The 255,714-nt window shown below is 47.2% G+C and overlaps 1 protein-coding gene and 1 long non-coding RNA gene across 2 annotated transcripts; one reads left to right on the forward strand and one right to left on the reverse strand.

Moving 5' to 3' along the window:
* Window positions 1-7,456: 7,456 nt before the first annotated feature.
* Window positions 7,457-230,239, forward strand: igf1ra (insulin-like growth factor 1a receptor). Its single transcript, XM_067973504.1, has 21 exons — window positions 7,457-8,438; window positions 39,492-40,040; window positions 167,249-167,552; window positions 175,192-175,334; window positions 176,230-176,374; window positions 181,477-181,691; window positions 185,181-185,307; window positions 185,587-185,825; window positions 186,814-186,981; window positions 188,495-188,696; window positions 196,640-196,917; window positions 197,422-197,564; window positions 201,543-201,705; window positions 205,511-205,616; window positions 207,460-207,530; window positions 208,217-208,446; window positions 210,837-210,947; window positions 212,365-212,527; window positions 213,145-213,274; window positions 218,716-218,850; window positions 229,287-230,239. The coding sequence occupies exons 1-21, from the start codon at window positions 8,318-8,320 to the stop codon at window positions 229,648-229,650; spliced, it is 4,107 nt and encodes a 1,368-aa protein (XP_067829605.1). The 5' UTR covers window positions 7,457-8,317; the 3' UTR covers window positions 229,651-230,239.
* On the reverse strand, window positions 177,939-224,565 carry LOC137304790 (uncharacterized). The gene is made up of 4 exons (XR_010958640.1): window positions 224,496-224,565; window positions 218,663-218,848; window positions 183,215-183,454; window positions 177,939-178,120 (listed from the first exon to the last, which is right to left on the reverse strand). It is a non-coding gene; the product is annotated as an uncharacterized lncRNA (long non-coding RNA).
* Window positions 230,240-255,714: the final 25,475 nt, after the last annotated feature.

Genomic DNA, 255,714 nt, shown 5'->3' on the forward strand with positions numbered 1-255,714 from the left:
CATCACAAAACTGTCCCTAAGTCAGCATCAATCAGCAAGCTCACTCCTAACATTGTGTATGTAGCAGAATTACAAAACAAGGAATGCATCAGCCAGTATCCTCGAGTGATCACGACCCGTAATCAAAGCAGTGTGTTTGTGTAACATGCTGGGAGAAGTTTTCCTCTATGTGGTAGTGTAGTGAAATGATACATGAATCCCTTATAACCCTAGTTTGGCAGCACGAGCATCCAGCAAAAATTTTGTCCAGTTGTGCCCTGCAGTAAATTTTTTTATTAACTTTATTTTTCCCTCTGACTTTCCCCCTGCCTCTCCTGAAGGTTTTGCCTCATGCCAAAGAACGGCTTCATGGGGCACGGGCAGCCCTTTGGTGCCTTGCCCGAGGGGCCATTCTTTATATGCGAGCCCAAGCAGTAAGTGTTGTCAGGTTATTCAGCTATGGAAGGCTGTCACATCTGAGCCGGATCCTGTTCGCACCAGATATGCACACTGTGCATTTTCCAGCGGGGGTCACTGGTTAGCAATGGAGAGTGGGAACCGTGGCTGATTTTTTTCCCCTCCTTAGCCCAGCACCATGGAGGCTGATGTGAGCTCCCCCTACTGACAGCTCGGCTGAGATCAGCCAACTCAGCACAGAACCTAGGACTCCGCTGTTCTTTATGATTTAGCACTACATTAAACAGTACATTCACCTCATGAGACATAAGGAGAGCTGCAGAAAACTTACATATACTGCTTGAGTTCTCCTCTTACAGTTTATGATATCCTCCAGCTAAAGGCCAACCACATTATTACACACTTGAAATCACACCTGTAGCCCATGGGGGTAATATTCTGGCATGTACAGCCAGAAAATTATTCTCTTTTTTTATTGCAATTGTTCTTTGGTTACAACATGTTAACATACATCATTTGTATAATATACTGTATGCATGATGTATATATATATATATATATATATGAGTGAGTAAGCTTTTCTGAGTGGTTTGGGTTCTGGATGGCTTGGTGACTGATTTCAGGGAGTGGCAGTGGAGTTATTGTGCACTTCTGTGTTTATACACTGTGTCAGTGCCTGGTGGATTTCTGAGAGCCAACATTTATTTTAATGAAGCCATCTCCCAGTTTTTCAACCACATTGTGTCATCTCACCAAGTACTCTGGGACAACTGGCTTCACTGTGACATTGGGAGTTAAGATCACATCTCAAAGAGTTTTTTTTAAGTTGAAGAATCTAGTTGAAGGTCCATGGCCCAAATGGAGGACATCACCAAGACTGAAAAGAGGATAAATTTGATAAATGAAGAAGTAATGATCAGGTGACACCAAGCTGGGATTTTAAAATCCATAAATTGTAGATGAAGGGAATGCTGAAGGAAGTAAGCAGTTCCACAGTTTGATGTTCTGAGAAAGAATGAATTAGAGTAGGAGAAGGTAAGATAAGTCTTAAGTTCAACACAGTAGAGATGCAGGTGGCAGGAAGAGCATGTAGAACAGAGTATTTGTAGCTAAGGAAGGATAAGTGAGGACCATAGTACTATTGATGATTTGAGAGAAATAAAGATTGTGACAGAGGTTGGCGATCAGAGGGGAAGAAAGGATTCTACATTTCTGTTTTGTTGCCTTTAGAATTGGGTCCAGAAGCCTATAATCCTTGTACTGTGAATCAGTAGGAAATGCAACAGGGAAAATATTTCTAAAGGCATGATAAGTACACAGCAAGTTTCATCTGTGAATTAAAGAATAATAGACATTTTGGAAATAGTTCTAATGGTGAGGCATAATTAAAGTATTTTGATGAAATCATAAAATAGAAGAACAAAATCTGAGCTGTGTAGAAATGTTAATTATACAGGAACATAGGAATTTCTAGACCAAAAACGACCACAGTTCGCCTTCTACCATTCTGATTGTCGCACAATACAATGGTAATGGAGTTGTTGACTAATCATGGCATTGTGGCACTTCATCTATAGAAAGAAATGTTGCAAAATTATTGAAAAGAATATTACAACATAAGGCAACAACAACAGAAAAATCAGAAGCAATAGCTTAAACAACAGTACAAGTAGCAGCATGCATGAGCCTTCAGAGTGAGTATCAGCAGGCTATTCAACTGTGAAGGACATCACAGCTGAGCTCCATCCTTCCTAATCCAGTGTCGACACACGTGCACCTCTTAGAGAGGTTGGTGTATAACTGTTGCTTGATGCTCCGATTTCGCTAGATGTTCGAAAGATCGAACAAATAGGTTAGCAACCTTTCCTTTTAGGGTTCAAATGTAAGTTTGGGCTGAACAAACACACCGGCAACAGATTTCACGTACAAAGATTTATCTTTAATAAATGCTTAACAAACACCGTTCGTAGTTTAAAGTACAATTCCAAAATATAAGACTCACAACTTATATTGATATTACCCGATTTGGTCCGAGGTGATCAATCTCTGTCCAAACCTCTACGTAGGGTTTCTGTCCCCAGGTCCCTGCTGTCGAGTGTTGCTCCTAGGTTCTCGCTGCTATCTGGGGGTTTTCCTCCTGGTTTATACTATCCTATAATCTGTCCCATTTCCTTGATTACACATTTGTTCCCTTTTCCTGCGCCCTGATGATTAATTTATCCTATTCTACAACCTGTCCCATCTCCTTGATTAGTTTACATCTTACTTCATTCATTGACCCATTGTTTGTTAACTGGCGTCTGTAGTGACCACACCCGTGTCTGACGAGGTTACCTATGAGCCCTTTGTTTCAGAACATTACTAAACCTCTGCATTATTTATCCACTATCCCTTACACATGGTGACGCCTTCATTTTATTTCAGTTTTACACTACTTCTTCCATTTTCACATAACGATCAGGAGAATGAATTTCTCCGTAACCCAAGGGTACCAAAGCCAATCACAGCACCCCTGACTGCTCCCCTATTTCTCTTGTTGAGAACAGACAATTTAACAGAGCCCAGGGATCAAACCTGGACCTTCTGGTCTGTGTGGCTCTGAGCCATTAGGATGGGTTAAAATTTCAAACTTTGATGTAAGAGTTTTAAAGTTTGAGGAGTTTTTGCTAAAATCTTGGCAGTAGCTTTTACAAAAGTTTTGTACATTTTTTAATTCGCTAATTTGAAGTAACAGAGTGTTTACTATTTAGGAAAATTACCCATTTTGCTGTGTTTTCACAGATGAATGCAGGAATATGCAGAGGAAGATCGATCAATGTCCTAGAGGAAAAATTACTTTATATACAGGAAAAGGTTGAATATAGTTCGGAACACTTCAACAGGTGGTCTCACATTTGGTTTTGTTTTATTATAACTAATCTTCTTCCAAAGTTAATACCGTGTGTGAATCTTCTATATACAAGATGCATTTTCCCCTTCTATTTCCATTCTTGAAGACGATATTTTAAACTGGTGTACAGTTCACTGGGCACTCGAAACATTTTTTAATGGTTTCTCTCCCCCCACCTACTCCCCCATCCACCTGGCTTTAGTGTTATCTGATCTCGGTTGTGGTGGTAGTAGGGACATTACAATTGGTTTCACTTCCCTTGACTAGAGAAGGGGAAAGAATCGGGTAGAATTCCTGCTCTTGAACTCAATCCCACGACTCCTTCTGGAATGTGCACGTGTGTAGATGTCAGGTGAGGCTCAGCTATGAAACCCTCATGGTTGAACAGCCTTCTCACTGTCACTAAACTATTTATGCTGTTTCAAGAAATTCTTGATTTATATTTTTCAGAGATTCGTATCGTGCTTTGAAGAGATTTTGTGGTTCTGTTTGAAACATTCCTACTTGTATTTTACAGATTCCAGATTATGTTTTTATAAGATTCCTGATTGTGTTTAACAGAATCCTGACAGTGTTTCAGTGATTCCTCATTGTGTTTTTAAGAGATTCCTGATTGTGTTTTAAAGATCTTCTTAATTGTATTGTAAATAGATTCCTGATTGTGTTTGATAGATTCATGATTGTGTTTTAAAGTAGTTCCTAATTGGGTTTCTGAGAGTTTCCCGGATGTGTTTCAAAGATATTTCTGAATGTGTTTTAAAAGAATTTCTGACAATGTTTTTAAGAGATCCCCAATTGTTCTTGAATGTGTTTCAGAGATTCCTAATTGTGTTTTTAAGGGATTTCAGATTGTGTTCAGTAGATCCCTGATTGTGTTTTGAGAGATTTCTGATTTTTCAGCTGGGCCTTTAACGACCTCAAGACGCTCCAAAGCGCTTTACAGCCAACTAAGTACTTTTTGAGGTATAGTCACTGTTGTAAAGTAGGAAATGTGGCAGCCAATTTGCACACAGCAAGGTCCCACAGTAATGTGATAATGACCAGATTATCTGTTTTAGTAATGTTGAGGGATAAATATTGGCCAGGACACCGGGGAGAACTCCCTTGTTCTTCTTCAAAATAATGCTATAGGATCTTTTACATCCACCTGAGCAGGTTTACTGGCTCTTCCAAAAGATGATGCAACATACTGTACTGAAGTGTCAGTCCACACAATGTGCTCAAATCCATTGTGGATAGAGAGCTTTCATCAGAAGTGCAGTCATCCTAATTAATACTTGCATTTATATAGCTCCTTATCGTGCTGAAGCATCTCAAAGCAATTAGCAGAGTTGATTATAATTCAGACACTGTTGTTATGAAATCCCTGCCTGTATTTCTGTGGGATCCCAGTTTCTGTGAGATCCCTGTCTATTCCTGTGGATTCCCTGTTTCTGTGTGATTCCTGTCTGCATTTCTGTGTGATCACTGATTCTGTGAGATCCCTGACTGTATTTCTGTAAGATTCCTGTCTGTACTTCTGTGAGATCCCTGACTGTATTTCTGTTAGATCCCTGATTCTGTGAGATCCCTGATTGTATTTCTAGGGGATCCCCGTTGTGCTGTGAGAGCCTAGTCTCTATTTCTATGTGGTCCCTGTCTATATTCCTGTGTGATCCCTGCTTATTTCTACGAGAACCCTGTCGGTATTCCTGTGAGATCCTTGTCTGTTTTCCTGTGAAATCCACTTCTGTATTCCTGTAAGATCCCTATCTTATTTCTGTGAGATCCCCACCTATATTCCTGTGAGATTATTATCAGTATTCCTGTGGGATCTCTATCTCTGTGCGACCCTTTCCTGTATTCCTGAGATCCACGTCTGTATTCCTGTGAGATCCCTGTCCGTACCTCGGTGCGATCCCTGTCTGTATTCCGGTGATCCCTTCTGTATTTCTGTGAGATCCATGTCTGTATTTCTGTGAGATCCATGTCTGTATTCCTGTGAGATCCATCTCTGTATTTCTGTGAGATCCCTGTCTATATTCCTGTCTGTATTCCTGTGAGATCCCTGCCTGTATCTGTGTGAGATCCCTGTCTGTAATCCTGTGAGATCACTGTCCGTATTCCTGTAAGATCCCTTTCTGTATTCCTAGGAGACCCCTGACTGTATTTTTATGAGATCCCTGTCTGTATTTCTGTGAGACCCTGCCTGTATTCCTTTGAGATCCCTGTGGGATCTCTATCTCTGTGTGACCCCTGTCTGTATCTCTGAGATTCCTGTCTGTATCTCTGTGATATCCCTGTCTGTATTCCTGTGAGGTCCCTTTCTGTATTCCTGTGAGGTCCCTGCCTGTATTCCTGTGAGGTCCCTGCCTGTATTTCTGTGTGATCCCTGTCTGTATCGCTGTGAGATCACCGTCTATATTCCTGTGTGATCTCTGTCTGAATTCCTGTGTAATCCCTGTCTGTATCCTTGCGAGATCCCTGTCTGTATCTATGTGAGATCCCTGTGGGATCTCTATCTCTGTGTGACCCCTGCCTGTATCTCTGAGATTCCTGTCTGTATCTCTGTAATATCCTTGTCTGTATCGCTGTGAGATCACCGTCTGTATTCCCGTGTGATCTCTGTCAGTATCCCTGTGAGATCCCTGACTGTATCTCGGTGAGATCCCTGTCTGTATTCCTGTGAGATCCCTGTCTGTATCCCTGTGAGATCCCTGTCTGTATCCCTGTGAGATCCCCATCTGTATCCCTGTGAGATCCCTGTCTGTATCCCTGTGAGATCCCTGTCTGTATCCCTGTGAGATCCCTGTCTGTATCCCTGTGAGATCCCCATCTGTATCCCTGTGAGATCCCTGTCTGTATCCCTGTGAGATCCCTGTCTGTATCCCTGTGAGATCCCTGTCTGTATCCCTGTGAGATCCCTGACTGTATCTCAGTGAGATCCCTGTTTCTATGTATTCCTGTGAGATCCCTGTCTGTATCCCTGTGAGATCCCTGACTGTATCTCTGTGAGACCACTGTCTGTATTCCTGTGAGATCCCTGTCTTATTTTGTGAGACCCTGCCTGTATTCCTGTGAGATCTCTGTGTGATCTCTATCTCTGTGTGACGCCTGCCTGTATCTCTGAGATTCCTGTCTGTATTCCTGTGAGGTCCCTGTCTGTATCTGTGTGAGATCCCTCTCTGTAGCTGTGTGAGATCCCTATCTATATCTCGGTGAGATCCCTGACTGTTTCTCTGAGAGATCCCTGTCAGTATTCCTGTGAGATCCCTGACTTTCTCTGTGAGATCCCTATCAGTATTCCTGTGAGATCCCTGTCAGTATTCCTGTGAGATCCCTGTCTGTATCTCTGTGAGATCCCTGTCTATTTTCCTGTAAGATCCCTTTCTGTATTCCTAGTAGACCCCTGTCTGTATCTATGTGTGATCCTTGTCTATATTCCTGAGATCCCCATCTGTATCCCTGTGAGATCCCTGTCTGTATCTCTGTGAGATCCCTGTCCGTATCTCTGTGAGATCCCTGTCCGTATCTCTGTGAGATCCCTGTCCGTATCTCTGTGAGATCCCTGTCTATATTTCTGTGAGATCCCTGTCTGTATCGCTGTATGATCCCTGTGAGATCTCTGTCTATATTCCCGTGAGATGCTTGTTTGTATCCTTGTGAGATCCTGCCTGTATTTCTGTTAGATCCCTGTCTGTATTCCTGAGATCCCTGACTGTTTTTACGTATGATCTTTGTCTGTATCCCTGTGAGATCTTTGTCTGTATCCCTGTGAGATCTTTGTCTGTATCCCTGTGAGATCCTTGTCTGTACCTCTGTATGATCCCTGTGAGATCCCTGTCTGTATTCCTATGAGATCCCTGACTGTATCTCCATATGATCTTTGTCTGTATCCCTGTATGATCCCTGTTTGTATTCCTGTGAGGTGCTTGCTTGTATCCCTGTGTGATCCCTGCCTGTATTTCTGTTAGATCCTTGTCTATATTCCTGTGAGAGCTCTGTCTGTATCTCTATGAAGTCCCTGCCTGTATTGCTGTAAGTTCCCCGTCTGTATCCCAGCCCGTTATGTTTGCCCAGTGCCTCCCCTCCGCAGTCCAGCTCCAGACGCCGACTCCAGGGCGGGTTGCGCTGGCTGCTCTGACTCAGGCTGAGGCTGTTGTTTACCAGCGAGCTCGGAGCCTGAGTCAGAGAGACGGCGGGCGGACCTGCAACCACCGAGACAGACAGACAGAGGAAGAAGCCGCCGAAACCCCGTTCAACCTCTCCTGCCGGAGACCAAGGACAACCCCAGGGACTGCAGCCCAGCCCGAGGCCGTCGCAGAGAGCAGCTTTTTCGGGGGAGTGAAGCCTACTTTGCACCTTTTTCTTCCCCCCCCCTCCTCCTCCTCCTCTCTCCTCTTCTCTGTCCTGGAAAAATCCCAACGCGCCACGCTTTGCCTTTTCTTTTTTTTTCCCTCCCCCTCTCTCTGTCTTCCCAGGCTCCAAACAAACAACAGGGGAAAAAAAAATAATAATCCTGTGTTTTAAAAAAAAAAGAAATTTGGGGGGGGGGGGGAGAGAGAAGGGAAAATGTTTCTTTAAATTGTTTCAGAGTGAGAGAGAGAGAAAAATTAGCACACAAATTAGTGCAGAATTTTTTTTTGGTGTTTTAAAAAAATATATTTTTCTCTTTTTTTTCGTTCTGTTTTTTTAAAAGGAATGGAGACTGAGGATGGGGAGTTCCAGGACAGCTGGTGTTTGCTAAATTTCACAATGAAACACAGACAAGGTTGAAAAAAACAAGAGAGGGAGACACTGTAGCAAAAAAAGGGAAGAAAACATTTAAAATTTGCAACAGTTACTTCCCCCACCCCCCCTCCTGCATCCTATTTTGATAGTGAGCATTAAAGGCTTACACCCCCCCCCCCCTTCCCCTTCCCTCCCCTTCTAAAATTTGGGATTCACAAATTGTAGAGGATTTTCCTGAGTTCTCTTTTATGGTCCTTTCTTTTTTGGGGGGTTTGTTGGGACTGACGATTTTTTTTTCGTTTGGTGGCGGAGACAGTCGATATGTTTTGGTGGGGTCCACAAATGGGAACGAAGTCTAGAACAAAGAGGGGCTCCGTGACCTTGTGCTGGGGTTTGCTAGCTCTCTGCACCTCACTCATTCTGGGACACACTAATGCGGAAAGTAAGTATAATTTTCCAAATACTTTTCTTTTGATTTTTAAAAATAAATAATAAATCTTGCATTTATTGCAGTCGTCAAGCTTTCTAATAATTATTAAATGTAGTAAGTGAGTTGCATAAAAATGTATTTTTAACTTTTTGTAAGGATGTAGATGCATACCTTTTATGTAACTTTGCTAGGCGATGTTTTTGAAACGAACAAGTTATCCATTAGTGTTTTAAACCTAATGACTGCTGAGTAATTGCTCAGTTGTGTACCCTTGTGATGCTGATTTTATTTTCAGTACAATGGTTTCACATCTTAAAATGTACTTTTATGTGAAAGTTACGAGTTTGGCAGTACATGTAAGGCTGTCAACGAAATATGGCAAAAAGTTTTGCCCTGAAGAGTGTTGTAACTTTTCATTTTTTGACGAATGATCTTGTGCCTTACTTTTAACAGTTTCAAAGTTCAACGGGAAATGTTGTTTGATTTTTTTAACAGCAATAATGGTACCCCTGTAGCAATCGCACGCATCCGTTGAATTTATCAGCCTGTTCTGGGGATCTCTGAGTGATAAGTGTAGCCCACCTGTCTTCCCTTTGAGTGAGGAAGGGGTAGCAAAGAGAGAGTGGGCGTGTGGGGAAAAAAAATATTTAAAAAGTCTTCATAACCTGAGAATTGTCACAGTTTGCACTTAACTTTGTCAACTACACTCATGGTTTCTTATTATGGGAGAGTTGTAGGGTCCCAGTTATTTCCAATCCGACCCCATGAGAGTGATGTGCATTCTGCATTCTTGCCTTCCCACACCGTCGTACTCTCCTAATTGGGTCACCTTTTTCCCTTATTTATGTTTGTATAGTTCCCCCCCCCCCCCCACATCTGTTTATTTGTGTTTTTATCTCTCTTTCTGCTAATTTCTTTTATCTGTTTCTTTTAATCTGTTATCTTTTCATTTGTTGTCTGTTCCTGTTACTTTTAAATTGAGTTTATGTTTGCTATCTTTTGTATTTACTTGATTTGCTTTTCCTTGTGCCTGACCTGTTCCCTTTCATCTGTTATTGTCGTCTCTGTTTAACAGATATTTCTTTGTTTCTATATTTCTTCTGTTTCCTTTCTGTATTTCCCCTTTCTTAATCTATTTTCTGTTGCTTAATTGTTGTGTCTTTTTTCCGTCTTGTCTCTTGTCTGCATCTTGCCATTGTTTTTCTGTCTTGTCTGCTGTATCTGTCTCTCTTCTGTTTTTCCCGTTTTATTGTTTGCTTCTGTCTATTATCTATTGTTTTTCTGGTTCTTTTTCCCTTGTTATCTGGATTTTAAATCTTTTTTAAACGAATTTTCTGTTTTTTTGCTATTTTACACTGGATGTGTTTTGTTTTATACTTTTTTTTTGTTTCTATTTGTTTTTGGCGAATTCCTGTCCTATTTGTTACATGTTTTGTTCTACGTTTTTACTGAATTTTACATCTAGGCTGCCTCTCAGTTGTTTATCTTCTTGATCTATTGTGCTCTGTTTTGCTACATTTTCAGTTTCTATATTTGCATTCAATCTTATGTCTTCTGTTTTTCAATTTTGTTCTATTCTCTATTCTTTCCGTTTAACTTGTATTTTATCACCTTCCCATCTCCCATATTTGTATCTATTTAACTTCATTGTTTTTCTTTCATGTACCATTTTTGAATTTATTAAAGTCCTTTCTTTTCTTTTACTTTACAGTTTTGTTTCTCGTATCTCTCCAGCTTTTGTTCAGTTTACTTCCTTGCATAATCTTCACTGTTTGTTTATACTTTGATTTTTTTTTGGGGTTGATTTTGTAAATTCCTTATTTCTGAATCTTGCCTATTCCGTTTTATCTTTTCCATTTTGTTTCACTTTTATTTTGATTTGTTTTCCTCGCCTCTTGTCCTGCAGCTTTAATCAGATATGAGTTACCTCTTCTGTTTTCCTACTTTGTTACTGATTTTCTTTTTTCTTTATTACTCGTTTGGTTCCAATTTAATTTATTTTCTGCAACTTTTAGTCTTCTAGTTTTCCTCATCTTTTTTGCCGTTCCTCTCCAATTCCCACTCTTCCCTTCTCTCTCCTTCCTCTTCCCTTCTCTGCTTCCTCTTTCCCTTCTCTGCTTCCTCTTTCCCCTCTCTGCTTCCTCTTTCCCCTCTCTGCTTCCTCTTTCCCCTCTCTGCTTCCTCTTTCCCCTCTCTGCTTCCTCTTTCCCCTCTCTCCCTCCTCTTTCCCCTCTCTTCTCCCTCCTCTTTCCCCTCTCTTCTCCCTCCTCTTTCCCCTCTCTTCTCCCTCCTCTTTGCCCTCTCTTCTCCCTCCTCTTTGCCCTCTCTTCTCCCTCCTCTTTGCCCTCTCTTCTCCCTCCTCTTTGCCCTCTCTTCTCCCTCCTCTTTGCCCTCTCTTCTCCCTCCTCTTTGCCCTCTCTTCTCCCTCCTCTTTGCCCTCTCTTCTCCCTCCTCTTTGCCCTCTCTTCTCCCTCCTCTTTGCCCTCTCTTCTCCCTCCTCTTTGCCCTCTCTTCTCCCTCCTCTTTGCCCTCTCTTCTCCCTCCTCTTTGCCCTCTCTTCTCCCTCCTCTTTGCCCTCTCTTCTCCCTCCTCTTTGCCCTCTCTTCTCCCTCCTCTTTGCCCTCTCTTCTCCCTCCTCTTTGCCCTCTCTTCTCCCTCCTCTTTGCCCTCTCTTCTCCCTCCTCTTTGCCCTCTCTTCTCCCTCCTCTTTGCCCTCTCTTCTCCCTCCTCTTTGCCCTCTCTTCTCCCTCCTCTTTGCCCTCTCTTCTCCCTCCTCTTTGCCCTCTCTTCTCCCTCCTCTTTGCCCTCTCTTCTCCCTCCTCTTTGCCCTCTCTTCTCCCTCCTCTTTGCCCTCTCTTCTCCCTCCTCTTTGCCCTCTCTTCTCCCTCCTCTTTGCCCTCTCTTCTCCCTCCTCTTTGCCCTCTCTTCTCCCTCCTCTTTGCCCTCTCTTCTCCCTCCTCTTTGCCCTCTCTTCTCCCTCCTCTTTGCCCTCTCTTCTCCCTCCTCTTTGCCCTCTCTTCTCCCTCCTCTTTGCCCTCTCTTCTCCCTCCTCTTTGCCCTCTCTTCTCCCTCCTCTTTGCCCTCTCTTCTCCCTCCTCTTTGCCCTCTCTTCTCCCTCCTCTTTGCCCTCTCTTCTCCCTCCTCTTTGCCCTCTCTTCTCCCTCCTCTTTGCCCTCTCTTCTCCCTCCTCTTTGCCCTCTCTTCTCCCTCCTCTTTGCCCTCTCTTCTCCCTCCTCTTTGCCCTCTCTTCTCCCTCCTCTTTGCCCTCTCTTCTCCCTCCTCTTTGCCCTCTCTTCTCCCTCCTCTTTGCCCTCTCTTCTCCCTCCTCTTTGCCCTCTCTTCTCCCTCCTCTTTGCCCTCTCTTCTCCCTCCTCTTTGCCCTCTCTTCTCCCTCCTCTTTGCCCTCTCTTCTCCCTCCTCTTTGCCCTCTCTTCTCCCTCCTCTTTGCCCTCTCTTCTCCCTCCTCTTTGCCCTCTCTTCTCCCTCCTCTTTGCCCTCTCTTCTCCCTCCTCTTTGCCCTCTCTTCTCCCTCCTCTTTGCCCTCTCTTCTCCCTCCTCTTTGCCCTCTCTTCTCCCTCCTCTTTGCCCTCTCTTCTCCCTCCTCTTTGCCCTCTCTTCTCCCTCCTCTTTGCCCTCTCTTCTCCCTCCTCTTTGCCCTCTCTTCTCCCTCCTCTTTGCCCTCTCTTCTCCCTCCTCTTTGCCCTCTCTTCTCCCTCCTCTTTGCCCTCTCTTCTCCCTCCTCTTTGCCCTCTCTTCTCCCTCCTCTTTGCCCTCTCTTCTCCCTCCTCTTTGCCCTCTCTTCTCCCTCCTCTTTGCCCTCTCTTCTCCCTCCTCTTTGCCCTCTCTTCTCCCTCCTCTTTGCCCTCTCTTCTCCCTCCTCTTTGCCCTCTCTTCTCCCTCCTCTTTGCCCTCTCTTCTCCCTCCTCTTTGCCCTCTCTTCTCCCTCCTCTTTGCCCTCTCTTCTCCCTCCTCTTTGCCCTCTCTTCTCCCTCCTCTTTGCCCTCTCTTCTCCCTCCTCTTTGCCCTCTCTTCTCCCTCCTCTTTGCCCTCTCTTCTCCCTCCTCTTTGCCCTCTCTTCTCCCTCCTCTTTGCCCTCTCTTCTCCCTCCTCTTTGCCCTCTCTTCTCCCTCCTCTTTGCCCTCTCTTCTCCCTCCTCTTTGCCCTCTCTTCTCCCTCCTCTTTGCCCTCTCTTCTCCCTCCTCTTTGCCCTCTCTTCTCCCTCCTCTTTGCCCTCTCTTCTCCCTCCTCTTTGCCCTCTCTTCTCCCTCCTCTTTGCCCTCTCTTCTCCCTCCTCTTTGCCCTCTCTTCTCCCTCCTCTTTGCCCTCTCTTCTCCCTCCTCTTTGCCCTCCCTCCTCCCTCCGCTTTGCCCTCCCTCCTCCCTCCGCTTTCCCCTCCCTCCTCCCTCCGCTCTCCCCTCCCTCCTCCCTCCGCTCTCCCCTCCCTCCTCCCTCCGCTCTCCCCTCCCTCCTCCCTCCGCTCTCCCCTCCCTCCTCCCTCCGCTCTCCCCTCCCTCCTCCCTCCGCTCTCCCCTCCCTCCTCCCTCCGCTCTCCCCTCCCTCCTCCCTCCGCTCTCCCCTCCCTCCTCCCTCCGCTCTCCCCTCCCTCCTCCCTCCGCTCTCCCCTCCCTCCTCCCTCCGCTCTCCCCTCCCTCCTCCCTCCGCTCTCCCCTCCCTCCTCCCTCCGCTCTCCCCTCCCTCCTCCCTCCGCTCTCCCCTCCCTCCTCCCTCCGCTCTCCCCTCCCTCCTCCCTCCGCTCTCCCCTCCCTCCTCCCTCCGCTCTCCCCTCCCTCCTCCCTCCGCTCTCCCCTCCCTCCTCCCTCCGCTCTCCCCTCCCTCCTCCCTCCGCTCTCCCCTCCCTCCTCCCTCCGCTCTCCCCTCCCTCCTCCCTCCGCTCTCCCCTCCCTCCTCCCTCCTCTCCCTCAATACTGTTTTTTGCCATTGCTGATGCAAATATCTTGACACTGAATGTCAGCAAACAGTCCTATCTTTGCCTGACATCCACAAGTGCACCAGCGGCAGGGTTCACTGGATCGATCAGGAGACGGATACCTGGCTGATTTATTTTTTTCACTCCTCCCCAAGCCTTGGACCCTGAGACCAATTTTGGCGCCCTACCACCCAGGCTGAGGTCAGCCACCTGTGCGCAGATTGAAGAGAATTAGTTATGTAACAGAATATTAATAATTGGCCAAGAAAGCGTGCAAAGGTTGAACCACAGAGCCTGGTGTTAGTGAATTTATTTCCATATTGAGTGGTCCATTTTCTTGCTAACTGTTTTAATTTGTTTACTGTTTGAGGGAAGTGCTGGAGAAGACAGCCATAAATAATTGAACCAGTTACATTTCATTCAGCAGCTTCAGCTTGCTTGGTGCCAAAACATGGCTTAAAAGCAAGCTGGGAAAAGGTAACGGGAGTATTTGGTGAACTGATAGATTGTGACACTCTTTGAGAAGAGAGAGGCCATGGAGGTTATCCTATCATTCTGCCTGTCTGTTCCAAAATAACTTGAACGGCTTCAAACTGTTCAACCAAACTTTACCAGCTGCCTATCTGGTAGATCCAGTCACGCCTTTTTTTCCTTGAAGTTGCATTTGACTTTGATTTTCAAAGATTTCCTCTCTCCACTCCTAAAGGTGCTAACTTTTGCCGGTGTACAGTCTGTGAGCCATAGGTACTTTGTGCAAGGCCATTCTTCCAATATGAGCTTCGACTGAGTGTTGGCAGGCTATTGGACTGCAGAGGGCATCACAGCCCAACCCAGCCCAGTCTGCTCCTTATCTGCATTGAACAAATAGCAAGTGGTCATTGGATAGGTTGGGGGAGGGATCCCTGGCTGATTTCGCTTTTGCTCTCCCCCACCCCCTTCCCTAGCTTTGAGGCCAACGGTAGCACTTCCACCATCTGGGTTGGGATCACGGTACAAGCTTGGGGCCCTCGCTGGTCTGTGTGGCTCATTACAAACAGTGGGCAAAGCATTTACCTGCCAAGCCATGGGGGAATCGTGAAGTATTCTTTGGACCGTTGATGTCCTGAAATTAGTAAAACCTTCCTGCTTTAATTGAACCAGATTGGAGTTGACAGGAGCAATTCAGACACAGTCTGCGTGCTGCACTTGTTAGCACCGATCCTTTGACAGCCCGTTAAACAACGAGGAGGTGGCTGGATAAACAGGTAGATATGAGGGGAGGCAGTGTTGTGGAAGTGGGATACTGAAAATCTCTTTGAGCCAGTTGTATATGGAATAGTGTACACAGAGAGTGTCCAAACTAGAGCCTTTGGGTCACATGCAGCCCCTCATCAGCCCGGTCACTCGGTCCTGTTTGCACTTGCGATTCTTGTTCGCTGGCTAGTTTGAATTTTGAGGTTGGGAAAGGTGATCCTGTACCCACTCATAGCACAATAGCTCTCCTTAAAAGAGCGAAACAATAATTGCATGCAGCGAGGTTATCCGGGAACTAAACTGGGGTGTGGAAGTCTTGAAGCTGCATTTAAGTGGCGCCACGTGGCTCCCAAAACCTGCCAATCGGCTCGGCAAGGTCCTGAGAACTCTCACGGTATATCTCGCGTACATTAGTTTGTCCTGTTTGAATCTTGTGCGTCTCGAGGTTTGGAAAGGGCTGGTTTTAGCACTGTTGCCTCATTGGTGGACAAATCTAAAATCGGTACATCCAGATCTGTAGTATCAGCGACTTGAAATGTATGTAAATTAACGGGAGCACTGACAAACTTTATCTGGGACCCCGAGACATTGTGGTACGGGCACTGTGCAGCCCACAAAGACAAAATGCTTGGTCAGTCTTGGTCTAGAGGTTTTCTGTACAGCCTGGGGGGCTTGCTGCAAATATTGACCCACTCCTGGGGGCACCCATCTTAATTTCTGAAAGAGAGTGTCAGCTACCCAAAGGAAAACAGTGCTGTGATTGCAGAAAATGTTTGTGTGTGTGGGTGTGTACACGCATGTACATGTACTAATCGGCCAACAAATACAGGAAAGTGTTTCTAATCCATTGTGCATCTGTATCTATATGTAACATAAGTCTTGCATTTAGCATGCGCTAACATCCTGTAACACATTCCCTATCACGCATCTCCTCTGACTCGCTGTAGCGCCAAGGGTGATCTGCTAGTGTGTATGTCCATCCGTTCGTCTGTTGTGTTCTACCCCTAGGGCAGGTCCTAACTCGAATCTCACACATGAGATTCTTGAGCCACTTACTAGGAAGAGTAGCTAGTAGTTGATTTTCCATCACTGGCCTCATGGTTTTTATCTTTGGCGTTCCTTCTCCTAGGTGGGCTGCAATCAAGGCTAAAGAGCCCCACCTACCCTTTACGATGGGGGTGGGGGGCAGCCGCATCCATTGGATGCAAGTCCCCCTCCCTCCCGCTCACCTGCAGACGTCAACCCAATATTAAGAGCCAGCACTCCGTACGCTGGGGCTGTCTAGAGTGGAGACAGGGATCTGATGACCCTTGTGGACCCCTGTTTGAAAAGCTATGCAATATGTACACCGTGCAATCCAGTATGTCAGGAACATTTAAAATTGGGGCTCCAATTACTTATCGACTTGTCTCTGTTGCGTAAATTTAGAATTAGTATTGACTGAATTGGTTCTTTACATATGTTGACTGTTTTAAAGGTTGGGACTATTTTTTTTTAAAAATTAGCACAGGATGCATGAACTTAGCTGAGGACAACTAGTTTTACAATGTTGGCCCAGTTGGGAAGATTCAGGATGGACGTATTGCTATAAACAAACCACAATAAGCACAATAGCACGGTCTCATCCTGGTCCCTCCGACAGAGGAAAAGGACAGTAATATTCAGGATTGTCATTACATTTATTTAGTGCATTGGTACCAATAATCTGTAGGAAAAATCACATTTAAACCAATGCACTTCAATTTGTGATGCTCTTAATTCATCCCGTCCGATAGCTGCCACCACCAGTGACAGACCCTGTACCCATCAGTACCTCACCCGAGTGTTATACAGCTCAGAATGCTCTCGCCAGTCACAACCCACGTTTGGAAGGGCCGACTCTGTAATTGTACTGCTGGGTGTTTTTCCACAGTTGAAGTGGGCAGAGTGCAAGAGTTTCACACACACCAATGATTGCTAAATACTGTAAGCCCAGTGACAGCATTTGTACTATGGAAAGGAACAGTGAGCAGTAACCTCTTTAGGTGGGTGTTGGTGAGTTGTTCTAATTTCTCATAAACAGAATTAGATAGCAAAGGGACCAGATGGCACACTTTCATCTCTGGAACCTGGGTTCGATTCCAAAACTGACTGATAGGATTTGTTCTCTCCACTCTCACTTCCCCCCCCCTCTCGCACCCCATTCCCTCTCCCAAGCCCCCCCCCCCCCCGGTTTGATGTGACAGTGTAGAGGGAGCTTTGCTCTGTATTTAATCTGTGCTGTACCTGACTGTGGAGAGTATGTAAAGCTATAACTGGGTGCCTGAATGTGAGGTGTGTCCTAACACCCGACAATCCTCACCTTAATTAGCACAAACTTCACTTTTGGGGGGAGGGGGAGGTGGGTACGGGGGAAGCTGAGCTTGTGTGTGGCAGATTTTTAAAAAGTTATTAAAAAATCTGGGCTTTGCTGACGGAAATGAAGTGGGCTATAAACAGGATGCAAAAGCCAAAAAAAAATGTAGAATGTAAAAAACTCGGCAATTATGATAAACTTGTCATGAATGCAGGCTTATTTGCTACAGGAAGTGGTCCTTTTGGATGCTGATAAAATCATTGTTGTTTGCTGCCAGTTAATGAGTTCCATGGGTTGGCCACAGAAACAAATACTGATGCTCTTCCATTTTTCCTTGCGCTGGAGGTAGTGCGTTTAGTTCCTCGTGTGTTTTATTTGTGCTTTTAGTTATATTGCGTCAAACTGCATTCGTTGTGTCAGTGGTACAATGTAATAGCGAGTGAGGCTGACTAAGTGTCTTGGGTTGTGGGTGGTGTGAGCACTGATTCCAGCGGTGGTGTACTGCCACATTTGGAGCTGTGCCACAGGCTGGTGGGTTCGTTTTTAATTTCATTCTTTAGATGTGGGTGTTGCTGGCAAGGTCTGCATTTATTGCCCATCCCTAGTTGCCCCTTGAGAAGGTGGTGGTGAGCCGCCTTCTTGAACCGCTGCAGTCTGTGTTGTGAAGGTGCTCCCACAGTGCTGTAAGGGCAGGAGTTCCAGGATTTTGACCCAGTAACGATGAAGGAACGGCCAATATATGTCCAAGTCGGGATGATGTGTGACTTGAAGGAGAACTTGGAGGTGGTGTTGTTCCCATGCCATCTGCTGCCCTTGTCCTTCTAGGCGGTGGAGGCTGTGGGTTTGGGAAGTGATTGCGAGTTGCTGCAGTGCATCCTGTGGATAGTGCACACTGCAGCCTCGGTGCGCTGGTGGTGGAGGGAGTGAATGTTTAAGGTGGTGGATGGGCTGCTGATCACATGGGCTGCTTTGTCCTGGATGGTGTCGAGCTTCTTCGACAGTTGATGAAGGCGGAGCACTGTTGGGGTGTGACTCAAGTTGAAGTCCTGGCCGCTGATGGAGCAAGGAGCAGATTTTGAAGGGTTTCTCCTGCTTCTACCAAGGAAGTTCAGGGTTTCCACAGACTGAGCTATGTACCTCAGAGCCTCAATCCATATTCTGTCTTAGTCAGAGGGGAATATCACCTGGAGGAAAGTAGTTTTTTGCTGCTCAACATCGATAAAGAGAGGGACAATGTTTTCCTAAACCAGTGGCAGTCTCCAGGACTCTCAAGCCAGGGACTATGGCTTCAGGCCCTTCACCTAGATTTCTCGATTTAAAAGCTGCTGTCTGTCTGTGTACCACACGGACCAGGAGTGGGTTCTGACGAAAGGTCTTCGACCTGAAACGTTAACCCTTTCTTTCTTTCTCCACAGATGCTGCATCACTTGCTGAACTTCTCCAGCATTTTCTGTTTTTATTTCAGATTTCCAGCATCCGCAGTATTTTGTTTGTGATCCAGGATTGATTTATTGTGCTCCCTAGGCTGTGCTGAGTTACTCAATCTCAACAGGGTTGTTCTTCGCGGAAAAGAGAGGGTGAAAATTGGCTAGGGTCCCGCTCCTGATAGCAATACAGGAAGTGTGTGAGTGTCTCTGGATCCTGAGTGGGGACAGGGTTGGGTTCTGTTGTGATGTGCTGTGGTAGCCTGTTGTCGAGGCTTAGGCATGAATGATGGAGACTTGGGTGAAGTATCTGCGAACGTTGGCGCAATTTCGGGGAGCCCTCCTGAGAATTCCGACCCACTCCTGGGGACCCCGTCGCAACTTCTGAAAGATGTCAGCTGCTCAAAAGAAAAACAGTGCTAAGATCACGGGATGTTTATCAGTTTACAGCAACAGAAACAAGGTGCCGTTACTGCACTGAGGTAGAGCTGTGTCACACTTACAAGTTTCAGTGTAGAGATCCCTGTCCGCCATATGGACATGACTTATACCATATGCTCCAGGCTTGACATCACTTTTTAAAAAAAAAATAAATTGTGAAGTAAAATAGTTTTTGTGAGGAGGGGGGGTGGCGGGTGGAAGTCATTATACAGCGCTGTTTTTCAACTGCTGTGAAGTGGTTTGTTTGAAATGAGCTTACTATGCAGCTGAATTTTGCAAAACATTTCTCGAGCTGCCTCATGGCCTTTCGATTTGTAGAGTAGTGCAGAGACGCTGCTGATGGTGCAAATGGCAGAGTTCGGTCGCACGACGCGGCAGTGTAGCACTGCGAGCGTAAACGGAAGGTAACGCTGTCATCTCGGCTTGCCGCGTAACTCCGCCGCTTCACACTTCCGTTGCGTTTTTGGTTTTTCCGCTGTCGGTGGGTATGGGGTGGGGAGCGGGGGGGGGTGGGGGGGATCTCCCTCGGCCTCCCAGACTGTCTCTGTCAGTGCCGCAGCTTTAGAATTGTGGTTATGAGTGACATACAGCGTGTTTTCCCGTGACCCTTTAATTCTTCCATCTCTTGCTCGCTGCCCAGACCCCCTCGCATTTCGCAATGATATAAGTGCTCTATCAGTGGATGTTTTTGTTGATCTGTGTCCTCCCATCCCCATACCCCTCACCGCCCCCCCACCCCCCCCGCTAGAAAAAATAACTTCTGCGCTCAAGGGGAAACCCTGAATAACAACACAATCTGGAGCATCTTTACGGGATCAGTAATTACAGCTTGCAGGATGCCAAATAACATATTTAGGAACAAGCAAGGGTTCGACATCAAGGCCCCGCTTGATTATGCAATGGAATTGTTTTGGAGTCTGTTTTTTAAAAAAAAGGGTAAACCAGAAAGTCTTGCAGCTGACTCGACCGCTAACAGATGGCATTGAGTTTTTAAAAAGGAGGAAAGATCTGTAGCTGTTAAGCTTAAAGTTGTAAAATGCAACTGGTGATGAGTTGCAGCTTGTTCTCTGTTTTCTACATGTCTTTTTAAAAAAAATATGTTTACTCGGTTTAAGAAAACAGCACCAAGAGTGTCCTGTGTTAAATTGGGGGGGAGGGGGTCCTGTACAGTTTTGAACGCAGTTCTCCTGGTCTGCCCTGAGGTTGTGTCATTCTTGGCTCAGTGGTCACACTCACCTCCCCGAGTCAGAAGGTCGTGGGTTCAGTCTCACTTCAGGACTTGAATGCTTAATCAAGGCTGGCACTTCAGTACAGTACTGAGCGAGTGCCGCACTGTCGAAGGAGCCGTCTTTCGGATGCGATGTTAAAACCGAGGCTCCCTCTGCATGCTCAGGTGCATGCAAAAGATCCTGTGGTCCTGGACAATATTTAACCCTTAGTTATCACCACCAAGAACAGATTAACTGGTCATTCTTTCATTGCTGTTTGTGGGACCACGCTGTGCACAAATTGGCTGCTTAGTTTGCCTACAAAGAACACTTCAGCAGTCAAGGACATTCAGCCACCGACCTTCGGGTAAGCGTACTCCAAGGCGGCCTTCGAGACACACGACAACGCAAAATCGTCGAGCAGAAATTGATAGCCAAGTTCCGCACCCACGAGGACGGTCTCAACCGGGATCTTGGGTTCATGTCACGCTACACGTTACCCCACCAGCGAACAAATGTTATCTGTTTTTAATATAACGGGTCATTTGCTGTCTTTCTCTTCCTTCCGGATGTTTCTATGTTTCTGCCTCTCTTTTTTTTGGTGTTTGTATATTCGGTGGCCCTGTAGGTAACACCTCTCTGTCTGAACGCTCTGATTGCCTTGGCAACGGGCAGTTGGAAAGACTATCTGTAATCACCAGATATTGTTCTGTGATTTATAAATGCGATAGGTTCGAGGATTTAATTTCCACATTCATCTGAGGAAGGAGGAAGCCTCCGAAAGCTTGTGATTTTCAAATAAAATAGTTGGACTATAACTTGGTGTTGTAAAATTGTTTACAATTAAAAAGAACAAGTCAGACACATGAAAGGTGCTATATAAATGCCAATTTTTTTCTTTAAGTCTTCGGGAACTGCCGTATGGTTCTAATAATTTTTCAAAGTCCTCTTCACCCCCTCCCCTGTAAGGTGGGCATTGACGCTATGTTGTTTGACTGTTGCTCTCTCCTGCGCCATCATAGGCTGATCTCAACCCCACCACCCACCCACACCTCCACCAAGCTGCTTGGCACATTCTCCCCTGCTGCCTTGCTTCTTCCGTCCCTTCTTCAATCAACAGCAACTTGCATTTATATAACGCCTTTAACGTCCCAAGGCGCTTTGCTGGAGTGTAATCAGACAAAATTTGACACTGAGCCACATAAGGAGATATTAGGACAAGTGACCAAAAGCTTGGTCAAAGAGGTAGGTTTTAAGGAGAGTCTTAAAGGAGGAGGGAGAAGTAGAGAGGATAAGGGAGGGAATTCCAGAGCTTAGGGCCGAGGTATCTGAAGGCACAGTCGCCATTGGTGGAGCGACTAAAATCGGGGATGCGCAAGAGGCAAGAATTGGAGCAACGCAGAGATCTCGCAGGGGTGTAGGGCTGGAGGAGGTTACTGACATAGGGAGGAGCGAGGCCATGGAGGGATTTGAAAACAAGGATGAGAATTTTAAAATCGAGGCCCCAGCTTGAGATCAGCTAACATCACAGTCCAAAGATCAAACCTGGGACCTTTTTGTGCTCAGAACCACAGCTGGCAATATTTTAAGCCAGTGCGCAAGCTCTGTTTGCCTCGTTTATGAAGTCACTGCCTCTCGACTCTCTCCTTCCTCCCTTTATAGTATGGCATGTGGACCAAGCTTACAGTTTTGTGACACTGACAGCACTTTGCCAGTTGATGCTCTAAATAGAGGTGATTGCAGTAACTACCGACTCTGTACAATTTTAATTTTAAATGCGTCACAGCCCAGGATTAGCGGCAAGCCTGCATCAACACTGCTCGTGACGTTGTGTCAGGGTCCTAGGGGAGCACAGCTGGGGCAGTTCATTGCAGGAGTGAGGTGATGAATACTGGGTGTGCTCTTCCCTGTTTATTGTAGAAATTGTGGAATGTCCCAGTTACTTGTGCTGAACTTGTTGAAAACTATTCACTCCCCCCTTGTATTGCAAGTTACTTTGGCATTGTCAGCTTGACTCAGTGGGCAGCACTCTCGCCTCTGAATCAGAAGGTTGTGGGTTTGTTCCACCCCAGCGATATGAGCACATAATTCAGGCTGACACTTCAGTGCAGTACTGAGGGAGTGCTAAACTGTCGGAGGTGCCGCCTTTCAGAAGAGATGTTAAACCGAGGCCCCGTCTGCCCTCTCGGGTGCACGTAAAAGACCCCATGGCACTATTTGAAGAAGAGCAGGGGAGTTCTCCCCGGTGTCCTGGCCAGTATTTATCCCTGAACCAACACCACTAAATATTGATTAACTGGTTATTAACTGGTCATTATCACATTTCTTTTTGTGGGACCTTGCTTGGTATAGTTCAAAGCTGCACAGACTGTTCAATGCTGAATGGTTATGCCATGAAAGCTGCTCTGGTAGCAATAAGGAGGATGAACGGTGAGGTCACACGGAGCAACATGGTCCAGTGCCTGAGGAGTAAGAGCCCTGAATATAGAGGGGCTCACTCTTCAATTACAGCTGCTTATATATTTTAGTTTCATTTGTTGGGGGGAGGAGGGAATTTTGAGCTAATTGAGGTGAGAAGTGTTATTATTTCTGATATTAGATGTCAGCACCAAACGCTCAGCGGGCAGGTACAGCACGGGTTAGATACGGAGTAAAGCTCCCTCCACACTGTCCCATCAAACACTCCCGGGGCAGGTACAGCACGGGTTAGATACGGAGTAAAGCTCCCTCCACACTGTCCCATCAAACACTCCCAGGGCAGGTACAGCACGGGTTAGATACGGAGTAAAGCTCCCTCTACACTGTCCCATCAAACACTCCCAGGGCAGGTACAGCACGGGTTAGATACAGAGTAAAGCTCCCTCCACACTGTCCCATCAAACACTCCCAGGGCAGGTACAGCACGGGTTAGATACAGAGTAAAGCTCCCTCTACACTCTCCCATCAAACACTCCCAGGGCAGGTACAGCACGGGTTAGATACAGAGTAAAGCTCCCTCTACACTCTCCCATCAAACACTCCCAGGGCAGGTACAGCACGGGTTAGATACAGAGTAAAGCTCCCTCCACACTGTCCCATCAAACACTCCCAGGGCAGGTACAGCACGGGTTAGATACAGAGTAAAGCTCCCTCCACACTGTCCCATCAAACACTCCCAGGGCAGGTACAGCACGGGTTAGATACGGAGTAAAGCTCCCTCTACACTCTCCCATCAAACACTCCCAGGGCAGGTACAGCACGGGTTAGATACAGAGTAAAGCTCCCTCCACACTGTCCCATCAAACACTCCCAGGGCAGGTACAGCACGGGTTAGATACAGAGTAAAGCTCCCTCTACACTGTCCCATCAAACACTCCCGGGGCAGGTACAGCACGGGTTAGATACGGAGTAAAGCTCCCTCTACACTGTCTCATCAAACACTCCCAGGGCAGGTACAGCACGGGTTAGATACGGAGTAAAGCTCCCTCTACACAGTCCCATCAAACGCTCCCAGGGCAGGTACAGCACGGGTTAGATACGGAGTAAAGCTCCCTCCACACTGTCCCATCAAACACTCCCAGGGCAGGTACAGCACGGGTTAGATACGGAGTAAAGCTCCCTCTACACAGTCCCATCAAACGCTCCCAGGGCAGGTACAGCACGGGTTAGATACAGAGTAAAGCTCCCTCCACACTGTCCCATCAAACACTCCCAGGGCAGGTACAGCACGGGTTAGAAACAGAGTAAAGCTCCCTCCACACTGTCCCATCAAACACTCCCAGGGCAGGTACAGCACGGGTTAGAAACAGAGTAAAGCTCCCTCCACACTGTCCCATCAAACACTCCCAGGGCAGGTACAGCACGGGTTAGAAACAGAGTAAAGCTCCCTCCACACTGTCCCATCAAACACTCCCAGGGCAGGTACAGCACGGGTTAGATACAGAGTAAAGCTCCCTCTACACTGCCCCATCAAACACTCCCAGGGCAGGTACAGCACGGGTTAGACATGAAGTAAAGCTCCCTCTACACTGCCCCATCAAACACTCCCAGGGCAGGTACAGCACGGGTTAGACATGAAGTAAAGCTCCCTCTACACTCTCCCATCAAACACTCCCAGGGCAGGTACAGCACGGGTTAGATATAGAGTAAAGCTCCCTCTACACTGTCCTATCAAACACTCCCGGGGCAGGTACAGCACGGGTTAGATACAGAGTAAAGCTCCCTCTGCACTGTCCCATCAAACACTCCCAGGGCAGGTACAGCACGGGTTAGATACAGAGTAAAGCTCCCTCTACACTGTCCCATCAAACACTCCCAGGGCAGGTACAGCACGGGTTAGATACAGAGTAAAGCTCCCTCTACACTGTCCCATCAAACACTCCCAGGGCAGGTACAGCCTGGGTTAGATACAGAGTAAAGCTCCCTCCACACTGTCCCATCAAACACTCCCAGGGCAGGTACAGCCTGGGTTAGATACAGAGTAAAGCTCCCTCTACACTGTCCCATCAAACACTCCCAGGGCAGGTACAGCACGGGTTAGATACAGAGTAAAGCTCCCTCTACACTGTCCCATCAAACACTCCCAGGGCAGGTACAGCACGGGTTAGATACAGAGTAAAGCTCCCTCTACACTGTCCCATCAAACGCTCCCAGGGCAGGTACAGCACGGGTTAGATACAGAGTAAAGTTCCCTCTGCACTGTCCCATCAAACACTCCCAGGGCAGGTACAGCACGGGTTAGATACAGAGTAAAGTTCCCTCTACACTGTCCCATCAAACACTCCCAGGGCAGGTACAGCCTGGGTTAGATACAGAGTAAAGCTCCCTCTACACTGTCCCATCAAACGCTCCCAGGGCAGGTACAGCACGGGTTAGATACAGAGTAAAGTTCCCTCTGCACTGTCCCATCAAACACTCCCAGGGCAGGTACAGCACGGGTTAGATACAGAGTAAAGTTCCCTCTACACTGTCCCATCAAACACTCCCAGGGCAGGTACAGCCTGGGTTAGATACAGAGTAAAGCTCCCTCTGCACTGTCCCATCAGTGTTCTTCAGTCTCAGCCACAGGAGCGCCCCCTACTGCCACCAGTGCAACATTTTCCCATTTTCCACATCAGCTGTCCTTCGGGTGCTTTGTGAGTTAGCCAGTTTAAAGCTGAATCGGGGCAGTTTGTGCTTTGAGCAACGGCTGCTTTATGTGCTGTTTATTCAGCCCACACCACACCTTTTAGTGGGTTCTTCAGCGATGACTCATGCGCAAAACAAACCAATGTGGGGAGGGGAGAAGAACATTTTATCTGCTTAATTGAACATGATCACAGGAGAAGCTATTCATTGTTCAAAGGGATGGGCTTGTTTCACTTGCTCTTGTTTTGTGAATTGATGTTTCACATTTCCTCCACTCCTCGGTTCCACAGGTGCAAGCTGCCATCCAGTACCTCACCTAACTGACCATTCTTCTAAACAGTGACCATCATTGGAAGGGTATTTTACAATGGCAGAGTATAACGGTCATGCCCACTCTTATTCCCCCTGTAAAAATTTATATAGCACTTTTCACGACTTCAGGACGTTCCAAAGTACTTTTTGAAGTGTTGTCACTGTTGTAATGCAGGAAATGCGGCAGCCAATTTGCGCACAGCAAGATCCCACAAGAGCAAAGATCATCTGTTCTTTTTGGTGATGTTGGTTGAGGGATAAATATTGGCCAGGTCACCGGGGAGAACTCCCCTCTTCTTAGAAATATTGCCACGGTTTCTTTGGGTTCTTTAACATCCACCTGAGAGGGCAAATGGGGCTTCACTTTAACGTCTCACCTGAAGGATGGCACCTTCGACAGTGCAGCACTCACTCAGTAGTGCACTGGAGCCACTGGGTGGCAAGCAGTCCAGGATTGTCTCTCTTTCCCCCCCCCCCCCCCCTCGCTCCCTAGCCCGGAGCATTGAGGCCATTAGGAGTGTTGTAGCTGACAGGAGTGTTGTCGCTGACCTGAGTGTTCCAGGCTAGGGAGTGGAAAATTAGCTGAGGTTCCCAATCTTGATCACTCCTCTAAATTTGAAGTTGCTTATCTGAATTATCTGTTAATTCCAATGGAAATGGTACAAAAAAAATTGCCTCCTGTTGTTTTATTTAAATTGCTTAATCCAAATTACTGGATAATTCAATTTTTTTCAAACAAAAAACAACTTTGAATTAATAGGAACCGAGGCTATATACTGACCCCTTCTGGAAACTCTGTGTTGGTGTCATAAAGGGACAGGATTGGCTTCAGCTCTGATGCCTTCTGTGGTCACAAAGCCTGCAACACTCCTGGTCTGGCCCAGTGACTTGAGTGAGGTACAAGAGGGTTGTCAGTGCTCTGTGGAACATATGCAAGCAGTGGGAAGAGTGGGAGGACCTATTGACTTGTTGGCGTTGATCTTAGCCAGGATATCAATGTTGAAATCTGTTCCCTTGCCTGCTACTTTCTGGACTGATCCCCAGTACTGCAGCGTGCGTACAATGTTTTAGATTCTGGCTGTTACTTTTTGTGATGTGCGTCCATTGGCTCAGTATTACTTGTAGGAGTGTGATTTTTTTTGTTTAATTGGGAAACCTAGTTGAAGGGTCAGATCCCATCATGCAAAACACCCCCATGGTTGGAAAGAGTAAGAGCGAAGAAGAGACACTATATTTTGAAGAAGAGCAGGGGAGTTCTCCCCGGTGTCCTGGCCAATATTGATCCCTCAATCAACATCACTAAACACAGATTATCTGGTCATTATCTCATTGCTGTTTGTGGGATCTTGCTGTGTGCAAATTGGCTGCCATGTTACCTACAGTACAACGGTGACTACACTTCAGAAGTACTTCATTGGCTGTAAAGTACTTTGGGATGTCCTGAGGTCGTGAAAGGCACTATACAAATGCAAGTTTTTTTTTTCTTTTAAAATCAGGAAGTTGTGGTTAGATGACACTAAGCTTGGGTTTTGAAAGCTTGTAATTTGTAGGAGGAAGGGAAGGCTGAGGAAGGGGAGAAGTTGCCTAATTTGGAGGTATTGGGAAGAATGAGTTGCAGTAGGAGACGGTGCTTTGAGTATTGATTTCAACATGGGGAGAAGGCACGTAGGAGAAGCAGTGTAGGTATTTGGAGGTTAGGAGGAATGAGAGAGGGAAGATCAGAGAAGCAATGACCATAGTAGCAGTGATAAAACAGGTAAGAAAGACTGTGACGGAGAGAATGATTGGAAGCCAGAAGTGAAAGGGTTACCTGTCTGTGTTCTTTATTCTGTTCTCTGTCCGAGAGAAATGTAAGGTATCTTACAACACCAGGTTATAGTCCAACTGTTTTATTTGAAAATCACAAGATTTCGGAGGCTTTCTCCTTCGTCAGGTGAGCGACGAAGGAGAAAGCCTCCGAAAGCTTGTGATTTTCAAATAAAACAGTTGGACTATAACCTGGTGTTGTAAGATTCCTCACATTTGTCAACCCCAGTCCATCACCGGCATCTCCACATCAGGCCTGTCCTAGAGAGTGAGAGAGAAGCTGTGCCTCCCCAGGTACAGGTGCAGTTTGATGTGGATTGGAGTTTGGGAGTCTTGTTTAACATTACGTGTTGGATTGAGTTGGTTGTGTGCTGTCTTCTGGAGTCAGGAAGCAGCCCGATAATCCATTTGCTTGCCGGATTGGGCCAATGCCGTTAATGAGTGTCATGCCTGGAAAAGAAATGCATTTGGCTTGGGTAAGTGGGCAGCTGTTGGGGTTGAGCTCTGGGTTGGTTCACGTTGCTGTCTTAAGTTTCCTGCATTGAGGGGAAATAAAAACATTGGCACCTCTGAATGAATTGTGTACATATAAGCATAACTACATTCCTCTGAATTTTGAACGTTCTTCATTGTATTCTTGCAGATATTTCCCCATTGTGTTTTTTCTTTCACTTCCTATCCTAAAGCCGATGGCCCCCCCCCTGCATACCTTTCCACTGGCACCGGCAGCTCTCTGGTACCTCACTCAAATGGGTGCTCTTCACGTGCAAGCCTAGTCAATGATTGTGGGGAGGTAGGCTGTTTTTCGTGGCGGCATCACAGCAAGCCCTTGTCCTCAGGCGCACTTCAAATGTTCTCGTGTCGTACCACGACATTTTGTAAATTCTGCATTCTATAAGTGTACGTTGAGAGAATGTCATCGCTTGCAGTGTTTGTTTCCTGCAACAATTGGGCATTGATCTGGAATATATGTTTGAAGAGTTGGTCTAAGGGGATACTACAAGACCAGAATTGATTTGTGCAGGAGAGTTGGGTGATGGGAGGCTTGGGTGGAGTGTGATCCTATTTTTAAAAACAGGACAACTTCAGCTGGTTTTTATTGCCAGGAATGTGTTTGTGCATTTTCAGTTTCCCAGTTTTCTGCCCTCCTATTCTGAAGGTGCTTCCCCGATTTCCTTCTCTCCACCATTGGCAGCCGTGCCTTCAGCCACCTAGGCCCTCGGCTCTGTAATTCCTTCCCTAACCCTCTCCGCCCCTCTCTCCTCCTTAAATCCTATCCGTTTGACCAAGATTTTGTCACCTGTCCTAATATCTCTTTATGTGGTTCGATGTCAAATTTTGTTTGATAACCGCTCCTGTGAAGCGCCTTGGGACGTTTTACTACATTAAAGGTGCTGTATAAATGCAAGTTGTTGGTGCTGACTCTTGCTGAAGAACGATTCCACAGGTACTGGGTACTCCTTGCTACCTAAGCCAAGTGCCTATTTTTCATCAGTGTGGGCAGGATATTTAACAGTGGGGGGGGCGAAGGTTTAGCGCAGCAGATCCTGTCTATAGTGAATGCTCCCAAGATCCTTGCAGCTGTCATTTTATTCAGTGATTTTTTTTTTATTCGTTCATGGGATTTGGGCGTCGCTGGCAAGGCCGGCATTTATTGCCCATCCCTAATTGCCCTTGAGAAGGTGGTGGTGAGCCGCCTTCTTGAACCGCTGCAGTCCGTGTGGTGAAGGTTCTCCCACATGTCTTGGTGAGGAATTGTATTACGGGGAAAAGAATGTGAGAAAAGTAAGAAACTTGCATTTACATAGAGTTTTATTAAGTGTATCAAACATCCCAAAGCACTTCATGTACACTGAATTGGTTTGAAGTGCGGTTTGTGTTGTTGTGGCACACAGTAAGGTCCCACAAACTGTAATGAGATAAATGAGCAGTCAGTGTGTTTTGGTGATATAGTGTCAGGGTCTTTAATATCTACCTGAACCATTGGAGCAGGCAGAGAGGACATCTGTTTAGCATCTAATCCGAAGGACAGCGCAGCACTTTCTCAACACTGCACTGGAGTGCCAGCCTCGATTATATACTCGAGTGAGGCTTGAAACCACAACCTTGTGACTCTGAGGCAAGAGTGCGTGTTCCCAGGGACACCCCCTCCTGCGGATTAGTGCGCGCTGCCAGGGACCCCCTCCCCCCGGCGGATTAGTGCGCGCTCCCAGGGACCCCCCCCCCCCTTGGATTAGTGCACGCTCCCGGGGACCGGCCCCCCCTCCTGCGGATTAGTGCGCGCTCCCGGGGACCGGCCCCCCCTCCTGCGGATTAGTGCGCGCTCCCGGGGACCGGCCCCCCCCTCCTGCGGATTAGTGCGCGCTCCCAGGGACCGGCCCCCCCTCCTGCGGATTAGTGCGCGCTCCCGGGGACCGGCCCCCCCTCCTGCGGATTAGTGCGCGCTCCCGGGGACCGGCCCCCCCCTCCTGCGGATTAGTGCGCGCTCCCGGGGACCGGCCCCCCCTCCTGCGGATTAGTGCGCGCTCCCGGGGACCGGCCCCCCCTCCTGCGGATTAGTGCGCGCTCCCAGGGACCGGCCCCCCCCTCCTGCGGATTAGCGCGCGCTCCCAGGGACCCCCCCCCTCCTGCGGATTAGCACGCGCTCCCAGGGACCCCCCCCCCCCCCCCGCGGATTAACGCGCACTCCCAGGGACCCCCCCCCCCCTGCGGATTAGCGCGCGCTCCCAGGGACCCCCCCCTGCGGATTAGTGCGTGCTCCCAGGGACCCCCCCCCCGCAGATTAGTGCTCCCAGGGACCCCCCCCCTCCTGCGGATTAGCGCGCGCTCCCAGGGACCCCCCCCCACCTCCTGCGGATTAGCGCGCGCTCCCAGGGACCCCCCCCCCTCCCTCCTGCGGATTAGTGTGCGCTCCCAGGGACCCCCCCCCTCCCTCCTGCGGATTAGTGTGCGCTCCCAGGGACCCCCCCCTCCCTCCTGCGGATTAGTGTGCGCTCCCAGGGACCCCCCCCCTCCCTCCTGCGGATTAGTGTGCGCTCCCAGGGACCCCCCCCCCACCCACCTCCTGCGGATTAGTGCGCGCTCCCAGGGACCCCCCCCACCTCCTGCGGATTAGTGCGCGCTCCCAGGGACCCCCCCCACCTCCTGCGGATTAGTGCGCGCTCCCAGGGACCCCCCCCCCCACCTCCTGCGGATTAGTGCGCGCTCCCAGGGACCCCCCCCCACCTCCTGCGGATTAGTGCGCGCTCCCAGGGACCCCCCCCCCTCCCTCCTGCGGATTAGTGCGCGCTCCCAGGGACCCCCCCCCCTCCCTCCTGCGGATTAGTGCGCGCTCCCAGGGACCCCCCCCCCCCTGCGGATTAGTGTGCGCTCCCAGGGACCCCCCCCCCCCCCACCCACCTCCTGCGGATTAGTGCGCGCTCCCAGGGACCCCCCCCCCCACCTCCTGCGGATTAGTGCGCGCTCCCAGGGACCCCCCCCCCCCCTGCGGATTAGTGCGCGCTCCCGGGGACCCCCCCCACCTCCTGCGGATTAGTGCGCGCTCCCAGGGACCCCCCCCCTCCTGCGGATTAGTGCGCGCTCCCAGGGACCCCCCCCCCTGCGGATTAGTGCGCGCTCCCAGGGACCCCCCCCCCTGCGGATTAGTGCGCGCTCCCAGGGACCCCCCCCCTCCCCCCTGCGGATTAGCGCGCGCTCCCAGGGACCCCCCCCCCCACCTCCTGCGGATTAGTGCGCGCTCCCAGGGACCCCCCCACCTCCTGCGGATTAGTGCGCGCTCCCAGGGACCCCCCCCCCTGCGGATTAGCGCGCGCTCCCAGGGACCCCCCCCCCTGCGGATTAGTGCGCGCTCCCAGGGACCCCCCCCCCCTCCTGCGGATTAGTGCGCGCTCCCAGGGACCCCCCCCCCCTCCTGCGGATTAGTGCGCGCTCCCAGGGACCCCCCCCCCTGCGGATTAGCGCGCGCTCCCAAGGACCCCCCTCTGCGAATATAGGCAAATGTAAGTTCCAAAGGACCTTATGTCCCAATTGCAGGACTGAGAGTTATCCAAGGAAAAATCTATTATTGCAGAAAATGTGTTTTTATTAGTGTACAGCAACAGGAATAATGTGCTAGTGTGTCAACACATTCCAAAAAGTGATGAGTGCAGAATCCTTGAGACAACCATGTTTGCAGCACACGCTATGCTCTGCCCTAGCCAGACCGATATCTGATGACCTTGGAGATTCCCTGGGATCCTTTCAAGGACCTCAGTTTGAAAACCTGTGTTTTACAAGCCTGTAGATTGTAGAATGAAGTGCAGACTGTAGAATGTAACGGCTAAAAACTGTTTGAGTTCCTGGGAGCGAATGAGTTTGAACGATGAGTCTTGATTTCAATACAGTGAGGATGTCGGAGAAATGTATTTTTTTTTTTCTTCAACCACCTAAATGTCCATAGTATTTGCGATTATGCAGAGGGTCACCTCAGTGTCTTACAGAGCAGTGGCTACCCAGGGAGCAGGGGGAGGAAGAGAAGGTTGAGGAGGGGGCAAAAGCATAGTCGAAGGGAAGAGTCTTGAGGCATCTGACGGCAAGGAGGGGAGTGTGAAGACTCGGAGTACTGAAGGAGAGGGTTGGAAAGGCTGAAGCAAGGTGGCTGGAGAGGCATCCACAAATAGTGGGGACAGAGGGAGCGGGGAAGGAGAGGTTGGCTGGTGTGGGAGGACTATACTGAGGCAAACAGCTGGAGAAATGGGGCAAGGAGAGGTGAGGATGTGGAGGGATTTGTGCGCGCTGCCAGGGACCCCCTCCCCCCGGCGGATTAGTGCGCGCTCCCAGGGACCCCCCCCCCCCTTGGATTAGTGCACGCTCCCGGGGACCGGCCCCCCCCTCCTGCGGATTAGTGCGCGCTCCCGGGGACCGGCCCCCCCTCCTGCGGATTAGTGCGCGCTCCCGGGGACCGGCCCCCCCTCCTGCGGATTAGTGCGCGCTCCCAGGGACCGGCCCCCCCTCCTGCGGATTAGCGCGCGCTCCCAGGGACCCCCCCCCTCCTGCGGATTAGCACGCGCTCCCAGGGACCCCCCCCCCCCCCCGCGGATTAACGCGCACTCCCAGGGACCCCCCCCCCCCTGCGGATTAGCGCGCGCTCCCAGGGACCCCCCCCTGCGGATTAGTGCGTGCTCCCAGGGACCCCCCCCCCGCAGATTAGTGCTCCCAGGGACCCCCCCCCTCCTGCGGATTAGCGCGCGCTCCCAGGGACCCCCCCCCACCTCCTGCGGATTAGCGCGCGCTCCCAGGGACCCCCCCCCTCCCTCCTGCGGATTAGTGTGCGCTCCCAGGGACCCCCCCCTCCCTCCTGCGGATTAGTGTGCGCTCCCAGGGACCCCCCCCTCCCTCCTGCGGATTAGTGTGCGCTCCCAGGGACCCCCCCCTCCCTCCTGCGGATTAGTGTGCGCTCCCAGGGACCCCCCCCCACCCACCTCCTGCGGATTAGTGCGCGCTCCCAGGGACCCCCCCCACCTCCTGCGGATTAGTGCGCGCTCCCAGGGACCCCCCCCCACCTCCTGCGGATTAGTGCGCGCTCCCAGGGACCCCCCCCCCACCTCCTGCGGATTAGTGCGCGCTCCCAGGGACCCCCCCCCACCTCCTGCGGATTAGTGCGCGCTCCCAGGGACCCCCCCCCCTCCCTCCTGCGGATTAGTGCGCGCTCCCAGGGACCCCCCCCCCTCCCTCCTGCGGATTAGTGCGCGCTCCCAGGGACCCCCCCCCCCCTGCGGATTAGTGTGCGCTCCCAGGGACCCCCCCCCCCCCACCCACCTCCTGCGGATTAGTGCGCGCTCCCAGGGACCCCCCCCCCCACCTCCTGCGGATTAGTGCGCGCTCCCAGGGACCCCCCCCCCCCTGCGGATTAGTGCGCGCTCCCGGGGACCCCCCCACCTCCTGCGGATTAGTGCGCGCTCCCAGGGACCCCCCCCCTCCTGCGGATTAGTGCGCGCTCCCAGGGACCCCCCCCCCTGCGGATTAGTGCGCGCTCCCAGGGACCCCCCCCCCTGCGGATTAGTGCGCGCTCCCAGGGACCCCCCCCTCCCCCCTGCGGATTAGCGCGCGCTCCCAGGGACCCCCCCCCCCACCTCCTGCGGATTAGTGCGCGCTCCCAGGGACCCCCCCCACCTCCTGCGGATTAGTGCGCGCTCCCAGGGACCCCCCCCCCTGCGGATTAGCGCGCGCTCCCAGGGACCCCCCCCCCTGCGGATTAGTGCGCGCTCCCAGGGACCCCCCCCCCCTCCTGCGGATTAGTGCGCGCTCCCAGGGACCCCCCCCCCCTCCTGCGGATTAGTGCGCGCTCCCAGGGACCCCCCCCCTGCGGATTAGCGCGCGCTCCCAAGGACCCCCCTCTGCGAATATAGGCAAATGTAAGTTCCAAAGGACCTTATGTCCCAATTGCAGGACTGAGAGTTATCCAAGGAAAAATCTATTATTGCAGAAAATGTGTTTTTATTAGTGTACAGCAACAGGAATAATGTGCTAGTGTGTCAACACATTCCAAAAAGTGATGAGTGCAGAATCCTTGAGACAACCATGTTTGCAGCACACGCTATGCTCTGCCCTAGCCAGACCGATATCTGATGACCTTGGAGATTCCCTGGGATCCTTTCAAGGACCTCAGTTTGAAAACCTGTGTTTTACAAGCCTGTAGATTGTAGAATGAAGTGCAGACTGTAGAATGTAACGGCTAAAAACTGTTTGAGTTCCTGGGAGCGAATGAGTTTGAACGATGAGTCTTGATTTCAATACAGTGAGGATGTCGGAGAAATGTATTTTTTTTTTTCTTCAACCACCTAAATGTCCATAGTATTTGCGATTATGCAGAGGGTCACCTCAGTGTCTTACAGAGCAGTGGCTACCCAGGGAGCAGGGGGAGGAAGAGAAGGTTGAGGAGGGGGCAAAAGCATAGTCGAAGGGAAGAGTCTTGAGGCATCTGACGGCAAGGAGGGGAGTGTGAAGACTCGGAGTACTGAAGGAGAGGGTTGGAAAGGCTGAAGCAAGGTGGCTGGAGAGGCATCCACAAATAGTGGGGACAGAGGGAGCGGGGAAGGAGAGGTTGGCTGGTGTGGGAGGACTATACTGAGGCAAACAGCTGGAGAAATGGGGCAAGGAGAGGTGAGGATGTGGAGGGATTTGGTGAGTGCACGAGTCTGAAAGGCACGGTGCTGCAGCCCAATTAAAGTATCCTGTTGATCGCACTTTGCATAATCCCATTTTGTTTATTTTGAATTTTAGCCAAGATTTTTTTTTTGTGCTGATTAAAATTTGTTTAATAGATTTTCAAAATTTTCATAAGAGTGTGAAATCCTGAATCTTAAATGACATTTTACTTGTCTGCTGCAAGAATCTGGTTCGTGCACAAACGAGGATGTTTATAGTATTAACACCTTTTCATTTTTTTTTTTGGCAACACTGAATCTCATCAACTGAATAAAAAGAATATTCTCTTCCTCTGGTGTTCAGGTCCCTGTGGACTGTCTCTGCCTCCCCAGGCTCATTGAGTAAGTGCACTGTCTAACCTAATGATGATGAGCCATACAAACCAGGAAGCCCCCAGGTTCAAACCCTGGGCTGTATGGAGGCAGAATCCCTGAAATTGACCTTGGCACCATTGGATTAGAGAGGGGGAAAATATGAGCTAAGCTCCCTGCTCCTGATTGCCACCCTTTAAAACCTGCTGAAATGTTTGTGCGTATGTAGATGTAGATTGGGTTGAGCTGTGATGCCTTCTGTAGTCGAATATCCTGCCAACACTAGGTCTCAAGCTCCCATTGTAAAGGAGGAGTCACGTATCGGAGACTCCTGATGCTCATGAATCCTCAACAAGAGGAGAAAATTGTTAATAAAAAGCCATCTCCCCACAGCCCCCTCCCTCACGCACCCCGTTTTATAATTGATTTTTGTTTTTATTTTCGTTGGGGAATGCTTGACCGAAAATTAATCGAGTCGTGCGACCGATTTAACAAAATAACCTGTTTACACGGCTGGCTTAGATTCAATTTTTTATTCACTGATGTAAATTGAATCCTGCTGTTGCAGATTAAAGCCCGCTTAGACACAGCAAGTGAGCTCCTGATCAGTTCACAGCACAGAATGTTAATTCTGAGGCCTGTACACGCACCCAGTGTGTGCGTGTGGGGAGGGAAGGGAAGGCCATTGCGTCACACACAGCCCCTGACCTACATTTCCGTACCTACGATTCAGTACCACGTCGCTAAGTTCTTTATGTAGATATAAACTCAAATTAAACTGTATTGGTACGGAGTAGACTTGTAATAGGAATCCTGAGGCCGCTGTTTGTTTGCTTCTGAGTTTGAATCAAACAGCGTTACTTAATTTTTTTCCTCCGCATCTTCCCCTTCACCTCGTCTAAGTGTCATAAAAGGTTAAATTATGAGGTCAGGCTGCATAAACTTGGCTTGTATTCGCTTGAGTATAGAAGATTGTGGGAGTGATCTGATCGAGATGCTTAAAGTGATAAAGGGATTGATAGGGTAGATACAGAGAAACTATTTTCTCTGATGGAGGAATCAAGAGTGAGTACATAATTTTAAAATTACAGCTAGGCCATTTAGGATGGAAATCAAGCATTTTTCATACAAAAGGGTAGTGGAAATCTGTAATTCTCTGCCCATAAAGGTTGTGGATGCTGGGGGACAATTGGAACTTTCAAGACTGAGATCGATAGTTTTTTTTAATGATTGTAAACAATTTTACAACACCAAGTTATAGTCCAGCAATTTTATTTTAAATTCACAAGCTTTCGGAGGCTTCCTCCTTCCTCAGGTGAACGTTCACCTGAGGAAGGAGGAAGCCTCCGAAAGCTTGTGAATTTAAAATAAAATTGCTGGACTATAACTTGGTGTTGTAAAATTGTTTACAATTGTCAACCCCATTCCATCACCGGCATCTCCACATCTTTTTTTAATGAGGTGAGGGTATCAAGGGATATGGAGCTAAGGCATGATCAGCCATGATCTAATTGAATGGCGGAGCAGGCTCAAGTGGCTGACTGGCCTCCTCCTGTTCCTGTATCTTGCCAGAGGTGTAGTCCCATGGTTACCGGTTGCCACCAAATGTGTGAGCTTAGACATTGAGTTTTTGGCGGGTGTCAACGTCACATCAGATCTCCTCTCCATCTGAAGTCCGAGCGTGCACATGGCCAAACAGGCACTCACTCGTTTTTGGGTTTATTGAGCAGGAGCTGTAACCCTGGGGTGTTTACCCTTCGCTAGTGTTGACACTGAGCAGGACTCCCCCGCCCGCCCAGTATTGGCATTGGGCAGTGTCAGTATACATGGTATCAGCCGTGGCTCAGTGGGTAGCACCTTCTGAGTCAGAAGGTTGAGAGTTCAAGTCCCACTCCAGAGACTTGAGTGCATAATCCAGGCTGACACTCCCAATGCAGTACTGAGGGAGCGCTGCGCTGTCGGAGGTGCCGTCTTTCGGATGAGACGTTAAACAGAGGACGTCTGCCCTCTGAGGTGGATGAAAAAGATCCTATGGCACTATTTCGAAGAAGAGTATGGGAGTTCTTCCTGGAGTCCTGGCCAATATTTATCCCTCAACCAACATCACTAAAACGTTATCGGGTCATTAGCACATGTTTGTGGGATCTTGCTGTGCGCAAATTGGCTGCCACGTTTCCTACATTACAACAGTGACTACATTTTAAAAAGTACTTCGTTGGCTGTAAAGCGCTTTGGGACGTCCTGAGGATGTGAAAGGCGCTATATAAATGCAAATTCTTTCTCTCTAATATAAAGCCACCTATTACAGTAGGGTGAAGTACAGTTGGTTACAAGCTGGAAGCCGGTCCTGGGTAGTGGTGGCATTAATTTAAAGTGATGTGTAAGAGATTGTGACATTCATGGGATGACTGAAACATGATACTTTTCTTTGCAGTGTAATGGTCTCATTGTAGTTATTAATTTAGTGACGCACACAGTGAGACATTTGGGAGGGAGGGAAAACAATGCAAAAAGTGGTTATTAATTGCATTTTTTTTTAAATCTAAGTTTGTAGGGAATGAGGGCCCCGATTCCACTAGTGACAGGGATGCAGCCCTCTCCCAATGTTCCCAATGGCAAGCAACGTAATTCTTCCACTGCAGTAATAGGTGACTGCTACTGCATATGGTGCGTCATGCGAAGACAGCCATTTATACGTGATAAAGATCTGCTTCTGAAGGCGTCTTGTGTTGTGTAAACACTGTAGTGAATGCTGGTATATGAAGTGATAGAATTGAGCTGTTTGCGAGTGTTTGCTGTACAGTAACCTCAATTAAAAGGGATAGCATCACTTCTGTTATCTAGAATGAAATGCACTGTAAGTGAAACCAGCACAACATTCTCTGTTTACAAGCTCTGGCATCACCTAACTACAATTACTTGACTTATCTCATCTTCTCTCCTACTCTTCTTAACCTTGGTGGTGCCCTGCACTGTGGGGCTTGGTCCTTCCCTTAGATTTCTTAATAGAAGAACAACAACAACGTACATTTATATAGCGCCTTTAACGTAGTAAAATGTCCCAAGGCGCTTCACAGGAACGTTATAAAATATAATTTGACACCGAGCCATGTAAGGAGATATTAGGAAGGGAAAGAGGCAGGTTTTAAAGGTGGAGAGAGGGGCGGAGAGGTTTAGGGAGGGGATTACAGAGCTTAGGGCCTAGGCGGGTGAAGGCACGGCTGCCAATGGTGGAGCGATTAAAATCAGGGAAGCACAAGAGGCCAGAATTGGAGGAGCGCAAAGATCTCGGAGGGTTGTAGGGCTGGAGGAGGTTACAGAGATGGGGAGGGGCGAGGCCGTGGAGGGATTTGAAAACAAGGATGAGAATTTTAAAATTGAGGCCTTGCAGGACCAGGAGCCAGTGTAGGTCAACGAGCCCAGGCATGATGGATGAACATGACTTGGTAGGATACGGGCAGCAGAGTTTTGGATGAGCTCACGTTTGCAGAGGGTCCAAGGTTGGAGGCTGGCCAGGAGAGCCTATGAAAGTTGAGTAAATTTGTTTGAGGAGCATAACACCATGCCAGTAAAATTGTTCGTTATGCTTGGACATCACAGCAAAGCTTAATCTTCTCTCCTCATTCACACGGGCTCTTTCCAGCCTTTGTCACTGGATAGCCATCGGGAGTCTGGCTGATTTTCACCCCTCCTATTGAGGCTTGTTTTAGCTCCCCACTGCTACCCTGGCTGAGAGAGAGTAAACTTGACACACCCCAAGCATCGAACCTGGGACCATCCAGGTCAGTGGCTCAGCTACACATTGCCTCAACCAGCTTGGGCCACTGGGGGAATAGAACGCGTGCACTGAAGTATCAGAGCCAATGTATCAGTGGTGAATACTGTAGCATTACATGGCCACTTACAACAGTGGTATTTCATGAGAAGCTTACAGTGCAACCAATTTGCTTAAATGAACGGCAATGTCGTATCATTACAGAGGGCCTTACTCTAGGGTTGCATTTTGGTCACCAAAATTGATGAGTCTCCCCCAAAAATAATTGAGCCTTTACATGTCTGGAATTCACAGTTAATCTCTTCAGGTGTCTGCTTAATTCAACCTTTTGCTCAGGCTACTTGGATGATGTGACTTGCTTTTACCAGTGATGGCCACCAAGTTGTAGTGGCTGCTTAATCTGGGCTCCCAAGAAAAATAATTGACACGAAGAGTGGATTTTTATTTTTGTTTTTGATCTCTTTGAGCTTAGTCAGTTTGGCAGATTCTTCTGTTCATTTTCCCTTCCCCAGCCTGAGATCAGCTATATGGTTCCTGCACCGTCATCCCAGCTAAGATCAGCCTGCCCCAATAGAACAGGGACTGTTCTGGTCTATATGACTCAGTGCCGCAATGGATGATGTACTTTACCTATTGATCCATGAGAGGAGCTAAGAAATCTTAATTGTTCAGGCTTATTGTGGTTAGAATCATCGAATGGCCTCCTTTTGTGCTGCATCATTTGTGCCTGTGCAGGCTCTTTGGTAGAGCTTTCCAATTGGTCCCACTCCCCTGTTCTTTTTTCCCCATAGCCCTGCAGATTGTTTTCCCTTCCGTGTATATACCCAATTCCCTTTTGAATCTGCTTCCACCACCCTTTCAGGTAGTGCGTTCCAGATCATCATAACCTCGCTGCGTAAATTTTTTTTCCTCATGTCGCCTCTGGTTCTTTTCAGGGAGTGAGAGGATTGACATATCTTGTATTTATATTACTGGGTAATGGTTCCTTCATTTTTCTTTCAGTATGCAGTGGTATGGACATCAGAAATCAAGTGGGTGATCTCCGGCAGCTGGAGAACTGCACCATAATAGAAGGCTACCTGCAGATTCTACTCATCTTCAATGGTAAAGCAGAAGACTTTCGTGCCCTCCGATTCCCAAAGCTGACCGTCATCACCGATTACCTGCTGCTGTACCGCGTCTACGGATTGGAGACGTTGAGGGACCTGTTCCCGAACCTTACTGTCATCCGCGGGATACGCCTTTTCTTCAACTACGCCTTGGTCATCTTTGAAATGACTCACTTGAAAGAGATCGGACTGTACAGCCTCCAGAATATCACACGGGGCGCTGTTCGGATTGAGAAGAACCATGACCTCTGTTACCTGTCCACCATTGACTGGTCCTTTGTTCTGGATTCTGTGGAAAATAACTACATAGATCGGAATAAGCAACAGAACGAATGCGGGGATGTCTGCCCAGGAACCATGGAGGACCGGCCACTTTGCACAAAGACCAGTGTGTACAACCAGTACAACTATCGTTGCTGGACTGCAAACCACTGCCAGAAAGGTAGGCTGACTTCGAAATCTCGGTTGATATTTTCACCCTGTGAATTAGTTAATGGTTTAAACCCAAGCACAGTGCGCTCCTTGAATCACCTCCCAAATGTCTTGTCTGAAGCAAAGGTCTTGGCTAAGTCCCAATGTGGTGCCATTTACGCAGTGAACTGAGTGGATCTCCATTTTGAGAGCTGTAGTGGTTTGAAGCCTTTTGCTATCTTCTGTGTTACGTGCTACTTACTCTCCTTTGAACTATCCACCTGTATTTCATTTGAGAGTGTTTATGTACAATTATTCCAGGAGGTGCTGTTTATATTAGACCAAAGTACGATGTGCAGCCTTTTTGTTGGGGTTTTGCAAGTCCCCTTCGGGTGGTGTAGAGTTCTGGCTGCAGGATCACTTGAAGGGAAGCTGTTCAGTCAGAAAACCATGCATCCTGCAGAAGAGGCATTCTTATAGACCCGAAGCATTTGTGACCACTAATACTTCACTCCAACAGACTTTTTAACCCTTTTTTTATCGCATGCCCCCTCATCAGTTTGCTCCCTGACTCCTTATTCCATAGGCCTGGCATACCCTGGTCTCTCAGCCAAGTAGTCACTCTTCCTGAGTGAGCCTTGACCACGGAGCATCATAGCCAGGCTTAACCCTCTCCTCACTCGACCCCACACAGCATCCCTTTCCAGCAGGGGTCACTTATCAGAAGTGGGAGCAGGGACCTTGATGAACTTTACCCCCCACCCCCCATTCCCTAGCCTAGGTCAGTTGTGTGTCCCATTTCCACCTATATTTGTATTGCCCAGTGGCTGAGATAAGTTAACAGGGCATAGGCCTGGGATCAAACTTGGGAAATTCCTGGCCACTGGGTGGTGGATTTACCAATCGAGTGAAAAGGGCCACTATGATCCTTGAAATACTTCCTCATATTTCTGAGACCCACCTAGCAGTATTCACCTAAAATGACAAGCTTTCTAATGCGTTTTGTGTGGCAGCCTTTGCTTTATAAGAATGTTGCTCAGCTTTTGTTGGAAGGATTGGTTTCACTGTTGGTTCTGGGAGTTGGTGTGCTCTTGATGCACAGTTCATGTTTAGCAGATTGCAGTTGTGTCTGACCCTTCAGTGAATGCTAATTTGTAGCAATCTTTTTCCCCCTTCGCTCCCTCCTTCTAACCCCCTCCCAGTCCATGACCATCGAATTTTAGTGCCGACAGATTAATTGTTCAAATCTGCAACTGTATTGAAAAACCACTAATCTATAAAGTAAAAAAAACAGGAAATGCTGGAAACACTCAGCAGTTCAGGCAGCATCCGTGGATAGAGAAACAGAGTTAATGTTTCAGGCCGATGACCTTTCGTGAGAACTGGAAGCAGTAAAGATTTAACAGTTTTATATAGTTCCATAAAGTACTTTCATTGTTAATGGGAAATAACCATTTCTAATCTATCTGTTTGTGTTGTGTGGGAAACCTGCCTGGCTTTTTTATAACTTCAATTTTGAGTTGGTCAAATACATTAAGTATATAGAATTACCGTAGGGGAAGTGATGTGCTACAGAACATTGCTGCAGAGCAAGTTACAAGAGTCTTTGCGCCTCTGTAGGATTCAAAGCTTCCTACAACCGATGAGTAAAACCCCACAATTATGGAGCGGTCTGTGGATCAACAGGAAGATCAGGGAATTTGATCTGGGACAATGCAGGGACAACATAGGAACAGGAGTAGGCCATTCAGCCCCTCGTGCCTGCTCCGCTATTTGATAAGATCATGACTGATCTGTGATCTAACTCCATACACCTGCCTTTGGCCCATATCCCTTAATACCTTTGGTTGCCAAAAAGCTATCTATCTCAGATTTAAATTTAGCAATTGAGCTAGTATCAATTGCTATTTGCGGAAGAGAGTTCCAAACTTCTACAACCCTTTGTGTGTAGAAATGTTTTCTAATCTTGCTCCTGAAAGGTCTGGCTCTAATTTTTAGACTGTGCCCCCTACTCCTAAAATCCCCAACCAGCGGAAATAGTTTCTCTCTATCCACCCTATCTGTTCCCCTTAATATCTTATAAACTTCGATCAGATCACCCCAATTTGTGTAATCTCTTCTCATAACTTAACCTTTGAAGTCCGGGTATCATTCTAGTAAACCTACGCTGCACTCCCTCCAAGGCCAATATGTCATTCTGAAGGTGCGGTGCCCAGAACTGCTCACAGTACTCCAGGTGCGGTCTAACCAGGGTTTTGTATAGCTGCAGCATAACTTCTGCCCCCTTGTACTCTAGTCCTCGAGATATAAAGGCCAGCATTTCATTTGCCTTCTTGATTATTTTCTGCACCTGTTCATGACACTTTAATGATCTATGTACCCGAACCCCTAAGTCTCTTTGGACATCCACTGCTTTTAACTTTTTACCATTTAGAAAGTACCCTGTTCTATCCTTTTTTGATCCAAAGTGGATGACCTCACATTTGTCTACATTGAATTCCATTTGCCACGGTTTTGCCCATTCGCCTGATCTATCAATATTGCTTTGTAATTTTATTTTTTCATCTACACTGCTTACAATGCCACTAATCTTTGTGTCATCGGCAAACTTAGATATGAGACTTTCTATGCCTTCATCTAAGTCGTTAATAAATATTGTGAATAATTGAGGCCCCAAGACAGATCCCTGCGGGACTCCACTAGTCACATCCTGCCAATGTGAGTACTTACCCATTATCCCTACTGTCCGTCGCCTTTCGCTCAGCCAACTTCCTAACCAAGTCCGTACTTTTCCCTCGATTCCATTGGCTTCTATCTTAGCTAACCGTCTCTTATGCGGGACCTTATCAAATGCCTTCTGGAAGTCCATATAAATAACATCCATTGACATTCCCCTGTCCACTACTTTAGTCACCTCTCCCAAAAAATTCAATCAGGTTTGTCAAGCACGACCTACCTTTCACAAATCCATGCTGGCTCTCTCTTATTAACTGAAAATTCTCGAGGTGTTCAGTCACCCTATCCTTAATTATAGACTCCAGCATTTTCCCCACAACAGATGTTAGGCTAACTGGTCTATAATTCCCCGGTTTCCTTCCCTCTCCTCTCTTAAAAAGCGGAGTGACATGTGCAATTTTCCAATCTAGAGAACTTTGAAAGATTCTAGTTAGGGCATCCGCAGTGTGCTCACCTACTTCCTTTAAAACCCTGGGATGGAAACCATCTGGTCCTGGGGATTTGTCACTCTTTAGTGCTGTTATTTTCTTCATTACTGTTGCTTTACCTATGTTAATTTTATCGAATTCCTGTCCCCGATTCAATATAAGTTTTCTTGGCATTTCCGGCATGCTATCCTCTTTTTCGACTGTAAATACTGACGCAAAGTAATTGTTCAACATGTCCGCCATTTCCCCATTGTCAATGACAATATCCCCACTTTCAGTTTTTAAGGGGCCAACACTGCTCCTGACCACCCTCTTTTTCCTAATATAACTATAAAAGTTCTCCGTATTGGTTTTGATATCCCTTGCGAATTTCTTTTCATACTCTCTTTTTGTAGCCCTTACTATCTGTTTTGTGACCCTTTGTTGATCTTTGTATCTTTCCCATTCGCCAGGATCTGTGCCATTTTTTGCCTTTTTGTATGCCCTTTCCTTATGTCTTATACTGTCCCTTACCTCTTTAGTTGTCCATGGCTGTTTTTTTTGGCAAGTAGAGTTCTTGCCCCTCAGGGGTATAAACTGATTCTGTATCACGTTAAATGTTTCTTTAAACATTTCCCACTGATCATCAGTCGTTTTACCCATTAACAGATTTGCCCAGTTTACTGTGGACAGTCTCTGTCTCATCCCATTGAAGTCGGCCTTGCCCAAGTCTAGAATCTTAGCAGCTGATTCACTTTTTTCCCCTTTCAAACTCTACATTGAACTCGATCATGTTATGATCACTATTGGATCGATGTTCACGCACAGTTAAGCCGTTAACTAAATCTGGTTCATTACTCATTACTAAATCTTGCCCCCTTGTTGCCTCTAGGACATACTGCTGTAGAAAACTATCCCAGACACACTCAAGAAATTCACTACCTTTCTGACAGTTGCTAGTCTGCTTTTCCCAATCTATGTGAAGGTTAAAGTCCCCCATTAAGACCACTATGCCTTTCTTACACGCTTGTCTAATCTCTGCATTTATACAATCTAGCACTTCAGAGCTGCTGCCAGGGCTCCTATATACAACTCTCACTATAGTCTTAGATCCTTTCCTATTTCTCAATTCAACCCATAAGGTCTCTGTTGGCTGCTTGCCTCTCGTTATATCCCCCTTTATCATTGAAGTGATTTCATCTCTAATCATTAAGGCTACTCCTCCCCCTCTTCCATTTTCCCTCTCTCTCCTGTAGACCTTATAACCCGGTATAATTAGTTCCCAATCCTGACCATCCTGCAGCCAAGTCTCAGTAATAGCTATCATGTCATACCCTCCAATTTGAATTTGAACCTGTAGTTCATTTAATTTATTCCTTATACTCCGTGCATTTGTATATAGAACTCTTAGTTGGGCCACACACCCTAGCCTGATCTTCAGCTTTGATGCTGGGTTAATTGCCTTACGCCTTCTAGTTTTTATTTTATCTGTCGTGCCTAAAGTACATTTTCTTTCCGCTGCTCTACGCTTTTCCCTTTCACTTGTTCTTGAACAACTGTTTGTACTATTTGTATTGTAGATTTCCCCTGGGTCTTCCCCTCTCTTGCTGCTCTTAACTTTATTCCCTTCTGACTCCCCGCTCAGGTTCCCATCCCCCTGCCACTCTAGTTTAAACCTTCCCCAACAGCACTAGCAAACACCCCTGCGAGGACATTGGTCCCGGTCCTGCTCGGGTGTAACCCGTCACGCTTGTACAGGTCCCACCTTCCCCAGAACTGGTCCCAATGTCCCAGGAATTTAAATCCCTCTCTCCTACACCATCCCTGCAGCCACGCATTCATCCTGTCTATTCTCCTGTTCCTATACTCACTAGCACGTGGCACCGGTAGTAATCCTGAGATCACTACCTTTGAAGTCCTGCTTTTTAATTTATCTCCTAACTCCTTTATGAACTGTTCATTTATTTTTGGGGTTCAAAGGAGGTGGACATTATGGGGGTGATCAATATATTTTATCAGTTGCTTAATGTGAGCTCCCAACTTTGTTTTTTCAGACTGACATTGAAGTAGGTGAAAGTAAAAGGGAAAGACTCGGACTTACGTAGCACCTTATATCTCTCAAAAAAAATCTCAAAGTACTACGTGTATGATTAATTATTTTGAAGTGCAGTGACTTATGTAGGCAAACATGGCACTTGTTTTTGCACAAAGCGGAATCCTTCAAACAGCAGTAAGATGCCTGACTTGTTTTTTTTCTGGGTTGAGGTGATTTGAAGGGAGATTATTGACCAGAACACTTGAGACCTGCACCTCTTCGAGTCATACCATGGGATCTTTCTCTGTATTTGTTTTTTTTTTTTAAAAGTGTCAACGCAATTTGGATCTTATCGTGTTTGACTTGTAATCTGAAGCGGTCTGTTCTACTTTAATGAGTATGCTAGAAATGGTCATAGGCATACTTGAACGCACTTCTGTATAGCACAATGGAACAAACCCTTAATGAATGTTCAGTATATTCATTAGAATTTGTAGATAATATCGAATACTGATCTTTTTTCCCTCTTTGACAAAGTGGCATTGATTTTTATCAAGGGTTCCTTTGTGAGACACAAAAATGGACCCCCAGAGGAGGATGCCCATAGGGATTAGGTAACAGAATAATGGATACCCGAGACTGGGTTATAGGACTGAAATCTAATCGAGTGGTTCAGATGATGTCAGAAGCCATGATGGTGAAGCTGTTTGTCACTTGAGCTCAAAGATGAGATTGTCCCCTCAAACTCTCCCCATAATCTGGCAGTTTTATGTTTACTTTTAGCCGCCCTCTCCTCTCCTGTAGAAGCTGCCTCTCGTTGGGGTACAATTCTACAGACCCAAGCAAACCTTTCCATGACCCTCCCCAAGTGACCATTCTTCAAGTGACTCCATTCAAACAGTCTACTGACACTCTCTGTCTAACCTTGCAACATGGACCACCTGGGTGAGGGAATTCCTACTGCAGCTGAGCTGTGGCTATTTGACCCCTTGGCAATCTGGCTCTCGAAGCCCAGAGAACTCAGTCCTGTTTACACTTTTCCAATTCGCTGGTTTGTTCATGTTTGAATTTTGTGGGCCTGGAGGTTTGGAAAGGGCTGTTCTTGATACTGTTTCCACCTCACTGGTGGAAAAATTCTAAATCAGAAGTCCAAGATCTGCTAGTATCAACAACTTGAGAAACATGCAAACATGGATTTTAACCTTTATAATTGGTTGAGGCTGCAAGGCCCACACTGTGGCCCATGGAGAATAAAGTCTGCCGTCCTGCTACTTCCCCCTATCAGTATCCTAGTGGCCTCTGAGAGTGACTTTACCAATTGGTGACAAACTAGGGGCAGTTTTATTACTGTAGTCCATACCTGCTGGATATTGGGATGAGACTGTTCCAATTTCACGAAGGGTGTTTGCATCCAACAGAGAGGGGGGGAAAGAAAAATGAGCACCCCAACAGTGCGGCTGGGATCAAGCCAGACTGCCCAAAGTGAAAGAAGCACATCTGATCGACTGCACTGGAATGGGAAGGGGGAAAATACTGAGGGGTGTGAGGGATTGAGTCTCCCAATGTTCCCAATGGCAGGGAGCATGATAATCGTCTTCACTCACATCCTTTGATACTCTTAACAATCAGGCATCGCCTTGTCCTCCCCTCTTCTATTGGTGGCCGCTGGTTCAGCCATTACCAGCTGTTTGGAACCCACTGCCCAGTTCTCTCTGTATCACCACGACCCTCCTCAAAAATCCTTCTCTTCAACCATGCCGTTGGTATCTATCTTCCCATTTTTTTCCCCTTTTGGTTTTCTTGCTTGACATCCACTGTTTTGTCCTTTTTTTAATGTTAACAGTCTGGAGATGTCTTCCTGCAGATGGATAACACCGTGACGATGGTGATCAGGAACAGGCAACAAAAGGAAAGAAATAATGGGGGGGGGGAGGGGGGAAGGGAGAGTCCCCAAAAAAACTAACTTGTGTATGTTTTTCTGGGCTGTTGGAATTCCAAACCTTTGTTCCTTTTTCTCCAGTGTGGAAGAAAGGTAGTGTCAAAGATTAATGATTAACAAACTGAAGAATGGGTGTATTCTAAGAAGGGCCATTTAAAATTCATAGCGCTGAGATTTTGCCTCCTCGGTGCTTGTTTTGATGTTGGAGTGTTTCCCCTGCTTATTGTAACTTGAGCGGTTCCTGTGCCACCTCCTTCACTAGGAGGACCTCCAAAAGATGGAAAAGATGGCCGTGAGAACATGCTGACCTAATATAACATCCTGATTTTTATCAGCCCCCGCCGATGTTGTTGACTGTTGCTGGGGCAATGGATCCACAGGTGCTAGCTGGCCTCCAGTATCTTGCCCAAGTGGCTATCATTGTGTGAACCTCGATGGTGAGTGTCACCAGCCTATTTGGCCCCAACGGCCTTGTAGCCCAGCACGATCCTATACTCACCTTCTGGTATTTATGCTTGCTAGAGAATAGCGATCAAGCTTTCCATAGAAAGGACACAAGACCTCACTGGGAGATGGACGAAATGGTTCCTTTTTGGGAGGAGCAGTCTTGCTGTTATCTTCCACACAATATAGGTGAAGTCTTTACTTCCTCTCCCTCTTGAAGGCGTTGACAGTACCATGGCCACTGGCGTCCTTTTGGTACCTCGTCTAAGTGGCCATTCTTCCAACCTTGAGCCTTGTCTTTGCATTTCAACAGGCTTTCGACAGTGGGGGGGCATCACAGCCAAAGCCTGATCCTGCCCTGATCAGGACGCTTTCTAGTATGAGTCACTGGATAGTGATCAGCAGCAGGAACCGTGGTTTTTTCTTCTTGTTTCCCTAGCTCTAGGGCCAATGGTAGCGGCCACACTGCTGTCCTAGCTGACATCAATTTATCAGAAGCATACACCGTTTGCAGTTGGCTTAGCACCCCTACTCTAGAGCAGGGAGAGCCAGGATAGGCTTCCCACTCCCGATTATTATCGAGTGACACCCCCCCCCCAGCTAGAAAGTACACATGTGGGTATAAAATCAGCGCAGCAGCGGGTTTGGCTGTGATACACCTCACAGTCAAACGCCCCGCCAACCTCATTGGGCTCCCAAATAAAGAATGGCTAGGTGGCAGAGTGCAGCCAGTGCCCATGGAGCCGTACCCCAATACGAGCCAATGCCTCGAGGAGAAGAGGGCGCAAAACGAGGGATCTTGTGGAAGAGTTTATAAGAATGAATGGGGTGTTGTATTTTTATTTTGTGTAAGGTAACGGGATCCAAAGTGCCCATGAAGAGGAAAACTCAATGCACCTTCTGCATTCACCAAGGCCTAATTATCTAGAAAGCAATAGATAACATCCCTGGTATCAAATATTTAACATGGAGAGCTATTTAAACTGTAAACCCAAGGATACCTCATTGGGAGGATTGAATGCCGCCTGGCCTGTCATTTTGTCTAAAGTTCCATTCACGCTCATTCCCATTGCAGGACCTAGTGTGAGATACGATCGATTGCACGAGTGAGGTGGATGCTGTATCTCTCATTCTATTCTGATTGTTGAAGGACATAAATCTTCTGCAGGAACCTTAACCCTTTGACTATATTTAGGGCTGGAAAAAATAATGTGCACTCAGACGCATTAACCTGTATCCATGGCGATCCTTGATTTTCTTTGTTTAAACAACAACCTTCGCTAAATGTGGTGGGTGCAATTTGTTTTTTGCTTGTGAATTTTGTACTCCTTACAAATGAAGGATGTTGGTGCTGGGGAATGAAGCTAGATACAGAGTAAAGCTCCCTCTACACTGTCCCATCAAACACTCCCAGGGCAGGTACAGCACGGGTTAGATACAGAGTAAAGCTCCCTCTACAGTGTCCCATCAAACACTCCCAGGGCAGGTACAGCACGGGTTAGATACAGAGTAAAGCTCCCTCTACACTGTCATCAATGTGCCTCAGTCTACCCTCAGAAGAGCGTCCCCTACTACACCAATGTGACATTTTTCATTTCCCACACCAGCGAGCCTGTGGCCTCTCTGAGCGAGATTGCCAATTTAATGCAAAACTGGGTGCAATTTTGTGCTGTCGACCAATGCCCACTGCGAACTAGGTTGAGACTATGTGCTAGATTTCACTAATTGAGGCAGGGTTTTGATGGGGCGGGACTGCCACCCTTCCCTCCTCTCCAACTCTACTGCAAGGCCAAACCATTTTCTTGAGTCGGGGTCATTGGCTGTATAGTGCGGGTTCTCAGCAGGATCCCTGCTCCCAAGAGGCAGCCTACCAAGGCTGGAGGGGAATGAGGCGGTGTTGCAGCAGAAAAGGCAGCGAGGTACCTTAGGGGGGTGGAGAGGGGAGCGGGGGCAGCAGCAAAGACTGAGGCCTATAAAAAGTAAGGGCTGGAAGCCAGATAGGAGGGCGAGGTGGCCCGTACTGCACCCTCATTCACGGACATCGGACCAATTACCAGCACCGTCCACTGGTGGGGGGGGGGGGAGCGGATGGATGAGGAATGGGCTGGGAGACTGGGCCCCCTGTCCACAGCCAGTTACATGCAGTGGCAGGGAATGGGGTAAAGGGAGACAAGCAAGGGTTCAGGCAGGTGCAGCAAATCCAGGCCAGGGCAGCGTGGTGGCAGTAGGCCTCACCGTCCCATTACTTTCCGCTGTTGTCCTCCCCGATTTGTGACAGAATAGCAGAGGGAAATTGCGTCCCTACATGTAGCAGAGAGAAGACTTTTCGTCCCATGAAGTCTGCCTTGAATTGGAGCTCCCGAGGTGAAAACCCCATGTCCAATGGATCAGAGGGAGAAAACCAGAGATTGGGAATGAGTGAGGGGAAAAGGGAATAGAGGGATATAAGGTCAGGGTGGGAAGAAGTAATTAGAGTGGGAGGAGGCTCGTGTGGAATGGCCTGTAGATTCCATGTAATTCAATCAAAAGTTTGGACAAAACTTGACTGGGCCATTCTGGAAGAACTTGCCACAAACTTCTGTTACCAGAAAGAGTTAATTGAAGGTGAATCAGCCTTTCCAATTTTCTCCTCTCCTCAATCTGAAGGTGCTGACTCATTTTTGTGCCTTCGGCACCTTGCCCAAGTGAACATTATCCCTCACCGACTTGCCTCACTCTCAAACCTGTCGGCACAGGAGCACCAGATTAGCCATATTCTGGGTGAAATGGAACACCGCACTGGTTTTGGGTGCAGCCAAGCAGTAACGACAAAACATGGCGGATAAAAGTTTTCATACACGCGATTTTGAAGAAAAAAAGAGGAGCCTGTGCTGACCAGCAAGGAGGCCTGTTCCACAAGTGGGCCAGGTCAGTTTTTCTCAAAGCCCAGTCTGTGCAGGCAGTGGTCACTCCCCAACCGAGCACATTACGTAGAATTTTACAGCACAGAAACAGGCCATTCGGCCCAACAGGTCCATACCGACGTTTATGCCCCACACGAGCTTCCTCCCTCCCAACTTCATCTAACCCTATCTGCATATCCTCGTATTCTTTTCTCCCTCATGGAGTTGAGGTCGAAGATCAGCCATGATCTTATTGAATGGCGGAGCAGGCTCGAGGGGTCGTATGGCCTACTCCTGCTCCTATTTCTTATGTGTTTATCCAGCTTCCCCTTAAAGGCATCTATGCTATTCGTCTCAACCACTCCTTGTGGTAGCAAGTTCCACATTCTAACCACTTTCTGGGTAAAGAAATTTCTCCTGAATTCCCTATTGGATTTATTAGTGACTATCTTTTATTTATGACCCCTAGTTTTTGGATTCATTGCCGATACTTTGGATGCGGTAATGTAGTGGTTATGTTATTGGACTAGTAATCCAGAGAATGCGAGTTCAAATCCCACTATGATTTGGGAATTGGTGGGGAGAAGTTTGAGAATTCGAATTCAGTTTTTTAAAAAAAATAAATAAATAAAAAGCTGGCATCAGTAAAAGTGTCCATGAAGCTGTCGGATTGTCACAGAAACTCAACTGGTTCACTAATGTCCTTTTAGGGAAGGAAACCTGCCATCCTTACCCGAACTGGGCCTACATGTGACTCCAGTCCCATACCAATGTGGTTGACTCTTTAACTGCCCTCTGAAGTGGCCTAGCAAGACACTCAGTTGTACTTGGGGATGGGCAATAAAATGTCGGCCTTGCCAGCCATGCAACATCCTGGGACTGAATTTTTAAAAAAAACACACTTCTGGAACCACCTGGAGTACAAGGGCAGGCGTGGTACAGTCACTGCCCCGCCTGCCCTAGAATGACATTAACAGCTGTGTGCCAAACATTCTTCTGTTCGTGCAAAAAGACAGCCACTCCTCACCGCGCGCCCGTGTGAATTACCAATGCCTATCACTTTTACCGAACGAGCCAACATCGCTGCCAGTCATGGAGGCCGCGGTTTCGTACCAAATTGAAATTGTCTTAAGTTGGGGCTGCTGGTCAAAGGGTGATATTTTGTAACTGTGATATTTTGCGCATTTTTTTTCTCTTTTAAGAACTTCTATTTTTAAAAAAAAAAGTGTAGAGGTGTGAAAAGAAAATGGAGATTCAGGCAGAGAGCCAGGAGGTTAAGTTTCCAGGGCTCTTGTCAGCTAACACTGCTCTATTCCTGTATTAGACAAACATGCTCGTGAAGATACATAAGCAAATTAAACTAGATGTAAAAACAGATTGATTATAAACAACACAGACACCGTGTTCCTGGCTAGTTTAGTCTAAATGCAAACAACAACATACAGATACCCCCAAGGTTATTGCTGGGATTTCTGCAGACTTTGTATATATGTATTCTAATTATTTTTTAGGAAAGTTGTATGTAATTTTTGGGTAAACTAGACTAAACTTGACTTTTTCCACATGATGGTGCCCAGACATTCTGTGCAAACAGGCACCTGGACTTCCCTAGGAGAGGCGCAGATGTGCACAACAGACGGCTCCCAGGATCGGTCCCTGCTCTGTGATAGGTGAACGCATCTCAGCTGGGACGGGGGTGGGTGGGGGGGGGAGCGGGGTAGGGGTAGGGGTGTGACAACTGATCAGTGTCACTGGGCTCAGCAAGGTAAATCAGTGTGTGTGTGTGTGTGTGTGTGTGTGTAGATAATCAAGGTCACTTAGATGAGACACTGGAGACTGCCCGGCATCAGTGAAACCAGCCTTCGCTCCACTGACCTGATTTAGCACAGATAGAACCTGGGCTCTTCCTGGTATATACTGGGCAGTGTTGTGTGCTGCTGAATAACCGGGGTAGGTTGCTAAGTTTAATAGGATTATGCATCTTCCTGATGTGGCCTGGTTTTTAAGTGGCAATTTTCTCCCCTCAAAAAGTCAGTTCCTTGATGGGGTCTGATTTCCACAGATGTAAACCCCCCACCCCACCAGTGTCACCTGTCCATTCATTTATGCGTGCTATTCGACCACAGAAAGCAGCAAAACCCATCTTTATCTGCCCTTGCCCAACGTCCACACACAAGCAGTTCCCGCAGGGGTCACTGGAAAAGCGACCAGGAGTGGGAATCTGGGCCGATTTGCCTCTCGCTACCCCAAGGCCACTGAGGCCTATTGTACTACCCCCTACCACCAGCTACCTGATCGATGAGGAACAGCACCTGGAGCCATCCTGGTCTGTACATATCAGCATCACGCTGCCTGGGACATTTATTTGGCGGTCCATAATTTTACAGGATGCTGTTTTGATTTCACTTGTGTAAAATCCCATTAACAAAGTAATGACTTTGTTAAAGCCGCACTTGTAGAAACCGCACATATGCACACGAACCAGGGAAGGCCATGTTGCATAGAATTTTACAGCACAGAAATAGGCCATTTGGCCCAACAAGTCTATGCTGGTGTTTATGCTCCACATCAGCCTCCTCCCACCTGACTTCATCTCACCCTATCAGTATATCCTTCTATTCCTTTCTCCCTCATGTACTTATCTAGCTTCCCCTTAAAGGCATCTATGCTATTTGCCTCAATCATTCCTTGTGGTAGTGAGTTCCACATTCTCACCACTCCATTGGTAGAGATTTCTGCTCTGTTCCTCCTTGGATTTATTAGTGACTGTCTTATATTTATGGCCCCTAGTTTTGGACTTCCCCGCAAGTGGAAGCATGTTCTCTGTGTTTCCCCTATCAAACCCCTTCATAATTTTAAAGACCTCTACCCAGGTCTCCTTTCAGTCTTTTTTCTAGAGAAAAGTGCCCCAGCCTGTTCAGTCTTGTATGTATCATATGATAACACTGCTGTAGGGGATACTTTTGAGGTCGGGGCTGAGACACATTGATGGGGCAGTGTAGACGGAGTTTTACTCTGTGTCTAATGCGTGTTGAACCTGACCTGGGAGTGCTTCTTGGGGATACTGGGTTAGTTGGGGCTTTGTTTCAATTCCAGCCCAGAGTGAAAAGATGAAAGTTTATATTGCTGGTTGTAAGGGTTCTATGCAAAATGAGTTTGGACAGACTCAACCCAGTCCCTAGGGGGAATGTGCCTACACAAGACTGACCCAATTCAGCACCAGTTAACATTCTCACCCCTTAGAATGGTAAATAAGTTCCGTTCACCCATCACCCCTATTCTCGCTGACCTACATTGGCTCCCAGTCCTCCAATGCCTCAAATTTAAAATTCTCATCATTGTGTTCAAATCATGGCCCTGCCCCCTCCCTATCTCTGTCATCCTCCTCCAACCTCCAAGATTTCTGCGTTCCTCCAATTCTGGCCCCTTGTTGAACCTCCCCTTCGCCCCACCGTTGGCGGCCGTGCCTTCTGCTGTCCAGGCCCTAAGCTCTGGAATTCCCTCCTTAAACCTCTACCCCTCTCTGCTCCTTTAAGATGCTCCTTAAAACCTACCTCTTTGACCAAGCTTTTGGTCACCTGTCATAATATCATCTCCTTTGGCTTGATGTCAATTCTTTTGTCTGATTACACTGCTGTGAAGCTCTTTGTTACGTTTAACTGCATTAAAGATGCTACATAAATGCCAGTAGTTAGAATGGTAAATGGAAAATATCAAAGTTGCGCAGCAGGGATGACTTTTCTAAGACTCATTGTTGGAGTAGAGTGGAGAGGATTTCTGTGCTCTACCTGACCGATGTTGGCGCTGCATGTCCGATAATGGGGAGAATCATCTCCTCCCCAGCACTTGCCTCCCTCACCTGGGTGAACATCAGACTTGTTAAAAAAAAAAGTTATTAAAAAGAAGAAATTGTTCAGAGACCTGAGGAACTGAGCTCTAAACGTAGTTAAATGAAGTCGCCACTTTGGAGTCCAGAGAGGTTACAGTCTGTTTGTGGAAATGGGATTTTCCTTCTACTTGCGTAGGTATATATTGTGTAAGCAGGAACAGAACACACTGTGATTTTTAAGAACTCGACTGCCAGTCTCAGTCAACAGAGTGCGTTCTGTCTCCGATCGAGCGATCCACCCCGAGCCAGAGGCTAGTTTGTTTGTACGTTGGTGTTGGTGTTTTGGAAAATACCAGCCTGTTTATCAGTGGGAGGGGGGGGGGGAAACAGACTTTTGGCTTCTATGGTATGGGGAGGTTAGAAAAAATATACAACCAACCTCCCAGAACTTGCAGCTTGTTAAACTCGAACATTTGTATATTCTGTGTCAACATTACCTGAAAGCTGCTTATTTTTATTAAAAATAAAGTGTTGAGAATGGAGTGAATCTTTCTGTTTTCTCGTCCTGGGTTGCTGGCCCAAGTTTACATGTAGAAGTACAGCATGGTCTTTGTGTAGGACTGTATCACAAGCACTGTGAATTTGTGCATCCGTCCTAATGTCTCCTCCTTTGGCTTGGTGTTGATTTTTTGTCTGATAACGTTCCTGTGAAGTGCCTTGGGATGTTTTACTATGTTAAAGGCGCTATATGAATGCAAGTTATTGTTGATGTGTGAGTGACTTTGATACTTTAGTGTGTGCGTGCGCGTGCATTAGTGGTGTTGGTGTTAGTGTACGTGTTTGGTGTGCGTGCGTTAACAACGGATGATTAGGGATTTGTGTCTTGACATCAGGCCACATGCACTCCATCCGACTCTGCTCAGTCTGGGAGCTAGCAGGAAAATCCAGCTTGAAAAAAAGCCTCCAGTGCCATCACATTTACAAAACCTGGTGTGTTTATTTTTGGCAGTGCTACCGGCTGAGAGGAACCCGTGTGTTGAGAGCTGGTGGGTTTACCGTAAAAACACCTTCCAAATTCACACCTTTTCTCGATGTTAATTGGGTGCGGAAATGTATTAATGATGATGAAGGTCCTTTAGCACAGCAATGTGCGGCAGCTAAGAGGCAATCTCATCGAGCTACTCATGGTTTTAAATGGTATGGATAAGGCAAGGCTGAAACAGTGCTTTAAATTAAGTCAGAGTACGAACCTTTAAATATGTGAAAAGTACATTTCAAACCAATGTTAGGAAGAACTTGAGTGAGAAATGTTTGGAATAGTCTGTGCCAGGTGCAGTAGGAGAGGCAAAAGCATCGGGAGTGTTTGAAATGCAGCTGGAAGCTATAATGGGAGAGTTAGGGTACCAGAGGGATAGGCTTCAGTGGGAGAGTTAGCTATCTAAAGAAAAAGTGCTATTTTTGCAGAAAATGTTTTTATTAGTGTACAGTAACAGAAATGTGCTAATAAGTCAACAAGTATGTCCTCTGGCTCCCTGGGATCTCCTCGTGGGCCCCTTAAAGTTCAGGGACTCCGGTTTTTAGACCTGTGCTATAATATAACGGAGCCCTTAACAGCCTCTGATCCTGTCAAGCAGGAAGTGCAGTGGGCCCTGACTAATGGCACTCGGAACATTTTGTGCAGGTTAATTTAGTATTGTTCAGGGGCTTGTTATTTATTTGTCCACCGTCATCTGTTGTGTTATGCAATGTGTACGGATCGCTGTGTTGCTGCTTATGGCGAGCAAAAGCTTTGTAATTGATGGCAGTGGAAATCCACATCCAATTGTCTAAATACACAAGACCCTGCAGGCTAATGGAGTTCTTCCCTCATCTCTGGACCAAACGCCTGGTGTATTTTGTTGTAATGATTTTTCTCCCTGCCTTGCTGAACCCGTTAACTCTACGGCTTCCAGTTCCTTCCCATTATTTATGTGCAATCCATGACTTGAGAACTCTCTGTGTGGTCATCGTCCAGCGCCTCCCCAAGGGACCATTCTTTGTGTGTGAGCCTCGACAGTCGGTGTCGGCCTGGCTTTTTGACTGTGGCGGGCATCGTAGCCAAGCCTGTTCCTGTCCTCGCCTGACATCGACACGTACGTGCTTTCCCCTACGGAGCTGCTGGCTAGCGATCAGGAGCAGGAGCCCCTCCCTGATGGGGGTTTTACCCCCCCCAAATACCAAGGGCACCACAGCCAATTGCAGTGCCCCATAAAGAAAGAACTTGCATTTATATAGTACCTTTCACATCCTCCGAACACCCCAAAGCACTTTACAGCGAGTGTAATACTCTTGAAGTGAAGTCACTGTTGTAATGTAGAAAACACAGCAGCCAGTGTGCGCACAGCAAGATCCCACAAACACAGTGACCAGATAATCTGTTTTTAGGTGTGTGTTGAAGGATAAATATTTGCCAGGACACCGGGGAGAACTCCCCTGCTCTTCAAAATAGTACCATGGAATCCTTTATGTCCACCTGAGAGGACAGACGGGGCCTCGGTTTAACGTCTCATCTGAAAGACGGCTCTTCCGACAGTGCAGCACTCCCTCAGTACTGCACTGGGAGTGTCAGCCTGGATTATGGACTCAAGTCTCTGGAGTGGGACTCGAACCCACAACCTTCTGAATCAGATCAGCTAACTGAGCGCAGAGCAGGGATCAAACCTGGGGCCTTCCTGCTCTGTACGACTGAGCTGCTCCCTGCTGTAATCGAGCGGAGCCATTGGGGAGGACTTTAAACGCCTGCAAAATTGCTTACTAGGATTTCATTGAGAAAAAAAGGAGCTTATGAAATTTTCATACTGTGGCCACTTGAACTGTGAAAAGCAGCCAGCAGTCCAATTAGAGATTGTGTCCTTCCAAATTGGAGTTGTTTCTAGAGAAATCATTTTGAGCTGTATAAAACTAGGGTGAGGCCCCCCCCGCCCCTTCCCCGATAACCTAGTGGGCAAAGACACCACTCGCTACAGACCAGAAGGTCCCAGGTTCGATCCCTGATCTCGGCTCGAGCAGCAATCAGGGCACTGTCCAGTTGGCCTCAGTGCCCCCAGGGAAAAATAAGCCAGTGTTCCTGCTCCTGATTGCTCACCAGTGGCTCTTGCTGGAAAGGGTGTGAAGGTGCCTGACCACAGAAGGCATCACAGTTGAAAGCCCAGGCGTGTCTTTAACCCACAGGCCCTCCTCACGTGCTGAATGGCCAGATTGGGAGGTCTCGGCGGGCTGTTTCTACCTGCGGAGCTGCACCTACGTGAGAATCTACACTGTCGTAGGAACAGGAGGAGGCCATTCAGCCCCTCTCGCCATTCAGTAAGATCATGGCTGATCTGTACCGCAACTGCATTTACCTGCCTTTGTTCCCTACCCCTTGATACCTTTACCCAACAAAAATCTATCGATCTCAGTCGTGAAAGTTTCAGTTATTCTCCAGCATCTTTTGGGGGAAGAGAGTTCCACATTTCTACTACCCTTTGTGTGAAAAAGTGTTTCCTGATTTTACTCCTGAATGGCCTGGCTCTAATTTAAGGTTATGCCCCCTTATTTTGGATTCCCCCATTAGAGGAACTAGTTTCTCTGTATTTGGTCTATTCTAATCCTTTTATCATTTTAAGCACCTCAATTAGATCATCCCTCAACCATATAAACTCCAGGGAACACAACCCAAGTTTATGCAACCGGTCCTCATAATATATCCCTTTAAGCCCCAGTATCATTCTGGTGAATCTGCGCTGTACCCCCTTCCTGAGGTGCAGTGCACAGTACTCCAGATAGGGTCTGACCAAGGCTCTGTACAGCTGAAGCATCATTGTATTCCATCCGTCAGGAGACGAGGGGAGAGAATCACAGCAAAGAGATTGTTTTTCGTCAACTCCAGTTGTTTTTCTACGCACTGGTTTCCTAGTCACTTGTTACCTCAGCTCACCCTTTGTGCAGTTCTAGGAACTGCTTGCACACATTCTCTAACATCCATTGATGGGAATTTATGTTTCCAGAGCAGCCCCACAGAGTGAGCCCTTTCGTTTGCCCTATTGCAAAGGACGGCTGCAAAAAAAAAAACCATGCTGAAATGTCACTGTAAATGTCAAGTACAAAAGCAGGCAGGGAAAGGTGCCTTCGAGCAGTAGGTGGACAGGCCCCGGTAGTCTGAGACTGATACCTCTGCTTCTCTAGTGATGCGGTTTCTTATCCGCATTGGAGCGGAATCTGGCTGAAGTCGTGGGCCTTCGTTTGGACTCTGTGGCCTGTGGGGGAGGGGGGTAAATTGGCCAGTATTACAACTCCTGATATCCATTGACTTCCTACTGGAAAGGGCACCTGTATTGGAAATGAGGACAGGAATAAGCTCAGCTGTGCTGCCCTCCACAGTCAAATAGTTTGCTGGTATTTACAATCAAGGCTCATTTTTTTTTAAAAAAAGGGAGGTAGCTGGCAACCACATGGCCAAAAGCCAGCATGAGATCGAGGCTTAAGGTGGGAAGAAAATTGGGCAGGCTGGAGGAATTATCTGTTTTTAAAAACACGAGCTTGCAGTTCAGTACCTTACATTGCACCGTAATCCCCAAGCCCAAATAATACAACACCAAGAACCTGGGAGAGCACCCACCCTGGTTAACTCTTGCTCCTACCAGGCACCAGTGCCAAAAGCATGAGTTTAAAAAAAAACACACACACACACACACACACACACACACACACACACAAAAATCTCAAATTGAGTAAATCTGACAAGAACAGATTGATTCGACCTGGGTTCAAATCCATTGTGCTGGGATGACGATCACCTCAGTCTGCTGGCTGTAATTGTCGAACGTAAAGTACGTTTGAGGAAATGGTGTCCCGCAAGGATCCGTGCTGGAATCACTGTTGTTCACCGTATACAGAAATGATTTGGAGGCATGGTGTTGAAATTTACAGATGATACCAAATTGGGGGTTTAGCTAATAATGTGGAGGACTGCGCCAAAATACAGGGAGAAATAAACAGGCTTGCAGAGTGGGCGGATAATTGGCAAATGAAATTCAATATAGAGAAGTATGAGGTGATTCATTTTGGTAGGAGGAATAAGGAGGCCACTTATTGGAAAGTAAGAAACTAAATGGGGTAGAGGAGCAGAGAGATCTTAGAATTTTTTTTTATTCGTTCAAGGGATGTGGGCGTCGCTGGCGAGGCCGGCATTTATTGCCCATCCCTAATTGCCCTTGAGAAGGTGGTGGTGAGCCGCCGCCTTGAACCGCTGCAGTCCGTGTGGTGAAGGTTCTCCCACAGTGCTGTTAGGAAGGGAGTTCCAGGATTTTGACCCAGAGACAATGAAGGAACGGCGATATATTTCCAAGTCGGGATGGTGTGTGACTTGGAGGGGAACGTGCAGGTGGTGTTGTTCCCATGTACCTGCTGCCCTTGTCCTTCTTGGTGGTAGAGGTCGCGGGTTTGGGAGGTGCTGTCGCAGAAGCCTTGGCGAGTTGCTGCAGTGCATCCTGTGGATGGTACACGCTGCAGCCACAGTGCGCCGGTGGTGAAGGGAGTGAATGTTTAGGGTGGTGGATGGGGTGCCAATCAAGCGGGCTGCTTTGCCCTGGATTGTGTCGAGCTTCTTGAGTGTTGGAGCTGCACTCATCCAGGCAAGTGGAGAGTATTCCATCACACTCCTGACTTGTGCCTTGTAGATAGTGGAAAGGCTTTGGGGAGTCAGGAGGTGAGTCACTCGCCGCAGAATACCCAGCCTCTGACATGCTCTTGTAGCCACAGTATTTAATATAGATACATAAATTGCTAAAAGTAGCTACATGAATTGATCAGGTCATAAAGATTGCAAACAAGGTACTGGGGTTCATTTGTAGAGGAACAGAATACAAAAGCAGAGAATTAAAGTTAAATTTAGATAGAACCTTGGTTAGACCACACTCAGTACTGAGATCAGTTCAGGTCTCCATACTACAGAAAGGATAGTGAAGCACTGGAAAAAGTGCAGAAAAGATTTACAAGGACGTTACCAGACTTGAGAGGATGCAACTATCAGGAAAGATTGAGCAGGTTGAGGGTTTTTTTTCCACTGGAAAAGAGAAGACTAAGAGGAGACCTGATGGGAGTTCGATAGGGTGAACGTGTAGAACTTTCAACTTGTGGGTGAATCCAGATCAAGGAGGCATAAATATAAGATGGTCACTAAAATAAAGAATTTAGGAGGAATTTCTTTACACAGAGTGGTGAGAATGTGGAACTCGCTGCTACATGGAATGGTTGAAGCAGATAGTATTGATGGATTTGAAGGGAGGCTTGATGCCTCCTGAGGGAGAAGGGGGCAGGGTGGGAGGAAGCTTGTGTGAAGTATAAACACCGGCATAGACCAGTGCTGTAGATTCTATGTAGTTTCTATCTGGTTTCTAGTGAGCAAGGGCCTACAGCACAATATTGCCCCTAATTTGGCACTGATTGACAATATCAAGCAGGCAGGCTTCAGGCTAGGTGTGGGAAATGGGAAAAAAAACAATTTAGAGGGAGCTTTACTCTGTATTCAACCCGTGCTGTACCTGCCCTGGGAGTGTTTGATGGGACAGTGTAGAGGGAGCTTTACTCTGTATCTAACCCGTGCTGTACATGTCCTGGGAGTGTTTGATGGGACAGTGTAGAGAGAGCTTTACTCTGTATCTATCCCGTGCTGTACATGTCCTGGGAGTGTTTGATGGGACAGTGTAGAGAGAGCTTTACTCTGTATCTAACCCGTGCTGTACCTGCCCTGGGAGTGTTTGATGGGACAGTGTAGAGAGAGCTTTACTCTGTATCTAACCCGTGCTGTACCTGCCCTGGGAGTGTTTGATGGGACAGTGTAGAGAGAGCTTTACTCTGTATCTATCCCGTGCTGTACATGTCCTGGGAGTGTTTGATGGGACAGTGTAGAGGGAGCTTTACTCTGTATCTAACCCATGCTGTACCTGCCCTGGGAGTGTTTGATGGGACAGTGTGGAGGGAGCTTTACTCTGTATCTAACCCATGCTGTACCTGCCCTGGGAGTGTTTGATGGGACAGTGTAGAGGGAGCTTTACTCTGTATCTAACCCATGCTGTACCTGCCCTGGGAGTGTTTGATGCTGACATTGGATGCCTGAAATGGAAATTGTTCCATTCCTAATCACTGACATCCTTCACCTTGATCAGTGCATTCAATAATGCGGGAAATACAGAGTAGGTCAATCAACATCTGAAAGAGGAGAAAAAAACACAGTTCACGATTCAGGTGCAGACCTTCTGCTCGAGACCACCGGGAAAGTTGGGGTCGGTTCTGACAAAAGATCACACCTGAAATGTTAACCTTCACTATCAGGTACTGACTGACCTGTGCGTTTCCTGAAAATATGTTTTAAAAATTTCACGATGCAGTAGGGCAGGTCCAGTGATAAACGATCTTTGGTGCGTCTGAGAGACTGGCATTTAAACAACGAAGATGCCTTTCGGGGGTGGGGGGTGTTGGGGGGTGGGCAGGGAAATAGAACATACTTTCTTCTATTTTAAAAAAAAATGAAGCTGTGCATGAGATTGACCTGACAGCACAAAAATGGAACTGGGAGGAGGGTATTGGGAAGAAGAATTCAGCAAGAAATTGGCAAAACAAAGGGCAGGGCGGAGGAACCAAATATTAAAACCAGAACTCAGACACAAGAAAATTCAGTCCTTTTCTTTGTGATTGCAGTATCTGAACTAGTTGCTTTGAAGACGGTGCCTGTGGTTTTATATACGTAGACTGGATGTAGATCAGTAATCCAGAAAAAATTGGAACCCCTCATGGCGATGTCCACAAATTCTGATGTCATCCTGTCGCCAGCTGGCCAGCAGTTGTACACTCCTCATCTTGTGCACAGCCCGACCATTGTGTGTTTTATTTTTAAACTCTCCTTCCCCCTCTCATTCTCTCCCTTCCCCTCCTCTGCCCTCCTCTCCAGAGGCGCTGACTGCTTGCTGGGCTCCAGTTCCGTGGGTTCTGCTCACTCTCCAGTACCTCGGCCAAACCCACCACTTGCCACCTTTTGAGTCCGGACTGCAGGTCTCCGCACACTACGGAGACACGGAGAGCTTCTTGGCCGATTCTTTCCTCGTCCGACATCCACTTCCCAGAGTGAGTCACCGAATAGTGCTCGGGACGTTCTGAGTTTGGGACAGTGTAGAGGGAGCTTTACTCTGTATCTAACCCGTGCTGTACCTGCCCTGGGAGTGTTTGATGGGACAGTGTAGAGGGAGCTTTACTCTGTATCTAACCCGTGCTGTACCTGCCCTGGGAGTGTTTGATGGGACAGTGTAGAGGGAGCTTTACTCTGTATCTAACCCTGTACCTGCCCTGGGAGTGTTTGATGGGACAGTGTAGAGGGAGCTTTACTCTGTATTTAACCCGTGCTATGGCTGCCCCGAGTGTTCGATGGGACAGTGTAGAGGGATCTTTACTCTGTATCTAACCCGTGCTCTCCCTGCCCTGGGAGTGTTTGATGGGACAGTGTAGAGGGAGCTTTACTCTGTATCTAACCCGTGGTGTACCTGCCCCGAGTGTTTGATGGGACAGTGTAGAGGGATCTTTACTCTGTATTTGGATACTCAAAATGGGAAAGAGTTCCATTCCCCAGCCCTAACATCCCTCACCTGATGAACACAAAATTCGCTCACTAAAAGAAATGGTATGTGAAATAAATTGAGCTTTTCTCGGCCTCACTGCCCCCTGGTGGAGAAGTGCCTGAATTCACCTGACAGTCTGGCTGAGATTGAAAACTCGATCTGGGAGGGGATATGGGGAGAGGAGCAGAGGTGACATGTTTGTAGACATCTGGGATCCTGGGTCACAGCTGCTGCGTTTGCACAGAGCAGCATCGGAATGCACACACGATCATTCCTCTGACTCTGCACTAGGATAGGAAGGTGCAAATGCAGTCCAGAGTGCAACAGGATAGCCTCATATTGTGCACTCTTAATGTAGTACTCAAAATGTTCACCAGTGACCTGTACGTAAAGAAAGAACTTGCGTTTATGTAGTTCCTTTTACTTCAGGATGTCCCTAAATGCTTCTCAGCCTAGAATTAGTTTTGATGTGGAGATGCCGGTGATGGACTGGGGTTGACAATTGTAAACAATTTTACAACACCAAGTTATAGTCCAACAATTTTTATTTGAAATCTACAAGCTTTCGGAGGCTTCCTCCTTCGTCAGGTAAATGTTCCTGACAATGTTCCATTTTGAGTATCCAAATACAGAGTAAAGATCCCTCTACACTGTCCCATCGAACACTCTGGGCAGCCACAGCACGGGTTAGATACAGAGTAAAGCTCCCTCTACACTGTCCCATCAAACACTCCCAGGGCAGGTACAGCACGGGTTAGATACAGAGTAAAGCTCCCTCTACACTGCCCCATCAAACACTCCCAGGGCAGGTACAGCACGGGTTAGATACAGAGTAAAGCTCCCTCTACACTGCCCCATCAAACACTCCCAGGGCAGGTACAGCACGGGTTAGATACAGAGTAAAGCTCCCTCTACACTGTCCCATCAAACACTCCCAGGGCAGGTACAGCACGGGTTAGATACAGAGTAAAGCTCCCTCTACACTGCCCCATCAAACACTCCCAGGGCAGGTACAGCACGGGTTAGATACAGAGTAAAGCTCCCTCTACACTGTCCCATCAAACACTCCCAGGGCAGGTACACTCCTGACATTTACCTGACGAAGGAGGAAGCCTCCGAAAGCTTGTAGATTTCAAATAAAAATTGTTGGACTATAACTTGGTGTTGTAAAATTGTTTAGAATTAGTTTGTATGAGTAGTCACTGATGTTGTATAGACAAATGAGGCAGCTAACTTGTGCATGGAAAGATCCCACAGGCAGCAGTAATCTGTTTTTTTGCTTGTGGTGGTTGAGGGGAAAAAATTGACCAAAGCAACGGGGAGAACTCCCCTGCTCCTCTTTGAAATCGTGCCACGGGATCTTTTACATCTGCCCGAGAGGTCCAACGAAGACTCTGTTTAACCTCTCATCCGAAAGACAGCACCTCCAACACTGCAGCACTCCCTCGGGTCTGTACTGGAGTATAAGGAGAGCAAGTCTCTTTATTGCACAGTGTTCACAGCATAATATCCAGATTCAGTGAGATGGAAGCGCATTTGAAACTGGTGTAAGATGATTGTATTTTAAATAGTGATAAATTTTAATATTAGAACATTTGCTCATTTAAAAATACTGGTTTAAAGTACAGAACTTAGTTTAAACTGAGGCTAAAGACGTTGTGTGGGTAGGTTGTGTTTTTATCAGCTCTGAAGCAGAGCCCATTAAGCCCAGGAAAAGGGGACGATGTCCCTTAAAGTTAATTATCCAGTAAAAAATTCCTGAAGGATCAGTCATCTCTCCGTACGGCAGATGGATAAACCACAGGAATCGATTGTCGTGGCCTATGGACAGGCTTGATCATCTCGAAGGAATGTGTGTGACTGACTGCTGCTCTCTGAGCGTGTTTTCACAGGGCACTTCATTCTTTAACTTGCCTGCCTGTGGGAATGAAAACAACAGAGTCTTTTTGGAGAATGGTATTTGAGGCTGAATCGTGACACCTGTTTTTTTTTTCTCTCTTTCTGATGCAGGTAGCCACAAATGCACGTAGTGTACTGTACAACTCAGCCTTGTTTACACAGGAGACTTCAGACATGGTGGGGTTGGGGGGGGGGAGATTTGGTGCAGATTATCCAGAGTAAGGTTCAAAGTTTTACTGTAAACCTGATTCTTAAAAATAGAATTTTTAGTGTGCTGCAAAGCTGGAAAGACCAGGAGAGCCAGTGCCAAGTTCAAACCATTGCTGAGGTAACTCAACTATGTTGGGGCTACAATTATCCCCATTGCCTCTGGGCTGGGAGGGGCGGGGGGGGGGGGGGAAAATACAACCTGGGTTTCAGCTCCTGTGCTGGTGTGGGTGGACCACAATTGGGCTGGATTGTGATGCCCCTCAAGGTTGAATATCCCAGTGACATTTGCTGTCTTGGGCGAGGCATGCAGGGCGGTCAGTCGGGTGAGGTAATGAAGTGTTGCTGGTGGCCGTGGAACTGTACTCCAGTGAGAGGCTGCACTTTCAGAAGAGAGCAAAAGAAATGATTGGATTGGTATTTTGATTCTTTGGAAAGATCGTCATGCAATCGGTCAGTGATTCCTTCAGGTTTTTGTGCCAACTCACTATAGAAGAACGTTGCTCTTCAGTCAGTATGACTGTATGATATGCTTCTGAGATATTCTTAATTCATCACTGCAAATTGTTCCCACTATTGCTAGCACTCCCCCATATGTACTTTACTTTAGTCTGCCGTGGCTTAGTGGGTAGCACTGTCGCCTCTGAGTCAGAAGGTTGTGGGTTCAAGTCCCACTCTAGACTTGAGCACAGAATCTAGACTGACGCTCCCAGTGCAGTACTGAGGGGAGTGTTGCTCCACTGTCGGAGGTGCCGTCTTTCGGATGAGACTTTAAACCGAGGCCCCGTCTGCCCCCTCAGGTGGACGTAAAAGATCCCATGGCACTATTTCGAAGAAGAGCTGGGGAGTGCTCCCCGATGTCCTGGCCAGTATTTATCCTACAACCAGCGTCACTAAAACAGATTATCTAGTCATTATCATATTGCTGTTTATGGGAGCTTGCTGTGCGCAGATTGGCTACAGCTTACAACAGTGACCACACTTCAAAAGTACTTCATTGGCTGTAAAGTGCTTTGAGGTTGTTAAAGGTGCTATATAAATGCAAGTCCTTTCTTTCTTGCATTTACTTAGCGCTTTGTCACATTGTGACATCTCAAAAGTATTTCTCGCAAGATCGAGGCAGATAAGGACGGCCATTCGGCCCATCTAGGCTCATCTATCTTAAAAGATGCAGCAATTTCCCCCATCCTGGGATCCAACTGTTTAATTCCAGGGCTTCTGGCTCCATTGCCCCAGCTGGCATCCGTTCCTGATGTTGGTCACTCTGCGTGAGTCGATTTTAAAATTCTCAGCCTTGTGTACAAATTCCTCCATGGCCTCGACCCCTTCCTATCTTTGTAACCCCCTCCAACTCTACAGCTTTCCAAGATTTCTGAGCTCCTCCAATTGTGGCCTCTTGTGCATTCCTGATTTTAATCGCTCCATCATTGGTGGCCGTGCCTTCAGCTGCCTAGGCCCTAAACTCTGGAATTAACTCCCTAAACCTCTTCGCCTCTCTACCTCCCTCTCCTTTAAGATGCTCGTTAAAACCTACCTCTTTGACCAAACTTTTGGTCACCTATCCTAATATCATCTTATGTGGCTCGATGTCAAATTTTGTTTGGTAGTGCTTACATGAAGCGCCTTGGGACGTTTTACTACGTTAAAGGCGCTATACAAATGCAAGTTGTTGTGAAGAACTTCCTGACATCAGTCTGAAATTTGTCTCTTACCGGTTTGAATATGTGTCTTTGTCCTACAGTCAACAATTTAATTTAAGGTAACTTTCCAGATTTACCATATCTATACCATTTCTGACCCATTAGGTCACCTCACGCTCGTCTCCTTTCAAGGTCAAAAAGCCCTTGTTTCTACTTTCTTTGCTCACAACTGTTTGAGTGCAGCAGCTTGAGTTGAGTTGGTATGAAGCTTTCGTACCGTCACCATTAGACACTCACTGAAATCCAATGACAACACTGTAAATCAAAATGGTATCCTGATATCCCCAGAATTAGAACAAGTGTCACGGGGAGCTTGGCTCAGCATGGTGTTTGGACTGGATTTCTCCAGTGCATTCCAACCTTTACCCCCCCCCCAAACAAACGTACTCTCATCCAAATTTCTGCTGTCCATGTCCCATCCAACATTAACTTCCACTTGCTCATCACTCCCACTCCACACCCCCCTACCCTGTTGCCCCACCTCCCATCCTGATCCTCACTGACCTACACTGGTTCCACGTTCCTTTCCTGCCCCCCCCCCCCACCCACCCAGTGCATCCAAATTAAAATCCTTTGTCTTGTCTACAAATCCCTGCGTGGCCTCACCCCCCACACCCCTGTTTTTCCTCTGCAAACTCCTTCACCCATACGTCCCAGCCCGTACCCACTGGTTCTCCAACCATGGCCTCCTGTGCATCCTCTTTCCCCACCCGCAGTCCACTCCTCCGTCGGTGGCAGAGCCTTCAGCTCTCTCGGTACTAACCTCTGGAACTTCTACACCCCTTGCTGCTTCTCTCCTCACTTTTAAAGCCTCCTCAGAAACCTGCCTTTTCAACTGTGCTTGCAGTCCTCTCTCCTAATTCTCTCCCAAGACTGCTCCGTATGAGGCTTCTTGAGCCGCTGTGTTTAAGGCTCTGTGGGGGGGAAAAAAAATGCAAGTAGTCGAGTGAACTGTGACGTCCGAAAGCTCTCGTGTAGATGGATGAATGGTATGTTTCTCTCCCTTACCCTCCCCTATGCAGCTTACAAGTGGGGAGTATAGTAGGAGTCTGATCTTGCCCCTGTATCCATGCTGTCTTTGACAAATTTTCGGGTGAGCTTGCTATTTCTTTTACAGAGTTTGGTTTGATGTCTTAACTCTCACTGTTTAGGCAAGTTGGGGTCTGGGAGGAATTCCTGGGTGCTCTGATCATCCTTATTCCTTTTCATGCTGCCCCAAACACCTTAAAACTGCAGCTGTGCACAAAACCTAACGACACCTACATAATTTGAAAGTGGTCCCAGGGGAGCAACACTGAAACAGAGACCATAAACTTTCATTCTCCCTCCCTCCCTCCACTGAAGAGAACTCCCTGCTCTTCAGATTGTGCCTTGGGATCCTTAACATCCACCTGGGGCCTCATTTTAACATCTCATCTAAAGGCTGCCATTTCTGATGTTGCAGCGCTCCCTTTACGCTACACTGGTGTCCCGACATTATGTGCTCAAGTCCTGGAGTGGGGTTTGAACACGGCCTTCTGACTCGGGACTGAGAGTGCTCCCGACTGGGATGCAATAGAAGCAGATATTAGTATATGGCAGTGGTTCTCCCAACATTGGGGTGGGCCCTACTGGGCCAGGTGGGGTGTGGGCGGCAGAGGTTAAACTGAGTCATTATAGGATGGATGTGACATCCCCCAGGTGCAGATGGTTGAAATGACCATATTCCGTGGACCACAGTGCCTGCTTGCTACTTTTCCCCCCATATTAGTTGAGTTGCTCCTGGTATTCTCTAAAAGGATGTCAGCTTCTCAGTTGAATATTTAACTTTTTTTAGTTTCCTTGTCTTCAGCGGGTGTGGGCGGAGGGGGTTGTAAGAGGGAATGAGTCCATGCGGCTTCTTACAAACATGTGTATGACACAACTGCCATTAAAGGGAGAACTCTGCTCTTTGTTTGTTTAGAAAAACTCTCACCACTAGCCTGGCAGAGTCACAGCTGCCTACAGCAACTGCGCAGGGCCTTGTGCTATCTGTTTAAAGTTTTATCTCGCTGTGAGGTCTCCCACATCCTCCCTTCCGTCTCCTGGCATTGTACAAGGTGACTAATCGCAGAGTCTTCAAAGCATTAAGGAGCTGTGCTTCTGGACTGATGTTTGCATGCTTTGCGGAGGAGTTTACACTGCAGTCGGAGCCCGAGCTCAGGAAGCCTGATTCAAGGTGCCTTTATTTTCTGTGCTTGGATACCAGGTTATAGGATCCTGCATCGGGAGAGCAATGTCTGCATGCTGCTCTGCCACTTTAACACTCTGTGTCAGGAGGGTGCCTTTGTAAGTGTGATGGACTTCCCTGTATAATACTGAGGACCAGCATTCAAAGAAGCAAGACCTGCTCCCGCCTGGCGTCTCGGGGAGATGGCAGAATCGTACAACCATGTTTCTGTGGGTCTGCGATTGCCTTCGATTCCTGGAATCAGGGCGTGCTTGCACTATAGAATGGAACCAACCGAGGGGGGATAAATGGCTGTACTCCCAAATGGTGTAAAGAAAACACCCCACCTTATTACTCCAGAATAGATCTGGTATGACCGATCTGGGTGTTGACTTTTATCCTATTTTATTCAGGATCACACCGTTCAGAGCCACTGGCTTGCAGAGGGTTTTATGCCTGGCAGTCTCTCACTAAGATTCCATTAAAGTTCGGAAACACACCCAGCAGTACAGTTTATAGATTTTGTCCTTCCAAACTTGGATTGTGTCTGGAGAGAGTATATCCTAATCAATTTTTGCCTCTGAAGTGCCTTGAGATGTATTATTGTGTTAAATTATTGTCTCTTTCCACTGGCGGGAGGGTCGGTAAACAGAAGACACAGATTTTAAGATAATTGGCAAAAGAACCAGGAGGGGAAATGAGGATTTTTTTTTTAATGCAGCGAATTGTTATGGTCTGGGATGCTCTGCCTGAAAGGGCAGATTCAACAATAACTTTCAAAAGGAAATTGGATAAATACTTTAAAAAAAAAAGAAAAACATTTGTAGGGCTGTGGGGAAAGAGCAGGGCGAGTGGGACTAATTGAATAGCTCTGTCAAAGAGCAGACACAGAAACGATGGGCTGAATGGCTGTCTTCTATGCTGTATCATTCTATGAAATCTGCGGTGTAAATGAGAGTTGATGGTGATGCTGATCTGCTTTTACATTGAATGCAGTAAGGATGCTCCCGACTCTGCTCTCCTGCAGCCAATGACCCCCCTCCCCTGTATATACTTTGGGGTCACTGTCAGCTGCAGGGAACCTACGTCCAGGCGCTGGGAACCTTGGTACGGCACAAACGGGGTGCAACAGTAGCTTTGGACTGGAGTGAAGTAGGGGGCGTGGTCACTGGCCAGACCATCTTGCGGTGATGAATTAAGAAGCTCGTAACTCAATTATTGGCTTGTGTGGTTTTCCTTACTTTGTAAAATGACAACCTTGCTGCTGCTACGTACTGCGAACGGGTTTACACCACGAGTCAAATTAAATCCATAGATCATTCACTGCAAATTGGTGAGGGCTTGTAGATTTTTAAAATTCATTCATGGGATGTGGACGTCGCTGGCATGGCCAGCATTTATTGCCCATCCCTAATTACCCTTGAGAAGTCGGTGGTGAGCCTACTCGAACCATTGCAGTCCATGTGATGACAGTTCTCCTACTGTGCTGTTAGGTAGGGAGTTCCAGGATTATGGCCCAGCGACGATGAAGGAACGTCGATATATTTCCAAGCCGGGATGGTGTGTGACTTGGAGGGGAACGTGCAGGTGGTGGTGTTCCCAATCACCTGTTGCCCTTGTCTTTCTAGGTGGTAGAGATCGTGGGTTTGGCAGGTGCTGTCGAAGAAGCCTTGGCGAGTTGTTGTAGTGCGTCTTGTAGATGGTACATACTGCATCCATGGTGCGCCGCTGGTGAAGGGAATGAATGTTTTGGGTGGTGGATGGGATGCCAATCCAGTGGGCTGCTTTGTCCTGGATTGTGTCAAGCTTCTTGAGTGTTGTTGGAGCTGCACTCATCCAGGCAAGTGGAGAGTATTCCATCACACTCCTGACTTGTGCCTTATAGGTAGTGGAAAGGCTTTGGGGAGTCAGGAGGTGAGTCACTCCCCGCAGAATACCCAGCCTCTGACCTGCTGTTGTAGCCACAGTATTTATGTGGCTGGTCCAGTTAAGTTTCTGATCAATGGTGACCCCCAGGATGTTGATGGTGGTGGATTCGGCGATGGTAATGCCATTGAATGTCAAGGGGAGGTGATTAGACTCTCTCTTGTTGGAGATGGTCATTGCCTGGCACTTGTCTGGCGCGAATGTTACTTGCCACTTATCAGCCCAAGCCTGGATGTTGACCAGGTCTTGCTGCATGTGGGCACGGACTGCTTCATTATCTGAGGAGTTTGCGAATGGAACCGAACACTCTGCAATCATTAGCGAACATCCGCACTTCTGACCTTATGATGGAGGGAAGGTCATTGATGAAGCAGCTGTAGATGGTTGGGCCAAGTCACTGCCCTGAGGAACTCCTGCAGCGATGGGCTGAGGCAATTGGCCTCCAACAGCCACTACCATCTTCCTTTGTGCTAGGTATGACTCCAGCCACTGATTGCCTCTCGGTGGACCACTCGGTTTGAACTGGAGAGTCCGAGTTAAACTCTCAGATACGACAGGCGTCATTGTCTTCCCCGAATATAAAAATCGGGGTGAGAGTAGAGGGCAGCAGGGGGTGAGATTTTGGAATGAGATTTAACACCTAATGAAAATTCACAGAAAGCCCAAATAATTAACGAGTGAGGCATCGACACCTTGAGACACAAAAAAAAAAGGTGGTGGGGAAAAAATGGACTTGCTTTGAATGAAGACAAGTTGCTTAATTGCCATTGTCTGTTGATTTGAACTGAAATTGTGAAGAAAAAAATGTCTCCCGTCCTGTTTTATCAAAAAAATTGTGCCATTCGTATCACTGGATAATTCAATTTTTTTGAGCCATAAAATAGGTGCTTGAATTAACCGAAGTAGGCCGTACATGAGCATATTTTAAAGTCATTGTACAGCTCTGTCACACAGTACGTACAGCAGAATACATCATCACATTGGTTGTCAGTGCCACTGCGCACACATTGGGACTTTGTATTGTTCAGAAGTCGGAATACTTTGACAAGTCCTTGGGATTTGGCTGACTCGGTCAATGTGCACCTGCAGCCCTTATTGGGGCATTGGGAAGGGGGCCATTCGATTTCTCGAGTGTCCTGATTACCATTTTGAGCTGCCTGCCCCCCAGAGTTGTCCGCTGAGCCAGTGGAAGCAGCGCTGCGACGAGAAGAGAAATCTTGGAGATGCCAATACTACACGGCAGAGGGATCCCCCCTCCCCCCCCAATCCATACCTGCTGGCCAGTTCTGGAGATGGTGGCTGTCATGGTAACCATGAATCCCCAAGGGTTGCTAACTCAGCAGTAACTCGTAGGGATTTGTTTTTATAAATTTGGGTTTGGTTCCTTTGATACCAGTTAATCACTAAGACGTTAAACCGAGGCCTCGTCTGCACTCGCGTCTCAGCTGGATGTAAAAGATCCCACTGCATTATTTTGAAGGCGAGCAGGGGAGTTCTCCCCGGTGTCCTGGGGCCAATATTTATCCCTCAACCAACACAGATTATCTGGTCGTTATCACATTGCTGTTTGTGAGATCTTGCTGCACGCAAATTGATTGCTGCGTTTCTTACATTACAACAGTGAATACACTTCAAAAGTACTTTGTTGGACGTCTTGAGGTTGTGAAAGGCGCTATAGAAATGCAAGTCTTTCTTTCATTAACGACAAGCCAACCAGCTTTCCCTGTTTATCTTTTGTTCTTTCACAATTATTTTTTTCTCGTCATCCTGTATGTACTTTTCAAAAGGCATTTGATAAGGTGCCACATAAAAGGTTGTTACACAAGATAAGGGCTCATGGGTCTCCTTATCTAAGGAAGGATATACTTGCCTTAGAGGCGGTGCAGCGAAGGTTCATAGATTAATTCCTGGGATGAGAGGGTTGTCCTATGAAGAGAGGTTGAGTAGAATGGGCCTATACTCTCTGGAATTTAGAAAAATGAGAGATGATCTAATTGAAACATATACGGTTATGAGGGGGCTTGACAGGGTAGATGCTGAGAGGTTGTTTCCCATGGCTGGAGAGCCTAGAACTAGAGGGCATAGTCTCAGGATAAGGGGTCGGCCATTTAAGACTGAGATGAGGAGGAATTTCTTCACTGAGGGTTGTGAACCTTTGGAATTCTCTCCCCCAGAGGGCTGTGGATGCTCAGTCGTTGAATGTATTCAAGGCTGAGAGAGACAGATTTTTGGACTCTAGAAGAATCAAGGGATATGGGGATAGGGTGGGAAAGTGGAGTTGAGGTCGAAGATCAGCCATGATCTTACTGAATGGCGGAGCAGGCTCGAGGGGCCATGTGGCTTAATCCTGCTCCTATTTCTTATGTTCTTATGTGTTCTGCATTTTATCTATTTTTCCTTCTCGTAAGTATTATCTCCCTATCTTTTTAAAGATAAGAAAGATCTCGCATTTAGATAGCGCCTTTCACGACCTCTGGATCTCCCAAAGTGCTTCTCAGCCAATAAAATACTTTTGAAGTCTTGTTACCGTTGTTACGTAGGCAAACGTGGCTGTCAATTTGCAAGCAGCAATATCCCACAAACAGCATTGAGGTAAACGATCAGTTGAATGAGGGATAAGTGTTGGACAGGACTTCAAATAGTGCCATGGGATCTTTTATATCCACTGAACAGGCAGGCAAGGCGTCCGTTTAATGCCTCCTCTGAAAGACGGCACCTCCCAACAGTGCAGCACTCCCTCAGTACTGAACTGAAGTGTCAGCCTAGATTATTTGCTGAAGTCCTGCAGTGGGACTTGAACTCACAACCTTCTGATTCAGTGGTGAAAGGTGTTACCACTGAGCCAATCTGGCACTTCTTAAAATTCTCTCTGTTCCTCTCCTGAACTTGCTGGCCCGTGCTGGGGTACAGTTCCGTGGGTGCTGGCATTCCTCAATTGCCTCACCCAAATAGTCAGTTTTCAAAGTTGGGAAACCTAAGTGAAGGTCAAGAGCCATAGTGCAGCAGCAAGGTTGAGGAGAGAAGGTGAGGCAAATTAAGAAGGAATGATCAGGCAAAGCCAAGTATCTATGCTGAGGTTATTGTTTCAAGATACGTATCCATCAGCTCTCTTCATGGTTCAATTGGGAAATGCCCAATCCAGTGTTGAGCTGTATGGGTCAGGAAGGTATCAGGTTTGATCCTGTCAGTACTGAGTTAGCTGATCTTAGCTGGCGATGGCGAGAGATGTTATTCAGTTGGCCTCAATGCCCCTTCACTTGGCAGGGCAAAAATTAGGCAGGGTTCCCATTCTAGATTGCTATTGATTGACCTGTGTTGCAAAGAGAGCGCATGTCTACGTACTTAAGATGCAGACATTAATAGGCTCAATTATGACCCCCCACCACCCCCAGCCCTGTGGTTGTATACTTTGCTGGCACTCATTGTCTAGGTTCAGATATGAAGGTCGAGGTGCCTAAGGGCACGTGTTGAACTGTAGCACAGCATGAGTTGTGCCTTCAGGACAGGAGGGGAGAGAACCTGGAGGGGAATTTTTTTTTAAAAGATTGAACACAATTACAGTACAACAAAGGCAAACAGAAAACTTTTAACAAAGGGGCATTAGACTGAAACATAATCCGCAGGGAGTCAGCTCTTAAGGGGTGAATGAAGTCGGTTGTCAGTACAGTTAATCCTCTCACTCAGAGCGGCTGACGACATCCGTCATATAATTCCCCAAAGACGGCTTCTAGAAAAGTCACGTGGGTTTTATTTTCCAATTATTCAAGGGAAATTGAGGTTTTTCTTCAATGTCCCGTGACTTCTCCAACACGCTGCTGCTGCTGCTGTAACTATCACCACGACACCCATTGTATCTCTGTGCAGATCCAGTCCAGTTTCCCACCGTAGGTAAATGGTGAGCTCGGCCCCACTCCCTTTTCCTGAGGTGCTGTTACATTAGGGGACTGCGATTTGATTCAGGTTTTTAGGATTTGGAAAGGAATTGATGGGGTAGATAGAGAGAGACTTTTTCCACTGATGGGAAGTCTAGGACAAGGGGACATAACCTTAAAATCAGAGCCAGGCCATTCAGGAGAGAAGTCAGGAAACACTTCTTCACACAAAGGGTGATAGAAGTGTGGAACTCTCTCCCGCAAAAAGCAATGGATGCTAGCTCAATTAATCAGTTTAAATCTGAGATCGATAGATTTTTTGCTAGTCAAGGGTATTAAGGGATGAGGAGCCAGGGCGGGTGGATGGAGTTAGGATACAGATCAGCCCTGATCTCATTGAATGGCGGAACAGGCTCGAGGGGCTGAATGGCCCTCCTCCTGTTCCTATGCCTGACCGATACTCACAAATCGAAACGGTCCCAGCTTTGTTCCAAGGATCCGCTTTGTCAGTGGGTCCCTGCGAGTTTCCACGAGTCACCAGTCCGAGCCCCTGGCCTGCTAAATGCCAGGGGCTGCTTCAGCTGGAGACGCAGCGCTGCCTGATTCAAACAGATGCATCGCCACGCTACAGTCATGCGTGTAACAACGGTCTCTGCATTCTCCATTCGGCGTTCTGAGTGCTTGCAGAAAGCTGCGTGGGCAAGTGTGATGGTGCTGAGCTCTGCACAGAGGTACTCATTTTCCCCCCACCCCCCCAAAACTGGCGCTTTAGTTGGAGCACGGTAGAACCTCCTGTGGTTTCTGCCGCCATCCCCAAGGAAATCAACTAATCAGTGGATCTTCTAACCTGGAGTATTGCTGCAAAACTTAGAATCATAGGTTACAGCACGGAAGGAGGCCACTCGGCCCATCCAGTCCGTGCCGGCTCTATGCAAGAGCAATCCAGCTAGTCCCACTCCCCCGCCCTGTCCCCGTAGCCCTGCAAATTTTTTCCTTTCAAGTACTTACCCAGTTCCCTTTTGAAGGCCATGATTGAATCTGCCTCCACCACCCCCTCAGGCAGTGCATTCCAGATCCTAACCACTCGCTGTGTGTAAAAAAAAAGTTTTTCCTCATATCACCTTTGGTTCTTTTGCCAATCACCTTAAATCTGTGCCCTCTGGTTCTTGACCCTTACACCAATGGGAACAGTTTCTCTTTATCTACTCTGTCTAGAACCTTCATGATTTAGAATACCTCTATCAAATCTCCTCTCAACCTTCTCTGTTCGAAGGAGAACAACCCCAGCTTCTCCAGTCTATCCATGAAACTGAAGTCCCTTGTCCCTGGAATCATTGTAGTAACTCTCTTTTGCACCCTCTCTAAGGCCTTCACATCTTTCCTAAAGTGCGGTGCCCAGAACTGGACACAATACTCCAGTTGTGGCCGAACCAGCGTTTCATAAAGGTTCATCATGACTTCCTTACTTTTGTACCCCATGCCTCTATTTATAAAGCCCAGGATCCCGTCTGCTTTTTTTAACTGCTGTCTCAACCTGCCCTGCCACCTTCAACGATTTGTGCTCATATACCCCCTTGTAGCTTGTAAATCTCCCTCAGCGGCCACGGAACCATCCATCTTGCACTTGCTTGTTTGCTGTGCGTCCTTCAATCCTTTCCAGGTTTCAGGGAGTTTCCGCACGGTGTCAGTCGTCACTAGATCCCAAGCTGATGGTTTTCTCCTCTCCTGGAGGTGCAGGTATGGTCCCAGTAAACCCACACCTCACCCGAGCGGCCGTTCTTCACGCTCGACGGTGAGTGTCGTCCAGCCGTTGGGCCTCCGGGGTGGATCGTTGCAACCAAGCCTGACTGACCCTGCCCTCGCTCCACGTTCACGCAGACACACTGCCCAGCCGGAGTCGCGGGACCCCTTCTCCTCCTCCCCTCCCTAGTGCAGAAGCCACCGGGAGCAATAGCAGCACTCCTTTCATCAGCCCAGCGGAGCACTGATAGCTCGGCACAGACTGGAGTTCAGACCTGCGACTTTCTTGTGTGGCTCGTTCCTCTGCCAGGCTTTGTGTTTTTCACTTTTTTTTTTAACACGTTACTTTGAAACCTACAAATGAAATATGGGCAGAAAATGACCAGCTGGTCTATCAAGCCTGTCCCACGCACCATGATGGCCGGAGCATCATGACTAGATTTCCACCCTCCCCAGCAGCCGTGTAATGTGCCGATGTCTAGTTTGTCAGCACATTTTTCTGTGGGAGTAGGGGGAAGGCAAAGAAATAATATACTCCACTGTAGAGGCTTTGACTTTTTTTTTTCAAAAAATATACTTTATTCATAAAATTTGCAGTAGTACACACAATACAGTTGTCATATCGCATTCCAAACGTACACAATACAGATCATACAATTTGCAGGTTGCATCAAGTACAGTTCAATGAACACATTGGACATAATTACAGTTCATGACACTCTGGGGTGCCTCATTGCATTACACTCAATACAGATTATTGATAACAGGTACGTTACAGATTCTTTACAGATTCATTACAGTCACATTACATCAATTTGAATTTTACATTCTGCCCGAGGGTTTTTTTCCCTGATTGCAGCCCCTCGGTATACAATGGCGGGAAGGCTCTAAACGGTTGCCTGCACTTGCTCTTGGGTCTGCTTCGGGGTCCTTGAGTTGTGCCCTTGCCTCACGGCTGTGAATCAGCAGCCATTCTCTCCAGCGTTACTAGGCTCCTCTTGGTAATCGTGGGGGCCCCCACCTTCCGTTTCTCCACAGTATCAAGTGCAGCTGATGGAGGGAGGGCTCGGCCGACTGCCACTTGTTTCACTCCCATGGTGTAAAAACACCTTTTTAAAAATAATTTTGAAGGGCAGTAACCCAGTTTCATATGGTTTCCATAAATCACCCTCCTGGCCTACAACATTATCGAGGCATTTGATTGTGTTACTGCTTTTTAAGGATCGGTGCATGTTTCTTAACTCATTTCTGTTGGGGGGGGGCAAAAAAAAGTTGGAATTTTTACTTCAGGAATCGGTGCATATGCTGGAAATCTGAAATAAAAACAGAAAATGATGGAAATATTAGACAAGTCCGTCAGCATCTGAAAAGATGCTGAGAATTTTTCACTTGGATTCATCATCTAAAGGATAGACTACCATGGTGTTTTGCAATGGTTCTGTTGAAGGGTCAACACCCAAAACATCTGAGGGGCCTTTTTGTGCATTTCCAACATATTCATGCTTTAATTTTGGGAGTGAATTTCCTTGCTGTATAGGCCAACCAGAGATCTGCAGTTTCCATTTTTTGAGTATCAAGCCAGTTTGGAGAGAGTTTTTTTTTTAAAAAAAGAAAGCTTGTACTCCGTGTTCACGAGAGCTGGTCAGCATCTTGGAATTTCTGTTGGAGACATTCAGTCAACGGGCTCTCCCACATTAGGCTATTTTCAGTCTCCTGGTGGCTTGATCCCAGCTGACCTTTGCTGGCTGCATTGTCGTAGGCCCCCTAAGTTGTACCTCCTGCACGGTGTGTGCGTCCAGTTACGTGCCCCTATTTGGCCACGCTAATTTTCAGGGTGGTTTTTTGTTTCCTTGGTGCGGGAGACACCCGATCTGTGTTGTTGGAAGAATTTGAAGGGTTTGGGCTGTTGCTAGCTCTTTCATCTTTGCTGTAGTTTTGTCTGCATGGCGTCCCTGGGAGGGACAGCTGCTTAACTCTGCTCCTGTGAGATCAGTGTTAGCAAGACTTGGGTTTCAAAGTTAGCTCAAAAGAAAGGAACAGCAACTACAAGGGAATTAACCCACTGAGTCCTGAATATCCATCCTGTTTCTGTACAAGTATTATCGTTTTTTAAACCTGGATCAAGGGCTAAGGCCCTTAGTGGAGGGTACCACCAAGGATGAAAAGAGAAACCAAGACTTGTCAGGGGGTGGTGATCCTAATGCCAAGTGTGTATTTTCGAAGCCTGAAGATTGTAGATGAAGGCTTACGTTTGTAGAACGCGTTATCTTGTCTCTCAGCAATGGATTACGTTTGGAGTGCAATCTCTGATGTTATGTAGGCACACGTGGCAGCCATTTTGGGCACAGCAAGATCCCACAAACAAGATGATGATTAACCAGCTAGTATTTTTTTTTCTGCTTGAAATCCTAAGGACGGAGAGAGAGCTAGCTCCCAGCTCCTCTTTGAGTAGTACCATGAGCTCTTTAACATCCACCAGAGCTACCCGTTTAGGTAGAGGTGTCTAATTTAACGTTTGATCTGAAAGAGTGGCAGTCCCGACAGTACAGCAGCACACTCCCTCAGCGCTGCGTTGGAGTGCGGGCCAAGATGATGTGCTCGAGTCCTGGGAGTGGGGCTTGAATCCACAATCTTGTGTCTCGGAGGTGAGAGTGCTACCAGCTGAGCCAAGCTAACACTCGAGACCAAGGGGCACCTGGGGAGACAGTAGAAGAATTCATTCTTCAGGAGAAACAGAAAACAGATCAACTGCAGGAAAGAAAACAAGGCCTGAGACAAAAGGATACTGTTTGTTGTTAGTCTGCTTGGCTGTGGGTTTATGTAGACAGAAAGGTATTGTTTTGGGAAAGAAAGACACTAAGAATTACTTGACGCACACCTGCAGCATCATGTGCTTCTAAATTACAGGTACTGCATGGCTGGAGGCGGATCTGAAAACTTTTGTGCACCTCTTCCCATTGCTAGCTTTTGCTATTTTTTGTCTTAAAAATGTAAAAAGTTAAGATCATTACCCTTACGGAAAATTGGCTTGGCTAAAGGATGGGAGTAATCGGAAGGGGGTATTACTGAGGTATGTGAGGTGGTGGAGTACGGTGTCTAGAAAATGCTCAGTGGGCAGGTTTTATCTACATACTAGATCCAGCAGCAATCATAGAATGATACAGTACTGGAGGAGGCCATTTGGCCCATCATGCCTGTGCCGGCTCTTTGAAAGAGCTATCCAATTAGTCCCAATCTCCTGCTCTTTCCCCATAGCCCTGCAAATTTTTTCTCCAAGTATTTATTCAGTTCCCTTTGGAAAGTTACTATTGAATCTGCTTCCACCGCCCTTTCAGGCAGCGCATTCCAGATCACAACAATTCACTGCATAAACTTTTTTCTCCTCATGTCGTCTCTGGTTCTTTTGCCAATCTCTGTGCCCTCTGGTTACTGACTCTTCTGCCACTGGAAACTGTTTCTCCTTACTTATTCTATCAAAACCATTCATGATTTTGAACACCTATCAAATGCCCTCTTAACCTTCTCTGCTCTAAGGAGAACAACGCCAGCTTCTCCATTCTCTCCACTTAACCGAAGTCTCTCATCCCTGTTGCCATTCTAGTAAATCTCCTCTGCGCCATCTTTTGAGGCCTTGACGTCTTTCCTAAAGTGTGATGCCCAGAATTGAACACACTACTCCAGTTGAGGCTTAACCAGTGATTTATAAAGGTTTGTTACGAATATTTGTCTCAGTTGACATTTGTTTCTTATGTTGGATGGAGGAAGAGAGATTGTGTATGTTAAAAAAAAAAACTGCTTTCTTTCTCATGAAGACCATCCTAGTGGAGTCTGGAATAAAAAAACTAGTATCAGTAATGGTGGCCATGAAACTACCAGATTGTCGTAAAAACCCATCTGGTTCACTAATGTCCTTTAGGGAAGGAAACCTGCCGTCCTTACCCGGTCTGGCCTATATGTGACTCCAGACCCACAGCAATGTGGTTGATTCTTAATTGCCCTCTGAAATGGCCTAGCAAGCCACTCAATTGTCACAATTACTGTGGGAGAACCTTCACCACACGGACTGCAGCGGTTCAAGGCGGCAGCTCACCACCACCTTCTCGAGGGCAATTAGGGATGGGCAATAAATGCTGGCCTGGCCAGCGACGCCCACGTCCCATGAACGAATTTTTAAAAAAAAGGTCAGTTCCCCGCTCACAGGTCTCGCAGCCGACAGCATCTCCGTAGAGATTGGCCAAAGAGGGTGTATTTTTTTTTTACCAGGTTTGTCTGCGGGTGCTGGGTGACCCTCAACACCTCACCAAACGACTATTCTTGAGATGTAATTCTAGAGTTTCAGCAATCTATTGGAATGGGGTGGGGGGACGGAGTGGAGAGGAAGCTTTACAGCCAAGCCTGGTCTTAAGGACCACCAATACCTGTCCAGATAGCGTCGCTGGGCAGCGATTCACAGTGGGGAAACCTGGGCAATTCTATTCCTCCCTTCTTGGCCCATGTCGAACTAATCGATTTGACCCGCAACTGCAGCCCAGGTCAAGGTTGACCATCTCGGTGAAGAGCAGAGATCGAATCTGAGTCTTGCTTGCCCCGAACGTTTTCATTCCCACTGATGGGTTCATAAATAAGCTGCCTTTCTCTCTTACCCCTCTCTTTCCCCTACCCCCTGACAATCGGAATTTATTATATCTGTTGGATTCTGGTTGCTCGAGCAGAAGCTGTGATGCCCAGTGTGGTCAAATATCCCATTGACACTTGTTCTTATGTGGAGAATCTGCTGTGCATATCCTAATTCTCACCAAGTTCCGTTCGCCCATCACTCCTGTGTTCGCTGATCTAAATCGGCTCCTGGTCCGGCAATGCCTCGATTTTAAAATTCTTATCCCTCTATGGCCTCGCCCACACCACCCCCCTCCCCCCCCCCCCCCCCCCCCCCCCCATCTCTGTAATCTTCATCAGCCCTAGGACCCTCCAAGATCTCTGCACTCCTCTAATTCTGGCCTCTTACACATCCCTGATTTTCATCATTCCACCATTGGCGGCCATGCCTTCAGCCGTCTAGGCCCTAAGCTTTGAAATTCCCTCCCTAAAACTCTCCGCCTTTTTCCCTACTCCTTTAAGACGCTCCCTAAAACCTACCTCTTTGACCAAGCTTTTGGTCTCCTGTCCTTTTATCTCCTTATCTGACTCTGCGTCAAATGTTGTCTGATTGCGCTCCTGTGAAGCACCTTGGGACGTTTTCACTGTGTTAAGGGCGCTATATAAATGCAAGTTGTAACTGGGGCGAGGAACTGGAGGGTGGCAGATAACCATGAAACTCTACCTCGGTATGAATCACTGCCTTCTGGAGAGAAGGGGAGGAAACTTGAGCTGAGGCAATTACATCATAGCGGACAACAAAGTTTACAAAATTTACTGGATGGAGCCGAGCTCCTGTAGTGCTCACTGCCTCAATTCATAAAATAGCCACAAACGTCTGCCAGGGAAAGAGAATGACCCACGCTACATATCGCCTGAGAATAATCTTATGATTGATTCCCTTTAGTGTTGTAAAGGACTGCTCCTTCTGCCAGAGGGGAAATGGGAAAGAATGTTTGGCCCTGCGGAGCACGGTTGCCTTGGGGTGGGCGGGGTTGGGTGTTTTTACGTTCTTCTCGTAGTGCTGATTGTCAATGGCTTCCCTCAGCCTTGGCACCGGTGCAAGAGCCACTGGGCTTGCCAGCAGAACTCTCAGCCATGACCGAATGAATGATTTTCCTGTTCAGAATATATAGAGTGAGAATTGGACTCGCTGCTGAAAGTGAATCAGTAAAACCCTGCAGGAAAGTCCTGCAATTACACTTTCTTTTGTAAGGGACCGATTTTTTTTTGTTGTTGTTGTTGGGGGGGGGGGGGAGAAGAGGAGAGGAACTGGTCTATTTTGTTAGCTGCCGTGGGAATGGGAGTGCGCAGCCTGTTATGGGACAGAGTTGAGCTTGTTTAAGTTGCTGGGTATGCTGCCCCTCGGACCTGGGCGAACGAATAAAATAATTCCCCACTTTGTGCTCTGAACGGGAACCAAAAATACAGCAGCAGCTAAATAGCAGTCACAGCGCTCACAATCTGCTCAACCTTTAGCATCATAAAATGTGGAGGTTTTTCCTAAAGTCTTTCGGATGAGATGTCTCAGGTGGACATAAAAGACCCAATGGCACTATTTCGAAGAAGAGCAGGGGCGTTTTCCCCACTGCCCTGGCCAATATCAAAGCCTCAGCCAACATCACTAAAACAAATTATCTGGTCATTATCTCATTGGTATTTGTGGGAGCTTGCTGTGCTCAAATTAGCTGCACTGGCTGTAAAGCACTTCGGGTCTTCCTGTGGGCGTGAAAGGCACTATATAAATGCAAGTTCTTCCTTTTTAAAGTACATTGTTGGTACAGTGTGTTGCTTATAAACGCTGTTGCTTCATCCATGCTTTTGTTGCCTGTAGACTGGACTATTCCACTGCTCTTCTGGCCGGCCTCCCATCCTCCACCCTTCATAAACGTGAACTCATCCAAAGCTCTGCGGCCCGAATCCTAACTCTCACCAAGTCCCGTTCACCCATTGGCTCCTGGTCCGGGAGCGTCTCTGTTTTACAATTCTCATCCTTGTGTTCGGATCCATCCATGGCCTCACCCCTCCCTATCTCTGTAACTTCCTCCAGCCCTCCGAGAACTCTGCGTTCCTCCAATTCTGGCCTGATTTTCTTTGCTGCACCATTGGCAACTTTGCCTTCAACTGCCTAGGTCCTAAGCTCTGGAAATTCCTCCTTAAACCGCTCCACCCTTTTCCTCCTTTTAAGATGCTGCTTAAAACCCACCTCTTTGATCACCTGTCCTAATTTCGCCTTATGTGGCTTGGTGTCAAATTTCGTCTGATTTACACTCGTGCGAAGTGCCTTGGGACTTGGTTTTATTACGTTAAAGGTGCTATATAAATGCAAGTTGTTATAACCAGAAAGTAACCTGCACGTGGTTGTGTGTTTACAACAGCCCCTGTGATGAATGGAGTGATTCTTCCTCGATCGGTGAGGTGCAGGTTCAGTGGCGCTTTTATGTAAGTGCAGACCTAACATTTACAATGCACTTGCTCAGGAGAAGCAGGCATCCCAGCAGCAGCACTCCTTGTTGAAGACAAGTGATGGGCCAAATGGCCTCCTTCTGTGCTGTAATGATTCTAGATCAAGGGGAAGGTTCTGTCTTGTTCCGAGTCTGAGCTAACGCTAGAGTGAAGCAGGAGCCTTGGTGATTCTTGCAGGCGTAAGCCTAGAGTTTATACATTTCAAGCCCAAATTTCCACATGGGGTCAAAAATTGCAGTATCTGAATATTCAAGGATCTGTCGCCAGCCAAACCGATGGAAAAATTAAACCTGTTCTGGTTGAGGAGGTAGGTTTTCGAGTGTCGGCTGGGCTCATTGGTCCCTGAGACAGAAAGTTGAGGGTATAAGCCCACGTCATCCAGGCTGACACTCCAGTGCAGGACCGAGGGAATACTGCATTGTTGGAGGTTCCGAGTCTCACTGTGTGGCTTGCACATGAAGAATGGCCACATAGACTCGGCTTTTGGTAACTGTGCAGCTGTACCAGAAGTGAACCACATATAGAGGTGGGGGAAAAGATTTTGAGCGGGGTGGAGAAGAGGGTATAACCCACACAAAATTTGTTGCCAAATCACAGCAAGGTTCAGTGCTTTCAGCAGAAGGGGGTGTGTGTGTGTGTGTTATTGCTGAGATTTGTTGTGGATAGGGAGGGGTGGTGGTGGTACTGAGTATGTGACCTTTGGCATTGAAATGCTTTTCCATTGTGAGGAATCTTACAACACCAGGTTATAGTCCAACAAATTTATTTTAAAATCACAAGCTTTCGGAGATTATCCCCTTCGTCAGCTTGTGATTTTAAAATAAATTTGTTGGACTACAACCTGGTGTTGTAAGATTCCTTACATTTGTCCACCCCAGTCCATCACCGGCATCTCCACATCATGGCTTCCATTGTGAAGCTGTGTTTATAGCTTGTGAGGGCAGAGGCAGCTTGTACAGGAGGGAAGCTTTTTAATGGTGCGGAACGGACAATATGTGCTGAAATCAACAAGGATCACCGCCCTCACTCGGGAGACTCTGGATTTTAGAGGACGTTGGTCACTTTGTTAAATGACACGCTGTCCCGAGGAGTCCTGGTGTTGGACTCTAACTGTTATAAGATATATTGTACAAGCGGAGAGCTAGAAATTGATTCTTCTTTTGCTACTTGGCTGAAACTGGGAATTAAATTTCTCGCCAGCTGTAGTAGCAAAGCATGCAGCCAGCCTTTCAATTCTACAACAGCAACGTGCCTTCATGTTGTGCTACTCACTGATCAAAATCCCCAAGGTCCCTCAAGAGAGGAGAAGTAGGAACTGAGCAGGCAGTGGGAGAGGGATTAGGGGAGGTGCCTGACTGTATGGTCTGAAGGGCGAGTTTTGAGAGAGGGAGGAGAGGTAGCGAGGCAGTGCTTTGGGGGAAGAATCGCAGAGAGGGCTTGGTGGCCGAGGGATGGAGAAGCGGGAAGGGGATGGTTGAAACACGCAGTAGAATAGATTCTCAACAACAAAAGGTGCGAGCTGGGCTCGTGCAAAGGCTTTGAAATGGCACATTAATATTAATAACCTTGTGTTGTTGAAATGTCTCAAAAGCACTTGACACAGTGAATTACTTCCTATAGTGATTGATTGATGCGCCAGGCAGCCAGCAAGATTCCACAAAGCGAAGTGAATGACCACTTAACCTGCTTGTCAGAGGGATGCTGACCAGGAGACCAGGAGGACTCCATATCATGTGAATTGTGCCACCCCAGCACACGAGGTAGCAGGGACCTCCATTTAATCCAAAGGATGGCTCCTGCAGTAATGCAGCACTTCCTCAGTACTGCACTGGTGTGACTCGCATGCTAAGTACGGTCACTTGGTTGAGGCTGTTGACAAATGGAGCCGAACCACATATAGAGTTGTGGGAGAATATTTGGAGTGGGATAGCAAAAGGACGATAACCCACACTAGGAGATTGGACGAGGTGTGAAGGACTGAGATTCTGAGCCCATGAGCCATATCCCAACAAAATGCAACGCCTTCAGGAGGGGTGGGGAGAAAATTGTGGGTGTTGGGTGGGGGGATGGAAACGACAACATCAGCTAAGATTATGTGCTCAGGTCCAGGAGTGGAGTTTGAAGCCATAAACTTCTGACCAGAGATAATGGTACTACCAACTGGGCCAAGGTGCCACAGACCATAATTATAAAAATGGGAAGCTGCAAACTATGCAGATCGAAGCACTCGTTAGTAAATGTTTTCATCTTGTGATTAGATAAATTCCAAGAAAACAATTATATGTGACTTAAAATACAAACTATATTTACATTAGTATAACAAGTAAATCTTTACCGGGGAGGGGGAGCGGAAGGGATTTAAACCAATAGCAAATCTTAGAAGCAACTGCGCGTAGGCAAGATTGTCTGTGCTTTAAAAGTCACAGTCATGACAATGGAACAACTGCACAGTTAATTCAGGATTGTCACCCGTGCTGTGGATTCTATCCACAATGTAAATGGATGACCTCAGAGCAGCAACAGCTGTTAAACGCGTTGCAGAACTGCTGCCAGTGGTAGGAGAGACGGTGGGAGCAATGTGAAATGCCTCCGATAGCAGGAGCATTGTCTGGGACAGTGAAGTAACGTAACAGTGAGAATGGATTCTGATCTGAAAGTGCTGCCAATGGCGAAGTTAGTCACCTCCTACTGGCACAGTGGTAGTCAGGACTGCTATTTTGGCTCGGTATGTAACTGAGCGTGTAGCCCACTCCCTCCAGTTTGCGCACGAGCAGTTCCTTTAAGATTGCGTCAGCGACTTGCGAACAAGCTGCCGCAGATGCACGGTTGTCCTTTACTGGATTTGTTCCCACGGTGCCAGTGGACAATTTGGCACCAATGGCAACTCACTGAATGACAGAACTATAATATAGAGTAGTCGTAAGAGTAGTGCACAAGAGGAGAGTTGGCATAACACCGAGGTGAATTGGAATAAGTGTATATTTTTTTCCCCCTCTATAATGCTGTGATACCAATGCAAATAATAATCTGAGTGACAACACTGTGTTAATTCAAAGTCCTTGCAAGTAAGATACTCGAGTGGTTATTGTGTATGTGGCACTGGCTTTATACCAGAGTGATTTTGATGCAAGCTTCATACCTGTACAAAGTTGTTAGTGTGAACAAAGCTTGTTTCACAAACTTCCTGCAGTCTGTTCCTGGACTTCTTAAAAAAAAATGCCTAAATTAAATTTACAGAATATTGTTTCTTGCACATTTCTTACCCCCTACCCCTATCCCTCCCTTACAGAAAAGGTGTGTTGGGTGGGGTGGGAGTAAGAAATGTGCAAGAAACAATATTTATCCGAGGTACTACAGCAATAAGAGGTTGCAGATTCAAATTTAGATCAGAGGTTCATTTTCGAAGGATAGAGTTAGGAATTGGAGGATAGGGTTGGGTGATTGATTGGGTTTGGAGTTGGGCTTGGGGTTGGGTTGGAAGATGATGGGATGGGCTTGGGGTTGTATGGCTGAGGGATAGGAATGGGGCTCAGGATTACTGTACGGTTACGGATGGGGGAGATTTTAGAGGTGCAGCAATTTCATTAATTTAATTTAACTACAAGTTGGCGACTGGCCCACATGGGCCTCTTACTAGAAGAGGAAACCGAAAGAAGTATTAGATTTTGCAAGTACAAGTAAGTGGTATTTGGTCACAGTATTCTGTTGCTGTGGTTACAGTGTTTGTTCAGTGATACGTGGCAGTTGATAGATGCGCTGTTTGAGTATTTTTCCATTCGGAACAGTTGCACAATAGAGCAGAAACGCTCCATCTCGCTGTGCACAAAATTAGTTTCACTTTTTAAAAAAAATATTCAGAAACCCAGGTGAATGGCCAAGGCCCACGGTGCAAGACCAAAGAGAAGGAAAGGTATACCAGTGAGGTAGTGCTTAGGTGATACTAAGTTGTAAAAGTCTGTCGATAAGAGGAGGAAAAGGAAGATTGAGGGAGTAGACAAGTCTTTTAGTTTTGAGCTCCTGGAGAAGGAGTTGGGGTTGGAGATGATACAGTGAGTCACACCCCATGTTTCCAGCACAAGGGGAACTGCTTTTGTGATTGCATAGATGAAATTTGGAACATTTTAATCAAAAACAACAACTACTTGCATTTATGTAGCATCTTTAACATAGGAAAACATCCCAAGGCACTTCACAGGAGGGTTATCAAACAAAATTTGACACCAAGCCACATAAGGAGATATTAGGACAGGTGACCAAAAGCTTGGTCAAAGAAGTAGGTTTTATGGAGCGTCTTAAAGGAGGAGAGAGAGAGGTTTAGGGAGGGAATTCCAGAGCTTGGGGCCTAGGCAGCTGAAGGAACGGCCGCCTATGGTGGAGCGATTAAACCCATATTTTATATGAAAATTTGATTGAACTATGTAGAGTTGGCAAAATATTGCCAGAGTAAACAACCGCTCACACTTTTATAATACCCTTTAATAAAACATCTCAAAATAATAAGACATCCCAAAGTGGTTCACAGGTGAAAAATCTGTCAATAACCTGACATCCAGTGACGGTGGTGGAAAGGCTATTGATGTTGATTGAAGGTGGGTTTTAAGTAGGGTAGAGAGGAAGCAATGTAGCGGGTTTTAGGGAGAGCACTCCAGTGTCTGAGGCCAAGACAGCTGAAGGTGGCCAGAGTCTGCAGTGGAGACTGTAGGGCTGCAGGTGGTTACAGAGGTCGGGCAGGGCAAGGGGCATGAGTGGGCGGGGGGGTCTAATGGTAAAAAAAATCACTGCCTGTTACATGTGTTTTCCCCCTTCCTTTTTTCCTCCTGTCCTCCTGTTTCCATACATTTCTATGGGTAAAAGCAACGGAGTCCAAATAGCCATTCGTTACGTAGGAGCAGAGACAATGAATGTTAGGCTATTGTCCCTGGGTCATTGTTGCTCTGTTAGGCTCAGTACCGCACCGGACATTGTATTAACTTGTTCAGGTATCAGGGAATCTTTTATAAAAGTTGAAACTACAGCAGCCCTTGAATCTACAGTTAAACCACGTTGTACAGGTCAAAGTGGGAGCTTTCTGGCGGAAATTAAAGCAGATAGAATTGAAGAGTTTTTTAAAAAAACATCACCCATGAGTTCTAATTAAGACATTAGGATACTTAAAATATCTTTGAGCCAACGACAAAGCAGGTGTGTCTTAAAGAGAATGCTTTTGAAGGTTATATTGTTTGATCCGCACCGTGTGCATTAAAGGCCAAACAAAAGAGATACTGTTTAGAGAAAGAAGGTGGGGGAGGGGTGGGGAAATGGGGCCTGGTTCCCCCTCCATCTACCTGAAACCAATTACTCCAAGTTGGCATGGGAAAGCAGGGCTGTTAGCTTGCACCTGAAAGACAAGATTCTTTGTTTCTCTGCTCCTTATTTCATTCGGGGTTGTAGATGTGTCATGATCAGGGCTGTTGGTTTATGGTGACTGTAAATTGTAAATCCTGAGCTGCCATTACCTCTCTCCATGGCCAAGCTCCACTTGTTCCTGCTGCCACATCAAATTGGTTTCATGATCTGAGATCTTGCCCCTGTGCACGCCCTCCTCTCTCCCCCCTGGCACCAACCTAGGAATATAGGAACAGGAGGCCATTCAGCCCCTCGAGCCTGTTCCGCCATTCAGTTAGATCATGGTTGATCTGTACCGTAACTGCCTTTACCTGCCTTTGCTCCACATCCCTCGATACCCTGACCCAACAAAAATCTATCGATCTCGGTCTTGAAATTTTCAATTGAGGCAGCATCCATAGCCTTTTGAAGGAGAATTGTCTGGATTTTTACGACACCATGTGGTAACTTCCTAATTTCACTCTGAAATAGTCTAGCTCTAATTTGATGATTATACTCCCTTGTTCTGGATCCCTCCATCAGAGGAGATAATCTCTCTGTATCTACCCTATGGAATCCCTTTTAACATTTTAAACATCTTGATTGCAGCAGCCCTCCACTTTCTAAACTCAAGCGAATAAAAAACCACAGGTCCCCAGAGCTAAGTTCTACATTGGGCAGTGCAGTTACCAACTGAATCATCGGAGAGGGGAGTTGGGGGGCGGGTAAGGAGGCAGTTTTTAAATGCATGGACTTCGGATTTGCCGATGTTGCCTTTTCCTATTGGAGCAACTGGAAAGTGATGAGAGGAGTTAAAAGCTCTGACTGATTTTTTTCCCCTCCCCCATGTCCTATCCTTAACCCAAGGGTCAATTGTAGAGTCCCCACCACCAGCCCGGCTGGATCAGCTAAATGTACAGAAGCCGATGATTGAAGACCTTCCTGGCCTCTATGGCTCGGTGCCACAGCACAAGGTATATTTACCAGTTGAGCCATGGGGGAAGGAAGCTCTTCCAGTACGGTATCTATTTGGCACTCTGCTTTCAAGCACTGGGAGAATTTTTTGAAAAGGTATTTTAAAAGCCAACTGACACGACAACAACAACTTGCATTTATATAGCGCCTTTAATGAAGTGAAACCAATGTGCTTCACAGGAGTGTTATCAGACAAAATTTTGACACCGAGTCCCAGAGAGATGTTAAGACAGGTGAGAGGTAGGTTTTAAGGAGCATCTTAAAGGAGAAGAGAGAGGTAGACAGGTTTAGGGAGGGAATTCCGGAGCTTTGGGCCTAGGCAGCTGAAGGCACGGTCGCCAGTGGTGGAGTGTTGAAAATTGGGGATGCGCAAGAGGTCATAATTGGAGGAGCACCGATATCTCGGAGGGTTGCAGGGCTGGAGGAGGTTACACAGAGGGGCGAGACCATGGAGGGATTTGAACACAAGGATGAGAATTTTAAAATTGAGACGCTGCGGGACCGGGAGACGATGTAGGTCAGTGAGCACAAGTGAACATAAATAGTCTGAACTCAAATTGATCCTTAATGTAAAAATGCACGTGGTAGTGGAACATTGCCTTCCTTATCTCAAAGGAGTGGGAGACGGAAAGATGCAAGAATCTGTTATGGTTGCCCCACCCACTTTTACTCTTTATTTAATCTCTTACTTTGGCCACCTCATGGTTTATGACCCTTGTAACAAGGAAATTACACAGCATCCTAATCATTCAGGGTTTTATAGTATTCTGCAACAATTTAACATCTCTGGTCTGCTGTTGCAACAACTACTTGCATTTATATAGCCTCTTTAACGCAGTAAAACATCGCTTCACGGAACGTAAACAGACAAAAATTGACTGAGCCAAAAGAGGAGACATTAGGACAGGTGATTGAAAGCTTGGTCAAAGAGGTAGGTCTTAAGGAGCATCTTAAAGGTGGAGAGAGAGGTGGAGGTTTAGGGAGGGAATTCCAGAGCTTAGGGTCTAGAAAGCTAATGTCCATCCCAACAAAAAGTAATCCAGCCGGTGGTTTCGTTCCCAATCCCTCCTGTTTCCAATCCCCATCCTCGCTGACTAAACGGACTCTCTGTCCCCCATTGCATCCAATTTAAAATCCTAGCCCTCACCTTAATGTCATTCCATGGTCTCACCACATCCTGCCTCCTTTTGTGCTTTCCTGTGCCCTCTGACTCTTCCCTTCTTTGTTTGTCTGAACCCCTTCTGTCTGTCTTTTATCTGTCTTTCTTTTCTTTCTCTCTCTCCCTCTATCCCTATTGCTCTCTCTCTCTCCCCCCTTTCTCCAGCATTGGTGGCAGGGCTGCAGCTGCCGCAGCTCGAGGGATCTCGTCCTGTCTTGTGTCGCAGGTGATCCTCTAACATCGGAGGCTACGCTTGTCCCATCCTCCATCAGTGGTGGCTGCTCATGGAACTATTATGTTCCTAACCTCAGGAACTTCCTGGCCAGTCTCCTCTGCCTTGAGTGCTGTAGAAATTATTGTAGCTGTAGTACTCTTTATTCAGAGTGGTTTCTTTACCCAGAGAGTGGTGAGGATGTGGAACTCGCTACCACAAGGAGTAGTTGAGGCAAACACCATAGAAGCATTTAAGGGAAAGCTAGATACGTAGATGCGGGAGAAAGGAATAGAAGGATATGCTGATAGGGTTAAATGAAGTAGGTAGGGAGGAGGCTCATGTGGAGCATAAACACCGGCATAGACCAGTTGGGCCAAATGGCCTGTTTCTGTGCTGTAAATACTATATAAAACTACGTAGTACTAGTAGGGGAGTGATCTCAGTGTTTAGCAATTGGGTCTCTGCATGGCACAGTGGAGCCTAAAACATAGGCAAAAATAAGCAAGAAGAGTAAAGAAACGCAGAGTTTTCTCTCACTAAATGGTAATGTTAGAAAATAGGCAACCAAACAAAAAACATCTCGAGTGTTGGATGCGTTGGCTTTCAACACATCTGTTTGTAGCAGCAGTGGGAAACAAACTTTCCCTCCTTTTTCCACCAGTTTTGTCCCCTCACAGAGGTGTGCCCCAGTGTCTGACTCAAATGAATTTTTTGTTGGGATGGGAGACTTAGCCCGTGCTCAGAGCAATGGGTCTCTCCTGTGCCCAACAGCACAAATGGGAGAGCAATACAAGAGGGTGGTTTCAGTGTCTCTCTCTCAGAACCCAGGGAGCAAGGCAAGTCTTCCATTGCTGTTTCAGTTTCAGGAGAGTGGTGCTATACTGACCCCCCCCTCCTGCCATTACACTCCATTTTGCAGTCCCACCCAACACCCATTCTCCATCTGACTGACAGCAGTTCAAAAGACTCTCAGTAAACTAATTCCACCAGTCTGCTGTTGGGATAAGCGAGCTGGATTTAGCAGTGTAAACACTGACTCATAGACAACGATCTCTCAGAATCGGAATCAAAGTGATGGAGACTGCGATGTTCCTGGTGTCGGGTTGACTTTTTGCAATTCTGCCTCCAAGGTGTGTTTACCTGTAAGGTGCCAAATGAGGTAAGCGCTTGGCTATTGTGTGTGTTCAGGATGTGGTGTGTGTGTGTTGAGAGTGTGTGTGTGGAGTCTGGATGTCGCTAGGGGAGTTGTTTAAAGGAGAGTTGTTTACTCGAGTTGATTGCATTGTTTCCCCTCTCACTGCACTGATCAACCAGGCAGACAGCAGTAGGAATTCCAGGAATGTTTATTATCTGAGGCAGGAATGGGAAAGAGCATCATAGGAATCCCTGGTTTTCCAGTGAACAAATTGTGTGTTTTTTCTTTAAGAGCAGTTGTCTCAGGCTGTTCTAATATTTTAATTTAGAGTTTGCAGAATCGAAATCTAGAAGCAGCTATCGATTCCATCTACGCAGAGTCTGTCTAATAGCCGAACATCTGAAATGTTGATGCAAACCCAAAAGGCACTTTTACTTCAGAGGAGTGCAGCAACGGCAACCTTTGTATAGAGCTTTTAATGTGATAGAACATTGTAAAGTGATTTGCATGGGAGAGAGGACAGACTAAGTGGTAGTAGAATATTTGGGAAAGCACAACAGAGTTGGGTTTTGAGGAAGCTTTTAATGGCGAAGTTGGCAAGTGGCATGTCAGAGGTTCAACAACAACAACAACAACTTGCATTTATATAGCTTCATTTACGGAGTAAAAAGTCCCAAGGCACTTCACGGGAGCGTAATCAAACAAAATTTGACACCGAGCCACATAAGGAGATACTAGAGCAGGTGAAAAGAGGACGGTTTTAAGGAGCGTCTTAAAGGAGGAGAGTGAGGGAGAGAAGCGGAAAGATTTAGGGAGGAAATTCCAGAGCTCAGGGCCTAGGCAGCTGAAGGCATGGCCGCCAACGGTGGAGCAATTAAAATCGGGGATGCGCAAGTGGCCAGAATTGGAGGAGTGCAGAGATCTCGGAGGGTTCTAGGGTTGAAGGAGGTTACAGAGATAGGGAGGGGTGGTGAGGCCATGGAGGGATTTGAACACAAGGAGGAGAATTTTAAAATCGAGGCATTGCTGGTCCTAGATGACTAAAAGCTCCTGCCACCAAATGAGGAATTCTGGTAGGGGAGGGAATGAAGAGCACAGTCGACGATAGACATGCATCATTTTGGCAGGAAGAACGAGGAGAGGAAATATAAACTAAATGGTACAATTCTAAAGGGGGTGCATGAACAGAGAGACCGGGGGGTATATGTACACAAATCATAGAGTACAAAAGCAAGGAAGTTATGTGAACCTTTATAAAACACTGGTTCGGCCACAATTATAGAATCATAGAAAGGTTACAGCATGGTTGGAGGCTATTCGGTCCATCAACTGGAGTATTATGTCCAAATCTGGGCACCGCACTTTAGGAAGGATGTGAAGGCCTTAGAGAAGGTGCAGAAAAGATTTACTAGAATTGTTCCAATTGAGGGACTACAGTTATATGGATAGGCTGGAGAAGCTGGGGTTGTTCTCCTTTAGAGCAGAGAAAGTTGGCAGGAGATTTGATAGAAGTGTTCAAAGTCATGACTGGTTTAGATAAAGTAAATAAATAGAAACTGTTCCCATTGGTGGAAGGGTCAAGAACCAGAGGACATGGATTTAAGGTGATTGGCAAAAGAACCAAAGGCGACCAAAGGAAAAACTTTTTTACTCAGCGAGTAGTTATGATCTGGAATGCGCTGCCTGAAAGGTGGATGCAGATTCAATCGTGGCTTTCAAAAAGTAAATGGATAAATATTTAAAGGGAAAAAATTTGCAGGGCTTTGGGGGAATGGGACTAATCGGATTGCTCTTACAAAGAGCCAGCATAGGCTTGATGGACCGAATGGCTTCCTGTGCTGCAACGATTCTATGTGTAAACAGTCCGACCTACAGAGAACTGGCGGCATTTCTGGCAATGTGGGCGTTCCTTAGGGTTAAGGCTGCCCACTGAAGAAAGCTAAATGCCGGGAGCTGGGCCCCTCATGCAGTTGAGCCTCCTTTTGGAGCCCAGTGCAGATGTCAAGACTGTCGCTCAATAGTAAATGTGAAAGGTGAGAGCGGTGCCTGGGGATGGGAACCGTTTTTCAAGGGAATAAACGGGTTTTCCGTTGCGGACGAAGCTGCTGCCGACGGTGCAAGACTTGTGCGTTAGGAGCCAGAGACCCTGGCACCCCGCTGAATCCAATATAAAAATAGCTTCAAACCATCACTTTCTGTGTTGCTTAAGCAAGGGACAGGTTGTAGCCAATTAACTTTCAGCCTCATTACGAAGACTGCTGTTGGACTGGGGTGTACAGTCTTGTCTCTCATCGCGTCCCAGTCTGCTCCATATGTGCAGGCTCTGGTTGGATGTTTGGAGGATTAAGGTCTTGTTGGGAACAGCTGCTGCAACGTGAGAAGTTGTGGATTGTGATTTCAGATAACTGCGGCGTGGGGACTATCCTCGCACAAAGCCAGTCTTCCACACTCCTAACTACTTAAGAATTAATAACTGGTCCCACTTTACCCTAAGTGTTAATATTTTTTTTAAAAATGGCTCAGTTGGAAACACACTTAGCTGGGATGGTGGGTTCGAGTCCTGCTCCAGAATTTGAACATATAATCTAGGTTGAAACTTCAGTGGGAGCACTGAAGGAAACCTGCATTGTTGAAGCTGCTTTTCGGATGACACATTAAACCGAGGCCCCGTCTGCTTGTCCTAGTGAACTTTAAAGCTGTAAACATTCAAATCTTTCTATGGCCTCGCCCCTCCCCATCTCTGTAACCTCCTCCAGCCCTACAACCCTCCGAGATCTCTGCTCTCGTCCAACTCTGACCTTTTGTGCATTCCCAACTTCCTTCCCTCCACCATTGGTGGCCGTGCCTTCAGCCGTCTAGGCCCTGAGTTCTGGAATTCCCTCCTTAAACCTCTCCGCCCCTCCACCTCTGTCTCCTCATTTAAGATGCTCCTCAAAACCTACCTCTTAGACCAAGCTTTTGGTCACCTGTCGTAATGTCACCGAGCGAAAGGAGACGACAATTTTTGTCTGATTATGCTCCTGTGAAGCACCTTGGAATGTTTTACACTACGTTAAAGACACCATATAAAGTCAAGTTGTTGATATGGGTAGACAGTAGCATTGGTATTTATCTTTTCATGGTAACCTGGCTTCCTTTTTTAAATTTAATTTTTCTCTTGGTATCAGCACAATCTGGCCCTAATGCCGGCAGCTCGGAGGCACCAGCACCTCCCAGGTGTGACTCCCTCCTCTGGCTTCTCTACCCTGGCTCTTGCCCCATCGCCCATGGCAGGGAGACACCCCAGGCTCTGCCCTCGCCTCCCCACTTGATGCTGCTCAGATGGGGAAGTCTAGTGCGATTTGCTGCCAGTTTATTTCAGTGTTTAAAAGTCCCAGATGTGGTAAAAATGCTGGTTTCTGAGCAACAGTAAATAGTTTGCCTTATTTGTAATAGAAGAATGCAACTGGATAGGAGTGAGTGAGGCAAATCAAAGTAGGATCCTTCATGGACCCGTCTGTATAGTACGTTAAAGCAACATATCCGTTGGTTCCTCAGTGACTCGCGTAAAAAGGGCACCTTTCATTGAGAAGCTGACTTAAAATTTACCAAAAAATCTAGCGCTGGACACAAACGTTCAAAAGAGAAGATGTGATAAGTCCAGAAATGATGGATTTGGTGAGGCTAAGTTCATACTTTAAAATGTGACCATGAGAGGAAGGGATGACTGAGTGCGATGAGGAGTTCCACAATTTTCAAATCCAGGTAGTGATTTAGAGTGGGAGGGATCACTATTATTGGCTCCAGTATCTTAGCGGAAGGATCGCGATTATTGGCTCCCATGCCTTAGCGGAAGGATCGAGATTATTGGCTCCCATATCTTAGCGGAAGGATCGAGATTATTGGCTCCCATGCCTTAGCGGAAGGATCGCGATTACTGGCTCCCGTGCCTTAGCGGAGGGATCACAGTTATTTGCTCCCGTGCCTTAGTGGAAGGATCGCGATTATTTGCTCCCGTATCTTAGCGGAAGGATCACTATTTCCTCTGCCAGGATAGGGGAGCTGGTTTTAGTAACGTGAATGAGGGATGCAGCCTCACAGGTGACACACACTCAATCGGAAGAAAACAAGCTCCATTGTAAACGTGCTTTACAGAAGCTCCACAAGACTGCCAGCTACGATTCAGCTGTTACTTTCTGACCCAATTAAAATGTAAGGGAGGTTGGATGATCGAGTCAGGTGCTTGTGTGCCGAGGACCACCTCTGCCTCTGGATATTGGCAGTTCTTCTGCCGACTGACTGCATATTGATATGTACTCTGAGTGAATAAACTGTAGAGAGTACATGTGTGTACTGAAAGTCTGATTACTCCTCCTTAATCATTTTAAATCTTCATTAAGGCGTAATAACTTATTTTGTGCGCCTTTGTCTATTGAGCCAGTTTTCTCCCTTCCTGTTATGAAGGCATTTACTTCGGCAGTACAGCCTCGGCTATGGCTTCTGCTCCCCCAAAGTGGCCATTCTTCATGCGTGACCCTAGACAGTGAGTGTAGTCAGGCTGTTTTATCATGGGGAGCATCGCAGCTCTGTCAAATCCTGTCCTCGTGTGACGTTCATACAGGTGACCTTCCAGCGGTAATCTGGAGCAGAAGCCGTGGTCCATTTCCACCCCCATTGGACCACCCCAACCACCATCTCGCTTCAGGTCTGCTAGTTCAGCACAAACTGGGCTCATCTACTCACTCCCTGAATCAGCCAAGCCGTCAGGGGAGTTCCACTTCCCCCTTTTTGTTTTAATAAGCGTTTTTTGTTGCAGATTTAACTAGTAGCGTTATTGTTTTTAAAAACCCTTCTGCCAATCACAGGTCTGGTCAATTGGCAAATGTATTTGCCAAAATTGAAGCTCACCAGCCACCCCATTAAATACCGTGCGACACTCAGCCCAATGCTACTTCTGCAGGTTTAGCCAATTCTGTCACATAAAGCCAAGCGTTGGCAATTGAATTAGCGGAGGGTCAGATTGGACCCTTGGAGAACCGGAACTCCAGATTAAACCTTGTATGATACTATACATGAGAGATTCCAGTGGACATGGGAACACTTTACTACAACTTATAACAGAAACACAAGTAAACCATTCCGATATTGCGATATTTTTTTCAAAAGTAACACTCTAATGTCACCAGCCTTCAAAGGGTCAATGCTGCCCTTGTCTCACATCTGTGAGCTAAAAGCTGCCTTTCCCACATGAGGGATGGAGATTTTACTAGTGAGTCTCCCATGGCATTTTGCACGGGGAGTCGAAACCAAGTGTTGTCTCCAAATGAAGTAGGGCTAGAGGTTGGGGGACAATTGGACATGGGCACAATTCAGTCCCCATTTTAAATCATACATTCTGTCCTTCGTTTTATTTGATAATTTGACTTTTTGTTATTGCAACGAACTAACAAAGCCTGTATCGTTCTGGGAATGAAAGGCAAGTTGATTGGACCATAGAGGTTTCTCTGTAGGCTGAGGTGCTGCAGTGCCACCAATGGTGGGGAGTTGTAATTACAATGTGACAAGTTTACATTGGTCATTTCCATTACAAAGGATGGATTTTGGGCTGCGTCTGCTGGAGGGGAGTCGGTTCCCAATAAATTATTTCACACCCTTGATATCTTGGATCCAGAATTGGGAATCTTATTTTGTACTTTTTAACCCCTCCCTCTAGTATTCTCCCCATCCCTCCTCACAACGACAACAACCACCTGCATTTATGTAACTCCTTTAACATAGTAAAACGTTCACAGGAACATTATCAAACAAAATTTGACACCGAGCCACATAAGGAGATATTAGAATAGGTGACCCAAAGCTTGATCGAAGAGGTAGATTTTAAGGACCATCTTAAAGGAGGAGTGAGAGGCAGAGAGGTTTAGGGAGGAAATTCCAAAGCTTAGGGCTAAAAGCGAGGAGGCATGCTGGGGTAGAGGTCCTTAATGTTGGCCACCCATCGGGACCTTGTCGGAGTGACCATTCTTCATGGGGGAACGTTGCTAGACCTATTTGGGGGATGGTGGAGGAGAGACCAAAGTTGAATCTGGTTTTGTCCTCATCTGTGGAGTGTGTGTGCGTGTTATCACACGCACGCCCTCACTCTTGCAGCAGGGGTCACTAGCTGGTGATCAGGAGAAGGAATCCTATCGCTTTTCTCCCCCCTTTGCCAACCCAAGAAGATTGAGACCAGTTGTAGCTTCCCTACCACTGCCAAGCCTAGTTAAGATTTCCTAAGTCGGCACAGAGCAGGGGATTGAACTAGGGACCTTGTGGTCTGTATGGCTCAGTGCCACATCAAGTGGTGCTTTCACATGGTGAGCCATCAGGGAGCACCATTGTGTAAGCTTCAATAAATTAGCAGGAGAAGGGTAGTAATTTTTTTTGACAGCCCAGGGTTTAGGGAGTTCAATTACTGATACGTTCGAAGGCATTTTCTAAACAAAGACTAGCATTTATAAAGTTCCTTATCACATATTTCAAACATCCCAAAGCACTTAACATGCAATGAAACAATTCAAAGTACAGCAATACTTGCTATGTAGGCAGATGGGGCAGCCATTTTGTGCATAGCCAGATCCCACAAACAGCAATGACCAGTTACTGTGTTCTTGATGGTTGGTTGAGTGAGGGGGGGGTGGGCGGTGGATGTTGGCCAGAACACTAGAAGAATTAACTGCTCCTTAATCATTAACGGTGAGGCGCGGGGAGGGGGAGGCGCGGGGAGGGGGAGGCGCGGGGAGGGGGAGGCGCGGGGAGGGGGAGGCGCGGGGAGGGGGAGGCGCGGGGAGGGGGAGGAGGGAGGGAGGATGAGGAGGGAGGGAGGCGCGGTGAGGAGGAGGAGGAGGGAGGGAGGGAGGCGCGGTGAGGAGGAGGAGGGGGGAGGGAGGGAGCCAAATGGGGAAAAAAAACAAAATACCAGGAAAACCCAGTGTGAAACGATCTTAGTGCAATACAAGTTTCTGGATTTGATTTTACTGCAGAAAGCACTTGGGAGGGAACTGAAGTTTTTTTCAGGAAAGAAGGATACAGGTTTCGTACCAGATGTCTTTGGAAGCTCTCAGTAAACAGATGCTACATTGTTTGCCACATGTGCAGCAGTTTATCCGCTGGCTCCATTCAGTAAGGCCTTTCTCCTCCCCATTCCCCCCCCCCCCCCCCCCCCAATCCCCTCCCACCCCTCGTGTTGACCTAGATTCTTCCTCGAGCTGAACCCTGCCTGTTATCACAGTGGAGGTGCTGCTGTACTGAGCGGAAACTTTGCTGAGCCCCAATGCCAGTCTCGTTTAGTTGTCCCTTTTAGCGTTTGTACATTCGACTTGCTATCAAAGGAGGGATCGCCCTCAGAGTGACATATTACCAGGGCCTGAAATAAAAGCTGAAAATGCTGGAAGCCTCTGGCTGAGTGATTGAGTAAAATTGGCCTATATTCTCTGGAGTTTAGAAGAATGAAAGGAGATCTCATTGAAATATTTAAAATTCTTAGAGGGCTTGACAGGGTAGACGCTGAGAGGCTGTTTCCCCTGGCTGAAGAGTCTAGAACTAGGGGGCATAGTCTCAGGATAAGGGGTCGGCCATTTAAGACTGAGATGAGGAGGAATTTCTTCACTGAGGGTGGTGAATCTTTGGAATTCTCCACCCCAGAAGGCTGTGGATGCTCAGTCGATGAGTATATTCAAGGCTGAGATCGATAGATTTTTGGACTCTAAGGGAATCAAAGGATATGGGGATCAGGTGGGAAAGATGAGTTGAGGTCGAAGATCAGCCGTGGTATTGAATGGCAGAGCAGGCTCAAGGGATCGTATGGTCTATTCCTGCTCCCATTTCTTATGTTCTCTGGCCTGTAGGTCTGTCTGCATTTGGAGAGAGGAAAGCCAGGTTAACATTTTGAGTTGTAAGGGTGTCACGGTAATGTTAATTTGGCTCCCGATGCTGACAGATATGCTGCTTATATCCATCACTTTCTGTATTTATTTCACATTTCCATCATTTGCAGTTTTTCTTTGAATCTCTGTTATCAGGTCATTATCTGGTCATTATCACATTGCTGTTTGTGGGATCTTGCTGTGTGCAAATTGGCTGCCATGTTCCCTACATTACAACTGTGACTACACTTCAAAAGTACTTCATTGGCTGTAAAGCGCTTTGGGACATCCTGAGTTTTTTCTTTCACATCGAATTACGTGCTACCCACACACACTTTTTGTCCATTCCCCCTCCCCTACCCCAGTGTCCTCAACCTATTGACTTCTCCATCTTCCATCCTACCGAGCTACGTATTTTAAACAATGGAATTTATTAACCCTTTCAGTACTTGGTTGCGTTTTTGCTATGGCGCCTCTTGCCATTTTGTGTGTTTTTCGTGCAGTGTGTTGTAAAATTGAACGCGTGTTCTCAAAACGCTTTTTACTCTCGAGGGGTAAAAACCACTAAATAATTTTTAAAAAATTATTTTTTTTTTTAAGTCTTTGTCTCACCAGCCGCCTAGGCTTCAAGCTCTAGAATTTCCTCCCTAAACCTCTCCACCTCCCTCTTCTCCTTTTAAGATTCCCCATAATATCCATCTCTTTAACCAAGCTTTTGGTCACCCCCTCCTAATATCTGCTCCTTTGGCTTGTTGCCCATTATTTTGGCATTGCATCTCTATGGAGCACCTTGGGATTTTTTTTTTTGTATAATGGTGCTATATAAATACAAGTTCGAAGTCGTCATAGTAACAGAAGTAGGTACTGAGCCATACAGACCGGGATAGCCCCAGGTGTAACCCCCGGTCGGCGGTGAGTAGCTGACGTCAGTTAGGGTAATGATAGGGGTGTCGGAATAGGCCCCAGTGCTCCTCGGGGAGGGAGGGAGGGGAGAAAAATATCAGTCAGGATTTCCACAATCACTGTCCTGTGACTCCTGCTGGAAAATGTGTGGAGGTGGGCCTTGGGTTCGGGCAAGAGTAGTTTTGGCGATGATACTCTCCCATAGTTGAATAACCTGGCAGTAACTCAGTATCTAGGTCCACACTCGGTGAGCTGCCACACCTAAGGAACTTTCCTCCAGCCCAACGTACATCACCAGAAGGAAGAAAGGGAAGAAAATTAAGCAGAAGAGAATTCTTCCGAGTGTAAGTAATTCAAGAAATCAGCAACACTGGAACTGTTACAACAACTTGCATTTATGCAGCATCTTTAACGTGGTAAAACGTCCCAAGGTGCTTCACGAGCGTTATTAAACAAAATTTGACACCGAGTCACATAGAGATATTAGGACAGGTGACCAAAAGCTTGTTCAAAAAGGTAGATTTTAGGGAGCATCTTAAAGGAGGGGAGAGAGAGGCAGAGAGGTTTGGGGACATAATTCCAGAGCTTAGGGCCTAGGCAGCTGAAAGCACGGCCGCCAATGGAGCGATCAAAATCGGGGATGTGCAAGAGACCAGAATTGGAGGAGCTCAGATGTTTGTAGGGCTGGAGGAGGTTACAGAGATGGGGAGGGGGATGAGGCCACGGAGGGATTTGTAAACAAGGATGAGAAATTTAAAACTGAAGCGTTGCTGGACCGGGAGCCAATGTGGGTCAGTGGAGCGATGGGTGAACGGGACTCGGTGCGAGTTAGGATACAGGCAGCAGAGTTTTGGATGAGCTCAAGTTTATGGAGGGTGCAAGGCGGGAGGGCCGGCCTGCAGTGCGTGGAATCTTGAATCGGTTATCCAGACGTGCATTCTTCTGTCCGACGCTTGCACTATAAATCGAGCTGTAGAATACTGAAGATCTAATCTAAATTGCGGGTGAAATATCTTGCTGGGATTGGCGGATGGGAACTTTGATAGCAAAATTTTCCCGCGCCAATGCTGTAGATCGTACACAGTCCAAGTAGTCGTCGTTCACGGCCTTGTGCAGATATTGCACTGATAACTGTTAGCGCTGGGAAGAAATTGGGTTTCTTCCTGTTCCTTTTGCTGATTTGGCCGGTGCTGCTTGCTCTGCAAAGGGCCAGGTGCTCTGGGTTGCAGACATTTCTCATAGCTGCTGTCATCAGTGTGATTTTTGGATGCTGTTGGAAGTAATCGCACAGCTTGAAGTCTGGTTAACCTCCTCCAGCAAGTGGAGGGAAGCCTCATTTCTAGGCAGCACTCCAAGTACCGGCTTGGCTAAGAGTCAGTAACATTTCTTCTGGTAGATTTGAGTGATGGGTACGCTGGGGAATTGAGCCTGTGACCTCGAAGAAACGAAACAGCCCTGGGATTCAAGGTTGCACGTTATCTTTGGAACTTCAAAACATTTTTTTTTTTTACAACCTTCCCTTTTCCTTCTCTTTCCTGATGGTGCCGACTGCTCCTGGGGTACAAGCCCACACTGCCTTCTGGGCCATCTTCGTTGGTGAGCTCGGACGCCATGGGGAGGTGAAGCTGGCCTGATGCCAGTAGCGCGAGACGGGCTTGTAGTGAATCGGCGGCAGCGTTTCACTCCGAGCCCGATTTTCTTCTCTGTTGACTCCAATGCGAAGGAAATTTGGCTGATTCGCAACGCGTCCGTCTCGCGCTACCTGCCGCTGGGCCAATTTCACCCGCTAACGTGCGAACGTCACAGGCAGACTCGATCCTTTCCTCACACGAGGTCCGTTTTGCGCACTTTCCAGCGGGAGTCTCTCGACAAGGGATGTGACTCTCTCCCCACGCTCCACAAGCCCAGGGGTGCAGAGGACAATTGAGATCTGCTTTTCAGTGAGGATGGCTTTTGAACCTGGGACCTTGTGGCTCAGTTGGCAGTGTGTTAGGCACATAGGAACATTGAGCTGCTCGAGCTTGTTCAGTCAGATCATGGCTGATCTGAACCTCAACTTCATCCACCCGCCTTTGCTCCATATCCCTTAATACCCGGAACAAATGAAAATCTATCGATCTCTGTTTTGAAATTTTTAGTTGATCCCCCCCCGGCCTGTAAAAGCTTCTGGAGGAATAGAGTTCCAGATTTCTACTACCATTTGTGTGAAGAAGTGCTTCCTGACGAGTGTTTATGCGCTGAGCCACCTAGGGAGACTTGCCATAATACTCGCTGAGCCGTAATCCTAGAAAGCAGAGCAGCCATCCTGGGGAGGGAGGGAGGGAGGGAGCGAGAGAAACAGAACAGGAGCCGAAATCAGTTGCGTAACGCTGAGGCCTGTTTCAGACACGACTTGGAGCAGGCTTGAAAAGAGAGAACTCACCAGCAACATGTTTGACTGGAGAGTGAGTGGGCCTTTCTCTTTCTTTGAGCTGCAAAAAAAAAAGTGGGAGGCTTTTTTTTTCCAAGGCAGTTAATTGAAGTTGTTGAAAAGGTGTTTTGCATGTGGGTTGTTGGCAAGTGTCTCGCAGTGTACTGCATTTCCAGCCAGACGCTTGTTTTTACAGAAAAGCTATGGCCTCGGGTTATACTGAGTGTTGTTTCCATCTTTTCTTTTGATCATATATCTTTTAAAAAAAAAATTTGTATTAAAAACATAATTTCTATCATGGGGGTGGGGGAGTGGTGGAATCTTGAAAAGCTTTTCTCAGTCGATTCCTAATGTTTTCTGGTTACTTTGCTCTTCGTTCATATTTATGAATAAAACATACTTTTAAATTTAAATGACAATCAAGATTGCGTTTAATTGTCTCATTGCCGCCGACTTTCAGTGAACACATCACCTGGAGGAAGTTGCAAGCACTTGTATTGGTGTCCCAGAGCATATAAAAAAAGCACCTTTCACAGCCTCAGGACCTCCCAAAGCGCTTTACAGTGTAATTCACTGCTGTAATGTTGGGCAACGCAGCAGCCAGTATGCGCACAGCAAGATCCCACAAGGGCCTGTGATCTCAATACTCATTCACACGATGTATGGATATGCACTTCAATCTCTGTATTTGTTGGTAAAATGGTGAGACAAAAAGCCGAGTGTGAGAGAGTTTTTTGATTATTGTAAGGACTTTGCTTCCTTGATTACTGGATGGTGGAAGATGTTTGAGTAAAGACGTGTGAACTACATTTACCTGTGTTGTGTGTAAGGCGTTTTCTATTAAAATTAGTGCATATGGTTAAAACTCTGTCACCGTAGCCTCACCTATGGCTGGTCAGCGATTTCTGTTGGACAACACTGTTTATATTATACGGCTGTCTCTGGTGTCGTATACTCAAGATGGCACAGGTGCCTCGAGTGGCACCGAAACTTGGGTTTATGGGTTCCCCGAGGGGCCTCTGGCGGCAGTGGATGCCACTGGCTCCATTTCTTCTCGTTGCGGGCGGGTCGTCCAAGCCCTGGGCCCACCCACCCAGGCCGGCGGTACTGTCCATTCCACCAACACCTGTAACTGGTTGTCGGTAACCTGACCTTTGAGCAAATCTGGCGTCAGACCTGCCACCCCGAGTGGCACATAAAAACCTATGAAAGTTTGATGCATTCCCAGCGGTCGGTAGCGGCTTGCTTTTCAAGCATTTCATATCGTAGAATGGTCACAGCACGGAAGGGGGCCATTCGGCCCGTCGAGTCTGTGCCGGTTCTCTGCGAGAGCAATCCAGCTAGTCCCACTCGCCCGCCCTTTCCCTGTAGCCCTGCAGATTTTTTCCCTTCAAGTACATATCCAATTCCCTTTTGAAAGCCATGACTGAATCTGCCTCCATCACCCCCTCAGGCAGTGCAGATCTTAACCATTCGCTGTGTAAAAAAAAGTTTCTCCATGTTGCCGTTGCTTCTTTTGCCAGTCACCGTAAATCTATATCCTCTGGTTCTTGACCAATGGGAACAGTTTCTCTCTATTCTATCCCCAGCTTCTCCAGTCTGTCCACGTAACTGAAGTCCTTCATCCCTGGAATCATTCCAGTAAATCTCTTCTGCACCCTCTCTAAGGCCTTCACATCCTTCCGAAAGTGCGGTGCCCAGAACTGGACACAATATTCCAGTTGTGGCCGAACCAGTGTTTTATAAAGGTTCACCATAACCTCCTTGGTTTTGTACTCTATGCTTCTATTTATAAAGCCCAGGACCCCATGTGCTTTTTTAACCACTTTCTCAACCTGCCCTACCACCTTCAAAGATTTGTGCACATATACCCCCAGATCGCTCTGTTCCTGCACCCTTTTTAGAATTATACCCTCTAGTTTATATTGCCTCTCCTCATTCTTCCTACCAAAATGTATCACTTCGCACTTCTCTGCGTTAAATTTCATTTGCCATGTGTTGACTAGCCTGTCTATGTCCTCTTGAAGTCTATCACTATCCTCCTCACTGTTCACTACACTTCCAAGTTTTGTGTCATCTGCAAATTTTGACACCCAAGTCCAAGTCATCAATATATATCAAGAAAAGCAATGGTCCTAGTACCAAACCCTGGGGAACACCACTGTACAACTCCCTCCAATCCGAAAAACAACTGTTTACCCCTACTCTGTTTGCTGTCACTTAGCCAATTTCGTATCCAATGCTGCCACTGACCCTTTTATTCCATGGGCTTCAACTTTGATGAGAAGCCTATTATGCGGCACTTTATCAAACACCTTTTGGAAGTCCATAATACACCACATCAACTGCATTGCCCTCATCAATCCTCTCTGTTACCTAATCAAAAAACTCACTCAAGTTAATTAAACACAAATTGCCTTCAACAAATCCATGCTGGCTTTCCTTAATTAATCCACAATTATCCAAGTGACTATTAACTTTGTCCCGGATTATCGTTTCTAAAAGTTTCCCCACTACAGAGGTTAAACTGACTGGCCTGTAGTTGTTGGGTTTATCCTTACATCCTTTTTTGAACAAGGGTGTAATATTTGCAGTTCTCCAGTCCTCTGGCCCCATCCTCTATCTATGGATGATTGGAAGATTATGGCCAGTACCTCTGCAATTTCCATCTTGACTTCCCTCAGCAACCTAGAATGCATCCCATCCGGACCTGGTGACTTATCTACTTTAAGTACAACTAGCCTTTCTATCAATTTTTAGCCCATCCAGTATCTCAACTACCTCTTCTTTTACTGTGACTTTTGACAACATCTTCTTCCTTGGTAAAGATAGTTGCAAAGTACTCATTTAGTACCTCAGCCATGCCTTCTGCCTCCATGCATAGATCTCCTTTTGGTCCCTAATTGTTCCTACCCCTCCTCTTACTATCTGTTTACTATTTATATGCCTATGGAAGACTTTTGGATTCCCTTTTATGTTGGCCGCCAGTCTATTCTCATACACTCTCTTTGCCCCTCGTATTTTCTTTTTCACTTCCCCTCTGAGCTTTCTATATTCAGCCTGGTTCTCACTTGTGTTATCAACCTGACACCTGTCATATGCCCATTTTTGGTGCTTCAACTTTCTCTCTTGTAATCCAGGGAGCTCTGGCTTTAGTTGCTCTACCTTTCCCCCTCGTGGGAATGTACCTAGAGTGTACCTGAACCATCACTTCTTTAAAGGCTGTCCATTGTTCAATTACATTTTATCTTGCCAATCTTTAATTCCAATTTACCTGGGCCAGATCTATTCTCATCCTGCTGAAATTGGCCCTCCTTCAATTGAATATTTTTACTCTAGACTGCTATTATAAACCTTATGATACTATGATCTTTAGGTCCTAAATTGTGAAACTCATTCCTAAATCTCTTCACCTTTCTCCGTCCCTCCCTGCCTTTAAAAACCTCAAACCTACCTTTACAACCATGCACTCACTCAGTCACCACTAGGGTTGCCAACCTGCCAGTATTGTCCTCAAGTCTCCGGGAATCAAAAATGAATCCCCTGGACACTGCTACAAGCAACCTGGGAGAAAAATCATAGGGGTGTTAAAAAAAAAATTGAGTATTTTTAAATATTTTCTTTGAACACTTTCGTTTGTTAGTTATAAAAAATATTGTAGATGGGGTGAAAAAAATTGTTGTTTGTCTGACAGTCGAGAATCATTCAATCGGGTAACGAAGAGTCTGTTCGCTTTCCAATGGGCTGTGGGAAGGCAGTGCACTGCGAGAACGGACATGTTGGGCAGGAGCACGAGGTTGGGACGTCATGTGATGAAACCTCCCGGAATACATCCAACCAGAGTTGGCAACCCTAGTCAACACTCCTCCTGATTCTCCTGCCGCTGCTCGGTCTGTTTTTCCTCTGTGAGATGCCTCGGGTGGTTTTGTTACATCAAAGGTGCTGCACAAAAACAGGTTGTTACTTGCTTGCCCTCACTATCAAGCAGTAGAAACATGTGCGCAAGGGGACTGTGGGAGGAAGAAAGGGCACACGAAGAGTGGGGCAAATAAAAAGTTGGCAGAGTGCCCAGACACCTGGGATGGTTGCACCGATAGTCCTGTTGCTTCATTAATGGTTAGAATTTTTTTTCATTATTATTGAGAACCAATTGAAGGGCTGCGGCCCACAGGACAGAAGTGAGGCTGAAAACGGAAGACGAGGCAAATCGAAAGTGGTTGATTGATGCCACGGTCAAGTTTCACTTGTAAATTGTGGTGAATTTACAGAACTGACAGAATCAAGATTATACACCATGCGTTGAAAAGCTGTATGTTAAACTAACAAGGGGATATGGTTGCTGTTGAGGTTTTTGTTTGTGACCTTGGATATAGAACAGAAGCTCACTGGGGAACAGTCATTTCCAGAGGAGTCACAGATTGGCTGTTGGAGCTGCTCGTTGGGGCAAGCAGGAAATGACGACTTTGAACAGGGAAGGAGGTGATGGGGGGTGGGGGGTGGAAATCCCACCATCACCTCCTTCCCTGTTCCAATTACAGCATGGTGAGCCTTGTGATCTGATGTCATGTGTTACTTGGCGACTGAAGTATAGTATGTCAGTGCTGCTGGGCAGCCATTTAATGAATGACTCTAAAAGGTGCGGGGCGGTGGGAACGGGGTAGGGAGGGGCAGTTTTAAATAGAATGGGGCACCACGCAGGTTTTAACTGATATTGGACGCACCTGCCCAGACATTGGTTTTCCACATTTGGCACGGAAATAGTGTTCAAGGTGAAATGTATATATAATCCCTGTTCCAAATTGATGGGGCACCCGTGGATCTCCTGCGGTATTGCAGGATATATGGTGTGTGTTCAGTAAGCAGAAGCCGAGAGAGATCGGAGTTGGAGAGAATAGACCTTGAATTTGGAAAGAATTTTGAGAGATTTACTTCAAGACGCAAGCGATTAGTGTTTTTGGATTGGCTCAAATTTCTGAAGAACCAATCAATCACCACAATATGGGCACATTTAAAGCATGCTACACACCATTTTTAAGTCATTTATTATTGGTAATAATTTACAGAGCAAGTAACTAATTTTCACAAGGTAACAGTATTTTATATGGAAGTACATACCAATTTGTGAAACTAAAGATGAGCCAACACAGGATTTAAAGATGAAAATCTGAACTCTATGTGTATGTACCAAAGGTAGCAAGTAGTTACTGAAGTAACTAAGACCCCCTTGGCTGCTGGTACTACGGTGCATTGATTTAAAAATTCTCTCTCCCTCACTTTACGAAGCTCTTCAGGATGTCTATATGGTGCTGAGAGTTCAGGTTTTGATCCTCCGTCTTTGCTGCAAAGCTGATCTAACTTGTCCTCTCCTGAAGGCTCTCCCCGGAGTACAATCCCATAGACACTTGTACCCTCTGACAGTCACCACTCATTCTCCTGGAGCCTCGGGGGACGAAGGTTGGGTCCGGTGGGGGGGGGGGGGGGGGGGCGGGAGCGAGAGCGAGGACTGGCGGGCGAGGGTCGGTGGCAAGGGTCGGGGTCGGCGGGCGAGTGTCAGCGGGTCAGAGGTTGGGCTTTGTGTGACTCTATCCTCCCCAAGTGTCTCACTCTCCAGCACGAGTCACAGTACATTGATTAGGAGCAGAAACCAGAACTAACTTGTTTTCCTTCTTACCAACTCTTCCTAACCCACCGGTACTGAGGCAAATTGTAACACCCATACTTCCGTTGCTTTTAAAGGTGCTTTGAGCGTCTGTATAGAGCCAACTCTGTTTACACCAGTGTTATTGGAAAGATCACAATGACTTGCACTCAGCTTGTCACAATGATGGATGGTGATGTCCCCATTGGTAACTGTTTAGGATGTGCATCAGTAAACAGTTACCATAATTATTTATGTGCTCACTTCCTCCCTCCTCTCTTAAGTGGACGACAATGACCCCTTTAAGATTATTTCTGATTGCCAGAGCAAAAAAAAATTGATGACTGCTTGATTTGTTGTTGCCAAACCGCAGTGTTCTCGTAAGACTAGACACTCATAATAAGTAGTTCATCGGGGCAGGATAAGTATTTCCTATTACTGTAACTTAATATTCTGCAGAATTAGAAATAATTTTGGAAAAATGCGTCTGACCTTGGGAAAATACAAGTCTGAGGATGGTGGGGAGGGGATTAAATTTACTATTTAAATTCCTAAATAATAAGGTCCAGGGTGTAAGCAGAGTTGCTGGTGTGGTAGTGGGTCACTATGTTGCTCGTTGGTGCCCCTAAACTACGAAGGAGGAAATCAGCCAGGGCTCTTGGACCTGATTGCTGTCCAGTGACTTGTGCTGAAATGCGTTTGTCAGGTGTGGACAAGATCAGGTTAGTTTGTGATGTCAACCCGCCCCCAGCTTCCCACTGGCCAACGTGCACTGACGAGGCCTACACATGAAGAATGGTTACTTGGGTACCGGGGATCTGTACAGACCGTACTCTACTCCCCCTCTCCCCTCTCCCTCCCCCACAAGCATCAGTCAGAAACTTGGTAGCGATAATTACCTGGAAATTATGGTGGTTTTAAACAGCTGTCAGGAGCGCCACGGTGTAAACCAGGTGAATTCACAGCGCTGTGTATGGGTAGCCAACACGTGCAGCAATTCTGCAATGGGAATGGAAAATCAATTTTGAAGTGTAAAGACTGAGGGTGAACATGTGGGAGTCGAAGTCTTCTAAGCTTTTTCTTCACCGATTATCCAGGCCCTTTGGGCTTTGTCCTTTAGCCCATTTTTTCATTCTACTCTCCAACAATGACTCTTCAAATCCTTTTCCTTCGTGCTAACTGAAGCTGAGGATCGTTGCCTTGGTTTAGCGATTGACCTTGACTCAGATCCCAATCCACATTGTGATAGGCCGAAGCCTAACCCTGAGCACGAGGAGCTGTCTTGACCCTCGCAATGAGATTCTAGTAACATTCCAACACCAGAACAAAGCTAGATATGCTTTTTATATAATGTATAAAAGTTTATTACCTTGTGTTTTCTTTAGAGATTCTATCTTTGTAATTAGTATTTTTATGTCCAAGGGATGCAGAATATTTTCTTGCCGTTTTGCTCCTGATACCATCCCACCTGTTCTGGTGAGTCATTCCCCAAAATGTCAGCCCATCTCCCTTCCAGATGCTGATTGACCTGCTCGGCATTGCCTGTTTCTATTCCACACATCCATGTTGTTGTGTGGCCAGTGCCCTTTTGACGGGCACCGTCGACTTGTGCTTAATGTGCTGCAGCCATTTTAATCTCAGTATTGGAAGTCTTGCTCGAGAGAAGTGGTTGGGTTGGTGGAGGAGGACGGGGGGGGGACACTTGTCCATTCTCTTGCTGCTGTTCGACTCGTGATTACCTGCCCAACCACAAGGCGGTGAACCCACGCTTACCGAGGAAGTTGTACCAATTTGGGGAGGGGAAAGTCCCGAATATCTAAAGTAATCGGATAGGATCAGCCTCACTTTAAAACCCCTGTTAAATTGAACAGCTTTCAGAACTGCTCTTGCTAAAGCATCGTGCTGGAACACCAGTGTGGCACTGTCTGAGCATGCCTGCAGCTAAACAAACCACAAGGCAGAATAGCTCAGGACACTGGGAATAAAACAGAGGGATTGAAATCACACACTGCATTCTTAGCAACAAACACACCAACACTTTTTAATGCAGCAACTTTACCCACTGCCTCAAACGGGTTAATGAAATGGATTTCGTTCAGAAGTTGTTGACGCTTCTGTTACTAAGAAAGAAAGAACTTGCATTTATATAGCGCCTTTCACGACCTCAGGACGTCCCAAAGTGCTTTACAGCCAATTAAGTAGTTTTTGAAGTGTAGTGATTGTTTCAATGTTGTAATGTACTAAGTTTGCATAGCACAATTCCAACTACAGAACCAAGTTATTTCTTGCCTGACTCTAACATTCAGTGGCAGGAAGCACAAACAAAATACCTTTTTTTTTGCAGAATATTTGCTGGTGAACCTGTACTTGTTGGAAATGCTCCACAACTAATTGAGTACAGCAGGAGCATAAGACAGTTATTCACTTGCACCAGCAAAACTGTGTGGTTAGAATCAGTGGGCTGGCTGACAGCTTGCGTCCTCCCCCTCCCCCTCCACCCCCTTCCCCTCCTCCCTCACCCCCTTTCTCCTGAAAGACGACGGTTACAATAGCAAGTGTAGAGAGCGACGCCTCAGTCACTGGTGCATCCTGCCCTGTAATTCGCCCTCATTTACCATTGGGGAAGCGGAACGCAGGCAGTAATACTGCACACACGGACTCGCTCGACAGTACTCATTGGCAAGTCTTGGCTCTTGGGCTACGGACCTCGTGAGATGAGGGGGAGGGTGGAAGGGAAGAAGAAATCTGATTCGGTCCACGATACAAAAACCGTCTTGAAGATGGTGATCATTGTATTTTGACCCAAGTTGGCTGGACTGGTGGTGAGCCGCCTTCTTGAACCGTCAAACGGACTGCAGCGGTTCAAGAAGGCGGCTCACCACCACCTTCTCGAGGGCAATTAGGGATGGGCAATAAATGCCGGCCTTGCCAGCGACGCCCACATCCCGTGAACGAATAAAAAATAAAAAAAATCGAGCCCTCTGTTCAGTTCTGTAATCGGTATGGAAAAGATAAATCCAGAAAAATAATTAAAATTGTGAGAGTAGGACAGGTTCAAACTGATTTAAAAACTAAATTTGTTTATCGGGAAGTTCTCCTTCATACAGATCTCAGCTTGGTCGATGGGGAGGAGGCCGGCCAATGGGGCCGAGAGCTCAGCTTGTTCTTGACCAGAGCGATGCAGCGGCGGGTTTTGCTGCAGGTGTTGGTTTAGCGTCTGGTGCTGCGGGGGGGAGAAGCCATTCCTCGAGAGTGGGCCTCTGCCCCTGACAACAGCGCTGGTCGCTGTGAGCCTGTGCTCACTACCCAATTCAGTTGAAACTTTCAAGACTGAGATGGATAGATTTTTGTCAGGCACGGAATAAGGAGCAAAGGGTGGGTAAATGGTGTTAAGATACAGGTCAGCCATGATCTAACTGAATGGCGGTACAGGCTCGAGGGGCTGAATGGCCTCCTCTCGTACGTTCCACTTCTGGGGGTGGTTTGCAAATCTTAATATTTAAAGAGTGGAGCAAAAGGTGAAGAAACCGTTTCATCTTTCTGAAAACTTATTGGGATCTCCAGGATCAGTTGGATAATTCAGGCAGTCTGGCTCCTCACTTTATCCTCCTTTCTTCTCCCCCCCCCACCACCAAAAAAATCTCTTTTGTGAATGTATGTGTGGGTGGTAGCAAGGCCTTGAGTGGGCCAGCGTAGGACCGCTGCAGCATCCACACTCTCGCAGCTGTGTCATTTTTGATGTGATTTGATGAATCTCAGGAACTAGAGGGAAGCAGAAAAGGTGTGGGAGGGAGGGAGCAGCGTAACACCTGAATAGAAGTGGTGTCTGTGGGCGTGGGGGTGGGGGAGACGTGGGGGGAGGCCTGTGTGTCTCTGTTGCATCTTGAAGATGGTGATCATTGTATTTTGACCCAAGTTGGCTGGACTGGCGGGGGGGGGGGGGCGTAGGGGGGGAGCGGGGAGCTATTCAGGCAGATGATAAATAGTTGGAATTCCATCTGTTCATACCACGCAGGACTTGGCATGTCTTTCACACGTTTCCATCAATAAACTACTAAATGCTGTCTTTTTGTCTTGTGCAGTGCCTGTTTTCAGGAATTCCATTGATGTTAATAGTGTAGAGGCGGGCTGTCCGTCCATGCTTCTGTCGCTCGCCCTCCTTCCTTCCATCCTGTTCTCTGGGCACCAGTAACCCCCAACCCCAGTGCCCTGCCCAAGTGGCCAGACTTCCAGTGAGCCGAAACAGTCAGCTGGCTTTCCAGTTAATTCTTTGCATTATCACCAAGCCTGGTCCTTTCTCCCGGCACGAGCTACTGGATAATAATCAGGAATGGGAACAATGACTTGTTCTTCCATCTCCAGCTCCTCGAGCCTTTTCCGCCATTAAATCAGATCATGGCTGATCTTCACCTCAACTCCATTTACCCGCCTTTCCTTCATATCCCTTGATACCTAACAAAAATCCATCGTTCTCAGTCTTGAACATTTCAATTGGCCCCCAGTATCTACAGCCTTTTGAGGGACCGAGTTCCAGATTTCCAGTGCCCTTTTTGTGGAAAAAGTGCTTCCTGATTTCACTCCTAAATGGCCCAGCTCTAACTTTTAATATTATGCACCCTTGTTCTGGATTATCCTCACCAGAGGAAATAGTTTCTCTGTATCTACCCTATTGAATCTGTTTATCATTTTAAACACCTCAATTACTGTGGGCCCTGTATCCAACAGTACAAAACTGGTTTGGCACAACTGTACCAGCCATTGCACAGAAAACGCAGGGTTTTTTTGGGGACTTTCCATGGTCACAAGCCTCAAATCCCAGGCAATACCGGGATATTAGGAGGAAGGCAGGGCAGAACTTTTTTCACCCGAAGGATAATCGAGTTGGGGAATGGGGAGGATGTTGAAGTGGGCACTCTAAATGGGACCAAGAGACAATTGGATGTTTCTGGAGGGAGAAGGGATTGGGGTATATGGCAGGAAGGTGGGTGGGTGGGGGTAATCTATGCAGATAGGTTCAACAAACCTGTCCTAATGGGCTTTTCCTGTTCCTAAAAATTGATATGCTGATTCAGTGCCAAGTGGAAGCCAAGTCGTAATGTGTTATTAATGATGCTTTCCCCAATCTCCATGTTAAGCCGTCACTTTGTGTATTTTTTTTGTCATCTATGGAACTCTTTGTTTTGTGGCCAAGGAGAGAGTTTTAACTGAATCTAAAATCCAGAACTGTAAATGTTCACGAGACTTAGGGGGGGAAAAGAATCGGATAGGGCCAGTTGTTGGGCAAGGGTCGCGCGAGCCGCTGTAACCCGCGCCCAGTGGCCCCTGCGCAGGCAGGACGACACTTTAGTCAGGCCTGAGGACTTGCCTGCAATCTGCGTTGGAAATCAGCGCTGAATGAGGATTCCTTGCAATTTGCACTTTCCACCAGCAGGGGGAGCTCCAGTCTCTTAAAGGCAGGCTGTCTGTTAGAAATCTCTTAAAGGTAGCTGGTACCTGTTATTTGCTGAAAATAACAGATTGCTGCCTGAACGGAGATCAGACACCGTGCACGTAAAATACAGATGCAGGTCCCGTCGCTATGTTTACACACTGATGAGTTATGTTAAAACATTGAATAAAGGTTGCACACCACTAAATCCCACATCCTCCAATCTGCATGCCAGACCTCACCAATCTGCCGATCTGAGTTTGTACCAGGCCTGCGAGAGTGCATGCACCAAGGTTCTCTGCTGATGCACTAGAGGCCTTGGTGCAAGAGGTGGACAGAAGGAGGGACATCCTATATCCGCGGGGGGTTGGGGGGGGAGAGCAAAAGGCCCTCCAGACATGTACCCAAAAGGCTGTGGGAGGCAGCGGGGGACGAAGTCAATGCCAGGTGCACAGCATCATGAACATGGATCCAGTGCAGGAAGAAGTTCAGTGCTTTGACATGAGTGGTCAAGGTAAGTGAGGTCAACTGTCAAGTGGCATCTCATACCAACTGCACCATGCACTACACCTCCCATCATCCAGGCTGGGCTCATTAGTGGCAAGTAACATTCGTGCCAGACAATGACCATCTCCAACAAGAGAGAGTCTAACCACCTCCCCGTGACATTCAACGGCATTACCATCGCCGAATCCCCCACCATCAACATCCTGGGGTCACCATTGACCAGAAACTTAACTGGACCAGCCATATAAATACTGTGGCTACAAGAGCAGGTCAGAGGCTGGGTATTCTGCGGCGAGTGACTTACCTCCTAACTCCCCAAAGCCTTTCCACCATCTACAAGGCACAAGTCAGGAGCGTGATGGAATACTCTCCACTTGCCTGGATGAGTGCAGCTCCAACAATACTCAAGAAGCTCGACACCATCCAGGACAAAGCAGCCCGCTTGATTAGCACCCCATCCACCACCCTAAACATTCACTCCCTTCACCACCGGCGCACAGTGGCTGCAGTGTGTACCATCCACAGGATGCACTGTAGCAAACCGCCAAGGCTTCTTCGACAGCACCTCCCAAACCCGCGACCTCTGCTACCTAGAAGGACAAGAGCAGCAGGCGCATGGGAACAACACCATCTGCACGTTCCCCTCCAAGTCACCCACCATCCCGACTTGGAAATATATCGCAGTTCCTTCATCGTCGCTGGGTCAAAATCCTGGAACTCCCTTCCTAACAGCACTGTGGGAGAACCTTCACCACACGGACTGCAGCGGTTAAAGAAGGCGGCTCACCACCACCTTCTCAAGGGCAGTTAGGGATGGGCAATAAATGCCGGCCTCGCCAGCGACGCCCACATCCCATGAACGAATAAAAAAAAACCCCACATATCAATAAATGCTCTCAATCAGAACTTAACTCTTCCAATCAGATGCTTCCCCTCACCATTACACATTACCACTGTTGCAAGCCGCCCACCCCCAACTCGCAGGTCTCACACATTGGCAGCTATTCAACCATGACAGGCACATCACCCAGACTCACGTTCCGCTTTCTTGTCGGAGAAGGTGGTGCGTATCAGGAAGCAGCAAATGGGAGTGGCATTTAGCCCCTCGAGCCTGTTCCATTATTCAGTGAGATCGTGGTCGATCAATACCCTTGGTATCTATCAATCTCAGATTTAGAATTCACAATTGAGCTACCATCAACTGCCATTTGCAGAAGCGTGTTCCAAACTTCTCCCACGCTTTGCGCGTAGAAGCATTTCCTAACTTCACTCCACGTCCTGGCTCTACATGTTCGACCATGTTCCTGAGTCTTGAGTATTCAAGTAAGGAGACCTCCAAAAACAGTTACAAATGTCTCGGCAGCCGGAAGCAATAATCCAGCCGCTAACCTGTAAATCCTGCATGGTCCCTTTTAAATCGTGCTGGTGGGGGTCCTCCAGGCACACTAAGACACGTTCAGGTGGTCGGGGTTAAGACTGAGCGTTAAGTCCCAAAATGGTGTCTATCACTTTAAATCAGCGCTGTATATTGTTTGTATCCGTTTTCTCCTTACTGTACATGCTTCCGGTGTTTTTTATCTGCGCCTGCGCTAACTCCTGTGCCAAGATGGCGCCCGGCGCAAGTCATGCTGGAAACGTGCTTTAACGGCCAAAACACCATCTTGGCACTTTGAGAGGCCACATAGTGATGAAACAACGGGCACTATACAGCCCAATTTAGCGCCTGTAGTCTCTTACCCGGTTATTGGGTAATTTGGGTTGTCATGGTTAGCTGCCTCAACTATTTAACTTTTTGCCCCCTCTCAAATTCAGTTAATCTTGGCCTTGTTTTCTTGGTCTCTCGGAGTCACGTTTTCTCCCTCTCGCCACACGGTCAAATAAGACACTGAGGCTTGCTGGGATAATAGAAAGAACTTGCATTTATAACGCACCTTTCACGGCCTCAGGTCGTCCCAAAGCGTTTTACAGCCAATGAAGTACTTTTGAAGCGTAGTTGCTGTTGTGATATAGGGAAGCATTCCGCAGGCCTCCACTATCTTGTCAAGTGGCCATTCTCCACGTGAGCCCAGACTGTGCGCATCGGTGGGCTGTCCCAAGTTCAGAGAGCATCGTAGTTGACCCTGATCATTGCCTCACCTGGTGTCCACCCATGCACACTTTCAATTGGATAGCAAGCAGGAACCCAGGGAGGTTTTCCTGTAACCCAGGGCCATGTGGTTCTGAATGGGATGAGTCGGTTCAGTAGAGTGGCATTTTGTGGGGGTGTTTCGTCAGTACATTGTGGAGCTTGACTTGGAGCTGGTGTACTTGGTCACAGGCCTTTGTCCCTGTGCGTTTGGCCAGCTTCCCTACGGGCGTACAGCGGTCTGAATCTCCCGGGAGCCAACGGTCGAGTGTTTGTTATGACTGGCCAGGCAGGAGGCCTCACCAGCGAAAATATTGTTCACAAAGGAGCTCATGACCTTGGGAGGAGATGCCGGTCTCGGGGTAAACCTGCTTCATCGCTTTTGTAGATGTAGATCGAGCAATCCTCCTTCCTCGACCGTCTCCGCCTCTTGCCGCCCTTTTGAAAGCCTGTGGTTTTCTTTCCATATCTTTTTCTGCGGAGCCGCTTCAAACTGGGATCGAGCCCGACATGGGTAAGGGCTTTGGACAGACCTGCTCACGTGCACGCAAGATTTAACGTAGGTATCAAACACCAAACCTTTACAGAACGACAAAAATTGTGCGGCCGCCTCCAAAATTGGTGTTCGGCTCCAGGTTCCCCAGCTGGCCTAGTTGCTGTATTCTAGGTACGTTTTAATGCACTATTGCGCAGATCCCTTTCTTGAAGAAGGGGTTAAGTCGCAGGGAGCCTTGTGTAACCATGAACCAGATTTGCAATCCAATAAACATCACATGCAAAACCCAAAGCATGCCAGGAATTTGCTAAATTGAAGGGGAGATGATGTGAGGCAGCAAGAGGTGTTTACAATTTTTGGTGTCTCTGGGAACAAGGTTTGGTGATTTTTTTTTGTATGAAGTCTGCACTACTGACCTTAGTGAGTGCAGTCCCCACCCCCAGCTCCTGTGGAATAGGGCTTGAGTGCAAGTTAAATACTGTTATCTGGCACAAGCAGGAGAGACCACACCCATTTCCTCTAATTGAAAAATGCTCCAGAGCGTGTGGCACGGGTCTGTGTCTGTATTGTACAGTATGTTTCCTGTGTCAGTATTCTCACAATGAATCTGTCACTGGATGTAGTCGAGTATCGTGCAGGAAAAAAAAAATACATATTTTTCACTGAGAATAAATATATTTTAACTTTGTCAGTTCCCCCAAATCAAAATTGCGTTGAGAAAGCGCCTCATTGTAGCTCAGTGTCACAAAGCAATAACTGTTCTTCTGAAGGCAAACACCACAACCTTTCTCCACACTGGACGATCCCACAGACAACAACGAGACGTGCGACCACCTAATCCGTTTGTTTTGGGGCGCTGATAGTTGAGGGAGGAATGTTGGCCAGGAAACTGGGAGAGCTCCCTGCTCCCCTTCGAATCTGGAGCGGGATCTTTTGATCACCCATACAGGCAGAGAGGTCCTCGGTTTAACCACTCACTTGAAAGGCTTCACCTCAGACACACTCTCGGAGCTGATGTAAATTACATGCCTTTTAACCTCCCTCTCACCTCCAGTTTGTGGGTGGTGGTCAGGCGATGCTAAGAGGCATGCTGTCCAGACCACTCCATGATCAGGCACTATGTGAGTGCATTAATGTGGCATTGATGTTCCAACACTGCTGCTGTAAAGTGTACAAGGTGACACAGAGACTCTCTTTGCGAGTTTGGTCTTCCTTGTGTTCCTTGAGGCAGCAGAGCTAGTGGAACAGCAGCTCCTTACATTTATAGAGTGCCCTTAATGTAATCCCGCAGCACTTTACAAGGGATCAGAATGGATGTCAAGCCAAAGGAGGAGAGATTGGGAGGTAGTGGCCAAAAGCTTGGTCAAAGAGGTGGGTTTTAGACGAGGAGGGGGGGGGGGATGGAGCGGCAGAGGAGTATAGCGAAGGAATCCCAAAGCTTGAATGCAGAGCTACCAGTAGTGAGGCAAAGTTGGGGGAAGGGGTTGCACTAAAGTCTAGATTCAGGAATGGAGAGTTCAGGGAGGTGGCGGGGGTCTGTAGCATTGGAAAAGGGGAGGGGCAAGGCCAATATTTATCCCTCAACAAGTATCACTTTATCTTATTGCTGTTTGTGGGACCTTGATGAGTGCAAATTACAGCAGTGACTGCACTTTGAAAGTACTTCATGGGCTGTAAAACGCTTTGGGATGCCCTGAGGTCGTGAAAGGTGCTATATAAATGCAAGTTCTTTCCTTTCAACAGGTGGACCTCATTGGTTGGGATTTGAGCGTGTGCCTGTTGTATCTATTGCATCTTCTGATAGCATTGTACTGGACATTTGGAATGGACTCTCGAGTAGGATAGTGGAGGCAGGAACCTTGGAATCATTTAAGAGACAGTTTGAAAATTGAGAGGTGAAGTTATAGAGGCATATATGGTAATGGAAAGGGCAAGTCCGGAATATCACTGCAAATTAACTTGTGGGAATAGGTCAAGGTGACACGGGTTCAAATTCGTTAAAAGGAACATTTAGGACTGAAATTGGAAGGTTTTTCTAAACAAAGAAAGATCAACACTTGGAATGGACTCCATGTTAGAGTAGTGGAGATGAAAATCCTGGCATCATCTAAGACACAATTGGATGCTGCATTGGGCGTGTGAATGAACTTAGTTGGGCCAAATGGCTTCCCCAACTATAATTATCTTGTGCTTGCTTCGAGACGATGCTTGCCGTGATGTGCATTCTGGAGTCCGCTTTTATATGGAGCCTCCCCGAGTGCAAATGTGCAGGGTTGGCTGTCCACATTTACATAATATTTAAAAAAAAAACCCGGTTCCTGTATCCATACCTATATCTTAGTGGGTTCATGGTGCCATCAGTTCTCGGTACATGGTGCTCATTTGCAGTATGGAGCACGGTTGATGGAGGGGAGCCTTCCAACTACTGTTATCCAAAAACTTTTCCTTAATTTCTGCCAAAGGAGTGTAGTTGCACCTCCTCCCTCTTTCTCCCCCCCCCCCCCCCCCCCCGAAAAAAAAGCTGTACTTTTAGCAGAGACCCCACATTAACCCAACTCACTGTTAAAGGTTGCGTGGACTTCACTAAATTTGCCCGGGCTGAAATCTGTTGCCAAACTCCCAATGAGCGTAAATCTAGGTTTGATTTAAATTAACCAAACGCAGGGCTCAGCCAAGCAGGCCATTCCTGTTTGAAAATGATGGGAATTCCTGAAATTCCTTGGAGAGGAAGGTTTAACCCCCTGCTGTCAGGTCCCACAAGGGTTTCCTTCCAGGCATTTTTGGGATTAGTACTAACAATGGGTTTCGCAAAGGATCCTTGTGGATGTGATGGTGTTAAGAGGCCATTTCAGGATATCCCACTGTTCTTTTCTGATTCCACTCCCCCCCACTCCACCCAAGGATTATGTGTGTGTGGGTGGGGGCAGTTATTATGAAGGGAGGGGCCTGCAGAACAGCAACTGTTAATGTGTGTTGTTGAAAAGCAAATAGCCCATTCACAGCAGTTACACATTCGCCAAAGGGCTTCACTAGAGACCTGCACGACAAAATAAGAGTTGTTTGAGCAGTTCCTGCGATCCTTGAGGGACTTAAAAGCCATAATCCGATTTACACCTACCTTAGATTTCCAAAGCTTGTTTCTTCGGCTTTGTTAAACGGGACTCCCTCTTTGCTTATTTATTTCTTGTGTGAAAATTTTCTCTTGAAAATTGGCGCAACGAATGCAACCATCACAGTTTTCACAATGGTGTCCATTTAGGAAGGAGCAGATTTAGGAGGACGGGTGACTCTGCTTACCACATGCTCACACTTTTATCTTGTTGTGGCTTCACAATACAAAATGATGTACAAGATTCCCTGCAATTATATGCCAGACTTTTGAAGGGACAGACTTTGGCACAAGTGCTTTTTTTAGTCTTTGTTACGCTATAGAAGCTCCCAAGTAGAAATGATTCTGCCCATGCACTTTTGCAAAAAGTTATGAATTGCAGCTTTCATTTACTGGCTGTGTCCCGTGCTGAGGTAGCAGTGGGGGTGTCATAGTTGTCCTCAATGCCCCCTCAGTTGGGGGGAGAAATCGGGCAGAGTTTCTCTTCCAAATAGGTATTCATCGACCCCTCTTCTTGAAAAGCATGTATGGATGTTGAGCAAGGGCGGATATCGGGCTATGATGCCCCCCATGTGCGAATAACCCGTTCATCACAACCCATCCTCGTACATAATTAATGGCTACTTAAATGTAGTAGCACCATCACCCAGGGAACTATTCCCCTCTCCTACTCACGGTTTGAATGAAAGTCTTGTATTTATATAGCGCCTTTCACGATCTCACGATATTTTAAAGCACTTAACAGCCAATGAAGTACTTTTGAAGTGTAGTCACTGTTGTAATGTAGGAAATGCGGCAGCCAATTTGCACACAGCAAGATCCCACAAACAGCAATGTGCTAATGACCAGTTAATTTGTTTTAGTGTTGTTAGTCCCACAGCACTATTTCGAAGAAGAGTTGGGGAGTTCTCCCCAGTGCCCTGACCAATATTTATCCTTCAACCAACATCACTAAAACAGATTATTTGGTCATTTTCTCATTGCTGTTTGTGGGATCTTGCTGTGTGTAAATTGGCTGCCGTGTTTCCTACATTACAACAGTGAGTACACTTCAAAAAGTACTTAATTGGCTGTAAAGTGCTTTGGGACGTCCTGAGGTTGTGAAAGGTGCTGTATAAATACAAGTCTTTCTTTTGAACCCCTTAGTTGGGACATGTCTTGTAACTTCTTTCTATAAGCAATTACTACCCATCATTTTGTGAATGTTTTTGATATAAAACGCACAACAACAACTCCTTTTTGGGCAGGGGGAGGTGTAGAAAAAAATATCCCCCACTCAGCCCTTTAGTTGCCTGAACAAAACAGTAGAAAAGGGGACTGTCTCTTTAAAACTGAAACGACTGGCTGAGCAAAGCCCCCAATTGGACAAGTACAAAGAAAATCCTGACTGTGGGAGGTCTGAGATTCAGTTGATAAGGGGAAGAGAGAAACAAAAGGTGCATGTATGTGTTTGTTAAACTGCTAAGCGTCCCCTCACGCCATGCTTCCCTTGTCCAAATTAAACTTTTTCTCTAAATCAAGGAGGGGGAGGGAGAGAGAGAGAGAGAGAAGCCCACCACTGGGGCTTGATGGGGCCTCTGTCTGCCCGCCTTGAATGCAGAGCTTTGTGTCCATGGCAAAACATTTTACAATCGTGCCATTGTTTGTTTGGGAAAAGCTACCGCATCCTATTTCAATTATTTATGGAAGTGAATGTTTGATGTGGGCCCTTGCACTTCCTCCTTGATGGTGAAAAGGCCTTGTCTTTGTTTGCGGAATGGCAGAGCAGACCAGTTCAGACCAGTTTACAGTCCATTAAGAAGGTTTACTTCGAGATGTGATGTCGTCAGGATAAGATGCAAGAGATTTGAAAATTGCAGCATTCTCGAGCTTGCATTTAAACCACTTCTACTCTTTGCACAGCAGTGCCGATTTTTCCACTGATACTATTCAGGCGAGCATTACCCCTGTATGCTGTACATTTATTTATTTGTTGTCCAGTTCCCTCCTCTCCTCATCTGTAAGCCTAGATTGTGAGTGCCAATGGACTGTTGTATCATGGAGGACAGCACAGCCAAGCATAATTGCTTTCTGTCTGCCAGCCTCACGCATTGACTTTCCATCAGGGATGGCTAACCAGCGGTCAGTAGCAGGAACCCTGGCTGATTTCTTTCCTCTCCCTGGCCCAGAGGGAATGAAGCCAATTGTAGAGGCCCCAAGCACCACCCTTGCAATAGACTAAATTTTGAGCTTGATTACATCAACCTTTCCTTGCTTAAGTGTCAACTTGTCCAGGCTGGTTTCACAGTGGTGCTGACAGAGCTGGGGAACGATTTGTCCACAGTCCAGCCTGGAGGTCTGGGTGTGAAGATTCATTCACATCGCAAAGACCATGCACGCGAAACCTCTTTGGAAAAAGAGCACAAAAGACAGTCTTGAATTGTATGCCAAGTATATCAGCTCGGCTCAGTACTCCTGCCTCTGGATTGTGGTTTCCAGCCCCAACTCCAGGAATTGAGCACAAAATCCATGCTGATATTCCAGTGCAGTACCGAGGGAGCGCTACATTGGCAAAGGTACCGTCCCTCAGGTTAAGACGTTAAACCGAGGCCCTGTCTTCCTGTGTTCGTTAAAGATCCCATTGGAAGTATTCGAAGTAGAGCCAGGAGTTCGCCGAGTGTCTTGGACAATGCTCCTGCCTCAAGCAATACCACTAAAAAATAGAATAGTTGGACATTCATCTCTTTGTGGGATCTTACTGTGTACAAAATAGTTATATAGCACTGTTTGCCTATATAACAGTCGCTGCATTTCAAAGTAATTGATTGTGTGAAGTGCTTTCAGACATTTTTGAGAGCAATGAGATTCTATATAAATGCATGTCTTTTATTGCAATAATAACACTCGTGCTGATGTTTGTGTGAATTCCGTATTAAACAATGTGCCAGAATTTTACTGATAATTTTGCCTGCACTTCACTTTTTTAATTGTAACATTCTGACCTCGCACACATATAGATGAAAGATAATCACATTTGCACACCAGTGATGAATACTGCTCCTTTGCTCGTTGTGTACCAGTTAATACCACCTGACCATACAAGTACTTAATATGGAAGTCATTTTGAGTTCAGTTTTTCCCTGTAACTTTCTCTCCGACTCCCTTAAGGCTCAGACTTCTGCCAGTACCTCCTCTAAGCAACCACCCTTCACGTCTCAGTCCAGAAGGTGATTTAGCTACTTGGCCATGGAGGGCTGCGTAGCCAAGCCCAATCCGACTTTCATTTACTTTGCAATTGTAACCACTTAGGAGCAAGATCAAGGGAACACCATCTCCAAGTTTCCCTCAAAGACACAAACCATTCCTCAGTTGTTCAGTCAAAATACTGGCATTCCCTTCCTAACGCCACAATGGAAACATGATCTCCTTGAACTGCTGCAGCCCTTGTGGTGAAGGTCTGCCACCACCTTCTCAGGGCAAGTAGGGATGGGTATTAAATGTGGCCAACATCCTGAAAATGGGGGGGAGAAAAGTCCCATGCTGATTATTTTATTTTCAGTCCTTAGCTCGGGGATCCAGAGGCCATTTGTAGCATCAATACTGCTGCCCTGGTTTAGATTGGCTAACTCTGGATAGGCAGATGAAAGAATCTGGGATCTTCTGAACTGATGGCTCAGCACAGCACCACAGCAAGCTGTTGGGGGAACTTGTGCCCATAGGATTAACCTGTGAAGTTTCTATTCACAGTTTTGTTGTCTGCACTACATGGAGTTTCCCTAAATCTACACCATCACAGTATCAAAGTCTAGACTCATCGCGCCCTCTCCTCTCTACCCCAAGACCTCATAACTGTGCTACCCCTCAACTTGATTGAAACAGCTTTGAATAAAAGTTTGCCAGTCTTGGTTCCCTTATGAGTGCACTTTATTCATCTTGCAGTGTGTGACCTGAACTGCACAGCTCTAATCTAACATTAGCTGACACAACAGGAAGTGTGCAAAGCAGCTGCAGGTTGCCGTTCTCCCCTCTCCTGCTCTGTTGTTAATGTTTTTTAGAGCCGGGGGTGGGGGAGGAGGCTTTGCCTAGTGTCGCTCACCACTCTTTGCCAGTGGCCGATATAAACACAGGTCTGCCATTCTAGGTCTGGTATTCAGTTTCCCCCACCTGTACACACCTGGAGAGCTTCTGGCCGGACGGGCAAAGGGTGCAAACATGACCGATTGCACATGTGTGAAGTCTGCGTGCCATCCAGTTCTGTTGCCAGTCACATGGCAGCCCCTGAACTCTGGAGTATATGAAGGAGGAACCTGGATAGTTATTGAGATGGTCAACATGAGGGACAGAAAACCAGGCAATGCACAACTGGCTCATCAGCATCTGAAAAGGGAGGGAGGGAAAACAGTTTATTGTTTGAGGTTTCCATTGAGTTCTCACATAGCGAAGCATTTAATCTCCCCCCTCTGTGTCCCGCAAACAGCAATCAGATGAATGAGCAGTTAATCTGTTTTATTTTCCTTACTGGCATTGGATGAGGGAGGAATCTTGGCCAGGACACTGGAAGAACTTCCTGCTCCTCTTCAAATAGTGCCTTGGCATCTAGATTTCCACCTGAACCGCAAGAGGAGGCAGACGGGGTCTGGGTTTAATGTCTGATCCAAAGGACTGCATGTTCATACTGCAGTGAAGTGTTTAGATTATGTGCTAGTGTGTTGGAATGGGGTCTTGAGCCCACAGCCTTCTGCCCGGGTGAATGTGCTACCAACTGAGCTGACCCTGTATTGTTTTATCGAGCCCTGCAGTTTGTGCTTTAGATAAATATCCTCCATTGTCTTCTGAAGTCTGCGGATATTTTGATTCAGTTTAATATCCCCCGCGAAAGAAAACACTCCTCCAGTCTCCAATTTCAGAGACGTGATTTAGTTTTTTGTGGTAAATTTTAATGTTTGCAGAGACATGTTTAAGACACTGGATAATTTTTTGGATAGCTTCTTAAAAATGAAAGCTACTGTATCTCATCTAAACCATTGGAACAGTGTGCACAGTCTTGTCTTTTTTGTGTAGCTGAGTCCTTCACTTCTGGAGAGCTGGGTTTGATTTTGGTCAAAATTTTGAAATAAAACACTATTAGCAACATATCAAACATGCCATTTTGGTTTTAAGTCAAAAATTGGCACCAATTCTGGGCTAATGCCAGAGCCAAAATTAAATTCTTTTCGGTGCATTAATATATCCCATCTCACCCCCTCCAGTGTGCTGCCCAGTGTGGTACTGAACTCTACAAAGAGGGCCCCAGGTTTGGTGCCCAGCCTGTTCGTGTCTCGCTGGGATGGAGCAATTGCTCGGAGGCCCGGGGCTAAGAAGGGGGAGCAGGGGCAAAATCAACCCCTTGGCCTCTGCTCATGATTGCTTTTGAGTCACTTGTGGTAGGTGTGCTTGGGTGAAGACTGGATTGGGCTCAGCAGTGATGACCCTTTCCCCATGATGCCAACACTCATTGTCTGGACTCAGACGTGGAAAGTGGTCACTTGGCTAAGATACCAAAGAGCCCCTGTGGGGAAAACAGTCCAGAAACAAGTCAACTTCTTGAGAAGCAAAATTTGGTAGCAGACAAATAAAACCATTAGTCACCGGACCTACGAAACTGCAGTGTGCAGGACCCCCGCCCCCCAACATTTGCCTCTTGGCCACCATGCGTCAGCCCCTCTGAGTCTGTGATCAGGTTTGACCTCATTATTGTCTGGTGGGAGGTTTGATCCTAGCGCAAAGGATCAGCTCCTTGAGGCACTCTTGCATTGATAGTACTCCTGGGCGCACCTTATAGTCTAAAGGAGGTGAACTCTGCATCCCTGCATGCAAGGCCAACTTTCCCTGAGACCCGAGGGCACAGTTTGGAGATATGAAACACGTGGGCCTCTTTCTGTGGACCAGCAGAGGAAAAAGAGAGGTGGTGTTTGGAGGTCTTGCATTATCCCTAGAGCCCGGATTTCCCACCGTTGAGTTTTTAGTCTTCCTCCAGTACTCATTTACCTCTGATCATGTAACCTTGAAGAGTCCTCTTGGCTACAGTTGGAGAAGCTTCCATTATTTCCTTAAAATAAACTCCCTGCTTCTTCCCAAAGAACCCCCCCAAAAGAAACATCCAGCGCAGGTTCCAACAGTAGAGTTCAGTTTGAAACTTGTTTATCTATCTTTCATGCCTCCCATTATTGAAATGAGTCCAGTGTCTTGAATATAACCAGAGCTGTGAGGTATCACGCCTAAACATCCCTGCGGCATGCTCAGTGGGTCAGAGGTGCGTGAACTGGAAGCTGAATACAACATTTCCCACAGTGCTGCAGATTTAGCATCTGCCACACTTTCTAAGCCCCGACCGTGCCAGAGCAAAGACCCATTGAGTGACCCGTAGGATTCCAGGGACTGAATAAAATTCCCGCAATTTCATCTGGATATCCAACAGTTGCGATCTGAAGAAAACAAAGAGTTTTAGAAAGTGTTGGGAGTTCTGACTGTTAGGTTTTCACTACTTAATAGTTTGGACAGCATGTTAAGAGGGTCAAAAGTTGTGACACTGACCTTCACCTTCTGTGCTGTACTTGTTTGTTAGTTGACAATCCTTTATACTCCATAATACTGATAATGCTGCATAAACACATGAGGGAGAAAGGAATAAAAGGTTATGCCGCTAGGGTGAAATGAAGAGGGATGGGAGGAGGCTCGTGTGCAGCATAAACACCGGCATAGACCAGTTGGGCCGAATGGCCTATTTCTGTGCTGTATGTTCTATGTACTTCAATGATCTGATTGGATTTAAACCTGCTCCCCACCAAAAGAAGTACTTAAATGTAAATTGTTGTTGTATAAAGCACAATTTATGTAGCGTCTGATTACTCCTCTCTAAGTGCTTCACGTAGAATTTGTTACCTTGCGCAGTTACTGTTTGTATGGATGTGGCAGCCATTTTGCGCACAGAAAGGTCCCACAAGCAGGCTATGAGACGGATAACTAGTTGATGTGTTTTTAGTGGTCATGGTTAAGGGAGGAATGTTGGCCTGGACACTGAAAGCTCCCTACTCTTCGAGCAATGCCATGGGGTCTTCAACATTCACCTGAACCACCACAGCAAGCAGACATGTCCTTGGTTTAATGTCTCATCCGTAGGTGAGCGGTGTGATAAGGTGCTGCAAAAATGGAAATTGTTAAGAAGGAACTTGCATTTATAGAGCACCTTTCACAACCTCAGGATGTCCCAAAGTGCTTTAATTTTAAATTAATTCTCAGCATGTAGGCATCGCTGGCACGGCTGACGTTTATTACTCATTTCAAAAATACTTAATTGAGATGTAGTCACTGTTGCAATGTGGGGAATTTCAGCAGCCAAATTGCACACAGCAAGGTCCCAAAAACAACAAGGAGATAATAACCAGATACTTTGTTTTAGTGGTGTTGGTTGAGAGATAAATATTGGTCCAGGGCACCGAGGAAAAACTCCCCTGCTCCTTTGAATAGATCTTTTACATCCACCTGAAGCCTTGGTTTAATGTCTCATCCGAAATACACAACTCCGACAGTGCAGTACTCCCTCAGTACTGCACTGGAGTGTCAGCCGAGATCATGTGCTCGAGTCCTGAAGCGGGGCTAGAACCCACGACCTTCTGACTCGAGAAAACACGCTACCAACTGAGCCAAGCTGGCACTTGAGAAGTAAATTGCACTGAGACGTTTGAGGAGGAGGAGAGGACATAGAGCATATGGATGCAATATGCATCTGCAGTCAAAAACAGGGCACACTTTAATTGAGCGCTGGGGGGAGGCATAGCATCAATCGCGACTGCATTCCAGAATAATCCATTGTACGCAAAGTGCTTTGAAATGTTTTTGAGATTTGATATTTGAATGCAAGGCTTTTTTTTTTCTCCCTCCTTTCAACAAGGGGCCACTGACTGGAGCTCAGAAGAGGATGAATAGACAGATTAAATTCAACTACTTTATGCAGAGGGCCAATGAATCAATGAAACAGACTGCCCATGGAGCTAGAGTGTCAGCACACTCCAGAGAATGGGGCTTAGAGGGTTAAATTATGAGGACAGGTTGCACAAACTTGACTTGTATTCCCTCGCGTATAGAATATTGAGGGGGTGATCTGATCGAAGTGCTTAAAATGTTAAAAGGATTCGATAGGGTAGATACGGAGATACTATTTCCTCTGGTGGGAGAATTAAGAAAGAGGGGACATAATAAAATTAGAGCTAGGCCATTCAGGAGGGAAATCAATGAAGCACTTTATCACGCAAAGGGTAGTCGAAATCTGGGATTCTCTCTCCTCACAAGGTTGTGGATGCTGGGGGGCAATTGGAGCTTTCAAGACTGAGCTAAATAGATTTTTTTTTTGTTAGGTAAGGGTATCAAGAACTATGGAACTAATGGTGTTGAGGTACTAGATCAGCCATGATCTAATTGAATGGCGGAGCAGGCTCGAGGGGCTGAATGGCCTCCTCCTGTTCCTATGATCCTATAGAACTGGATAGAGGAAGTGATTGAGGGGCATGAGCAAGAGGGTAGCGCATGGGAGTTTTCAGACTTTGGGACAGGCCTTGCACTCTTGAGCAAACATGCAAATGTACATCAGGAAACTGTTGGGGATTGTTTAAAATGAGAACATAGTATGCAAATGTTTGTAAGGAAATGTTGAGGTAATAGGTCGTGGCTGTCAGTCTAGTGGAGCATAGGTTACAGTTTGTGCACAGCATTGGGCAGGGGCCGGAGTCTGGGTTCCTCTCAGCCAGCAACAGAGCAGTGCTGACAGAGAGAGGGAGGCCTGCGAATGGGTCGTTGCCTGCTCTCTCCACTGGGGAATGGCTTTGATGTGGTGCTGATAGACCCCTGAGCAGGAAGGGAGCTTTATTTAAAAACAAAAAAACTGAGCCGGTAGCTCCTCTGTGGCTCGTGAGTTTACTCAGCGAATGGCTCAGCTGTTCAGGCCTGGAAGGGGGCAGCTGCAGCCCTCTCCCACTGGGCTGGTGGCAGTAAGGGCACTATGGTGAGCATCGGTGCCCCTGGGCTGGGGCAAGATTGCCCCACTCCTGATCAGGGTGCGCAGTGACCTTTGCTGGACAGCGTTTGGATGATGGGTGAGGACCCCCTTGGTCAAATAAGCCTGCGGACACTTGTTGTCTAGGCTTACAGATGAGCCACGTGGGTAAGCGACCCGGGGAAGGAGGGGGAAATAGTCGTGTCAGACCCCCATGTCTGCCAACCTCTTCCGTTGTATTTTAAACATTTTCTGTCGTTATGGCAATTGTTCCTGCTGCTCTTAAGTTACCGCCATGATGGTCCTGCACGCCCCTGGGAGTGCACGGCCATCCTGCACTCAACAGCACAGCCGGGATATTGGAGTAATGACCACTTAGGGTCTCCAGCGGCGAGTGATGGAATGGTCAGCCTGTGGCTTGGGGATATGCAGATAGCGATACGATGCATTCAAACAAAATTACACAAGATACAACCTCAAACCACTCGAAGCTTTATTGACTTGGAAATTCTGTAGTACTCCTTCACTCCCCTCCCACCCCCTTCACCATGACACGTGTGTCCTGAGCGCGCTCTGACTGTTGCTTAAGGCACACGATGCGCAAAAGAGCGGGACAGACTAGCAGGAAGTCTGCTGTGCAGAGTTAGCTGTCCTCGGTCCCACCTTCGCCTCAGGAGCTACAATCGGCCAAAGGGCCAGGGAAGGAAACAGATGGGCAGCCAACGTACCCTGTACCGCAGCGAGGGAGCCAGGCCCGGGGGCCTGTACCGCAGCGAGGGAGCCGGGCCCGGGGGGCCTGTACCCCAGCGAGGGAGCCGGGCCCGGGGGGCCTGTACCCCAGCGAGGGAGCCGGGCCCGGGGGGCCTGTACCCCAGCGAGGGAGCCGGGCCCGGGGGGCCTGTACCCCAGCGAGGGAGCCGGGCCCGGGGGGCCTGTACCCCAGCGAGGGAGCCGGGCCCGGGGGGCCTGTACCCCAGCGAGGGAGCCGGGCCCGGGGGGCCTGTACCCCAGCGAGGGAGCCGGGCCCGGGGGGCCTGTACCCCAGCGAGGGAGCCGGGCCCGGGGGGCCTGTACCCCAGCGAAGGAGCCGGGCCCGGGGGGCCTGTACCCCAGCGAGGGAGCCGGGCCCGGGGGGCCTGTACCCCAGCGAAGGAGCCGGGCCCGGGGGGCCTGTACCCCAGCGAGGGAGCCGGGCCCGGGGGGCCTGTACCCCAGCGAGGGAGCCGGGCCCGGGGGGCCTGTACCCCAGCGAGGGAGCCGGGCCCGGGGGGCCTGTACCCCAGCGAGGGAGCCGGGCCCGGGGGGCCTGTACCCCAGCGAGGGAGCCGGGCCCGGGGGCCTGTACCCCAGCGAGGGAGCCGGGCCCGTACCCCAGCGCCTTTAGGAGAGGAGAGACATTTAGAGAACATAAGAGACACGTTCCATTCTCCCCACAGATGCTACGAGGCGAGCTGTTTACATTCTGCGCTGCCTCTCTCTCTCTCTCTCTCTCTCTCTCTTCCCTTTCCTCTTCTCTCTCATACATAAAATGCAGAGAGCTATTTTTAGCAAGGTGCTTCTGAAGATTCTTTCTCAAGAGGCTGCCAGGAATAGTACCCACATGACTCCAAGAGAGAGAGAAAGAGAAAGCTTGGCTAGTGGAATTTATTTCTTTGCCTCTCTGTGAAAACTGGACTGAATGGTTGGAGGATTATCCGGGTTCCTGTGGGGGTACAAGTGGGGTTCAGTCGTGCACCCCCACTGCTGATATGAATTTGTCCTAGAAGAATTGTGTTTCTCTTTCTTAGAGGCAAGTTAGTGCCGAGTAATAACCTCTGCCTCTTTGCCTCTTTCTTGAAGGTCCTGAGACTTGCTGGGGTGTAGTTCATTGGACACCAAGTGCCCTCTGGTACCCTGCTTAACTGGACCCCTTTATGTGAGTGTCGATGGGCTGCCTGACTGTTGGGGGCACCTGATCCTGGTCACACAGGCAGGAGCCGATGATAGCGCTCCCAACTGAAAGCTTGCACAATGGCAACTGAACCTGTAAACTACCTGCTCTGTATGGCCCAGAATCACATCGGGCGGGGTATGTGCTTACGGTACCATTGGCGGGGACTACCTTCTCCCCTCTCCCTCCTGCTCTTCAAAATAGCTCTGAGTCACATGGAGAAACTAGAAAATTTCAACAGCGATTGTAAAGAGGTAAAACAGCAGAAAAACTCATCAGGAGATCTCTGGAAAGGCACTTAAAAGTTAAGGATGTGTATGTATCTGTCTATCTCTCGAATGCTATCTTCTTCTGTCTCTTCAAAGCTACCTCCCATGCACTCTCAGATTCCACTCCAGCAAACCTCCTCCCCATGCCCCCTCCCCCCCCCCCCCCCCGGCAGACCACCTCCTCCCCAAGCCCCCCGCACGGCAGACCACCTCCTCCCCAAGCCCCCCGCACGGCAGACCACCTCCTCCCCAAGCCCCCCGCACGGCAGACCACCTCCTCCCCAAGCCCCCCGCACGGCAGACCACCTCCTCCCCAAGCCCCCCGCACGGCAGACCACCTCCTCCCCAAGCCCCCCGCACGGCAGACCACCTCCTCCCCAAGCCCCCCGCACGGCAGACCACCTCCTCCCCAAGCCCCCCGCACGGCAGACCACCTCCTCCCCAAGCCCCCCGCACGGCAGACCACCTCCTCCCCAAGCCCCCCGCACGGCAGACCACCTCCTCCCCAAGCCCCCCGCACGGCAGACCACCTCCTCCCCAAGCCCCCCGCACGGCAGACCACCTCCTCCCCAAGCCCCCCGCACGGCAGACCACCTCCTCCCCAAGCCCCCCGCACGGCAGACCACCTCCTCCCCAAGCCCCCCGCACGGCAGACCACCTCCTCCCCAAGCCCCCCGCACGGCAGACCACCTCCTCCCCAAGCCCCCCCCTCCAGCAGACCACCTCCTCCCCAAGCCCCCCCTCCAGCAGACCACCTCCTCCCCAAGCCCCCCCTCCAGCAGACCACCTCCTCCCCAAGCCCCCCCTCCAGCAGACCACCTCCTCCCCAAGCCCCCCCCCCCCAGCAGACCACCTCCTCCCCAAGCCCCCCGCACGGCAGACCACCTCCTCCCCAAGCCCCCCGCACGGCAGACCACCTCCTCCCCAAGCCCCCCCCAGCAGACCACCTCCTCCCCAAGCCCCCCGCACAGCAGACCACCTCCTCACCAAGCCCCCCCCCAGCAGACCACCTCCTCCCCAAGCCCCCCGCACAGCAGACCTCCTCCTCCCCAAGGGCCCCGTAGAGAGAAATCCATGTTGTGTATCAGTGACCCGGAGCTCGAACTCACTGCTGAGTAACTAATAGGCTGCAGCTCCTCGAGAATGGACTCTTTAATACCCCCTCCCACCAATTATGTGTTAAATCTGGAATCCCCCCTCCCCATGAATATAAAATTATCTCTTACCCCCCCACCCAATTGAGCAGTAATCCTGGACATGGATTCTAACCAACTCCCCCAGTACTCCTCCGTCCCCTTCCTTCCTTCCTTCCGTTTCCCTTCCCTTTAACACCGTGTCCTGTAACCCACTTCTGCAAGACACATATATGCGTAAAACCACAGATGCAATTAAATCCGCGTTTCACTATTGTTTTTATAAAATAAATTTTGATTTTTGTGGCTAACCCATGACAGATTGTGGACAGATTGTACACGCGGCTCTCAAAAGATGCAAATTTGAGCAGCTGAGGGATCTCGTCATAGCCTCCAGTAAAGAGCACACTTAAATACCTGCTGGTTTAATCTAGTGACAAACATGTTTATCGGCAGGGTTTAATGTGTGACGAGTCACCGTGTGACTCTTGTCCAGTTGGAAGTATGGAACTAAACAGTTTTTTTTAAGCTTATTTTAAACATCATCGCTCTCTCCAGTTTTCTCGTTGCTTCCTCGCATGGGGTATAGTTGCAAAGTCACCCTCCAATATTTTACCCAAATGGCTGTTGTTCAGGTGTGGACCTTGACATTGAGCGTCGGGTATTTGGCTGTGGAAAGCATCATAGTTGAGGCAACCGGGACGCCACAATTGGGCTCGAGTGTGGCCTAGATTTGGGAGAGGTAAATCATCCAGGAGTGCTCAGTGTCTACACTTGTAAAGTACTTCACTGGCTGTAAAGTGCTATGGTCGTGAAAGGCGCTATATAAATGCAAGTCTTTCGTTTCTTTCTTTCAAAGTGCGGCTCATGCTCGAGTGCATGCCCTCTGCTTTGGGGAGCTCTTGCTTTAAGTTTGGGGGAGGGCGGGTGATGGGGTATTTGGAAGAAAGTGAGCACCATCGTCATTCTTGAAGCAGGACGCCATCTGCATATGGAGTGTAAACTGACTGGTAACGGGGGTCGAATTTGAGCTTGTAGGAACAGGAGTCGGCCATTCAGCCCCTCGAGCCTGTTCCGCCTTTCAGTTTAGATCATGGTTGGTTTGTACCTCAGCTCCATTTTACCCACTGTTGCTCCATATCCCTTGATGCCCTTAAAATCTATTGTGCCGTGTCATTGCTGCAGCCTTTTTGCAATGGGTTAAACTTGGGGAGAGGAAGTGGAAGGGAAATAGACTGTACACAACAGGAGCTGAATGACGCTGTATAGAAGTCCAACATGCAGTCTGAACCCCTTGAGGACACTTGTGGTTCTTGCTTTGCAGGCTGGACAAGAGCCCCTGTTGGCACAGGGCGCCATCTCAAGATGATTTGCCCTGCACTGCAGGAGACATGGTGAGGCTGGTGCCATTTTTATTCTGATGTGAGCTGAGCTTCGCTCCTACTCCCCCTACCTTACTCAGTCCACAATGGCCAGTTTAACACTGTTGGCCTGTAGGGATCTTTAGCAGCCACTGGTGGCGGGTCATGATCACAACTTTTAAACAACCACCAAAACAAAATCATCCACAAAATCTTTCCTAAATTTGCTTTTCACATGTTTAAGTTGATGTGTCTCTCGTCCTGACTTATTTTGAAATAATATTTTGGGTTTACCTCATCTATCCACCCTTTACTGTTTTATATCTATTCCTCCCTCCTCTTCACTCCCACACAAATTCTCTCCGGTTGTAGAGCCTCAGCTCATTAATCTCTTCTCGTGGCTCATCTCCTTGTGAGAGAGGGAATCATACAGTTAACCATTAACAAGCTCAGATCGCTGAGAGACAGCCGACAGGATCAGAAAACAGTGACGTCCGTTAATTGGATATCAACATGGTGTGAGAGAGAATTGCATGGTTGTAACACAAGGGGGTTCCAGTGTAGTCTCCGGGCTTTATTAACCTTCTGAGTCCCAATGATTGTGTCACAGCCAATTTCCCTTCATAACTTGCATAATAGTTGAGCATGTTTCCTGCTGGACGTCTCACTGAGTTCTGTCCCTTGTGTGCGTGCACTGTGTCAACTGATGTAGATCAGAGAGTGTTATAGGCCTGTGTGATGTAATGCACTGTCACACCATCTCCTGTCATCCTGGAGCTCTCCAGGGTTTCTGCTTCTCATTAACGGTTGCTTGTATACAGGGCTTTCTGTTCGAATGTTTCAAATCACAAGATAATTACAGAGAGGAAAGGCCATTTGGCCCGTCTTACTTCAGAAATCTCCAGGTCCCCTATTCTCAGTATCCAGTTGTCTCTTAAAAGATTCCAAGGCTTTTGGCTCCACCACCCTGTCTGGGAGTCTATTCCACATGTTCACTATTAGTGTGAACAACCTCCTGATACCGCTCTTAACTCTTCCTTTTATTAGTTCGAACCCATGTCCTCTTGACCTACTCTCTCAGTTCAAATTAATGTTCCCGATTTACCTTATTCATGCCCATAACCATCATATACGACTATCTGACTACCCTTCCTTTCCAGGCCGAAACCCCAAGCCTCTCCAGTCTTTCCTCATAACTCAGTCCCTCTGACACTGGAGATATGCCTCGTGGCTCCTCTCACACAATGTATTACTGTCAAAGTGCAGGGACTGTGGTTATGTAGGCATTGCAATGCCAACCCTCGTGCTGCGTGTTACAGCACCAGTTTATGGAGTGGATTTCCTACACACACATTAGAGGATATGCAGGGAGGGGTGGTTTATAGGGGAAGCAAAACCACTCAACGATGTTGGACTGTAGGCACTTGCCTATACACCCAGAGTTCGGCTGTCATGAGGTCTTCCAATGAACCACTGCTCATCAGTCATTATGTTCACGTGTTTTAGTGGCCGCCTTAAATAATTCCAGCAGCGTCTTGTGGGGAGAGAGAGAAACCAGTGCTGCGACAGCCCATGTGTGCGGTGTAAACGGATTTCCCTCTGTGTACACCCCACCCTCATCAAGCTCTTTGGAATTATCACCATCTCCTGTAATACTCTTGGGCAGTTTCCTCCTGTGTCAATTCCATATTGTGCAACGGTTCAGTTGCATGGGGGTTGCCTCTGCCTGGGTTTTGATTGGGACAGTCCAGTTTTGGGCCCAATAATTTGCATGATTGATAATTGGTCAGGAAAAGTTCCAAGTTTCAAGTCTGACTCTTTTTTTATTTAAATAAGGGTCACTCTCCACATGCACTGACCGACGAATGCTCAGGACTCTGTGTAATCGCACCTCTGCCCTTCTGCTGATTGCCCAATTGACCAATGGCAGAATGCTGCCCCTAAGGCTCTTCCTGTGGCTGAGAGATGAGAGTGAGAGCGGATTGATGCGCTCTGGATGGGGAGACACTGTTCAAGGCTCAGCCACTCACTATAAACTGGAGCAGACCCTCAACGCCTGTTCGTATCTTGCATAGATTGCTTCTGTTTACTCTTGAGAGATGTTGCTGTCAATCACCATGGACCTCCGCGAGTCACCAGCCCTGTCCGATTTTGGTCTCCAGGAAAGGCAGCAGCTGCAGCAGTGGCTGATGGGATGTGTTTGCAGGGTGGGGCTTTGTATGAACAACTGCTCCAGGATCATGTTCCGACAAAGGGTGCTGTGATTGTGCTCAATGTTCAGTCTCCCTCTCTCCACATTGGGGACGATAAAACTAGCCAGGTTTACTGCTCCTGATCACTCTCCAGGGACCCACTTTAGGGTTGGGTGTCAGTTGATGGCAGAATTGACTGAGCTGTGACACCCCACTCTTAGATACGGGCAAGAAAAAGCCAGCTGGCCCACACTCGATTAGAGACCCACCCTCCCCAGCCCACCACCACTGCAGGTATATAATCTCTTATGGGAGAGGCAGAAAAACAGAGAAAACCCCAGTGCCAATCAGGGGGCAAAATATACTCTGGGGAATTCCTCTCCAATCCCTTCAGACGATCGAAACCAGTTCAGGAGATCACATGGACCAAGTGTTAATCTATAGAAACACTTACCTTCCATATGATGCGATCTCTGCCTCAGTCAGGAACCAATCCAGCTCCCTCTTGAAGGCAGAGTGTCAGCACCCGCCACACCAATATATTCCAGAGGCTCATTACTCCTTTAGTCAAATAGCCTTTCGACCCTTGCTGCCTGGGCTCAGGTGAAGAGTAGCCACTTTGAAAGGTAGGGCTGGGCAGGACCCCCGATGCTGTTCACCACGGAGAGTCGGCGGTTTCAAGAGCAGAGGGAGCAAAAACGCACAACTTCATTAATTGCCATTTGTATACACTCCTGTGAGCGTAAACCGCACGAGATCTATTAACCCAGGCCTGCTGTGGTCTATTTAAATTCCTGATCATCTGAGATAATCGTGTCATAAATTTCACAATCAAGGAAAAGGCTGGTTGAAATCCAGCCAGGGGCTGGAATTTTTGCTTGGGATGGTTCAGGTGTCCCAAACACACCCTTTTCCCTGCAACACTCCTGCTGCCTGGACTCATGTTGGTTGAGTGGCCCCACTGACCCTGGCTGTCCAGGGTCGGTTTTATACTGGGACATAGGAGTTCCCAGGCCGTTGCTCTCTGACAGCCGCACCCGCTCGGGCCGGGGGCTGGGCAGCGCCATTTTTATTAACTCTCTGCTGCGTCAGAGCCCGCGGGTGAAGTGGCAACTCGCTAAACCCAAATCAAAATCAGCCGAAGAGACCTGAAGAATGAAGACCCAAGGGAGATGCCAGAGGATGGTCAGACCCTGTGGGATCCATGCCCCAACAAGGAGGGAAAGGGGATGTATGGAAGGCGGTTAAAGGGAAACATTGAGGTGCTGTTGGTGCTGGAAAAGGAAGTATGATAAAACACAGCCTACGTGGCACTGATCGACTTAAATCTGCTGTTTAATGAACGTCTGAACTGGATGTGAGAATTGCTTCATTGATGTCTATGTCTGTGCCAGTGTTCTCAGAGCGGCTGCTTCAATAGTGACTGTGGAAAAGTATTTTAGTACAGAACCGTACACACCTTGTGTTGCACACTACCCTGCGTAATGCAGGGTGATCAACTTCACGTTAGACGTTCCCCCCAATGGCTTTGGGCCAATGCCACCTTACTGCAATGGTGAGTCATACAAAGTAGGTAGGTGCCAAATCCCAGTCTGAGCCGGGTTAGCTCGGAGTGAGCTGAGTACTTGGGGATCTCTCTTTGCCCACCAACTCCCTCACGTGCTCTATCGTGTATTTATATAGCGCCTCAGGACGTCCCAGAGCGCTTAAGTCTAGTCACTGTTGTAATGTAGGAAACACAGCAGCCATTTTGTACACAGCAAGGTCCCACAAACAGCATTGAGATAATGACCAGATAATCTGTTTTTGGTTGAGGGATAAATATTGACCAGGACACCAGGGAGAACTCCCCTGCTCTTCTTCAAACAGTGCCGTGGGATCTTTTACCTCAGAGCAGACAGGGCCTCGGTTTAAAGTCTCACCTGAAAGACGGCACCTCCGACAGTGCAGCCCTCCCGTAGTACTGCACAGGGAGTGTCAGCCTAGATTTTGTGGTCAAGTCTCTGGAGTGGGACTTGAACCCACGACCTTTTGACTCTGGGGTGAGAGTGCTGCCCACTGAGCCACGGCTAACCAGACGAGAGCAGGAACCCAGGCTGATGTCTTCGTTTTTCTCCAAAGCCCAGGGACACCAGGGCCAAGTGCAGCGACGACCCGACTGCCTCTCCAGCCACCTCACGGACCCGCGATTGAACCTGACACCTGGAAATCTGGATTCACCAGTTGAACCATTGAGGGGGAGCCTGGATACTTCACTTCAATATGTGATGTTTCTCTGAAGCTAATTGATGGTTGGAGGTTAGGGGGCAGAAGCCGACTGTTTTGAACAAACAGGAGGAAGTTTACAGTGAAGCAGATGTCTCTTGGTTTTCATGGCACTCCAGACTGATTGGGAGGAGGCAGAGCGAGCACCTTGAAACCCATCCAAAATCAACAAGTTTCAGTTACTAGGCCGCCCATTTCATTAGGTGCCTATTACCCAGTCTGATCCCACGGTTTGAAATGAAAGAACAAAGGCTTTTTATGTTTTTTTAAGATTATAATGCAGCTTTTAATGAAAGCTTAAGAGCAAGCTGGTATTACACGGTCCTCAGTCAGAGTGAGGCTGCATTACTTAGGGGTTTTCTGAAGCGTCGCCAAGATGCCAAGGTTAACTGGTACTTGTCATTCCCATAGTGCAGGGAGCTTCCCCCATGGCTACAAGCTGCCTTCAGTTGGTAAAGACAGCCTGGAGCTGAGCCTTGTAGACTGGAAGGTCCCTGATTTGATCCCCGGTCTGTACTAAGTTTCGACCGGGATTGTATGAGGGGCGTCAGTTTCCCTCTATGCCCCTGGCCTTGGGGAGGGAAGAAGTGTTTAGGGTTTACGCTCCAGATTGCTATCCAATCGTGCCCCCCCACCCCCCCCTTTACTGGGAAGAGCATGTATGTGGGGGCAGGATTCGGTTTGGTTGTGATTCCAGTCACGGTCGAATAACCTGGCAGCACTCACTATTCAAATATGGAGAATGACCACTTGGCAGAGACGAGTGTTGAGTTGGTTGATCTCAGCAAGGGTGGATGTAGGGACGCTACAGTTAGCGAGTGCTGTGTCAGGCAGTCCTGTAAGGTAAAAACAGTGTTGATGGAGCACTGTTACCGTGCTAGCATCCCAAGGCACTTTACAGAACAGTAGTAAGAGGAATGGGAAGGCCAAGGGAGACACAATAAGTGACACTGCGTCGGTGCTACTGGAGACCCTGATCCCGGTCTCAGGCAGTCATTTCACTCTCTACACCAGGACGCAAAGTGCCGTTGGCGGCAAACGCCATCTTGGTCCTGCCCAGGGTCAGACAGAGACCCCAGCCCATCCGCAGAGGCCAGCAAAGCGGTTTTGCCTCTCGCCCTCTCTCCCTTACACTGGGCACAGTCCATGGCCAATAAAATTGTGGACAAGCAATGCCGTTTTCCCCAGCTGTTGTCGAGTCGTCCCTGGTGTATGAATGGGGTGGATCCGTTTCCGGTTTAAAACCACACCTTAGGGTAGCGGTTCCGTATTATGAACGATAGTTCTGCCAGTCTGCAACCCGAGAGGGGAGTCTACACAGTTGTGCTCGTTAGTGCATTGGCTCCTCACATCAAAGTTAAACTAGTTAAGGCCAGCCACTGGGAAGACCCAATCAAAGCTGACCAATTGGCCTAGTGTATTGGCCGACGTTATTTGTGGTGGAGCTGTGACTCGTTGACACCCGTGTATCGGGAGCATCACCTAAAGCAACTTTTAACTCGGTGGCTGGAGTGTGTCAGGACAGGCAGCAAGTGTCGTGTAAGAGCCTATAATCGATTGTGAGCTTTGACCTTGATACCAACCAGTAGTGTGAACGGGTTCAAAGCAAAAAATAAATACCAGAGCATGTTTATATTCTGTTCGGCTTAATATTCTGTCCTGAGCTGATGCTTTACGTTGCTACCCGTCTTTTTGTTTCTCATAAGAAGTTAAACGCAAGTTTACATGTACAGGGTCCTAATATTCCCCTCTCCCCCACCCCTGTATATGTGCAGCAGGGGAGAGAGGATATTTGCACTGCATAGGTTAACCAGCCTATTTGAGTTTCGAGGCTGCAGATAATGTCTACTCTAATGTCCACATCGAAACACAAGTGTGAAGGAGGAGACGGGGGCCCCCCCCAGAGACACCAGGCACCAGTTGAGGCTCCTTTTGTTTCTCGACACCATCCAGCCGCCCCCACCCCCCAGGCGTGTTCACTTGTGCGTGCAAATGCCGGTTGAGGCCAGGATTGGGCTTGGGCTTGGGCTTGGGCTGCGAATGCCTTCCACAGTCAAATAGCCTGCCGACTATTAAGAATCTACGGTGCAGAGCCCAAGCCCGCACTGCAGGGCACCGCTATGGTTGAAGAGAGTAAGAGAAGATGAGGTAACTCAGGTAGTGATGAGGCGATACCAAGCTTGAGTGAGTTACAAAGTCTTGTTGATTGGATGGAGTCAGAGGAAGAGCTAGAGTTGAACCGTTTTGGCCGAACTCGGCTGGTGGCAATGTCAATTTTCCAGATTGACTGAATGCCAGCAGCCAGGAAGGTCAGTCAGTTTTTAACTGAGTCTTCCTTGCCATTGGCCCTAGCACAACCGACACATTGGCTTCGGTGCTGTGGGCTGCAGGAGCCCTGCGCATCAGGAGCCTGTGGCCCTAAACCGAGGTTAAAAAGTGGCTTAGCACATGGAGCGATGCGTCTCCCTCCCTCCTGACAGCCTCCCGACACTCGCTGGGCTCAATGCTACTTGGGTGAGGGGCCGTTATCTGTGGAATGGTAAACCAGCAAGAGTCGGTACCTTCTGGGAGGGTAGAGAGAGAGGAGGAATATCCATGTGCAAGACCATTGGTTTGAGGCGTCTGGATGTGCTGAACGCACTACTGGAATTCCATCTAATAAAAACAGAATTTGACTTGTTCAGCCAGTGTAAAGCGATGGTTCAGCCTGTTGGCTAATGTTTTCGCCTCTCCCACCTTATTAACCAGTATCAGTTGTATTTTACTCTTGACCACTTAATCTAATGCACCAGTTAGTTGTAAGCAACACTCAAAGACCCTCCGCTGTGCCCATTTAAAAACATCCAACACTAACTGCTCGATGCTTCTCTCAGTTCTCTCTGCGCACGCACCAGAAAGTTAGACGTTGAACGTGTGTGCAACCCATTTCATTTCTATGTAGACTGTCTTTAAACGTGTAATGCTAGGCTGAAAATCAGTGAATGGATGACTCCTTAATATGGGAGGGTAAATGTTTGCTCCCCACCCCTGCACCAGTTTTAACTAATATATAGCTGAGCCATGCAGAAAGTTCCAGAGTGGGTTCCCAATCTGTACTGAGTGGGTTGACCTGAGCTAGCAGCAGGATCGTTACCACTGGCCGCCGTGCCCCCTGGGTTAGGGATGGTGACGGTTCCTGCTCCTGATCGCCAGCTAATCGCACCTACTGGATGAGGACAGTCTCTGACTCCGCTGTGATGCCCCCCATGGTTGCATAGTCTCCTGGCACTCGGTGTCTAGGTTTGTGCAAGGAGAATGGTCATTGTGCTACTGCCACTCGCCCTATAGCTAGTCCTGGAGTCACGATTTCATTGGAGGGTATAGGATATTCCTAGACTGCTCATCTGTTTGGTGAGTGTTGTGTTCCGGCTCTGCCAATGTCTCAGCAAATTTCTCCAGCGGACAGCTGTGCCATGCAGACCAGGGAGGTGCCAAGTTCTGTACTGAATTAGCTGCTGTCGGGTGGGGAGGGGTGTATAACAATTGTCTTCAGCGCCCCTGGGTTGGGCTGGGGGTGGGAGGGGATTGGCGGTCAACCAGGATTCCTGCCTCTGATCACTCTCCAACTACCCCAACTGTATAACTACCGTAAACAATTTTACAACACCAAGTTATAGTCCAGCAATTTTATTTTAAATTCACAAGCTTTCGGAGGCTACCTCCTTCCTCAGGTGAACGATGTGGAAATGAATTTAAAATAAAATTGCTGGACTATAACTTGGTGTTGTAAAATTGTTTACAATTGTCAACCCCAGTCCATCACCGGCATCTCCACAGTATAACTACCAGGGGAGGACAGCATCATTTCCTACATTGCAGCAGTGACTGTCCACCATCTACAAGGCACAAGTCAGGAGTGTGATGGAATACTCTCCACTTGCCTGGATGAGTGCAGCTCCAACAACACTCAAGAAGCTCGGCACCATCCAGGGCAAAGCAGCCCACTTGATTGGCACCCCATCCACCACCCTAAACATTCACTCCCTTCACCACCGGTGCACCGTGGCTGCAGTGTGTACCATCCACAGGATGCACTGCAGCAACTCGCCAAGGCTTCTTCGACAGCACCTCCCAAACCCGCGACCTCTACCACCTAGAAGGACAAAAGCAGCAGGTACATGGGAACAACACCACCTGCACGTTCCCCTCCAAGTCACACACCGTCCCGACTTGGAAATATATCGCCGTTCCTTCATCGTCGCTGGGTCAAAATCCTGGAACTCCCTTCCTAACAGCACTGAGGGAGAACCTTCACCACACGGACTGCAGCGGTTCAAGAAGGCGGCTCACCACCACCTTCTCAAGGGTAATAAATGCTGGCTTTGCCAGCGACACCCAGGCCCATAAATGAATAAAGACTATACTTCATTGGCTGTAAAGCGCTTTGGGACGACCCGAGGTTGTGAAAGGCGCTATGTAAATGCAAGTTCTTTAACATCTGGCTCGACCTATGATGCCCCCCTAGCCCCAAGGTAGAGCAGGCACTCCCTGTCTGTTCACACACCAAGAATGGCTGCTTGGGGTTAAGTTCTGGGGGGGGGGGGTGGTTCTCCATGGGAGAGGACCCTCCTCCTCTCCTCTCCTCTTCCCCCCCCCCCCCCCTTACAAGACAGCGTGAAATCTGAATTTGGCCTGGCGAGCTGCTAGGATACCCAGGGATTGGGCTGCAGCAGGGATTCAAGCGATAGCAAGCTGCTCGCAGCGCAGGGGGTCAGAGAGATTTGAACCGTCCGCAGATAACAAGAGGTGTGAAAAGGCAGGTCATTCCAGCACTCTGCCAAGCTGCACTGACTGCAGGGACATTCACCAGTGAAATGGTGGCTCGAGGTCAACAGGGTTACGTTTGTTTTTGTGTCTGACAGCACAATACTGGAAGAATTTCCGATGTTAGAAAGCCCTGGAGCGGTGATTGGGAGAGGAATTCCCTTTGCTCCAGGGGAGTCTGTATGAATGGGACATTAGCAGCTTAAATTAACTGTTTAGAGATGAAATGGCTTTTAACAGTGAACATAGCAGTGAATAATTTAGCAATCCCAGTACTTTTGTTTTTGCTGCTGGTTGAAGGGGAGTTTTGTCTGTTTCCAGCACTGGAGGCTGCTGCACGCCTGCTGCTGTGAGCTCGCACAGCGATGCATTTAACTGTGCTCGAACAGATCAACAGCCCATGAGTACTGCAGTTATTTTCCTGGATGTTCTCCGCCCCATCCCTCCCGTCTTTCACTCCCGAAGGCACTGATTCCACTTCCGCAGACTCCTTTCCTCCTCCTCGACCAAAAGGCCGTTCTCCGCGGTTGAGCCGGGGACTGCGAGTTCTGGCAGGCTATTCGACTGGGGCAGCATCGCAGCCAGGTTGGGTCCTGTTTTCACCCGACTCCCTCACCGTGAGTCACTGCGTTTCCCTGTCTGCAGAGAGCGCTGTGCAGGGAGCAAGCAACAGAAAGGTGTTGGGGGCGTAAATCTGGTCAAAGCCGAGGGTCTTTAGGAGGCTTTTGAAAGTAGGCAGGGACGGAGGTGTTTCAGAGGGCACTCAGGAGCGGGAGCTGTGACTGGTTTTGCCCCCCGGCCCTGATGGCCTCAGACTGAGTCATCCGGGGTGGTTTGGGGGAGGCACTCGGTCCTTCGAAGAGACATCCCAGCAACCCATTAAATTTCCATATCCGAGTGCATGTGTGTCGAACCAGTTTCGTTATATGTGTAGCACTGTGCTGAGGGTCGGTGAATGAATAACTCCTTAATAGGGGAGAGTGGATCCTTGAAAATGTTTATTGTATCATCTCAATCCCCCCCCCCACCAAACCCCAAACAAGATGTTGAGCCATTCAGACCAGGAAAGTCCCAGTTTCGGTTCATGACTTGGCTGAAATGGATGATCTTGTTAAAAGCTGGAATGCTGTCACTGGCCTCGGTGGCCCCTGGAGTAAGGACGACAAATCAGCCACTGTTCTGGCTCCTGATTGCCCTCTGGTGACTCCCACTGGGAAGTGCGCGTGTGTGGAAGTCAGATCAGGACAGGGTTAGGATCGGATGTGATGTGTCCCACGGTCAAATAGCCTGGACAAGACCCGCGCGTGAAGAATGGTCGAGAGAGACGGTGTGTGGAACAAAGAGAGAGAGAGAGAGAGTGTGTATGCGGAACGAGAGAGAGTGCACGTGGGGAACGAGAGAGAGGGGGGGGGCGAGCGGGGAACGAGAGAGCGCGAGCGCACGCGGGGAACGAGAGAGCACGAGCGCACGTAGGACTGCACCCCCGGCAAGGAATGCCAACACCTTCAGGAGGATCGAGGTGAATGGAGTGCCACCTTGAGGTTGATTTTGTTTCCTGGCCACAGATTCTCAATTAACTGCAATGGTGTCTTGCTTCTCAAAATCCATCCAGGTTATTCTCTCTCTCGTGAAAATATTTTCTTAAAAGCCTTGTTTAAATTTCAGCCGAGGTTTTAATCGAATCCTGGCTGACTCGAAAGCGCTCCTCCCTTGAAGAGAATGTACTCCTTAGGGTGGCCACGTCTAGTTAAAAACATGGTCAAGTGATGGAGGAGGGACAGAGCAGGGAGTAGGAGGGGGGCCTCAAACCCTGAGGTTTGAAATAAACAAAGAAAGCACTTGCAAAGAGTGCCGCACTGTCAGGGGTGCCGTTCTTCGGATGAGACGTTAAACGAGGCCCCGTCTGGCACCTCGGGTGGACGTAAAAGATCCCATGACACAACTTCAAAGAAGAGCAGGGGAGTTCTCCCCAGTGTCCTGGGGTCAATATTTATCCCTCAACCAACATCACTGAAATAGATTATCTGGTCGTTATCACATTGCTGTGTGTGGGATCTTGCTGTGCACAAATTGGCTGCCGTGTTTCCTACATTACAACAGTGACTACGCTTCAAAAAAAAAGTACTTCATTGGCTGTAAAGCACTTTGGGACGTCCTGAGGCCGTGAAAGGTACCATATAAATGCAAATCTTTTATTTGCATTTAGTGTTGATGGCGTAATTCTTCCAGTGAGATAATACACCTCACGTTTATACTCCTATAGCACAGGGACCAGTTGGCAGTGCGGTGAAATTAATGCAGATGGAGTTGCCCTCTTAAGATTTAGGGCCAGCGCTGTTTTGACTTGCACAGCACTAATGACACATTCTCTGTGTATAACCCCCCGGGGATAGGCACAGTTCGATTTTGCATGCTGTCACAGCTTAGCTGCCTGTATCTTTTTGTAGAGTGCAGACAGAGACATGTGAATGGTAGAAATTTTAAGCCCCATAGTGTTAGCAGAGCAATAGATAAAGAACTTGAGACGAAATGGATCGTCATGTTAAAAGAGGCTGTGTGACTCCTTTCCCCGTTGACTGATTCATGCAAGGCGTGTCCTCAGCGCGTCACTTTTGGGATTTCTGAGGTGATGTTTCGGTGCTCTGCTCATTATACCGCTCTTTCCATCCCACTTCAATCTCTGTCAGTCATTGTCATTCATCATCCGCTGAAAGAAAGGGCCGATTCGTAGCCCGTGTGCTTACGGGACGGCAGGGTTGTGACAGCTCGGTGTATCTTGTTGATTATTTTACAGGCACACCCCAACGAATGAAGCGAATGTGTAAAAAAAAAAGTTCGACCACTGGCAGCTTACCTTGTAGGCACTTGTGATTCCCTTGTTATCAGACGGGTGCCGCATTCGGGGTTACGTTTCTCCCCTCCCAGTTTTCTGCCCCCCCCCCCGCACCGAAGGCTCTTGCTCTTGCTCGGGTGCAGTTCCGTGAGCACTTGTAGCCGCCTAGTACCTTGCCCAAGTTTCCGCCCTACCTGTCCCGAGTCTGGACAGTGGGTGTTGCCGAGCGGTTTGATCCGTCTCTCAATACGTTTAACTCTCGTAGTGGGGGAGAGAGAGAGATGGAACCTCTTCCTCATACACGCATTTTCCAGCACCTGCAACTTTTCTTCACTGAGGAGTGAGCCGAGACCCACCGGAGGCAGGACGGTACCAAGGTTGGAAAGAACAGGAGAGGTTGTGAAGAAGCCGGGGTTAGTTGATGCCAGGCTTGGGTTTTACAACACCTGTAGATTGTAGGAGGGAAGGAGACTGAGGGAGGTGAGGAGTTTTGAGATCCCAGGGAAGGAATGAGTTAGAGTAGGAGATGGTGCGATGAATTTGTATTTTGTGTTTAGGAGACACAAGACAGGAAAGTTCAGACATGCAGTGACCATAGTAATATTGGAGAGGGCAAGAAAGATTGCACAAGGAAGAGAGAGAGAGAAATCCTCGAACGAGGCTCTGCCGCAGTTTCCTTCTTTGTGCATTAGTTTAAAAAAAAAACCATAAAGTGCAGCATGTGGGCGAACTTGGTCAATGATGCCAGGATTAATGGGACTGGGGTGGGGGGGCTGTGCACTACACTGGGGGCAGATTCACGATGCACAAATTGAATACCCCATCAACGAGGGAAATAATTCATCAGGTGTTAAGACACCTTAAATGAATTTTAAAAATAGTGCCGATCCGTTGCACTCCTGGGATCTTGTCTAACGTACTGACGTTGCAGGAGGCTCGACTCGCTCTTGTTCGGATGTGTCAGCCGTGGCTCAGCGGGTAGCACTCTCGCCTCCGAGTCGAAGGTAGTGGGTTCAACTCCCGCTCCAGAGACTTGGGCACAAAACCTAGGCTGACACTCCCAGTGCAGTACTGAGGGAGTGCTGCACTGTCGGAGGTGCTACCTTTCGGATGGGACGTTAAACCGAGGCCCCGTTTGCCCTCTCAGGTGGGCCTAAAAGATCTCTCGGAACTGTTTCGAAGAAGAGCAGGGGAGTTCTCCCCCATGTCCTGGCCAATATTCATCCCTCAACCAACATCACTAAAACTGATTATTTGATCATTATCGCATGGCTATTTGTGGGATCTTGCTGTGCGCAAATTGGCTGCCGTGTTTCCTACCTTACAACAGTGACTACACTTCAAAAAAATACTTCATTGACTGTAAAGCGCTTTGGGACGTCCTGAGGTTGTGAAAGATGCTCCATAAATGCAAGTTTGTTTTCTCTTTTTACCGGCCAGTTCCCGAGCCGGCCGGCTAATACATAACGTAAAGCCCAATGGATCGAGTTATTGAGAGTAACGTCTGCTGGGTGGAGGGGGGGTGGGAGTGCCCACATCGGATGGCTGCCCGATGCCATCCAGTGCCCACACCGACCGTCGGAATGACTTAAGTAAATTGTCTAATTCTGTAGCAGATTTTTAAAAAATTTGCGACCGCTGTTGTATTGGACCAGAGTAATGGAAGCTGGAGTCTGATAGCGGGGGGGGCTTCTGTGTCTCTTTTCCCCTCCCATCCCCTCCCCTCAACAAAAAAAGCTCGTAGGCTGCCGTGACCTGGATTTGTTTTTCCTTCCCAGTGGTTTCAATGTGCTCCAGTTTGGAAAGACTATGAAGCTGTGTGTGAACTATTTGTGACAGGCGTGCTGTAAAATCTGGAGCGGATTTTCATGCCTGGAATGGACTAGTATCTTTCCTAAAATGTGTGTTTCTTTCTCTTTTTTTGAAAAAAACCAATCTATTATCTTTTCTCACATGCTATAAGAAAAGGTGCCTTTTTAATTGGGACCCATTGCTTGGATTGAACAGAATGTTTTCAGGGGATGGGCTTGCTTCTGCATCGAAGGGGGGAAAAGATTAGCAGCATCAGGCAAGGTAGGCAGCCAGCCTCGTGCAAGGTAAGGCTGAGGTCCTTGTTGTTTGCGCATTTGTGAGAAGGGGACAGGCCACGTGACTTACTACACACAGCAATAAACAACTTAGGAGAGTCACATGGGCCCTCACAGCAGCAGCGGAGCTGTGCCCAGAGAGAGCTGGGGGCCTCTTGGCAGAGAGGGGAGGTAGAAAAACAACTCCAGTATGTGTGCGTGTGCTACCTACAAGCTCTCCACTTTCTTGCTACTGAACATTAGCCCTTAATCGGGACCATTGCAACTTGCAGTTATCAATAAGATGCATTAAAGCCAAATGATTCCGTGCAGCTATCCAAACTGCTTGCTTAACCAAAGACCGCGGTGCACTCCTGTCTGGGTCAGTTCGAGTCAACCCTGTAAGCTATATTAAAAAAAAACTCACCCGCAGATCAGGTGCAGAGTCGTCACTGGATGTGTCTTTTATTTTTAAAATAGGACTGAGAGATTGAAATGTGGATGGGGTCTTGGAAAGGTTTGAAAGGCATCAAAGAAAGGAAAGCTGCTTTTTCAAGGGGGGGGGGGGGCAAAAAAAACCCAGCAGTAGCAGGAACTGAGCAGAAGGTGACTGCGTGATGCAGCCTGCAAACATTTGGGGGGGTGGGGGGGTGGGAGGCCTCTCGCTGAAGGAGTGGTCTATTGCAAGGTGAAAAACAACCTTGGTCTGATACCTTTGAAGAGGAGGCTGCGCTGGCTTCTCTCGGTTAACCCTTGTGTTAAGAGGGCAAATTATGCAGATTGAAACCCATTTGTATTCTTTGCCATGCAGATTTTAACTCTGTTTCGATAATAGGTTTCCTCCCCACTGCTCTCGATGCAGTCACTCCTGCTTCGAGCACACCATAAAACCAGCCTTTTTGCTACAAATCTTGGGGCCACTGTGGGTGAAACTGTACTGGAAGTTCTGTCCAGTACAGTTTCACCCACAGTGGCCCCAAGATTTTTCCACATTTTCTCCTAATCCTCATCGCTGGGAACAAAGAAAGATTTGCATTTGTGTAGCGCCTTAGCTACGTGTCTCAACACTGGTGCTTCATTTACAATAAATGATTTTGAAATGCAGTTACTTGGTTATAGGAAACTCTACTTATGAGCTCAGACTTGAGACACTGGGACTATTTCCACTGGGGCAGAGAAGGCTAAGAGGAGATTTAATAAGGTTTTTAATGTTATGAAAGGTTTTGATGGCGTGAATAGGGAAAGACTATTTCCTCTGGTTGGGGCGGTCAGTGACGAGGGGAGGGTCATCACTTCAAAATTGTCACGGAGAGGAAGGGACGAGGTCAGGGGAAATGTCTTCATTGTGAGAGGTGTTGGAGCATGGAATGTGTTGCCAGGGGAGTAGTTGAGGCAGAGACCAGTGTATCTTTTAAGGGAAAATTGGATAACTATTTGAAGCAAAGGAAGGTACAGGAGTATGGGGAGGCAGTGGGATTCGTTTTGGATTGATACAGGACTATGGGGAGAGAGCCTGGCAGTGGGATTAATTTTGGATTGCTGTAGCAAAGAGACAGCATATAAATTATTTTTTTTTAATTCATGGGATGTGGGCGTCGCTGGCAAGGCCGGCATTTATTGCCCATCCCTAATTGCCCTTGAGAAGGTGGTGGTGAGCCGCTTTCTTGAACTGCTGCAGTCCGTGTGGTGAAGGTTCTCCCACAGTGCTGTTAGGAAGGGAGTTCCAGGATTTTGACCCAGCGACAATGAAGGAACGGCGATATATTTCCAAGTCGGGATGGTGGGTGACTTGGAGGCGAACGTGCAGGTGGTGTTGTTCCCATGTGCCTGCTGCTACTGTCTTTCTAGGTGGTAGAGGTCGCGGGTTTGGGAGGTGCTGTCGAGGAAGCCTTGGTGAGTTGCTGCAGTGCATCTTGTACATGGTACACACTGCAGCCAGGGTGCGCCGGTGGTGAAGGGAGTGAATGTTTAGGGTGGTGGATGGGGTGTCACTCAAGCGGGCTGCTTTGCCCTGGATGGTGTCGAGCTTCTTGCCTGGATGAGTGCAGCTCCAACACTCAAGTGGAGAGTATTCCATCACACTCCTGACTTGTGCCTTGTAGATGGTGGAAAGGCTTTGGGGAGTCAGGAGGTGAGTCACTCGCCGCAGAATACCCAGCCTCTGACCTGCTCTCGTAGCCACAGTATTTATATGGCTGGTCCAGTTAAGTTTCTGGTCAATGGTGACCCCCAGGATGTTGATGGTGGGGGATTCGGCGATGGTAATGCTGTTGAATGTCAAGGGGAGGTGGTTAGACTCTCTCTTGTTGGAGATGGTCATTGCCTGGCACTTGTCTGGTGCGAATGTTACTGGCCACTTGTGACCCCAGGCCTGGGTGTTGTGAATGGATGGACCGAAAGGATTCATAAACTCTAAACTTCTATGGTAGGCAAAGATGGAAGCCTTCTTGTTCACTGATTCCATAAACAACTGGTTAATCTGCAGTTGGTGCCATTGGTTCACCAGGGCTCGTTGCTCTTCCCTCGAGTAGTGTTTCAGCATCCACTGGAAGTATGCCTCGTCGCTCAGTGCAGTGTCCTGGAGTGTCAGCCTAGGTTACGTGTGCAGGTCCTGGAGTGTCAGCCTAGGTTACGTGTGCAGGTCCTGGAGTGTCAGCCTAGGTTACGTGTGCAGGTCCTGGAGTGTCAGCCTAGGTTACGTGTGCAGGTCCTGGAGTGTCAGCCTAGGTTACGTGTGCAGGTCCTGGAGTGTCAGCCGAGGTTACGTGTGCAGGTCCTGGAGTGTCAGCCGAGGTTACGTGTGCAGGTCCTGGAGTGTCAGCATAGGTTACGTGTGCAGGTCCTGGAGTGTCAGCCGAGGTTACGTGTGCAGGTCCTGGAGTGTCAGCCTAGGTTACGTGTGCAGGTCCTGGAGTGTCAGCCGAGGTTACGTGTGCAGGTCCTGGAGTAGGTCTTCCACCCACCACCTCCTGGTGCAGAGGTTGAGAGCACTGCCAAGTGGACCTGAGTTATACCTTCCCCCTTGACCCGGATTATAGCTAAAATAAATGCTTCCGATCCGAACCGTTCACAGACTGAAAGGCTTTGTTTTGAAGTTGCGCATTTAGAAAACAATATACGGGGGGGCATTTAAAAAAAAAAATCACAGACAGGTTTACGTTAGAGGAGCGAAGCAGATATCGCACGTCCTTTTATGTTTCTGTCAGCCCCACTGCTTGTTTCAGACCCATCCTGATGTTGGGGGAACCGATGGTATTGTAGGCCCCCACCCCCACCCCGCCCCGGAAAGGGGTCTCCATGTCTGCCGTCTAGTTAAAGCCGCCTGTCCCATCAAAGTCAACGCAGGGAGCCAGTCCATCGCGCTTGCACTCCATTGTGAGATCAGACCTTGGTATTACCAAATGGAGCCCAGAAACACAGCGTGGCACGCAGCAGAACGTCTAGGGTAGGGGGGGGCACGGGGCGGGTGCCGTTTCTTCCTTGTTTTGTATTCATGTGGCGCTCGAGCAGGGACCCATGACTTCCAGTTGCCCCTTTCCGATTAGCCTGCTCCCAGTGATTGCAGGGCCTGTTGGGAGAGGCAGTAAAGACGGAGTGTCTATTTGCTGTCTCTAAAAGGCCGCTCCTGTGACCCAGGGAAAATCAGGTCCTGGGCACCATCTGCGGTGCGGAGGCTCGACTCCATTACCCTGCAGGGAGCCATCGCTGGGCGTCCTGCAGCTCTAATGTCATCGGCCTATTCTCTGTATGGAGGAGCCGTCATGTCTGCGTGCAGAGCACGCTGTCTAAAGACAAGGAAATCATCAGTTAGTGTTATGTTTTGGTCTCTCGCCTGAAGTCAGTTAGTTTCACAGCTTTGCAGATATTGGGGGGGTGGGGGGGGAGGAAGGTGATTTATGTCTTTTTCCCCCCCCCAAGGATAGGTCTAGTTATTTTAATTCTCCCCACTCCCTCCCTCCCCCCAGTCTTCCATATATAAATTCTCCTCTCCTCATCTGTTGGGAGCAGTCTTATTAAATCATAGAACTTTACATCACAGAAGGAGCCTTCTCAGCCCAGTCTGCTCGCCGAAAGAGGCTCTACTGAGTCCCACTCCCCTGCCCTTTCTCCATATCCTTTTAATTTTTTTCTTTTTAAAACATTTATTCACTTCTCTTTTTTTAAAAAGCTATTACAGATTCTGCTTCCACCACCGTCTCGGGTTGGGCATTCGATATCCTCACAACCCTCTCCATTTAAAAAAAATAATTCTCTTGAGCTTCGCCCTTTGGTGATAAATTGATGGCCTCTCGTTACCGACTCACCGACCAGTGGAAATAGTTTCCCCAGTTTGCCTCATCGAAGCCCTTCCATCATTTTGAATCTCTTCATCAGACGTCCTCTTAATCTTTGTGCTAAAATGCCCCAGTTTCTCTGGCCTCTCATAACTAAAGCCTTTCATACCTGGTATCATCTTAGTATATCTCTTCTACATCATCTTCACGACCTTGATATCGTTCTAGAAAAAAAGAAATCACACTTCGCGTGCAATGCTGTTTTTTTTTTCCTCAAATAATTTTGGTATTTAACTCTAAAGTAATTGCCTGATTTCTCAGAACACTGAATAAGACAAAAAGCACCTGCTGGCTTTTAGATTGTGCGGTTATATGAAGCCCTTAGTTCAGCCCCTCAATTGTGCCTGCCCTCCTTGACTGGCTGTAGGACTTTCACCCGAGAGTTAAGCCTCTTTTATGTTGCATTTACATAAGCTTTTTGGTTCATCGGGAAATTTAGAACTGTATTTTTAGGTGTTTTTCTGCAGTTCGCACCGTTGCATGAAAAATCTCACTTCCCCCTCCGCCATCCAGCTGAAATCCTAGTTGACAGCGTGAGGTCCATATTCACCCTTTCCCCTTCCCCCAAAGGAGGTATCGTCACTGTAGTCCTTTGTGAAGTCTGGAGCACTGCGTACTGCTTTGTAACTATTGGTAGACCAGGACTGAGCGATAGGACATGCACTTGTTTGAATCCAATACCACAGGCAGCATCTTCACAGAGAGGGTGATACACATGCGCAAGAGTCTGGCAAGCAAGGTAGTGGGGGCGTGGACTTTATGGCCTTGTTTGTTGGTCCTTCTAATTTGGATTGTGGGACTTGCCTCCCCGTGTTCATGCTGTTAAATCCGTTTTCCGTAGACTGGTGGGGAAATCTGTAGACCCTACTAAAACTCAGAAACTGATCTAACAGTGTAAATGCCGTGGGGCAGAGACTGGGCTCCCAGAATCTGAAATATTGTAAGACCGTTTTAAATGCGAACTGTATCAGGATGTAAAGACGCAGTCGAATGCTGGGCTGGGAGATTGATAGTAGCAGGATCAGCTGAGCTGGGCCGAGTGGCCTTTTCTCCTCAACTGACTTGTCCCTCGATTTTTAAAATTCTTATCCTTGTGTTCAAATCTCTCCGTGGTCTCGCCCCTCCCTATCTCTGAAACCTCCTACAACCCTCCGAGATCTCTGCGCTCCTCCAGATTCTGGCCTCTTGCACATCTCCGATTTTTATTGCTCCACCATTGGCGGCCGTGCCTTCAGCCGCGTAGGCCCTAAGCTCTGGAATTCCCTCCTTAAACCTCTCCGCCTCTCTACCTCTCTCTCCTCCTTTACAATGCTCCTTTTAAAACCTACCTCTTTGACCAAGCCTGTCCTAATATCTCTATGTGGCACAATGTCAATTTTTTGCCTGATTATGCACCTGTGAAACACTTTGGGACATTTTTACTATGTTAAAAGCGCTATATAAATGCAAGTTACAGTTGTTTCTACTGTTTACTTTCCACTCTCCTGTTCACTCCACCCTCTGGCATTCTGTTCCAGCAAGGATTTGCATGAGGTGAGGTCTCTTATGTAACACGCACACACATCTCAAATTTCTTGGTATCTCAGCCGCACAGTAAGTGTACAGTGAAGCTCTGCCTCAATCGAGGCTCCTTTGTGGGGTTGGGTATCAGGTAGTCAGTGCTGCATCTCCTAAAGTCTCTCTTCCTGGTGACTCCCGTGTCTCTTAAATAATTTTCAGCAATTTTGTTTTTAAATCAGAATCCTTAGCACGAGCTCTTGCAATGCGTCATTGAGTATTTTCCCAGTGAGGTACCTGAGCCACATGGACCAGAAAGTTCCCAGCTTTAATTCCTGGTCTGCGGTGAGCTATCTGATCTCGACCAGGGTGAGGGACAGTACAATTGGTCTCGGAGCCCCCGGGTTAGTGAGGAGCGAAAATCGACCACAGCCTCCAATTCTGATAATCCAGTGGTCCCTGCTGTCCCATCGGGTGAGGTCAGGTGTCAGCTTTGGTGTTCCTCCACGGTTGAATAGCCTGCTGATACTCGCTGAACACTGTCTGGGCTCATACATAAAGAATGGCACATAGGTGAGGTACCTGCGTCCTTAGAACTGTAGCCCAGCAAGAGTGAAGAAAGGAGGGGAGAAAATTGACAAAAAAAATGCAGCTCTGAATAGGGGCATAACCTGGGAGGGGGGAAAAGATCTGCTGGCACTGAAATAGCCTGTTTCAAACCTGCGGCTACTGGAATCGTTCCTAGTGGCACAAAATAACATTTTCAGCCCCTTGTGCGGTTCTGATACCCGCCTCTTTCCCCCGACCGCAAGAGAGAGACTAATTTTAAAATTGCCTTGCACGAGAGTGGATATCGGGCACGGTATTGTGACTGCTCCCTATCGAGCTCTCGTTGCGGCCAGAGGAAGGATGGGGGGGGCGGCTGTTATCAGATACACTGCAGGAAGTCATATCTTAAAAAGAACACAAACAAAAAGGAATTGTTTCCAATCGCAGTGATCCTGGAGTTTCAGAGAGGCTGCAGCAAGTATGGACTTTGTTCTGAAGTAAATAGGATCGGGGGGATGAGAGCCAAGGTTTAAACACCAGAACGGATTCTGTCTGCATGTCCCTTTTACCTCCATCTCTCCTTACTTTCTGTTTCTCTTTCTCCCTATTTTCTCTTTCACCCCTCCATCCCTTTTTTTCTTGCATTCTCTTTTGGGCTCTCTTCTCCTCTTCTGTCACCCTACCCCTACCCTCTCATCTCAGCCACATGCCCTCCCCTTCTCATTTCCCTTTCTGGACATTGTTTTCCCCCTCTCCTCCTGTTTTTCCTTTCCTCCCTATGTCACCCTTCGTCCCATCCTCGTTTTTTCTCATCCCCCTCCCCCCCCCCCCCCCCAGTTCCTCTCCCCTCACCCTTGTATTTTGTGTGTGTGTTTTTCCATGTGTCTGTCTCTACATGCCTCTATCTCGCTGTGCCTTTTTTCTTTCTATTCTTCTTTCATTCTACTTCTCCCTTTCCTCTAATGCTTTATCTCTTTCTCCACTTCCTATTCTCAATTTCTCTTTCCCTCACTCTCCTTTTTTCCCTCCCTCTTTCTCTTTTTTGGGGGGGGGGGGGGCGCGGATCTGCTGGCCACTTTCAGGCAATGTGTGGAATTACAGCTTTGACGGGTGTGTGTTGGAATGCCATATTTTACTATTCCTCATTGTACACCCGACTCGCCAACTTAAATTCAAGCCCTACTCACATTGTAGAAATTCCTTTCTGGCCACTTATACTCAGCAATAGGAATGAGGAATAATTTCTCCTGGAGCCTTCGGGTTTGCTTGAAGAACAAAGGGATGGTTCCTGCCTTGCTCCATTTTAATGTTGAGAAAACACGAGGCTTAGCTGATTTAACGTGAGGACATTTTTGGGTCCTCCTTCCCTCCGGGCAGTTTCGAACAAACAACAGGAGATCTTGGAAGTGGAAGAGGGATGAAGATAACCTGGATTTCATCGCCACATTGATTTTGGATATTTCAGTTGCTGGAGATGTTGTTAAAAAATTGTTTTTCACCGTGAGGTCTGGACAACAATAACAACAACTTGCATTTATATAGCGCCTTTACTGTTGTAAAACATCCCAAGGCGCTTCACAAGTGTCATCAAACAAAATTTGACACATGAGGAGATATAAGGTGACTTGGTCAAAGAAGTAGGTTTTAAGGAGCATCTTCAAGGAGGAGAGAGAGGTGGAGAGGTTTGGGGAGGAAATTCCAGAGCTTAGGGCCTAGGCAGCTGAGGGCACGGCTGCCAATGGTGGGGCACTGAAAATCAGGGATGCGCAAGAGGCCAGACTTGGAGGAGCGCAGAGACCTGAGTGTTGTAGGGCTGGAGGAGGTTACAGAGATAGGGAGGACGGTAGATCTTGTTTTCAAAAGGCTCTTCCTGTGTCTCAGTGGCCCAGTCGGTAAATACACCATAGGGCTGTCAACCCTCCAGTATTGCCCTGGAGTTTGTAGGACTTGAAGATTAAGCTCCTGGACCCTGCTGCGAGCAACCTGGGAGAAACCCAGACATGGAAAAAAAAAGTTTTCATTTTCTTTGAACATTTTTGTTCATTAGTTTTTAAAAATATTGGAGATGGAGAATGAGGAAGGGGGGTGGAGAGGCTGTTTGATTAGACGGGGTGGTTGGAGGCGATCATGTGATTAAAATCTCCATTAGCACGTCCAACCAAAGATGGCAACCCTAAACTGAACTGACCAGGAAGGTCCCAAGTCTTGGCCATTAGTCCGTGCTGAGTTATTGATGAGGTTATATAAATGCAAGTTTCTTTTTCTCCACTTTGAGCCAATCAGAGGCGTCCTCCTCCCATCTCCTTAGTGAAGATTGAAGTTGTAGTGACCCTGTTACTGACCCAATGAAAAGCATGGCTTAAATTTATATAATTGTGCCTTATTGCTGGGATAGGAATGTGTAAATTGCTTAACTTTACAATGCAATGGTTCAGGGCTAAAGTCTCTGTCTGTGAGTCATGCTGACCGGGAGGTCCAGCTTTGATCCTCAGTCTGTGCTGATCTCAGCTGGAACCCTAAGCATCCCCCAGTGAGAGAAGGGAGATTTGGTCAGAGGTCCTTCTCCTGATCGACTTACACTGACCTCTACTGGAAGTGAACAGGAATACCAGGTGAAGGCAGGATCATGCTCGGCTCTGATCCCCTCCTGCAGTCAAATATCCTGCCTATGTTCATGTAATTCCCTCCCTAACCCTCTTCACCTCTCCTTTTAAGACGCTCTTTAAAACCTACTTCTTTGACCAAGCTTTTGGTCACCTGTCCTAATGTCTCCTCCTTTAGCTCGGTGTCAATTTTTTTGTTGTCTGATTACATTTTAGGATGTTTTACCACGTTAAAGGTGCTTTACAAATACAAGTTATTGCGATCAGTTGGTGCACTGAGAAAGAATGGGGGAGAGAGAGAGTCGCCTTGAAACTTAAGGTTTAACGTACATTTGTCAGGGAACAAACCCAGAACCTTCAGGCGTTGTGTGACTTAGTGCTATGCAGACAGTGCCTTTACGTACTAGACCCTGGGAGGAGCCCAATGAAGATTTTATCTCTGGTGCAGTGAAGAAAGCACTTTCATTTATACAGCACCTTTTACCACCTCGACATCCCAAAGTACTTCACAGCTAACGAATTACTTTTGAAGTATAACCGCTGTTGTAATATAGGAAACGTGGCAGCCAATTTGTGCACAGCAAGGTCCCACAAACAGCAGCGAGATAATCTCATGTAGTAAAAATAAAAGAACAAAGGCGACAGACTTCAGTTTTGAGCTTGCTGGGAATTTATTTTTTTGAGAGCGCCTGATGTCTCTCCTTTGGCTGATGAGCAGGGAGTTAGCCACAGTGGATGGCAAGTGCCAAAACCACAACATTTCAGCGTGATGGCATATCCCCCCTGATTTTGGCAAAGGCTGTGATGAAACAGGAGTGGATTGTTCCTATGGGAGAGAGATTCCTTGTTAGGAAATTCAATGAAGTGGGAGAACTGTAATGCCCATCATTCCTTCATCCAGTGACTCTGAATGTAAATAGATCGTCTATAAATATATACAGTAGTACAGTCTATTCCTCCTGCTTGTACACTTGATCAGCCATCAGTTTATACACTTATAAGGAATATATCTGCAAACTCCTCACTCCGTTATCACTACCCAGCTAGAGTACAGTTTGAAACAATAAATAATTTCTAGATTAGAAGCTGTGCTTGTTTTTTGGAAGACTCATCTGTAATAAAAGTCAACTTCAGGATCATTTTTCTTCTTGATAACGTATCGGTCTACACAGATTGCACTGACTTAACTCTGTTGTTAAGTCACATTTAAAGGAGTCCAGCGATTTGGTATGGGGAGAGGAGGTCTCTCCGGTGATCTCCCCTCCCCACGCCCCACTGTGGGATCCCCAAACTCAGCCATGCCACCTGAAGGCGAGGAGATACACCATCTACTGAAGAGTCAGCTTGGCTGCTGTTGCACACCCAGCGATCTAGCTCAGATTCGCAGCAACCATGCTTCTGTGGCTCCGTGATTCAATGCACCGCCCGATGTAGTAGTGAAACACGGAGGCTGAGAAGCCTGCAGGTTCAGTCTTGCGTTTGAAGAATGACCACTTGGATGGTGTCTCGGAGGGCGTTTGACACTGATGTGACCATCCTCCAACATGAGTCCGCACCTTCAGGAGAGGAAGAAGAAGAAAAAATTGGAAGGGAGAGGGGTTGGGAGGGGACGACAGTAGCTTAGGGATTCTGTTTTACAAATCTCTCCCATTGCTGAAAATCAATGGGAAAGAACAACTGTGCGAGATGATTAGAAGCCAAATCAAATTGTAGGCTGTTTCTTCAAAGCAACATTATTTGTTCTCCTAATTGATGAATTTAACATTCAGACACTGAGGATGTAATACTACAGAGTCACTAAGGTTCATACAACACATCCCCCATGTCTGTTGGAACACAGTTTCACTTTAAAACTTTCAAGGTGAAGCATTAAAAATATATTATTGTTTTACTGAGATAGACCATTTGGAAATCTTTCTAAGTTGCTCCTGTCCGATCTGGTCCACCCCCACCTCCAGCCTAATACCAGGATGGTTGTGAGTTAGCTCTGGTCTCATTTCCCTACTAGAAACTTCGCTGCCTGATATTTTACCTGAACATCTCGCCGTTTATTCACCCGAATGCCATTTGTATTTTTCTGTTCTTCTCTATACACGTTAGTTTTCTTCTTTTGTTTTTAGTCTTCACAAGTTCACACAAATGCACATACAGGAAAGAGAAAGAACTTGCATTTATATAGCGCCTTTCATGACCTTGGGACGGACCAAAGCGTTACAGAGCCAATGAAGTATTTGTGATGTGTCGTCATGGTTGTAATGTAGGTAACGTGGCAACCAATTTGCACACAGCAAGGTCCCACAGACAGCAATGAGATAAATTTCCAGGCAATCTGTTTTGATGGCATTTGTTGAGGGATAAATATTTTCCGGGAGAGTGGACAAACTCTCTTCTTCAAATAGTGCCTTGGGATCTTGTACGTCCACCTGAGAGGTCAGATAGAGCTTTGACTTAACGTCTTATCTGAAAGATACCACTTCTGATAGTTCTGTACCATGATGTCAGCCTAGATTATATGTTCAATTCTCTGGAGTGGAGCTTGAACCCATGACCTTGTCATTCAGAGGTGAGAGTGCTACCACTGGGCCAAGGCTGACATACATGGCTTATCACATCCCAAAATGCTGCATAATCAATGAATTATTTTTGAATGCAGTTACTGTTATGTAGGAAAATTAGCCAGCCAATTTGTTACAGCAAGATTTCACTCACACAAAATGAGAAAAATGACCAGTTGATCTGTTTTTGTTATTGGTTCAGGGAGGAATGTTGGCCAGGACATCAGGAGACCTCCCTGCTCCTCTTCGAGAAGAACCATGGGATCCTTTATGTCTTCCTGAACTGGCAGATGAGGCTTTAATGTAACCTCTCATCTGGCACCTCTGACAATGCAGCACTCCCTCAGTATTGCACTGAAGTGACCACCTACATTAGGTGCTCGAGTCCTGGAGTGGAGCTTGAATCTACAACCCTCTGACGCTGAGATTAGAATGTCACCACTGAGCCAAGCTGACATGAGGGAGACCTTGCAGCCCATTTGAACTCATCCGTCCAGCAAAAAAAAAAGCAGCCTTTTGTCCTCCCATCACCACTCCCACTGGGTCTTGAATGAATCTGCGGTTTTTGTCCACCCAAAATCTACTTCTAAAGTTGATCACTCTTCCTGATAATCACTGCCACCGATTCTGAATAGACCAATTTTGGTTGATGAAGTTGGCTACCACGTGACACTACACAGGTCCCTGTGGCAGAAGTGAGTGGCAGGTTGTTAAAATTGCCTGGGGACATCCTTTTAGCAGCAGAGTCTGCGCTGTGAAACTCTCCACCAAAACCCCCTTGGGCTTGCTACATCTCTCCCACTTTCCAAAGCCTCCTCCAATCCCAACTTCTTCAACCAACTCACTCTCCTAACTCTTGTCCTGGTGTCTGATCCTCCCTGGGAAGCACTTTTGAAAGTTTCAGCTTGGTTAAAGGTGCAGCATGGGCGTGAATTGTAATGGATGAATTTTTAAATCAGTGACTTGCAGAATAAAGAGGGTGTAAGTAACAGTTACTGCTTAGAGCCATGCTGTTCAGGACTGCTTCACAGGGTCAGGAAATTTTGTTTATCAAAATCCATCAATTGTTAATCAGTTCTCAGTTACACACAGCAGTGTGGGTAATTCAGTTTAGGAAAAGCTCCCTTTTACACATGTGATTCAGTTCACTGAGCGTGTGGCAGAATATTTATTGGGAAAAAGAATTCAATCAAATGATCCTGTGAGCAAAAAGAGAAGTTAAATTGGTCTGAACACCAGAGGGCTAGGAAACAATATTTCTGCAGGAAGTTAGCAACTGGCTGTAGAGTAGATAACCAGGAGTGCTCTCCAAGGGTATAATTGTAGCGTTCTGATGGTTTAGCCATTGTCCAGTATGTCATTTGCGCCATTGGGCCGAGAAGGTTTGATCCCCAGTCTGTTCCGAGTTCAACTACTACAGCTGAGATCATCATCATCATCAACAACGGTAAATTGCATTTATATAGCGCCTTAATGTAGAAAACTCCCGCAAGGCCACTAGGCTACCATACCCAACCGCTGTCTGGTGACCCGTGCTGTGGATGTGGGGTGACAAGATCCGGCTTGGCTGTGATAGCCTTGTATTCGAACAGGCACCTACTGTCTAGATTCACACATGAATGGTCACTTGGGAAAGGCCTGCCAACATCCGTGGGACCATATTTCAGCAAGGGACTGATATCCTTGAGAGATGAGGGGACAATATCCTAGGCCATAATATATGCTGAACATAGAATCTCCTGATTAATCACCTACAGATTGTCCCTCCTTAGCCAATCCCATGGTTTATCGATGTTTGACGTCTATACTGACTGTTAGCAGCGAAAAGATTGACCAAGCAGAGCCCAAAACTTCACATGAAAATGGAAAGGTATATATATTACAGCCCATGACCGATACTTGGGAATATATCATGGCTGTTATCTAATTTTGGTATTCAGATGCTGATTATTAAACCACTCACTTGGTTCCTGTGATTAGTTTACTGGCTTGTAATCTCTCCTGGGTATTCATTCCATAATCTAGTAACGGTGTTTGGATGATTTAAGCATTGAGAAGAACTCTCGCCATCTGAATCCAGAGTCTTCAACTGGCTGCTGGGGATTTCAGATAATAGTTTACAAATAGTTCCATGACATGGTGCCACCCTCTCTCTGGCATCACCTCCAGCTCTACATCTCACCACCCTCCCTTTTCTCCACCGCCATTGGCGGAGCCTTCAGTGATCTTGCCCTTGCGTTCCGGAATTCCTTTCCTAAATCCATTCTCTTCTGTCCTGAAAGCGCTGACTTCTAAAAGCAATCCTTCGACCACTTGTCCCGATGGTCAGACTTCTGGTCAGTATTGGCAGCAAGGCCTTCGACCATCAGCTAAGCTCCGTCCTGTCCACACACTCTTATAGGAGTTACTGAACATTGACCAGGAGCAGGAGCCCTGGCTGATTTCTCCCCCCCCCCCACCACCCTTACTCTATCGCCAAATGTACCACTTCACCACTACCTCAGCTAATTCAGCACAGAGCGTAGATCAGACCCCTGACCTTCTGATGTGTCTGATTCAATGACATGAGTCTACAACCAATTGAACCATTGGGGAAGCTTCTGTCTCTTCTATCTGTGGAAAGGGTGATCAGGCATAAAGTTAAATGGTTACTCTGTGCTATTTAGAAAAAAAAAATAGCCCCTTGCAGCATCTTTAATCATCGCACAGCACTAGTAAAATGCCAACCTGTTTTAGTCTTCATGGAAATGCTTCTCCCTGCCAGGGTTATGAACTGGAAATCTGACTTTGGCAAACACATAAAGCAGAGTTCCATTTATTGGCACGGCAAGCTGCTGTAATATTCAAAGAAATCTTCTAATAGTGCGGCAAGCTAATAATGTTTATATACATCCAAGGGGCTGTAGCTTCAAGTTACAATAACAACAACCTGTACTCACTTGTATGGTAGCTTCGGCATGGCAAAGAATAGGGGTGGAGGGATGACTGATGCCAATTTAGGGAGGGTACTTAAAGGCTTGGTTAATGAAGTAGGATTTGAGGAGGCTTTTAAATGTAGGGTGAGAGGTGATGAGGCAGAGCAGTTTAGGGAGGGAGTTCTCGAGTTCAGGACTGCCTATAGTGGAATGGAGAGAGTTGGGGTAGGGGGGAGGTGGAATTGCACTGTGGACTAAAGTTGAAAGAGCCAGGAATGCGAGCTAGGACTTGGATTGGGGAAGTTTGCAGAGAATGGGTGAGGCAAGGCTGTGAGGGGAACGTGCTGCGGAAGTCCCCCTTCATGTTTAAAGTTGTCTGGAACAGGAAGTAGTGAAGTATCTGTCTTGGCTATATGCAGTCTGCCCTGTTAATTCGCTGTGCCAGGCTACAAGAGGATGTCAGCCACATAAAACTAAAAGTAAAAGATTTACAGGCCACCTGGCTTCGATTTATTTCACCAGCCTAACGACATCTAGCAAAAAGGTCTCACTTGAAGATCCCTTTGAAACTGTCACAGAGAAAGGATTGCAAATGGCTCCCGTGTAAGGGATCGATCCCCTGCAAATATTGGCACACTCCTGAAAACCCAGGTCGCAAATTCTGAAAGACCATTTCAGTAACCAAAGTATGAGCGTGTTATCACGTTTGTGTTAAATATTAAATATGCCAACAAAAATAATGTGCCAATAAGTTGAGATGCAGAAATCTGATGATCTTGTAGTCGCTCGTGACCCTTTCACGGGCCCCTAACGTTGATGGGCGCCAGTTGGAAAGCCCATGCCGTTCTGTCTGAATGTTGTATAATGGGAGTTTGTACTTTACGAGCCAGAACCTCCTGAAGACTGCCCACTTCCAGAAGTTTCTAATTTTCAGTCTGTCAAACTTTTAACTGTTCAGGTAATCAACTGGGCACAATAGTGTAGTGATTGTGTTACTAGACCAGTAATCCAGAGGCCTGGACTAATAATCCAGAGAACGTGAGTTGAAGTCCCACCATGAATTCAGTTAAAAAAATTTGGAAGTATCAGTGACCATGAAGCTGTCGTAAAAATCCAACTGGTTCACTAATGTCTTCTAGGGAAGGAAAGCTGCCGTCCTTAGCCGATCTGGGCCTATATGTGACTCCAGTCCCGCAGTTGACTCTGAATTGCCCTCTGAAGTGGCCCAGCAAGCCACTCATTAGTTTCAAGCCACTCATTAGTTTCAACCCCTACCAACAGTTCAAGAAGGCTCACGTGTCACCTGTGAGATAGTGGAGGACATTTGCAGCCCGTGGAATCCTGCCCTGCAAATTGGCTGCACCATTTACCCACGTAACAGTGAGACAGTGCACTTAAGCAAAGTGCTTTGGGATGACCTGAGAGATAAATGTGTTTATAATCACAAGTTTTTTTTTCTTTCAGTCCTTTTTGTCATTTACGCTTTTTTAGGAACGTTAGGGACAGGAGTAGGCCATTTAGCCCTTCAAGCCTGCTCCGCCATTCAGTTAGATCATTGCTGATCTGTACCTCAGCTCCATTCACCCACCTTAACTCGATATCCCTTCACACCTTTACCCAACAAAAATCGATCTTATCACAGTTTTGAAAGCACCAATTGTCCCACATCCACAGCCATTTTGGGGGGAGAGTGTTCCAGATTTCCACTACCCTTTGTGTGGAAAAGTGCTTCTTGATTTCTCTCCTGAATGATCTAGCTCTAACACCTTTGGGATTAGGGAGCGGGGGTGGTCATGTGAACCGTCTCCACTCTGACCTGTCCTTCATTTCCTCTCGAGTCCCGGACCCCAAAAGCCTTTCCTTAAGATGATAGGCAATCTTTTGTGAATGCTGATTTGAGGAGTTCAGTGTTTCGTTGTGGCCCATGTAGTCCCATATAAAGTGATCCCTGTCATCGGTGATGTTTAATAAATGATGAGGACCAGGAACTTGTCCATTATTATTACCGTCCCTCCCTGATGGGTCTATTAGTGGGTGACTGAATCCCCAAGAGGTCCTGCTTGGTAATGTACTCAACGACTCTTACTAAATTGCTTTGTTGACCGCAGTTGTTTCTGTTAAATTAACACAGATGATTTATTGATGGGAACACTGTGATAAATGATCGCTTTTATTTTGTTAGTCATTTATAGCTGATTATCGTTGAGTTGGGGGGGGAGCGGGGGGGATCAGTTGAAGATGATTAAATTAATCAGTGATTGCTTGGTACAGAAATTCCTTGATTTAAAAAAAAAATAAATGTGGTGGTATTTAAAAATACATTTGTGAGAAAATATTACTTTTTTGATGCACAAAAACTGCCCTCCTAGACACTGCCCAGAAGCACAAACTAGTTCAGGTCTTGGTGCTTGTACTCAAAACAGTGCAATGCAAATAGTTTTTTTTTAAAGTTAGTTTGTAGTTGTAGGCCAGCTCAGGTGTGGAACAAGATACATTGTGTACCTGAGTGTACAACTGTGTTTTCTCGCTCCCTGCAATTATGCATGCACTTAACTAAATTACATACTTAAGAACTGTACGTACTGTATAAAATATGGTGCAGAACAAATCTATTTTCAACTTAAATGCTGCTTTAGATTGACAAATAATAGGACATCTCAGAACTGCTTAAAGGGAAAAGTGACTCCACTATATTTCCCCCAAACTTTTCTTTTAAAGGTTTCCAGTAGTTTTTCTATTGCCAGGGCCATCGGTCCCTGAGGCTTGGCTCTGGTGTAATAACAGTGACTTGCATTTATATAGCGCCTTTAACGTAGTAAAATGTCCCAAGGCTCTTCACAGGAGCGATATCAGACAAAGTTTGACACCGAGTCACATAGAGATATTAGCACAGGCTTGGTCAAAGAGAGAGGTTTTAAGGAGCGTCTTAAAGGAGGAGAGAGTGGTAGTGAGTTGGAGAGGTTTAGGGAGGGAATTCCAGAGCTTAGGGCCCAGGCAGCTGAAGGCACGGCCGCCAATGGTGGAGTGAAGGAAATCAGGGATGCGCAAGAAGCCAGCATTGGAGAAGCGCAGAGATATCAGAGTTGTAGGGCTGGAGGAGGTTACAGAGAAAGGGTTGGGCAAGATCATGGAGGGATTGGAACACAAGGATGAGAATTTTAAATTCGAGGCGTTGAAGGACCAGGAGCCAATGTAGGTCAGCGAGCATAGGGGTGATGGGTGAACGGGACTTGGTGCGAGTTAGGATACGGGCAGGAGTGTTTTGGACGAGCCCAAGTTTACGGAGGGTGGGAGGCCAGCCAGAAAAGAATAGTCAAATCTGCAGGTAACAAAAACACCAAAGAAAACTTGTCGGTTCGCTGAGGCCGAGGGACTCAAATGAGGCCATGGTGAATCTGGCAATTTTACTCTGGTGTCACCCCTGACTGTAGCACTAGGAGACTATAGAAAGTGGCCGTTGAATTGAACATTGATTACACTCACTGGACATGTTTAAACAACCTTTAAGCTGTTTATTGCGTGAAAGGAGCGCATCCAACTGCAGGCGCACGGATCCTACGTACACTGTAGTCCGTGGTGCAAACAATCTCGCTCCCATGCTTTACGCAGAGCCTACTGTGTAGGTGGGGGAGTCCAGAACAGGGGGGCACAACCTTAAAATTATGACCTCTTGCGCATCCTTGGTTTTCATTGCTCCACCATTGGCGGCCAAGCCTTCAGCTTCATAGGCCCTAAGCTCTGGAATTCCCTCCCTAAAACACTCAGCCTTTCTATCTATCGCGTGTTCTTTCTCTCTCTCTCTCCCTCTCTCTCTCTCTCTCTCTCTCTCTCTCTCTCTCTCTCCTCCTTTAAGACGCTCCTTAAAATTCACCTTTTTGGCCACCTGTCCTAATATCTCACTATGTGGTTCGGTGTCAAATTTTGGTGGTTGATCGCTCCTGTGAAGCGCCTTGGGACGTTCTAGTACGTTAAAGGCGCTATGTAAATGCAAATCGTTATGGGAGGAATATAAAATATAATTGCCTCATGTTTGTGTGTTTTTTTTTTAACAGTCTGCCCAAAAGCTTGTGGAAAGCGTGCTTGCAATGACAAGGACGAGTGCTGCCACGACGAATGCCTGGGGAGCTGTACCGCATTGAATGACAACAGGGCCTGTATGGCGTGTCGCAACTACTACCACGAGGGCCAGTGCCTCCCCAGCTGCCCGCTGGGGACCTACAAGTTCGAAGGCTGGCGCTGTGTGACCAAGGAATTCTGTTCTAAAATCCCCGGTGATAATCCCAAGGAACAGTTCGCACTCCACCAGGGGGAATGTATCCTCATCTGCCCGTCAGGATATACCCGCAATGCCAGCAGGTACAGAAGGAACGTCTTATATATGTTTGTGTTTAAATATAACGATTTTGCTTTCTTTCCCTCCCATTTTTTTCTCCCTTCTCTCCTCTCTTGGTTTAGTTGGGCAAATGCACTTCAAAGTAGACAAGTCGAACATGTATTGAATTTATTTCATCTTTCCTCTAGCTATTATTGGTCATTAAAAAATAACTTGCATTTATACAGCACCTCAGGGCATCCCAAAGCACTTTACAGCCGATATATTAATAGTCATTTCTTATGTAGGTAAACATGGCCGCTATTTTGTGCACAGAACGATCCCACCAACAACGAAATGAATTTAATCTGTTTTGGTCATAACCGATTGAGGGATGAATGTTGCCTAGGCCAATGGGAGAACTCTCTGCTCTTCTTCAAAAAAAGTGAAATGGAATTTATTTTGCATCCGCCCGAGCAGGTAGAAGAAGCCTTGGTTTGACGTGTCGTCCAAAAGACAGCACCTCTGACTGTGCAGCACTCCCTCAGTGTCAGCCTAGATTAACGTACCCAAGCCTGAGGAGTGGGCCTTGAACCGACACCCTTCTGACTCAGAGGCAAGAGTGTGGCCAATTGAGTCAGCAGTTTGGGGTCATCGGTCTCATAGGGACCAAATACCATTCCCATTTACTCATGCTAAAATTAGCAAAGAGAGGAATTTTGGTTCTTATATTTATAAAGCATGAAATGGTCTTTCTCAGTACAGATTTAGTATTTTAGAAACTCCAGAATGGTGTTTTTTTGTGGGGGTGGGGTGATGTGGAGGGAAGAGAATGAAAGTGACAACATGTGCTGTAAAGGCTGCATATAGAGTAAGTATTGGGTTGGGACATGTTTGAAGACAGTGACATAAGGAGTTCAAGTGAGATAAAATGTGACAGTCCATATCTTGCTCCAGTTCAATTGTTTGTTTCTGCTGAAAGCTGGGAGCTCATTTTGATTATATAAGAAATCATTTTTATATATTTTTTTTAAAGTTTTTCAGATTTAGTGTGTTTCATTAAAAATAATTTAATAAAAGAACTTGGGTTTTTATAGCACTTTATCACCTCTCAGGTCTCAAAGCACTTTGCATACTTTGAATTATTTTGAAGTGCAGTTACTGTTGTTATGTAAGCAAACACAGCAATTATTTTGCACACAGCAAGATCCCACAGAGAGAAATTAGTTGGATGACTGTTGCATCTGTTTTTGGTTTTGGATGAGGGAGAGATGTTTGCTAGGACACCAGGAGAACTTTCTGTTCTTTGAATCATGTCATGGGGCCTTTAACATTCCAAACGAGCACGTGAATGAGGTCTGGGGTTAATGTCTCACCTGTAGGATGGTAATTCTGACGGTGCAGCGCTCCCTCTTTACAACCTGCTAGAACTGGCCTAGATCATGCGCTCAAATCTCGGAATAGCATTTGATCCTGACTCCGAGTTGAGGTCCTTACCAACTGAGCCAAGCTGGTTGGTAAGGACCAGATTACCAACTTTGCCAACCAAGGCCCAACTTCATCCAAAAATGCACTTTACACAAAACCCTTTAAGACCCATCATTCACAGCCTTGAGTCGAACGCATGCAATCCAATGTTTTGACTTTAATGTGCATGCGATAGGCCATAATGCATACGGGGAGATTGTAAGATAGATACTGATGGAGGGCGGTTGGTCAATGCCATTTGATTGTTGGGAAAGCATCACACCTAAGCCTGGTCTTGCGCTCACCTGTTGTCCACACACGTCCCCCTCTCCAACCCAGGCGGTGAAGCCCATTAGAGTGCCTGCACCATCATCCTGGTTGAGAGCAGTTATCTCAGCATGGACTGCAGATTGGATCTTGGACCTGCCTGGCTGATGTGTTTTAGCAACTGAGCCATCAGGAAAGAAACTGCACTGAGAGGGGGTGATCTGATTAAGGTGTTTGAAATGGTGAAGTGATTCAATAGGGTAGATACAGAGCAACAATTTCTTCTAGTGGGAGAATCCAGAATAGGAGAGCATAATAAAATTAGAGCTAGGCCGTTTAGGAGTGAAATCAGGAAGCACTTTTTCACACAAAGGGTGGTGGAAACCCGAAACTCTCCTCCAAAAGGCTGTGGATTCTAGATCAATTGAAATTTTCAAGACTTGAGATCAATAGATTTTTGTTAGGTGAGGGTATCAAGAGATATAGAGCCAAAGCAGGAAATGGAGTAGAACTACAGACCAGCTAATTTAATGGCGGAACAGGCTCGATGGGCTGAATGGCCCATGCCTATTCCTATGTTTCCCATGACCCGCTTTGTCCCTGCAAAGAGTGTTTTCAGTGAAGTAGTTAGTTTGTTTGCCCAGGTCCCATTCTCCAGGAGAATGATTACGACATGGTTGCAATACAAAGCAGACTCTTTGTTTTTGGACAGTTGATAATTATTTGTTGGCTGGGAATTCAGTTCAAACAAGTTTAGTTGATTCAACCCGACATTAACACTGTATTGGGTGAAGTATTCTAAACTTGATTTTAACCTTGAAGTTGAACCAGTTTTTAGTGACAGTGTGGAACTGTTTATGTTCTTGTATTTGATCTATGTGTAGACTGTTCCAGCCGTACACCTTCTCAGTCATCTGCTTGAGGGCAAGGCAGAAATTCCGTGATTCAGATTTCTTTAAACCATAACTTCTCACCTCAATTTAGTGGAAAAACTAGACACAAGGGAACAGCACTTCATACTTGTGTCTACATCACTTCGTACTGGTGTCAGCTTTTAAAATTAAAGCAAGCACACGTATCCCCAAGTTACTACTGTAAAATTACAAGTCTCTTTTTTTCTCGTTTGCTACCCCTTTATCTCACTAGCCACTTTTTCTCACTCACTCGACATTTTTCTGTCCCTCTTCCTTTCTCCTCTCTCCCTTGCCACCACTGCAGTCCCTCTCTTCTGCCCCTTTCTCTCCTCCTCTTTCTGCCCCTTTCTCTTTTCTCCTCTTTCTGCCCCTTTCTCTTTTCTCCTCTTTCTGCCCCTTTCTCTCCTCCTCTTTCTGACCCTTTCTCCGTTCTCTTTCTGACCCTTTCTCCGTTCTCTTTCTGACCCTTTCCCTCTTCTCCCCCTTCTGTAACTATGTTGAGAAATGTAACTATTTATCTCCTCAATTGCCTAAAGTTGTTTCAAGGGTTCCCTGATGGTTCAGTTGGTAAAGGCCGAGTGTAACTAAGCTGTGTGGGCCAGATGGTCCCAGGGTTCCATCCCCATTCAGTTACCTGACCACAGATGGGGCAGGACCCCCCCCCCCAGTGCCCTTCAGTTAGGAAGGTGAAAATGAGACTGGAATGGACACTTGGGAAAGGTACTGGACGGTGGCAGGTGGCTGTGGAGCTGTATGCCAGAAATACTCAGCGGCCTTCAGAACGAAAGAACTTGCATTTATATTGCATCTGTCACATCCTCAGGCTGTCCTATAGGACTTCACAACCAATGAGTAACTTTTGAAGTGCAGTCACTTGTTTTGTAAGCAAATACAGCAACCAAGTTGGGCAGAGCAAGATCCCACTGATAACAAGCGAGTTAAATGAGCAGTTTAGCCTGTTGATTCTTGGCTTGGAGCTCCATAGACATTGGCTGCTCCACAGTGCCATGTCCAATTGGCCATTCTTTGTGTGCATCTAGACATTGTCAGCAACCCTGGGGAATCATCGTACCCAATTCTAGTCACATTCCCCCCCGTCCCCAGGATAGTTATCAGGAGTAGGAACTGTAGCCCAGGGATGTGAAAGCCCACTTTCATTCCCCATGTGTTCCATCTGAAGCAACAGAGATCAAACCTAGGACCTTCCTGCTTTGTATGGCTCAGTAAAACCCTTAATATTTTACAACTTTCAAAAAAAAAAAATTCCACTGAGGAAAAAAGGGTGTAAAAGAAATGACAGCCATCCGTGGCTAAGTAAAGAAATTAAGGATAGTATCCGACTAAAAACAAGGACATATAAGGTAGCCAAACTTAGTGGGAGGATAGAAGATTGGGAAGTCTTCAAAAGACAGCAAAAAGTAACTAAAGGATTGATTAAGAAAGGGAAGATAGATTATGAAAATAAATGTGCATAAAATATAAAAACAGATAGCAAGAGTTTCTACAGTTATATAAAAAGAAAAAGGGTGGCTAAGGAAAACGTAGGTCCCTTAGAGGATGAGACCGGGAAATTAATGGTGGGAAACATGGAGATGGCAAAAATGCTGAACAAATATTTTGTTTCAGTCTTTACGGTAGAGGACACTAAGAATATCCCAACACTGGGCAAACAGGGGGCTCTAGGGGGGGAGGAGCTAAATACGATTAAAATCACTAAGGAATTGGTACTCAGTAAATTAATGGGACTCAAGGCGGATAAATCCCCTGGACCTCATGGCTTACATCCTAGGGTCTTGAGGGAAGTGGCAGTAGGGATTGTGGATGCTTTGGTAATAATTTTCCAAAATTCTCTGGACTCGGCAAAGGTCCCAGCAGATTGGAAAACTGCAAATGTAACACCCTTATTTAAAAAGGGTAGTAGGCAGAAGGCTGGAAATTATAGACCAGTTAGCCTAACATCTGTGGTGGGTAAAATTTTGGAGTCTATTATTAAGGAGACAGTAGTGGAACATTTGGATAAACATAATTTAATCGGACAAAGTCAGCATGGCTTTACGAAGGGGAAGTCATGTCTGACAAATTTGCTTGAGTTCTTTGAGGACATAACGTACAGGGTGGATAAAGGGGAACCAGTGGGCGTAGTGTATTTAGACTTCCAGAAGGCATTCGACAAGGTGCCACATAAAAGATTATTGCTCAAGATAAAGAATCACTGGATTGGGGGTAATATTCTGGCATGGGTGGAGGATTGGTTATCTAACAGGAAGCAGAGAGTTGGGATAAATGGTTCATTCTCGGACTGGCAACCAGTAGCCAGTGGTGTTCCGCAGGGGTCGGTGCTGGGTCCCCAACTCTTTACAATCTATATTAACGATTTGGAGGAGGGGACCGAGTGTAACATATCAAAGTTTGTAGATGATACAAAGATGGGAGGGAAAGTAGAGAGTGAGGAGGACATAAAAAACCTACAAGGGGATATAGACAGGCTGGGTGAGTGGGCGGAGATTTGGCAGATGCAATACAATATTGGAAAATGTGAGGTTATGCACTTTGGCAGGAAAAATCAGAGAGCAAGTTATTATCTTAATGGCAAGAAACTGGAAAGTACTGCAGTACAAAGGGATCTGGGGGTCCTAGTGCATGAAAATCAAAAGGTTAGTATGTAGGTGCAGCAGGTGATCAAGAAGGCCAACAGAATGTTGGCTTTTATTGCTAGGGGGATAGAATATAAAAACAGGGAGGTATTGCTGCAGTTATATAAGGTATTGGTGAGACCGCACCTGGAATACTGCATACAGTTTTGGTCTCCATACTTAAGAAAAGACATACTTGCTCTCAAGGCAGTACAAAGAAGGTTCACTTGGTTAATCCCGGGGATGAGGGGGCGGACATATGAGGAGAGGTTGAGTAGATTGGGACTCTACTCATTGGAGTTCAGAAGAATGAGATTGCGATCTTATTGAAACATATAAGATTGTGAAGGGGCTTGATCGGGTGAATGCGGTAAGGATGTTCCCAAGGATGGGTGAAACTAGAACCAGGGGGCTTAATCTTAGAATAAGGGGCTGCTCTTTGAAAACTGAGATGAGGAGAAACTTCTTCACTCAGAGGGTGGTAGGTCTGTGGAATTTGCTGCCCCAGGAAGCTGTGGAAGCTACATCACTAAATAAATTTAAAACAGTTTCCTAGAAGTAAAGGGAATTAGGGGTTACGGGGAGCGGGCAGGAAATTGGACATGAATTTAGATTTGAGGTTAGGATCAGATCAGCCATGATCTTATTGAATGGCGGAGCAGGCTCGAGGGGCCGATTGGCCTACTCCTGTTCCTATTTCTTATGTTCTTATAGTGCATTTACCCAACTGAGCCCCAGGGAGAACTGAAGATTTTATCTTGGGGTGGGGGGAGCAGGGGTAGACAGAACGAAATGGTGGTTGTTGCCCCCCCAGGCGTGTGAAACTGTGGTTACTTATTTCCCATGGGAATTGAGACATTACCTCATACTGGCTAATCTCGCAGTGAACGGGAGGCCACGGCACCTACACAAACACCTGATAACTGAATGATTCACTTTCCTGAAGGAATGGTGCAGGAGGAAACCAGTCTGTTGAACAGTACAGTTTAATGAGCTACTTGTGCTCGCCAAGTAAATGATAACACCATGCTTCTGGAGAAAAGTTTATTCTCTCCCATCCTGATATAGTGATGAATCTAAAAATGCCCTTTTATATTAATCTCTCCCCTCTCCTCTCTCTACATGCTGTCTTTCTCTCGAACATAGTATTTGTCTGTCTGTGTGTGCCTCTCTCTCGCTCACTCTCTCCTCTCTCTACATGCTGTCTTTCTCTCGAACATAGTATCTGTCTGTGTGTCTCTCTCTGACGCACACGCACATACACACTCTCACTTCTAAGAGGTTGTGTGTCTTATTATCTCATCAATAATTTAATTTACATAATTTCAGCATCATAATCTAGGCTGACACTTGTGTGGTACCGAGGGAGTACTGCATTGGCAGAGCTGCCCATTTTTTCACCAGAATCCCATCCGCCTATTCAAGTGGACGTTAAAAGATTCCGTAGCATCATTTGGAGAACTGTCCGACGTTCCTCCCTCATCAACACTACCAAAAACAGGTCATCCGTCCCATTGCTGTTCGTGGCATCTTGCTGTGTGCAAAATGGCTGCCATATTTACCTGCATAAGTGACTACCTTTCAGCGTAATTCATTGTATATGAGACAGTTTGAGATATTTCTGCGAGATGTGATAAAGCGCTACATAAGTACAAATCCCTGTCTGGTGGATGTAAAAGATCCCATTGGTGCTATTCAAACCTGAGCAGGGGAGTTCTCCCTGGTGTCCCAGCCAACATTTATCCCCCAACAAAGACTACTAAGAACAGATTATCTGGCCGTTTATCTCCTTGATAAAGGACCTTGCTGTGTGCAAATTGGCTGCCGTGTTTATCTGCATAACAACAGCAGCACTTACATTGGCTGTGAAATGCGTTGGGACGTCCTGAGGATGTGAAAGGTGCTATATAAGTGCAAGTTTGTTCATTCTGTCGACTGAGTCACTGGCACAATGATTTGTGAACTGTACTGAGGGATGTTACAGGAATTAAACCTTCCTTGCCGATCATCCATTTCCAAATAACACAAAAGTAAGAAGCTCCTCTATCCAGGATTTTAATTGTAGTGATAAATATTACTGGCAAAAAATGTCCCAAAAATAAATAAGATGCCAAAAGAGAATGCTGAACAAATGATGCCATGTATCAAAATTATAACCAGTGCAAGTATACCCCTCAACCTGGTCTCTTTATTGGAGTGGGGAGGGGGAAAGAGATTTTTTTTCAACTGCTTTTGTCCTGAGTTGGAATGTATGTAGTGCTGTCACCTTTGGAAAAATGCAGGGTTGAAAATGGAAAGGGACAGTTGATGTGTGTCGCCAGGACGAGGATTGGACCCTGTTTTAACCGCTTTTGTGTGTCGGGTTTCGGTAACCTCGAGTGACTTCTTTCCCCTTCTCGCAGCATGTACTGCACCCCCTGTGATGGCCCTTGTCCGCATGTCTGTTCGGTGGATACGAAGACCATCGATTCTGTCACCGCTGCCCAAAGCCTGAAGGGATGCACGGTTATTGATGGCAACTTGATCATCACAATCCGCAGGGGAAGTGAGTCCAGCCAGCTTTTATTTATTAGTTGTTTGTTTATTCAGGTAAATGATTGTCATTCTTCCTGCGGCACGCTCCTCTTCCCCCCCCGCCCTTCCATTTTCCTCCACTCTGTCTCAAAGTATTGATTCCTGTGGTTCTCCAGGCGTTGGCGGCCCTCCATTACCTCACCCGAGTGGCCGCTCTTCACGGTGATGAGCGTTGGCCGGTCTCGTCAACCGTGGGGAAGTATTACAACCGAGCCCAGGTCCACTCATTCTCGTTGGAGTCACTGGGCAAGGCTTCAGAGTGGCCTCCCTGAGTGTATTTGCCAAATCGTGCCGAGCTAGGTGCCGTTCTAGATTGTAGGGGGTTGGATTGAGACTCCAAAACTCACGACACATGGCAGACACAGGAGACTCTCAACCCATCGGTCTGGGCTGGATTTGAGCTTGGGTCTCAGAGATGAAAGAACAGTGCACCAACTGCTTAGTCTCCCCGGCCATTCTTAATGTGCGATACTAAGACGGTGAGTGCCGGCAGACGTGCAGACACGCACTTGCCGGCTAGACTCGATACATCATGATCGGGAGCCGGAAGCCCAGGCTGTGCAATGTACTGATATCTGCTTCTGTCTCTAAACTGGAAGAGTTCAAAATCAGCGTTTTACAGAAGGGATTTCACTCTTGCCTGGGCTGGTCCAAACCAATTTAATTTTAGACCCATTGAACCTGAGGAGCTCGGCCTTTCTCTGGAAGGAGGATGCTGCGTTTTAAGTTCTTCACCCATTCTTCACACACTGACTCCTGGACATTAGCTGCAGGGGTGCCCTGTAGGCCGAACATTCAGTAAACCGGCCTCTCTCTCTGTTTTTGTTAAAATGGAAATATTTAACTTTTATTTTTCCTTCCATCAGACAACATCGCTGCAGAGCTGGAGGCGAACCTCGGCCTGATAGAAACCATTTCCGGATACGTCAAAATCCGCCATTCCTATGCCTTGGTCTCGCTCTCCTTCTTCAAGAGCCTGCGTTACATCAATGGGGAGGATCAGCTCGAAGGGTAAGAGCCCCACAGGGAACGTTACTGTTGGAAAAGCCATTGTGTTGCAGGTTATCAAATGCATGTTGGATCAAGCAAAACAAGCATCCCCAATGCCAATCCCATCGGGGACTCGATGAGTTTAGTCAGTGGGGAAAATCCCCGACTCTCTCGTGCTGAAGTAGCTGGTCTCAGCCGGTGCTGCATTTGGGGCGATGCCTTTGAAACCAACGTCCTAATGTTACAAGAGGGAAAATCGACCCATTCCTCATTGGCAAGGATCCCTACTGAAAATTGCACAAGTTGGCAGGGAACATTACCAGGCTTGACTGCAGTGCCAGGCTTGACTGCAGCGAAACAGCCAACTGACGCGCTCGGCCTAGGCTCAATTATAAAGAAAGAAATTACATTTGTACGTTGCTTTTTCAGACCTCAGGACATCTCATGCATGAACTACTTTTGAAGTGTATTTACTATTTTATATTATTCCTACCTTACAACAGTGACAACACTCAACAAAAAAGTACTTCATTGGGTGTAAAGTGCTTTGTGACGTCCTGAAGTCGTTATATAAATGCATGTTCTTTCTTTCTTGTCTTATGGCAACCAATTTGTGCACAGCAAGAACCCACAAACATCAATGAGGGAATCTGTTTTGGTCGTGTTGGTTGAGGGATAAATGAGAACTCCCCCTGCTCTTTGAACAGTGCTGTGAGATCTTTTATGTCCACAAGAACAGGCAGACAGGGCCTGGGTTTAATGTCTCATCCAAAAGGCGGCACCTCCGACAGTGCAGCACTCCCTCAGTACTGCTCGGGAGTGTTGGCCTAGAATTTGTGCTCAAGCCTCTGGAGTGGGGCCTTCTGTCTCAGAGGCGAGAGTGCTCATTGGAGAACAGCCTTCCGTGAGAAATCGGTTGAGGCTGCTGATGTGCATGAAACTGAATCCCAGCCAGAGGCAACACCTTCTGGTCAGGAGGGGGAAAATTGTGAAGAATTTTAATAAAATCCCAACCGATTAAATTGGAACTGATGCTGAAATCTGGTGACAGCAACCCCCAGTTTTCGTGCCAGCACTGTAAGGCGATACCATTGATCCGTCCACTGGCTCTGCTATGGTGATTTTCACCAGTGCCCCAAAAACCAGTAACTTCTCCCCCTTTCCCCAGGCAGTTTTTCCTCCACACCGAACTTGCTCACAAAATTCACCTCATATTTGAAGAAGAGTTCTCCCCGGGGTGCTGTCCAACATTCATCCCTCAACCAACAGCACTAAAAACCGATGATCTGGTCATTTATCCCATTGCTGTCATGTTTGTCTACATAACTTCAGAAGTAATCAATTGGTTGTGAAACACTTTGAGAGGAGCTAAGGACTCGGTCATGTGTGATATAAATGCAAGATTCTCTTCATAAAGCTAAAATAAATCGAGTGGAGGAGAGGTGTAAGTGAGGAAACCCAAAGATTAAATTTGATGAAGTACAAATATTTCTGTAATTGCATCAGAACAATGTAGTTGAACACCTCCCCTTCCTCCCTCATACAATCTCGGCCCAAAAATACACACACAATTTTAAATGGTAGAAATGCTAATTGCAGAAAGGTAGACTTTTATTCCCAGTGCAAATAATGAACTTCATACAGGGAGGATTTCAGCATAAGCAGGGAGGGTCATGGGAAAGGTCAGTTTGGAGAGACTATCGATCCACTTTGTTTTGAAGTGCTTGGTTTCACGTGCCTTTATGATACGGCCCAGTGGTCACAAAGCTGTACAGGTTCAGGAAAAACAAAAACTTTTAGTGGTTGTAAGCTCTTTGCATAAGTCGTATAGAATAACAGGTGCCTGAAAGTATGATACAAGGCCGCAAGCCAGTCGAGGGGTTTATAAAGCCACCTGAACCCCGAGGTCACGTTGCTCCTGCTGCCACCTTCCTTGGACATCTGGTGCTTATATAATACACACCATGGGAATCCTCTTAGGACAGCTCTGGGTTATTTTCTAACCGCTGTCCAGTTGCGATTTATGAACTTGGTGCCTTTAATCCCATTTTCTCCCCCCCTCCCCCCCCCCCCCCCCCCGATTGATGCTGGTATACAATTCTGCAGGAGCCATCAGCCTTCCAGCACCTCATCCAAGTTGCTGTTCTTCCCTTTGTGAGCTGAGTCAGTGTTGACCGATTATACAACTGTTGGGGGGGAGGGAACGGGGGGGGGGGGACGAGTCACACCTCACCCGCGAGCTACTCAGGCTAGCTTTCCACCAGTGGCCCTGGACAATGAGCAGGAACCCTGAATTATTATTCCCCCTCCCTCCTGCCTTCATAGACCAGGCTGCTGAGGTAAATTGTAGTGCCCCAATAACTGCCTGTAAAGCTTCTTATTTAATGAAATCGAACGCTGCAAATATGCCCAATTTATGGGACTTTACAGCGATAGAAAAAGGGAAGAGTTCTACATAGCAAAACTGTTTGTATGGGTCTGAGAAATAGGTTAATTAAAGTCGCCCTCAGTTATTTGAGACTTGCAAGTAACTTTTCCTGCCTGTGTACTGATCTCTAATGAAGATTCAGTTAGGACTGGGCAGGAAGTGTTTTGTGCCTCTTCTCTTCGGCCTGGGACGATAGCGCAGGGCCCCATGCTCAATCACCATTTTATGGTTTACGCAGAATGACAGGTGCCTGGTAATGTGATGCTCTGCTTTGCATCAACCCCTCGACGCATATGATCATAGGTGCAACCACTTGGGAGGGAATGAGGGGACCATGTCCCACCCCCCCCCGGGGAAGTTTTTTGGGTAGAGATTCTGCCCATTCGCTTCCCCCCCAATCCACGTCCCGGAATTGCCTCTAATTTCCTCCTCCCCCCCTGTTCCCCCTCAAACTTTTGGTTGTGACTCTGCATGTGAGTTGGATGTTGGTGGGGTATCCACCAGAGGAGATAGTTGCCCTCTGGTACTTTCCCCTGACCCTTTTCCCCACAAGTGGCCATTGTTCATGTGTGAGCCTAGATGGTGACTGTTGGCAAGCTGTTTAGTCTTGGACGATGACAGGCAAACCAAACCGCATGTCCCCACATGTGCCTGTTCCAGCAGGAATTGCTGATTAGGAGCAGGAACCATGGCTGATTTAGTTTTTGTTATTTTCCCCTTTCCCTCTGCCCCCCAACTACTGCCCTGCCTGAGGTAACTAACTCAGCACAGGCCAGGAGTTAAACCAATAACCTTCTGGGCTAAATGGCAGAATGATACTGGGACTCCGAGGGTTTAATTATGAGAACTGGTTGCATAACCTAGGTTTGTATTCCCTTGAGTATAGAAAATTTATGGGGTGATCTGATCAAGGTGTTTAAAATGTTAAAAGGATTAGATTTGGAGAAACTATCTCCGCTGGTGGGGGAATCAACAACAAGTGGTGGATAAACTCTCAGTCAGACAACAGAGCCAAGAACAGCCCTCCAGGCCCACAAACTTCAAACAGGACAAACCAGCGAGTCATAAATAAAAGTGGAAAAGGAGCAGAGTTGCCTGGGCTTCGAGGGCTGGATTGCCAGAACCTACAAAGCTACTCATGGCCCACAGGCCATAGTTTGGAGACGCCTGCTTTAAAAATTGCACTCTTCGATAGTTGAATCTGTGCAACTGGGAAATTAGATGGAAGGACACAGCCAAATGTAAGATTGATGGCTTCCATTAAGGTGGGATTTCCTCCTTGGCCTACAGAAGGCATTTCCAGGCATTTGAACAGTGCAACAGCCTTCCATTAACACCGTGTCGTTTAAACATTACCAGTCCTGTGTAGCACATCAATCCGTATTCAGCCCATTGAAAATTAAAAAAGGGAGTTGCAGTGCAGTAGTGTGGAATGCACGCTGAATGCTTGGAGCTCGTACCATCCCCAGTGGCTCAGTTGGTCTGTGAACCTCTCAGTGTGTAGCTCAGCCATGCAGAGTATGAGCTTCCAGGTTTGATCCACACTCTATGCTGAGTTAGCCAGTTCAAACCTCTCTGGTCTCTGTGACTCAGCTACTCACTGTAGAAGCCTCACTTGGGTTTCTGATTAACCTGAAGCAAAGGTAGTTGCAAAGACTCCTTTGAAAAGAATATTTTACTCAGATTTTTGAACACACTACAGTTGTTCGGTTTTAGTATCCAGCTCTATTTAACCGGAATAACCCAGTGAGAGTAGTAAATCCTCTATTATTTCGAGTCCTGTACTGCTGGAAAATATCACTCTTAAAGGGTTCATCAAAGTGAAGTACAGGGAATTCAAATGCAGCCCACCTGTTGAAAACTAAAGAAAGACTTGCATTTATATAGTGCCTTTCATGACCTCGAGACGTCCCCAAAGTGCTTTACAGCCAATTAAGTACTTTTTTGAAGTGTGGTCACTGTTGCAATATAGGAAACGCAGCAGCCAATTTGTGCATAGCAAGCTCCCACAAACAGCAATGAGATAATCTGTTTTAATGACATTGATTGAGGGATAGATATTGGCCAGGACACTGAAGAGAACTTCCCTGCTCTTCTTTGAAATAGTACTGTGGGATCTTTTACGTCCACCTGGGAGGGCAGTAACGTCTCATCCAAAAGACAGCACCTCTGACAATGCAGCACTCCCTCAGTACTGCACTGGGAGTGTCAGCCTGGATTATGTGCTCAAGTCTCTAGAGTGGGACTTGAACCCACGACCTCCTGACTCAGAGGTGAGAGTACTACCCACGGCTGACCACAGCTGACAAGAGTTGGAGTCATCACCGAATGCTGGCTCAAAGGTTCCTACCTGAAATAATTTAAGCAGTCTCAATCCCCAGTGTACGTGTGCCCACGGCGCAATACTGATTATAACTTGGCACTAACTGGTACCGAGTTCCCGGTTTCACACTCAGATGCTGTAGGATGATTGGGTTGGTAAATGGTGAAATGCCATACTGGTGTGATAGGGGGCACTTTTAGGAAGTAAACCTTTCAGATACGTCAACGAGGGAGGAGCGAGAACTTTACTGTGCATCTAACTACACTATACCTTAGCTGTGAGTGCCTGCAATGAAATATATCGTACTAATACAGCTCCCTCTCCAGCTGAATGTGTACTTTTATGACTGGCTTGCCTTGTTTAATTGAGCAGGAACTATTCTTTCTACGTGCTGGACAACCAGAACTTGCAGCAGCTGTGGGACTGGAGCCGGCACAACCTCACCATCAAACAGGGGAAAATCTACTTCGCCTTCAACCCTAAGCTTTGCGTGTCTGAGATCTACCGCATGGTGGAGGTGGCTGGTGTGAAGGGGAGACAGGGTACTACTGATATGGAGCAACGGACTAACGGAGACCGAGCTTCCTGTGAGTTCATTGGGACCTGCATGTATATACGCTGGTTATTTTAAAGCTTCACTAAGTATAGGGTAACCCGACACCTATAATCATAGAATCTTAACACAGAAGGAGGCCATTTGGCCCATCGTGCCTGTGCTGGCACTTTGAAAGGGCTGTCCAATTAGTCCCGTTTCCCTGCTCTTTCCCCATAAACCTGCAAATTTTTCCACTTCAGATATTTATCCAATTCCCTGTACATTTTTTCTCCTCTTCTGAAGGCATTTCTCGCCGTGATCCCGGGGCGTTTGCCTGTTCTTCATGTGTGAGCCCAAGTGATGGGTATTGATAGGCTATTCAACCATGGTGCACATCACAGCTGAGCCCAATCTCGTCATCACTCGACGCGCAAGCACAAGCGTTGGACTGGGTTCCCTAGATATTGATGGGGGTGGGAACGTGGACTGAATTCTCCCTTCCCCCAAACTAGGGGCACCGAGACCAGTTGTAGTGCCATTACTGCCGCTCAGCTAAGATCAGGGGTCAAAGCTTCTGGCTTGTTGCTGCTCAGTTCCACAATGGGTAGTGCCTTTACTCCTGAACTCTTCATACAGCTACTTATCCATGATCTACTCTTCATTCAAAGGCGCTTAGTTCAAATTATCTGATGATTCAAATGTTTTCACACTGTACATGAGGGAGAAAGGAATAGAAGGTTATGCTGATAGTATGAGATGACGTAGGGGAAGGAGGAGGCTCATGTGGAGCATAAAAACCAGCATTGACCATTTGGGATCGAATGGCCTGTTTCTTTGCTGTTAATTCTATCTAGCTTTCCACTTTGCGGTATTATTTTTATTGCTTAAACCAAATTATTGCATTCAGATTTTTTAGTGCAAAAAAAGACTTTGAAATATCGCAGGCGGACTCTACACCAGTGTGATATCCGCGCTGTGCACAAAATGGGTTCCTTATAACCACAGCCTCTCTGCCCGGTGTGGAGCAGACTGCCCAGAGGGACTCCTGTACAGCTCCCCCTCCTCAAAACATAAATTCTAGCCCATGACCATGAGAGGATGAAAAAGGAGAGTTTGATCAGGTGCCAAGGTTTGCCTCTGATCAATGCCTGGTGTAGCCCCAAGTAGCTGGACACAGTGCGACAGTGACTCCTGACTTTATCGAGAACTACATGTAAGTTCAGGAGAACTTTCTGTTGAGAAAGGTGAAAGAAATCTTTTCGTATTGAGAAAATTTCAACAAAGGACATTCTATTTCAGTGTTAATCAATATAGAATCATACAGCACAGAAGGAGGTAATTCGGCCCATCGTTCCTGTGCTGGCTCTTTGATAGAGCTATCCAATTAGTCCCATTCCCCCTGCTCTTTCCCCTTTGCCCTGCAAATTTTTCCCAGTCAAATATTTATCCATTTCTCTTTTGAAAGTTGTTATTGAATCTGCTTCCACCGCCCTTTCAGGCAGTGCATTCCAGATCATAACTTACTGCTTAAAAAAAAATTCTCCTTGTCTCCCCGTTGGTTCTTTTGCGAATTACCTTAAATCTGTGTCCTCTGGTTACCGACCCTCCAGCCAGTGGAAACAGTTTCTCTCTATTTAAAATCCCTCTTGAGTGGAGGGCCACAGACTCTGAGTTTCTTGCTGGAGGGATCTTCTCAGGGGACTTTGCAGCATGGAGTGACAGGATGCAGGTCTGCGCCTGCGATTCCCCACGCGGTGAGCCCTTCATTTCAGTCGTGTGGCTACAGGCAGCTGCCAGATGGAGATTGGGCACCTCCTGCAGGAAGAGGGAAGAGAGAACCTAAAGCAGTACAGCATGATTGTATTGTAGGAGGCCTTCCCATTTCCTTTCTGGAAGCGGGAATGACCCTGCTTCCTGATGGCGTTCCTTCGCCTTCTACTGAAGTGCAAACAGCAAGGAATCCCAGCCTGATCACCCTTCCATGGCTGAGCAGCCTATGGATGGAGTGCCAGGATCAAATGAGGCAGGAAGTGATGGGCAAATATCACAGCCCTAAGTCAGCCATAGCCAGAGAACGATCCTCAACCCATGATTCAGAAATTTAAAAATGGAGTGAATATTGCCATCGTTGTCAGCCAATGAGTTGGAGGCAGGAGTGGCATTTGTGGTCTTAAAGTGGCAGGATTTCCGAACTCATGACCAAAACTACAGCAAAGCCTCCCTATAAAAGCAGGATTATTTCTCCAGTAGAAGATAGTTACATAATATAAATTATTTGCGTAAAATCAATCCCAGTCACTTACAGCCGTGCGGTCTCCAGGCGTGATTGACAGGGGAATTACCCGATCATCTCCATTCTGGCCGGGAATAGTGGTGTCACTATATGCAGCCAATAAAAAAAAAATTATTTTACCACCCAGTTCCTCATGTGGTGAGAGAGAGAGACAGACAGATGCCTTTATCTTTATCTGGCTGGAATAAGAGCATGGTGTTATTGGAGCATTTAAGGATAGTCAAGTGTTGTGGTTATGTTAATTGCCGAAATAGTGAAGTAATCCTGCCGCTTCATCGTTAATTTTGCGACCGCTCTTAGAATTCTGGTCGCCGCAGCACAGAGAGGATATTGCAGCTATTGAGTAGATACAGAAGAAAGCAACAGAATGATTATGGAGATGGAGGGATTGGATTATGACGAGCGATTATATAAATTGGACATCTTCTTACTAGAGAAGAGAAGTTGGGAGGTGATATGATTGATGCTTTTAGGATTCTAAAGGGACTAGATAATGTAGACCTTAACGAGCTGTTTCATTTGGTCTAGAATAGTGGAACCAGAGGACACGGCCTGTGCTTGAAGGGGGGATAAATTTAAAACTAATCTGTGGAAATGTTATTTCAGTGAGTGAGTGGTCAATCTACAGAACAGGCTCCCCGGGGAGACGGTGGAAGCAGTTAGTATTGATTCATTCAAATGCACATTAAATAGATTTCTTTCAGAAAATAACATTTTGGGATACAGTCTATGAATAATTTGAGTCATGACATGTGGCGAGTGTAACACGCCCAGGAAGAACAGGTGACTTTGGACCTATGGTTCCCAATGCTCTCCCCCACTGGGGGTTTCCTCACCTCATGTCTAGGTCTAGTTGTAAACTAATTGATAGAGATGGATTGATTGATAGAGATTGATTGCTATGATTAGTCAACAACACCATTTTTGTTGTATCGTGCGACTACCAGGATGGGAGAAGATGAACTAGATGGACCTTGGTCTTTTATCGTCTAGCAATCCCTATGTTCCTTTGAAACAGAACTAGCAACCCATAGATCCTGAGTTCAAATCCCACCATGCCAAGTTGTGAAATTGAATTAATAAATCTAGTAATTGGTGGATTGGCGCCAGGAAAAATCTGGCCTTGCCAACATTGCCCATATCCTGAGAACAAATGTGATTTAAAAACCCACCAGATGCCCCAGTTTTAAATATTTTAGTTTAGAACTCATTCTTCAATGTTAAAATTGATTGTTTCCTCTTTATCAGGTGAAAGTCACATCTTGAAGTTCACAACCAATACCACAGCGAAGAACAAGATACTATTGAAGTGGGAGCGTTATCGCCCTCCAGATTACAGGGACCTCATCAGTTTTATAGTGTACTACAAGGAAGCGTGAGTATCGGTGGTTATTGGATTCTATGGACGAGTGCCCAGTGCCTAACTTGGGCTCTTAACCGTGGGCAGGTAGTGTAGTGGTTATGGTTCTAGACTAACACACACTGCAGCAAATACTCCGACCTGAGTGGTTTGCATGTTAAGTGCCATCTGCGTAGAATCGATAAGGAAAGGGAGCAAAGGTATGGATGGAATCTTGGTTGCATTTCATTAAAGCATGCTCTCCAGATGGCATTACGGTAATTCCATTGGTTATATGTTCTCTTTCCGCTTAAGGCCCTTTCAAAACTTGACAGAGTACGACGGGCAGGATGCATGTGGCTCCAATAGCTGGAGCATGGTGGACGTTGATCTTCCTCAGAACAAGCTCCAAGAGCCAGGAGTGTACTTGACGAATTTGAAGCCCTGGACCCAGTACGCCATTTTTGTCAAGGCAATCACTCTCGCCACCTCTGAAGATGGGCGTAACCATGGGGCGAAGAGTGAAATCATCTACATGAAGACAAATGCCTCAGGTAACTGATGAGTCATGTACTGTAACTTCACCCAATAATCTACACCATTTGTCCCTTTTAAAAGTAATTGTCTGGACAATTTAAGTCATATTTGTAGGCTGGTTATATATTTTTGGTAATGTAGTGATTTTGGTGGGCTAGCCACCCCAGAGGTCATGAGTTCTGATCCCACCATGGCTAGTTGTGGAATTGAATTCACTGAAGCTGGTAAATTGTGGGCTGGCACCAGCAAAATGATCATGTTGGATTGTTGTAAGAACCCAGCTGGTTCATTGTCCTTCGGGGAAGGAAACCTGCCGTCCTTACCCGATCTGGCCTACAAGTGACTCCAGTCACACACTACGTGATTGACACTTAATGCTCCCTGAAGTTGTAAGAAATTCGCCACAAAAGGCCCAGAGCCGCCTCAGAGTAACTGGGGATGGGCAATAAATAGGAGCTCACCACTTCACCCACATCCCAAGACCTTAATCGACAAAACAACTTGCATTTATATAGCGCCTTTCAAGTAGTAAAACGCCCCAAGGCGCTTCATAGCGATTATCAAACAAAATTTGACGCCGAGCCACATGAGATATTAGGACAGGTGACCAAAGGCTTGGTCAAAGAGGTAGTTTTTAAGGAGCGTCTTAAAAGAGGAGAGAGTGGTGGTGATGTTAAGGGAGGGGATGCCAGAACTTAGGGCCTAGGCAGGTGAAGGCACGGTCACCAGTGGTGGAGCAATGAAAATCAGGGGGATGCTCAAGAGGCCAGAATCAAATCAAGGGATTTGATTCACTTTACCACCGCAAACTGGGTATAACTTTTGAAGATGGGCCAGTTCCCAGACCACTCGAAGTAACGGTCTGGGGGTGGGGTGGGATAATTGGGGTACGATCAGCGGAAGCTCCGCTTTCACTGGTCCCCGCTGCACGTTTTTATCTTTAGTACTAACCGGTATTTCGATTTTTTTTTTTTTTTTTTTTTTTTTTTTTTTTTCTCTCCCCAGCGCCCTCAGTCCCCCTCGACGTGCTTTCTGTGTCTAACTCCTCGTCTCAGCTGGTTGTGAAGTGGAAACCCCCTGCCTTTTCGAATGGGAACATCACCTATTACCTGGTGCGTTGGCAACAGCAGCCAGAGGACGCCGAGCTTTACAAACACGACTACTGTCACAAAGGTAAAAGTAACCAGGCAGATTGACTCATTGATCCGTGTGGTGAAAGATACAAGTTAAACGGGCACGGTAGTGTGCTGGTTGTGTTACTAGACTAGTAATCCAGTGGCCTGGACTTATTAATCCAGAGAAAGCAAGTTCAAATCTCACCATTTGAATTCAGATTTAAAAATCTGAAAATAAAAAGCTGGTGTCAGTAAAAGTGACCATGAAGCTGTCGGATTGCCGTAAAAACCCACTAGTTCACCAGTGTCCTTTAGGAAAGGAAACCAGCCGTCCTTACCCGGTCTGGGCCTATACGTGACTCCAGTCCCGCACCAACGTGGTTGACTTTTGGTGGTTGATTTGCTAGGCCACTTCATTCAGTTGTGTCTCCAGGAATGGGCAATAAAATGCCGGCCTTGCCAGCGAAGCCCACATCCCGAGAATTAATATTTTTTTTAAAAATAGGAATTTAGAAGTGGGGAGGGCAGTCGGGGGGAACTTTACAGCACAGAAGGAGGTCATTCGGCCCATCGTGCCTGTGCTGGTTCTCTGAAAGAACTATCCAGTTAGCCCCTTTCCCCTGCCCTTTTTCCAAACCCTTTAAAGCTTTTCTTTTTTAAATATTTATTCATTTTCCTTTTAAAAATTGATATCGATTTTGCTTCTCTGGTGGGGCATTCCATGTTCCAACAATCCTCTGCGTAAATACATTTTTCCTAACCTCTGCCTTTCTTTTGATGCTGATTTTAAATTTCTGCCCTCTCGTCGCGACTCACTGACCAGTGGAAACGGTTTCTGTTCCATTTACTTTACCAAAATCTCTCATAATTTTGAATATCTCTATTAGATCGCCTCGCAACTTTTTCCTCAGGGTAATCGAATTGCAGAATAAGTTTTTTGGGGAAGGACGTCGGAAGAGACCGTGTCAACGAGCTCGTTCACACTCCCTTCACTTGGGGCGCAACTAACTTGTCCTTTTCCCCCTGGGTTGGTGAAGTGGGGGGGGGGGGGGGATCCGTTCTCCGTGTGTGAACCTAGACGGTGAATGTTGGCATGCTATTGGGCCATTAAAGGCATCACAGCTGAGCCCTTTCATGTCGTCCCTTGATGTCCACACACATGTACATGGCACCAGGGGTCACTGGATAAAGGTCAGACTCAGGAACCCTGATTGACTGTGATGTATCCCCCCCCCCCCTTCCCAGAGGACACATACTGCTCCATCTGCTTCCAAAGGAACGCAGGAACTTGCTGTGTTTCTGGAGAGGACATAGAGGTGGGCTAACTCACCACATACTGGGGATCGAACCTGGGCCCTACGGTCTGTGTGACTCAGTACCACAGCAGGCACTGAGTCATCGACTGGGTGAGATAACATGCCCTGTTTTTTAAAATAAAAATGACAATAGCCCAGTGACAAAATGAAAGGAGGGGGGGGGCGAGGGTACCTGTTTAAAACGTCTAATGTGTATACAACAGGTGTAAAAAGTTCCATTCTCAGCCAGCATTCCTATCCCTATCCCTATTCCAGGCCTGAAACTTCCCACCAGAATCTCGGCCACCGGGACAATTGATATGGAAGGAGATTCTGATTCCAAGCAGTCGGATAAAACTGGACAGGGGCAATGTTGTACCTGCCCGAAGACCCAGGCTGAGATCAACGCAGAAGCTGAGGAAGTTATGTTTCAGAAGATGTTTGAGAATTTTCTGCACAACTCCATCTTCATGCCCAGGTATTTCACCCACACCTGCTTAACCAGCCCTCCACAGAGTGACCCTTACTGCGTCCTTCAAACTGAACTCCCAGATAATGACAAACGGCAGTCCCAATCCTTTCCCAGGATTTACAGAATTGAATCCTGAAATTCCAGTGCACAAAACAATATCATTACAGGTCTCCGATTTAATCGGAGCTTTTTGGTTGGGCAATACTGACATCCCGTACACTGAGGGGGGCTTACTGTGTTCAGTAGGACTGTGTGGGTCAGGAGGTGGTGCCTTCTATCACTGAGGAGCGAGGGGGAGGACAGGACCCAGTGAGTGTTTCTAAAGCTGCTTTTCCCCACCAGCCATGCTGTCTGTCTCAGCTCGGGTGCAGTTTGCCAAGTTAGCTGTTGAGCAATTGCCTGTCGTTCCTTATCAGGTTTGCGGCCAATGTAAATTTTTCAGAACTGATCTCCGAAGAAAAGCTGCTTCGACTTTCTAAGGAAAAAAAAATGCATTCGCTGAAAATAATGGCCAAAAATGGTCAAGAGGATGGGTGGGATCTGGCGGCATGTTCTTTCCCCGTCCTTTCTCCGCTCGTCCATCACCCCCTCCCCCCAGGCTCTTGGTTACCTCCAGTACCACGTCCAGTTGGCTATTCCTCGTGAGGGCGCCACACCCCAGCCCATGCAGGGCCTCCCCCCACTTCCCCACACGTGCACGTTCCAGCAGTAGTTGGTTGTGAACGATCAGGAGCGGGACCGCTGGTTATCATCTCCCCGACTAACGGGCACTGAGGCCAATCCTACTGATGCGTTCAGCTAACTCAGCAAGACGAGTCAAACCTGAGACCTTCGGGTCAGACTGATCAATACGTGGCAGATCCAAGGCTTTCAGGTGTCACTGGTATAGCTGAGCCTAGAAGCTTGGCTGTGATCTTTGCACTCTTTTCCTCCCTCACCCCCAGGGGTCAAATAGCCTACTGACTGGTTGAGGTCAAGAATGGCCAATGGGAGGGAGGGACGGGTCACGCCTGTGGGTACTGTACCTCAGCAAGTTCTTAACACCTTCAGAGAAGATGGGGAGGATGTTGGTGGAACAGGTGGGGGGTGACGGGGAAATGATACAAGTACGGCTTGTTGACAAACGAGTTTGTTAAGCTGGCTGTGCAGTTAACTGTGTACTTGTATAAGAAACTTGCTGGAGAGATTTAAATCACTTGTCTGAGGCATGACAGTGCCAATCACTGCAGTATTCCATTGCCAATGCAGGATATCCGTGCCGGGAGGGGGAGAGAAATCCCTAGTCAAGTTAGACAGTATTGGAACGCATATCCTGCACTGGGTCAGCAGTCACACAACAGAACAGCATGACCCCGTACCAGCTTCTCTCTGTAATCTGACTGTTGGAAAAATGTTAATGAGTGGTACCGGCATGTACTGCTTCTCACAGCTTGGCTTTGTTCAAATGTGACTAAAATATGAGTACTGGTCCATTGAATAAAATACATGTTTTGGACCCCGGCTAAGGGAGGGTCCTGTCTGACAGCTCTCATTAAGAAAGAAAGACTTTATTTTAAATAGCGCCTGTCGTGTTCCTCAAAACGTGCTCTGCCTTACTTTGTACGTGTAATCAAACACAGCAGCCGATTTGTACAAACAGCAATTGAATAGAAACCAGTCATTCTGGGGGATTTTTTTTTTGGCGGTGTTGGCCAAGGGAAGAATTTGAACCGGGGTGAACTCCCTGCTCCCCTTCGAAATAGTGCCATGGGATCTCGATCATCCTCCTACATGAGCAGGCAGGGCCTCGGGTTAACGGCGTCTCCGACGGTGCAGCACTCCCTCAGTGTCGCACTGGGAGTCTCCGCCTGGATTACGTGCTCAAGTCTCTGGAGTGGGGCTTGAACCTACGACCTTACTCCCGAGGTGGCAGTGCAACCAAATGAGCCGAGTTGTCACAGTAATAGGTTGAATGGATCATTGGCTTCACTCTGACTCCCCAACTTGTTTGTGTAGCACTGAGAGGAGTTTTTATCCAGGATTGACCCACCATGAAGAGGCTGACTCCTCCTGATGTACACTTTTACAAGGTTTTTTCTTAATTAATTCTCGGGTTGTGGACGTCCCTGGCAAGGCTGGCATTTATTGCCCATCACTTGTTTCCCTGAGAAAGTGATGGTGGGCCTTTTTAACTGTTAATCAGTTTGATACAACTGAGAACTGCCCTCGAGCAAGCTAAAGAGTCAGCCATGTTGGCGTGGGACTGGAGTACTGAATGCTCCCTAGGACTTTGCCAAACTGGCCATTCTTTGTGAACCTAGGCAGTGAGTGGCGGTGTTGGCAAGCTGTTCTACCATGGGGGGGCATCAGATCCGAGTCTGACATCCAAACACACACACTTTTCAGCAGAGAGTTGGTTAGCAGCCAGCAACAGGCACCCTGGCTGGCTTTTCTCCGCAGTATCCCAGGGGCGCTGAGGTCAATTGTAGAACTCTAACTGTTGCCCCGATCGAGATGGTTGAGCTTGACACGAGGACCTTTCTGGTCTTTGTGCATCAGTGCACTGGGCAGTGTGCTTTCTCACTGAGCCACTGGCAGTGCTCCTGCTAAGCCTGTATGTTTGAATAAAGTCTTGTGTTCTCAATCATGTGAAGTAATGTCCATGGGCAGCGAAATTACCAGTTAAGCTCCAGAGAATAGATGTTTATAATACCAGTGCTGGCGTCTGATTGTAATGTGGTATGGGGCGTGGTGATTTGAGAGTAAACTACAGCTTGTGAACAGCCTTTGACACCACACCAATCGAAGATGAGAGTGTGATGGAATAATTCATTAACAGAAATCCTCTGGGCTCTCTCCACGGCTCAGCTGCTTCTGACTTTGAGTAGTTGCATCATATAGACGAGGAAGATCCAATGTTCCATTGCTCAGTTTGCTGAGGGGGAAACCAGCCAAGATTCCTATTCCCGATTGCTAGCCAGTGACTCTTGTTGGAAGTTTGTGTGTGTAGGGATAACAGGCGAGGACAGGATTAGTCTTGGTGCAATGCCTTCTATAGTTGATTAGCTTGTCATCACTGATTTTTTTTTTAATCTCCCGGTTTTCTCCTCTTGATTACTGGATTACAATTCTACCCACTGGTGCGCCTCATTCAAGTGGCCGTCATTCGTGTCTGAACCTTGACGGTGAGGACCAGCAGACTATTTGCCCACAGGATGCATCACAGCCGAGGCTGATGCTGTCCACTTGTGTGCGCTTCCCACCAGAGGTTGTACGTAGTTGATGTAATGCTAATTTAGTGTGAAGCAGGGACTGAGCCAGATGTCTTCCAGGTCTGTGACTTAGGGTGAGCCAATGGGCGAGTTGCACTCACTACCTGGCCTCACCCGAGAAAAAATTGAGGGAGTTGGTGGAAGCCTGCCAGTTTCCTTGGAACAGTACCCAGCAAGGGTTAGTGTTTTGACTGGAGGAGGACGATTCCAAAATAAAAGCAACTATTATTCAGAGTGACTTTGAATGGGGCCTTTTCCTCATTCTGAACAGCAGCATTTAACAGTGAATTACCGGGGTCACGCTGGCCTCCAGCAGACTGGTGCTAGTGAGTTTGGCGCTTTCTCAATTCTCAGTTTGAATTGTGGTGCCCGCCCCTTTTGTAAACACTCTTGAATCAGCAAATTAGTGCTGTGTTGTAATTGGTTGGCCCAATGTGTAGGCCCTGGTATCAGGAAAATCTGTAATACAAGTGACTTCATGTTGGATGCACTGGATTGGAATCTCTGTGGCTTTGTGGCTTTTTCGTTCTCCTCCACCCTGCCTGCTGACTTGCCTTTTCAGTCGACACTGAATGGAGCTGATGAACGCAGACAGCAATCCCCCTTTCTCTTCTGGTTCCTACCTCATCCTCAGTTTTCTCTCCTAGGAGCAGGAGGAGGCCATTCAGCCCCTCAAGCCTGTTCCGCCATTCAATTAGATCATGGCCGATCTGAATCTCAACTCCATTTTACCTGCCTTTGTTCCCCATCCCTTGATACCCTTACCTAACAAAAATCTCAGTCTTGAAAATTTCAATTCACCAAGCATCCACAGCCTTTTGGGGCTGAGTTCCAGATTTCTACTACCCTTTGTATTAAAAAGTGCTTCCAAATTATAATCCTAAATGGCCTAGCTCTAATTTTAAAATTATGTCCCCTTGTTCTGGATTCCCCCACCAGAGGAAATAGTTTCTCTGTATCTACCCTATCTAATCCCTTAATCATTTAAACCTTGATTAGATCACCGCCTCAGCCTTCTAAACTCGAGGGAATACAACCTGTCCTCATAATTTATCCTTTTAAGCCCTGGAATCATTCTGGTGAATCTGTGCTAGATCCCCTTTTGGAGCCCGGTACTCCAGATGGGATCTGACCAATCTCATTTGAATTTCTGGATTTTCAATACTAGGAACCCCTCTGTGACTCACCCATTTTTTCTTGTTCCTCCCCTCCCCTCCCCTCCCCTCCCATCTTCATGCTCAGAATCTGGCTGCCCAGGGGCATTAGGGCACATCGTTGCCCAAACTGTAACCCCGATGAGATCGGCTAACACAGCACAGACTGGAAACTTCTGATCTCTGGGGCTCAGTCCTGCCCCCTTTCTCCAGTAGGCCTTTGGCAAATTTAATGACTCCTCCCTTTCTAATTAACATTTTTTTTTCGTCAAAAATTTGTGTTGTGAGCTATGGTGCTTAATGTGTACAGGTCACTGTTTAAAAGAAGTTGGTGCACCTTATAAACACGTCAGTGGCTCAATAATAAATGCCCCATCTGGTCTGGCACTGAGCTTCACACAGCAAGCAGGCCCTAGGTCTCTATTGTCTCTATTGAGTTAGCTGCTCTCAGTCGTTGGGACATAGTGGTTCTAGGATCAGTCTCGGTGTCTCTCAAGCGTTGGGGGGAGCCGCATTGTTCCCATTCCAGATCGATAGCCAGCGATGCTTCTTGGAAAGTGCAATTATGGATGTCAGATAAGAACAGGATTGGACTCAGCTGTGATGCTCCCTTTGCCAAATAGGCTGCCCACCCTCGTGATCTTGAAGTCATTGCTTTAACTTAAATGAGCAGCGTCATGGTTACCAATTGTATTTCATTAGCACCTCTTAATTGGACTGTAGCCGACTTGATGGTGACAGTGGAGATGTAACTGGCCCAATTAAAGCAAGAAGCGTGGCAGATATTTTTTAATTAGGAGATTGAAAACTAATTGTTCTCATCTCAGATAAACTATGCTCGCCTAACAATTCTGGTCTGCTGCTAAACTTAGCTGCTGCTCAGATCTAGCTGTGCTGTGGCAAGCCCAGTGGACCTAAAATAAAGTCACAAGATGAACAAGGCTTTTGATCTTGACCTGCCAGACTACCAATGTCTTCCTATTAAAATGGCTAGTTGGTTTCTTAAATGGACCCAGGGCCTTGGCTTCAAGCACCGTTCTTTGCCACCTGTTCCAGACGTGTGTCCTAAACCTGCCCCTTACCTCCCTTGGCCTGTGTCCTCTTGTTCTGATCTTCTCTATCTGGATGTATTAAATGATGGTGTCATGGGCATCTGCCTCATAGCTGCTGGAAGTGTTGTAGAGACCGTCCTGCGACGCCCATTTCTGCTGGAAATGGTTCCTGTAATGTAAAGCAAGCACTAGATGCTTTTCTGAGGTTTGGGTCGAGTTACATTGTCCGTGTGCTGGGTTAGATAGCTCGGTTTCATGTCTCACCCGTGACCTGCAGGCACCCAAGAAAGGTTGATGTTATTTTTTTAGCAAAGTACAGGTTCCCTAGGGAGACTGTGGAAGCAGTCAGTATTGATTCATTCAAATGCAAATTAGATAACATTTCAGAAAACAACATTTTGGGAGACAGGCTATGAATAATTTGAGACTTGTCGTGTGGTGAGTGTAGCATGTGGGAGGAACAGGTGACTTTGGACCTATGGTTCCCAAAGCTCTCCACTACTGGGGTTTTCCTCACCTCATGTCTGGGACTGTTGTAGACTAATTGATAGAGATTGATTACCGTGATTAGTCAACAACTCCATTATCATTGTATCATGCGACTACCGGGATGGTAGAAAGCAAACTAGATAGACCTTGATCTGTGTTTCTAAGTGCAAAGGCTCCTTTCCCTGTATTGTCATCCTTTATTTAGATAAACTTACATATTCATAAAAGCTTCATTAACAGATATTAAGCAAGTTAAATACTCCAGGGAACCCACATTCCTGAGATTAACAAGAGCTTGTCTTCATTGATCATTTTTCTCAATGTGGCACTGTTAACTTTTATTTGCACTGAATCTAAACTCAAAAGCTGTGTGTCAGTAAATTGCAAATTTTAGTCAACATAAAATTAAGTGTTCAACTAATCAGTTTGACAGGCCAGTCCAAGTGGGTACAGTGTAGAGTCCATTATTTAATTGGCTATTTGAAGGCTGCTTATTAAATAAAATGAAAGTAATGCATTTCTCAGCAAGCTCTCAGTTTGTGATGTAATGTATCTGCTGCTGTATAAGCCTCGGTTATCACAATCTTTTCACAAGTACTGAGATTCTCCCCTGGACACACTGACTCTTCCAGTGCGTCAGCCAAATGCTCATTCTTCATCTGTGAGGCTAAACAATGCACGAATAGCTAGGCTGTTGAACTGGAGAGGAGAGGCACCATAGCAGAGCCTGATTCTGACCTCACCTGAACCCCACATATGTGCACTTTCCAGCAGTGCTTACCGGATAGCAATCAAAAGAACAGGAGTAGGCCATTCAGCCCCTCGAGCCTATTCCGCCATTCAGTTAGATCATGGCTGATCTGTATCTTAACTCCATGTACCCGTCTTGGTTCCATATCCCTTAATACCCTTACCTAATAAAAATCTATTAATCTGTGTTCTTGAAACATCCAAAGGAGCTTGACTGTATTCAGCATTTGACTGTATAATTAGACATGTATTTTTAATTTTGTGTTCCTAATTTTATTTTTATAAAAGGGATGCCCTGTGTGATATCCATTTTACTTCACTTGATAGACTGGCATGGAAGATGCTGAGTTTGATCTCCAATCTGTGCTAAGTTAACTGATCTCAGCTGGGGTACCAATGTAATTAGAGGTACATTTGGGCTTGAGGGGGGAAGTAATCAGTTAGAATTCCTGGGAGCTATCTAGTAACTGGAGTTTGTGGGCCTCAGGTGAGGACAGGATTGGTCTTGGCTGCAATGCTTTCTACAAGTTGGAATAACTTGCAATGCTGCCTGTATAGCTTTACAAAAAGGAAGGCTTGCATTTATATAGTACCTTACACAACCTCATGATGCCCCAAGGGCTTTACAGCCAAGTATTTTTTGAAATGTAGTCACTGTTGTAATGTAGGGAACGCAGCAGCCAATTTGCGCACAGCAAGATCCCACAAACAGCAATGTGATAACGACCAGAACATCTGTTTTAGGTGAGGGATAAATCTTGGTCAGGACACCGGGGCAAACTCCTCTGCTCTTCCTTGAAATAGCGGCTTGGGATCTTTTATGTCGACCCGAGAGGGCAGATGGTTGCCTCGGTTTAACGTCTCATCCGAAAGTCGGCACCTCCAAGAGTGCCCTCTGTACTTGCACGGAGTGCCAGCCTGGATTATGGGCTCAAGTCTCTGGAGTGGGACTTGAACCCACAACCTTCTGACTCCGAGGCTACCCACTGAGCCACAGTTAACACACGTGATTGGCCAGTTTTTTGACGGTACCAGAGAGCTGCCAGTTGAACTGTACCCCAGCACAAGTCAGTGTCTTCCAGAGCAGAGGGAGAAATAATTGGAGCTGGGAGGGAAATTTCAAAACTATTCATGGGTTTGGTCGTGATGGCTTATTGGGCACTGGCTTGTTCACTGTTTTGCTCTTTCTCTCCCATTTCGCTCTAAAATCTCCCTCTCAAATGTCTTATTTGGCTCCACGGTTCTTCCAACAGGCCGTTTCGTAAACGCAGAGACACGTTCGGAATAGCGAACGCCACCCTCCCCGCGAATAACACAGCCGTGCCCGAACAGAACAAGAACAATTCCAATTCGGAGAGGAAGCAAGATTACCCCTTCTCCGAGAGTAAAGTGTGGTACAAGGACAGGACGGTGATTTTGAATCTGCGGCATTTCACCACGTACCGTGTCGACATTCATGCGTGCAACCATGAAGCTCTTAAACTTGGCTGCAGTGTTTCCACCTTCGTGTTTGCAAGAACCATGCCAGCGGGTGAGCATAACAACAACGGTGGGCTTGGTCTCCATTTGTTTTTTCATTGAGAAACCTCGGTGAAGGGCCAAAGCCCACGCTGCAGGTTGCCACTAAAGTGGAGAAGAAGAGGAGGTAATTCAGGAAGTGATGGTTGGGTGACAGGTAGATTGTCGGCCAAGGGAGGATGGAGCGAGGTGGGGAATTCCACAAGTTTGAGGTCCGGGGAAAAGAGTGCCTTGGTGCAGGAAGAGGCGCGATGATTCTTCATTTCATTATAAGCAGGAAATAAAGGGAGAACGTGGAGAAGGAAAGAATAAATGGTCTGGGCTCAGGGCACCGGAATGTCCTTGAGGGAGTTGGCATATGGAAGTGAGCTGGCAGTGGTTCCACCCAGGTAATCCCAAGAAAATCTGCCGCCTGTTGGCAAAAGCGGGAGTGGGTTAAGTGCCAGCGAAGAGCCCAAAAAAAAAGTTCACAGTGTGTAAACAGAGGATGAAGTTCTGTCCTTGTCCTCTCTTACAGAGAAAGCTGATAACGTACCTGGATCAGTCGTGTGGGAGCCTGGGGATGATGACATCAGCATTTACCTCAAATGGCCGGAACCAACAAGTCCAAATGGGCTGATCCTAATGTACGAAGTGAAGTACAGCCGGGGGGACAATGAGGTAAGACTGCCTCGGCTAAGTCTGTCTGTCAGTCGAAGATAAGGAGCTATGCTGCAGCACCAACTCATTAGGTTTGGGTTCAAAACCATCCCAGGTAGAAGGAATCAAAATCTCCATGCTGGTGCCTGTGACGGTCTGAGGTGTAAGTACTTGTTCCAATTCCAGATGATGCAAGTCCCAAGGTGAAAACTTAATCCGTCCCGAACCTCGGATGGTTTTTGAGGAAGTGACCACGCCTTTTGTTTCTGTCCTGGCCTGCTTTTGGTTTGCACCTGTGCTGTGTTTAATTGTTCACTCTTTCTCATCGTTGTTCTGTGCCACTCATCTGAATTCACCAAGGCACCTCCTTCCCTGGGGTTGCTAGATTAAGTCTTGCTTCGGTAGATCGGGGCAGGAGGGTACCAGTCATTCTTGGTACGTGGTTGTAGAATTGCCATTGACCAGAGTCCCATCTAGGTTGTCTCCTCTCCAGTCACTCGTAGCCAATGGATCTCCAAAATTCTCATACTGGAGAAAACGTGACATTTGGCAGTAAAGTCACTAACTCAGCTCAGTGCAGCACAAGATTTTTGAGAGAAAATGGTCTCCCAATTTCAGATTGTGCAACCACTGGGAATGTCCCAGTGATGCAGCAGCTTGTGAGGTTGTGGTTTGGGCACATTCTTCGGGTAATGCGGCCAGAATTTATCATTCCACCAAAACTTGACATGAGAGAGCCTGATGCAGTGAGAGTTATCCATTCTCCAGCACTGTCATTCCAGTCCATGAGCATAAGACCGGATTTAAAAATTCATTTGTAACAATATAGTTAAGACTCACATAACTTGAGCCCTCTCTTTTGATTTGGTCAGTCCACTTGCAGTTTCAGTTTCCCTCCCCAGTTTTCTCCCTTCCTCTCCTGAATGTCTGGGGGAATGGTGCAGTGGGCACTGGCTGCCCTCTAATACCTCCCCCATCACCGGGCCAGATCAGCTAGACGTTCCACTCCTGAGGACTATCTGGTGACCCTTGCTGGAAAGTGTGCTCGTTTGGGCGTCTGATAGGTCAGGATTTTGACCAACTTGCTTGTTTTTTTGCATTTTTGTTTATTATTCGTTTGTGCTACAGAATGGAACACTGTCCATATGTTACATTGAACTTTTTATGTCTAATTGGGACTGTTTTCGAGAAATTAAGCGGTGATTTGATAGGCGCTTAAAATTACAAAGTGATGGGACAGGATAGATGTAAAGGGACTGTTTCCAGTGATTGGGTCTAAAACAAGGGGACATAGATATAAGATTAAATGTAACAGATTTAGGACAAGGAACAGGAGAAGCTTCTTTACACAGAGGGTTGTGAGACTGTGGAATGCATTGTCGGAGTTATTGATTGAAGCAGAGACCATGTCAGTATTTCAGAATAGGTTAGATACCTGGTTGGAGGAAAGGAGAATAAAGGAATATGGGAACAGAGCAAGGCTATTGGGATTAGGATAACTGCTCGTGGAGAATAAACACCAACACGGACTTGTTGGACTGAACAGCCTGTGTCTGTGTTGCAATTTCTACATTATTCAAAGTAATTTTGGCACCTAGTATCAGCTTCAAGCTTTCCCAGGTCATGTACAGCATAGTTAGACGCAGACTTTACTGTCACGCACCCAGATTAGAAATACCACAGTTAGTTACAGAGTAAAACTCAGTCTGCACTGTCCCTTCGAGCGTCCCTAGGTCAGATGCAGCACAGTACAACAGAGTGAAGCTCCTTTTACTTTGCCCAACAGAGCGCCTCAGCAGAGCGCCCTCGACTTCAGTGACTGATTATTTATAAAGTGCATATTAATCTGCGCGCTAAATCACAGCAGAGAGGAGCCTCTCTGAAGCTTTACCTTCACTGTTTTATTTGTTACATTTAAATTTTTAGGGGTGCAGTTGGTCTACGTAAGTAGCGCCAAATAGGCTTGTAGCGAATCGGTGGCCTGTTTTTCTACAGCATTCTACGTTTTTTTTCCATTGATGGAAAACAAAATGGGTTGAGATATAAAATGGGCTGTCGATTCGTGCTACAGCTGTAAACCATTCTCATCCCTTCTATGTCCAATTGGGAGTTGAAAATGGATGCTTTTATCTTTGTTCTCCAAGTCCTACTGGCACCCATGTGTCAGCTTCGCTCAGCGGGTAGCACTCTTGTGTCTGAGTCAGAAGGTCGTGGGCTCGAGTCCCACTCCAGAGACTTGAGCACACAATCAAGGCTGACACTTCAGTGCAGCACTGAGGGAGCGCTGCACTGTCGGAAGTGCCTTCTTTTGGATGAGATGTTAAATCGCGGCTCCTGTCAGCTTGGTCTGGCGGATGTAGAAGATCCCAGGGCAGAAGAAGAGCAGACAGTTCTTCTGGTGTCCGGGCCAACATTCATCCCTCAACCAACACAACCAAAAACAGATTAATTGGTACTTTATTTGTGGGATCTTGCTGTGGGCAAATTGCCTAGTACGTTTACCCACATAAAAATTGTGACTGCACTTTGTGAAGTTTCATTAGTTAAGTACTTTGGTACATCCCTGATCATTCTTTTTATTTATTTTTTTCTTTCTTTTTTATCTATCATTTCTTTCTTTCAGCTGATGGTGTTAAACATTGACCAGAGGGAATGTTAGAAACTCGATTACTTTAAAGCTATATTCACCTGCTGAGTTGTGAATATGCATGAGATGCAATGAAAGAGCTGTAAGGTTGTGCGAAGACTTGGCATGGGCGAACGGTAACCATGGAAAAGATTGTGAGAGAGGCTGGAGCAAAGAATGGAGTCAATGGCAAGGCAGGGGAGTTGATGGTGAGGGCTGAAAACAGTAGCTGCAGCGATCCTGAATTGGAGGAGGTTTTGACTCATTTCAAGACATGTAGTCTGACAGCATGGAAGTCATTGAGCGGGTGATGGAGCTGGTGGAGAGATAGAGCTGAAAGTCATCAGCGTACACATGGAAGCTGACTGCCAAGCCTATGGGTGATGTCGCCAAGTGGCAGCATGTAGAAGAGGAAGAAGAGGAGGCCAAACATCGATCCTTGGGCGACTCTGGAAGTGATGATTTGGAGGCAGGAAGAGAAGCCTTTACTGGCTATGTTCGGACAAGTAGGAGTGGAACCACACAAGGGCAGCCGCACCAAGCTGGGTAACGAAAGGGAGGCGATTGAGGAGGGTGCTATAGTCAACTGTATCAAGTACTGTAGACAGGTCAAGGAAAGATAATGCATTGTGGGCACATAGAGGATGTCATTTGTGACTTTGGCCAGGTCAGCCTTGTTGAAAAGGTTAGAAGTCAATTGATAAGAAGATAGGGTGGGAAAGTGGAGTTGAGGTAGAAGATCAGCCATGATCTTATTGAATGGCGGAGCAGGCTCAAGGAGCTGTCTGGCCTACTCCTATTTGTTATGTTCACTTTCTACTCCCCAATAAGCTATCTAAACACATCAACATTCCTTTATAAAAATCAATGCAGTGCTGACTGGTCCATTGTGAATATTTTCCACTTGTCCAAATTTCTCCGTACTGCCCCCCACCCCCCCCAGCAAAAAGAGAAAGGATGGGCTTCTAGATTCTCGACTCAATAGAATCGGCTTCAATCTGTGAGTGAGAGTAGGAGATGGTATCGTGAGTTAACAAAGTGAGGATTCATGGGTGAGAAAGAGCATGGAGGATGGGCGATTGGAATGAGAGGAAGCTCAGAGGCACTTCACCGTTGCAGTACTCATTAGAGACAAGAAAAGTTGCAACATAGAAGTTGGAGGCTTGTGGTGAGAGAACTACTTTCAATAGATGATAAGACTGATTGTTCTTGTTGAGATGTCCCAATGGTGCACAGTGTAAGTGCCAGGCTACTATATATCACTCTTAATTTGGTTGTATCCTGTTTCTGTCCCAAGTTGGCTGTACCCAGATGCCGCACTGTGTTCTATCTCCAGTCATTTCTTGCAGTATCATCTGTTTTGTGCCCTACAGGTGCAGCAGGAGTGTGTTTCCAGGCAGCAGTACAAACTCTACAATGGTGGCTGTAAACTGGATCGACTGAGCCCTGGGAATTACACGGCAGAGGTGCGAGCCACCTCGCTCTCTGGGAATGGTTCTTGGACCGATCCAGTGATGTTCTACATAAAGGCAAAACGTAAGTCGGGAGCAACCTTTTGTAACGAGCTTCTGTTCCAATAGCGTCTCGTGTTTACCCAACGTCCCAAAGAGCTTCACCTCCAGTGAACTGCTTTTGCAGTGCGGCCGCTGTTATGCAGGCAAACATGGCAGGCAGTTGCATTTAAGGGGAAGCTGGATAAGCACACGAGGGAGAAAGGAATAGAAGGATATGCTGATAGGGTGAGATGAAGAGGGGAGGGAGCATAAACACCGGCATAAATCAATTGGGCCGAATGACCTGTTTCTGAGCTGTAGATTATGTAACTCTGTTTAATCATGTGCAGCAAGATCCCACAAAAGATGAACGAGGGAGTAATGTTAACCAGGGCCTGGGGAGAGCCTCCTTTTCCCCTTTAAATAGTGCCATGGGGTTTCTAACATCCACCTAAATAATCAGAAAAGGCAGACGGGGCCTCGGTTTAACATTTCATACAAAAGACATTTACCGGTGAGTTTTCCTCAAATCCTTCTCAGCTCCAGCATGAAGCCCCTCCCTCTGTAGTGCGCTGATGTGTTGGCCTAGATTATGTGCTCAAGTCCTGTAGTGAGGTTTGAACCCACAGCCTACTGACTCAGCAGTGAGAGTGCTGTCTGTTGAGTCACATTGAAACTCCACCAGCGGGAGCATTGGATGAGTAACTCCTTATTAAATGTTTTGAGTGCTCAGTGGTTTTACTGTGTTAGTATTGACTGCTGTCTTACAGAAGACAGCAAATAATTCGAATCCAGTCCAGACTGATGGCATGAAAGTCTCTTTTGTCCTACATGAAGTGAGTTCAGGCAGTCTGGATCCAGTTCCTAGTGGGCCTACAAATAAAACTGTCCTTAACTGGTCATCTCACTCAGAGAGATGCAGAGAGAGCCTTTGGCTTAGTGGTCACATTCCTAGCTGTGAGTCAGAAGGAGCAGGGTTCAAACCCCGCTCCAGACAGTCCCGGCAATTGGAGACCAGAGCTCCAGACAGTCCCAGCTGGGACTGAATTGAAAATTTCAAAACTGAGATTGATAGATTTTTGTTAGGCCAAGGGTATCAAGGGTTGCAGAACCAAAGCGAGTAGATGGAGTTGAGTTACAGATCCGACATGACCTAATTGAATGGCAGAACAGGCTCGAGGGGCTGAATGGCCTACTCCTGTTCCTAGCTGGGCTAGTAGTTGGATGTGAAGCTTGCTGTGTAAGTAGGTTGTTTAAGGCCTAATCACATCAGTTTCCCCATTTACGCCATGAATCATTTTGTGCTGCACACACTGGTTTGTTGTGGTTACTGCTTGTGTTGTATCTTGGCTCAGAGCACATGAAATGTCACCAATCTCTCACAATATCGGATTACACTTTGATGCATGTGGTGTGGAGCCGGGAAGCTGAGGGAGAACAGGGAGCCCCCAATGGGGCTGCTTACACAAGCCCAAATTGATCCGTTTGCGTCAGTTAGTTTTACTGGCAGGAGAAGGTGGAAGCTTTTACTCGAGCTTTGATAGTGAAAAGTAAACGCGCACCATTTTTGATCTAAAAAGAAAATTCAGGAAGAAAAACTATTAATTTGAAGCTACAGGGCAAATTTTAGATTTAGTGCAGCAGAGGAAATAGGACCACAGCTGGAGCAAAGTGAGGCCTCTTTCAGCCCAGGTATTTATAATAATTGCTTTGGTGATCGTTGTAATTCCTCTCTTGACTCCCAAAGTGTTTGCTGTTGGTAGGTCACTCTTCAAATGTGATTGGAATTAAGAATAAATGTTAGCCTCTCCCGGAGCCCCAGAGAGTGAAAGCGTGGACAGTGAGGTACTGAGACACACGGGCTAGAGGGTCACGGGTCTGAGGCCCAGAATGTGCAGAGTTAGTAACTCGTGCTACATTTAGCCTCAAAGTCCCAGAGCTAGAGGAGGGGGTGGAATCAACCAGGCTTCCTTCCCCTGATTGCTTTCCTGTCCCACCTGCTAGAAAATGCACCTCTGTAAATTGGGCGGGGATAACATCTGGCTCCGCTGTGGTGCCACCCACAGTTGAATTGCCTACTAACACTCAATACCCAGGCTCCCACATGAAGATTGGCCATTTGGGCTAGATGGCAAAGGCCTGCTGGCACCTACTGAACCCCACTCCGACAAAGTGGGGTGGGGGGGATCGGTGCCTTCAGGGTAGGTTGTAATTACTGCCGTAGGGTACAGTAGTGTAACGGTTATGTTACTGGACTAGTAATCCAGAGGCCAGAGTACTATTCCCACCATGCCAGTTTGACAATTTGAATTCAGTTTTAAAAACAAAAATCTGGAAATAATTTTTTTTTTAAAAGCTGCTATCAGGGAAAGTGACCATGAAGCTGTCGGGTTGTTGTAAAAACCCAACTGGTATCTGGTTTGTCGTAAGGCATTTAAATGTCATTTAGGGAAGGAAACCTGCCATCCTTACCTGGTCTAGGCCTATATGTGACTCCAGTCCCACGCCAATGTGGTTGACTCTTAATTCCCCTCTCAATTAGCCTAGCAAGCCCCTCAGTTGTATCAAAGCAGGGCAACTAGGGATGGGCAATAAATGCCGGCCTTGCCAGCAATGCCCACATCTTGAGTGAATAATTTTTAAAAATCCTACCCCCACCGTTAAACAGCCCGCGAACACTTGCTAATGAGGCACTCATGCAAAGGTTGGCAAGTTATCGTTGGTTGCCCTGTAGAACCTTACCCGAGTACAAATCAGCGTCTTTGGGAGAGGAGGAGGATGTAACAACTTGAGTTGGTACTCACGTATAGAATCATAGAATGGTTACAGCACAGAAGGAGGCCATTTGGCCCATCGAGCCTGTGCCGACTCTTTGTAAAACCAATCCAGTTCGTCGCATTTCCCTGTCGCCCTGCAAATTTTTTCTCCAAGTATTTATCCAATTCCCTTTTTGAAAGCCACGATTGAATCAGCTTCCACCGCCCTTTCAGGCAGCACATGCTGTGCATCAGAGGGGAGGGTGAAAATTGACATCTATATCACCGAGTGCATCTCTCAGCAGCTGGTTCCAGAGTGTTGTGAACAGGCTACTACAGGAGAAAACAAAATACAGGAGAGCTTTTGTGGTTATTGGCCTCGTGCGCACTCAGTGGGAGCTTGACTCTAATTCTCTTTGAAGGGATATTGTGCTGTGATTATATTATTAATGTACAAACCGTTAACAGGCTCGCCTGTCTCAGCCACATACTGTGGTCACGAGACGTCCAAACCAAAGGTCGAAGGTGAATGCGGTCCGTTAGAATGGGGGACAAAGGCATTTCATATAAATGCATGAAGCGTTCAAACATTAAATCTCACTAAACCATTTTAATATATTTTGGGATGTATTTTAGAATCCTCCATTTGGTTTCTGGTAACAGTACTGCCTAAACTGAGTTTTAAAAATGCAGTTTCATAATTTCTTAGCTGGGTAAAGCCATAGATTGAACACCTAGAAGTATGTTTTCAGGGGGCAGGTGGTGTTTCTTTAATATAGAGAGCCTCATAATACAGGGGGGCAACAATATTGAAAAGAGTCGAAGAGAAGTGGTAAATGCCGAAGCAGTGGTTAGTTGAAACCAAGGCTATTAAAAGCCCTTTGACTGTAGGTGGAAGGCAAGACTGAGGGAGGAGAGGCATTCCACAGTTTTCAGATCCTGTGAAAGAATGAGTTGGAGTTGGAGGTTGCGCATTGAGTCTTGATTTTAACACGGAGAGGAGGTTGCCGTAACTCCCTTTTAAAGTCTAAAATGCTACCAGAGAGAAAACAAAATAAAAAGCCAAACCTTGTCTTCAATCTATCTCAACAGCACCTGGACCTGATAACCTCATGCAGTTGATCATTGCTTTGCCCATCGCATTGCTGCTGGTGATAATTGGTCTGGTATTAACACTGTACTTCTTCAACAAGAAGCGGTAAGACCACTGTTACTAAGTTATCTAATACAGTAAATGTTTAATAATTGTCGGTTATGCGGCTTTGGTCTAAATCTGCCACCGTTGAAGCCTCACGGTGAGCCTAATTCTGCTCGCGCCCGTCTCCAGCTCGCACCTGTCTTCTATTTAACCTGTGCACTCAGCTGTCTCCCAAATGCTCTTTTTTCTGATTGAATCGATCTTTCTCTTGTGTTGTCTTCCATGATTTCTGACCAAGCCTTCATTCCACATATCGACAATCTGTCTGTGACCGTCGGGTGAATATATGCCAAGGTTTTTCTGCTGCGTTGTCACAGTTCTGTCACAGATTTGTTTCCGTATTGATCCATTACCTGATTTCCTCGTCCCATCGTTATTGCTGTCCGCTTATAGAAAAGAATTAATTTTCATTTATCTAGAGCCCAAAGCAGTTAGCATCCAACGAATTGCTTTGAAGTGTCGTCACTGTTGTTTGTAAGCAAGCAGGGCAACAAATTTGCATACAAGATCCTACAAATCACAGATGAGGTAAATGACCAGTTAATCAATTTTTGGTGGTGTTGGGAGAGCTCCCTGCTCCCTGCTCTTCAGGTAGTGCATTGGGAGCTTTTGCATCCACCTAGGCAAGCACACAGGACCTCAGTTTAATGTCTCACACAAAAGACAGCACATCCAACAATGCAGCACTCCCTCAGGACTGCACTGAAGGGTCAGCCTAGAGTAGATTGCTTGGTGAATTCTTGGAGTTGAACCCACAACATCCTGATTCAAAGGCAAGAATGGTACGAACTGATCACTTATATTCTGTACCTTCTGCAAGCAGTATCTCCTGGGACAATGAGACATGGATAAAGCCTTGACTTCAGCTGCACTGTTACAGCTTTTGATCCCCGGTTGGTATTCAGCTTTTTCAATTGTCCCGATGTAATTGAATATTAGATAGCCTTACTTACCATTTATTTATTTATACACGCCATGAACCATGAGGCAAATTCTGATTAATGAATTACCTAACACAGTCATGGCAACAACTTCAGCACAAGGACTGCAGAGGTTCAGAGAGAAGGCCCACCGCCACTGCCACATCAGGGCAACTAGGCATTTACCTCGTTGCTGTTTGTGGGACCTTGCAAATTGGCTGCTGCATTTGCCTACATAACCACAGTGAATGCACTTCAAAAAAAAAAGTAATTCGTTGGGATGTCCCGACGATGTGGAAGATGCTATATCAATGTAAGCTTTCTCTTTCTCTTTCTCTTTCTCTTTCGAATGTTCCAGAGCACTTTGCATCCAAATAATTACCTTTTTAAAGTGCAGTCGCCTCCATTTTCCACACAGCAAGATCCCACAAACAGTAGTGAGGTGAATGAGCAGTTGGTGTATTTTGGTGGTGTAGGCTCAGACAGGAATGGATGCCTGTATGTCATTTTAGGCAGCGTATACCATAGGAGTTAATAACACTTGTAGTTAAAGTAGGTCTTCAGTGCTGGTGGAATAAATCTTAAATCCTACTTGGATGTAGCCTGTTCAAAGGGAGTTTATTTTCTCTAAGGGCTCCCGGGAGAGTGGCATTCTGACAATGACCTGGGATCTCCAGACACCACTCTTCCCTATCGACCTTAACTAGTGTCACTGCTCCTAATCAAAGCCCATTTAAGGCCAGCGAATCCCATAGCTCAAGGGGAGGGAATACATCTCCATGGGTTTGGTTTTAAGTGAAGAATCTCTTGTTGGGACTTTCACAATAATGAATGTCATTGTCTGCAGTTTTTCCATGTGAAAATGCTTGCGATCTTGATATTGGCTGAGATTTTATTTTTAATACGTCATTTCTCTCGTGCAGAATTAATGATAGACTTCCAAATGGAGTCCTGTACGCATCTGTGAATCCAGAGTATTTCAGCGCTGCAGACAGTGAGTATTGACACAAATCCAAAACTAAACTGCTCACCATGGCTGGGTTTGGGGGATGGAGGGGTGGCGCACGCAGGGTTTGGGGGGGGGGGGTGGGGGGGAAGGTTTGGGGGGTGGGTGGGAAGGGAGAGTTTGGTGGCGGGGGATTGGGGCGAGGAATAGTAGGCAGGCCAGGAGAAAATCTCCACTTGTTCCATCAGTATTTCTCCTTAGAACAGAGAAGGTTACGGGAGATTTAATTGAGGTGTTCAAAATTATGAGGAGTTTTGATAGAGTAGATGGGGAGAAACTGTTTCCACTGGCAGGAGGGTCGGTAACCAGAGGACACAGATTTAAGATATTTGGCAAAAGAACCAGAGAGGAGATGATAATTTTCTTTGATGCAGCGAGTTATGATCTGGAATGAGCTGCCTGAAAGGGCGGAGGAAGCAGATTCAATAATCTCTTTTAAAAGAGAATTGGATATACACTTGAAAAGGAAAAATTTACAGGGTTATGGGGAAAGAGCAGAGGAGTAGGATAGCTCTTTCAAAGAGCCGGCACAGGCAGAGTGGGCCGAATGGCTTCCTGTGCTTCATTATGGGTTACCCCGGAACCCCCGCCAGTTTTCTCAACAGATAATTAACCTGAACTTACTTCGTATCCTTGTTTTCACTGTCTGAGCAAAGTGTCTTTATTTGTACCAGTGTATGTACCCGATGAGTGGGAGGTTCCACGAGAGAAGATCACCATGAGCCGCGAGTTAGGCCAAGGGTCCTTTGGGATGGTGTACGAGGGAATTGCCAAGGGCGTGGTGAAGGGGGATCCGGAGACAAGAGTGGCCATTAAAACGGTGAACGAGTCGGCCAGCATGCGCGAGCGCATCGAATTCCTCAACGAGGCGTCGGTGATGAAAGAGTTCAATTGTCACCATGTGGTACGTGCAAAAAAAAAAGTGATCTATGGAGTTCTCAGAGCTGGAGTCTCTGTACTGAATCTTGTTGGGTTCTAGGTAATCGCATGACTTTAGGGGCAGAGGTCTCTAATCTTGGATTGTGTCTGGAGAAAGGATTTTGAGCTGTATAACATTAGTGTGCAGTACTGGTGGGTACAGGCCTGTCACTGTATAGTACTGGCGGGTACAGGCCTGTCACTGTATAGTACTGGTGGGTACAGGCCTGTCACTGTATAGTACTGGTGGGTACAGGCCTGTCACTGTATAGTACTGGTGGGTACAGGCCTGTCACTGTATAGTACTGGTGGGTACAGGCCTGTCACTGTATAGTACTGGTGGGTACAGGCCTGTCACTGTATAGTACTAGTGGGTACAGGCCTGTCACTGTATAGTACTGGTGGGTACAGGCCTGTCACTGTATAGTACTGGTGGGTACAGGCCTGTCACTGTATAGTACTGGTGGGTACAGGCCTGTCACTGTATAGTACTGGTGGGTACAGGCCTGTCACTGTATAGTACTGGCGGGTACAGGCCTGTCACTGTATAATACTGGGAACAGTACTGGTGGGTGCAGGCCTGTCACTGTATAGTACTGGCGGGTACAGGCCTGTCACTGTATAGTACTGGCGGGTACAGGCCTGTCACTGTATAGTACTGGCGGGTACAGGCCTGTCACTGTATAGTACTGGCGGGTACAGGCCTGTCACTGTATAATACTGGGAACAGTACTGGCGGGTACAGGCCTGTCACTGTATAGTACTGGCGGGTACAGGCCTGTCACTGTATAGTACTGGGGAACAGTACTGGTGGGTACAGGCCTGTCACTGTATAATACTGGGGAACAGTACTGGCGGGTACAGGCCTGTCACTGTATAATACTGGGAACAGTACTGGTGGGTACAGGTCTGTCACTGTATAATACTGGGAACAGTACTGGTGGGTACAGGTCTGTCACTGGCGGTGGGAGCATTACGAAGTGATGAGTCAAGAGTGTCACACAACACTCAAACACCTTGGCTTATGTATGATTCTTCCTATTGTGTGCCGGTCCCAATAAATTAACTAACCCCAGTAACACTGCTGCTGACTCCTATTATTCAGCTTCTGTTAGTTAACCAGTTGTACTAGTGTGCAAGAGCAATTCAGTATAAGATTCTAAAGTTGTCTTCTCATTAGCATTGCAATTCAGCATTGCACACTGTTCCAATAGAGCTAGCACGCACGCACACTCACTCTCTCACTCTCACTCTACAAGCGCACACACCACACCTAAGAAGTAGAGGTAGCTCGCAATTTGAGTCTAGGAGGCATTTGAAATGTAAACTGTGTATGCAGTGACCCAGAATGAAAGTGTGATCTATACTTCACTATTGAGCATGTCCTGCACGATTCGCAACATTGAGGCAAGTATCAATCTGTGTCTTGACAGCAGCTACCAATTCTTACCTTTTGACATCTCCACCCTTAGCCTTCACCTGTCAGTAGGATGAGTGACTTGTTATTGCCCAGATCTGCTCCGATAATGGCATTTTCACTATCTCCAGGACTCTCTTCATGTGCATAAATTGGCAGGATAACACAGCATGCCACCTATTGGTATTTCTGGCCTCACTATCTCCTCTGACCTCAAATGGGACTCTGGCATCTCCTCCAACACTAAACCAGCCTCCAAAAAACATGGTAAACTCTCACACCAAGCACTTCTCTTCAACTTTATTCTCTATTTGAACACTGTGTCTATTACTGCATTCAAACTACCATCAGAATAAGCAAGGCAATATCAAAATATTGTATTTCTGAGCACTTGGTTCAGAAGAGAGCAGAGTCTGAAATGGGGTTTATTGAGGTAAAACAAGGTCCCAAAAACAATACTGATCTTGAGTATTTTTGTGGAAATATTGGCCACTATTCTTGTGACTATCTTGGCTCAATTGGTAGCACGGGTTCCTTGTGAGTCAGAAGGTTGTGGGTTCAAGCCCCACTCTATACTGAGGGAGTACTACATTGTTGGGTGAGATATTAAACTGGGACTCTGCCAGTTCAGGTGGGTGTTAAAAAATCAAATGGCGTAATTTGAGGAAGCGCATTACTCCCTCAACCAATGCCACCAAAAGCAGATTCATCTCATTGCTGTTTATGGGACCTTGCTGTACGTATAATAGCTGCTGTGCTTGCCTCAGTACATTCATAGTAATTCACGGCATGTCGGGTGCTTTTGAGATATTTGAGAGATGTGATATGGTGCTATATAAATACTGGTCTTTTAATAGAAAAGCTTCAGTGGCGTGGAAGTAAAAAAGCCGAGGTACTCAAATCGTTTATTAATCCTTTGGTGTGAGAGTTTCAGCTAACTGGTCCTCTTTATATCCCAGGTACGTTTGCTCGGTGTCGTATCCCAAGGGCAGCCAACCTTGGTCATCATGGAACTGATGACTCGCGGGGACCTGAAGAGCTATCTGCGATCGCTGCGGCCAGACACAGAGGTGAGTGATATTTGTAGAACCGCAGACTGGTAGCTCGTGAGTTATTAAGAGGACGCTCTCAGTTGCTTTGTCCCACTGATGTGAATAACATAATTACCCAAAAACATGAAAATTCATTAACGTGATGGTGGGCATCGCCCAACATCAGATCTTGAAAGCAAGTTTCAGAATCTAATTAAAGGAGCCGACACTGAAATAAATCCAATTGTGGTACCATTAATTTTCAGGAGGGTTTTGTGAGATGTTCCTTCTTCCTCCCTCCCTCCCTTATCTCTTTTTAATTCATTCTCGGGATGTGGGCGTCGCTGGCAGGACCGGCATTTATTGCCCCTCCATAGTTGCCCTTGAGAAAGAGATGGCGGGCCTCCTTCTTGAACCGATGCAGTCCCTGTGATAAAGGTTCTCCCACAGCGCTGTTAGGTAAGGAGTTTCCAGGATTTTGACCCAGCGACGATGAAGGAAAGTGTCGCTATATGTCCAAGTTGGAATGGTGTGTGACTTGAAGGGGAACTTTGAAGTGATAGTGTCCCTTGCACCTGTCACCATTGTCCTTCTTCAATAGTCAACTGCATTTCTGGAGAGAAATGGGATTGAAGGATAAGCAGGCACATGGGTAGATAGGATTGATGTATGAAATAGGAGCTAGGTTGTCTGAGGATAATGGCCTGCACTTCAAATTTCTAATGTTCCATTGTCGTTCAGGATGATGAACAGATGTCCCATCTCCCGGCCTCTGGCAGTGCTACTACAAAGCAGTCATTATGGTGCAAGAGAGCAGCGCAAGCTAATTCATCCCTTCCTCTCCACTTTGCTGTGAACACACGTTCCCCCTCAATAATTTCTCTGATTTAGGAAAATGTTCTCAGTTGTTAGTTGCCCTGCAGGTTGGAACAATGTGTTAAAACCCAGTTTTAAAGGCAGCAAATCTGCCCCGGTCTCCTCACACATTGCAATCTCGCCTTCCACACAGCTCTTTACTAAAGTGGCAGTGTAGCTGTGAATGATCACAAGATGGTTGGTGTAAGGAAATGGAAGGTTCCATACTCTTTGAGAGTGGGGCCGAAGTGCATTGTTGGGGCAGAGTAGAGAGAGCTTTACTCTGCATTTTGTTGTGCTGTACTCGACCTGGGCGTGGTTGCTGGTGACACGAGTGGAAAAACGTGTTTTGACTCTCCAGAGCTGACCTTAATGGGTAGAACTTCTCTGGGCGTTTGGAGCGGGAATCAAAAGAACATGGAACAAGGTTGACAACCGCTATTAATTCAATAAACCAAACTGCCCAATTCTGGCTGAAGGAAGACCCACTGTAGCTATAAGCGTGAAGAAGGAGGGGAAAAATAAGTTTGGGCTTAATAAATGGATACATTTTGTGTCACAAGTACTGGGTGTTTCAGTTATGCTGTGGATCTCCCAACAGAACAACCCAAGCCAGCCCCCACCGCCGACCCTGAAGAAGATGACACAGATGGCGGGCGAGATTGCTGACGGCATGTCTTACCTCAACGCTAACAAGTTTGTTCACCGAGATTTAGCAGCTCGGAACTGCATGGTGGCAGAGGATTATACTGTAAAGATTGGAGGTGGGTTTTCCTGGCTGTAGTCATTGAAGCAGCTGTAAGTCATCGTTAAACCAACTTCATCCTTGAGTAAAGCCGGCCTTTATGGGCTGATTTAACAACATATCTTTATGAGCATATTGTACTATAATACATTCAGATGTCAGCCGTGGCTCAGTGGGTGGCACTCTCACCTCTGAGTCAGAACGTCATGGGTTCAAGTCCCACTCCGGAGACATGAGCCCATAATCCAGACTGACGCTCTCAGTGCAGTACTGAGGGAGTGCTGCGCTGTCGGAGGTGCCGTCTTTCGGATGAGAGGTTAAAAGTCTGGTGGTCATTGGGCAAGGACTGAATCAGGCTCAGCTGTGACACTCCCATGGTCGTAGGCTACTGACACTGGTTGTCGACGTGGACACATGAGGAATGGGCACCTGGCTGAGGAGGCAGGTGGGCACCTGTGACACTGACCGACCTTGAGGAGAGCCACGTTTTGTTCACCATTTGACAGTTCCTTGAGCCTCCAAATTATCTGAATTAATTTGACCTCTTCGAAGTGTTTGTTTCTCTGGGCTTCATTTGTACCTTTTTTTAAGTTTTAAAAAAAAACAAAAATCATTTCAAAATGTCTTTTCCCACAGACTTTGGAATGACAAGAGACATCTACGAGACGGATTATTACCGGAAAGGAGGGAAAGGGCTGCTCCCTGTCCGCTGGATGTCGCCAGAATCACTGAAAGACGGTGTTTTCACCACACACTCCGATGTCTGGTATGTCCGTCTTTTGTTTCCCGTAACCTTCGGCTCTGAATCTACTGCCTCTCCTCAAACTGAGGCGATCGTTACCGCCTGGTCAAAAATGCCCAAACCATTAGCTGGAGTATCCATTTTAAACACAGCACACATACGTGTGCACGTTGCAAACATTAAATAGCCACGCTTCCTATTTTTGAAAATCAAGCCTTTTATTTACGACAGCTGTTTGTCTTTCTGTGAATAATTCCCATGGCATTTTGAATGAATTCCACAAACACTTTGTCCCCGCTTTTTTTTTTGTGGGATGAATTCCCAAGAACGTACAGAGATCGAGCTTTCCGCTGGCACTCTTCCTCCTTTACATTCCACCCGTCACAGCCAGAAAGCCCAGGTTGAGACACCCGTGGAAAAAAAAACATCTCCTCTGCCCCCGGAACACGGCTAGTCGGGTAGAGATTCCGATTGCTGCTCTTCTCGTATGAGCACCTCCGCAAGCTCACGCCAAATTCCTCTCCTCTCTTATTTTAACAAAGTTTATTTTATTTTAAACGGGCAGACGTGTACAGCACCAGCTGCGACTGCAGCCTGCGGTGGAAAGTCACGCGTTGAGGCTCGGCTGCGGTTTTTAAGTGTAAAGCATCCTTTACAGCTTGGAGAAAACAGTATCATTTAATGAAAATAACTAATATAAATGAATATATCTATTACCCAAGAGTAAAACGAGTTCCTCAGTCAATGAGATTACTTTATCTCCTGCGCTGAAACAGCAAGTGAGGAAGTTGTTATGTTTTCGCTCACTATTCTTGGAGAAATCAGGCTCTTCAGTGCGTGAGGTAAACTAGATTAGTACATGAGGGAGAATGGAATAGAAGGATATGCTGACAGAGTGAGATGAAGTGGAGTGAGAGGAGGCTCGTGTGGAGCATAAACACCAGCATAGACCAGTTAGGCCAAATGGCCCGTTTATGTGCTGTAAATACTATGTAATACCCTGCATGATTTTTTTTTTTCTGTGATCTGCTAGCGGTGTGAATATTCACTTGATTAATCACTGGGATTATCTGCAGATTCAGGTACAGATTTCCTGCATGGTGATGGGCTGTCGGTAGGTGAGAGAGGTGCCATTTTTCCGTCAGTGAGCTAACAGTGACTGAGATCTTGGAAGAGTCTTCTGTTAGTTTAAAATAAAATCCTGTTTTAATTACAGTGTTGAGAAGAAGTGGTTTATAGAAGCTCCCTTAAAGATGGCTAAGCGGGTGAAGCTACTCCCCAGTGTAGCCCTCCATAAGCCTTACAAACCCAAAGGTCCCAACTTCAAACAAGGCTTGTAATGAGCTAGCTGATCTCAATCGGGGTTCAGTCTGGGAGTGACAATTAACCTGGGATACGGAGGGGGGGCAATATTGGGCAGGGTTCCCGCTCCTGCTTGGCTTCCAGTGACCCCTGCTGGAGAGCAGGCATGTGCGGAGGTTGAGTGAGGCCCCTCCGCCCACAATCGAGGCTTGCCCCCACGCTCGGTGTCCAGCCTCAAGACCTGCCTCTTGATCTAGGTACCGGAGGGCTGCCATTACCATGGGGACCATAGCCCAGTGAGATCCTGCACCTCAAGGAGATGATGGAGTGGTTATGGTACTAGGCCAGCCACCCAGAGGTGGTGAGTTCTCATCCCACGATGGCAAGATTGACCATGAAAGCTGCCAGATTGTCGCAAAAATCCCAACAGGTTCACTAATGTCCTCCAGAAAAGGGAACCTGCCACTCCTACCCGATCTGCCACATGTGACTCCATTCCCACTTCAGGCTGTTGTGTCTCAATGCTGTTATTGGTCTAGCAAGCCGCTCAAGTTATAAATAAGGAGGCAGCCCACCTCCACCTTCTCAGAATGAGCAATAAGCCCATCCCAAGAATGAATTTTATTTAAAAAGAAAAGGAGCTTTGATTCCTTGTCTTCAGAGAAGGACAGCGGCTACGTTTTAACTCTTGTTTAATAGGTTTTCCAACCAACCCAGCAAAACGGGATGAAACCTGACCCCTTTCTCCCTACCCCACCCCTGAAGTGGCTGCAGTAATTTAAACAAGGAACTGCCGCATCATCAAACGCCTGGTAAGGGCAGGATGTGGTCAGGTGACTCTCTGGCTGGGAGGGACAGCAGGCTTTGAACCTGCTCCCTCTCCGCAGCAGGGCCTGCCCTTGATCCGAAACAGATTGGTGGTGTGGCATTCGATCTTGCACTTGGGTTTTCTGACATCTAATTAGCAGCGGTGCCTGGAAGTTTCGAATGAAGAAACAATTTATCCTTTTTATTACCTGGAACGCCAGCCTTTTTAATGTTTTGAAAGAATTCAAATGACCTTGTTAAAATCTGCTTTTGTGGGGCTTTCTTGCGCTCGGAGACTTTTTTTTTTGCCCTGTGGAATTTTAACCAGTCCGTGTACAAAGATTTTTTTTTTAAACTTGAAAAAATAGAACAAGGCCAAGAGTTTTCCCAAATTTCTACTCCCTCTCATCGCTGGGGTACAGTTCCATCGGTGCCAACAGCTTTCAAATACCCCGCCCCGATTGTTCACACGTGACCCTAGATAAGCTATTTGACCCAGGAAGGCATCACAGCCAAGCCCAATTCTGCCCTCGCCTGACATCCACACTTGTGTAGAGAAACCTGACGCACTGCTCTTTTAGAAGCCCGCTGACCAGACAGGAAGGCTAGGGAGTGGAAGCATCAGGCGGAGTTCTTCTTCCTGGCCTGCCCAGTGACCCCTGCTGGAGATTGCGCACGTGCCTGCATGTTGCTAAGAAGATTAGGCTTGGCTGTGATGCCCCGCATGACCAAAGAGTCACTTAATACTGAATGCTCACCTTGGTGAGTTACTAGAAGGCGACGAGTGCCCATTGACGGGACCCAGTAATTGTAATAGCATTTTATTTCTTTCTGCTTCCGGTATTTCCGTTGAGCACCAGGTTTATTTGTGTTTTGCTCCAAAAAAGAATCCATGTATTTGCTGTCTTTTTCATACAAACCCTCGATCTATTATTACAGCAGTAAGATCTGAGTATAATTTAAATTGGTTGAATTTTAAAATGAACAACTTATATTTATGTGGAACCTTTAACCTGATAAAACGTCGTAAGGCGCTTCACAGGTGCAATTATCAAACAAAATTTGACACCGAGCCACATGATAGGTGACTATAGAATCGTAGAAAGGTTACAGCACGGAAGGAGGCCATTCGGCCCATCGAGTCCATGCCGGCTCTCTGCAAGAGCAATCCAGCTAGTCCCAATCCCCAGCCCTATCTCTGTAGCCCTGCAATTTTTTTCCTTTCAAGTACTTATCCAGTTCCCTTTTGAAAGCCACGATTGAATCTGCCTCCACCACTCCCTCAGGCAGTGCATTCCAGATCATAACCACTCGCTGTGTAAAATAGTTTTTCCTCATGTCACCTTTTGGTTCTTTTGCCAATCACCTTAATCTATGTCCTCTGGTTCTTGACCCTTTCTCCAATGGGAATAGTTTCTCTCTATCTACTCGGTCTAGACCCTTCATGATTTTGAATACCACTATCAAATCTTCTCTCAACCTTCTCTGTTCCAAGGAGAACAAACCCAGCTTCTCCAGTCTATCCATGTAACTGAAGTCCCTCATCCCTGGAATCATTCTAGTAAATCTCTTCTGCACCCTCTCTAAGGCCTTCACATCTTTCCTAAAGTGCGGTGCCCAGAACAGGGCACAATACTCCAGTTGTGGTCGAACCAGTGTTTTATAAAGGCTCATCATGACTTCCTTGCTTTTGTACTCTATGCCTCTATTTATAAAGCCCAGGATCCCATATGCTTTTTTAACTACTTTCTCAACCTGCTCTGCCACTTTCAATGATTTGTGCACATATACCCCCAGATCTCTCTGTTTCTGTACCCCTTTTAAAATTGTGCCCTCTAGTTTATATTGCCTCTCCTCGTTCTTCCTACCGAAATGTATCACTTCGCATTTTTCTGCGTTAAATTTCACCTGCCACGTGTCCGCCCATTCCACCAGCCTATCTATATCCTCTTGAAGTCTATCACTATCCTCCTCACTGTTCACTACACTTCCAAGTTTTGTGTCATCTGCAAATTTGGAAATTGTGCCCTGAACACCCAAGTCCAAGTCATTAATATATATCAAGAAAAGCAGTGGTCCCAACACCTCCCTCCAATCTGATAAACAACCGTTCACCACTACTCTCTGTTTCCTGTCCCTTAGCCAATTTTGTATCCATGCTGCTACTGCCCCCTTTATTCCATGGGCTTCAGTCTTGATGACAAGCCTATTACACGGCACTTTATCAAACACCATTTGAAAATCCATATACACCACATTGCCCTCATCGACCCTATCTGCTACCTCATCAAAAAACTCAATCAAGTTAGTTAAACACGATTTGCCTTTCACAATTCTGTCCTGGCTTTCCCTAATCAATCCACACTTGTCCAAGTGACTGCCAATTCTGTCCCGGATTATCATTTCTAAAAGTTTCCCCACCACCGAGGTTAAACTGACTGGCCTGTAGTTGTTGGGTTTATCCTTGCATCCTTTTTTGAACAAGGGCGTAATATTTGCAATTCTCCAGTCTTCTGGCACCACCCCCGTATCTAAGGATGTTTGGAAGATTATGGCCAGTACCTCCGCAATTTCCACCCTTACTTCCCTCAGCAACCTAGGATGCATCCCATCCGGACCGGGTGATTTATCTACTTTAAGTACAGCCAGCCTTTCTAGTACCTCCTCTTTATCAATTATTAGCCCATCCAGTATATCAACTACATCTTCCTTTACTGAGACTCTGGCAGCATCTTCCTTGGTAAAGACAGATGCAAAGTACTCATTTAGTACCTCGGCCATGCTCTCTGCCTCCATGAGATCTTTTTGGTCCCTGATCGGCCCCACCCCTCCTCTTACTACCCGTTTACTGTTTACATGTCTATAGAAGACTTTTGGATTCCCTTTTATGTTGGCCGCCAGTCTATTCTCATACTCTTTCTTTGCCCCTCGTATTTCCTTTTTCACTTCCCCTCTGAACTTTTTATATTCGGCCTGGTTCTCACTTGTATTATCAAAAGTTGTACAGGAAACCAAAAGCTTGTTCAAAGAGAGAGGTTTTAAGGAGCGTCTTAAAGGAGGAGAGTGAGAGAAGCGGAGAGGATTAGGAAGAGAATTCCTGAGCTTAGGGCCTAGGCAGCTGACAGCACGGCCGCCAATGGTGGAGCGATTAAAATCGGGGATGGGCAAGAGGCCAGAATTGGAGGAGCGCAGAGATCTCGGAGGGTTGTAGGGCTGGAGGAGGTTACAGAGATAGGGAGGGGCGAGGCCATGGAGGGATTTGAGAACAAGGATGAGGATTTTAAAATCGAGGCGTTGACAAACCTGGAATGAATGGATGTTTTTTTGTTCCTTCCCCTTCCCACTTCCCATTGCAGGTCGTTTGGTGTTGTCCTCTGGGAGATAGCCACTCTGGCTGAGCAGCCGTACCAGGGCATGTCCAATGAGCAAGTTCTACGTTTCGTGATGGAGGGCGGCTTGCTGGAGAGACCGGAATCCTGCGCCGACAGCCTGTAAGTTAGAAACCAACGCAAAGCTGGTAGAGCTTTACAGAACGGCCTGGCTTAAGGGTTGAGATGCTAAGACCCCATTTAAAAGAGATAACAAGAACACCAGAGCTTCACTGGGGTTACTGCACTAAAGCGTAAGAACCTTTAGGAACATACCGCCAGACTAAAGGTCCATCAATTTTTGATGGGCTTCCACCTCATATTACCCATCGACTCACCATACTCTTCAATCCCTTCTTGCTTCAGAATGCACGGAATTGTCTCTTGAACCCATTTCTACTCTCTGCTTTAGTGTCCATCCCTGGTAAATTTTTCCACAAACTTTGGATGAGAAAGGTTCCGCCTGATTTTCCGTTCTTATGCCTAACTTCTGAATTTTAACTTGCCGTACCCGTCACTGCTGTGGGCCATTTTTTTGGTGTTACCAATGCCCCTTCTCATAATCTAATGTAATTAGGTCATCACCCAGTTCCCTTTCAACAACACCAAGACGACATCTGAAAGCACTTCACATTAAGGAGGGAGAAAAACAGCGGACACCAAGAAAGAGGGAAATACAGAGGGTTAAGATGGAGGGGGAGCAGCGGTGAACGCAGGCGTCGGTAAAGGTTGGAGAGGGAGTTTTAAAGCAGGACTGGAGGATTGGGCAGGAGGGCCAGGGGCAGGAGCATAGTAGCTCAATAAACAGTTGTGACTGCTGGAGTGAAAGACGTGCGTACAGACATGAGTCAGCAAGCGATCACTAGGATAGGGCGGGGCAGGTCACAGAGACTTCTGAAAGCAAGGCTGAGAATTCTGTTGCCAACTCATGGATCACAGGGAGCCGGTGGAATGAGGAGAGGGTTGACTTTGTGCAGGTGATGACACAGGCTGTGACATTTTGAATAAGTTGGAACTATATTCTAAAGAAAACAAGCCCAACCTCCTGACTGGTGGAGTCATTGTCGTATCCAGAGCAGCCCAAATTTATATTTTATTGGCATCTTGTCTGCATTCCTACCAGCTCCTGTCTGAAGTTCGATGGTAGTGTGGACAATCCTGTGCCAGTGTTTCCCCTTGTTGCTTTACTCCTGCCGTTCTGATTTGACATTTCTGATAGTTCCTCATATTGTCCATCTGCCTTTTCCTTTGTCTCCATCCTAGTCTTTGTCCTTTCATTTCTCCCAGATGGTCTCCTTCCTCTGGTCACAAGTATTGGGGTTTTCATTAATGTCCAGTATAGGGTTTCTTTCCCTTTAGCTCAACTCTCCCACTTTTTCTTTTTTTTCTCTCTCTCACACTCTCACTTTTCCCCTCACTCTCTCTCGCTTTTCCCCTCACTCTCTCTCGCTTTTCCCCTCTCTCTCTCTCTCGCTTTCCCCCCCCTCTCTCCCGCTTTCCCCCCTCTCTCCCGCTTTCCCCCCCTCTCTCCCGCTTTCCACCCCTCTCTCCCGCTTTCCCCCCCCTCTCTCCCGCTTTCCCCCCCCCTCTCCCGCTTTCCCCCCCCTCTCTCCCGCTTTCCCCCCCCTCTCTCCCGCTTTCCCCCCCCCCTCTCCCGCTTTCCCCCCCCTCTCTCCCGCTTTCCCCCCTCTCTCCCGCTTTCCCCCCTCTCTCCCGCTTTCCCCCCTCTCTCCCGCTTTCCCCCCCTCTCTCCCGCTTTCCCCCCCTCTCTCCCGCTTCCCCCCCCTCTCTCCCGCTTCCCCCCCCTCTCTCCCGCTTCCCCCCCCTCTCTCCCGCTTCCCCCCCCTCTCTCCCGCTTCCCCCCCCTCTCTCCCGCTTCCCCCCCCTCTCTCCCGCTTCCCCCCCCTCTCTCCCGCTTCCCCCCCCTCTCTCCCGCTTCCCCCCCCCTCTCTCCCGCTTCCCCCCCCTCTCTCCCGCTTCCCCCCCCTCTCTCCCGCTTCCCCCCCCTCTCTCCCGCTTCCCCCCCCTCTCTCCCGCTTCCCCCCCCTCTCTCCCGCTTCCCCCCCCCTCTCTCCCGCTTCCCCCCCCTCTCTCCCGCTTCCCCCCCCTCTCTCCCGCTTCCCCCCCCTCTCTCCCGCTTCCCCCCCCTCTCTCCCGCTTCCCCCCCCTCTCTCCCGCTTCCCCCCCCTCTCTCCCGCTTCCCCCCCCTCTCTCCCGCTTCCCCCCCCTCTCTCCCGCTTCCCCCCCCTCTCTCCCGCTTCCCCCCCCTCTCTCCCGCTTCCCCCCCCCTCTCTCCCGCTTCCCCCCTTCTCTCCCGCTTCCCCCCCCCTTCTCTCCCGCTTCCCCCCCCTTCTCTCCCGCTTCCCCCCCCTTCTCTCCCGCTTCCCCCCCCTCTCTCCCGCTTCCCCCCCCTCTCTCCCGCTTCCCCCCCCCTCTCTCCCGCTTCCCCCCCCTCTCTCCCGCTTCCCCCCCCTCTCTCCCGCTTCCCCCCCCCTCTCTCCCGCTTTCCCCCCCTCTCTCCCGCTTTCCTCCCCTCTCTCCCGCTTTCCTCCCCTCTCTCCCGCTTTCCCCCCCTCTCTCCCGCTTCCCCCCCCTCTCTCCCGCTTCCCCCCCCTCTCTCTCGCTTTCCCCCCCCTCTCTCTCGCTTTCCCCCCCTCTCTCTCGCTTTCCCCCCCTCTCTCTCGCTTCCCCCCCTCTCTCTCGCTTTCCTCCCCTCTCTCTCGCTTTCCCCCCCTCTCTCTCGCTTTCCCCCCCCTCTCTCTCGCTTTCCCCCCCTCTCTCTCGCTTTCCCCCCTTCTCTCTCGCTTTCCCCCCCTCTCTCTCGCTTTCCCCCCCTCTCTCTCGCTTTCCCCCCCTCTCTCTCGCTTTCCCCCCCTCTCTCTCGCTTTCCCCCCCTCTCTCTCGCTTTCCCCCCCTCTCTCTCGCTTTCCCCCCCTCTCTCTCGCTTTCCCCCCCTCTCTCTCGCTTCCCCCCCCTTCTCTCCCGCTTCCCCCCCCTTCTCTCCCGCTTCCCCCCCCTTCTCTCCCGCTTCCCCCCCCTCTCTCCCGCTTCCCCCCCTCTCTCTCGCTTCCCCCCCTCTCTCTCGCTTCCCCCCCTCTCTCTCGCTTTCTCTCTCTCTCTCTCGCTTTCCTCTCTCTCTCTCTCGCTTTCCCCCCCTCTCTCTCTCGCTTTCCCCCCCTCTCTCTCGCTTTCCCCCCCTCTCTCTCGCTTTCCCCCCCTCTCTCTCGCTTTCCCCCCCCTCTCTCTCGCTTTCCCCCCCCTCTCTCTCGCTTTCCCCCCCTCTCTCTCGCTTTCCCCCCCTCTCTCTCGCTTTCCCCCCCCTCTCTCTCGCTTTCCCCCCCTCTCTCTCGCTTTCCCCCCCTCTCTCTCGCTTTCCCCCCCTCTCTCTCGCTTTCCCCCCCTCTCTCTCGCTTTCCCCCCCCTCTCTCTCGCTTTCCCCCCCTCTCTCCCGCTTTCCCCCCCTCTCTCCCGCTTTCCCTCTCGCTTTCCCCCCCTCTCTCTCGCTTTCCCCCCCTCTCTCTCGCTTTCCCCCCTCTCTCTCGCTTTCCCCCCTCTCTCTCGCTTTCCCCCCCTCTCTCTCGCTTTCCCCCCCCTCTCTCTCGCTTTCCCCCCCCTCTCTCTCGCTTTCCCCCCCTCTCTCTCGCTTTCCCCCCCTCTCTCTCGCTTTCCCCCCCCTCTCTCTCGCTTTCCCCCCCTCTCTCTCGCTTTCCCCCCCCTCTCTCTCGCTTCCCCCCCTCTCTCTCGCTTTCCCCCCCTCTCTCTCGCTTCCCCCCCTCTCTCTCGCTTTCCCCCCCTCTCTCTCGCTTTCCCCCCCTCTCTCTCGCTTTCCCCCCCTCTCTCTCGCTTTCCCCCCCTCTCTCTCGCTTTCCCCCCCTCTCTCTCGCTTTCCCCCCCTCTCTCTCGCTTTCCCCCCCTCTCTCTCGCTTTCCCCCCCTCTCTCTCGCTTTCCCCCCCTCTCTCTCGCTTTCCCCCCCCTCTCTCTCGCTTCCCCCCCTCTCTCTCGCTTCCCCCCCTCTCTCTCGCTTTCTCTCTCTCTCTCTCTCGCTTTCTCTCTCTCTCTCTCGCTTTCCCCCCCTCTCTCTCTCGCTTTCCCCCCCTCTCTCTCGCTTTCCCCCCCTCTCTCTCGCTTTCCCCCCCTCTCTCTCGCTTTCCCCCCCTCTCTCTCGCTTTCCCCCCCTCTCTCTCGCTTTCCCCCCCTCTCTCTCGCTTCCCCCCCCTCTCTCTCGCTTTCCCCCCCTCTCTCTCGCTTTCCCCCCCTCTCTCTCGCTTTCCCCCCCTCTCTCTCGCTTTCCCCCCCTCTCTCTCGCTTTCCCCCCCTCTCTCTCGCTTTCCCCCCCTCTCTCTCGCTTTCCCCCCCTCTCTCTCGCTTTCCCCCCCTCTCTCTCGCTTTCCCCCCCTCTCTCTCGCTTTCCCCCCCCTCTCTCTCGCTTTCCCCCCCTCTCTCTCGCTTTCCCCCCTCTCTCTCGCTTTCCCCCCTCTCTCTCGCTTCCCCCCCCCTCTCTCTCGCTTCCCCCCCTCTCTCTCGCTTTCCCCCCCTCTCTCTCGCTTTCCCCCCCTCTCTCTCGCTTTCCCCCCCTCTCTCTCGCTTTCCCCCCCTCTCTCTCGCTTTCCCCCCCCTCTCTCTCGCTTCCCCCCCCTCTCTCTCGCTTTCTCTCTCTCTCTCTCGCTTTCTCTCTCTCTCTCTCGCTTTCTCTCTCTCTCTCTCGCTTTCTCTCTCTCTCTCTCGCTTGCTCCTTCGTTCGTTCTCTCTCCCCTCTCGCTCGCTCGTTCGTTGTCTTTCAGCCTCCCTGTCTCTCTCTCTGTCGCAACTGAGCACCAGAAGAAAACCATCTCAGCAGTTTACATCGTGAAGCAATTCAGCAAATGGGTAACTATGGCAGGATATGAATACCAGAATCCCACTGCTCAACATTTCCATACGCAAGATATCTTGCAGTGGGAAAATATTGGAATTTAATTTGGTAACGTTGGCAGTCTGACAGAAAGCAGCAAATCAAATTCCTGACTATAAAAATGGTGAGTATATCAGCAATTACTGTCAGTTTTAAAACTGGCAATCAATCTGCAGCCATTCTAAAATTAAATTGCCATATCATCAAATATTTCATTCCAGATTTCCCATGAAACAGTGCCCACTCAAAAGATCAGGAGACGCACTTTCATAATGGCATTTAATTCTTATTCTCTTTCATCTACCACCCAATCTCCAATTGTCTCCCTTCCTCTCCTGAAGTTACTGACTTGTAGAATTGTGCAGTATTCCGGCACAGAAACTGGCCATTCGGCCCATCAAGTCTGTGCTGGTGTTTTCCTCCAGATGAGCCACCTATTCTAATTCCACCATCCCTGCTGCCGTGTACTGGGGCACAGTTACACAGTTGATCTGTAGTAACTCACCAAGTAGCACAGACAATGAGTTAGTGGGGTATTCAACTGCATAGGAGTGTCAGAGCCAGGCCCAATCCTCTCCTCATCCAATCTCCATGTAGGTACACTTCCAGCTGTTGCTACTGGATGCAGTCGGGAGCAGGAATTTGGCCTTCTCCCTTCTCGCTCGTACAAGGATACCAAAGCCACTGCAGGCTTGGCTGAGACCAGAGAACCTTTTTGAGTCGCTTATTTTTCCGGTGCTGAGCGAGACTCCCAACGTTCACTGGGCAGGCCCCTTGACCCTTCTTTAAAGCCGAACGCACCCCCCACTCTGTTCTCAGTGCCGCAGGTGGCTTTTCATCCTATCGGTTGTGGGGTGTCTGCGCCTCCTTACTCACCCTGCTGGAGGAGGACCGGGGAAAGAGGGCTGGCCAGCGAGAGCTTTCCTTTAAAAGTAATTTCCTGGTCAGCGGGAGGCCAAGTATCAAATAACAGCCCACGTGTTGTGTTGGCTTGTGTTGGGTGTAAACTGTCCACTTGACATGTGATTTGCTGTCTTGCATACCTTCCCTTAATGAGCCTGCAGAGGATTCCTGTTGACATTAGCCTCAAGTAGTGTGGAGATTGTTTACTGCCACTGGGAATGACAGGAGCACAGAGCCAGCATGGTGTAATAGAGGTCACAGGAGAGGACTTTGTGTTGGCCTTGGTTCAGGTATGAGGAGAATTGTTTTTTCTAATTCTGCTTCCCTGCCTCCACGTACCCCACCTGAAGGCACTGACTCACATTTGGATCAGGTGCCCTCTGGGACTTTGCCCAAGTTCATGTGCCAGCCTCGATAATGAATGTCAACAGACTATTTGACCACGGAGGGCATCGTCTCTTCACCCCCCCCCCCCCCCCCCCCCCTCCATCTTGTTGTCCACACATGCCTACTTTCCAGCCGGGTTCAGGAGCAGGAACAGCGATTGATTTCCTTTCTCCGCCCCCCCTCCCCCCACCAAACAGGTGCTGAAGCCGACTGTAGTGCCCAACTCTGGGCCCCCACTGAGATCCGCTAGCTCAGCACAGGCACGAACCCTGCGATCTCGTCCCTGTGGTTTAATACCACACAGGACTGGTATCTGAGAATCAGTTCTTAAAGGAGAACTCCTTCCTTCAAATCCTTTTGCAGTTGGTGCAATTTACATTAAATCTATTAAAGAAGCATCTACCTACCTTAAGTTAGCGGAAATATTCCCATTTATAGAAAACAAAATGGCCTAATTCCCAAATCAACAACTGATCCCAACCACCGGGTACAATAGCTGTATATGAATTAAATAAATTACAGCAAATGATCATGCAAAATAAATGATTTTGCATAGAGGGACGAATTGTTTCCACACGATGTGGAGTTTATTGTTGATCTGAGACTAATGGGTTGAAAGTTCAGTGTACAATATTAGACCGACAGGCACGCACGCACCTTGTGGAAATAGAGAGAAATGCAGTTGAAGTTGACCTCAAAACCAGCTCTTTGTGTGCAAGCCGAGATTCCCTTTCATCTTCAAGGGACACAAAAAGCACCTGGAGTTTTCAGCAGTTTTCTTGTTGAGGCTGTTGTGTGACACACACAAACCCCATCACTATGTTTGAAGTCTCCAAAAACCAAGCTACTCAGTAATTTGCAGGTGTAACTTGTTTGCCCGATGCAGATTGCACACACTCAAGCGTGGGGATTCATCCACTTAACTAAGTCTCGAGATCTTAGACTCAGGTTGGTAAAGTCAAGGTCAGGTGTGTGCAGGGGTACTGCTGGAGTTTAACCAGCTGTGACCAGACAGCTTAGGAACTCCGAGGCCTCTCACTGCTTGTCTAGCTGGGACACCCCGAGCTGCTGGCTCGTTGACTTCCAAAGTATCTGGAGCCGAGCTCTTTAGGTTCTGTTAGTGAGCCAGACCGGCTAGTCGGTCCCCACAGTGCCCTGGAGCGCTGGGTCAGGGATCGGGTCACTAGGTCTGCCTTCGCGGGGCTCGTTCCCAGACACGTCATCTTTGAGCTACCTCAGCCTTAGAGACCCCCTGAGGATAGTCACTGTTCCTTAAAAACAAGCTACGGGAGGAAATATATTAACACATTCATGGCATTCCTCTGCTATTTTAATGTAACCGTTTTTATAAGCAGGTTAATACCTTTGTTAAAATACTGAGTAGAGGAATTGCATGTAAAGGTGTTAATGCACTCGTTACACTCACTGTGCGATCTGAACCAAAAAATTAATACATCACCCTTATGAATGGAGACTTGTTTCCAAATGGGGAACACGTATGTCTTAAGAGTTCACTCATTTTTCTTCCATTTTAATTCTTCCTTCCCACGCAGTCTGTTACGCCTTTCCATAAAATGATTCTTCGGAAAAGCTAATTGTGGGCTAGCTGTGTGTCACAGGCTGGGTTTTGATATAGTTCTTGCTGTGTTGGTGCTCCTAACCCCTCCGTCCAGCCTCTGTCTTCCCCCCCGCCCCCCCCCCCCGTGCTTTCTGTTCTGAAGCTGCACTCTCTCCCTCTCTCTCTCTCCCTCTCCACTTGCTCCTGCTGTGGTCCCGAGATAGACCCCCCCCCCACTGGTCCCGACCAGATCCCAGCACTTTCACTGCACCCAGGACTTCTTATGCAGAATTGCAATAGGTAGGTAAGAAATTGCACCCCAGACAGCGAGATTCTCGGGCTGTCAAATCCCTCGCTCTGACTATGAACAGTGAGGCCTCCTGCTCAATGTTACGTTATAGTCAGGAAGTGAAAGACTGCGATGGAAAGAATCTCAAACAGTTTTGGATAAGAATTTCTTTTGGTACTTTCAAAAGTCAGATGTTAAAACCTTTTTAACGAAATCCCACCCACCCACCCCCAAAAAATACACATTTTAAAACCTTTTTTAAAAATTTGTGCGGGTTAGGTGTAGTGTTTCTGGCACCAGATTAACAACCCTAGAGTTCAGATCCCAGCGTAGCAAGTTATGAAATTGAATTTAATAAAATCTGTACATTTGTGGGTTGGCACCAGGAAAAAGAAGCAGGAAAGCTGCCAGATTATCGTCAAACCCCGACTGATTCATTAATGTCCTTCAGGGATGGGAACTTGCTGTCCTTACTCGGCCCGACCTATATGTGACTCCAGTCCCACTCTATGTGGTGTAAGATGGTAACCAGAGAGGGACAGTACATGTAGCCTTTCCAGCACTGCCCGCATTCCCCACAACAGATAATCTTTTAAAAAAGCACCACGTTTGAATGTTCCTCGAGTTAATTCTGCCAAAGAGCAAGTGCCCTGATGAGTGAGCCGCCATTTGGGGTGGGACGCAGCCGTACGGGCAAGAAGGTCCCAGGCTGCGCCGAGCTGGCAGTTCTCGATGAGGGTGTCGGTCGGTCGGTCAGCACTCCCTTTGCTCAGTGTTTCCCGCTCCTCGTCACCATTCGGTGACTCCTGCGGACAAAAGCGAGTGGACGTGGGCCCGAGGCCGGGATGTGATGCCGCCTGTGGTGGAATGGCCAACTGGCATTCACTGTCCAAGCGTGAAGAATGCCCACTCGTGGGGAGGGAGGGGCACCAGATGCCCGGGAACAGTAACCCAGCCAGAGTTACTGCGAGGGAGGGAGGGAGGGCGCGCTGTACATTGTACTTTTTAATGAACGTATTGCTGATTTCTGATTTGTCCAGCGGGACCGTTTTGGTGAGTTGAAATTAAATCCGGTTTCTCCATGTTTGGTCATGTTATAAATAAATATTCAGTTGCCTGCTCTCCACACACGTCCTTGTATATCCAAAGTGAGGTGCTGTAAACTCCTAGTATGGTCTGCGGCAGCAGTTTCCCAGACTGACGTCATTCCAGCTGATGTAACTGGGCCGCTTGGAGGCTGTCACACGCTGTAATTCACCCTGATGTCACACACTCGGGCAGTCACACTTGCTGTTTGTGGTTTGTTCAGTTTTGCCCTATAGCCGCAGAGCACTAAGTCACAGGCTGCCATGTGACGGAGCAACAGCTGGTTTGTCTATTTTGTTTCAGACCGGCAGCTGAGAGGGAGACTGTACGTGAGCGCTGAGCCCAACAGATTTTTTTTTGAACATAGTTCGTATTTCAGTCAGATTTACCCTTTTGTTTTTAAACCCTATTTCCTGCCCCCCCCCACCTCGAGCGCGTGGATTCCCACTGCGATGCGGCTCGATTGAGAGCCTCGCTCTAGTGGCTGTTGTTCAGGTGCAAGTTGTCTGTGGGCGTCGCAGGCAACCCTGGACCTGTCCACACACGTGCGGAAGTCTCCACATAGTGATCGCTGGTTGTGTTCCCTTCCCTAAACTGGGGGCATCGTGTCCCCACCACAGCCAGTTAATGTCGGCAGTTCTTGCTGCTCAAACACACTGTCGACCGGAGATGATCAGATTTAATTTGATTTTTAATAGCTTATCACGTCCTTCCGCCCTCCTTTCCCCTCCTCTGCCGACCCTCCTTTCCCCTCCTCTGCCGACCCTCCTTTCCCCTCCTCTGCCGACCCTCCTTTCCCCTCCTCCGCCGACCCTCCTTTCCCCTCCTCCGCCGACCCTCCTTTCCCCTCCTCCGCCGACCCTCCTTTCCCCTCCTCCGCCGACCCTCCTTTCCCCTCCTCCGCCGACCCTCCTTTCCCCTCCTCCGCCGACCCTCCTTTCCCCTCCTCCGCCGACCCTCCTCCGCCGACCCTCCTTTCCCCTCCTCCGCCGACCCTCCTCTCCCCTCCTCCGCCGACCCTCCTTTCCCCTCCTCCGCCGGCCCTCCTTTCCCCTCCTCCGCCGGCCCTCCTTTCCCCTCCTCCGCCGGCCCTCCTTTCCCCTCCTCCGCCGGCCCTCCTTTCCCCTCCTCCGCCGGCCCTCCTTTCCCCTCCTCCGCCGGCCCTCCTTTCCCCTCCTCCGCCGGCCCTCCTTTCCCCTCCTCGTGCCCCATTTTACTACCCCCCTGTCCACCTCCACAGCCCAGGGCGAATTTTGACACCCCAATTGCTGCTAATGGACCGACCCTGGGGCTTGTTCAGTTCCATCAGGTTCTGCCTTTAAGCCATCAAATTGATTTTTTTTTTTGTTTGTGAATCTGTTTCAGGACATGTTTCCCGCCTTCCCTTAAAACACCTTCCCTTTACCCTTCCGCTCCATAACTCTCTCACTCTCTCTCCCGTCAGGTTCGAGCTGATGCGACTGTGCTGGCAATACAACCCCAAGATGCGCCCCGCCTTTATGGAAATCATCCAGAGCATCAAGACCGACCTGGAGCCCTCCTTCAAAGAGGTCGCCTTCTTCTACAGCGAGGAGTGCAAGGTGCGGGACGCCGAGGAGTTTGAGATTGAGGCAGACAACATGGAGAGCATTCCCCTCGACCCCTCCTCCACGCTCCAACACACTGACAAACACTCGGGTCACAAAGTCGAGAACGGACCCGGTGTCGTCCTGCTGGCCAGCTTCGACGAGCGGCAACCGTACACTCACATGAACGGGGGAAGGAAGAACGAGAAGGTGTTGCCCTTACCCCAGTCCACGGCCTGCTGATCCCTCTGAACAAAGAAAAAAAAGAACACGCACACACCACACACACACAAAAAAAAAGAAAACCTACTGGTATCTCAGTAGATCTCAAACTGCCATTGCTGCACAGTGAAGAGAACTTGTTCCAGTCACCACACTAATTTTTCATATGCAAACAGTTTTTTTTTTCTGGAAAAAAAAAATACTGACAACGCTCGTGAGAAAGAGCCACGACAGGGGGCTCAGCTGAACCTGTGACACAAGACACTCGGTCTCTCACTGCTTCATAGTCTAAACATATCTAAAGTCCAACAGAGGACCACTTCTCGACAGAAATGCTGTCCGGGCCCTCCCCTTCTGAGCCCTGGCACTATCACTACAGGTCTTTACATATATATATTATATCTATATATTTTTAACAGATCTGACCCTCAAAACAATTGTTCCCCGTTTCTGGGGAGCCTGCAGTGCATTTCCCTTCTGGGGCCATCAGAGTGTCTCGCGTGTAGTCCTCTCTCACCGCTGCCAATTTTTGCCAAAATTTAAAAGAAAAAGAAATAGTTTTATTAAAAAAAATGTATTTCAACTCATAGAAGGATGAAAAAAAAGCGAGTATTTCACAGAGAAGCGGGAAGCATGGACTCTCACTCACACACTCTATCTCTCTCTCTCTCTCTCACACTCTATCTCTCTCTCTCTCACACTCTATCTCTCTCTCTCACACACTCTATCTCTCTCACTCACACACTCTATCTCTCTCTCTCTCTCACTCACACACTCTATCTCTCTCTCTCACACACTCTATCTCTCTCTCTCACACACACTATCTATCTATCTCTCACTCACACACTGTCTCTCTCACACACACTATCTCTCTCTCACTCACTCACACACACACACACACGCACTGTCTCTCTCTCACACACACTGTGTCTCTCTCACACACTCTCTCTCTCTCTCACACACACTCTCTCTCTCACACACACACACAGTCTCTCTCTCTCACACACACTGTCTCTCTCTCTCTCTCACACACACACACACACACACACACACACACACACAGTCTCTCTCTCACACACACTGTCTCTCTCTCTCTCTCACACACACACACACACACACACACACACAGTCTCTCTCTCACACACGCACTGTCTCTCTCTCTCTCACACACACACACAGTCTCTCTCTCTCACACGCACTGTCTCTCTCTCACACGCACTGTCTCTCTCTCACACACACTGTCTCTCTCTCACACACACTGTCTCTCTCTCACACACTGTCTCTCTCTCACACACACTGTCTCTCTCTCACACACACTGTCTCTCTCTCACACACACTGTCTCTCTCTCACACACACTGTCTCTCTCTCACACACACTGTCTCTCTCTCACACACACTGTCTCTCTCTCTCACACACTGTCTCTCTCTCTCACACACTGTCTCTCTCTCACACACACTGTCTCTCTCTCTCACACACTGTCTCTCTCTCTCACACACTGTCTCTCTCTCTCACACACTGTCTCTCTCTCTCACACACTGTCTCTCTCTCTCACACACGCACTGTCTCTCTCACACACACACACACACACACTGTCTCTCTCTCTCTCACACACGCACACTGTCTCTCTCTCTCACGCACACTGTCTCTCTCTCACACGCACACTCTCTCTCACACGCACACTCTCTCTCTCTCACACGCACACTCTCTCTCTCTCACACGCACACTGTCTCTCTCTCACACGCACACTGTCTCTCTCTCTCTCACACGCACACTGTCTCTCTCTCACACGCACACTCTCTCTCTCTCACACGCACACTCTCTCTCTCTCACACGCACACTCTCTCTCACACGCACACTGTCTCTCTCTCTCTCACACGCACACTGTCTCTCAAACACACACACACACGTGTCTCATCGATCAACCCTGTTGCATCAACCTACACTGGGATTAACGTAACATTAAAACAAAAAGTTCGACAAACAAACTGCACGCTGTCACAGGAAAAGAAAACGCAGCATTGGAGATGTCCTGAATCATGGGTGCAGCGCGACAGGGCCCAATCCACGACCTCGCAGCCAAGCGAGAGGAAAGAGAAGAGGGATTGAGAAGGGCGCAGCCTCTTGGGACTGTGTGTGTGGAAGAAGAAACAAAAAAACAGCGCGGAAAAAGAAAGACAAAAAGGAGCAGTTAAGTCCTAAGTATTCTCTGACGTGTTCAGTGCTATTACATTAGAATTCTAGTGAAAGGGTCTTGCAGTTCTATGTTTGACCATTGATCCTTTGGATACTCATTGTGTCACTTTTATAACTTTTATGGTTTATTATCCATCTGTCTTTAAAGAAAAGCTGCTATAATTTTTTTTCCTTAACTCTGGGGATGAAATCTACCTTACCTTCAGGTCTACTGCCCCCGTTCCTCCCTCTCCTCTCCTCCTGCCGCCCCCTTTCCATTTTGTTCCTTCAACCAGTTTCTTAATGCTTTGTACAATAGTTCAAATTGACTTTTTTTTTTAAAAAATTTTATTTCTTCCTGTTAATGGTTCCGGTTGCCATGAACTGCTGCCTTTTTTTTAAAAAACAAAATACAAAAAAAAACAGGAGACATTTCCTCATGTTTTGTTATTTGTGTCACCTTAGCTCAGCGCATGAATATGAACCTTTTCTTTTCCTCAAATGATTATAACGTAGCTGAACAGAAACGTTTCTGAGAACTTGCGTCTGAATCAGTACAGGGCGTGATAAAAACATACTCAGGTCAAACAGTTTAATACTAGTACATGTCTTTCTCAGTGTTCCATGTTCATTTTTGTACAATGTGTAGAAATTGTTTGCTCTTTTCTTCCCCATCCCCCAAACCCAGGCCTTTTTTTTTGTTACCAAACTGGGTTAGTTATCCTGACAGCTCAACTTCGAATACAAGGTTGTTGCTGTTTTTTTTTTTGGGCTGCATATCTTTAACTCTTTCCTGTCCAGGTTTTTATCTTTCTCAATTATTACCAGAATGAGGCTTTAGCAGGCCGGACAGGCGGCCATTTTGTGGTGGCTGTGTTGTCCATTTAACTGACTCTAAGCACTGTTAAAATCTGACGTTGCAGAGTTGTTTTTTTTTAAGGGTTGTATGATTTAAAGTGATAGGTTGCCATTAGCACGAAGCAATCAGGAGCAATGGCTATTAACAAATGTATCAGCTCGCCAAAATCAATAGTGCACTGGTATTAACCAGCCCAAAACTCACTTAAAAATGTCTGGCATCACCAAAACTTAGATATTAAGAGGCAGTGAAGTCAAAACATCAGGAAAGGTAGAGGTTCAAGTAAAAATTTATGCAATTCGGCCTACAATGAAAGGCTTAACTTTATTGTGACTGGGTCCACGATTACCACACGGGCTAAGGGGTAACTGAAAGTGCCTGGCCCTTTCCTGATCTCAGGATATCAATTTTCCAGGCTCTGGGTAAAGTTGTTCCCGCGCAAGTTCCCACCGCCACTCCTCAGTGGTTGAGAAATTAAAAATGAAAGGGCACGGGGATCTCAACCGACGCCTCATGATTTGCTTTATTGCAACTTTCCCCGTACCTCCCCTTCCAGGGGGAGGCTGCTTATTTGAACCTCTGCCAAGTCAAAAGGGTTGACGCTCCGATTAGAGCAAATAACTGGCACCAGTGTCGCCGGTGTTACAGAGACACCAACGTCCGAGGTCAGTTTGGTGTGTGTGCTGACTTTTGTACTCTCTGCTGTCCTAATGCTGGAGAGGACGTACAATTTTGAGGGGGCTTTTGTTCGAAGGATGCTTCTGATCCCACCTGGACTGGAAAGGAAGTTAACTGAAGTACAAGAGCAAAAAAAAAAAAATCCAAATGGATAAAGACTGATAATTGTGACCGGAGGTAACAATAAGTTTGTAGTGTTTTTTTTAATCTATTCCTTTCCTAGAATAGTTACTGGCTTCCTATTTTTTTTGCCACTGTCCCATAGCATTTTTCTGGATTTCTGTTAATTAAAAAGGTAATCTATGTAGGATTTTTTTTTAATTTATTTTGTGATATCAGTTAAGATCACTGTAAAATGCCCCGAATTGAAATCAGTACTGAGAGAAGAGTTGTATTTTAAATGTTACCTGACAGGGGGACAATTTTTTTTTTTTTGTTGATGTTTTTAAGCATTTATCTACCTCACTCTTATTTTTTTTATATATATTATATTATATATAAAATACATCTCGCATTCAGCAATCTGAGAGACAGTACAGTATCCTGGAAACCTCAAAACAATTCACAAACCACATAACACTAAAGTCTTTGGAGAGGGACTGGTTGCTCGATTCACAGAGGTCACCAGCTATGGGTGGGGGTGGGGGTGGTATGAAGGGTTAAAGGTCAAACACCGCAGTCAATCACTACAAACGTAAGCCCGTATTGAGGATGAACCTACAACGTTGTCCGGAACCCTCACCATCGGTGTCTTGTCATGAATGTGTCGCCTTATCGGGTAGCCACGGTGCCCATGGCAACTACTGCAGCATCCCGCTGAGGTGCATGCGCACTTCATGTTTCACGCTCCTTATTTTTGGTCGCGGGAAGAGGGCGTGTTAGCATCATGTTCCGTTCGCTTTCTTATCGTTTGTACACTTTTTTTTTTTCTTCGGTGCATCCTCCCTAACAGGGATGAAGATTCAGCGGTTGCCAAAATAATTCTAAGATGGCTTCACCAAATTCTTTTATTCTCTTCAACCAAAATTTTGTTAGAAGTAGTTTCCTCCCTGCAGCAGGCGAGCATGGGTCAGACTTCAGTGGGAGGTGTGTCTCGGGAGCGGTAGTCGTGCGAAACGCGCCCCTTTCCCTTTTTTGCCTCCCCACCCCCGAGGCCCAATCCCATTCTGTCTGGAGAGCAAGAGGGTCTCTGAGCTGCAGATTGTACCCAGATTCGCCATTACTTAAAACCGAGCAAGTCAACCAAGTCTGTTTGTTCCTACTTTCTAACCAAGGTGCAGGCAGCACTTTTCTGGGACACTGGTTTAACAAACTCCTTCATTAGCAAGAGTGGCCCATGGACAAAGAGGCTACAAGGTAACGCAGAATTGGATTGGCCCAACTTGAGGCCTGGTATTGATCAGCTGCAAGGTATCTTCTAGTTTACAAGGTATGCGTGTTTTCAGAAAGGTCTTTCCTGTACCCCAGATCAGTCAGGTCAGTTTCCCTTGTATGGTTAAGTACGCTGCACCAAATATCAAATCACAGGGTGTGGCAGAAGTCGCCCCACAGTTTAGGCCAGGTGCAGTCCAGAGACTGGAATTGGAACCAAGCAACCTGACTGCCGGGCACCCCACAGGACCACAGACCTTCTCCCCATCCATGTCGATTCGCTGCTTCTAGCAGTGTTTGTGCAGTCTAAATGTGCTGGGGTCAAATGACCGTCTCAAATGTCTAATATATGCTATTCAATAAAGACACCCCATTTCCGACCTGTTAGTTTAAACCCATAAACTATCGACAAAATGTTACTAAAATAAGCCAGAATCTTAGACTGTTGCCAGAAGCAATGAATTCTGTTTTCTTCTCTGCATTGCCTCCAAAGACAGGGAGAGATCGTCGATGACCAATTGATTTCTTTGAAGTTACTGAAAATATTTTTATACCAGATGTCACCGCGCTAGGGACAGACTCCGCGTGGGGGGGCAGACTAGGCTAGTGGTCCAGAAACATGGAGGGATGTAAGCAACAGACTGGCAGGGGTATCCAACTAGTGACTTTCCTGGTCTGCATCTTTGGCCTGTTGGGAGCTGGTTCCTGTCCAAAGCTCTGGAACTATCTGACCATAAATGCAGTCGGCACATCTGGTGCGTGGTTCAGTCCGCCTTGTGACAAGTGGCACCAGTTTGACTGCCACTTTCCTGCACCCCTTGGCTGCGAGGTAAACATTTGTCCCTAGTATGCTGTAAAGCAGAGTCGAGAAAATGTATTTTAAATTTAAAAAAGTTCTCTGGGGCTGTAGCAATAGGTTCAGGCCACAGGACAGACTGCAGTTTCACAGATTTCGGTTCAGCCCAGACCGATGGGATGAAACTCTCCTGGCTGTACATTTGGAAAGACTCAATCCCGTTCCTAGTCGACATTTGGCCACGGCACAAAACTGCCCCCATTTCAGCACTAAATCGACACTCTTGCTCAAAGACACCTGGATGGCTGGTGTGAGGAATGGGCAAATACTACACTAATACTGTAGGCAGCGCTCCTCTGGGGTTGGGTTAAGTCACGTTGGGGACATTGTCGAGGAGGCTTTACTCTGCATCTGTGTTGCACTTGACCTGAGTGTATTTGATTGGAGCAGTGTGGAGGGAGCATCTCACCTGTGCTGTACCTGATCTCAAGAGTTATTGATGTTGAAAGAGAGAAGTGTTCGATTTCCCAGCACCAACAACATCTCTCACCTCGAGCGCAAAATTCAACAACAAAGGTTTCACGAGAATCAGCGAGCCATTAGTCGGATCGGGTTAAATCAGCTGGCTCCAAGGCAGCAGCCCCCATGTAAGTGAAGTCTTGAATTCCCAAATGTCGGATTTTCCATTGGCCTCAGAAATGGAGCAAAATAGAGTGTAAGTGTGGGAGGGAGAGAATCGTAACTTTAAACATATTACAATAACAAGTAAAACAGCAATAATGTACAACGGGACAACTGTGAGGGTCAGGCACTGTCCTAAGCAATCCTTGTAAGGGCTCTTGCAATTCTTCCCCACCCAGAGCTAGGACCATCTATCAGGCTGTTGAGGTGTGATTCAGGTAGAATTTGCTGTTGTGTTCCAGCTACTTATAGAGTTTTGTGTTTGGCTCAAACTGCCCAAATAAGCTGATTTTTAAAATTATATATTATACAAATTGTGGAATTTTGTGGCCTTCACTCGAGGTTTTTTTTTGTTAATTTGTTACGGTTACTGTCGCTGCTGGATGGATTCTTTGCTGGCTCACTGGGCAGATGCACTGCCGGGAGGGCTACAGGTCCCAAATTCAATGCTGGCCCAGCGCTGATTTAGCTAATCTTAGCTTGAGTGCCAGTGTTGGGTGGGGGCAGGGGGTCGGTGGGTGTGGGGGGGCGGGGGAAGAGCGATGACGCTATTTTTTGTTGTCACACAGAAAGTAGGAATACGGCACTCAAAAGAATAAATAATTGTCATTCAGGGCCACTAAGCAATAGCTTGTAAATAGGGTAACGGGGCACCAATGTGACTACTGATGATACTTGGAGTTTTGGAATTAGTTACATGTGAACCAAGCCCCTAAAAGCAAGATTGAAGCTCCTTCTTTCTGCTGGGAGGGAGTAAGATTTGGACAGAGCTCTGGAACTGGTGACCTCCTGACTGAGCAACCCTTTCCTCTGTGTCGCACATATTGATCATCACAACCGTAGACCCTCAGATCACAGCTGGTTACGAATGTTTGTTAAAACTGTCTAATTTACAATATCGTCAATAGATGGAATCTGTATTAGAGAGAAAAAAAAAGACATTTTAAAAAAAAAATCACTAATAACGTTGTGGCCATCTTAGCAACTGTTTAGATCATTGAAAGCACTTCATTTCGATACTGTCACATAACTGACTTAGGAAATGGCTATATGGGCTCGGTGTGGTCCGAGCTGCTTAAAGGGACCGTGCCCCATTTTGTTGGCCGACCGAAATTGTACCTAGTATCTACTTGGGGGACAAGCAAACCCTCAGCTGTGTAAAACTGAATTGGGAGGGTCCCTGAAAAAGATCCTTTCTTTAGTGTGTGTGTGCGTGTATACTTCTATCGGGGACCCATGTTTTAAATTGCCTGGATGAATCATTTGATTTGGGTTGTGTCCCTTGTTTGTCTTATCCATTCTGCATCGATCAGACAAACCTTTTCCTTGCATAAACCCCCGGCATTCTCAAAAGCTGGTGATTCTAGTACTTTGAAAGCAGGGCCTGGTCTCGGCCCGCAAGGAGGCCTATCGCTAAGCTGATGATGTCATATTTGTATTGACAGTACCCTCCAACATGATGTTCCTTGGTAATAACTCGACAGAAGTTGCAATGAGCTGTTCCCTATTGCTAAGCTAAGGAAATCGCATCCTTTTGGAAGCGTGCAGTAACTTTTATACTTGAGTTGAAAGAATGGACATCCGCCTGATTGAAGTAGGCCATTTAGAGACCAGGCCGTAGCCTTGAAGTTAGCTGTTTTCAGCAGAGGCGTTAATCTGTTCATTTTAAGTAAATAGGTTACTGCCCGCGATCAAATAACGCAAAACGGGGCGTCACGTGAGAGAGTTAGGCCTCAGTCCACTGATATCGGCAACAGTCATTTTGAGGCTTGTATTAAATAAATTTACATGCCAGCAAAAAAAGAAACCTCCAAATGCTGAAAGCGCCTGGCCGGTCAGTCAGCATCTGAACAAGAAAAGGCAGGGCGAGGGTGGAGAAGGATCACTTCCCAACCTTAACCTGTCTTTTCAAATAAGGCACACGTTTAACCGAGGCCCTGTGTCATCTACCGTTCTGTGCGATGCTCCGCGCAAGTAAACCGGCTTGAAATACCACAAGGACAAATGGTCTAAATGGGTTAGTCCCTGTGCCCGACAGTTTCACGGTTGAAAATCGAGGAAGAGGTTTCCACTGAATTTCCGACACCCCGATTCCTCGGCCCAGGTGGTCCCAGGAGTTAGCTGATCCCCATTGGGGTTGGAAGTAAGGATGTTGCAGCTGGCCTCAGTGCCCCTGGCTGGGAAAGAGGGAAAACTCGGGTTCTTGCTCCTGGTCACTACGCAATGACTCACACTGGAAAGTGTGCTTGTGTGGATGTTGGGCGAGAACAGGACCAGCAGAAGGCTCTTAGAGCCTTGAGAAACTGGGTTTATTAGTCCACCGTTGAGATAAATGAGCCAGATTTAACAGCACGAGTGTGAACACAGGCACTAAACTCCCAGAGTTTGAGGTAAAATCGAGCCAGCATAAAAGCATATATGGGGTCCCCCAGCTCAGAGATAGGCAGTGGCTTCAGAGTAGGGAGTTTCTTGCGAGCCCTGCTACGAGAAGTATGGTCTTGCACAGATATCACAATACAACGACAATATTCATTAACGCAGTGACAAGAGGAGAAAATGCTGGAAATACACAGCAGGTCAAGTCAGCAGTGAGGAAAAAATACGGACATTTTCTCTGCTCTCTGACACTGTGTATATTTTCAGTGTTTACTGTTTTTGTTTCTAGCATTTATGGGTTTTCAGTTTTTTTTAAAACTCCATTAATACACTGTGATAATCTCAGCGCAGAAATCTGGTTGATCTGTTTTTAAAGACCGTACCAATTTTGTTTCAAAAACATTTTTTTAAAAAAAGATTTTTTTTTTTTCTCCACTGCAAAACAGCATCACAAAATAGACCAAAAATCAAAACACAATGGAGCTAATTCTAAGTCAAGAGCAAGTGAGAGCTGCTCATGGATGCAGCACACAGATGGACACCATAGTTATTGTAGGCTCAGTTCCAGAACCTGACAGCTCCGTGCCCAATCGCACCCTCCGCTGCGAACTGGTCGCTTGTACATTTGTCGTCGTGACTATTCATTCCATATACCGAGGCTGATAGTTAAATAGAAGTGATGTTCCATTGATGAAACTGACCCAAATTATGCTAGGACTGGTACAGATGTAATCTCCCTTTCTTCACCCCCCACCCTCCCCCCAACCAAAGCATATCTTGTCCTCATCTGTAATCCGACCAGAATTGACAGCACTGTTGTGGGAGTAAATGTGACTGTAACCATTTGGCCCATTTCAAAATGATCCAGATGTTATCCCAGGTTGTTCTTGAGGTTGTGGAATTTAATTGGTACGAATAGTTTAGTGTTCTTGCATTGGGGCAAGGTTATTTCAATGAGATAGGGTCAGGTTAACCGCCAGAATGAATAACACACGGGCATAGACGCAGCCACTAGGGGAATGGGTGACCTTGCCCCTCTGGCTCTCTTTATACACGGTAGCGCCTTTTGTACATTGGCTCCGTTTTTCCTGAAAGTTCAATTTTATGAATACATCTATGATCAGTTCCTCTAAAGGCCTACATTGAGAGACCAACCATGACGGCCCTTCTGCAGTCACATTCAGTGGGACCCGACCCGAACAAAGTTTATGACCTTAGCAGCTTAGCGTATATCACCACTGTTTTCACTTCATTGGCTTATCAAATATATATATATTATATATATATATTTTTTTTAAAAACTTTTGAGAATTATCAGGAGGTTAAGGAAAATCATGAAAATATAATGTCGAGGGGATTCTTTTCATAGTTTTTGTAACAAAAAAATAATAAAATATCTTAATGTATGTTAGGCCAAACAAAAGGGATACCTCAAGGTAATTACCAGCATGGTTGAGAAAACCAATCCAGTTTTGTCCAAAAGTATTATATATTACACTTTGTAGTTTTGTCCTATGGTTTAATGTTTTGTGTTAGAAATTTTACAGGGATAATGCCAGATCTGATTGGTACTATCAAGTGCTAGAATGAAAGCTGTCATTGCTGTACGATATAGGGTCTCTGGTACCACATTCATTCAATGCAGTTGATGTGAAACACAAAAATCACTAATAATTTGGGCCTCATCTCCTGCCTTCCTGGCTTCTGCACTGTCCACCCTCAACCAAGTGGACAAGGCAATCTGGTTTGCAGACATCTTCATAAGCACCACTCCTTGTTGGCTGGCTAGGTAATGAACTTTGGGATCGGGGAGGATCCCCTGCCCGATTCGATCTTCTTTCCACTGCCCATGGTGGAGTGTTCTGCCAGCACATCTCGTAGTCTGGCTTGGGGTTTCTTGCAGCTTAGCAACATAGGGTAACTGAGTTCAGTGTGAAAGCCAAGGCATAAACTCAAAGTCCAGTCCTGTAAATGGAAGTCTAATGCCTTACCTCTAGGGCTTGATTTGACCCATTTGTGAAGTTAAGTTGCAACTAAGAGAACGATTGGATCAAATCTTAAATGTACGTGTGCAAGTAATGAACAAAAAGGTGTGCAATTCTCATTCATTTTAGCGTATTAGGGACTTGCTGTGGTGTATGGTGAAACAACATTCTCTGATCTGTTAAACCCCAGAGAAAAGCAAACCTTTCGGAGTCCATTATTGCCAGTAGTTTACGGGTATGTTTATTATTAAATATTATTTTAGTTGCTGTCTCTGATCCTTTCTGTTTTCTAGCTGGACCTCCACCAGGGCAGGGAAAGCTGAACAATCGTGCCCACTGTAGCTTTCAAATAGGGGCCAGCCTAGCAGGACCCTCCCTTGTACCAACTTGTAATCTAATTCAACTGCCAAAATGAAAAGTGCCTTTGGCAATTGGGGGGTCACTCCAATTGCCATTTGCACCCTGGGCTAGAGATGGGGTTGGGGGGGGGGGGAAAGAAAACCGGGCAGGTTTCTCCGACTGAAAGCACACTCGTGCGGAGTTTAGACGAGGACAGAATCGGGGTCGGCAGTGATACCTGTTGGTGCTCACACGTGGACCTGGCCCAAAGGGCTGTTGGAACCTGTGGAACTGAACCCAAACGGGTTCGCTGCCTTCAGGAGAGAAGGGGCAGGGATGGAAATTATAGATTAGAAAAATAAATCTATAGCAACAAATGAGGATTTTCAACTTCCATCATTTTTCAGATACACAGCTGATGAGCAGAGTGTATATTGAGGAGTGCGATTAGATCAATCGTCACATGTTCTGTTTTGAGCAGTTAGTCCAGGGCTTCAGCCCCAGGGTGAAATATCTCTCATGCAGGTTTGGTCTGCCTTGAAAAAATGAATGGGGCCCAATTAACCCTACACCCAACTCCTGTTAACCAATCACTCAAGCCTGAAAACATGAATGGCAGCCATTGAAGCTTCCTATGCAATCCAATCCGCCAATCCAACTCCGTTCCAATCCAACTCCGTTCCAATCCAACTCCGTTCCAATCCAACTCCGTTCCAATCCAACTCCGTTCCAATCCAACTCCGTTCCAATCCAACTCCGTTCCAATCCAACTCCGTTCCAATCCAACTCCGTTCCAATCCAACTCCGTTCCAATCCAACTCCGTTCCAATCCAACTCCGTTCCAATCCAACTCCGTTCCAATCCAACTCCGTTCCAATCCAACTCCGTTCCAATCCAACTCCGTTCCAATCCAATTCCGTTCCAATCCAATTCCGTTCCAATCCAACTCCGTTCCAATCCAACTCCGTTCCAATCCAGTCCACCAATCCAACTCAGTTCCAATCCAACTCAGTTCCAATCCAACTCAGTTCCAATCCAACTCAGTTCCAATCCAACTCAGTTCCAATCCAACTCAGTTCCAATCCAACTCAGTTCCAATCCAACTCAGTTCCAATCCAACTCAGTTCCAATCCAACTCAGTTCCAATCCAACTCAGTTCCAATCCAACTCAGTTCCAATCCAACTCAGTTCCAATCCAACTCAGTTCCAATCCAACTCAGTTCCAATCCAACTCAGTTCCAATCCAACTCAGTTCCAATCCAACTCAGTTCCAATCCAACTCAGTTCCAATCCAACTCAGTTCCAATCCAACTCAGTTCCAATCCAACTCAGTTCCAATCCAACTCAGTTCCAATCCAACTCAGTTCCAATCCAACTCAGTTCCAATCCAACTCAGTTCCAATCCAACTCAGTTCCAATCCAACTCAGTTCCAATCCAACTCAGTTCCAATCCAACTCAGTTCCAATCCAACTCAGTTCCAATCCAACTCAGTTCCAATCCAACTCAGTTCCAATCCAACTCAGTTCCAATCCAACTCAGTTCCAATCCAACTCAGTTCCAATCCAACTCAGTTCCAATCCAACTCAGTTCCAATCCAACTCAGTTCCAATCCAACTCAGTTCCAATCCAACTCAGTTCCAATCCAACTCAGTTCCAATCCAACTCAGTTCCAATCCAACTCAGTTCCAATCCAACTCAGTTCCAATCCAACTCAGTTCCAATCCAACTCAGTTCCAATCCAACTCAGTTCCAATCCAACTCAGTTCCAATCCAACTCAGTTCCAATCCAACTCAGTTCCAATCCAACTCAGTTCCAATCCAACTCAGTTCCAATCCAACTCAGTTCCAATCCAACTCAGTTCCAATCCAACTCAGTTCCAATCCAACTCAGTTCCAATCCAACTCAGTTCCAATCCAACTCAGTTCCAATCCAACTCAGTTCCAATCCAACTCAGTTCCAATCCAACTCAGTTCCAATCCAACTCAGTTCCAATCCAACTCAGTTCCAATCCAACTCAGTTCCAATCCAACTCAGTTCCAATCCAACTCAGTTCCAATCCAACTCAGTTCCAATCCAACTCAGTTCCAATCCAACTCAGTTCCAATCCAACTCAGTTCCAATCCAACTCAGTTCCAATCCAACTCAGTTCCAATCCAACTCAGTTCCAATCCAACTCAGTTCCAATCCAACTCAGTTCCAATCCAACTCAGTTCCAATCCAACTCAGTTCCAATCCAACTCAGTTCCAATCCAACTCAGTTCCAATCCAACTCAGTTCCAATCCAACTCAGTTCCAATCCAACTCAGTTCCAATCCAACTCAGTTCCAATCCAACTCAGTTCCAATCCAACTCAGTTCCAATCCAACTCAGTTCCAATCCAACTCAGTTCCAATCCAACTCAGTTCCAATCCAACTCAGTTCCAATCCAACTCAGTTCCAATCCAACTCAGTTCCAATCCAACTCAGTTCCAATCCAACTCAGTTCCAATCCAACTCAGTTCCAATCCAACTCAGTTCCAATCCAACTCAGTTCCAATCCAACTCAGTTCCAATCCAACTCAGTTCCAATCCAACTCAGTTCCAATCCAACTCAGTTCCAATCCAACTCAGTTCCAATCCAACTCAGTTCCAATCCAACTCAGTTCCAATCCAACTCAGTTCCAATCCAACTCAGTTCCAATCCAACTCAGTTCCAATCCAACTCAGTTCCAATCCAACTCAGTTCCAATCCAACTCAGTTCCAATCCAACTCAGTTCCAATCCAACTCAGTTCCAATCCAACTCAGTTCCAATCCAACTCAGTTCCAATCCAACTCAGTTCCAATCCAACTCAGTTCCAATCCAACTCAGTTCCAATCCAACTCAGTTCCAATCCAACTCAGTTCCAATCCAACTCAGTTCCAATCCAACTCAGTTCCAATCCAACTCAGTTCCAATCCAACTCAGTTCCAATCCAACTCAGTTCCAATCCAACTCAGTTCCAATCCAACTCAGTTCCAATCCAACTCAGTTCCAATCCAACTCAGTTCCAATCCAACTCAGTTCCAATCCAACTCAGTTCCAATCCAACTCAGTTCCAATCCAACTCCGTTCCAATCCAACTCCGTTCCAATCCAACTCCGTTCCAATCCAACTCCGTTCCAATCCAACTCCGTTCCAATCCAACTCCGTTCCAATCCAACTCCGTTCCAATCCAACTCCGTTCCAATCCAACTCAGTTCCAATCCAACTCAGTTCCAATCCAACTCCGTTCCAATCCAACTCAGTTCCAATCCAATCCACCAATCCAACTCCGTTCCAATCCAATCCATTCCAATGGTCCAGTTCAGTTCCGATCCAATCCTATGCAATCTAATCCAATCCAATCCGATATAATCGAATACAATCCACGTGTCCGGTTCAGTTCAAAACCTCCCTTTCCCTAGGCCAGCCAATCAAAGAGTGGTATGCGCGACGGTTGCCAAGTAATCTGGCTGGCCAGATTGTCCATCCCTCCAAGTGAAGGGAGGTGGAGTCTGGAACATAAACATTGAAGGAAAAAAAGGGCGGGGGGTCTGTTAAAAGTGTTTCTGCAGTGGTATAAGTAAATGACACCATCACATTGACTATCCATTATTGTTTCTGAAGTGCTACAAATACCCCAGAGAACTGGTGTGCCAGTGTAGGTTCTGGGGATGCTTTATTTTTTTTTCCCAGAAGAATTGAGGCTAAAAGGAGAGTTTACAGATGGAAGGTTGCGGTGTTCTGGGTGTAGTAATGTGGATCTGGGTGTAGATGTGGTTTACACAACCAAACCGGCGTACCTTCCGAAACTGTGGGTAACAAAGGAACTGAACATTTTGGGACATATCTTTGCAGCAACGAGTCACTGAGCTTAATGGAATGGTGATCATTTATAACCAGGACTCCCAAGTAATGGTAAAGCTGAGACACAGTTCTGTGCAAGTGTAGTGTTGTTTCAGTGACTATTGATTGCAGTTGACGTGATACATTGATGGGTGCTGGGGAATCTTTGGTACTTTTTTGTTATAAGCACGAGTCTCAGTTTTCGATTTTAAACAAGGAAGGATTGGTTTTCCACAAGCCATCTGGCAACACCTTGATGGGAGTGCAAGGGATATAGAGATGGAAGTGTATTCCCGACCAGGAACGGTTCAGATACAGAGCTGGTCAGAATGAGTCTCCGTTCAGGGGAGACGAGGGAGTTCTGAATAAAGGCACTTAATTACTGCACAAGACTAGAACGATTCCCAAGAGAATTTAGTCGAGTTCAGTCATCTAGTCGGGAATGGAAGTATGGAGATGATCATTTTATTCTCGTGGTGGGGGGAGAGTCCTCTAAATTCTGGCCAATTCTCTCTAGAAAACTAGGGAGGGGCAGAAACGGACACGATTGAAGCTCTGTATCTACAGCCTGGTGGTGTTCAACTCCTCAAGTCGGTGTCATCGTATATTAATTGTTTAAAAACACTCATTGTACAGTTCAGTGCAGACACGGATAGACAAGACTGGCCAGAGATTATTACTATTACTACCTCCAGGAGGGAAAAATGAACACTTTAGATGACATATTGCAAGGATGATTTTCCCCCCTCCCCCCAACCCTGCAAGTTGTTTATTAAATGATTATTTTTTTTTTAAATTGAGCAGTGAAAGATGGCCAATTTATTAAATACAAAAAAAATGACTTGCTGTGTGTAAATTATTCATACAATTCCTGTGTTTATATGGAGATTTGATTCGCTAGTTTAAAAAAAAACTTCAAATGTTTTGTATATTCTGTTGTAAGAATTTATTCCTGTTATTTCGATATATTATGGAATCTTTTCATTCGAGAGGAGAAAAAAAAGGGGAAAAAAAAAGAAAAAAACTTGTCTATTTTGACCGGCTGAAGCTAAAGCGATTATAGGTTCTTCTTACTTGGCTTTTTCTAGTAGTTACAGTACAAGATTTAAGTTAAATAAAAATCTGTATGCAAAAAAAAAAAAATCTCACTTGATGTTATTGCCTCTGTGTCTCTTTCTTTGGGATCTTCCTCGTGCCGGCCAGACGGAAAGACCACCCGTGGTCTGGAGAGATGAGTAAACTCAGGTTATAGCCCTGAAAGTGAGGTGGGCGAGCAGCGATAGGATTTGAGGGGTTTCAAATATTAAAGGGAAACGGCGGGGTAGATGGGGGGAAGCCAGCCTCCCCTCCAGTAAGGGATTCCAGAAAAAGGGGACATAGAATTCGAGCTCAGCTGGTTAAAGGAGAATCCAGGAAAACTTCACACAAGAGGACTGTGGGAATCTTTGCCCCTGGGCGGAGCCATAGATGTAAAGTGAATTGAGGTGTTATAAAGAGAGATGGATACTTGGGGAGTAAGGGATATGGGGAAAAGACACGGACTTGGGAATAATAGCTGTCGTGCTGAACAAAAATTGAGGAGCTGGCTTGATGGGCCGAATGGCCCAGTCCTACATCTTGTTTTTCGTGGTAGTTATTCAGCAATCAGATACACTCCGTATAAAATGAGCTGGGCTGTAGAGAGCCAACTTCATTGTGGATCGATGAAAGTGTGGGCTGTCTTAGTGCCTGCCCCTCCTCCTCCAAGCTAAACGTGAGTTAGTCCTGCAAGGCTACACTTTCCCACAGTTGGCGTCGCATCACACAGGGTGGCCTGCCACAAATCTCTCAGCCACAGCTACAACTTGCATTTAGATAGCGCCCCAAACGAAGGAAAATGTCCCAAGGGGCTTCACAGGAGTGCAGTTTACAATAAAGTCAATTTAGTGCATGGTCATTTTTTTGCATAGGACTAACTGGTCTTCAGCACCCACAGCTCGCTTTCTATTCCTCACCCCCTTCACTTTTTAATTTAGTTTTTTTAATATACAAAGATTCTCAGTGATCAATCTTTCATGGGGGATGGGGAATCACAAGGCACCATACCATTAAGACTTTTTAGCATCGCTTTAGTAGTCAACTGATCTCTGCCTACACAATATAAAGTGACAATCTGGACCTCCATTCTCTGGTTATCTGGTGTTCCATGCGAGCAGGATGGTCTTTGCTTAGCATTTAACTTTGATGAATCCTGCGGCTAGTCAGTTTTGTTTGGACTTGTACTCTTCTTAGATTTTTCTCTTGACCATTTGTACCCCCAGGTCTCATTGTCCATCCTTTGATTGACACATTAAATAAAGACCCTGCCTATTCAGGTGGACGTTAAGATCTTGCAATGGGTTTGGTATTCTGGAAGGACGAGAGTGAACTCGTGTCGGTTGAAATCTAGCATTCGTCAGACTTCAGATTGTTTATTGGCCTGTGAGGTCAGTCCAGATGTGTCCAAATTGGTGATACTGAAATCAAACTCTGGTGTCGGTTAATCCCAACAATGAGATTCAGGTATCATCTGGAAAGATGCAGCTGGCCTTTTGGCACGTGAGAGAGAAAACCAGGTACTGTTTCACCACGTGAAGAGTCAATCCTAGCTGAAACATTGTTCAATCTATTAGAAGTTTATTAACCTGCTCTGTGTTTCTAAGACCCTGTTTCATTTCATATTTCCAGTACTTATGCTTTTCTTTTTAGTTTAAATATTGAACAACTGGTCACTGCACCTTTCCAGCAACAGATGGTCAGTCATCAGTGCTGTGTGCAGTATTGTCCCATGTCAAATAATGCAGTGCACCACAGCCTATTCCAAACTCCTAGAGTTTCATGTGAGCATTTGAAACACAGCAAGGAATAGCATTGGTCCTCTGTACTTACATTAAAGGCTTTGCTTTCCAAGTTGCTTTTGAAGCACAAAAAGCATAGTACTCCAGATCATTGGATACAAGGCCTCATACCCACTATTTGGCTCATAGGAACAGGAAGAGGCCATTCAGCCCCTCAAGCCTGCTCCACCATTCAATTGGATTATGGCTGATCTGCACTTTAACTCCATGTACCCGCCTTTGCTCCATATCCCTTGATAACCTTAACTAACAAAAATCCATCGATCTCAGTCTTGAAAGCTCCAATTGACTCCCAGCATCCACAGCCTTTTGGAGGAATGTTCCAGATTTCCACTACCCTTTGTGTGAAAAAGAGCTTCCTGATTTCCCTCCTAAATGGTCTAGCTCTAATTAAGAATATGTCCCCTAGTCCTTAATTCCCCATCAGAGGAAATACATTCTCTGTATCTACCCTATTGAATCGTTCTTTAACATTTTGAAGACCTCAATCAGACTGCCCCTCAATCTTCTAAACTCAAAGGAATACAAGCCAAGTTTATGCAACCTGTCCTCATAATTTAACCCTTTTAGCCCTGATATCATTCTGGTGAATCCTTCCTGAGGGGCGGTGCTCAAAAGTGAACGCAGTAATCCAGATGCAACTTTCAAGGAGCCAAGAGAATCGTACTCAGTATCTAGTCACCAGTGTGAGTCAACATGTCTTCATGCCATGGAAATTTCATTCCCTGACACTAAGTCACAAAGCCAGAGACTCAAATTTCCTTGGGCAAAGTATTAAAAGAGGAATTCCCTTCTCTCAAATCCTTACTGAAGGAAATCTTTAACGTAGTGACGTAATACTTGAGGAGTTTTCACCCTATAGTAAAGAAAGAAATTGCATTTATATAGTGCCTTTCCTGTCCTCTGTATGGCCAAATATGTTTTACAGCCAATGAATTGCTTTTGAAGTGTGTTTGCTGTTGTGTAGTCCTGTTCTACTACAACCTGTTCAGTTTTCAGTGATAGCATTAGGAGGGAGCAGAGGCAGCTTGGGCGTTGACAGGCCCAGGCAGGTCTCTTACTAACAGGCATCACCTCCCACTCACCATGCTGACTTTTCTAAACCCAATGCCTCTATTGGTCAAATGATGTGCATGTGGCTTTTTCACCATGGAACCTGGGTTCAAATCCAGCCCAGACTAATGGGGATAAATGGTTCCCTGTGTCTGCTGTATGAGCCCTACATGAGTTGAGTTTGGACAGTCTCAAGCTAATTCCTAATGGACATGGGCCTAAAGCAGAAAACTGCCCCTAATTTGGCATCAACTGAGCGATCTCATTGAGGGAAGATTTTGTCTGTCAATTTCCTTTGTTCGAGGGGCCACGGGATGGTTGAAGTGGGAAATGGAAAAAATATACGGTGGGGGTGGGGGAGAGAGGGGATCATTCTGAGGTTGGGGCAGGGTACAGGGAGCTTTACTCTGCAACTGGCAATGGTATATCTGGCCTGAGTGCGCTTGATGCTGACATTGGGTGCCTAAAATGGCAAGAGTTCCATTTAAAAGCACTGGAACGCCTCACTTTGATAAGCACAAGAGCTGGTGGGCCTTATCTGTTTGTGCAGGATCTTTAGGACCTCTGGAGTTGAGGAGAAAGTAAAGGATGATGGACATGTTGGACCCTCATTCATCCAACCAGCAGCATGTGGATGTTATGAATATAACTCCCATATTGTATGTACAAACTGATCACCTTCTCCTCACTTTAGCTCTTGTGGATTTTGTGATATATGTTCGTACAGAACATTAAAAATCCCCCATGCAAAGCAAGAGCCTGTCAGCGAGTGTCCAAAAGTTTGAGTAAGAGGGGAAGGTGCACACCTTGCAACCGAAGATGACAGTTCATCAAACCCATTGGATACATTCAACCACCAAAATGGGGTCTAACTGCAAACTGGTAGGTGTTTACCCCTCTTGGGGCAACTTGTGCGTCTGTGTGTATATAGGGGTAATATATACCAACTAAGCAATTGTAAAAATCTACTGAAGCTGTCGAAGTAGGTACACTCTGCCGAGAATCTCGGGTTTTCCTATTGAGCGGCAAGATTCTGGAGATCTGTGATTCCCTTCAATGGCAACTTATTGAGTTGCAGGTGGGAGGCAGAAAACATAGGAAGTCATGTAACAACACAAATTGAATAAATATTGTGCATAAGAGCAAAGAAGGAAAACTTTACACAAACATAAAGGTTAAAGAACTGAATTCAAAACTGTCATCACCGCCGTCAAAAATAAAGCACCCTTAGACCCCTCTAAATTGCAAATTACCACAACATTTCCAACTTCCCTTTCCTCGAACATGTCGCCTCCCAAATCCGTGCCCCTCTTTCCCACAACTCCGTGTTTGAATCTCTCCATTCAGATTCCCGCCCTTATCAAAGTCACAAATGACGTCCTCTGTGACTGTGACCATGGCTCACTATCTCCCCTCGTCATTCTCAACTAATCTGCAGCCTTTGACAGGGTCGATCGCACCATCCTCCTCCAATGCCGCTTCTCCGTTGTCCAGCTCAGTGGAACTACCCTCTCTTGGTTCCACTCTTACCGATCCGATTGTAACCCGAGCATCTCCAGCAATGGTTTCACTTCTTGCCCCCGCCCCGTGAGTCTGGAATCCCCCAGAGATCTATCCTTGGCCTCCTCCACTTCCTCATTTACATGCTATTCCTTGGCAACATCATCCCTGGACATGGAGTAAGATGCCACATTTTTGATGACAACATCCAGGTCTACCTCTCCATTGCCTCTCTCTACCCCTCCACTGCCTTTGTGTTGTCACATTGCTTGTCTGGTTTGTATGAGCCACAATTTCCTCCATGAGAGGACGGAAGCCATCATCTTCAGCCCCTGCCACAAACTTCGTTCCCTAGCCACCGATTCTAACCCACTTCCTGGCCACTGCCTGAGGCTGAACCAGACTTTTCACAACCTTGGTGTCCTTTTTGACCCTGAACTGAGCTTCCAAACCCATATCCTCTCCATCACAAAGACCGCCCACTTCCACCTCCATAACATTGCCCGCACCCACCCCACTTCAACCCATTTGCTGCTCTAACACTCAACCATGCTTTTGTCATCTCCAGACTCAACCATTCCAATGGTCTACTGACTGACCTCCCATCCTTCATCCTCCATAAACTGCAGCTCATACAAAGCTCTGCTGACCAACCCATCACTGTCCTCACTGACCTACGTTGGCTCCTAGTCCCACCTCCAATTTAAAATTCTCATCCTCGTGTTTCCATCCCTTCGTGGCCGTGGCCATGCCCCTCCCGATCTCTGTAACCTCTTCTAGTCCTACAACCTCTGACTCTCCCTGCTTAAACCCCTCCATCTCAGAACCTCCCTCCTCCATTAAGACCCTCTTCTTTCACCAAGCTTTTGGTTACCCCGCCAATGTCTTCCAGCTTGGCAAGCTGTAACTAGTGGGGTGCTGCAAGGATCGGTGCTCGGGCCTCAGCTATTTACAATCTATATTAATGATTTAGATGAAGGGACCAAGTGTAATGTATCCAAGTTTGCTGATGACACAAAGTTAGGAGGGAAAGTAAGCTGTGAGGAGGACACAAAGAGCCTGCAAAGGGATGTAGACAGGTTAAGTGAGTGGGCAAGAAGGTGGCAGATGGAGTATAATGTGGGGAAATGTGAGGTTATTCACTTTTGTAGGAAGAATGGAAAAACAATATTTTTTAAATGGTGAGAAATTATTAAATGTTGGTGTTCAGAGAGACTTGGGTGTCCTCGTACAAGAAACAAAAAAAGTTAGCATGCAGGTACAGTTAGCAATTAGGAAGGCAAATGACATGTTGGCCTTTAATGCAAGGGGGTTGGAGTACAAGAGTAAGGAAGTCTTACGACAGTTGTACAAGGCTTTGGTGAGGCCTCACCTGGAGTACTGTGTGCAGTTTTGGTCTCCTTATCTAAGGAAGGATATACTTGCTTAGAGGCAGTGCAACAAAGGTTCACTCGATTAATTCCTGGGATGAGAGAGTTATCCTATGAAGAGAGATTGAATAAAATGGGCCTATACTCTCTGGAGTTTAGAAGAATGAGAGGTGATCTCATTGAATCATAGAAGATTCTGAGGGGGCTTGACAGGGTAGACGCTGAGAGGTTGTTTCCCATGGCTGAAGAGTCTAGAACTAGGGGACATAGTCTCAGGATAAGAGGTCGGCCATTTAAGGATGAGATTAGGAGGAATTTCTTCACTCAGAGGGTGGTGAATCTTTAGAATTCTCTCCCCCAGAGGACTGTGGATGCTGAATCATTGAATATGTTCAAGGCTGAGATCGATGATTTTTGGACTCTGAGGGAATCAAGGGATATGGGAATCGGGCGGGAAAGTTGAGTTGAGGTCGAAGATCAGCCATGATCTGATTGAATGGCGGAGCAGGCTCGAGGGGCCGTATGGCCTACTCCTGCTCCTATTTCTTGCGTTCTTATGTTCTTATCTCTTTCTTTGGCTCGATTATGTCTCTGTGAAGAGCCTTGTGATGTTTTGCTATGTCAAAGGCACTATATAAATGCAAGAAGTTGCATTCCTACCTGCCTTACCCCCAGCTCCTGTGCTATTCACATAAATGCATTTTATGAGAAATTTCTCTTTAATGTCTCCTATTATCTCAAGCTAACCTCACTGCACCATTTAACCGTCCGCTGATTTCCACTCGAGCACTTTACTTCTATTTCTCTCGTGTGTGTCGTTTCCCCTTCTGTTCCTTTTTAAATGCTGTTTATCTGTCAGTTCACACCTGAAATGTGAGCTCTCTTTCTCTCTCCACAGACGCTGCCTGACCTGCTGATTGTTTCCAGTGTTTCTTTTGGGTTTTTTTTGTTACAAACCAAGACCCCGTTCAGGTGGGTGTTTAAAGACCCCATGGCGCTATTTGAAGAACAGCGGTGAGGTGGGCTGGACAACCAACACCACCAAAAGCAGGATCAGCCACTCATTCATCTCATTGCTGCCTGTGGGATCTTGCTGTGTACAAAATGGTTGCCTCGTTTGCCTCCAAGACAGAAGCTCAAAGTAATTCATTGTATGTGAAACGCTTCAGGCTGTATCTGAGAAACATGATGAGGTATTGTAACAGTGCAATTCTTTCTTTCCAGAACTTAAAGTAAGCCCATATATTTGTGGCCTTTTCTTTACTGACTCTTCATTGGAGTATTGTTCCTTCAGTACCATGTCCAAGCGGCCTTTGACGACGGCCATTGCCTGTGGTGGAGGCATTACAGTCAATCCCAATCCTCCCCTTAGCCAAGAATCATAGAATGGTTACAGCACCGAAAGAGGCCATTCAGCCCATCGAGCCCATGCCGGCTCTTTGTAAGAGCGATTCAGTTAGCCCCATTCCCTGCTCTTTCTCCGTGGCCCTGCAATTTTTTTTCCTTCAAGTATTTATCCAATTCCTTTTTGAGATCACATGCACTTCCAGTTGAGGTCACCGGATGGTGATCAGGAGCAGAATCTGCACCCAATTGTCCCCCTCCATTAATTCCAGGCCAGTTGAGATCTGCTGAGCATGAATGAAGGATCAAACCTGGAACCCCCTCAGTTTGTAGCTCAGCAATTCACTGAATAAACTCATCGGGCCATCAGAGGGAGCTAAATCAGCAGCTCTTCAACCGTTTTAATGCTATTTTTTTTAGTATTTTTAGTATTAGAAGATTAAAATATTTTATCGTTTAACAATCACAAACCCTAAGCGATTCCTTTTTGGCATCTTTTTGTTGCAATGTGAACGTGTCACAAGTTTGTTTAGAGAAAGAATATTTGGGGCAGAGTTCAGCTCTTCGAATGTAAACACGGTTAGGAAATCACACAGATGTTATCAATGCCCTTGACGCAAACACTTTAAGGCCTGTTATTGTCTCACAAAATTGCAAGTAATACAAAGGTTAACAGTGCAGTTCACAGCATAAAATAGGACCATTCATTCAGCAGTGTAACTGGGCCTAAATCTCAATGTGTCGAAATAATGTATGAAGCACGTCCAGATTTTTTTTTATTCATTCTGGGCATCGCTGGCAAGGCCGGCATTTATTGCCCATCCCTAATTGCCCTTGAGAAGGTGGTGGTGAGCCGCCGCCTTGAACCGCTACTGTTCGTGTGGTGAAGGCTCTCCCACAGTGCTGTTAGGAAGGGAGTTCCAGGATTTTGACCCAGCGACGATGAAGGAACGGCGATATATTTCCAAGTCGGGATGGTGTGACATGGAGGGGAACGTGCAGGTGGTGGTGTTCCCATGTGCCTGCTGCCCTTGTCCTTCTAGGTGGTAGAGGTCGCGGGTTTGGGAGGTGCTGTCGTAGAAGCCTTGGCGAGTTGCTGCAGTGCATCTTGTGGATAGTACACACTGCAGCCACAGTGCGCCGGTGGTGGAGGGAATGAATGTTTAAGGTGGTGGATGGGGTGCCGATCAAGCGGGCTGCTTTATCCTGGATGGTGTCGAGCTTCTTGAGTGTTGTTGGAGCTGCACTCATCCAGGCAAGTGGAGAGTATTCCATCACACTCCTGACTTGTGCCTTGTAGACGGTGGAAAGGCTTTGGGGAATCAGGAGGTGAGTCACTCGCTGCAGAATACCCAGCCTCTGACCTGCTCTTGTAGCCACAGTATTTATGTGGCTGGTCCAGTTAAGTTTCTGGTCAATGGTGACCCCCAGGATGTTGATGGTGGGGGATTTGGCGATGGTAATGCCGTTAAATGTCAAGGGGAGGTGGTTAGACCTTCTCTCGTTGGAGATGGCAATTGTCTGGTGCGAATGTTACTTGCCACTTATGAGCCCAAGCCTGGATGTTGTCCAGATCCAGCTGCATGCGGAGACGGACTGCTTCATTATTTGAGGGGTTGCGAATGGAACTGAACACTGTGCAATCATCAGCGAACATCCCCATTTCTGACCTTATGATAGAGGGAAGGTCATTGATGAAGCAGCTGAAGACGGTTGGGCCGAGGACACTGCCCTGAGGAACTCCTGCAGCAATGTCCTGGGGCTGAGATGATTGGCCTCCAACAACCACCACCATCTTCCTTTGTGCTAGGTATGACTCCAGTCACTGGAGAGTTTTCCCCCTGATTCCCATTGACTACAATTTTACTAGGGCTCCTTGGTGCCACACTCGGTCAAATGCTGCCTTGATGTCAAGGGCAGTTACTCTCACCTCATCTCTGGAATTCAGCTCTTTTGTCCATGTTTGGACCAAGGCTGTAATGAGGTCTGGAGCCGAGTGGTCCTGGCGGAATCCAAACTGAGCATCGGTGAGCAGGTTATTGGTGAGTAAGTGCCGCTTGATAGCACTGTCGACGACACCTTCCATCACTTTGCTGATGATTGATTGAGAGTAGACTGATGGGGCGGTAATTGGCCGGATTGGATTTGTCCTGCTTTTTGTGGACAGGACATACCTGGGCAATTTTCCATTTTGTCGGGTAGATGCCAGTGTTGTAGCTGTACTGGAACAGCTTGGCTAGAGGCGCGGCTAGTTCTGGAGCACAAGTCTTCAGCACTACAGCTGGGATGTTATCGGGGCCCATAGCCTTTGCTGTATCCAGTGCACTCAGCCGTTTCTTGATATCACGCGGAGTGAATCGAATTGGCTGAAGACTGGCTTCTGTGATGGTGGGGATATCGGGAGGAGGCCGAGATGGATCATCCACTCGGCACTTTTGACTGAAGATGGTTGCAAACGCTTCACCCTAGTCTTTTGCACTCACCCGCTGGACTCTGCCATCATCGAGATGGTTCAATATCCATTCACTTGATACAGTTCAGGCTCCGAGAATTCTCGTTCAAGAGATGGGAACCGGGTCTATTGTCGGTTTTGAAGAGATTTGTCTTTCAAGTGAGCAGTCGAGGGATAGCCCATAGCGCAGGGCAACACAAAGGGTGAAAAGGGACAGAGAAGGAGTGGCGAGATCGTAGGAGGAAGAGGCAACTGGGGAAGTAGTTCTGGAGGAGGCTCTGAGGTCCTGTGAGAGCAGGGAGACGGTGCGATGAGTCTCGATCTCAATATGGTGAGGGTGGAGGGTGGAGGGTGGAGGGTGGAGAGTGGAGGGTGGAGGAAGGA

This window comes from Heptranchias perlo, chromosome 38, assembly GCF_035084215.1.
Source record: "Heptranchias perlo isolate sHepPer1 chromosome 38, sHepPer1.hap1, whole genome shotgun sequence".
In the NCBI taxonomy this organism is placed as follows: Eukaryota; Metazoa; Chordata; class Chondrichthyes; order Hexanchiformes; family Hexanchidae; genus Heptranchias; species Heptranchias perlo.

Bases quoted from the DNA above. Each gene is read 5' to 3' on its own strand.
- igf1ra (XM_067973504.1), top strand. From the start codon at position 8,318: ATGTTTTGGTGGGGTCCACAAATGGGAACGAAGTCTAGAACAAAGAGG. The intron at 185,308-185,586 runs GTGAGTATCGGT...TTTCCGCTTAAG, and splicing joins ATAGTGTACTACAAGGAAGC to GCCCTTTCAAAACTTGACAG. The intron at 207,531-208,216 runs GTGAGTATTGAC...TATTTGTACCAG, and splicing joins GTATTTCAGCGCTGCAGACA to TGTATGTACCCGATGAGTGG.